This window comes from Cheilinus undulatus, linkage group 3 (genome assembly GCF_018320785.1).
Source record: "Cheilinus undulatus linkage group 3, ASM1832078v1, whole genome shotgun sequence".
NCBI lineage: Eukaryota > Metazoa > Chordata > Actinopteri > Labriformes > Labridae > Cheilinus > Cheilinus undulatus.
The window spans coordinates 13685672-13926123 of NC_054867.1; the positions used below are offsets into that span (position 1 = coordinate 13685672).

Consider the following 240452-nt stretch of genomic DNA (forward strand, 5'->3'; position numbering starts at 1 on the left):
TCTGCCAGGATCCAGGCAGCCTGCCACTGATGCAGACTTTTATTCTGAGCACTTTGGGAAAAATTCAGAGTGTAGGACAGCGACTGAGATCTGACAGGTGAGGCCTTGACTGTCGTAACCCTGAAGCAATGGCAAGCTGTGTCACAAAACATTCCTCTTACACACACTTTCCACTGAACTCCTCGTGATTCTCCTCTTTTTCAAATTGATGTGGAAAAATAGTCTGTCTCCGTTTGGCCCTTGACTATGTTCCAGTGATAGCTAACTGCAGGAGTGGATCCCTGCTGCTGCCTGATTGGCTGAAAGTGTGGTTCAGTATGAGGTCAGAGGTGTCTGACAGTGTCATCCTCAGCTCAGAAAAACACAGCTGGCTAGTGCAGTGATGTCAGACGGAGGATAATAATTAAATAACTGATGCTGGCCATGCTGATTGACATGGAGGTAATATGGTGTGAGGACACAGAGGACAAGGATGAAGATATTACAATAACAGGAGAAAGCTGGCTCAGTGCTAGAGGCAGTTATACATCAACTGGAAGGCTGGCGTTTGATCCCAGCTCCTGCAGTCACATGATGAATGTCCTGCGGCAACACGCTGAAACCCAAATTGCTCTCAAGTGGAATATCCAGCACTGTTTAAATAAATATTATTCTGTAAAATCAGTAATATTTGTTATATGAGTATAGCACGGTCTGTATAAGGGGATCTCCTAGAGGCAGAACAGGTTAAACTGTCATCAAATTTCTCCAGTCCACAATGTGCCATTTCTGTGCAGCTGAGCAGCTCTTTCTAGCACCATCTGTTTTCACTATGCAAAATTTTGCAATTCTGTTAGCAACCAGTGTAAAAGTTTAGTTCATAGCTTAATACGTTGATAGCTGTTAGGTACAGACCGACAGCCATTTTGCTTTTTGTCACACTGCCCACTTCCAATGGTCACATGTCTTTTTTAATGTGCATTTGCCCGACTTTGACTCTACGGCTGTCAGACATGTGTTTGTGTATGTGAAGGCACTGTACTGGACATAAATGGACACAGCAAAGTGAATCAGAAAAACATAAGCAGAGACAATAAGAGTAAAAATGCTGCTTTCAGCAAATGCAAATGCAAAAAAAAAAAAAAAAAAACACTCAACAGGGTTTATTTATTCAACTATGTTCCACTGATTTCTTTATTGTGTGATTTTGATTTAATGATGTTTATCAAAATGCAACAGTACAAAGAAGTTCTGATTGTTTCCCAAACTGTTTTCTGGTGACCAACTTTTTAGAATTTACAAGCCATACTGACCCTTTGTTTCACGTACATTAAGTCTTATCAAGTCTGCCTTCTGTGCCGTCCTCGGCTGGTGGGTTAAGGCTGATGGTCAGTGCTAGTTTTAATAATGTTAAATCTGGACTCAATCTGGTTCTGACCTGGCATTTTCCATTTTATAAGCTCGGAAAGGGCCTTTCCCCCATCAAATAGGCTTACTTTAAATGCTCAATGCTTTGGGCTTCAGTAGCAATCTTGTCTGGAACAATACATTTCTTTATTTTGCTGAGGGAGCCTTGTTTTGTCTGGAGAGGGCTATAATTTGTACTGCAGACATAAATCTCCCATTAAATACAATAGCAAAGAAATTCTGGCAACTAATTTGGTGAAGCAAAATAACTCTCCTGCAACTCACCAGTGGATCCCCACCCAGACTATGGGAAGAAGTGTTCTTGAGGTGACTTGACTTGACTTGGCTTGACTTGATGAAACACCATAAGGAGACATCCAATTGAAAACCAGAGTTATATGTTGGCTCATGCTGTCCATCTAGTTTCACAGCTGAGGTGGGTTGGATATTAGAGGTCATGTGGTAGCGTAGCTTGTATCTGCACAGTACCTGGAGCTCATGGGTTTGCTGAAGTTGGCTGTGTGTTTGGGTTATTGTGGCCACTGAAGGCAATTTGTTAAATTACCATCGGTAGGTTGACTGAATGCGTATACTTGTTGTTAGGACACAATTTTCTTTTGTTTATTTAAAATAAATTCCAATAGCATTTATATCCACACTGGTATATAAACATCCATAAATCCATTATCTACATTGCTTATCCTGTTTGGAGACCAGGAAGGCTGGAGCCAATCCAAGCTGTCATTGGGTAAGCTGTGGGGTATTGTGAGCCTTTAAACTTATCTTTTTAACTTTTTAAATGTCAAAATCATTTATCATCAGTGCTAAGTTTTATTTTAATATTTTATTACTTGTGAAAGGAGGTTGACAGTGTATGGTTATAAAGGTGACCCTGTTAGGCCCTCAGGTTAGACCTGAATCTAGAATCTGACCCTTGCTGTGATTGAGTTTGACACCCCTGGGCTAGACAAAAGCCTATCAGTGTAAAACACATGAAAGCCCACTTGGAGTTTACAAAAAAGCACCTGAAGAACTCCCAGACTGTGAGAAACAAGATTCTTTGGTCTGCTGAAACCAAGACTGAACTGTCTGACCTCAATTCTAAACATTATGTCTGGAGGAAGCCAGGCACCACTTATCACCTGTCCAGTACCATCCCAACAGTGAAGAATGGAGGTGGCAGCATCATGCTGTGGGGTTGCCTTTCAGCTGCAGGGACTGGGAGACTGGTCTGGACTGAATGTAGCAAAGAACAGAGACATCCTGTCCACCAATGGTCCCCATCCTGACTGTTTTATGAGTGAGCTTGGGAGAATTTGCAAAGAAGAATGGCAGGATATCTCCCAATCCAGCTGTGCAAAGCTTGTTTAGTCATATTTAAAAAGACTCGAGGCTGTAATTGCTGTCAAAGATGCTCCAACTAAGTACTGAGTAAAAGGGTCTGAATACCTCAGTTAGTGTGATATTTCAGTTTTTTCTTTTAATAAATTTGCAAAAAAATACATAAAATTGTTTTTACTTTGTCATTAAAGAGTTCTGAGGGTAGAGTAATGAGAGATACATTAATTTAAAAGACTGTAGCATCAGGCTGAGCATCAGGCTGCCACATGAAATATAAAAATGTGATGGGGATCTAAGTACTTTCTGAAGCAGCCAGGCTTACACCAATGGTAAATCTAAGATCACCAATTAACCTAGCAGGGATTAGGTGACACCCCACCCAGGCACATGGTGAAAGCTCCACACAGAAAGACCCTCCCCCATCTGGACTCAAACCAGGAACCTTCTGCAAAGCACCAGCACTGACCCCTGCACTGCTGTGCCAGGTTTACTTTAAAAAGAAATCCCAAAAAATCCCTTATAGTTAACAATATAATTCAAAATTGTCTCTTTGTCATAAGCCCTTTTCTGTGAGGATGGACAGTTTTTAGCAGTGCATGGTATATTTCACTACCGAGGCATTAATGGCTGCTAATAGGAGGTTTTTCTTTGCACTACCCAATAATCACACTTCCACACAGAGTTGGATATAGGTTACAAGTTCAGTCTGCAACTTTGTAAAATATCACTGTAAAATAAGGTTAGACTGTACCTTCACACTGCACACAGAATCGGATCAAAACCAGCTATTTACAAACTTGTCCTTAATTTTTGGGCTACCTGATAGGCCAACCCAGGAGCGACACAATGGCTGATCCTCCCCCTGGAATTATGCAGCCCTGCTCTGGAATGCTTAGCAGGTTCCTGGAGGCCATTCCCCATTCAGCAAACAATCACTGCCAGGTAATAAAAGAAGCATTTGTGTGATATGTCAGCAGTGTGCGCAAGGCTTAAAAGCAGAGCGATGGTGTGGCAAGATTACATTCACTTTTTCTCCCAGAGGGGAAAGCTATACCATTATTACCAGTAGCACAGTGACACGGCTACAGTACTTCTTTGAGATAAAATGTGGCAGAGGCTCCGTCAGACGATACTTGTGCGATCACAACCACCATAAATTGCAGTTCATGAGGTCCAATGACTCTCTGGTTACAGCTGGGAATACAACAATGGACAGTAGGGCGCTGTCAAAGAAAAAAGAGGAAGAAAAAAACTCTAGAGGAAAATATGACAGGATCCAATTATTGACTTGTACTGTTGGGGTTGAGGTTTTCCACCTCAACTGACCCTGGGACGATTTCTACAGCTGACCTGGTAATACTGTACAAAATTTGATGAATTTCTGCCCACAGTAATCATGGTCAAACTTTATGCATGCTGGGAATCATCTTTAATATGTCAAACCCATAAAAGGGTTGCCAAAGAAGCTGCTTTACAGTTCATCCAGACAGATCTAGTAACCCAGAGAGACAGTTATTGAAGCCCATTTCTGCTACTTGAAAAGAAAAATTGGAACATTGGGCAGTTCTAATTTTGAATTTCTTTGGTGTATGACTTAAATAAATTTCAGCCAATAATCTCACATTGTAGTTTGTTTAAGCATTTATTATGCAACATAATATGTTTGGCGTCAGGCTCAGACTTAATCATGCCTGATAATATAACAGCTTTAACCCCCCAGTCAGAGCCAACAGGTGGATGCTGGGGTGGAGGTGGGTTGAAGAGCACAGTGTTGCGAGACTGGAAATCTTGCAGCTTCAACAACCCACTGATTTAGGAGGACATGAGTCATCTGATTTGATTAAGACTCATGTCAGGTGTGAATCATTGTGCTCGAGATTATTGACAAAACTAATTTGCAAGCTTTGTTTCATCAAAATCAAATCGAAATACAATTTAAAAAAAGAATTCTTAGTCATAATCATAAGATGAAAAGTCAAAACTATGGGGCACAGGTGGCTTTACTGGTTTGAAGTGCGCCCCATGTACATGGGCAGCCTGGGTTTGAATCCAGCCTATGGCACTTTCCAGCATGTTTCTCCCCAGCTCTCTCGTCCCTGTTTCCGATTCTGTTCAAGTCAAAATTACGAAAAAATTGTAAAAATTAGGATATAGAAGTCATAATAATAAGATAAAAAGCTAAGAAATGAGGAAAAATTTAAAAAAGAGAAAGAAATAAAGTCAAAATAATAAGATGACTTTTATTCACATAATTTTGACTTTTATATCATTATTTTAACTTTTCATCTCATAATTTCGACTGTTTGTATCATAATTATGATTTTTTACCTGCTAGTTTCATCTTTTTATTCCATAATTATAATTTTCATAGCATAATTATGACTTCTTATCTCATAATTTTGACTTTTTGTCTCATAATTTGAACTTTTTTTATCTCGGTGTTATGGCTTTTTGTCTTGTAATCGGACTGTTCATCTCATAATCATGATTTAAGTTTTTTTTTCTTTTTCTTTTTTTTTTTTTGGTAGAATTGCCTAACTTTAACATTTTTCGTTCTTTAAGTGGCAGAAATGGGCTTCCACAGACAGTGATCTTTCTATTTTAAAAGTTGTCAAACTAGATTTTGCCCATTAGAAGAAAACTTTTACAAGCAATAAATCTGTAGTATCCACATAAGCATATCTAGGAGCCTTTTGAATAAACCTGTTTGTTCCTAGATTTTGAGTTTTCTGACCCTTCATCATGTATGAACATTGTATGACATGGAAATAACTGTAATAAACAATATTTTTTGCTAGAGATTTGTTGTTAAATCCACATTTCTTTTGACATCTACTCTCTTCACTCATTCATGCAGATGTCAGACTTAAACTAAGTATTGCTGAAGCTGTTATTTTATATCACTAAAACCAGAGCTTTTGAAAGGCTTGTCCCAAAGATCATACAGCCCTGGTGTTTATCTTGTTTTGGTAAATAAACCATTTCAGCTATGGCTGTTAGAAAAATGTTGATGTGACTGACAAAGGATTCCTTGTCTTTAGTGTGACTGTTAAATTTATACAATCATCTTTTAATTTCAATACTGTGCGTTAAATTTCCCTACTTCCAGACTTGGGATCCATCTCAAATGTACAAACAGGGAGCCTGAGAGCCATCAAGCTAGTCCGTACACGTGTGTTTTCTACATGCTCCTTAAGGCACATGGAAACCCAGGTTTGTTTTGTCTCATCTGCCTGTGGTGTAACCGTGAGCTACAGACTTATTAAAGCCATTTATCATTTCACCCAGTGCAGACTGTCACAACAGAGTAGTAGCTGGAGGAAAGCACCAACACGCTATGTGGTTTGGAACAATCAGGGTTTGTTGATTTTTCCCTTCACTCTATCTTGATTTTAGTAAACCTTTAGAAGTCATTATACTCCAAGTCCTGCACACACATGTGACCTTTTACTGCAACATTACACATTACATTAAAAAAAAACTGCTGCTTTCACTGTTAAGGCAGGGATTTACTGAAGCTTGTATATCTGTGAGAATTGTTCTTAGCTTCTGATGCATAATTTTCAAACATATTAAAAATAATTGTTTCGTTCTTTGTCATATATTTTGCACCAGTGAATGAATTAGTTAGCACTGCACCATAGCCAAATTAATAAATGACTGAAAGGCTACAAAGTATGTTTAGGCAGGAGTAGATCTGGAATTTATCTCACAAAAGCAAAGCCAAACTGCATTTGAGTTGTTCAGCCATCACCATGCACCACAAATTCTATCCAGCATCATCTATCAGACAGGTATCAAACAACATCAGCATACAGATGTGTCACCCTTTTATTTACTATCAAGCAAGGTCAATATAATTTAGCTTTTTTGACAAAAAAAATTAAAAACCCTCTTTAATGTCAAAGTGAAAACAGATTTCTACAAAGTAATATAAATTAAATAAAAATATGTAATATAACAAGTGACTGCATAAATAGGATAGGTCTTAATCAGACTTGCACATCTGGACACTTCAATTTTACTCCATTCTTCTTGTAAAACTGCTCAAGCTCTATCAGGTTGCACAGGGATTCAGGAGAGAACAGCCTTTTTAAGACTAGCCCCTCTGGAACATTCACCTTCTTGTCTTTAAACCATTTCTGTGGAGCTTTTGCTGTATGCTGAGAAGCATCCCCACAGCATGATGCTGCCACGGCGGGATGGTGTGTTTGTTGTGATGTGCTGTGTTTGGTGTCCGCTAAACATAGCGTCTTGTCTGATGGCCAAAAATCAACATTTAGGTGTTATCAGACCAAAGAACTCTCCTACTTGACCATGGAGTCTCCCACATGATGTTTTGGTGATTTAATCTGAGTTTTCTTCAACAGTGGCCTTCTCTTTTCCTCTCTCCATAAAACTTTGAATGGTGAAGATCCAAGGCAACAGTTGTTGTATGCAGAGTCTCTCACATCTCAGCTGCTGAAGATTGTAACTCCTTCAGAGTAGTCATAGGTGTGTTGATGGCCTCTCTCACTCGTCTCCTTCTTGCACGGTCACTCAGTTTGTGAGGACGACCTGATCTAGGCAGATTTACACATGTAAATTTACACATTAAATTCCTTCCATTTCTTGATAGTGGATTTGATAGATATTCAGTGCCTTAGATTTTTGTATGCATCCCCTCACTTATACTTTTCAACAACCTTTTCTCTGAGTTGCTTGGAGTGTTCTTTTGTCTTCATGGTGCAATGGTAGCCAGGAATACTGATTAATAAGTGACTGGACCTTCCAGACACAGGTGTCTTTCTACTACAGTTACACATTAAACTCACTCAGGTGATCCTAGAAAAAAAATCTTGCTTGATGTGGTTGGGTAAAGTCAAGAATAAAATCCCTTCTCAACTTTAGAATCATTTTTGCTTTAATATGTCAAGGAACACCAGTTGAAAAAAAAAATGCTGTAAAAATGTTTGTGAATGTGCGTTAAATCTTTTGACTGAGTTTTGCCTTGATTATAAAAGCTTGTGCTACATTAGGTGCTACAGTAGAGAACATTTAGGTGAAATCACCGGCATCACATGGAACACTCATTGTATATATAAGTATAATATTTGCCCATTACCTCACACAGTATGACTGAACCTCCACATCTGGACTAAAACCAGCTCCAGTTTAATTAATGACATCACTGTCATGATAATTAGCTCTTTGGCAGGTTAATGAGCACATGGCTATCATCTGAATAAGTCATGCTTTTCTTTGTGATGAAGTCAGACAATGCTGTTGTTAGGCACTTTTACATTGATATCAGTGGAACGGCTTCGTGACCCAATTCAAACCCTCCCTTATCTTGTGTCAAATTTTAATATAAATTATATGATAATAATAATAATAATATATAGTATATTTAATATTGTTGATAAAGTTTAATATATCCCGTAAATGATTTTCTCCTGGGTGTTTCTCAGCAGGTGCAGGTTTTATAAATGACTGTACTCTCCTGTTGACTGCCTCTCAGTTCCAGCACAACCTTAAACAGTGACATAAGGGCCCCTAATGTGGCTATCAGGAGCAATGTCATGCTTGTGAAGCTGCCAAAATGCCTTGTGTTTAGGGTTAGGCTCCCAAACAGAAGAGTAAGCCTGGAAAGAGACAATATTTTTCAAATTGCTTGCCTGCTGAGCAGTGATAGAGCTGCCTGTCACATTTTTCTCCCTGACTACAGGGGCTCCCTTTCAGAGAAGCTCTCAGGCCCTCGGATCTGACACACAAGCACCCTTCCGGCCTTGTTTGCATTCAAATGTGATAAAACTAAGAGGTGACTTTCCCCCACAGCTGGGCCGAAAAACGGATTAGGTCAAAGTGACAGGCTTCTCGGGGATCTTGCCTCAGCGACCAGTCACACTAAGGAAGAAAAAGAGGCCTCACTAAGCTCAGCTTTGGAAGCCAATTGAAGGGCTTTGCTATCCCTTTCACACTTCTAGTGTTCCCAATGGCAGCTAGCCAGCCATGGTGACCCGCTCACAGACAGGGTTAGTCATTCAGCACAGTCTCCTCCTAATGCCACGCAGCAAACCGGCTCCAGCTCTGAAATTGGTCAAAACATAAGAGCACATCCATGAGAAGTCACAGGTTCTATGGTTTTATACTGAAATAAGACAAAACAAGACATGCAACAAATCAAACTGTTATTTTTCATCCTCAAAAGGAATTTAATGATTTAAGCTCAGATTTGCAGATCATGTTGAAGGATTCAGGAACAGTTAGGGGAGATTAAAGGCAGAAAGGATGGTCGTTGTGTTGTAGGACAGAGATGAGGATATTCAAAAGGGGTTTCCAATCACTGGCCTGGGGGCTAAAATCAGTCCATAGTCATTTTTAATCAGCAACTTCTATCAATAAAATTACATTTGAGCCGTTGGAGCAATTCCACCTTCAACAGACCCAGGCTCCACATGCGAGCCCCAGGTTGTAAAAATGCTGATGCCACTCTTAATTGCAACTACAGGAAGTCAGCTATTTCTGGTACAAACATTACACATGAAAATTTTAAAAAGAACAAAAGAGAAAATGAGAAAGATTGGAAGAGAGAGGGCTCAGTAATAGGGTGGGGGAGGCAGAGCTCAGGATGAGGTGCCCTGGCGTGGGCTAACACACGTGGCTTGACGCTCTACTGCCCCCTACCCCGTCATTTCCGTGAGGGAAGAGAGAAAAGAGCAGATTATGAGAAACTCACAAATAGAGGAGTTAAGGAGTTTCATCAACCTTTGTTTTTGCCTCCAGCTGGCATTATTCCTCATTGTCCAAATCCACTGACTGGCCTGAGCTGCTTCATCTAACATCTCCTTAACCCTCTGAGCCTTGTGCAAACTATTATGTCTCTCCTGGACTTTTTGTCTCCAAAAGCTTCAAAACATCAACCCTGTGGAGCTCAGTTGAGTTCTAAACATCCTTTTCTTCAGAACATTCTGGGTTTGAAGAAAATGTGTGCTGCAGTAATGCCACTTGAATAATAATAAAAAAAGAGTAATGGGACAAAGAAAAAAAATAGTGGAAATTTAAACTAAAAGATTCTTATGTATGAAACACAGTAAACATGAATGGTTAAGGTTTTCTTAATTTTTGCAGATGTTTGTTCTCCCATCTCTTGGAGACCAAAACGTGAAAACAACAATCATTCTGAGACAAAAAGTCTTCAAAATATTCAAAAAATATTATTATTTTTTCAAAAAAGTCCTTGCGCTTTTTGGGATTTTGAGTCATTATTCGGCAGTTCCTGTTGACAGAGACACAGAGAGACACATCACAGCCTCTCTGTGTGTTTTTCTCTCTATTATGGGTCACTCAGACTCTCTCTTGCATGGGCGCTCTTTGGAAAACCATGAGGAACAACACAACAGCCTTCCATTAGTTGTCACAGCCCAGGCACAATGCATTCTGGGATACAAACAGACAACATGGCAGTGGGCCAAGCTGCTAGGTGCAGGAATAATTGAGAAATGGATTATAAATGGATAAAAAGATGTTCAGTATCTGAGTTACTGCCGTGGATTTACTCTTTAAAGACCCCAGAAAGTCACCTAAGTTCCAGGCATGCTAGAAAATGTTCTTCAAGAGCTACAAAGGCATGGATAGCATCATTGGAACTGCACAACAGCAAGCTATCAGAGGAAAAAACAAGTAGCTACAATTTATGGTTCTAAAGTTATTAAAATTTGTATAACATATGTCTCTTCTTGTGGTATATGACAACACTGGTCTCAGAGGGTTCACTGTCTTTCCCAAATCCTGTCCCTGCGCACCAAGCTCTCTAAGCAATAAAACAGCTGACCTCACTACAAACCCCCTACACTCCACCTTTAAACATATCATGATCCTAACAAGTTATGCATCATTATGCACCTGCTAGAAGCATTGATTACCCCTAATTCAGTTGGTTTACCCCTCTGCCATGCCAGCTTGTTGTTCAATATTGATACTAATTGCGAGTTCAGAGCTGAGGGAATCCTAAAGGCAGTTGAAGTACTAGCAGGTAATTTTATCAACGCTAAAATCAGAGGGAAAAGGTAGCGATGAGATACAGGCGGGGCTTGACATTTACGTCGGCCTACTAGCCAAATGTGGGTGGATTTAAGGGTTACTCCAGCTAGCCACTTTGGTTGGTGGAATTTATCAGTGTCACAACTTATGCTTCACTCTAACTATGCTTGTCTTTTAGTGCCAGTGTTTATGATTTAGATGCTAGTTGCAGTGAGGCTGATCTGTGCATACAAAGGTCAGACTTCCCCCTGAACCAACTGACAACTGTGTGCGAGTGCACAGGCTGTCGGGGGGGAGGCGGGTCAAAGATTATACTTGAGCAAAAAAGTTATAGCTTGTTATAGCTCTGGATAGAGGAAATATCTGATCCACCTGGATGTAGGTTATTTTTTGTGATATGTATCCTGGGCTATCTAGATTTAAACAAAAAGTAATTTGAATGATGGAAAAGGCCCTGATAAGTTACCTTAAGTGAATGATCTGCATTCAAAACATTGTTTAACTGTTGTTTAACTGTAACTTGACGGGCCGTTGTGTCAGATGTAGGCAGTTTGACTTTGGTAACTGTGGAAAGCTTTCACCTTTCATCTGACAACTAAACTGATACTCGAACTCAGGCAGCGGGGAATATTTAGCTCAGGTTTTCCTAAAACCCTAAGACAGATAGAGAAATAGGATGTTGAGCACAAAAGTTTGCTCACTATGCAGAAAATGGCATCATCTTCCCTTTTTTTCCACCAACGACCCCCTAGACGAACCAAGACCCAGGAATTTTGCCTGACACCTCTGTCAAGCACCAACACTCCTATAAAGTTTGTCAGCTTCATGCAGTTTGCTCTTGTTTTGTGTCTGAGTGTGGAGATGAGCTGTCGGCGTTTGTCTATTTGCTGTCATTGCTAGTCAGTGAGTGGATGTTTTAGCTCACAACCTCCAATCCCTGGATCCTTTAAGAAATTTCTTTTTCTGTAGGTGAAAAAAAAGAGAAAATCTTACAGTTCTTTTTCTTTAAGTGTAGTTTACACCAAATTTGTCCCACACAGTACCTGTAAAAAGTGTTCATCCCCTAGGATGTCACGCCTCTTTTTTTAATAAACTAAACATGATCAATATAATTCTGTACAATAAAATAAGGGATGGCATGAATATTCAATCCCTTTTAAATAACAAAAGCCAATTGGTGCTAGTAGTCTCACAATTAGTTAAATAGGATCACCTGAGTGCAGTGAATGTTTCTCAGCTGACTGAAGTATAAAGACACCTGTGTCTGAACAGTCCAGTCATTGGTATCAGTATTACTGGCTACCATTACACCATGAACACAGAAGAACACTCCAAGCAACTCAGAAAAAAGGTGATTGAAAAGTATAAGTCAGTGGATAGATTCCAAAATCTAAGGCACTGAACATCAGTCAAATCCATCACCAAGAAATGGAAGGAATATGGCACATGTGTAAATCTTCCTAGATCAGGCTGTCTTCACAAACTGAGTGACTGTGCAAGAAGAGAGAGGCCCCCAAGACTCTCTGAAGGAGTTACGACTCCAGCAGCTGAGATGAAAAAAAAAGGTTATTTTGTCTGATGAAACCAAAATGGTGCTTTTTGGCTATCAGACAAAATATTATATTTGGCAGACACGAAACACTGCACATCACCACAAACACACCATCCCAACTGTTAAGCACAGTGGTGGCAGCATCATGCTGTGGGGATGGTTCTAGGCAGCTGGCCCTGGACAGCTTGTAAAGGCAGAGGGTAAAACAAATGTGCCAAAATATAGAAAAATCCTGGAGGACACTCTTGTTCAGTCTGCAAGAGAACTACGACTTGGGAGGAAATTTATTTTCCAGCAAGACAAAGAACCAAAGTTAACAGCAAAAGCTGCACAGAAATTGTTTTAAGACAACAAGGTGAATGGTCTGGAGTGGCTGAATCAAAGCCCAGACCTCAGTCCAATAGAGAATTTGTACTTGGACTTGAAGAGGGCCATTGACGCTGATGCCCGTGCAACCTGATAGAGCTTGAGCAGTTTTACAAAGAAGAATAGAGTACAACTGCAGTGTTCATATGTGCAAGCCTGACTGAGACCTTTCCACACAGACTCAGTAGCAAGTTGCATCTACTAAATACTGACTTAAACAGGGTGAATCTTGATGCAGTCACTCATTTTACCTTTTACATTTTCATTTAACTGACATCGCTGTGTTGAAATCTGTTTTCACTTTGACATTTAAGAGTTTTTTTTTTTTTTTGTATTTTTGAGCCTATTTTACTGTGTAACTGACATCTACAAGGCTTGTATTTGATCCTGGCTTTCCTCATCTACGAGACAATGAGTTTGTTGCTGCTTGGGTGAGCTGCATTGCATCACTACTCTGTCATTACTGCACATTTTCTATGTGGGTGTTTGAGCAGAGGAATAAAAGAATAACTGTTAAGCATTCATCAGTTAAGTTGGCTTTCATTTAATTCTTAAAAACGTACCACTGCAGCAGAACACAGGCAGGTTGCATTTACAGACTTTTTATCAAGACATCATGATAGGCCTACTTTATCTGATATTTGAGAGTCTGACTTCCTTTTTATTAGGTATCAGCCCCAAAATACTTAAAGGATTATTTTAAATTATGTCTAAAAGAAGGATTATATTAAAATGTGTAATTGGAATTTTGCATTTAAGATATTTAGGCTCATTTAACCTCATCTCTGAGTGTTTTCTATTTAAAGCAAACCTTTTTTAAGGCCCTAATTGTCTATTTATTAGTTCAACATGTTTTTCTCCTTAATGTACGCCATGCTGCATTCAAGTGTTTATTTTCCAATAGATCCCCACTCTCTGGTTGTTGGCCCCAGATTACAACCGGTTTACTGTCCCTAAAGCACAGTTTGTTTAAAGCTCAGCTCTCTGTTGACTTTGGCTTAATCCACCGCAAGACACAGGATGCTTCAATTTGAAAACAAGCAAACACAGTTCCTTTGACATGCCACAGCACACAAGTTCACATCACCACATGGTCATAATTTCTCTCTTTTTAATTACTAATGAACACATGACATGATAAAGTGTTTTCAGCAGAGGCCTGTGATGATTATGAGTCTAAATGTTGCTATGACGATTGAATACAAATTTCAGTTTAAGGACAAAGTGAGACAACATTTCATTAAACTGTTAATTGACAATATATTGATTTAGCTCAGCAGTAAAAATATAAAATATGTTTGTGCATTCAGTCTCTTTATAGCTGCTTTGATTCTCAGAGGGCTCAGGAGCTGGGGCGCCATCTGCAGGTTGACTGTGTCCGAGGGCTGAAATCCAGGATTCATGAGGCTCACTGGGAAAATCAGCCAGACTTTCACAGACTCTAAAACCCAGTTGTAAATGTAAGTTTGATCTTTGCTGGTCTATTTGATGGTTTACATTCTGTATTACTTCATCAACTAAAGCCAGACAAATTCACTGTAAACTGCTGAGTTTTAATTTTCATTAAGTTGCAACTACCTTTTATTAGTTGATTCAACAGGATGCATTAATAATGTAGTCCTGTGAGCTGCTCTTAATGAAAATATTACTAATAAATGTGATTTATCATCTGTTGTGCAGTTATTCTGCATGTCCCACATCCAGTTAAGTGAACGCCGTTCAGTCACACTCCTAACAACGAAGGCTGCCAGAGCAGGTGGCATTAAACCAGAGGGTGTATGATCACACTGGGGATGTTTCTAAACCAGTCTGATGTGTGTTTATCGTCGGAGAGGATCAGATCTTATGTTTAATAAAAAGCTGTGAAGGCGTTTCATGAGCTGCAGCCCTTTGAAGAGCTGCAGACGACGTACCTGAGAACAGATATCACCTCAAAGCTGAAGTGTGAAACCGCCAACTAACAGCTGTGTGTATCATGTGTCATCACTCACACATTACCTGTCCACACCTTAACCACACACGCACTCAAACTCAGACATACACACATGTGACCGCATACACTTTAGCAATAGCAATGTGGCTTTTTAACACCTTACAAATCATTTAAAATATAAACAATTCAACTTATTTGGATAAAGGTTTATTATTGTACTATTAGTTGATAGTTAGGGTTATTATCAGATGAATAACAGAAGCAGGAGATGAGTTATGTGAAATTTGAGAAGCAATCTTTCAACAGTTATACTGATTAATTCATTTGCTCTTTTACCGGCTCTAAGACCATCAACCAAAACATGCTTTTTCATGATTTCAGTTTGTTTTTGCCTGTAAGTATGTTTTATTTCTTTCTGATTATGCCCAACTTTTTGGGTTAAGGAAAGTTCCCATCCTCCAACTGTATGTTTTTTTTTTTATAATCTACCCTTTTAATATTCTTTGCATTTTTGCACAATAAATAATTTTTGATCCCACCTTACTGAAAGGTTGCAAAATGCATTTTAAAAATAGCAAAAAAACAAACAAACAAACAAACAAACAAAAAACATGTAATTTATTTTAGTTATTTTTTTTTTATCAATACTCTCTCCATATGTGTCATTCTAAGAACTCATCCATTTGATGCATAACAAATAAAAGCAACAGAGGCTGCAGGAGAAGGCCATCACCGTGGAAGCGGTGCCATGTATGGTGTCATGTCTGATACTTATCTCTGTCAGTGCTCAAGGATGCTGTTGAACACAGGTCTGATTTTCACCTGGAGACTACCCTGGAACCCTGCAACTGCCTTTTTTACTCATTGGAAGGTTGAAGGTCAAATAAGTATGCTGTATGATGAAATACAAATGTATGTTGTCTTACTGTAATCCTAATGGCTAAAACATTGTCTACAGGAAATGATTAGCAGACCTACTTTCCGCCTTGCTACTATGAAGGCGGTCAAACAGAGCCAACATGTAACAATGCTGCAAAAAGTAAAAAAAAAAAATGCATTATCAGGAAGACTGCTGCAAATAGATGATCAATTCAATGTCAAACATACACAAACCCAGAAAGCATGAAAAAAAGAAAAAGAATCAAGATCACCAACACTAGTGTTAGCAAATAATAGCACTAGCTCAAAGGTAACTTGTGGCTTACAGAAGTTATTTTGGGTGTTTTCACACGTAACCTGTTTGGATCAGCAGGAAAAAATGAGTCTGGTTTGTTTGCAGCTGTTAATCAAATCCTGGTGTGGACCAAACAACCAGACCCAGACTTCTGCTTCTTTCATCGAAACTCTGTTGCAGCCTGTTGGTCGTGAGATCACAAACCAGCCTCAATCAGACCTAACTCAGGAAGTGTTGCATCTTTTTTGGATTGAACCAGCTACTGTAGCCAAATGAATATGTGTCAAAACTGCTTCTGAAGCAATCACGCAAGTACCTTTTCTTTCTTATTCTATCGGGCTGATATGAGAAATAAACAAAAACATTTGCAATTAATGCAAATGTTTTTGTTTGTTTGTTTATTTTTTGCAGCATGTTTCTGTAGTTACATTTGTATGGAACTTTTTGCATGTGTTTTTGAATTTATTTTGTTTCTGAATGTACCACCCTTGTTTCTAAAGAAAATCATATGTGCTGTTGTTACACTGCATTTGAACTTGTTGCATCACAAGGAATAAATCAACTTTTAAATCTAAAGAGTTAAAGCTCATTAACTCTCAGGCATCACTTTAATGTACTACCCTTTAAAGCCATTAAGGACAGAAATGTCCACTTCCAAAAACTGCTATAAAAACTTAACAGATTGATCTTTATCTGATTTTTTTTCGCAGAAATCTCTTAAACAACTTCAGCTGTGCTCAAAACTGCCAAACATTCAATCATTTTGAAGATTTTAACCTGTTAAATGCCAGTTTGATTCCTTAAAGTCAATGCTGTTTTTATGAAAAAAAAAAAAAAGAAAAAAAAAAAGTGATATCTACCTTAAACCAAATGTTGGATGGCTGGGGCATTATTTCTAAATCCAGCGTGGACATGTCAATGATTAGCCAAAATATTGATTTTGATGCATTATTAGTTTTTGTGTAGCATCCGATTTAAAATTTACAGCCCTTTAAAGCCATTAAGGACAAAAACATCCACTTCCAAGAATGGCATTAAAAATAGTAAACATTTTTTTTTTTTTTTTTTTGCTTTTTTGGTCAGATCTTTTGATCAACTTCAGTTCTGATCAATACAAACAAATATTGAATAATTTTCAGGATTTTAACCCTTTAAATGCCAGTTTGATTACAGGATGGTAATATTTTTTCTAAAAAAAAAAAAAAAAAAAAAAAAAAAACACACACAAAACAGAAATTATTTTTCAGATAACTAATGTTGGGGGGGTCGTTTCTTTAAAATCAGAGATTTATGCAAAAAAAAGCAGAAAAAAATAATCAGTTAAGTTTTTATAGCAGTTTTTTGGAAGTGGACATTTTTGTCCTTAATGGCTTTAAAGGGTAGTAAATTTGTTTCACTGTGTTCCCCTGACCTATTAGAGCAATTGAAATTTGAATTTGAATATTTGCCAAGAACAAAAACTTTATTACAAAAAATTAGACCATATGGACCAACACAGCCAAAATGGTGAGCAGATAAAGAAGAAAAAAAATTGCGCAAATGGACAAAAATGTCCCAAGTGATGCCCGAGGGTTAAAGTAGGTCACACAATAAAACAGTTGTACTGATGTGTCCCATTGTATGAACTGGTCAAATAATATCAAGCTTTGTCTGTGTTTGCTAAAACTCATGTTGCTAACACTGGCGTATGTAGTAATGTTAATTACGCAGCTAGCATAGCTATTTTGGCTTTAGCTACAGCTAACTTAGCTGAAGCGAGCCACTATTCGTGTAACTACCTCTGAAACGTGTTGATATATAATTAATTCTACATTAGACCTCTGACTTCCCTTTGTCGTTGTTTTTTAATGTTGCTTAGTCTGTAATGTAATGCAGTGTGGTTATTTCTTGACTGTTTATGGACAAAGTTCAGTCTTTAAAAAAAAAAACATGAAAACTGGAAATACGTTGTACTGGAAAATAACAGCACTCTGTTGTGACATAGAAGGTGCCTCACATGGAGGGTCAGCAAGATGGGAAATCTGAGATGTACGTTCTGCAGCTACAATGTCTCGCACTCGAGGGAAAGTAACACATTTCTTAATAGGCTAAGCTTATTAATAACTTCTTTTCTTGTCATCATGTTGCTTAGACATCATCAACCATTTCTAATGATGTTTAAAATGATGCTTCACCCACATGTGTGGCTCATTTTCATCTCCTTGCTTTTACTCTCTGACATTGCAGTACACAACAGCTGTAAGGTAACCATTAGGGGCAGTCCTGTGCCATTAACAGACCATACATAGCCACTGCGGTAACCTCCAATTTCCACATTCACCTGCTGCGCTGCATCTGCGAGCATTTCCGCTTCCCATGCTCCGGTGCGGCACCGGTGCGTCCCTGAAGCGCCACTCTGCTTCACTGGAGATACACTGTAGGTCTATTTTCAGGACCAGCTACTGCCAAGCCTGATCAGAAAGCTCCAAACAGGAAGTCAAAGGTTTAGAGTATCTGGTACTTTCAAAATACAACACAATGCATGAGCTCCCGATCATAAATCATCACTATATCAACATTACATCTCATCCTGCAGTGAGAGCAAAGGGTCGCCGGGTCAGAGGGCTACAACAGCATCAGGAAAAGTAACTTTGAGGTAAAAAGCCACAGAATTTTACATAAAACCGTACATCCTTTGAGCCGGTGGTTCTCAAATGGTGTGGCGAGGCACACTGGTGTGCCTTGAGGAAAGCCTAGGTGTGTCTTGGGATTTTGTACAATCATGCGTGATTACTTTACTATACAAACACTTTCATATGTGTTTGCACTGGTATTTTTAGATCATATCACTGATTAAGATAACGAGTGTTACGGTTATAGTGTTTAAACTTGCATTATCATGAAGTAGCAAAGAATTGGATAACCTCTAAGAGAACTCAAATTTTTCTGTGGTATTTTGGGGTATTTTCTAAATTTACATGTTTTGGATAATTTAAAGTTAAACTGATTAATAATTGTAAAAAGTTTTGGATTTTCTGCAGCAGATTGCTTTAACCTACAACTGTGAATGCAGCAGATATAGCTGAAATGTATGCTGCAAAAACATACATTTTAGAGTGCATTTGTGTGCTTCAGTTGTTCCCCAATGGCAAAGGCCTGGGACATCTAGGTGTGTGTTTTGAATTTGAGCAACCATGCATTACTACTACAAATATACATCCAATAAAGATACAAACAAAGACATGTTAAAGCAGAGATATAGCATGACTATGGAGATGGCGTGCCTTGAGATTTTGGCTCGATCTTAGATATGCCTTGGACAACAAAATGTTTAGAACTCACTGCTTTAAGCAAACATTAACCGTTTAACTTCCAGTGTACTCACCTGGAGGCAATAATATCAAACATTAATGTTGGAATGAGGCCAGATCAACCCTGAAAGTTGAAATAATCCTTTCTTCCAGTGAGTGAGGTTGCTCGCCTTCAGTTGGAGTAAAACCGTGGCACTGTGGAGTGTTGTATGTGTAAATTTCAGGTAACAAGCAGAAGGTGCTGCTGATAGCAGGTAATATAAAGATCTGCCTTGTGTTAAGCGTCTGCCTTGAGCATCATGCTGGTGTATCTGTGATGGTAGCAGTGTCACCTATAACCTTTATACATGCTGGGATGCACAGAGTCTTCAGGCAAAGAGAGCTCAGTTTCCTGACTACTGATGGTGATATCACCCAGACTTTTATATTAATTATTCATAAATACTGAGGTAACTCACGCTCTTGTTTTGAATAAAACACCACAGCAGAGGCATCATGAAGGGTTTCAGGTCACATGACTAACAAATCACGTTCTGTGATGTGACTGCCCTAACTGTCCAAGAGTCAGCAACAATACAAGCAAATATCAGAAGTTCATCTGATGTTGGGAGCTGCTAATCAGTCAGTGATCGGCCCCTGTCACCCTTTACACTACACAGAAAAAAATTGTAAGACTTCATACTCAGTTATTTGCTTCCAGAGTTGCCAGAAATTGGTTCACTTTGCACAGTTTATGCATGATTTCAACATTAGACAAACAAGGACAGTGTTTGGTATTGGAGCTGCTCATGCAGCTGGTAGGAGGCTGTTATGAGAGAGGAAGGTTACAGTTCACATTGCACCTGGTGGCCTTAATGACATTAATGATCTGAATTACAGGGCAAATGTTTTGTGTCTTCTATCATCGCCTGCATATAAAAACGTAGGGGCAGAATAAATGTCTTCAAACTGAACGTGCTGAGAGAAGGAGCCTTGCAGGTGAACACTCTTACAAAAGACGGCTGCTCTAAATAAAAGTTTCCACTCTGTTAATCTACAACAATGAGATGCGTCTCTACACTTGTATTTCAAAGAGCACCCTTAAGTCTGCCTCAAGTTTAAAAGAGAGTTGTTTATGGGAGTGTTACAGTCTTAACCCTTGTTCTGAAGAAATGAAGCTAATTATGACTTCAAGTACTCTGATGACTCAGACAGCAGGAAAATTACTGAGCTGTCCCCATACGTCAAAGGGCCCGGCCGGGGAGGAGGAATATTACATCTCAGCAAACTGAGATAGATGTGAAACAGAGGCCCTCCTTCTGTTTCCTGCCAGGGGGCCGATGAAAGAAGTGCCACTTTCCTGAAGCATCTGGTAGCACGGTGACTGAGAGATAAATGATAACACAGAGAACACGATAGAGCGTGATGCTACAGTTATACTGAACAGTTCATCTCACACAGACAGAGAGGGATGACAGACTGAAGCTAATCTCAATCATCAGACGTTTACAGGCTGGCTGAGGCGCAGACATGAAATAAAACTACAATAGAGAAGACGCAGATGAGTCATAATTAATAAGGATAGCTGGCCTGGCATGGCATCAAACAGAGGTTCACCACAAAAAAGCACTAATATTAAAACAGGTGTGTTAGAGCTGAGGAACAGTTTGTGGCAATGCTTCTAACAAGAGGGAGTCATTTAATTAACAAGTGAATTCATCTTTGTTTATTTTTTTTTGCACTGACTCCATGCTGTAGCGGCCTACACACTTATGAGCATCACATCCCCGTGTATCGGTGTGTCTGAGTCACTCAGTGTGAGTTTTGTGCTTGTTCTATTGCCAGTTTCCCAACCATCATGCTCCCTACTTGTGTACGTACAGGAAACAATGGCACTGAAACAGATTTTATTATGACGGACCTCATACACACTTAGCAGCAGCTCCTTTTTTTCGTTTGTTGCAGAAATAGAGATGAGATCAGAGCAGGTGGCTCCTCAATCAGCTGGGGTAAAGGATGAGGCTATTTTAAAGCCTGGTTTGCCAGAGAAATTGATAAGAAAACACAGTCCAATATTTTGGATGTTTTTAAGTTAAGTTGTTTTGAGTATGTCATAGATTAGCTCAATGCATTATCAGTTTTTGTGCAGTGTCCGATTCAAACTGTACTAATACCTAAGCCATAGGCTCCCACATGTTGATGTTTTAATCTCCTAACCACAGCAGAATAATCATGCATTTTGTGATTTCATGTTTCAATTTAGAGAAAAATAGAGAAATGCATAATAAACTTACCGTTTTCCTGTAAGTGATGCCATTTTTCTATTGTAAGCCAATGCATTTAGTTGCATGCTCTTAGTTGTATCAACTAAAAAAAAATGCTGTAATACCTTTTCCATTATTAATGACCCCTTTTTTAAAGAAAAAAAAAAAAGCTCACTTTTGTGTGTGGGTGCACGTGTTTTTGTTTCCCCTTTTTTCTTTATTTAGAAATAACAACAACAATAACAACAACAACAAACAGTGACATCATGTATTTAAACTGCTGTTTAAAGAGAGGTGGAAAATTTATCAGACTGTACTCAAGTAAAAGTACCATTACTTTGGTTAAAATTTACTTAAGTAGAAGTAAAAGTAGTGCTCTGTAAAACTACTCAGATAAAAGTCTGTCCTTTAAACTTTACTCAAAAACGAAAATATGAATGTCCAACCAGGTTGTTTATTATAAAGTGCAACGTAACCTAGAGTAAAATGCAACAGCTGATTTGGGATGAAAAGTGGGATCACATCTTGCTATGTGCAACTCTGTCACTGTGTTGATAAAGTCAAACTACTGGCCATTTTTTTGTCGCTGGCAGAAAGTGTGGACCTCCACATTTTGGCTTTTAGTGCTCTTTTTTTTTACTCAGATCATGGTGCTATTAAAAATGTATTGAAGTACAATGCTTTCCCCAACTATACTTGAAGACCCTGTTAAATTTAAATCTTTATGATCTCTCTTCACAGAGAAGAGCAGGTTCACACTAAGCACAGGTGATGGATGTGAGAGAGTCTGGAGATTCCGTGGAGAACATTTTGCTGCCTGCAACATCCTCCGGTATGACGGGTTTGGTGGTAGGTCAGTGATGGCAGCGCAGACCTCCATGTACTAGCCAGAGGTATCCTGACTGCCATTAGGTACCAGGATGAGATCCTCAGACCCATTGTCAGACCATATGCTGGTGCAGTGGGCCCAGGGTTCCTTCTGATGCATGACAATGCTTGGCTTCATGTGGCTGGAGTGTGTCAGCAGTTCCTGCATGATAAAGGCATTGATGCTATGGACTAGTATGCCTGTTCCCCAGACCTGAATCCAATCCAAGCACCTCTGGGACATCATGTCTTGTTCCATCCACTGGATAGATCCCTCTGGAGACCAATCAGAAGCATGCCCAGACGCTGTAGGGAGTGCATACAGGCACATGGGGGCCATACACACGACTGAGACTCATTTTGGATTGTCATGAGGAATTCCACAGAAGTTAGAGAAGACTGTGATCAGATTTTTCAACTTTTATTTTGAGTATGGTTCTGAGTCCAGTCCTCCATGGGTTAATGATTTTGGTTTCCATTTCTGTATTATTTTGTCCTCAATGCATTCCACTATGTAATAAATAAAGATTTTCAACTGGAATATTTCATTCAGCGAGAACTGGGATATGTTATTTTAGTGTTCCCTTTTATGTTTTTAGCGGTGTATTTGCTAAAGTCTGCACAAACTGATGCAGGCCTAGTATAACTTGCATACTTTCTTTTTTGTCATTGTTCTCTGGTTTAAAGGATATTATATAAGAATGTTTATTGCTGCTTAAAGGTAGGTGCTTTAGACTAAGCTTGGGGTTACCTGGAGCAGGTATTTGTGGCTAATGACAGGGAGGGTGACAGCCCTTTCACAGGCATGCTGAATATCTGTATTCAGGAAGTTCAACACCTGGTCCATGCCGTTCATTGTCACAGTGAGAGCATGCAGGCTGTCTCCTAAAATTATCATGTCTTCATAGACGTCCCCTAACCGATGCTACCTCCATATTAAGTCATTAAGTTCTCAACCTCTCCCATGCAGGTTATTAATTGACATAATTTGGACTTAATTACAGGTTTATAACTCACCAGTAATGATAGGAAGCAGTGAGCTCCTCTTTGAAGTCAGATCCCAATCTCCTGGAAGATAGATGCACACCAGGCCTGCAGATCACGCTGATACCTTCATGTCAACAGCCTCAGGGGCAGAAAGGGGAACATTTGTTAATTTGTTAAACACACTTTAACATCAATTAGTAGATTACACACAGCTCATCTACTGCTGTGCTCTAAAAGTTAAAGAATTATATTTCTAAATCTATTTTTGTGTGTGTTTCTCTTCCTTTTGTGTACCTCATGAGGGGTCATTAGTTGAGGAATTTCAAGCCGCTGGCATATTTGACCTGTTTGAAAATTTTCCTGTGATGGATTACTTATTTTCAGATTTTTTTTTTTCATGTTTCTGAGGGGAAAAACATCCCTGCCGTTCTGACATTTTTGCAAACTCAGACCGGAAAGCTCCGATTAGATTTGTAAACAGTGATACATACATGGCCTATTTCAAACAATGTTCCCTTTATGTGTCCCCAGCAGTGATTGTTCATCAGCTCCCCCTCCCTTGGGTTTCCCAGCAGTCAGACAGCTCCAGATCAGTCTGTCAGGTAGGTTTTACCTGCACCTGAACTCTGCACCACCTCCTGTTGTAGCCGACAGCACCGGCAGCACTCTCTTATCCGCTAAACAAACGGTGGATTCCAGGTTCATGTCCTCAGGCTGTGATACTTCCACCACACATAGCCCTAATATGTTTTTACATGGAGCTGGGAATAGAAAAAAAGGGAAGATCTGTTCATTTGCAGCAGCTCCTATCTGGAAAACGATCATGTAGATGGTTGTCAGAACATTTTTCTTTCTTAAAGTGACATATCATTTTACTTTTACAGCCCACTGAAGTCACTCTGCCAAGTTTTAGCCATCCTACCTTCAGAAAAGACAAAAAAAGGAAACACACTCCAACTCTTTGACCTCTTAAGGTGCAGGATGAAAAAAGACTTACAAAACTGAGGAGTCAGCACTCAGAAATGTCCTTTAGGAGGTTTTATTTCAGGGCCTGGCAGCGTTCAGATCACGACGCTCCCGCTGGACGCTGAGGAAGACTGAGTCAAAACACGTTCATCGTGATCTGTACCCTGCCAGGCCCTGACACGGAAAACTCCTGAAGGACATTTCTGAGTGCCTTCCTGCTTCGCCACATTTCAGATCCCTCATCTCATCCGGTTCTTAAGTCAAATGTTTTGTAACTGTATCTAATGGAGAGAACCAGTTAGATGCAGTTTTAAATTTTAATAACGTGTGTTTCCGTTTTGGATTAAAGACAATGAAAACTGGCTTTAGATCTGCTTTCTATTATTCATGACTCATGATTTAATGAGCAACACAGAGGAACACAGCAAAGCTCAGTCACTGTACTCCATCCATACTTTTTCAGTGCAGTTCAATCTGATGAGGAGCTTCAGAGGTGATATACTCCTCAAACTTTGGCATTACTTTGTGCTTGAATAGTTATGTGTAGACCTTATCTGAACATATGAGAAGTATAGATAGAGATCATTTTAACATGCAGATATGTCAACCATCAGTCAATGAAAACATTAAATCTTTGTGAAGTTTTAAAGTTGAGATAGTTTACCAGCACAAGTAAGCAAGACTATTAAAGTGAGCTTCTTTTTTGTGCCATTAGACAGCTGCTTTTAGTAAAAACACTTCATCCACGCACAGTCACAGCAGGTTTGTAAAGTTTGGTACCATTGTCTCTGTTTGCTATGGAAGCCCTTTTTCGCCGAAGATAAATGTGAAAGTAAGGCAATTAAAAACACACAAAAAAACAAACAAACAAACAAACAAAAAGAAAAAACAAAGAAAGAAGAAATGGAGTAAGTAAAAAGGCATAGTTATGAGATAAAAGTCCACAAGCCATCTCATAATTTTGATTTTTTTTTTCCTAATTTCAACTTTTTACCTCGTGATGTTGATTTTTTACGTCATAATTATGACTTTTCATGTCATTATTTTGACATTTATCTCAAACTGTTGGCTTTATCTAATAATTCTACTTTTTTTCTCTTGAAAATGATTTTTAAAAATCTTTTAATTATGACTTTTTATCTCATTATTTGACATTTATCTCATACTGTTGGCTTTATCTAATAATTCTACTTTTTTCTCTTGAAAATGATTTTTTTAATCTTTTAATTATGACTTTTTTATCTCATAATTATGACTTAGGAATTATTTATATATTAATTATTATTATTATTTTTTAATTTTCTTAATTATACATTTTTCTTTTTAAAGTGGTGGAAATGGGCTTCCATAGTTTTCAGTCACTGGCAAGTGAAAAAGATTTTTGCATTGAACTTTACATGAGTCCTGCTGAGAACGCAGCAGAAAGGGACACCCTACTGCACATTCTTTGCATTACAGCTTAAATTTTATTATAGTTGTCCAAGGAACATTGTGAAGGGATTCAGTTTGGGGTGCTCTGGCACCCACTGAGGGTTTGTAAATGCATCTACACAGTTGTAAAACACAGTGCTGATCCTCCCCCTCTTGGACTTTGTGCATTTGTTGGCAAACAGATGGTGGCGAAGCAAAAGAACCATGTGGACTGACCAGGGATCTCATTCACAAAATGGTTCATAAAGTCCATAATAAAATTGCATGGGTGCCAAAAACCCAAAAGTGGCATGTGGCCAAATGAAGTCAGATTGATAACACTGAGCACACACATCTTCACTATTTGTTCTCTTTACAAATCCGATCCATCCGCATGTATATACATCTAAATATGCAGAGGGGCAGACCATAACAATTTGTGAGATTTGATGCAAATCAAATAAGAGTTACGGTGACTTCCTGTAAAACAGCGTGACAATGAAATGCTTGCTAATAAAGAAAATTGCCCAACTGTGTCATTTCCTGTTGCCTGTAGGGGAGGCACATAGAAAAATGAAACTAAACTTTGAATATGTAGAGGAGCAGACCTTGATCCTATGTGAAATTTGAAGGCAATAAAATGTTTGGTATGAAAGTTACCCATCCTTCTATCAGAGCTCAATAGGTTAGGCGCTATAAGAGGAATGAAGATAAGACCCATTTGTGTCACTTCTTGTTGCCAGTAAGGGGGGCTATGATGAGATGTTTGTATGTGGGTGTGTTCAGTAACCTTGCAAAGCAGATGGATACGCCCGTCTCCTTGTTTTTCACTGGTGAATCCATCTTGCAAAGCTCTAATTGGAACCGTTTGGGCCCGGTTAGAAAGTGACAGGACCAATCAGCGACGAGGGGCAGTACTTTCAGAGTCCTGATGTAAACAAGCAGCAGCAAGAGGCAATTATGGCAGAAGAGCTTAGCGTGGATGCTGCTAGAGTGTAACCTGACACGCCAATGGATGTGTTTCACACATCCATCTGGGAAAGCTTCAACAGGAAATGTTTGAGAAAAGGCAGAGGATTTGAAAAAACTTGGAGTGTGATTGGATGAACGTTCTGTCTGTCACATCTCTACGGGCCAATAAGAGCAACAAAACACCTGACATAGCCGCTATCGAGCTCTGCATGCGCAGCTAGTGAGGAATAACATGAAACATGGCGACTATAGACATGTAAGTACTTGACTTTTGTGGTTTTTGAAAAGAAAACAACTCACTGCTGTTGCTGGTCTTTGTTCTTTTCATGAAGACATGTCATCAATTTCTGATAAAACCGGCGCTTTAGCAGCATCCACGCTAATCTCTTCCTCCATAACTGCACCAGCTCTTGCTGCTGCTTGTTTATGTCAGGACTCTGAAAGTACTGCCCCTCATCGCTGATTGGTCCTGTCACTTTCTAACCGGGCCCACACAGTTCCAATTAGAGCTTTGCAAGATGGATTCGCCAGTGAAAAACAAGGAAATGGGCGTATCAATCTGCTTTGCAAGGTTTGCTAAAGTGTAAGTTTTATCAGAACTTAATGACATTTCTTTGTTAAAAGAAGAACAAAGAACAGCAGTGAGTTGTTTTCTTTTCAATAATGACAAAAGTCGAGTACTTACATGTCTATAGTTACCATGTTTCACGTTATTCCTCGGTAGGTGCAGCTCTATAGCGTCTACGTCACATGTTTTATTGCTCTTATTGGCCTGTAGAGATGTGACAGAGAACATTCATCCAGTTGTACTCTGAAACCCATCCATCTGGCGTGTCAGGTTATGTGTTCAGTGTAATACCATTGTTTTGCAAGAAAGAGCAGAAGATCACAGAATATTATAACCTGAAGTTATAATAGGTTGAAGTTATTTGGCACCATCAAAAATGCCTTATTTTGAAATTGAGATGAAGCTGGTGGACTTCCTGTTTGGATTTTGGTATGGATCTGAGAGGCTTTTTTGTAGGCCTTATGATAACCCATATGCAGGCCAGAAATCAAAAGCATAGGCTGAATGGTGTTTGGGGGAAAATTGAAAAATTCAAAGTTGGAAATCTTCATCTGGCAGAAGGGGGCGCTGTGACAAATTAATATTGTTTTATGAATGGATTTAGAATCAGTGTGTTTTCATCCCTGTAGGTTTGGTGATGTTGACATGAGCACTAAAATGTTATATGGCATTATTGGTGTATTTTCATTGCAAAAAAATGTATTAAAAAATAGTTAAATTTTGGGCTGTGGACATGACCCCATCCTATGGTGAGAACTTGGACTTTTTGTCTATACCTGAAACATATGTGTACCAATTTCCATGCCTGTAAGTCTTACCCAGTCCCCTATCTCACTTTTTGGGACCCGTGGGACCCCTGTGTGATAGGCTTGCAAAATTCCACCACCAGATGGCCATTTCTGCTGGGGGACAACTTTAGGACAAGTTTGGTGAGCATGTTAAGATCTTTTGAACAAACCGCAAAGAGTTGGAACAAGAATAAGATAAACCCCTTCAATTCCCATGGGGTCCTCACCGACCCATTTGGTGCTTGGGCCCTAATAAGCAAACAGTGTGTGGTGCATGACAGATGCTAAAGGTTCAAACTACTCACATCACTTTTACTCACACTGTACCATAACCTGATATGCACTAAAGCTCTGAAATACTTTGACATAAAGGTTTTCTCCTTGGCACGTGTTCAGATATTTATAGCCAAAGGAACAACACATCAAGTTACGGCAGCAGTAAGAAAACAGGACAGGATCATGGCAGCTTCTGCCAACTCTGAGGCCCTTGAACCCTCTGTTACCGGACTTTTCTTTGATTGGGACTGAGGAATGGAACAGTGTTAATTTTGGCAGCTATTTTTAATTTTACTCTTAGTTTTAGTCTTTAGATGAAATGCATTTTAGTTCTGGTCACATTTTAGTCACTTCTACCCTTTTAAGTTTTAGTCTGGTTTTAGTCGACGAAAATTCAAAACATTTTAGTCTAGTTTTAGTCCATAAAAAGTCCTCACATTTTAGTCTAGTTTTAGTCCATAAAAAGTCCTCACATTTTAGTCTTTACTTTAAGTCCAAGCATTTATTCTCTTGCCTAAATCTGGTACCAAATCATGGTAGTGTGTTCTCTGCACCCTGCCAAACCTTGGGTCCCTGCTTTCTACAGCTCAGAGGCAAAATAGCTACAGCTGCATTGTTTTCTGACAGATTTACCCACAGTGGAGAAAAATCACAGATTTTGAATGTACGACGAAAAATAAATAACATTTTAGTCTAGTTTTAGTCATCTTGACTAAATTCATAGTTTATTCATAGTTTTAGTCAACAAAATTAACACTGGAATGGAATGTGTCCACATCATTACACAAACATCTCAACTAATATATTTACAACGGCAGCAATAAGGCATTTACATGCCTCAGTGTTTAATCTTGGAATAACTTAGCTCTACTTTAAAGTTTGTATGTTTGCTTAGCAAAGGTGTCATCAGTCTGAATTCAGTTTGGGCTGTAAGCAGAAAAAAATCATTTGGTTCATGCAAGGCTGGTGGGGAGGGGTGGGCTTTCTGGGCCCAGTTGCTAAATAGGGGCCTTTGAAGATGGCAGGATATACAGTTGCTCATCATACATTTCAATAATAGTCAAACACATTAGTTAGTTTATCATTTTTTGCTTGTCTCTTTGTTTGCATTTCACCTAAAGTATAGAAAAGTAAACTATATTGCCAAAAGTATTCACTCAACTATCCAAATAATTGAAATCAGGTGTTCCAATCACTTCCATGGCCACAGGTGTATGAAATCAAGCACCTAGGCATACAGACTGTTTCTACAAACATTTGTGAAAGAATGGGTCGCTCTCAGGAGCTCAGTGAATTCCAGCGTGGTACTGTGATAGGATGCCACCTGTGCAACAAATACAGTTGTGAAATTTCCTCGCTCCTAAATATTCCACAGTCAACTGTCAGTGGTATTATAACAAAGTGGAAGCGATTGGGAACAACAGCAACTCAGCCACAAATTGGTAGGCCACGTAAAATGGCGCAGGGGGTCAGGGGATGCTGCATAGTGCAGAGGTTGCCAACTTTCTGCAGAGTCAACCACTACAGACCTCCAAACTTCATGTGGCCTTCAGATTAGCTCAAGAACAGTGAGAGCTTCAGGGAATGGGTTTCCATGGCCGAGCAGCTGCATCCAAGCCATACATCACAAAGAGCAATGCAAAGCGTCAGATGCAGTGGTGTAAAGCAAGCCGCCACTGGACTCAAGAGCAGTGGAGATGCGTTCTCTGGAGTGAAGAATCGCGCTTCTCCATCTGGCAATCTGATAGACGAGTCTGGGTTTGGTGGTTGCCAGGAGAATGGTACTTGTCTGACTGCATTGTGCCAAGTGTAAAGCTTGGTGGAGGGGGGGATTATAGTTTAGGGTTGTTTTGCAGGAGCTGGGCTTGGCTCCTTAGTTCCAGTGAAAGGAACTCTGAATTCTTCAGCACACCAGGAGATTTTGGACAATTCCATGCTCCCAACTTTGTGGGAACAGTTTGGGGATGGCCCCTTCCTGTTCCAACATGACTGTGCACCAGTGCACAAAGCAAGGTCCATAAAGACATGGACGAGAGAGTTTGGTGTGGATGAACTTGACTGGCCTGCACAGAGTCCTGACCTCAACCCGAAAGAACACTTTTGGGATGAATTAGAACGGAGACTGAGAGCCAGACCTTCTCGTCCAACATCAGTGTGTGACCTCACAAATGTGCTTCTTGAAGAATGGTCAAAAATTCCCATAAACACACTCCTAAACCTTGTGGAAAGCCTTTGCAGAAGATTTAAAGCTGTGAAAGCTGCAAAGGGTCGACCGACGTCATTAAGAATGAGATATCACTCAAGTTCATATGCGAGTCAAAGCAGGTGAGCGAATACTTTTGGCAATATAGTGTAAGTTCATATTCTAGCTTATAGTAAAAGTAGTGGATTGTTTGTACATTTTAATAGTAATTTTGTTTTTACTTTGGATTTGATTTATTAGAACTGTATTGGCAAAGTCAAGTTAAGTTGCTGCATGTACATATGTATTTATTTTCTCCATATTTTTATGTTTTTTTAGTGGCTGCTGTAACGCCACAATTTTCTAGTTTGGGTTCAATAAAATACAACCTCCATTCCAAAAAAGTTGGGGTGCTGTGTAAAATGTAAAGACAGAATGCAATGATTTAACCTGACAGGCCAGATTGAGTGTTTCATATGGATATATTTCACAGCAGACTTTTTGAGAAATTGTTGGAAGGTGATTGGAGGAACGTCTGTCACATTGATGATGGGCAAGTCAGAACGACAAGACAAAATGACGTTCTGCACATATGCTTCTCTTGAGCTGACAGGCTACTGCTGCCATAGATTATTAATGATGGAACTTCTTTGTAAATAAAACTGACGCCAAGACCGGTCGGAAGACATGCATAAACATCTTCCCTGCCAAGACAAGCTTTCGGCGTCGTTCTATGCTCTTGTTAAAAAAAGAAATGTGGTCCAGTTTTGATTAAACTGCTGCTCTCCTACAGCTACCAGTACATCTAAACTAACAGATACCTCGGCAGCAGCCAATGGATACACTGGAAAACCCCACCTGGGATGATCACAAACCCCTGCTGAAGCAGACTGGGAGATGAGGGAAAACATCTCTTCTGTCATGAAAAGTTTTCAGTGTTGCTCACTGCACTTGTTTTAAAACAAGAAATATTGTCCAGTTCTGACAAAACACCCACTGTGGCTACATCCGAGCTAATCGCTTCACTGGTAGTCACTGTATACAACCACTCACACAACTTAACCCTTTCTCCCTGTAACTCTCACAAACTCACACTGAAGCAGGCTGGCAGGGGAGCAGAAACATCTTTAATATCATGAAAAGCTTTTTGGTGTTTTTAATTTTTTTTTTTTTTTTTTTTTTACTGCACACAGAAACATGATCCAGTTCAAGTAAAACTGACACACATGCTAAAGCTGCCTCAGAGGTAATCACTGCAGAAGGCAGCCTTTGCAAGTGGCTTCAAATACAACTAAACACCAGTCATAACTACTGACTGTTCCCAGCAGTGTATGTATGGCAAAAGCCACGTATAAGGGTGTAAATATGATGTTAAGAACAGTCTCCGTCTCCTCTTCTGTCCACTTGTTGTCTAGTCATGTGACATTGTACGTTATGTCCTGTGACGAGTAAATGCTGAAAAAGTGTCTCCATTGCACTTTTGCGATATGTTTGTAAATCGACACGTCTGAAAAACCTCCTCATGAGTGCGTAGAAACTTTTTTGCAGTATCTGAAAGGTTTTCGAAATTCAGGTGTTTCCATTACCAGTTTTTCATTGTGCTATTTAGATTCAATTTATTGTGAAATGTCAGAAAAATGTTCCTCAATGTGAAACGGCAAACTATGAATATCCCACAATTTACAGTACATAATATAATCAGAACATAGAGAGAATCTGGAAATATCTCTGGCAAGGGACAAGGCAGAAGATCATTATTGGATGCTCTTAAGCAAAGAGGAAACCATGTGAACATGAACCAGTGACACCGCTGCCATCTCTGGGCCAAAGCTCATTTAAAATAGACTGAGGCAAAATGGAAAACTGTTCTGTGGTCACTCAAGACTTAACAGGAGAGGGAGCATCCAGCTTGTTACCAGTGCAAAAGCCTGCATTTCTGATGGTATGGGGTTGCATTAGTGGCTATGGCATGGAGCACTAACACATCTGGAAAGGCGCTATCAATGCGGAAAAGTAAACAAAGTTTTAGTGCTGCATATGCTCCCATCCAGACAACATCTCTTTCAGGTAAGGCCTTGCATGTGTCAGCAAGACCATGCTAAACCACATATCACATCCACCACAACAGCATGGCTTCACAGTAGAAAAGCTTGGGTGTTGAACTGGCCTGCCTGCAGTCCAGACCTTTCACCAATAGAAAATATTTAGCTTTAGACCCAGGGCTGTTGTGCAGTAAGAATCCAACACCAGACAAGAATGGGACAATATTCCTCTCCCAAAGCTCCAGCCACTGGTCTTCTCACTTCTCAGACATTTGCAGACTGTTGTTAAAAGAAGAGGAGATGCTACACAATAGACATTCCTCTGTTGCTGTCTACCTACCTATCTATCTTTTATCAGCACATTTATCTTGTAGTGTGTTCCCGACATTACACTCATCCTCTGATGATGAGTTTTCCTGAATAAATTTATTTTGACGTGTTAGTATTCAGTGTGCAAAATGATCTTGCCCAGACATGACTGAGACGATAGAATCTAGGGTTAAGCTGGTCTTAGCTGCTCAATCCGATGAAAACCATGATGAAATTTATTTATTTTTTGGCTATCAGAAAAAAAGACCTTGTTGGGTTGTAATTTACCTGGCAACGTTTTTTAAATAACCATTACAAATCATCCAGTAAGACTTGAATGAACACCACGGAGGTTCAGTCTTCTCAGAAATATGATCTTCCTTAAAACTTTGACCTTTAAGAGCAACTTTTCATCCTCATTGTGCTGAATCATCGGCTCTGAATCATCAAACTGTCTGCTATGGCTCCAGATTCTCATAAACAACCTCAGAATGAGAGCAGCAGGATGTTGCATTTGGGCCTGATTTATTCCCCCTAGTGATAAGTTCAAGTGACAGGTATGGAAAAGAAGTTACTTGTACGGCCCCTACCACAGACAATTAAAGACATGGCTGTTTGGAATAGAGCACACTAGCAGGTTTTACTAGTGAGGACAGGACTGTGCTGGAATTCCTGAGGTGTGCACTAAGTCGGCAGTAAAAACACTCCATGTATCTGTCCAGGACTCCCACACACAGGCAGCCCAGTGTAAAGTGGTCATGCATCCCGACGGATCTGTCACCAGATGCTTAGAATGTCCCACAGCCGCTGACGGCCCGGGCCCGGCTCTTTGTCTGCCTGACTGCTGCACAACAGAACAGATTCGCATTCCCCACATCCACAGGCAGCACTGCTCTGTGGGAGAATACTTTATGATGGCATGACACACATTTTGTCTACTCAATTCGTCATCCACTGAAAGGATGTTCATTAGCTGTGGATGGGATCAATTTTCAATCTGAGAAGCAGAAAGCCTCTGGCTTTTGAGGGGTGGTCTAATACAGGCAGAAACTCCACCACTCAGCCTCCAGGTCAGGCTACATTTAGCTTACAGTACCTGCTTGTTTTAGGGTTCTGTCTGCTGCACTGCCACTGGGAGTCTTTGTGGTGTAAATCTGAGGGGCTTCCTGCACTCAGCAAGCTAAATCTCCACTAAGATTTTAAAAAACAAACACGTCCCAGAGAACTTAATTCTCCAAGAACATTGTTTGTGTAAATGCAGAGAACAACTCTTAATCATTATGAAGTGCTGTCCATTACTTGACTTTGAGTAATGTATTGGCCTTGAATCCATCTGCAAGAGACAACATGCATTCCTGAGCTGATTTGTTACTCAAGGCAACAACAACTCACTGGAAAGAGCAGAGGAATGCCCAGCTGAGAGGAGGATAAAGATAGACGCAAAGATAGAGGAAAAGGTTGATATAAAACATTTTTTCACCACTGGAAATGGTACCATTGTAATGTAAGATTATTAGACTGGAGCTTTATTTAGACAATCAATTGACTCTATGTGTGCATGCACTATTATTGCACATCTAATACAGTATCAGATGTGCAATAATAGTGCATGCACACATAAATTTCTCGGCCTGTAACAGCCTCATATGTTGTCCAGTTCCTGTGCCACTGCCTTTGTTCTGTACTCCTCCTGGTCCATCCCAACAAGAAGTTCCTTCTCACCACAATTTTGGTGGATCACCCGATCCGTTGCCTTCTTGCCCTGACTGGACTCTGCCCACTGCTTTTACAACATCTGCTCTCCATGTCCTCCCTGTCACCACTCTGGCGGGGCATCCCTCACAGCCACGTCTGAAGAGTCCTGCAGTTCCATGACCAGCCTAGCTTCCTCCTGTATCCCGAGGCAACTGACTTTAGAGGTAGGTGGGGTGTGTTCCACCCGTACAGGCCGACAGCTGAGAAGCATGTTGGGAGCCCTAACCATCTGCGGTTGAAGAAGCCGGCCTTAGCATCCATCCTGCTCACAACTGATGAGGTGACCTCACTCAGCTTCAGGGGCCACATCACCCTGGGGTACAGGATGAAGTGATAGCACTAGCAGTTTGAGTATCTATTGCTTTGTACTACAGCCTTTGGTCTGACTGGGTAGACTTGTCCAGTTAGTATTTTTTTTTTTTTTTTTTTTTTTTTTGGCAAAAGCAGCATCATGGCATACAACGGCTCTGAAAGTTGATCCCATATTTAAGCCATATTTCAATGTCGCTGTGATACTTGGTGTAGTCTCTGTTTATATGGCTAAAAATCAAATCCACCCAATGATGAAAATGAATGGTATTTTCACTTCTGGAACCACACTTTTGAGCCCTGTTTCCACATACACTGGTTGCATTGCAGTCTGGCTGCTGAACACTTTGCTTTGACCAACAGGGAGTGTCCTCCCACACTGGATGCATGTCTGAAGCACTGTGCTGCAGCGTGCAACCCTGAGCAGCTCAAGATCACATCAACAGTGGATTATTGTACCTTCTTGGGGTTGATTTGCCTTTTATTTTGACATTATTACATTATTTGTGAGAATATTATGAAGTTAAAAGGTCAATGCTTTCTACAAAACATGTGTAGTTACATGTAAAATTCTGTGGTTTTTACCTCAAAAATTAAGTTTTCTTAATCAGTGGTGCCATAGTAGCCCTGTGACCCACTGACCAACCAATGACCTGTTGCTTGTGCTGCAGAAGTGTGAATGCAATGGAAGTGTAATGATTGTGTATAAGAGGAGTGATGTGTTTTGTGAGCTGATTGCAGTAGAGTGGAGTGTGTGGAAATTGGAAGTAAGCTCTATGATTGGTCTGCTGTATACATGGGATGAAGTCAGGTCAGGTTTAGGGGCAAATGCTGGTTCAGCTCTTTAGCATGTCAACCTTAGACCTGTACTGCTCTGGCCTCCTGATGGCCATTGTCTAGGATTGCTCCAGGGCCATGTCCCATCTCTCTAGGGATCCTCCCAGCTGCCCCCTCCATGATGCACATGGTTGCCCTGGCATCTGCACCAGCCAGGCCAGGTCCTGGGCACCCAGTATGCAGTAAGCTGAATCAGGCCAGGGAAAGCATGCCCGATGCCCTTGAAGTGCAGCTGCTGCAGCACATTTGACCCTTCCCATCCCCACTCTCTTGAACTCATGAGCATTAGACACATGGTTTTGCCAATGGCCTCACATGAGTATAGTAAAACTGGGAGGACCAAGGACCGAAAGACTCCGACTCCATGTCTGCGGTAGACCTCAGCTGCACAGTCAGCACATCAATGGATTACGCTGCCAAAACAGGTGAACTGCTTTACAACTTCCACGCTCTCATCATTCACAAACATAGATTTGATGACAGCATCCAAGGCATCCCCAGATAACTGGATCTTTGTTTTGGCCCAGGAGATGTGCATTCCCAACACTTCAGCATCCTCATTCAGCACGTTAAGAGCTCCTGCAAGGACATCTACAGTCTCTGCAAGGATTACGGCATCATCAGCAAAGTTCAGATCAGCGATCTAATCAACTGCTGCTTATCAATCACTCCAACACAATACAGTCAGTTTCAAATGTCTTTGTTTTCGATGCACAAACAAGCAGGAAATATGGTGACACAGACACCAAGGCACAAGTATATAATGCTCACAACAGAATAGACTCCTATGGCTGACTGTATGTCTACGTGTGATTCTTGGGTCTCATAAATGCCAGATGTAACTAGGTGGGGACAATTAGGCAAAGCTATTTCAAAGAAAACATTTTCTATACATTTTACACACTTACAATATCCTGGAGCATGCATTTAATATCATCTATGAACAAATGTACTACAGCATGTTTTACATTTCTTGAAACATATCCCTTAACAGCTCTTTTTCTTTCAAAGACAAGCCCTTGTCTACAGTGGCCCTGAGGGTCGATGCACAAAACCATTTCACAAAATTATGACTAATAAGGTTGAATTACCATACCATGATTCAATGCCAAGAAATGTACTCTGGGACAGTGAGTAACCCTGCCTGCTATCGCCTGCTTTTCTTCCCTGTTAAAACCCTGTAAGCATGATTCACTTGTATGCAGTGAAGTCTGGTGGAAATCTTTTCACCTGAAACAAAATAAATCACCTTGAAACTGAGCTGATCTTTGCAGAGCCCAACAAGCACCTTTGATTGAGGCCCACGGCAGCGTCCCTGTCTGTGTGAGAGAAAGACAGAGAGAGAGAGAGCAAGAGCGTGTCACAGCAGTAGCACAGAAGCAGACTGCATGCCACACAGTGAGACAGCCCCGGGATCCGTCATCAGAACCATTATCCTTTGTTGTAGCCAGACCCACCTACATCAGGCGATGAAAGTTCAGGTTAAAGTGCACTCGGCCGAGGAAAGCTCGATGCTCTTTGCTTTCTAAAGCCCCCAGTTTAATTTGGTTTGATAGGACGGAAATGTTTGCACCCATTACATAGCTGAGTGACTTACCATGAATGTATGAGCATTCAAGGAGAACTTTTAAAAATATTTCATTACAAGAGAGCACAGGTTCTTTACTTGTTTGTTACACTGAATTTGATTGCCACCTTACACACAAAATGGATTGGAATTGTTTGTCAAGGCATTTATTATACTGTTGTGTATGACTCTCTCTGTTGTCTAACCCCTTATTCTTTTTAATTGCTCATTTTAATGTTTTTTTTTTTAATGAGTTTAATCCAGTCCTCTAGAGCCTTGGTTCCCAACCTGGGGTCCGGGACCCCCCGGGGGGGCGCCAAAGATCTCAAGGGGGGGCGCGAGGCTTTGTCTGCTTTGAGGCTGCCAAAAATAGATGTGCAAATATTGACTAAAACCATGATAAAACAGCTAGTAAGTAGTTTATGCAAGGTCTTTAGATAACAAAAGCATTCATAGACCTCTTTTTAGGGTTTTATCATTGAAACAATTCAAATCTTTGTTGATTTTTGGTGTCAGTGTGTCACTTTTTCTTCACTCTTGGGTCCTGGGGGGGGCTCCGCTTTTCTTAGGTGCATGTAGGGGGGGCTTCAAGGAAAAATTGTTGGGAAACACTGGTCTAGAGGAACATTATGTTTGTAGGGGTAGGCACTTTTAGAATGGGAATTTTAATGCTTCCTGTATTTACAGTGGAAAAAAGGATGGTCTAATGTGAATTAAAAGTCAGTTTGCATTGCCATGGATCAGTGTAGTGAGGACTTTAGTTGGCCAAGTAGCAACCTCTAGTTTTGAAAAACTGAAGCCTATATTAAAGTTGCCTGAAAGTCCTATTTACACACTTTCTAAAATGCCCATTTTTACAGCAGAATTGGTATCACGAGCTCATGTCTTTAATGGTGCACACCGTTTCAAAGGAGAGTTTTATCGCCCATTTTAATTATATCGCCCCTATTTTAGTCAATGAGAGTGCTTTCACCACGGCATCTCTATTCTGGCAGCCAAGAGCCCTCCATAGCAGATACACAGGACCAGATGCCGGACCATTTCAACGGAGAGGAGATAGAGAGAGAGACAAGATGTTTCACCAAAACAAAACTAAAATTTCCAATAAAATACTCCACAATGACGCCAGACAAGAGCCAGGTCTTATTTCACTTTTCACTGACAAAACGTCATATCAGGGTGTAGCCAAACCAGGAGTCAACTGGTCAAATGGAGTAGAAAAAAAAGTAAATTTATCTGAATAATACTTCTCATTCAAATTATAGTGAACTGCTTAAGAGCATTTACTGATAAATAGGTTATTTACCCATGTAAGAAGCATAGGAATCCTAATGAAAGGACAGAAAAAGAGACAAATCCAAGCAAGTCCACTCCTCTTCAACTAATCCAGACCGGTACAACAGCTTCACATGTGTTGTTATGTTTTTATAGCTCTTAAGTAGTATTTTCTAGCACAGTCTGGGATGATTCTGTAATTACTGCATCAACTTCTTAGTCTCTTGGGTTGAGCAGTCCAGCGGTGCACAGCCGGTGAGTGATGGCGAACTGCGGGGCACGCTGTCATACTGCAGCGCAGACATGACAGACCATTCGTGACCCAGTGGAAGTCCCACGTTAGTCTTGAGGAGGTCTGGAGTTTTGTCAAAATTTTCATAATTATGGGTGGGCTGAGGAGACTCAGTCACAGAGCTCAATTGCAGATTTAAATTATTAGCCATATTGTCATGAATATCCAGTGTAGACATACCATGAGCTATCTGAGTGTGAAATGATGACTTATGCTCCCAAAGAAGACAAAAGTGCCTTAGAGATCAACCTCTTTTCATGAAAAACATAATTTATTCACAATTTCTGCCAAAAATACTAAAGCACCCACAATCCTTTAGTGTCAAAGGGACATTTCTGATTAGTAGGGGTCTCTGGTAACCATGGAAATGTCTTCGGGGAATAAAGACTGGCAGTTGTTGACGAAAGTATATATCGCCAGAATATGACGTGATAAATGCTCAGACTATGATGTATTACAACATTATCACTCAGAGCAGTGGTTCTCAACCTAGGGGTTGGGTCCAAGACACTGATTTTTTAATTTACACTGTTGCCACTTTACCCCTTTTCATCATTTTTTTCCCACCAATTTTGACACATTTTTACTATTTAACACCTATTTTTGTCAGTTTTAAACTCCTTTCACCACTTTTTTCTGCCTGTTTTTACCACTTCTAAATCAATTCTTGCCACTCAAGCTTAATGTTGCCTCTGTTGACCCATCATATATACTGTTGACCCATTTTAACCACTTTTCCACCCAGTTTTTCCCATTTCAACCCCACGTCAGATATGCCCTTTTTTGCTAGTTTAACCAATTTCTGCCTGTATCTGCCTATTTTTTCTTTCTCAGTTAACCCATTTTTGCCAGTTTAAAGCAATTTCACCACCTTTTTCACCCATTTTAGCAATTTTTAAATAATTTAAATTCTTTTTTTAACAAATGAGATTTACATTTTTAAGAAGGCTATTTACTCCACGAATTATTAAAAAAAAGATTGCTGCTTTGATAAGAATTTATTTATTCAGGTTAAATATGAAATATGGATATCACAGCTTAACTTCACAATGGACCATGGTTTTGGCGACCTCCATGGGTCCCCAGTTTGGCTGAGCACCAGAAAGCTCTCCTCTTTATCCCCTTTATGGACAGCCTTGTCTCCACATGACTATTCCAAATTGTGCATGAATGTTCAACCACCTTCAGGTATAGTAGGGGTCCCCGGTCTCTGGCACCTTTATTTCAGGGGTTGCGGGCTGAAAAGGTTGAGAACCACTGCCTTAGAATGTAAACACAACAAACATGAGTGTCGAAAAATGATACATATATGGCGAAGCTTGAAAAATTGTCCTTAACAATGAATCCCAATGAATTGTGGGAGACCTAGTTCCTTCATCCTTTTCAGGAAACGTCCACGGTGTTGTACCTTTGCCTTTTTCTCCATTTTCAAACTCTGATTTTGTGCTGATTCAAATGGATGGTTAACATGCATTCATGCATTCAAAGTGTTGACATTTTGCTCCATGTCTATGGAGGATTTGACTGAGAAATTTAACTTCCAGAACCAAAAAGTAGGTGGACTCTGTTGAGCTCTATTGTAGCTGTTTACCAGAAGGGGTAAGGCCCACATCACCTCGACTTCTCGAATGCATCGAGGTTCAACATGGCAACCACCACCGGGCTTCAAAATTCTGCTTCACTAACCAGCTGTGGACTTAATGAGACTGCTTTAGACATCCATGGTTTGACATCAGGGAAGTTTTGGCCAACTATCGGCTCAGGAGGTTACAGCAGGCCTTTTCTTGGGACCTGCTGATATTGTTTGGCAGTGGAAAATACAGAAGAACTCCTGAACTCAGCCAACAGGTTGTATGGAGAGCAGGTAAGAGTGTGAAGAGTCAGGTGAAGCTTCATTCATCTCAGAGATTGAGGTTGCTAACCTAATCAAGAAGCTCCTCTTTAGTAGTGGGCCTGGAGATGCTGGAAGAAACAGAAAGCTGAAGACCCTGATGAAGGCCACATGCTGAAACATGTTGGTCCAATAAAGTCTTTCTCTAAAACTATGTACAAGTGACCTTTCTGTTTCCTTTAGGACTTTTTTCATCCTAGTGAAGTTGGTGAAGTTCTGCTGAAAATATCAACTTCAGTTGAGAGATGCTGAAATCTGCTGACAGTGCAGTTGTTGTCTTGGCTGACACATCACTTTGTGCTTTAGGACTTGGGACTTCGGACAGCATCTGTTTGCAGGCAAACTAGGGTAGTGGCCCCATTTTCAAACTACTGGAGAATTATACCTCTCTGCCTCTAAACTCTGATTAAAGGGGGAATAATGCAGATGCTTTATTGTTGCAGGGCCGTAGAGAGGTTCATGGGAGGGTTTTCACATTCAGTTCGTATGGAGGTTATAGTCTTGTCTAGTAAATCTCACAATTCTTGAAATGCTTTTAAATCGATCTCAGACCTGGACCTATATATAAAAGCTTAGATTCAGCATGTGATCAGTGTATCAGAATTGTCAGCTCATGTCTTTATATGGTCAGCAAGCTCACCAACTTTGAGCAACACAGGCTCCGGCATGTTGCAGATTGCTCAACCGATCAAGAGGCTCGCCAAATTTGTATTTTTTCTTTCTTGGCCCATAATAAGACACTTTTGGTTATTTGAACTGATAGGATGCCAATGCACCACTTGAGAAATCAAAAAAACTTTGTTCGCCTTTCTTTATAGATGATTCAACGACAGAGACTCAACCTGCAGCTACTGCACGGAGCAAGTTAGGGTTCAGCTCTTCTCTAAGACTAAAGACTTTTGCAGAGCAGTGATATCCATACAGGGAAATTCTTCCTTGGCAGTCTTCAAAATGCCTGAAAACATTAATATATACAACCTTTAATTCTTAAAGAAAAGTTGGGGCACTGTGTAAAATGTAAATAAAAAAAATAATGCAATGATTTAAAGATTTTATAAACTCATATTCTATTAACAACAACATAAACAGCATATCAGACCTTTAAAAAGTAGGGACAGGGATTTGTGTTGTGTCCCTTCATCTTTTAACAACAGTCTCCAAACATCTGGTAAGTGGGGACACAAGTTGCTGGAGTTTTGGGAGAGGAATGTTGGCCCATTCTTGTCATTTGCAACCTTTTCTGTGTGATGAATATGTCTATTATATGTTTGTTCTTGTTTTTGTGTGAATCTGCTGATTCCTTCATATTCCCACAGCAGAGAAAAGCCGAGATGAAATGTGGGATTATTGATGGAGTATGCCACTTGACAGCATGCAGGATAAAAATTCACACAAGACTACAGTTAATTCCCTCTGAGCCTCACAGCCAAACCACAACACAGTGGAGAGGCCACCCACAAAAATATTTCTCATAACAGCTCCAGTCTTCACTGATAAGCCAAAAGCCAAGATAAATAAGAACACGCTCCTCTGCCAGCCTCCTAGTTTACACTGTAAATACTCCAAGAGTGCATAAAGCAGATGGTCAACATTTCCTCTTTTAAGTCTGCCACGCCCGACCAGGTCCTCAGCCGTGGACTCATCACAGCCAGAGGTAAAATACTCCTGCACAGGAATCTAGTCCAAGGATCAGTTCAAACACCTCCTGTGTACTAACCTGCTCCTCACACAGAAGCATTGTTCTTTCTGGCTCTAATGCTGCCAGAACAAACCTTTGCTTTAGTATAATAAGCATTTCATATTTAAAAAAAAAAAGTTTGTGGCAGCTGATGACCTCGCCACACTTTGAAAAATATCATTTCCTTTTATTTGTGCTGGCTGAATGCATGAAACCGATCTCTAAACCTGTCTTTGTTTATCAAACAGAGTCTGGTAAAATGTCTCACACTTCAGAGGGAAGAAAAGAAACGTCTGGACGTTTTTGAACAGGAAACACAAAGTCGTGTGTCGACAGACGACTGATAGATCGGAAGCAGAGCTGTGCTTTGTTGGCCGGTCAGGTGTCGTCTCTCCTCTGACCCCAGAGTAAACCGGAGCTCTCAGACAGCAAACAAACACTCTCGGTGTGGACGAGCTGGACCAGTTAAGGTTTGTCGGGGTTAGCAGGTGTTGTCGCCTGCATTGGCTCTGTTTTTTTGCTAGTCAAATTAAACCGGAAGCCAAAAATCAACATTTCAAATTCTTTTAAGGTCCTAAACTTTAATCTAAGAACAATTATACACTTTTGTGAGGGATGGGTGCTGAAGTTTTGTGAGCTGATTGTTTTGAAATCTTCCATGATATTCAATGAAGTTGGTGGTAGTGCTATGAAGCGATGCTTTAGCATGTTTGTTTGCAGTCTTTGGTCTGAGATGAGACTTTGTCTGCCTGTAGGTTGTCAAAATGAAAAATTATATATCCATTTTATAATAAAATAGTAAAATGTATGACGAGAGTGTTCTTATATGAAACACAAAAAGTTGTTCAGTCTAACTTGACAGGCCAGATAGACTGTTTCACACATTCATGCTGTGGGATATATTTCACATTTATCTAGGACAATCTGTGTTTGAGAAGGGAAGAACCTTTAAAAAACTTGGAGGGGGATTGGCTGAACACGGTGTCCATCAAATGCATCAGAAGCCATTCAGATGACAAATCATATGACATAGGAGGCTCTTGTGGCCCCAGGGAGTAAACTACATGAGGCAAGCTGGATAGACAGATTTTATCATTGTTCACTATCAGTGGTGCTACTTAAACTTAAACGCAGGCCAAATCCAGTCAGGTGAAGAGCAAAAACATTTTTTCTACCAAGAAGAGCTTTAAGTGCATCTTTGGCTCTTATTTGAGAAAGGGATTGTTGTCTGGTTCTGATAAAACTGTCACTTTAGAGCTAATCTCTTAACGGGTTACCACAGGCCTTCTCATCCAACCTCAGTGCCTGACCTCATAGAATAAATGGGCACATAAACACAGTCCAGTATCTTGTGGAAAGCCTTCTGAGAAGACTGGAGGCTGTTACAGCAGCAAAAGGGGGACCAACTCCTGATCAAAGTACATGGGTTTGGATAGAATGTCACTGCAGTCCCGGTCAGGGATGTAGCTATGGATTTTGGGCCCCCAGAGAGAATATTACACAGGGCCCCTCTTTACCGGCTTGCCAAGCAACAAATGTTGTGGCATTTTTTTTGTTTTAAAAGACTTTTTCTTGGGCTTTTCATGCCTTTATTTGATAGGAGGAGAACAGTGGATAGAGACGGAAACGGGAGAGAGTGGGGAGAGACATGCGGAAAGGGCCAGGGGCCAGTTTTGAACCCTGGCCGCCCGCGTACATGAGTAGCGCTGTAGACTGCTAGGGCATCTGCACGCCCTCCAAATAACGTAGCGTTTTCATGTATTTTTTAACCATAATTTTCAAAATTATAAGTGATATTTTTGCTATGGTTAAAGTAAATGTACTTGCATTATTTCTCAGTGCTGGACTACACCTTTTGGACATTTTTAAGGGAGGAGCAGTGGTCCCCCAAAGTTTAATTTATTCTGTTTAATACAAATTTCAGTCTGTGACTAACGATGACACTTATTACTGAGAAAAAATAAATGAGCACACTTTTCATCCCAGGCCTCTCAGAGGCCTCTCCCTACTGTGGGCCTGAGTAATTAGTACCCTTTCCCCCCCTGTGCAACGCCCATGGTCCTGGTTGGTGTAATGGTCAGGTGACCAAATACTTTTTAGTCCAGAGTCGTTTCATTAGTTTTGCACAGACCTTATCAAAGGTTACAAGCAGTACACACAGGTTGCAGCACTATTCTGTGAAAAAGTTCCAGAACTGGCCCACCCTCTATATTCATACAGGCCAAATACTCTTGTCCATGTAGTGTATGTTTATATTAAATTATTATATCATCCACCCCACACATTGCAAGTATCCCAGAAGTTCCTGGAATTGAAAACAGTGGGTCTGACCAATTCTAGATCCAGCCCTACTCAGCATGAAATATAAACACAACAGCGTCTGACAAATCTGACAAATATTTTGAAAGGAGAGAATGATTATTCCAAGGGATAGTTGTGGAATGATTTACAGGTAACAGAGATATCTTGAGGCGCCATAAGTATCTATGAATTTAATGAGAAACACAAACATCCAGCAGCACAGACGGCACACACTCTGGAAGGTTTTTGAAGTTTATCACCTCGTATCCTGTACATATGACCGTCTTGTCTTTTACAGTCATCCCTCATGTCTGTCTTTGGTGCCTGCGTATTTCCCCACACCCATTATCTACTCAGCGACAGAAGCTGAGTAGAGCTGTTGATCGTCACACCTTCAGAGATGAACAGGATCAGACAAACATAGCATGAGGTTTGGAAAGTGGGAATTCCCTGTAATGCTGCTGGCACTAAAGCACTCTCCCTGTGATTTATGATGGCTGTTAGCTAATTTACTTATAAAAGCAAAGGGCTAAATAAAGATTATCACCAATTCACACAGATGATAAGCGGTTTCCCACCTAATATGGGTTATTAGAGGCCAGGACTGTTTGAATCATTTCAAACTCTTCTTTTATGTATAACTGCTATACATAATGAGGCAAAGTGAGGAAACAAGGTGAGCTAACATGGTAGAATAGGAATTTTTTTTAGAAAAACCTGAGAGAGATACAGCAACAGAACAGCAGCTTTCAGAAGCAGTTACCAGTTTAGAGTTTAAACATGGAATATCATCAGATGAACTCATTTCACATTCAAGTCCAGTGAAGCTTCAAAGCTGAGCCTGCTACATTCTATATAGCTTATTTACAGCTCAATGCTGACAAAAGTGATGTTGTAAGTGTTGCAAACTCACCTGTGGCAGTAAAAGGTGCTGGTAATCTAGAAATCACACCTGAAGCCAGTTAGAATGTATAAAAGTTCACTCAACCTTTGGGTTGTGTGCCTGTGTGTGTCACACCAAGCATAAAGAAGAGAAAGAAGAGCCCAGAATTGTCTGAGGACTAAGAAGCAAAATTGTGGAAAAATCTGAACAATCTCAAGGTTACAAGACCATCTCCAGAGATCTTGAAATTCCTTTTGTCCACTGTGCGTAATATCATCAAGAAGATTATAACCCATGGAACTGTGGCTAATCTCCCTGGACGTGGACGGAAGAGAAAAATTGAGAAAATAATGCAACGGAGGATAGTTGGAATGGTGGATAAACATCCTCAGTCAACTTCCACACAAATTCAGGCTGTTCTGCAGACTCAGGGTGCAAAAGTGTCAGCTTGGACCATACGTCGTCATCTGAATGACATGAAGCGCTATGGCAGGAGACCGAGGAGGACCCCACTGCTGACATAAAAACGCCAGACTAGAGTTTGCAAAAATGTACCTGAGTAAGCCTCAGTCCTTCTGGGAGAACATTTTGTGGACAGATGAGACTAAGGTAGAGCTTTTTGGAAAAGCATGTCATTCACAGAAAACAGAATGAGGCCTACAAAGAAAAGAACACAGTACCTACAGTCAAACATGGTGGAGGTTCAAAGATGTTTTGGGGTTATTTTGTTGCCTCTGGCACTGGGTGCCTTGACTGTGTGCAAGGAATCACGAAATCTGGAGACTAACAAAAGAGTTTGGGCTGCAATGTAGGGCCTAGTGTCAGAAAGCTGGGTCTGCGTCAGAGGTTATGGGTGTTCTATGTACAATGACCTGAAATACACCTCAAAAAGCACCAAGAAATGGTTGGAGACAAAGTGCCGGAGAGTTCTGAAGTGGCCAGCAATGAGTCCGGATCTAGATCCCATTGAACACCTATGGAGAGATCTCAAAATTGCTGTTGCAAGAAGGCACCCTTCAAATCTGAGAGACCTGGAGCAGTTTGCAAAAGAAGAGTGGACTAAAATTCCAGTTGAGAGGTGTAAGAAGCTTGTTGATGGTTATAGGAAGCGATTGGTTTCAGTAATATTTTTCCCAAGGGTGTGCAACCAAATATTAAGTTGAGGGTGCCAATAATTTTGCCTGGCCCATTTTTGAGTTTTGTGTAAAATTATGTTAGTTTTGGCTTTTCTCTTCAGTTTTTTTGTGTTGTTCCAATGCACATACAGGAAATAAACATCTGTATACCCAAAACAATTGTAATTGCAAATTTCAGACGTGCCAATACTTTCGTCCATGACTGTATGTCGTTTTGGACAAAAATATGTACTAAATGACACTGTAACAGTAAAAACCACAATTCTGTTAACTCTTTAGTCTCAAAAATACCAAACTGTCCCCCAGAAGCAACAAATGAGACATCCTTCTCTTCTCCCTGACTTTCACTTTCAAATCTTATTTATTCACGTCAGCTTTTAAAACACAGGAACCATGCCTACTCTGCACTAAAAGCACTGGAGATTAACTTAAACAATAGAAAACACGGTCTCACTGCAGCATGTTACTGGTCTACCATTTTCAAGCGGACCACTCATGAAGCCTAAAGGTACACAACAAGTATTTGCATACTTGTCACTGATGGACACTGGTTGATTTTTTCACAAGATAAAATCTGAAACAAAATGAGTTTCATCTATCATAGCTGTTGGAAAAACTGGGTCATAACATGGACTGATAATAACCATTATTTTTTTTCCATGATCTTTATCAAATGACACATCTGTGAAGAATTTATCCATCAATGGAAATTAATACAAAATAGGAAAAAAAAATGAGTGGAAGGAAAATATGACAAACTGAAGTCTTTAGGTGTAATCATCACATAGTTGATAAACCCGGAAAGATTGACGCAGGTGTTCGGAGAAATCATGTGTTCGTCCTGTAAACTAAGAGCTTTTGGATAAAGAGCAGAGGGAATTACCACCGTGCCTCAGGGCTGAGACGGAGCTGATAATAGCACTCATCATGGCATGCAGTGAGTAATTAAAATGCTACCTGTAGTTTCTTGCTGCCTTACAAAAAATGTGGCTATTTCTCAAGGTCATTGTGATGAACCAATCCTTTATTTTCTGCCTGTAAAATCATGCAGCATATCAGAGAGAAAAAGTAATGGAAAAAATTAACCAGGGCTGAAAAAAGCTTTGAATTTGATGAGACTGTTTTAGTTCATATTTTGATAGAACCACTGGATTATAGGCTCTCATGATTCGGAGTCCATAGTCTGGAGTCACCTTGCACAGAATAGGGAAACCAGGGTGTCCCCCTGGAGTCAGACCCAGGGAGGGTAGCATGATGGCATCACTCCTTGGGGCCTGGTTGGGCTCAGCCCCAAAAAGCAACATGGAGCTGCCACCCTGTGGGCCCACCACCTGCAGAGATAAACATGAGGGTTGGGTGCACTGGAGACTGGGCTGCTGGCAAGGAAGGAGGCCTGACCCCTGTCGTGCAGGCTTGTTTTCAGAATACATGGAGTGTCACCTCTCTGGCATGGAAGAAGCCAGAGCTGGTGCAGGAGGTAGAGCGTTATTGGGTAGATAGAAACTCCTTAAAAGAAGTTTGGAAATGTTATTTCAGTCAATCATTTCTCCCCTGTAATGTATTATATATTGTTGTAAAGCCTGATTAGTCATCTTTACAATGAGGTATAATTTGTAAGGATCATGCATTCGTGGAATGAGTAACACAACCAAAACTTGCCAAAATGCTCTGCAATGTCCTCCTGTTGGTATTTGGGTCACTTGGTCTACAATTAGTTCAAAACACTGCAGCCAGACCAAGTCTTCAAAAAGGTCACACATAACACCGATTCTGTATTCTCACCACTGGCTTCCCATACATTTCAGAATACATTTCAAGATTCTTATCCTTACTTTTAAAGCCATGCATGGTCAAGCACCAGTATATCTTTCTGAACTTTTACAACCTTACAATCCCAGCAGGACTCCTCGGTCCTCTGATCAGAGTCTGTTGGTCGTTCCACAGTCCAGGCTTAAAACCAAAGGAGACTATGCTTTTAAGGTCATTGTTCCAATTCTTTGGAACTCACTTCTATTGGGTTTAAGATCATAAGCATTGTTTGATTTCCTTTAAAAAGCAGCTTAAGACCTACTTGTTTGGTCTGGCCTTCACTTAATCTGTTTTGTGTACTGTGTATTCTTTCATTGTATCTTGTATCATTGCCTTTTATTCTTTTATCTCTTTGTGAAGCACTTTGTGACTTTGCTGTTCTCGAAAGGTGCTATATAAATAAACATATTATTATTATTATTATTATTATTATTATTATTATTATTATTATTATCATTGTTAATGGCGGATAAGATTATTGCACTCTCCCACAGTACTAAGGAAAAAAACAACACCTAATGGCCATTTTTACACTTTATTCATTTCACACTGTCATAGACATCAGTAGCATATGAAAGATCCATATGGGACCACAACAGCTTGGCACCTCCTCCTTACGCCGGTCACCAGCCTGGTCATATTTAGCAGTGGGATGGCTTCCCATTCCTAAACCAGGAGTTGTGGTTGTGTTGGTCACCCTTACATGTATAACACACTCAGGCTGATCCAAAAAACAAATACTGCCACTCTGCGTACCATAACACCAGCTTCCAGTTGCCCAATTGCACAGATCTCATCCTGAAGGAACAAACGTGGCATGCTGATACTTGGAGTACCCACAGACTCAATAAAGTTGCAGGACCCATGCACACAAGTGCTGTGAATTAGGTGCCAGTCATACACCTGTGACTGGCACATACACCTGGCAGCACTTCAAGCTCAAAACAAGAGTAAATACCAAGAGGAAAATACTGCAAAGTATTTTGGTAAATTTTCTGGGGGCGCTACCCACACTTTTAGCTGTATTGCTCATTCCATGAATGCTCAATAATTACGTTTTAACTCATTTTAAAAGGGGCTGTTCAGACTTTCCAACAATATGAAATACAAGACAGATAAGTATTGATAAAGGGGAAAAATAACAGCCTGAAACAATGTCTCCAGAATGTTTAGAGGAGTAGTGGGCTCTCCCTTACACACAGCCCCAGCTCTGTAACCACATTCCTGGAGAGGGGCTGGACGCTCTTTTACTGTGGAGTTTCCTATGGTTATAGGTGCCGAGTTGATGTGGGTATACTCACAAGCTGAGGCTAAGTGCTGCAGTGTTGAAGTTTTCCCTGGCGAACAAGAGGGTCGCCTTTTTGCAGTTACAAGTCATGAAGAGGAAGACTGACTGTCGTTAGTGCATATGCACCAGACAGCAGTACAGAATACCCAGCCTTCTTGAAGTCTCTGGGAGAGGTCCTGGACAGGGTACCCCCTGGGGACTCCATTGTTCTCCAATTTGGAGGAACGGCCTGTCCGATCAGAAACTGTGTGGTGGTTTGTTATTGGACTTCTGTGCTAGTCATGGATCGGCCGTAACAAACAACTTGTTCAAACACAAGGATGCTCGTGAATGTTCTTGGTACCAGAGCATCCTAGACCAAAGATCCAATGTCCTAAATAATCAGTGACTGCATCTGACTGCAGGAGTTGGGAATCGCACCTTTGACCTTCCAGTTACAAGACAAATGACCACCTACTGAGCCACAGTCTTGTTTATGACTCTAAACTGGGTTTTTTGTATTTTCATTTAGGTTATAAGTCTCAATTGACAAGTGATGTTTTCTTGATTTGGCTGCTTCTACCTTTTCAAATTCAGACATGTTTCTACAAAATTACTGTCTTACTCATCCTAATTCACAGGAGGTAAAAAAGATTCAATCTAAAAACAGTGATGTAGCAATAAAAGGGAAATCAAAGAGACAGCTTCTTCATGAACACAGATCCCTGGGTCTTAAGGAGTGAAACATCTTCCTGAGTGCGGCTTTGAGCTTCATAATCACAGCTCTGGAGTGACCTGTGAGTGATTCAGCTGACCCGAAGATCAAAGCGGCACGGCGTACCTGTGCGAGCATCTCTTAAGTACAAAGAGCCGTGCTGTCAAACCAAGCCTCTGTGTAGCTGACCCGACTGAGACGAGAACCCACCCAGCCTCATCGAACACACTGCTGGACAACTTCAAACAAAGCACTCAACTTCATTAGCTCACATGAAAGACACAAGAAGATTCACTTTAGATTTCTTTTGATGCAATGCACTGAACTATATGGCCACAGTGCAGGTTTATTTTTAAATATCAGGCTCTGTCTACTAGATTATATGACTACAACACGTGGGCTTTCAATAATATCTGATCTCTAAGACTCCTGAAATGATTCGGCTCTTACAGAGCCATTTGACCAAAGGAATATCCTGATCACACACTGTGAGTGGTAAAGGGGAAGCTCACTTCCTGATTTTTCTCCTACAGCAGCTCATAATTTTCAGTGAACCTGAAGCAAAACATTTCAGAGGCAGAGGAAGGTCATTTGTCTTCCTTAGCCAAGAGCTGTAGCACTGGGTGGTGTAAAGAAGGATGGGGGTTAAAAATGAGGTTTTAGGCTGCTGAAACCTGTCAGATATATGCTACTTCCCTGGTCATTTACCTGAAACATGTGGCCTGCACACATTAAATAATAAAGATGGTTATGACTGGTAATATTGTCCGTAATACTATGATACCCATCATGCATTTTTCCTATTGTCCATCTGATACAGCTGTCTTTTTTAGGCCCAGCTCTCACATTGTTTAAATAGCAAATAAACTTGTGCTCCTGATGGCATCCAGGGGTGTGTTTGTCTGAAAAATGAGGAGTGGTCAGAATCAAAGCTGTTGTGCTCTGATCTTTTGGCTACAGAAAATGACTGCACCTTAAGCCTGGCATACACAGAAATACTTTTAAAATCTGTTATGATTTTGAAAATGTCAGAGACCCCCACACACAGCGACAAATGTCAGATTTAACAGTTTTGTTCTTATTGTGATGTGCAACTGCACGTCCAACACAGCATCACACAAGCTCAAACTCTAAATCTCTTACACTCAAATGAGACTCCAGTAACAAGCTAAATGTGGCTAGCTGTTAGCTACCTGCTTCATTCATTTTAGTAGCAATTTCTGTCCAGCTCCTCTCTTTGTCAGCTGGATAGTGACTTGTTTTAAAGCGCACACTGTATAAACACTCATTGTTGCCAGAAGTTGCAAGTTGCTCCTATTATGATGGCTGTGTTTGTTGTGCTTCCTCTTTTGGTCAGCTTGCTTTCTGATTGGCTGTTGTTTCACATGATAATCCCGCTTGCTCAGCTGTCTTTGGTGTCCTCCAAATCATTAATCCATTAAGTCATCTTCATCCTTCTGATACCCACCCCAAAAAATAAACTAATAACAGATTGAACACTGAATTTCAATTTTGTTGTGAACCGTCCGACGACTCAGGAGGGGAAAGCAGGGCTTGGCTCAGGCTGTGATTAGCAGTAGTGGAGAACTGCTGACCCGGACTGGGGATGTCGTTGGTAGGTAGAAGGAATAATTTGAGGAAATCCTGAACTGGTCTATTACATCCTGGTCCCTGGAGGCAGAGTCTGAGGTCGCTGAGGTGGTAAAAAAGCTCCTTGGCGGCAGGGCACCAGATGTAAATGAGATTCGTCCTGAGATGCTGAAGCCTCTGGACGTTGTTAGGCTGTCATGGCTGGAACGCCTCTTCAATATTGCATGGAAGACTGGGACAGTAGTGGAGTGGCAGACTGAGGTGGTGGTTCCCATTTTCAAAAAAGGGGAGCAGAGAGTTTGCTCAAATTATCGGGATATCACACTACTCAGCCTCCCAGGGAAAGTTCATGCCAAGGTGCTGAAAAGGAGGCTCTAGCTGATTGTTGAACTTCTGATTCAGGTGGAACAATGGGGATTTCGCCCTGGCCATGGGACAGTGGACAAACTCTTTACCCTTGCAGGGCTCCTAAGGGGGGCATGAGAGTTTGCTCATCCTGTCTACATGTGTTTTGTGGATTTGGAGAAGGCTTATGACTGTGTCCCATGGGGGGTAATGTGGGTTGTACTGTGGGATTATTGGGTCCCGGGGCTGCTGCTGCGAGCCATCAGGTCCCTGTATAACCAAAGTGAGAGTTGTGTCCACATCCTAGGCACAAAGTCAGACACATTGGCCTCCGCCAGGGCTGCCCCTTGTCACAGATTCTGTTTGTGATTTCCATGGATAGGATCTCAAGGCACAGCCAGGGACAGGAGGGTTTTCGGTTGGGTGACCTCAGAATCTCATTACTACTATTTGCAGATGATGTGGTTCTGTTGGTCCCAGCTGGAGACCTCCAGCAGGCACTGGGGTGGTTAGGATAAGAGTAAGAGATAAGAGATAAGCTCAGGATAAGAGTCAGCACCTCCAAGTCCAAGATGGCTGGATCTGACACCGTGTAGTTCCTAGGGGCCATGGTTCTCTGCCGGAAAACGGTGGATTGCTTCCTCCATGTGGGGAGGGTTTCTTTGCCCCAAGTGAAGGAGTTCAAGTACCTCAGGGTCTTCTAAGGGTTGATGGGACCGTGAGATTGACAGGCAGATTGGGGCAGCATCTGTGGTATTGCAGATGTTGTACCGCACCGTCGTGGTGAAGAAGGAGCTGAGCCGGAAGGCAAAACTCTCAATTTACTGGTCGATCTTTGTCTCAACCCTCACCTATGTTCATGAACTCTGGGTAATGATCAAAAGAACAAGATTACGGGTTCAAGTGATTGAAATGAGATAGGGTGAGGAGCTCGGACATCTGGAAGGATCTCAAAGTAGAGCTGCTGCTCCTTTGCTTCGAAAGGAGCCAGTTGAGGTGGTTCGGGCATCTGTACAGGATTCCCCCTGGCCGCCTAGCTGTGGAGGTCTTCCAGGCACGTCCAACTGGAAGGAGACCCCAGGAAAGACCCAGAACTTGCTGGAGGGATAATATATCTCATCTGGCTTGGGAACACCTTGGAATCTCCCAGGAGGAGTTGGAAAATGTTGCTGGGGAGAGAGATGCCTGGGTTGACTTGATTAGTCTGCTGCCACCGTGACCCGACCCCGGATAAGTAACTGAAAATAGATGGATAGATCTTCCTGTATTTGTTAAAGCTATTATTCAAAATGCATTTGAATAAAAAAATGAAGCAATAAATTATGAAGTGAATTGATTAATTTAAGGTTGATTTGATGAAAATTGTTGCAATTTGATAAAAGCAGTGGCAAATGTAATCATTATGAATCTTTCTCATTCATCATTTATCATAAACAGTGAAAGAAATTTCATATTTAATGTAAGGAAAGGGGCCTCTATGATTAAATATCAGCTTCTCGCCTCAAAAATTCCCAGGAGGTAATTTAGAGATGGAACAGTAACTAAAAGCATTGGAAAGCTCCTCTGTCTCCTCTCTGATATTGTGGTTAGTTTCATTTCATTTCAGAAGTCCAAAATTCCAAACCACCAGTCTGACGTCCTCAAAAGTGTGTCCTGAACACGGAATTCCGACTTGGAAAGTCGGAGCGGCCCCCATTACCCCAAGTTACGAACTCCTAGCAAAAGGAAGGTATCACACATATGCTCATGCTTGAGGCATGAGCGTATGTGTTATACAGGGGAAGTGATGCAATGGGGGACAGGGATGGGAACGGGGCAAACTGAAGCAAAGGGTGTAACAATTTTGGATTTTATTGAAAATCTGTACATATTTATGATTTTTGGATGGCACCTGTTTTGAACCAGTACACTCAAGAAGTCTTCTGAGAGGTATTGAGGACAGTTGGAGCAACGTTGTGGCATGCAAATCAAGACGGACAGACAGACCTCCAAGTATTGCAGCAAGATTTCAGTCTTGCTTATATGGCTGCATGAGTTAGGAATTACAATTATCTGTTGCTGATGATGATGGAATATGCTTCATCTCTGCTGTAACTTAGAATATACTAGTAGACTTTGATATTTGTGATTGGTATGGCCCTTGACTAATTTTGCTGTATAGCGATGATGTGCCTGGAATGCTTTGTGTGCTTATGATCTACTTTGGCCTGATAAAACATTGTTCTTCTTATTGGACAGCATGAAAAAGTGCTGTGCTATCTGCTGGTTTCTATCCAGTCATATTAGGCCTGTTAAGTGTTTGTTGTCTGGTTCAGCAATGTTTTAATTTTTAGGAGCAGTTGTAGTGACCTTTAAGTATTCAATTTTAAATACATCAACAAATAAAAAGTACAGCACAAAAAAGAATTAGAATTAATATTAAGACACATCATTAATCTGTTTGAGTTTGATATTTTTCCCTTTTGTAGAGACTCTATGAACAGGGAAAGTTCTTAGAAAGTGCTTTTTTTTAACCGTCTTTTCCATGTGAAACACAAGAAAGGGAACCAAACAATGATAAGCTACCTGTCAGCCAGATTCCCTGAAGGCCGGAAACAGGAATGTTAACGGATGATGAAGTGAGCTTTCAAGTCTTTCCCTCTTTTTACTGTCAGCGCCTCAGGAAAGTCAGAGCTTGGTATTTTAGGGAAAGTCTCTCTTCTCCTCAGGTCATATATGCGTGAACATAATGTATTGACTCATGTCTCATTCCTCTTAGTTCACGTGAAACCAAATCAGTTAACCTCCAGGATTTTGCATGTTTGGCTTGTTTCAGCGTGAAATGCTCATGGAACAAAACACTTTAAAATGCTGTTATTTTGAGAGTACAGAAGTAATAGTTTCTCATCATTGAACACAAATGACCCATACTTTGATGGAATGCAGGATTACAAGTGTTGCTGATTTTTAGCAGAACTCATTTCTGCAGATTTCAACCTTAAAATGGAGTCATCAGTGAAAATGCATATATAATGAGACTGCTCTAGTTAAAACATCTTAATTTTACAAAATACTTACGACTTGCAATGCATCAAGTCAGTATTAGAGCATCACTGGCAACAGTTGCAGCTGTCTGAACCGAGCTGTTACAGCTCAGACCAAGCCGGCTGTACACAGGCATGCCTGCAGAGTTGACTGGACCCTGAGAAACCCTGAGACCCCCCCACCCCCCACCCCCATGCCCCACATATGCTCTGATAGATGTTTTCATTTCAAGAAGCTGATAGATGTGACAGAGAGAAATAGTATTATCATTTTGAAAGGTTCTCATTTGTCCAGCTCGGCATGGTGCTTTAGGACACCCAGAACTATATGAGATGATACATGAGAAGCTCAAGGCTGTAGGCGTTAAATTTGTCAGTGGAAAATTATTAACTCTCAGCGGATATCTTCTTTATAATGAGGCTGAGCTGAAAAAGCATTTTTGTGTTTATATGTGCTGTGAAGTGTTGCTGCCATTCTATGACGGTGATGATGACTTATGATTTAGTGATGAGCAGGAATCATCTATCCATCCATCCATTTTTTATACTGCTTATCCCGTTGAGGGTTGCAGGGGGGGCTGGAGCCTATTCCAGCTGTCATTGGGCGAGAGGCAGGGTACACCCTGGACTGGTCACCAGTCAATCACAGGAGCAGGAATCAACCAGCCAATATCATGCATTATCACTATGATAAAGATGAGGGGAAAACAGTTAATGTGCAGTACTCTCCTTTTGTAGAGATAGATGTTTTGCACTTAAATTCAGAAATAAATCACTTAAAACTGAGTGACTGGGAGAGTCGTGTCATGAAAATGATGCAGCATCATGAGCTAACAGATGTTTAGAACATTGCAGAGTGGATCCTTGCAAGCAGTTGCAATTTTTTACTTGTCTCATCAGGATGGTTGTACAAATATTCTGTCAAAGTCATTGTAGGCAAATCAGAGCTACAGAACATACTACTTAGCGGGCAGGCACCAACCGGGGAGTACTACACAATGCAAGCTTTTAGTAAGTCAAGCTCCTGCTGAGAACTGATCAGGAGTGGAACGAAAACATTTTTTTCACCAGGGAAAGCTTTAAGTGTTTTTTGCTCTTCTTTTATAAATGAAATATTGCTCATTATTAATAAAACTGCTGTTATAGATACAGCTATCCTGATCTCTTCATTAGTCGCCATTGTTTACCAGCTTGTAGTGCAACTAAACCACAACTGCAGATACTTCCTAATTCTGCCCTTATGACGCTGATTGGTACTTTCATCTCTGACCTGGAACAAACATTTCAGATTGAAGCTCTGCAAGATGGCTCTGCCTGATGGCAGACCTGTAATCTGTTCAAAAATAATTCAAAAGCATGCACATCCCAAAGAGTAAAGTACTGGGTGCTGAACCAAGATAAGTCCCCGGCTAAACAGAAAAATTAAGTCTGCACACCAGAAGCTGCTCCATAGCGTGTGTAAAGAAGATTATCATCACAAATATGACGTTTTAGGGCCCCAGCCCTTCATCTGATATGAATAGTACTTAAAAGCAAATTAAAGGGAATTGGGCACAATTTGGATGTAGAAATAGATTATAGATATTTGTGAATGCATAACAAAGACTTGGTCAGTCCTTTATCAAATCCAAAAGGGCCAGGGTGAAATGTCACAGGTATTTTTATTAACAGCTTGCTGCACAATGTTAACATGCACCTGTTAGTAACAGAGAAAAACCATCTGTATCTTTTTTTAATTTGCATTAATATAAAGTCAAACATCATTCAGTTAAAGGTCTCACATATTGTAACTGGATCTGGTGCCACAGCCACAGAGGGAGCTGAATGTTTTGGAAGAAACACATCACATCTATCCATGGAAAAGCTGACTCATGATTTCACACAGATCTCCATCCTCTAATAACTTGGACTGACATCTGATTACAATAGAAATATGATTGAACACAGCAGTTAAATGGAATTAGAGGTGTGTATGGAGGAAGCCCCCTGGGAGAAGAATGGGAGAGAGTCTGCGCTCACATGTGCTCTGATGGAAAATGCTGGCATGCGTCTGATGAGCAGACGGGTTACGCAAGCGTATTGTGCAAGTTTACATTCTTTTGACAGCATGCTGTGGCTGTGATTGGTTCAGTCTGCTGCCCTCTATTGTCAACCTGCAGAGCCTGACAATGATGCACATACAAGTTATCTACATGTAGTATGAGCCATGGATCAACTACGGCTGCAGTATTTATTAAGAGAAAACTGTGTGCATGTATTCATTTTCAGCATGTATTAAGAAATATAATAAAAGGAACTTAAAAGGCAAAAAAGACAACCCAAACACCTTAGATAGTTTCAGGTTTCTAGTATACTGAGCCTCTTTGATGGAATCCAACTATATTTATAGTTCACACAGACTTAGCCAGTTATCTTAAAGTAAAATAATTTTAAATTGTATTATTCCTGCATGTAGGCCTTGGATTCACCAAGCATAGGGAAAATGAAAAATAAAAAACAGTAAATCAGTCAAATAGAAATGTACACAATCACGTACAGTTGCATAGGCCTATCTATTTTTACTGGTTTGACAACAGTCAGGAACATTACAGAGCAGGGGTTTTCTTCCTGTGAAAGGTCAAAGCAAAGATTAGCTGACCAAGCTGCCATATTTCTGTCTGAATTTGATGGAAATATCAAAACTTTATAAACAAAACATCACTGTTACCCCACCAGCTCATTAAGGGAGAAGCAACTAGCTGGAAAAGACACAATGAGTGCTGTTAAAATAAAACCAAGGAAACCAGAAAGAGATGCTAACTAAGAGGTTTAAAACTAACTTTCTGCAACAAAACAGTACCATGAAGCGTGTGTATCCAAACAGAAAAACAACCAAATAGGTGTGTCAATGTGTAAATTAGTGCCCTTAAAAGTCCAAATACTTATACCTGGCCCAATCTAGGTAAGTATCTCAGTACAATAAACCACCAATAGCTTTTAAATGATACTTCCTTTATTGTAACACAGTATGTCAGAACCCTGAGTACGTCAACAGCATCAAAGCTTGATTTTCTTCTCAGCATGCATGTCAACAAGTCAGGACTTTCAGACCGCCTGAATGAGTGCCGCTTCTCACACTCCTCATACATGTGAGAATTTATAAAATAGAAAACTTGCCCGCTTTTTCTGCACACATCTTTGGACCAAACCAGAGAAGAAAAGGATCAAAAGACAGACAAACCTCATTTCAGCTAATATGCCTTTCTTGATAATCTGGATCAGGGATCGTCTGCTGAGCAGGGCCTGCTTTTAATTGTTGGATACTCTGAATTTAATTTAACAAAAAGAAATCTAACTTTCATACCAACATTTTAACTCAAACACACAGTAATGCTTAATATTAAGAGCTAGACACAGAAATCAAGCCAATTTAGGCTACTTTTAAATCTATGGGCATAGAATTTTCCAAATATTCTGTATCTTGTGAATGAATTCAATAATGCCTATAAATGTATGATATATAGATAAATACAGTTTTTACTGTATCTCTTATTTCTAAACATATAGAGCTACACATACTAGTAATTCAAGATTATGGCAATATAATTTCTCACTGACTGTTAATCTGAGACACTCTGAAATTTGCCAGTACAACATATTTCCAGCCTCCCAAAGATAAATCTTTATTCATAACCAAAGTCTTAGCTTTATAATCCCCAGCCAGACCCCCATCTTTTCTTCTTCATATTTACAAATTATTGATATTTGAGACTGGGGCCACAAGCTCCTGGCAGCCCAGGAGCATGTGGCTCCTGGGAGACCAGTTTTCCACCTCATTTGTAGAGAATTCTTTATTCTGAAATTTCCCTGTCTCAGTTGGGTCATACAATCAATCAGTTAACTTGTAGGAAACTTTATTGAGGTAAGACTTATGAAGACAGGGTTGTGACAGCAGGAAGATGCATTCAATATGCAGCACACATACATTTGTTGTTAAAGTGAAGTGAAAACACACAGCAACTACAAGCAGAAAACACACAACCAGTCTGAAACAGGTGAAATGCAAGACACAGAGGAAGGCCATCCCAGTCTTGCACTGCTAGGATGATGGCACTGGTAGGTCTTCTTGGAGCTTCTTAAAGTTTTTGAGTTTTTTCCCCCTTCAGTGGTTGATCAGTCATAATAGCTGATGGCTGCACTGCACAGGTGAACAGCATCAGCACCAGTATTGCCAACAGTACACCACTACACAAGCTCATGCCCTCAGAAAACTCCAGAAAGGAAGCTGCGGTGACAGCCCTTACAAACACAAACGAGTTTTGTTTGGACACGATCCTGCTTGGACGCTTTCATTCTTGATGAGCAAGGCTCAACAGCTGAGAGACTGATAAAACCAGCAACAACTTCATATCCGAAGCTCTGTATGACTCATGGAAGCAGCAGACTGTGAAGAGACAAGATATCATCATGCTCCATTTAACCCCTAACACCTACCTGCTGCATCCAACCCCCCTCCTCAGTAACTATCTGCAGTACCAGCCTGTGAAGTGGATGTTAAGTTCTAGTGAGCATCCAGTGTATCAGTGAAGCACAACTAAGAGTTGAAGTGCTAAATAAACCCATGGGCTCTTTGAAGTTAAAATGCTGGATTTCTCTGCAGCACTGTGTTAAAGCTCCGATTTCCCTCATACCTCCAGTCAAGATCAAAGCCAGCCGGCCTCAGTGCTCAGTGTCAGGGTCACTGATCACTTTCATTTCACTGCTTATGATCTGATGTGCTTTTTTGAGAAGCTCTTATGCTCGTTTAGTAATACGGCTGCGCAATCCTACATAGAGTCTGTCTTCTTTTATGAAATCTTGTTTTCAACAGCAGCCAGATCCTCTCAATAAACATTTATATGCCACGTATACCTTTATGAGCAGCATGAGACGCCATAGAGAAGCCCTTCAGGGAAATAAGGCTAATTAAACTCTGAAGCACGGCTGGCAGCTCTGGGAAGATAACCTACAGGCAGGAATTAATTTGAACCGTCTGAAATTTAATGTTTATGTGCAGTAAAATGTTATTGCTGGTACTTTCAGCTTTCTACTCGTGTTATCAGAGTGAAACAAAAAAGCTCTGACTGGCTGATATAAGTGAAAGCATTATTTGCTAAAACATGCTGTACATCACTGTATCACTGCCTTTGTATGTTTAGATCACAATCTGTAAATCTGACAGTGAAAACCAATAGATCACTGATGTAGTTCAAATAAGGACATCTTTAGATGCGTGGAGATATGCATGCTTCTTTGCATTTGTTGGACAAAAGGACAAGAATGAGTATTTATGAGTACTTTAAATAACAGAGTGTAAATATTGAATTTTCCCTCGAGGGTTTAATGAGGTGTTTATTCTTCTTCTATGGTTATCCCAAAGTTGTTATCAGAATAATGTTACCAGAGGTCTGGATGCTCTCATGTTACAGTACCACTGCAGGGCTTCATCACATGTTTTTAGTTGTCCTGATAAGATTTTAACGTTGGGACAGATAATCAGAGCTCACACCCTAACGTGTGGGAAGCCACAGCAATAGCAGGATGTGTTTGGGCCTCAGTGGACAGGGGAGACGACACCCAGTACAGGACAAGAGTCACTGCTGGATTATTTTTAGCTGCTTCCCTCAGTCATCCTAAATTATTTTATCACCTTAAACACATCAGACCATAAGGAACAGTGTGGCTTCTTAACATCAACTTGTTAAGGTGGAATTTCAATGTATTTGTTTGGATGCCACTTTTACAGAAGAGGATAAGGACCACTGTAAAAAAAAAAAAAAAAAAAAAAAAAAAATATTGACACATATTTTTTTCTAACTTTTTAGAATAGAAGAATTCTGAAGAATGGGGGGTGGGGGGTGGGGGTGCTTAAGCCACGGATGTTTTCATAAAAACCCTAACCCTTTTTGGTCTCAGAGTGACTCGCTCCTCCGTTAAGTTGTTGATTGTGCATGAATTGGGGATGAAGTCAGTGCTCTTGTCGTCAATATGCAATCTTTGGTAAATGCCAACTAAGGTATGATTGAGCAGACATCTAATATACAGCACGTTAATTTAGCCTGAGACCACAGCTCGTTCATGTCGTGTGTCTGCTTGTGTCTTTGTCGTTTCAGTCAGACTCACCATTAAATCTAAAAACACAGACACAAACCAGTTAGATTATGGAGCTATAGCTGAGAAAATAAACATGCATCCTCTAAGTTTCAGACAACACTCCTTTCTTAAAGTTTTCCTCTGAGTTCTGAACATGTTTGATAGACAGTGATCTGCCAGCTGAGAGTCTGCGCAGTGATGCTGCTGACCCTGGGTCAGTCTGTCACATACACACTGAGCACAGCAGAGATGTTAAATACAGTCTCACACATTTTTGGGGGAAGAATCTCTCTCTCTCAAAAAAAAAAAAAAACCAAAAACAAAGAAAAGAAAAAAAACCCCAAAACAACAACAAGGAAAAAACAAAACAATAACTCTCTTGTCATTTTGAACAAACTCGTGCATATACATTAACATTTAGTTAAAACTGTGTTTTAGTCAGACATGATTCATGTTGAATAAAAGATGATCTAAAAGACAGAAGATTAAACTTATGATTTAGCCTGGGTCGACTGTAGACTGGAGAGGTTAAATTCACATAGGAAACACTAACTTTTTATAATCTTCAAAACACTGGCTATTATGAAAGTCTGACAGAATTTGGTTCCTAATTTATCTCGGATCTTTTACAGAAATATATTATGTGGCTTTTAGACTCTAGAAGATGGTTAGTTTTTGTGTTAGGGTGATTTAGTCAGACCTTATTGACTCCAATCATGGGAAACAGTTAAGTTGAGACTTTCCATAAACTCACAACCAATTTAGCCACTCCTCTTTAGTAATAACTGATGCAAAACACACCGGCCATTACACAGTGAAAGCGGCTTCAAAGACACCAAAGGGCTGGTGTCAAATATATCATACAATTTTTAGTAAACACAAAGGCGTTAATGTCAGCTGAATGCTTCTTAAAATTGTGGAGTAACATACTGGGACAGCTGTGCCTTTTACACATATAAATGTCTTTGTAAAGCAGCTGAAGCTTGTAGTGAAGGTGGAACGTCATCTGATTAGATGCTGGATGAATAATAAATCTCTTCAGCCTTAAAATGTTAGTTTTATTATCCTCTCAAACGCTGTCGGACTGCAGTCTATTTATATTGTGACCTGTGAGAGATTCACCCTCCCTACTTTCCATTTGAAAGTTTATCTGTGGGGCTGTATTAATAGGCGGAGGTAGAAAAGTACACACACTTTCCGGGTGGGAATGTAGGAGGGTGTAACATGTTAAATGTTCCTTGTGGAGCAATGGAATAAGTGATAATAGCAGATAAGATAAGGACTTCTCAAATCAGCTAGGAAAAACGTTAATTTCTTAAAAATACATCTAAATTTAAACCCTCCTGTAGAGACAAAGATATACAAGTGAATGCATGTGGTTGATCTTATTTTACTCTTGCATTGGTGTTTTAAAATTGCCATTATGTTCATTTATCTTTCCTTTAGGAGTTTAGTACCGACTGAGAAGGCCTTGTTGTAATTTTTTTCTCCAGTAGATGGCGATGTTTACTCACTCTTCACTCAAAATGGAAACGACACGACTGCACCAGTGACCAGCATTGATCAAAACACAACATGGCATTGATGTGCGAATACTGACCCTGACACTCGACTGTTTGATCACACTTTAACAAAGTCCATAACAAAGGTTTGATCCTCCTTTATTGATTGTTTATAGATCAGATGCCATGTGAAAAGAGTGTGTGTGAGGCCATTCAGAGGTAAAACAGCAGGCTGAGTCATCCCTGCAAACGAGACAAAATATGTAGAGTGAACACAAAACTACATAAATTTTACCCTGAGAAAATTACAGCATACATACATAGAAATATGCCAGTGGTCAATGAATGAACATTTCACTCATTTAAATTACATCAGCAATATTTCAGAGCTGTTTTTTGCCACACATGGTATTTTGATGTTTTGTAAGTGTAATTTGTCTTGAATTTTACCACCTAAACATAATTTTTTATCCTCTTAAAAACACTAAATATTTTAAGATTCTGTTCCTTTATAATCACAAGGACAATTTGACAGTGAACACAGAAATGGGCAAATTTCATTTGAGAATTTCTTTATTTTATGATGCTCTATTTAGCCTGAAATGTCAAGAAAACAACCAAGATTTATCTTTATAAATTCAACATTTCTCCCTCTTCTTGGCTGTTGGCCACGAGTCTGGTTCCTTCTTGTAAAGGAAGTTTTCCCTCGACTCTGAAACTTTGCTAGCTAGTGCTGAGTTCATGTTGGATTAATGTTGGGTCTTTATATATAATAAAGCATAACAGAGTCTAGATCTGCTATCTTTGTAAATGGAGCAGATCAAATAAAGATTAACCAATCCTAGCTGTAATGGGGCTTTCTTGAGGCAGGGTACACCCTGGACTGGTAACCAGTCAATCATAGGGGTGAAATATAGAGGCAAACACGCAGTCACACTCACACCTACGGTCAGTTCAGAGTTACTAATCAGCCTAATAAGCATGTCTTTGCTGTACAGGAAGCCTGAGTACCTGGATTAAAACCACAAAAGCAAAGGAAGAACATGAATAATCTGAGGCCCTGTCTGATTAGGATTCGGACTAAAAACCTTCTGAGGCTCTGTGAGGCAACAGTGCTAACCACTAAGCCACTGTGCCAGGGGTGTAGCTTGGAATTTTGGGCCTGCATAATTTCCTTATATTAATGAGCAATATTTTTTACTTTGGTTAAATTGAATTTATTTGTATTATCAGGCATTTCCATTTTAAATAGCATTCCTTGAAGGGATTTATTTTCTCATGTTCTGCTGTATGATGTACAATTTTGCAATTAAATCTTTGCCACCTTCAATCCATCCTTGCTTTTCAGTGCATTTTTTGGATGGTTTTGTCACCTCATGAGTGAACAGAGAGCATGAGATGGAGTGCAGAGCCTCTAGGTGCTCTAAATAAGTGAATCTCTTCTCATTTTCTCATGTCCACTGAGGAATATCGAGGGTATTTTGAAATTTGCTTGTCTTCATCATCTGTCTGTGCCATTTTTTGTATCTATGCATCTATAAAGGCCAGTCTGAAAAAAAAAAAAACTCTCTCTCTCTCTCTTTGTAAGTGAGCTTCTCAGGTCAAAATCCTGGGTCGACTGGCAGCAACTTGTCTGCATTGTCCTAACTTTCTTCTGTCCTCTCCTCCTCTTTGCAACCCTAAGACAAAACTCAAACTTCCCTGCTTTCCTCTCTTCCAACATCCTCATTTTCTTGCTCTCAGTCCCTGACTTTTCTCCTCAATTTTCCTAATCTTGCTCTCTATCCCTGCTTTCTCCTCTTCCATCATCCTCATCTTGCTCCCTGCCCCTACTTTCTTCTCTGAAGGGCTCAGTCCTTGGAAAAATGAAGAGGATCCTTGGTATTAGAACAGTCCTCTGACAGCAATCGATGACGTAGTACACTGTTAAAACATCTGTTTGAAGATCCTTCCATGGCTTTGGGAAATGACAACTCTGCTTTCTCCACTCACATGCACTTACCTCTCTTTTAGAGGGACTGTGTGAGGAGTTGTTACCCCTCATATTACCTCATTCCTCTCTTTTGTCTTTTTTTGTGGGCACCTGATTCTAAGTGTTCAGTAGGAATCACTCCCCCAATTGACAGTCATCTTTCTTTTGTCCTCCAGGGTCCTGTGCAGCTTTAGGGGCGGGCTGCAACATTTGGACCCCCAAGCATGGACACCTCAATATTTTCCTCTATTTGCTAGAAATTTTAGTCTGTTGACCAATTCATTTAGCAGCTTTTGATTCACTAATTACTAAGACAAAATAAAATATGAACACAGTTTCCATTCCAGGGTCTCAAGACCCCCCCCTACTGTGGGCCTGGGTTATCAGTAACCCCCTGCTACACCCATGCACTCTGCTACCCAACTTAAAATCAGTTGGTAGAAAAAAAATAGTTACAGAATAATAAGACTTGAACTTTTAGAACAAGGGTAAAAAAGATATGTTTATTCAACCTGTTAAAGTCAATTAAATTAAACAGTAAACCTAGGACATCAACCAACTTTGTTATAATGAAAAACAAACGAGTGGGAAGTAAAATAACATTCTAAAACATCCTTTCCTGTATTTCTGCACCACATTAGAACTGCTTAAATACGACAGTGAACAAGAGCTAAGTTAAAGAAAAACAAATCTTAGATTTCAAGACTTACGAGAATGCTGAAAATACACTATATGAGACTAAAGTTGTAATTTTATGGAATTAAAGACGTACATTTTTTAAGAATAAAGTTGTTTTTTTAATCAATTATGAGATGTTTTACTTTTAAAAGGTATATCACACAAAAACAGCCAACCTCCTGCGCTAACATGGGGAGACTGTAGCATCTGGTGAAGTTATAGCCACTCTGCTATCTTTAGTATCTTTATATCTTTGGTGAAATTAATGTGAAAACAGTAAACATTTTCTACAAGAATCATAACTGTTTCAAAGACATTCATGTTTTTCATGTTATAAGAATAAAAATGCCAAAGATATGAATAATTGGAGCAAAAATGACAATTTGGTGTTTTAACAATGGACATGCACAATAAACCATCTTTATAAAAGATATTTGCCAACTGCCCATGAAAATCACTGCTGTTTAAAATACTTTTCAAAATAACAGAAGTCATGATAGCTTGAGTACGGTAAAAAGCATATAAACATTGTACTCTTACAATTTGAATGTCAAGACAGAAAATCTTAACTCTCTTAAATTTTAAATATTGAGATGTCAATTTCATTTTCTAAAACTTTATTCTAATAATAGCACGTCCTTATTCTCTTAATATTACCACTTTAATTTCATCATCCCAGATTTTTTTGTTGTTTGTGGCCTGAATACCATTTTAATATATAGGCTTTAAATACATTTTTTCCATATTTCTTGCAGCAGTTAAAGTTTTTAGATTTTTAAAGAAAAATAAAAGTCTAATGAAGTTGAAATCAGATTAAAGGGACCAGATCTGTGACCTAGACCTGTAGTAACCTGGGAGCACCCTGTTCCTGTCTGTATGAACCAAAATCTTGATGCTATAATGTGTAATGAAGAGTCAAAATGAAATACTTCAGTAAATACAAATACAAAGTATCTTAGGAGATATGATTGTGTTGAACAAAGACAAAAAAACAAAAAGCTCTTTGGCAATTTTTTCCAGAATCTTCAACAATGCTTGATTGTGTGGAGTCATCAAAAGAGTCTGCACATATAAAAATTAGCACCATTTGAAATTTCCAGTCCATTTCTGCTTGTGCGTTTTTCTCGGTGTTACATGGTACTGGATGTGATGAAGACATAAATCTTGGCAAGGAATGACGTGACCGAGCCCTGCCTCAGCAGCTTCATCTCCACATCGATCAGGAAGTCTTTGGGCTGGTGGACTTGTCTCTGCAGGTAGACAGCTCCAGTGAAACTGTTCAGCTTCCTGGTGCTGAAGTAGCCCTCCTCATTGCCCTTTATAATGCTGATGGTGATATGATCGCCCGAGTAGGCAGGGGATGGTCCGATCCGGAAGATCTGGGCAGGGATGATGATGTTGGTCTGGAAGCTGAGCTGGTAGTACGTGATGCGGACTGGAGACTTCTGACATTCCAAGGAGTTGGGGGGACAGTTGATCCGCTCACAGCGTCTGAAGAAGAGTGAAGAAAGAGAAAGGGAAAGGGATGAATAAGAAAGACAGAATTTGTAATGTGCACTCAAAATCTTCATATTGAAGAAGGAATTTGTAATGCTTCCTCTGGGTGCTATTTTTAAAAAAACACAATGTGTTGTTCCATTGTTTTGCAGATGACATTCAAATATATCTGCCTGGGACTGTGAATGACAGCCGGACCACAATCAAAACTCTGCAAGAGTGTCTCAGTGACGTACAGTCCTGGATGAATACCAACTTCCTGAACTTAAATAAAAACAAGACAGAGATAGTGGTTTTTGGCTAAACTAACCCACTGATTGGACAGGACAGTGTGATTGGTCCTCTGTCCTCCTACTGTCACTCCTCAGTGAGGAATCTTGGGGTGACTGTGGACTCCATGTTCAAACTTGACAAGCATATCAGTGCTGTCATAAAGTCCAGCTTTTTTCAGTTGAGACTGCTAGCAAAAATTAAACCATATCTCCCTCTGGCTGATTTTGAAAGAGCAATTCATGCCTTTTTAACATCGCGTCTGGATTATTGTAATTCTTTGTATGTAGGGTTGGACCAGGGCTCCCTGCAGCGTTTACAAAACGTCCAGAATGCTGCAGCTCGTCTCCTGACTAAAACAAAGAGACGGGAGCACATCACACCATTGCTGCGCAACTTGCACTGGTTCCCTATCGCATTTCGGGTGCAATTCAAAATGCTAGTGATTGTGTACAAATGTCTGCACTTTATGGGTCCAGTTTATCTGAGGGAGTTACTGCAGCCCTATACTCCCCCCAGAGCCTTGAGGTCAGCTGTCCAGCTCCTACTGGCTGTGCCCAAAGCCAGGCTTAAGACCAGAGGTGACAGAGCCTTTTCAGTGGCAGCGCCCAGACTGTGGAACAGTCTCCCATTGTCTGTCAGATCCTCTGAGTCTCTGATCCAGTTTAAGTCTAGACTGAAAACTCATCTATTCTCCCTGGCGTTTCATACCAGCTAGACAGGATATCTTGGAACTCATGACTTATAATTATTTGTCTGCTTTTATGAATGACATTATGTGTGTATTGTATTTTACGTTTCTTGCTGTTCCTTCACGGGAAGCACTTTGGTCACCTAAAGTTGTTTTAAATGTGCTATATAAATAAACTTGAATTGAATTGAATTGAATTTGTAAGCCCGCTTCATAGGGAGGGCCAGAGTTAAGACAGGGGGGACTCAGGGAGACCCATAAAAAACAACAAAAAACCAACATAAAATACAAAAGCTAAAGAGTCAGGAATGGCCTTTCATGGTTTTCAATCTGGGCATTGGCTGCATACAGACTGGAATACATGTGTTTCTACACACAGTCTTCATTGCTGTCAGTTTTTGACCTGAACTGTTTCACTGGCAAACTTCTCCACTTGGAGAGTCAGTTTGAGAAAACCTGTTGAAAGCCATGAATTTTGCTACATTTCATAGATTTGGTAGTTACATGTTGTAGTTTTACTATAAACCAGTTTCCCTGTAATAGTGGATTTTTAATTCTTGAACTCTGGGATATAATTCTTGATAGTATTTTTGAGATATTGTGTTCACAAGCAAGGGATGAATACGAGGTCCAACGACTTTGACCTTCAGCATGAGATCACCAAAATAAAATCAGTGCATGCTTGAGTCAGAGTGAACAATTGTTCAGAGTTTGGAGAAAATCCTCTGAAGCGTTCTTGATCTATATTATCTATATCTATCTACATATTAGAATGGCCCTGATAGATAGACCTACAGATGGACAATCTAAAAAACATATGGCCTCCAAGCTGTCCCTAGTTTAAGAGAGGCTGAATAAAGTGGAGTTTCAAAAGAAGCAAGGAAGTAGACAGTCTGGTAGTTGTTCAGGGATCACAGAGCTGGCTGTTTTTCACCCCTTTTGCCAATTATATCCCATTTTTGCTCAATTTTGCCACTACCCTTTGCTGCTTTTTGGCTATTTTGTCACTTTAAACAAATTCTGATGGTGTTTGGCCATTTTTGCCACTCTTTTTTTGTCACTTTCAACATGTTTTCACTACTTTTCACTAATTTTTGACACTTTTACAACTATTTGCTTATTTTTCTAAGGTATATCCTTCTTTCCCTGCTCTTTATTCTGACATCCTGATGTTTGTGCACATGTGGCTTGGCTATGAAGTGTGACATTACTTTTCAAATGCTTTAGTTAAAGGTGCCCATCTACACTGTTAATATAACTAAAAAAGGTAATTCAGTTTTAAGAAAATGGGTTTACATTTTGAAAAAAAAGCTATATTGTGCTACAACAAAAATAAATAAACTCATTTTTTTGTTGCCTTGAAAAGAGTGGTTGTTATTCAGGTTCAACATAAAATATGGTTATCACAGCTCAACTTTACAGTGGACCATGATTTTCCTGACCTCAGTGGGCCTCCAGTTTGGCTGGGCCATGGAAAGCTCACCTCTTTACTCTCCCTTATGGGCAGAAATTTTCACATCTAGTGGTATTGAACTTTTTAGGCTAATATCTACCAGGACCAATGTCATGCCAAGAATATTATGCATCCCTAAACAGTCACATTTAAGGTTAAAGCTAAGGTTGATAAAACACTTGAAAAAAAGCAGCATCTCAGATCAAGTAATGCACTGAACCCATGCACTCATTATCTTACGTTGCCATGTGGTACAACACCAAACATCTGTTTTAAAACTGTTGTGAGCAGTTTAATCATTTAGACTTCACTGATTAATAGATAGAAAGTTTTGGATAACAATTAATTTTCAGTGTCACTTAATTTCTTTATTTCCATGACCAATACTGTCTCTCTCTTTGGGATGATTTGTTGTGCTGTTTCAAGTCATATTATACTCTTATGAAGTTTTGCCTTGGTTTGAATGTCAAGGAGATGAGGCCATCCATAAGGGAAGATACTGCAAAAACATGATGTACTGTTTGGCTAGGCTTTATTTTTTATTTAATACTTAATGTGACGAAGCATGCAAGTTAGTTCGGTCAGTAATCTCGAGCCAAATGATTCACACCTGACATGCATCTTAATAAAATCACCTGACTCACATCCTCCTAATTCAGTGGTCTAAACAACCTGCAAAATTTCTGGTTTCTTTCTCTACTGTAAAACTGCCTGCTGCCCTGGATCAGCACTGCACTCTTGCTTCAACCCACCTCCACCCAAGCATTCACCTGTAGGGGGTTTAAGATGATATCCCATCACTCCTCAATTCTGCATGTAACATAAATCTGCAAGGAGAGATGAAGTCGGAGCCTGACGCCAAACTATGTTATACTGCATATATGTAATAAATGCTGGAACAAATTACAAATGTGAGATGACTTGACTGAACTATTCTTATCAGTGCAACCTAAAATGCACACTTATTGTTGTGCCACTAAAATTAAGCCAGTTTTAAAATGTAAAATCCCTTTTCTTAAAATGGTATGATCCTTTATTTACGGTAATGTTAATAATGGGCCAACTGAATTGATGTCAGGCTTCATAGCCATACAACAGCCTGCGTAAAATAGAAGAAACTGAGGCTATCTCTTAGGAGACATCTGAACCCAAGGAGGCTAGTACCAGTGCCACTGATCCAACACACATGCCATGATATTGATGAACCATACCTTGGAGAAGCTTTAATGGGCTGTTTAGAGGCCCAGCCATTTCTGTGGGCATGTCTGGGTGTCTTTTAATGTTCCCACCTTCCAACAAAGTGGAGATAAAATGTGAACTGAAAGATGGGGACATCCAGTATCACTCCGTTACAAAATCAATATGAATGTCTTAAGCCGTAACAACTGCGGGGCTTCATCACGGTGCTGTCGTGCAAATGCACCATGACACCTTAGATTTTTCTAAAACGCATTTCTTTTATCTTTCTGCTCTCTTGTTTCTTTTGTACACTCTTGTACTTTTTGTACATACTAAAATAATCATAACAATCAATAGTAAATTGAGAAAAACCTCATAATAACTTAAAAACAGTAGATAGAGCATAAATCTTCCAGTGCCACTTGCAGGGCCCTCCCTGCCTGTTTTTATTACTCTGATGCTCTCTTACTTTTTATCCATTACACATCAGAATTACTGAGTAAAGTTTGATGTACTGCTCCATAACTTTCGCCTGGTTCTTGCCAAAACCAGAGTATTTTGGTCCCCGCTCTAGGACTCACGCGGGTGGCACTTATGGCAGACCAAGGAGGGCATTTTAATCTCAGCCTCGGTCTGTGGCTGCCAAGTCTTGTCTTGAATGAAAGATGTCTTTCCATGCCAAGCCAGGCCTTGTCACACTTAAGTTAACAAGGTGTCTCTTGGTAACACTGATAAGATGTCTCCTCTGGGCTGAGTTGGGGGTGTATGTGTTGTTTCAGTCCACTGGAGCGCAGAGAGTGGAGAGCAGAAAGGCCCAGGAAGCAGCAGCTGATCGAAGCCATCTGACTTTATCCTAAGGCTCCATAGGATTCATGTTAAATTAACAGCTAGCACCTACAGCAAGATCTCAGCTAATAAGGCCCCTGAGTGCAGCACACTTCACAGCATGGACATGGATATTGGCTTCAGTCATTAAAAGAGCATGAGCAGAAAGGAACTGGGGGGAAACAAACTGAAAAATCACACTGTTATAGATCAGTGTTTCAGGGGTAGGATTTCAGATGAAATATGGGGGAAACATCAGAACTTTCACACTAAAACGGCTCTTCTTCTCAGTATAAGAGCAGAAAATGTAGACAACACAACAACAGCTTAACATTTAAAGGAAAACATGACTCACGTGTCTGAAACCTTCTTGTAGTTAGGGGGGCAGTTAAGGGAGAGACATCTGAAGCCTCCCTGCAGGTTATAGCAGGTCTGTGTGAATGAACATGTGTGGGTGCCAGTTGTGCATTCGTCAATATCTGCAAAAATAATTAAAAAAAAGGAAAATATAAAAGGTGATAGAAACAGTAAGTGCAGTTTTGAACATGCAACAAATCATGTTTTTTTTTTAAATTTAAGAATTCAGATGTAACTCATTCAACTTCAGAGAGATATTTTTGACATTTGACTACCATCACCAGCCTTGCTTATACTCTATTTTTAGATCATGTCATATCCTCCTATTTTGTAGATGGAGGTTGAAAAATATGTCAGTTTAAAATTTTATTTCTGACTTTGAGGTTTTAATGTCTTGGATGACTAAAAATCGATTAGAAAAAAAGTGTAGTCTGTCATTCTTAAAAAAATGTATGTTTATTTGCTCTTTGAAATTAAGATGGAGCCACTGGTATTTGAGCCAGTGTTACAGTGCATTCAGAAAGTATTCAGACCCACTTCATTTGTTTCAGTTTTGTTTGCAGCCTGATGCTACAATAAAAAAAAATAATAAAACAAACAAAGAAAAATTTATTCTCATTAATCTACACTAAGTACCCCATCATGGCAAAGTGAAAACAGGATTTTTAAAGATTATTAAAATCTAAAACTGAAATATAACATTGGCTAAAGTATTCAGACTCAACAACACTTAACATTTAGCTCAGATCCCCCGGTTCTCGCCCAGACTCCAAATCAAGGTGTAGAAACATCTCAGTAAAGATCCAGAGAAATGGGAGGAAGCTGAGCAACATTTCAAGTGTTGTTGTAAAGGTCCTGCTTACTTATGCCGATGTGATATTTCAGTTTTTTTTATTTTCGATCAATTTGCAAAATTTTCTAAAATTCTGTTTTCACTTTGACATGATGTGGTACTGAGTGTAGATTAATGACATAATGTTTTTTTTTTCCCAACTGTAGCATCAGGCAGCAACATCACAAAAAAGTGCAAAAAAAAAGTGAAGGGAGTCTGAATACTTTCTAAATACACTGTATATACATATTTTGTGTTGACCAACAACTGGCTGCACTGACTTCCTACGGTCATACCATCACATTGCCCATTGTGTTGAAATGAAATAAAGTAAAGTAATGTGTTCATTTGTTGGTTCTTTTTTTTTTTTTTTTTTTTTTTTCAACTTTGGACAGAACCAGGCTAGCTGTGTGCTCCTGATGCTCAGATAACTCTATCACTTATTGATCTCATCAAACTCTGTGACAAGTGACAAATATTCCCAATTCATTCATTTAAACTGAAGATTATTTAAAGCTAAAATACCACTTGCTGTAGATAATTGTTGGGGAAAATGTAAGACATGGCTGTTTCTTCAATGTACAGTTAAAAGCTCATCTGGAACCAACACTGCAGCAGCAGTTAAAGTGTTAAAAATTACATAAAGAAAAAATCAGGCTTGTCACTGGTGGTCTAATTTGCATTTGTAGGAAAAATAAAGACATTAATATACATTTCAGCATGTGTCATAACCGGTTCAATACGTTAATAAGCTTGAACAGGTAAAATCGTGGCACATACTCAATATACAGATCAACAGAACCATTTCTATGACACCTGGGGGAACTCTTTGAAGTGTGAAAAGCAAAACGAGTTGAGTTGTACAGAATTAAATGTGTTTTTAGTGCTGGGTCCAGAAAGCATTAATCTTCTGCCAGACTTCTCATAAAATAAATAAATAAAAATGATGAGTGAAGCCTTTTCAAACCCTGTTTTTAACATTAAATGGACATATCAGTGCCAAAAACATTTTTCTATTAAAGGCTCACCTCTGCAGGTGTGTCCATTAGCAGACATGGTGTACCCATGAGAAGGACAGGCACACTTGTAACTGCCAGGAACATTCACACACTGGAAGGCACAGAGGTTCCCGATGCTCTGAGAGCACTCATCAATATCTAAAGAAAAAAAAGCATCAGTTCAGGTCAAACAGCATCAGTTTATGGTAAAGAACAGGGAGAACAGATTTTCATGCGTGGGTTTTTTTCAGCTGCTTAGGGGTCAGAGGCCAGGATAAATATAAATTTTCTTGAGAAAATAAGCAATTCTCTCATTTTCACAGAGAAAAATAGCAGTTACCTCAAGAAATTGACATATGGAAGTTGAGATGTTGTGATAACAGCTACTTGCTACGGCAGGAAAACAGAGTTTAAGTATATGGATGCACATCCGTTGAGTTTCTGTGTACGGAAAAACGTAACATTTTTTAACAGAATGGAAACTTTGTATTCATTTAGTTGATACAAATGTTTTAAAACAGGTTCACCTGTCCTGTTTCAGATGTAACACAATGATCTTTATGAATCATTTTATGTGACTAAAGCCTCTTTTTCATACAAATTACATACTAGATTAGATAACAGGGATGTATGGCCTTAGGTTAGTGTCTACTTGGTTTTCCTTTTAGACAAGAACACTAGGGGGCGCCAAAGTCTAAAACTTTGAAATCTATATACGCTCGCTCTGTGACAATTCTGTTCTTCTATCTGTGTTGTGCCAACATTAAAAGTATAAAAACACTTGCACTCTCTAATTGCTTTTATCAAATTAAACTATGAAGTAACGAGCATCATTTACAAAGCTTTTCCACATATTCCACCTTTAGAAGTCTTATTATGACTGTTTACTAAGCTGTGTGTTTATAGCAGTCTGTGGGGGAGTTGTGTTTGACTGCTTTAAATGACCAAATGTTTCTGCTTCTCTCCTGTATTTTAGATAATTGAAAGAAACATTACAAATTAACACAATGTATTGATATCCAGCTCAACCCCATTCTAAAATACAACCTCAGTAAAAGCATGCAGTCAATAAAAATCTTGTTTACAGTGTCAATTAAAGTTTTTTATCACCATTGTTACTTTGTCAGGCACACTTTATGGCTGAACTGTTTCATTGAATTTCAGATTTTACAGCAGCACCTGTGTGCCTCTGACATAATATTGCCCAATAAATTTGATACTATTAATGTTTAAGCAGTAAATGGAGTCTTTAAACATGAAACAGTCCTGGAGCAACATCTTGTACACACACATTCATTTGATTCAGCATGTCTGACTCACCCTGTGTGAATGTGGATGGAGTCTTTATATGTTGGTCAAATTTAATCAGTTTAACTTTTTAAAATCTAGAGGAGATCAGTGGAGGTACTAGAATAAAAATGTATTCCACCTGTACAAAGCTTGTGTAGGACATACCTTCACAGGTGTGACCGTCCTCTTTCAGGTAGTAGCCTTGGCGACAGTAGCACTGATATGAGCCGTAGATGTTGGCACACTCCTGGCTGCAAGGGTTTTTCTCACATTCGTTGACATCTAAACAGCATAAAAGAAAAGTAAAAAAAAACCAGTGATACTTTCAAAAGTGTGTCAGTTTTTATCTTAGTACTTTCTTACAGCAGCGCTCTTTTAAACCAAGCTCACTGGTTTCTACCAGTAACTCGTAGCAATAAAAAAGCCCCTTTTTTTAGCTGGTTGCCAAGAAAGTTGGCTCCTGTAGGTTTCAGCAAAAGTGTTGGGGACTAGGTCTGCATTAACTTTGCAAAGCAAATGGATACACCGGTTTCTGTGTTTCTCACTGGCAAATCCATCTTGTAAAGCTCCTGTCTGAACCATTTGGGCCCGGTTAGCAAGTGACAGGACCAATCAGCGTCGAGTGACAGTACTTTCGGGCATGGCAGAGTCGTGACGTAAGTGAGCAGCAACAAGAGGCCGGTGCAATTACGGAGGAAGACATTAGCATGGATGCTGCTAAAGCGCCAGTTTTATCAGAGTTTGATGATATTTCTTCATTGAAGAACAAAGAACAGCAGTGAGTTGTTTTCTTTTCAAAAATGACAAAACTCATGTACATACATGTCTACAGTCGCCATGATTCGAATTATGCAGCTCTAATGGAGTTTACTTCTACGGTAGGGGCGCAGCTCGCTGGCGGCTACGTCTTGTGTTTCTTGCTCTGATTGGCCCGTAAAAATGTGACGTACAGAACATTCATTCAATCACCCTCCAAGTTTTTTTTTCAAAAGCTCTGCCTTTTCCCAAATGCTTTGTATGAGTGGTTTTCCAGATGGATGTGTGAAACATTCATTTGGCGTGCCAGGTTAGGTCTGCATGATATTAGATTAAAAAAAAAGAACAAACAATGTGACAGTAGTGATTCCATATAAATTCACTGAGTTTCTTTTTGTTGAGATTTGGGGAAATGGAATTTGAAAATTTCACTGTTGGAATTTCAGACTATTTTCATCCCCACGTCATAATAGTAATAATAAAAAAAATAAATAAATAATAATAATAATAACTAGAAAAGCACTCGGAGAGCGCAGACCTCCACCATTAGCCCTATCCCAATAGTAAAGAATCCATTCAAATATTCCTGTAACGAGACAGTGATCTGGATCACTCCCAAAATCTAATCAGTTCTTCCTTATGCCATTTCTGACATTTCCTGAAAATTTCATCAAAATCTGTTGATAACTTTTTGAGTTCTATTGCTAACAAACAAACAAACAAATTAACAAACCCTGCTGATCACATAACCTCCTTGGCGGAGGTAATAATAACAATAACAATAATAACTTTATTCATATAGCAACTTTAAAAACAAATGTTTACAAAGTGCTGTAACAGACAGCAAAAGCATAAACTCAGGGATAAATAACCATCAACAATCAGAGCAGAACAAAGGAGCTCTGTGACTTCAAACAAGAGGAAAAGAACAGAATGTGAAGACAACAGAGAAATAATGCAAATGAAAGACGTAAGAATCACACAAGACGATTTTAAATGGTAGATTAGGTAGTCAATATCAGTGAAAGATAGTGTGATTCCTATGATAATATGACAAATGATACAGGATATGGGAGAAAACACACTTATTTTTGAATATCTTGATAATGATATGAAGTAGGATTGGGTGGTATCCAATTTTAAAACTGTTATGCATTCCTGAAAATTTTTCAAATATTTATTATAACTGCCACATGATTATAAATCACATGATGCAAGAGGCATGTAAGAGCTGATAATAATATTAATAATGATAAATAAACAACGATGTTCATCATGTTAGAACTGGTCAATAACGTAAAAAAATGCTGCTGTTACATTTTGCATCTGCTGTTACATTATGAAGGAATAAAATATTTTCTCATACTAATTTAATAACTTTATTACATTACAGAGTGAGTCTGCACTAAAATCTCTCTTAATAGTTTTTCTTTAATTTAAGACTAAAAAATGTTCAAACACAAACACCCCCCTTCTCTTGAATCTGTGTGTCTGTGTGTACTCATGCACATGTGAACTGATAACACAACATTTTCTGAAATACTATAATGCTATAGTTAGGGCTGTCTCAATTTTGGACCATCCCTTAGTTAGTTATGTTGCCATAGGCTTCAAACTAAGACGGAGTCAGCCATAACTATAAGCTTTATCAAAGAGGAAAGTTTTAGCTGATTAAATATCTGACAAGTATCACAATCAAATCACCTGACACCCATCCTCCCAATTCTGTGGTCTATTTAAGCTGTAATACATCCAGTTTCCCTCTGCTCCGTAATTGCCAGCTCTAACCTGAATCAGTTCTGTGCTCTCGCTTTAAACCCACCTCCACCCCAGCATCCACGTGTAGGATCAGACAGGGGGTTTAACAAGTTATCTCATCGCTCCTCAAATTCTGCATGTACATGTGTGTATTGTGACAGGTTATGTTATGATAATGATAAAACTGTGATTTATGTGCTGCCCTATTGGAGACTATTTTCAAGCATTAATGGAAAAACAACCAAACACTGGATTCACTCTGGTGCTTTTGAGGAGTAAACAGTATGTGTAATGAAGTCAGAACAAAGGAAGACATATCGGGAGAGGATACTGCACCTACAGGCAGGATCAGTTCATCTGAGGCCTGATCTTTTAATAAGCTATGTAAAATAAAGTTGTTAAAGGTACCCACAGCTATCAACTAAACTTCACCAACTCTTCAGACAAATTAAAATTTAAGAAAGTCACATTACTGAGTTGACAAATTAGCAATTTAAAAGTGCAATGTCTTTTAATGTTCTGTGCTATTAAACTGTTTCCCCAAGAAAGACGTACTGAGTGTCTGTAGAAAATTAATCTGAAAGGCTGTTAAAAAATCTCATTATGTTGCTCAGACAAGCGTTTATAGCGTTTATAAAGGAAAAGAAACCTTGATACATGAAAAGAAATGGCAAGATAGAGAAAAGAAACTTCACATTTTGATGGTTTCCGGAGTTACAGCGGCAACAAACTGAATATACTGTGACTCACAGTCTCACAGCCACATCTTCAACAAACAGATGGCTAATCTTGAAGCCAACCTTTATGCATCTCAGACACCTCTGCAACCCAGAGGAGACTAAAGACTTGGATAATGATGATCCCTCTAAAGGCTGATCTTTATGTCTGAAGTTCTTCAAGGAATAAGTCAAACTGTCCAACTAAGCAACGTGTTAATGTTAGACTAACAGTCAGGCTCACCTTCACAGTTCTTGCCATCAAACGCCAGGGAGAATCCAACTGTGCATGAGCAGTGGTAGGAGCCTGGGGTGTTTTCACAGGTCTGGGCACACAGCCTGCCAGGATAACGCCAGCACTCATTTACATCTGTCAGTTTAGGGGGAAAGAGCCATTAGACAGAAGGTAGGTACCCCAGAGCAACTGAGGACTCAATGCCAGTTCTCATGAGGACACAACCGGTGATGTGGACGGGGACTTCTTCACACTAAATGCTCATTTCTTTTACCAAGTTAGGTGAATGGGATATAAAGCAGTCGGTGGAACAGATAACACCAACACTGAAAACATGACACTGGGCCTAATTCTCTACTTCTTATCTGGGATTTGACTGTAACAAACAACAACATTGAAGATCAATCAACAGCGCAAATGTTTTCTTCTCTTCATTTACTGCTTATGTATCTTAAATAAGGATCTGTAAATATTAAAACATTCTGAATATAAACACTTCCAGTATATTTAAAAGTATTCATCCCCTCTGGATGTTTACCCTTTTATTGATTTAATCAATCATGTCCAATATAATTTGTCTTTTAAACAAAAAAAACCCCTCTTCAGTGTCAAAATGAAAACTGATCTACACAAAGTAACAAAATATTTAATGTAAAATAAGTGACTGAAAATATTCACCCCCTTTAAAGTGACTGATCTAAATCAACAAAGGCTCAGACAATTGGTGCTAGTAGTCTCACAGTTAGTGAGAATGGGGATCACTTGAGGTCAGTGAATGTCTCAAGTGATTGTAGTATGTGCAAGGTCCAGTCACTGGGTAATCAGTATTCCTACACCATGAAGACAAAAGACAATCCAAGCAACTCAGATAAAAGGAAGTTGAAAAGTATAAGTCAGGGGATACAAAAAACATTTCCAAGGCACTTTACATCCCCAGAGCTCAGTTAATTCCAACATTAAGAAACAGAAGGAATGTGGCACATGTGCAAACCTCAAAAACTGAGCGTCTGTGCAAGAAGAAGACTAGTGAGAGAGGCCAACAAGACACCAATGACTACTCTGAAGGAGTTTCAAGCTTCAGCAACTGAGATGTGAGAGACTGCATACAACAACTGTCTCCCAGGTTCTTCAACAGTCAAAGCTTTATGGGAGAAAGCAAAGAGCAAAGAGAAAGCTACTGTTGAAGATAACTCATATTAAACCTTGAAAAGAGTTCACCAAAAGGCATGTCAGAGACTTTCTTTGGTCTTATGAGAGCAAGATCAGACAAGCCGTTGTGTTTGGCTGACACCAAACACTGCATATCACCTCAAACACACCATCTCCACAGAGAAACACAGCAATGGCAGCATCATGTTGTGGGGATCGAGGTTAGAATAGTTTTGGATTATTCATTAGTTTCTATTTTCATCTTGTTTTCACTTTCTGTGTCTGATTTCAATTGAGTTTTTTATTAGTTTAGACTGCTGGTTTGTTAGTTAAGTTTAGTTTGGTTTTTATTTTGCAAAAATGCTTCATTTTAGATTAGTTTTTATTGGTTTTAGTGTTAGTTTTAGTTTTTTACAGATAGATGTCGGGGCTGAGTAGGCGTCATACATTTTTAAAAACATATTAAAACAGGCTACTCTTCACTATCATTTTATTTACTTAATGATGATGTTTGAATACAACTTCAGACATAAAACTATTACTATGTGAAGTCTTAACCAACCAATTCAGGCAATTTTAAACTTGCCAGACTTGTATGTTGGTGCCAGTCAGTATGGTTGTGTCAAAGACTAAAACTAAGGATATTTTGTCCCCGTTTTTATTTATTTATTTATTTTTTGTTAGTTTTGTAAGTGCACTAAACAGTTTAAGTTAGTTTTCATTTTTTTGGTAAAGCTAAGTTTTTATTTAGTTTCAGTTAACTAAAATAATTTTGAATTTTAGTTTTGGTCATTTAGTTAGTTTTAGTTAACTATGACAACCTTGGTGGGGTTTGGAAAATGCTACACAGAAACTGTTTAAAGGCAACAAGGTGAATATTTTTGAGTGGCCAAGTCAGATGCGTTGATCCAAAGAAAATATGTGGTTGAACTTGAAACCGGCAATTCACACCCTGTGCAACCTGACAGAGCTTGAGCAGTTTTGCAAAGATGAATGGAGTAAAACTGCAGTGTCAAAATATTTAAGCCTGATTGAGATGTATCCACACAGGCTCAGTGCTGTGATTACAGCCAAAGGTGCATCTACTAAACACTGGCTTAAAGGGGGTGAATATTTATGCAATTACTTATTTTACAGATTTTTGTTCAGTTGACATTACCTTGTTGAAATCTGTTTACACTTCGACATCAAAGAGGCTTTTTTTTGTTATATTTTATATAAAAAATTACACATTACAAAAATTATCACATTACATTGACGATGGTTGATGCATAAAACCAATAAAAGGGTAAAACATTCAAGGTGGTTGATTAAATTTTATAGGCATTGTATATATGATTTTTAAAAATAGGATAAAAATAAAACACTTATTAACAATGATGTAACCTTCCTACAGAAAAGCTGTCCTAAAAGCTGGGCAACTGTGGCTCAGTAGATAGAGTTGGTTGTCTCACAACCAGAAGATCCTGGGATTTGAGCCCCAGCTTCTGCCACTATTGATCCTTCGGCAACCCAAAATTGCTCCTGCTGCTGCGTCAGTTAATGTGTATGGATGACATAGAAAGGGATTGGTTTGTACTGATGGCAACCTCATAGCAAGTTCCCTAACGGTGTGTGAACGCAGAAATCAGCAGACCAATGGATTACGCAGCATAGGTAGGTGAACTGCTCTACAACTTCCATGCTCTAACCATTCCATCACAGGTTCAATTGCAGCACCCAAACTATCTCCAGATGGATGCAGCAGTGGGAGCAAATTGGGGATAAATGTTTGGCAAAGGCACATCAGTATGTGACTTCTGGTTGTGAGACGACTGACTATGAATGGATAAGTGTGACCTGCGGTGTGAAAGTGACAACGTGGAAAGAGCTCAATTCTATGTGGCTTGAGGCTGGCAGGTGTTGCCACTTTTAAACATCTTTCTTCCCCTGGTGTATGATATTGTCAGAAAGATTTAAAGGCCTCTTGATTTTTTTTCTCCAGATTCCTGCCCTAAGGGAAGGTTTCCCTTGTCACTGTAATGGGGCTAAACACTGCTAATGCTGAGCTAATAGTGATTTGCGCTGGTCTTTATTATGATAGGCCACATCAGAGAGCATGGTCGAGACCTCCCCACTTTGTAAAGTGTCTTAAGATAACTTCAGTTATGGATTGGCGCTACACAAATTGATGATTGATTAATTGATGTTCATTACACCAAAAGGTTACTCAAAGATTTAGCTATGGCTGGGTTTGGGACCAAGCTTCATACTACTTCTCCCTCCACTATCTCCCCCTTACACAGTGATGGAGGTGTGTTAGCAGCTAATGTTGGCCTATTTCATATCCTGTCTCCTTGTTTGACCAACTCATTAATTGCTATGCAAAATGTCATCAGATTTTATGAGACACTCTCTAAATGTTACTCTAATTATTTTTTCATTTACAGGTTTGTGATATTTAAATAAGACAGCTGTGATTAAGTACCACACACGGAGAAAAAGTCAGCTACGGTCATGGATGAAAGTATTGGCACCCCTGGAATTTTTTCAGAAAACAGACCATTTCTCCCAGAAATTGTTACAATTACAAATGTTTTGGTACACACATGCATACCATTTCATTTATGTGCATTGGAACAACACAAAAAACAGAGGAAAAGGCCAAAATTGACATAATCTTACACAAAACTCAAAAAATGGGCCTGACAAAATTGTTGGCACCCTCAACTTAATATTTGGTCGCACACCCTTGGGAAAAAATAACTGAAACCAATGGCTTCCTATAACCATCAACAAGCTTCTTACACCTCTCAACTGGAATTTTGGACCACTCTTCTTTGTAAACTGATCCAGATTTCTAAGATTTGAAGGGTGCCTTCATGCAACAGCAATTTAGAGATCCCTCTATAGGTGTTCAATGTGATTTAGATCCGGACTCATTGCTTGCCACTTGAGAACTCTCCAGCGCTTTGTCTCCAACCATTTCTTGGGTCTTTTTGAGGTGTGTTTGGGGTCATTGTCCTGCTGGAACACCCATGACCTCTGATGCAGACCCAGCTTTCTGACACTAGGCCCTACATTGTGGCCCAAAATCTTTTGATAGTCTCCAGATTTCATGATTCCTTGCACACAGTCAAGGCACCCAGTGCCAGAGGCAGCAAAACAACCCCAAAACATCTTTGAACCTCCACCATGTTTGACTGTACGTACTGTGTTCTTTTCTTTGTAGGCCTCATTCTGTTTTCTGTAAACAGTAGAATGACATGCTTTTCCACAAAATGTTCTCCCAGAAGATTGAGGCTTACTCAGGTACATTTTTGCAAACTCCAGTCTGGCGTTTTTATGTCTCTTTGTCAGCAGTGGGGTTCTCCTTGGTCTCCTGCCATAGCGCTTCATCTCATTCAGATGACGACGTATGGTCTGAGCTGACACTTTTGCACCCTGAGTCTGCAGGACAGCCTGAATCTGTGTGGAAGTTGACTGAGGATGTTTACCCACCATTCCAACTATCCAGCGTTACATTCTTTTGTCAATTTTTCTCTTCTGTCCACATCCAGGGGGAGTAGCCACAGTTCCATGGGTTATAAACTTCCTGATTATACACTGCCTGGCCAAAAAAAAAAGTCGTCACCAAAAAAAGGTCACACACTCTAATATTTTGTTGGACTGCCTTTAGCTTTGATTACAGAACACATTCACTGTGGCATTGTTTCGATAAGCTTCTGCAATGTTGCAAGATTTATTTCCATCCAGTGTTGCATTAATTTTAATATTGATGATGGGGGAGTCTGACCACTGCGCAAAACCTTCTCCAGCACATCCCAAGGATTCTCAGTGGGGTTAAGGTCTGGACTCTGTGGTGGCCAATCCATGAGTGAAAATGATGTCTCATGCTCCCTGAACCACTCTTTCACAATTTGAGCCCGATGAATCCTGGCATTGTCATCTTGGAATATGCCCGTGCCATTAGGGAAGAAAAACCCATTGTTTAAGAAATGAGAAGTTACTCATTGCATCAGCTGGGGTTAAATAACTTGTTGCCAGCTGAAAGATAATCGCCCATGCAGTAATTATCCAATAGGAGGCTCGTACCTATTTCCTTTGTTAAATCCAGGTGGCAACTTTTTTTTTGGCCAGGCAGTGTATCATGCCCGGTGGACAAAGGAATTTCAGGATCTCTGGAGATGGTCTTGTAACCTTGAGATTGTTCATATTTTTCCACAATTTTGCTTCTTAAGTCCTCAGACAATTCTGGGCTTTATACGTTCTAACTGGCTTCAGGTGTGATTTATATATCTCCAGCTCTGTTACTGCCACAGGTGAGTGTAAATGAGCATCACATGCTTGAAATAAAATGATTTACCCACAGTTTTAAAAGGGTGCCAACAATTTTGTCTGGCCCATTTTTTTAATTGTGTAAACTTATGTCAATTTTGACTTTTTTCTTGTGTTTTTTGCTGTGTTTTTCCAATGCACATAAATGAAATAAACATGTGTATACCAAAAACATTTGTAATTGCAACAGTTTCTGGGAGAAATGGTGCATTTTCTGGAAAAATTCCAGGGGTGCCAATACTTTCATCTGTGACTGTAGTTTAAGTACAGTCAGTCTCACTTAAATTGTTATCCCTGTTCTTATTAGTTTTAAAGTTATTAAAGCAGATTTAACAGTTCTAGACATTTTTAATTGCCATTGTGTTCTATGTCCAGAGATAAAGGAAGCAATCCCCTGGACAATGGCAGTTTGTGCTGATTTATGCTCGTTAGTTTTATTCTGGAGTATCTTCATTTTTTGAGTTTATATTTCCCCATTTTTGGCTATGGTTTAAAAAGCGCCACATTATTGCTTTTTCTTTGCCTCCAGAACTTTGTCTTCAAAAAGCGTTTGAACATTAAAACTTAAATCTGCTCGTCATCATCTTGCAGACCTGACACAGCGAAACGTACCGTTGCAGGCCTTGAGGAGTGCGTCATATTGGTAGCCCGTCTGACAGTCACAGCGGTAGCTGCCAGGCAGGTTGTGACAGATCTGGCCCACTCCACAGCGGTGCGTCCCCATCTGACACTCATCAATGTCTAGACAGGCAGAGAGAAAGATAAAGCACCTCAGCACTGACCCAGTCTACACCTGACTGAGTGTGGCTGAAACACAGCCAAAAACCACACCCACTGCCACCGTATGAACACAAACACTAAGAAATTCATCCCCAGTTATTTTTTCTTTTGTACTTTGCATCTCTAACTTACATAGAATTAAAGAAAACTTAACATTGAAGTGTTTTCTTGAAAATGTGAGACTACTGTAGATTAAACAGCTTAACTACCAGACAGATCCTGCATCCAAAGTCTTCCCCATTTCCCTGGTGCTTATCCTTTTCTAGCTCTTCCTTCCTTTCCCCTTTTTTGTTCATTCCTTTATCATTTTGTTCAGCTCATTTATTTTTGTTTTATTTTTGTCTGCGCTGTATTTGGGCCTTGAGATGGCTGGTCAATAGTCATACAATCCTAATTCCAAAAAAGTTGGGACACCAAGCAAAATGTGAATATAAACAGAACACAAGAATTCCCAAATCTCATAAACCCATATTTTACTCACAAAAGAACATACTAACATATCAGAGGCTGAAATTGAGACAAATTTACCATTTTAAGAAAAATATTAGTTCATTTTGAATTTGTTGGCAGGTACACATTCCAAAAGTGTAGGGACAGGGCCATGTTTATCATTGCGTAGCTTCCCCTTGTTTAACAGCAGTCTGTAAACAGCTTGAAAGTGAAGAGACCAGGTGCAGGAGTTTTAGGAGAGGAAAGTTGTCCCATTCTTGACAGATGAAGGAGTCCAGATGCTCAAAAGTCCCGGGTCCTTTTTGCTGATTTTTTCCTTATAATTAGTGATGCACGATAAGTATTTTTTTGAACCGATACTGATAACTGATAATTTCCTACTCCTGATGGCCGATAACCGATAATAACCAATATATTTTTTTCAATTGTTGATTTAACAAAAGAAGTTTATTTGATGTGTTTATGTACATCTGGGGGTAAGAAGGGGTTAATATGTAGTGAGCAAAGATATTTATAACTAATTTTAACTAATATCACTCATGTTTTTCAAAAAACAAAGAACTATTCTGACTTTATAGCTAACTGTTATTATAGTTAACTTTTTTTAGTTATATATTTGTGTACCAAGTACAACATACACAAACAACTGACACAGGTTTTCCCCCATAAAACCAAATGATAACAGGCTGTTATGCTTAACAAATGGAGATACTTGGGGGTCTGAGTTTTTTTTTTCCCCTGCTTAAGCCAGAATTAAAGCGAGCTGATGTTTAAGATGAAGATTAAAAATATGCACTGACATAAGTCTACTTCACACTAAATCAAGCAACCCCACCTGGCTATGTGTATATCCAAAAACCTCGCACCACTGGTCGCGGTGGGGGGCTGGCCGTGATATATAGAGAAGATTTCCAGGTTAAGGAGCTACCAGCACCCAGCACCTCAGCTCTCGAGTGTCTAATCATCTCTCTCACTGGATCAGCTCCGCTTCAGATCGTCCTCATCTACCGGCCTCCCAAAGCAACTACCACCTTCCTGTCTGACCTGTCTGAGCTCCTCACCTCTGTCTGCTCCAGGTCTTCTTCCATACTTCTCCTTGGAGACTTCAATATCCACGTTGACTTCACCAGCTGCACACTCACCTCCGAATTTCTATCACTACTGGACTGCTTCAACATCACACAGCATGTCCAAGGACCCACCCACTCCAAAGGTCACACACTGGATCTTGTGTGCTCCACTGGTCTCACCCCATTCATTCCACAATGCCTGGACCTAGCCATCTCAGATCACCATGCTGTTTTCTTCTCTATCCCCACCCCCCTCCCCAGACAGCTTACAAAACGCAACATCACTTTCCGTAATCTCAAGTCAATAAGCATCCCAGCCCTCAAGAACATGTTAGCTACCAACCTGACCACTACACACCCTATAACCACAGTTGATGCCCTGGCGAATCACTACAATACAGCACTATCCCTCAGCCTGGATTCTCTCGCCCCTCTGAAGACTCGCTCAGTCTCCTTTACCCACCCAGCCCCCTGGTACACTGCTGAACTCCGCTTCATGAAGGCTTCTGGCCGACAGCTGGAGAGACTTTCTAAAAAATCTGGCCTCATCGTCCATCTGGAGGCCTATAAAGAGCATGTGCGCTCCTACAAAGAAGCTCTCTCCAGAGCAAAGTCCAGCTACTACTCATCCCTCATCAGTGACCAGCAAAACCATCCCCGGATGCTCTTCTCCACAATAAATCGCCTTCTCCGCCCCATTGACAACCTTCATTCCCCAGCCAACTTCGACCGCTGCACTAGGCACCTGCAGTTTTTCCAGGATAAAGTAGCCTCCATCCAGCAGCAACTTTCATCTGGACCTCCACCTCAGGATTTCACTTCACATCAGGACACCGCTCCTCTGCCTCACTGCCGTCTTTCCTGCTTCACACCCGTGGACACTCTCCAAGTGGCTGAATGGGTCAAGAAGGCCAAGGCATCCACCTGCTCCCTTGACCCCATGCCCACACCACTGGTGAAAGCATCTCTGTCTGTTCTGTGCCCCATCATGGTAGACATCATCAATACCTCATTATCATCTGGAATTGTCCCCTCATCCTTCAAAACTGCTTCAGTAACCCCCATCATCAAGAAGCCTGGGTCAGACCCGGAGGACCTCTCCAACTATCGACCGATCTCCAACCTTCCCTTCATCGGCAAAATTCTCGAAAAAGCAGTTGCTGCCCAACTCCAGCAACACATGTCCAACCATGAGCTCCATGAACCTCTTCAATCAGGATTTCGCACTCACCACAGCACTGAGACCGCCCTTATCAAAATAACCAATGACCTCCTCACAGCTACAGATTCTGGACACATCAGCCTCCTCATTCTCCTTGACCTAACCGCTGCCTTCGACACGATATCCCACACCGTCCTCCTTGACCGCCTGTCTCACCAGGCTCTCTCCTGGTTTCACTCATATCTCTCACAAAGAAAACAGTTTGTTACCATCGGCACCTCTCACTCATCCCCCGCCCCAGTTAACCAGGGCGTGCCTCAAGGTTCTGTTCTTGGACCTCTCCTTTTCACCATCTACATGCTTCCCCTTGGACAGATTATTCACAAACGCGGTCTCAGCTTTCACTCTTATGCAGATGATACCCAACTCTATCTCAGCACCAAACCATCCACTCAGCTCCCTCCCCACTCCCTGGTAAACTGCCTCCACGACATCAAAGCCTGGATGACCTCTAACCAACTCAAACTCAACAGCAATAAAACAGAGCTCATGGTGGTGGCCCCCTAAAGCGCTGCTGCAGAAGGTTGGAGATCTCATGCTCGATGTGGACGGGACCTCCATCTGTCCATCCTCCGAGGTCCGAAACCTGGGCGTCATCCTGGACTCCACCCTCTCCTTCCAGTCCCACATAAAGTCTGTCACCAAATCTGCCTTCTATCATCTCAAGAACATCTCCAGACTCCGACCATCACTCCCTGATTCTGTGGCTGAAACACTCATTCATGCTTTCATAACCTCCCGCCTGGACTACTGTAATGGAGTCCTGTCTGGAGTTCCCAGCAAAACACTGAACAGGCTTCAGTACGTCCAAAACTCTGCAGCTAGAGTTCTCACCCGCACTAGACCCTGGCAACACATCACTCCGACCCTCATCCACCTCCACTGGCTCCCTATCAAGTCCTGTATTAACTACAAAGTCCTCCTCCTCACATACAAATCTCTCCATGCTCTGGCTCCCCAGTACCTTTCTGATCTCCTCCATCCATACACACCATCCCGCAACCTTTGATCTTCAGACACCGGCCTACTTTCCATGCCCAAAACCAAACTCCGAACCTATGGAGACAGAGCCTTCAGTGCCGCAGCTCCCACCCTCTGGAACACTCTTCCTGCAGACATTCGTAGCGCTCCATCTCTGGACATTTTCAAAAAACGTCTCAAGCACCACCTGTTCACAACAGCCTACAGTCTTCACTAAACCACCCCTTACACTCATCCTACCCCTCACATAGTTTGTCCATGTCTATGTGTTCCTGTAAAGCGTCCTTGGGTTTCTTGAAAGGCGTTATATAAATTCAAGATATTATTATTATTATTATTATAAGTCATATTAGAGATAGGTTAAGAATGTAAAGTCCACCATGGTCTGTGGCTAAACTTCTGTTCCTTACATTGATCAGACTGAATGAAACCACATCAAACAGAACAGGCAGGTACACGTCTATGAAAGTAGCGATGGATCAGGAGACTGTCAGACTGATTTTGTATTATAACGTTGCACCTTTTGGCTCTGGCAAGCTTAATGCAGTTTTCAATGCCTGCTTACGATCAGTGCTCTGACTGGTATTAGCTGTTGACTCGGTCCTAATGCCCGCGGCTGAGGCTAGTGGCTGCTGCCACTTCGTTTTAAAGTCGTTAGGATGATGACTCTTAAATGACTTATAAGATCCGTCAAGGACTTCTTTCTACTCTTTGGGACCTTTGCAGGACAAATTCTACACACACGGTCATGTTATCCTCTCCATAAATACTGAATAATGCCACCATGTTGTTAGTATTTTAGCACAAGGGCTGCTTCCTCTTCTTCTCTGATGCTTAACAGCAGGTCGTGTACTGCGGCGTCACCTGCTGTTTCGGAATGTGTAGTCTTGTGAGAAAGAAAAAAACATGCCAGCACTGCCGTGCTGACAAAAATATATATGTTATCGGGGATAGCCGTCATGATATTGGACTTATTGGAATGACGTAATAATTTCCTGTTATCGGCTCGATAATTATCGGCCTGATAGTTATCGTGCAACCCCACTTATAATATGACAAATGTTTTCTATTGGTAAAAGGTCTTCATTGCATGGCAGTCCAGTTAAGTACCAGGAATCTTTTACTGTGAAGCCATGCTGTTGAGCATTGTCTTGCTAAAATATGCAGGATTACATGTTGCTCTATAACCTCTACATACTTCTCAGCATTGGTAGTGCCTTTCCTGATGTGAGAGCTGCCCTCACCATTGGCAGTAAAGCAACCTTATACCATCAAAGATGCAGGCTTCAGAACTGTGCGCTGATAACAAGCTTGATGGTCCCACCCCTCTTTAATGTCCCAGGTTTTCAAAAAAAAATTCCAAATTTGATTCATCTGACCACAGAATAGTTTTCCATTTTGCCTCAGTCAGTTTTAAATGAGCGTTGGTGTGTACTTTGCACGATACAGCTTTGAGTAAAACTCCAGTTACTGGTCCCCTCACTTCCCAGATGTTGATAGACTGCTGATAAAAGAAGAGGGGATGCTACACAATGGTAAACATAGTTTTAGTCTCAACATCTGATATGTTGTTTGTGTTCCATTGTAAATTAGCTATGGGTTTATGAGATTTGCAAATCACTGCAACCTTTTTTTTTTTATTACATTTTGGACAATACCCCAACTTTTTTGGTTGTACTTTCCTGGTGAAAAAACTCATTTTTTGATACATTAAAAATAGTTCAAAATTAATAAAATTGTAAATTTAACTGATTTATCCATAAATTGTGAAAAAAATTGTCTTTGATGGTACCAGGGTCAGTTATGAAAAACTGAATTTAAATGGTTCTGCAATTGAAAGAGTTTCTGTAACTATGTTTTTGAGAATAACTGTAGGCCATAAACTTTGTTGGAAGTCAACTATTAAACACTTCAAATGGAAGTCATCTAAATCTGTTGCAACCCTTAGTAAAACTTGGACTTTGTTGAACCACCAGCAGATGTTGTGTTGTTGACTGTTAATGCCTTTTTTGTCATACTATGTTGAAGTTTGAGAAAAAATATTAGAACAAGTTTATATCCAGTTATTAAACTTCCAAAAAGTGCTATAAGAAAAATAAATATAGTTGAACATCATGAATCCATCAGTCAGACTTAATAGAATCTTAAACATTAAAATTTGCAGGTATGTCATAATCAGAAAAAGTGAAATGATTTTAAGTTTGGTGAATAGGAGCTTTCCTTTTTGTATTATAATATTTTTAAATAAGAGGGAGAAATAATTATTTAAGAGGATTACAAATGTTAAAAGCATGTGTAAAATGATAAGAAATGTCAAATATCAATGTGTGTCTGTTTTTTGGAGAGGAAAGCTATGGAATGCACTTAAGGATGAACTGGAAATGTATAACTCTCTGTGAGGGTTCAAACACTTTAAAATGTAAATCAATTAAAGCTATCAATGTGAACTAATAAAATTATAAGATAGATGAGGATAATAATGACATCTCAGGTAAAATATTGTATTAATTTCCTTTCTGTTGCTTATTATCTGGGTTATTTCTTGGTCCAGGATAGGCAAAAATAAGACTATGCCTCTTAGGTTACTGACGGATAAGTTGAGTGTAAAAAGGATCTCGATTGATGTTTGACTTGTTAAGATGTATGTAACCAAAAATAAAATACTCTGTTACTCATTCAATAAAATCTTAAATGTTTCACTTTCTTTCTAACTGACCTGACTGTCTGGCTTATCCTTTCTATACCTAACTGTATTTTGCAACTTTGAATGGGACATTTGTGCCATTCCCAAAATCCAGCACATCATCAGTACTTTCATTCAGCTCTTCTATGCCTGCCTCCTCTGTCCATGCGTTCTACTATAGCAGAGAATCTCACCAACACACTTGGCTCCATCAGGGCTGGCGTGGTAGCCGCGACTGCACATTATGATCTTCTTCTGGCAGGTGTAGGAGCCCACTGTGTTGACACAGTTAGAGCCTGAGCCGCACGGCTCACTTAGGCTGCTGCACTCATTTATATCTGCATAAACAGAAAGGGAGAGAAAGAGAGAATGAAGCTTTAATACAGCTAAGAAAATGACAGCTCCACAGGGGACTGATTGTAAGGGATTTAATCCTGAATGACAGGTCTACCTATAACTGGAACAATTATGTAGCTCTGTATTTGCTTGTTGACATGTGCAGTAATTGTGCCTCTTGTATTCATGTATATATTCTATGGTGTCAGTGCTTCTGAAGCAGTGTTTTCTGAGCAGAATGAATTTAAGATCTGGCACGTGTATGCATTCAGGGGGATGTAGGTGGTGGATAATATCACTGAGACATGAAAGACTTTAAGTAATTGAATGAAAACCACAGTAATTCCCTGAGCTGTATGTAATTAGTCATATCTGTTACCTATATCCAAATCACACCTGATTATGTTTAAAGAGAGCTCAAGGAAGCCCTTGATCCTAAGTGAAATAATCTCTATGTTCCTGTAAATCCCAGCATTTGTGGGAGTCAATGCATTTAAAATGTTAGCTTTTCATGATATCAAGGACCCAGGGGTGAAGATTAGGACTGTGTCATTATATTACACCTTTCAAAGATGATAATATTTCCCTTCATAGTGAAAACCAAGTAATATCAAGGAGGCTTGTTCTAATTTGTTCCATTTAAGCTACGGAGAAATTATAAAACCTGATTTTGTGGTCTTAATCAGAGACAAGTTCTTGGATGCTTTTAAAAAGTTCTTGGATACTCATCACTATGTGTTTGCAAACCAACCTTTGGAGAGACTCTGGCCTTTATTTATCAAATTTGCATGGAAACTAGAGCAGATTTGAGTGTAGAAATCAAATTACAACAACGTCCACAGGTAATATATGAAATATGCATATCTGGCCAATCACTGTGTGAGCAGGTGTTGATAAATGCGGCACCTAAAAACAATCATCATTTAAATAACACAATCGTAGATATTCACAGTTCAGCCGGCCTTGACTTTAAGTGTGAAGAACATGGAGGTATGTATGGCAAAGAAAATCGGCCCATTTATAATGGATTTGATTTCAAGGTCAGAGAGGAAAAGTAAAATTATATATTTGATGTTTTTCAGCCAGAAAAGTGGCATTTAAGGGAACCAGAAACACCTTGAGTGGAAGGAAATCACCTCTGCGGTTCACAGCAATGTTGTAGTCAAGAGACTCCAGCTAATATTAGCATAGCCTATTTTATTTAGAGGCTACATCTGCGATAGCTATTGTAGCTATTTTAAAGGATCACAATGTTTCAAGTTCTAAGTCTAATATAATCATTTTCCTTTACAATTTGGTTTTAAAAACATGGTCAGCTCTTATGATGAGGACATTAAAGCATGTTTTCACTCTTAAAAGACGCAGCATGCTAACAGGAGGAGGCTACCCTAAAACTTCCCAACACTGAGAAGAGAGTGACTGTGATACCTCAGGTTTAAGAATTTACATTGGCTGATTTTAAGTGCCGAGGGCAGACAGTGATGTACTGGTTTAAAGCGGAGATTTGTGTTCGTTGATGGTCAGCTGTTGAACACTCTCCTAAGGTTTACACAATTATATCCTGTGGAGTAAAACACTCAACTTCCTTTAAAGAATCCAATCACAGAAAAATGTCCTTTTTAAGAGCAAAACTTTTAAGTTGTTTTCTCTACAGTTTTATGTTTTTTTTTCCCCAGCTGTTTTTTCTGTATTATGCCGTACAATGGAGCTTTAATAACTACTAAAGGCAGACTGTCAATTTTATTTTTTAAAATAAATCAATAAAGAAATGCTCATTGATTAAATAGCCATCATTTAAAATGTTATATTGCTGACATGGTTTGTCAGAAGTTTTGGTGTAATAGTTAAAAAATTTCACAACTCATATCTAATCTAACGCTACCAAATTTACGCTTCACAGCAAGTCCACACTGAGGTGAAATCTTGCGTACACAAGCTGAAACCTGATGTGGGATATGAGTGTGTCCTCTGCTCAAATCCAAACTGATAAATGCTGATCTCTGTGAGGAAATAACCATACACCCAACTTCTGCTGTACACACAAGGAATGAGGTCCTCTGATAGGTCACTTTACAAAGACCCCCAGATGAAACCACATCCTCTTTTGAGTACACTCTTCGAGAACCATCTTTAAGATACACTAAGCTAAGGTAAATTACACAAGCTAGGGATGCACTGATCCACTTTTTCGAACTAAGTTCCAAAAATGAACTAGTTCATAGTTCTTTTTTTCAATATGTTGCTGCAAGCTATTATCCTTAGAATACTGGCATTTCCACATTGTTGCCACCCATTCAGTCCACACTTGTACCCATTTAGTCACTTCAACATACCTTGAAAGGCTAGCGGGGTGCTTTAGTTCAGTGTGCCGTTTCAGGTTTGCCGTTGACGTTGTTGTTGTACAAAAAGGTAAGATTCTTCCCACCTGGATCATCACTGACCTTCTCATAAGATTCTTTTAAGTAATCATACGAAGATGCCGTATTAATCGTGGAGGCAGAGTCTGAGATAATGCTGCTGCCTTCATTTGTTTTTGCCTCCATGCTTCACATTTTGATGACACAAGCGGCTGTGGCTGGTGTTGCCAGATTGGGTGTTTTTCCCCCCTACATATTAAGGCCCGTTTAGGGTGGGTTTTCGCCTGGAAGGCTCTATGGAAATCTGGCACTCTCTTGAACAAAATTAAACTGTGAGAGAACGCCGTTCACAAATGCCAGAAAGTGCTCTCACAATAACGTTCATCAGACAGAAATACATTATGTTCAGTTCATGTTCGCCCAAAATATGAACAGGTTCATGAATGATCGTTCACTGAACTCGTTCAGGCACAACACTGAGTATAAATGTCTGTTAAAGATAACAAGATGAAATGAAAATGGTTAATAAACTGCAACAATATCAACGCTTGACTGGTTCTCAGTTACATTTCAGTTACCTGTGTCAGTTGGCCCTTTCTTATCTGAGTCTTCTTTGCTCTCTTGTGGTGTGCCTCAAGGTTCTGTCCTGGGCATTATTCTATTTTCTATGTATATGCTGCCATTAGGTCATGTAATAAACAGATTTGAGGGAATACAGTACCATTTCAATGCTGATGACATTAAGTTGCAAATTTCTTTAAGCCAGCTGAGACAGATAACTATGTACTGCTCTTCTTTCACTTTAACACAGATAAAACGGAGGCCTCCAAGTTTATCAAGTGTATTGGGCCCCTTTCTTCTTCAGTCAAATTAAATGTGAAAAATCTTGAAGGTATTTTTGGCCAGACAATGTTATTCAATCAACTTATCAGACCATCCATCCATTGTCTATACCCCTTATCCCATTGGGGGTCGCAGGGGTGCTGGAGCCTATACCAGCTGCCATTGGGCGAGAGGCAGGGTACCCCCTGAACTGGTACAACCAGGCACGCTCACATTCCTACATACGGCCTATTTAGAGTCCCCAAGTAACCTAACAAGCATGTCTTTGGTGGTGGGAGGAAGCGTACAGGGAGCACATGCAAACTCTGCACAGAGAGGCCCTGACTGGGAAGCGAACCAGGGAACTTCTTACTGTGAGGCAACAGTGCTAACCCCTGCGCCACCGTGAGTTAGAAATGCTAATTTATGCTTTTGTATCTATCTTTACCTTCCTCAGTAAGTCTTTTTTTGATGACCTACAGCTGATACAAATTGCTGTTGCTAGCCTTCTAACCAGATCCCACAGATCAACTTACCTGACATCCATTTTATATTTACTACAATCCAGCAAAATACAGAATCCACTTTAAGACACTTTTTTTTGATTATAAAGCTCTTCACAATTAAGCACATCTGACCTGCTCCATCCTTACATCCCCAGCAGCACACTCAGATCAGGGTCTACTTGTTATCCCTCAGGTCCGGCTATAAAACCAAAGGAGATTTTGTCTTTGGGGTTGTGGCCCTGTCTCTTTGGATCTCTCTTCCTTTTAGTTTATCCTCTGCTGCTTCAACTGAGGCTTTAAAAAGCAGCTGAACTCATCTCTTTAAATTGGATTTTGACCACTTGATGTGATTTTGTACTCTTGCACTATTTCTATGTTTTATTCTAGCATAATGTAGTTTTTTTGTTGTTGTTGCTCTGTTATTATATTGTGTAGTGCAAAGCATTTTCTGACTTGCTCTGTAAAAGGTGCTTTATAAAAAACTTTATTGTCTTGTCTCTGCAGTTCAGTAAGTTTAACACAGTCTTATATTGAGTTTCTTCTGATGGTAACATGCCATGTTAGCCTCAAAAGCACTGGAGCTGTTGTGATGACTCTTACCGATACAGTTTCCATGTGAGTCCTGGGTGAAGCCGCTCATGCACTTCTGTTTAGGATTACACAGGAAAGAGCCCATAGTGTTTTTACACACAAAGCCCATTCCACAGTTATGGGTGCGCAGGACGCATTCATCAATGTCTGAGGGAGGAGAGAAAGATAAACATGCACTGAGTAAGTCATGTTGAAAAAATAATTCACTCTTTATTGAACTGCTAAGAATACAATCAGCTGTCAACTGTCTCAGCTTCATTGTGAGCTCAGTTTGCAAAAAGTACAGTAGGTGGCACTGTGGCTCAAGCACAGAACAAGCATGAGCAGCTTCCTAGAAATTTCAAACTTAAACTCTGACAGTGTTTAACTTGAGGAAAAATCCCCCATCTATGAAAATATCATTTGTTCCAACTTTGCAATTAACTTAAGTTGAGCAGAACTTCTTAAATGACAAGTATTGGTTCTCCAAGCAATAGAACTCAAATGAAACATTTGTCCTTTTTACCACCAGCCAGTTTCTCAGGAGTTCACACAATACTGAGCCCTTGGAGGCTCGTCCCGTGGCAGAAAACCGGAAGGTTTTTATTTGGGTTTTTCTCTAACAGTCATCATTGGAGAGATACATTTCCAGTGCTACAGCAGCGATCCGTCTTCTCCCTTTAAGTAGCTAATTAGTTTTTCCCCTGTTGAATGGTCGACTAAATATTACCTTCATTATCTCCCCTCATTGATTAGTCCTGCCTTCTGCCAATTGCTGGTGACACAAGTCACAGAGCTGCAAAGTGCTTTCCCACTCGCACAGTGCTGCCTCTCTGGGTGATTACCTTGTCATATATTGAACCTGGGCATCCACTCAAGTGTAAACGTCATGACTGCGGCCAAAAAACAACAAGCAGAAATGTTAATGAAGTCTTGCTGAGTGAGCAGAGTCTAGACCATGACCAGGGGCCTGTAATTGGAACTGTTTGGCTGAAAGCTCTGAATGCAATGCTTTTGAATAATCTAAATACATTTTGTACATTACTTTTGGGGTTTACTGGTTGTCATTGAAGGTGATTGTTTTTTATCTAAACTGGGACGGAGGCAGAAAATGAGCTCCCTAAATATACCGTGTTCCTGCTAAAGAGCCTCTTTGGAAACAACCGTCTACCATCAATAATGCTGGGACACTTTAATACCCTGAACAACTATTAATGATGCACTACACTGCAGTCAGGTCTTCAGGGATTTGTGAGAGCTCAAGGGGCTTAAGGACAACTTATTTTTGGTTTTTGGGTACAATTAGACAGAGTCCTACAGGGGCTGTGATGACGAACTTTGGGACAAGAATAGACTGTTATGTGCATACAGGAGGATCTGTTTTGCTATTTTAAAGTTTGAGCCAGCAGTGTTGGACAAATGTGCTGTGTGTAGCTGGATCCTCTTAAAATACTGGGAACATTGAGTTTCTAACTCCTGCATAAACAGAAGTCTAGGAACAAGCTACTTATTACTTCCATGGAAGAGAAAAAGTTTTCCTCTTGCTGTTAAATCTGCAAGAGACAATTATCAAATGGAAGTCACACACTGATTCTGCAAATTTGAATCAGTCTCTTTTCAGAGTTTACAAGATTGAAGTAGAAGCATTGCTTATGATTCAGTTTGCCATCACTTATCATTTGTCATAACTTCGCCTAAATATGATATCACAGCATTTTCCTTGCCCTTTTTTTCGGTAATGGTATTACATCATGACATTACGTGTTTCATTCCCCCTTCTTCCTAAAACAAACCCGTGGTGGCAAACTCAACTCATGTCCAAGCACACGATCACGGAAAATGTTTCGTGTCTTTATATGTTCACTTCTTTCTCTGCACACTAATTGTTTTAGGTATCCTGTCTACTCTGCCAATGTGTTATAAGCTCCTACTGATTAGAGAACCTTTACTGATGTGGGCATTCACAATAAAAGCATTTAAGAAACATAATTACAGACTTTTACTGTGAAGAACTTGATAGAAGTAGTGTTTATCGTTGATCTAGCTTAGCTTTGGCTGCTGGACCGGCAAGTTAACACATTACAGTTTACAGCTGCTTCACCAACCTTGTTTAACACCCCAGCCTGGATTTTGGACTAACCATAGACTCAGAACAAGAGAACCATTAGTTAAAACCCATCCACGTTTAAGCCACTATAAGATGAATTGCTGCAGCACTCAGCTAAAGACAAACCAAAACAAACAAATGCGGCACACAGGCTGTGTTAAAGCCCCATGCTCACTGTATTTTTTGGTTATTACAGATGACAACCATGGAGAGGTAAGGGTGCATGTTTTAGCTGTTTAGGCTGGCCACACACGACACCTTTTAAAGTTTGATTTGATACCATATCTCTACTTTCTGTCCCATGTTAGCCAGGTGAATGCTTTAGCCTCATTAAGTATGCCTCAACCAGTTATGAGGGCTGCATCAGTGCTCTGACCTTTTTTGGCCTTTTGCTTTCATTAGATAGGACAGCTTAAAAGAGACAGGAAATGTGGAGAGTAGAGGGTGCTTGTGACATGAACCAAATCGGTGCGGATTTGGAGCCGGATCAGCAACCACTGCATCAAGAGCTCCGCCACTTTATATGGGGTGTCTGCTCTACAGACTGAGCTAGATCAGCCATCTGAAGCAAAAAGCTGAAATGGACCACATAAAAAGAAGGATATTGGATGCAAGAAGAACTGTTTTGGTGCTGGGATACAAGTTTTTACTTTTCTGTTCTATAGCCCACTTTGTGTTTGGATAAGGGTAATATCATGCTCTGTGGGCAGAGTCCAGCTGGTGGCAGAAAGTTAGCAGTAGTTCGGGTCAATTCTAACACAAAGTTAGGGACCATCTAGATGCCTTCTCCTATTATCAAAATCGTAAGGTAGCAGAAGATAATTTATCTAACAGTGGCAAGCCACAACTTGACAACGGACTGTGATTTCCTGACCTGTACACACTGTGGGACAACAATACAACAACACAGTGGGACCTTTTATCCTCTTATTCCAGGTATCTGGCTTGCTTTTCTATGTTCCTCTCCACTTGCTCCCATCATTTTTCTTTCAAAATTAAGCTTCGAAGACTGATGTAACATGGCATCTACTCCAAACTGACTGCATTTAACTATCTGAAATAAATGCATGAAAAAGACATCTGAATTTATCACTGATTTTTGGTTTGTGTGTGGCGTAATATTTGGCGCCCCCCACTGTTCATTCACATTGCATTACAGCTTCATTATATTATTTTGCCTGTACAACATTCATAGTGAAGGTAGTTTGTTGAATAGCTTAGATAGGCCTTTCAGACTGACAGGGCTCTGTGCCAGTTCCTGAACCTATTTTTCAACTGGCTGGCACGTTCAAATCGAGAAAAAATTGGTTCTGAACCTGAAATGTTGGTTCTCAGCTGGAACCAAAAATAGTTGGTTCTTTCCTGGGAACCGTGACATCATCAGTGGGCATATCACATTCTCAGTTGTGAAGACAAGCAGAAAATGGAGAAAAAGTTGTCTGCTGGGGAGACAAATTGTTTGAGTGTTATCTGGGCATCAACAGAATTCCAGGTGAAGCTTGAGAGAAGTACAAAGAGGGGCAAGTTATATGCCGAACTTGTGGAAAAGATAGTGAAGGCTGGGTCCATCTGAACACCAGACCAGCGCTTTCAGACGAACATGGTTCAGGTTCTGTTCTGGAGTCTCAGAACCTTTGTGCTTTCTGGTGAACCAGCAAACGTTCACACCTGCAAAGGAGAACAATAATGGGAGGACGTTACTCAAGGTTACTCAGGCAGTTCTTGAGTTTCTTATTATTTGGTCAGGCATCCGGGTGAACCCAAACTTCACCAGCTCTTCCGCAAGTTCAGCACATAACTTGCTCTTCCCCGTACTACTCTCCAGCTTCACCTGGATCGCAACAAAACATTTTGTCTCCTGAGCAGACCACTTTTTCTCTCTTTCTGCTCGTATTCACAGTCTAAAATATGACACGCCCACTGATGTTGTCACAGTTTGCGAGGAAGAACCAACTATTTTTTGGTTCCAGCTAAGAAACAACTTATCAGGTTCTGGGCCATTTTTTTTGGTTTGAACAAGCCAGCCAGTTCAAAATTAAGTTCGGGAACATGAACTGCCATGGTGCCCGGCTGGTCTGAAAGGCCTAACAGGGGCCTTAAATGGCACCTTGAAGGAGCCTTTTGTCACAACAGCCATAGGCTCTGACCCTGTAACCCTGTCTTTGCCAGAACACGTGGGTATGCTTTGGATTAGTTGACAGCCAGACTGAGGAGGCTTTGACGTTGGTGGTGAAAGGTGAACTCAGAGAGTAAAATCTTTTTGACCATTGTGATGATTATATCTATGGTGTTCAGAAATAGCTGCTGTCCTGTAAGGTAATTCTGAATAAGTAGCCCTTAAAGGTCTGGTTTTAGGTATGTTTTGTGTAACTGAATTGTTTGTCCAATTTTTACTCTCTTATATCAGTGGTTAAAGAAGACATCATCAGCATCTCTACCCTAATAGCTTTGGAAATGACTGCTGGGTAAATTGGCTTAATGACACACATCAGTTACACTGAACTCACCTTCACAAACACTGTTCCTCAGCTGGTATCCTGCAGGACAGTTGACCTGCAGCTCGCATACAAATGATCCAACTGTGTTCACACATCGTTCACTGGGGCGACAACTGTGGGTGTTAGTTGCACACTCGTCCACATCTGCAGGAAGAGAACAAAGGTGACTGTGTGTGAAATGACAGAGGAAGGAGGGGATGGGGAGAGAGGGTATCACCATGAGGAAGGGGCTGAAGTAGAATCTCAGATGTTGTTGATAGACAGGACCTGGATATAACAACTCCAATCCTGACTGGCCTTGACAGTGTCACCATCATGAGGTGCAATGAGTCAGCAGCAGACTGATGTCAGCAAAACAATCCTGAAGAAACTGACAAAGCAAGTCATTAAAAGACTTGCTAGGAAGCATTTCAGGCAAGTCTGGGGTTGACGCACTTGCATTTAAATACAGCTGAATGAGATCAGTTATTCATTTGTGCATATTGAACCACGTAAAAGAGGACTTCAAAATCTTGGTTTATATTTTCTTTTAAAGAAAATTAAGAAAAAAAAATAGTTGGAGGATAAATTATCCGTATTTTTTGTCTTAAAGCCTCTGACAGTGTGGGCTCGCACAAAGAGATAGTTGTGTAAATGACAATTGGGACTGTAGTAGGAAAAAGTGTCATGAAGACCATAGCTACAAACCAGGGAAACTTTTAGTGTCTAAGTCCCAAACTTCAACATCACTTAAAGACACAGATTTCTCCATACTCAGCAGAGAAGTCATGTTATGTCCTAAAGAACAGTTCTAACCTTTCAGTTGTTTTTCTTAAGGCATGAGCATTGACCTAGGGTTGACATGGAGGACTTTTGAAGGCTTTAACATGCTCAAAAACTCCCCAAACTTTACTGTAAATTGCCCCCAGCCCCCATTTTGGTGGAATGGTGAAAGTCCATCAAGCAGGGGCCCTACATGGCCTCCAATGTGAGATAGGGGACTATGTGCATGAACATTGGTACACATACATACAATGATTAGATGGAAAAAAGTCTCTTGGGGCCATCCTCTAAAATGTACAGGAAGTACATTACAAACTGCTAGGGGCCAAATTTGGGTGTTTTTCAGTGATTCCAAAGTTTCATATTTCAACAAACTAGTCCAAGGAATTTCATCCAATTGACTCCAGAGTTTTTATATTAGACAACCTGCAGATCTGAGGTTCTGCAAATTGTGAGTTTTAGGTTAGAGCTGTGACAGGAGCCCAAACTTACACTTCTATTCTGTACATTTTTGCAGTTAAAATATACCAATAATGCCTGTGGGGCCGGCATTGTTTGAGCAAGGTACCCGGACAGGTTGCTCTTATCAATATCCAACACAGATGCTGCAGAAGGTGTGTGGCTCCTTGGCTGCTTTAGCAGCAATGTTACCATTAGCAATACCAGCTCTCACTGTGGATTCTACAATCCCATAGAGGAAGCCTGACCTGACAAATCTGCTTACTGTAATAAAATAAAGTCATTTAACCAACTTTAGAGATGGGTTATGTGCCCAAGTTCAGTAAAAATAAGTAGTTTGGCCAAAAACTGCTGACCAGCACAGAAAATAGAAATAACAGGATACTTTATCATCTGTTCCACGTAAAAAATACAGGTGTTGCCGTTTAACAAGTGGCCATCTTAACTGGTGACTATATATGTCAAATTTGTCTGGGTTAATTACAGGTACCAAAAATTTAAAGAGAAACTTTTTTTTTTTTTTTTTTTTTTTTTTTAGCTTTCATTAAATCCAGATCTTTTAAGCACAAGCCAGACATAACAGACAGACATAACAGAATATGTTATTTTAGTGTAACTGTTAAACCCCTAAGACTTAAAGTAGAACGACTATTCTCCTACAGCATTGTCAGCAGTGAGGGCTTTAGATGATTGTTCCTTTAACTGATGAGTTTCTGATAAATACTTTATGAAGCCCAAGCACTTTATTCTTACTAAAACATGTTGCAATTTAAGCACAAATTACTGTTCTCTTATTTTGTTATTAGCTGATAAAAATGCTACAAATATGCTAAAAATGCATTATCCATAATATATCAGATGCTGAATCAATCACCTCTTTATAAGAAACACTGCTTTAGTTAGCAGATAGAGAATGGGACCAGTTCTGAAGTTCATCAAGGACAGTCTCCTCTGTGCATGAGTTGACTCTTAATTATGTCGCCAGTGCGGTATGTCCAGGTCTGTGGCAGGGCTTTTGTTTTGGCTTCATTTTTGCTAAATGAACAGAGACAAAGATGTGCTGCCCATGTTAATACAGTCAGTGATGTTAATTTGTGTATAGGAAATACAAAATGAGTAAGGAAGAGTAACTCTGTCTGACCCTGCGATCTTGGTCTTTGCATTTTGCATGCTTCTATGGCACCACAGAAGGAACCAAATAATAAATACAAATTTGTTTTAATTCCACTGGTTGCCATGGTTATCACCATAAACAAGCATCACACTCTAGAATTGACTGTAAGATGCTGATACTCCCATTTTTACACCCTGCACCTTTAAGGTGTGGGATCCAGACAAGCCAAGTCAAGGCCGGCTCAGACTACATGAATTCAGCTGGATTTAATGCAACGTCACAGCTCATCGTCAAAACTCAGGCCTGATTTAGAGAGTTGGGAACGCCTAACGGTCTTGCAGTGTGACATAATTAACGACACGTCCAAGACACCCCACGACCATGATTCAACAAGACTGGCATGTCAGAATTTTTCTCGCATCGCCGTCTAGTTTGACACCCTGACTCAATGTCAAAGACGTGAATCCTGAAGTCTACCAACTGGAGGGCATTTGCTTCTTATCTTTGCCTCATCATTTACAAGATTTACCACTTTTGATTCCCTTTTATTCCCTACAACTAATGTGTAAGTTTTATTTTATTTTATTTACGTTATTACATGCAAACCTTAAGTTTTCTCTGAAGGAGAGTCAGTCCATATTGTCCTCCACTTGAGACATGCATAAATGTTATCCATAATCCAATCCATAGTTGTGTCTTATTTTCTTCTTTTACAAGCAAAAGACCGCTACTATCACTTAGCGCTTCTGTTGTAGAGTGACTGACAGTCTTTGGCCCGACCCCCCATCAGCCCCCCCATGATGTCAGCATACGGTGAGTGGTCAGGATCACTCTTGTAGTGTGGCCAGGTTGTCAGCCAAGATGGGACAAGATTTTTGTTGCATAGTCTGACATAGTGCTGTCATGTACGATCAAAGAAAGAAGTCTGAGCCGGCCTTTAGCCTTCTTAAGCTTTTAATTCAACTCGCCTATAATAAGGTACAAACTGCCTTTATACACTGGGATGATGATGTGTTTGAGCTGAAAAGCTTTGCTATCCCTGGTTCTTCGTACTTAGCCTTAACTGCCAGCTACAGATATTAACAATGTAGAAACAATTTTATGCAAATAAGATTTTAAATGATCACTACCTTGGTCATAAAGAATGCAGACTCATACATGTAGCCAAAGACAAAAGGTACCATGAACATATCAATTGCAAAGACCCCCCCAATACTATATCATGAGGTGCTGCACAGAGCAGAGGATATGATTCTCTAAAGGAGACATTAATATACACATGTGTGAGCATAGAATTAAATAGGCCATTTAACTTAAGACCAAGTGAAGATTTGTTCTTGCTACAACTCAAACTGCCCACATTAGTCTTGCTGTTGGGCAGGCTGTTATATCAACTTCTGACATGACTGCATATCAAATCCCCAGTCAAATTTAAAATATCAGGTCTTGGCAAATGCACTGTGGTATTTTGCTTGTGATGCTTGTTTGTGTGAAATAAACTTCACTGTTGCAAACCTTTAAATCTTTATCAGCCAAACAGCTCTGCAGCCAGTAAACAGGGGCTGTTGATTTATGACACTGGTGTGCTCATGCCGAGACAGTGGATCGTTGCTTTGTTGTGGCTCATCTTTATCAAACTGCTGCATACCGTTATCATGCATCATAGTGCGTGGCCGATTAGCTGGATGCACTGATATCGTTGGACGGGGAGTATTATGAGAGTCTGTGTGAATGCAGGAGTGTGGCAGTCTTCCAGATTTGAAGATCACCCCAAAAATATTCCACAGGGAAGCAGACGAAAAGGTCTCGTACAAATCTGCATGAAGGAGCCAAAGCTGGAGAACAAAGGCAGGAACAAGAGGGGAACATATTCTCCCGTGTTGCCTTTGTATCTGTTGGCAGTCCCTCGCTGAAATCCCATTCTTGACTTTCAAAGCTTTTTCTACAGGGAATTTGAATGAACTGCGCGTCTTACAACACCTTCCAACCAGGAGCAGCAGGAGGAAAAACACTGATCTGAGGTTTTCATCGTGCACTTCGTCTGTGAGAAACATCCTGCAGCTCTTTCCCTCTAAGGTTATTCACCTCAAAAAACTACACAAGCCTTACCTCTCACGGCACACAACGCACTTTATTCTATTACATGAAGCCTCTCAGGAGCTGCAAAAACACATTCACCTTTCTCCCTTAAATGAACACTTTCCCCTCTTGACATTGTAACAGTCTACAGGACTTACAGTCCGCTGTTCAGGCAGTGCACTGGTGACATAGTCACATTCAGGGCCTGCCTTCGCAAATCTCCCTGTTAGTTCCCCAACAGAGAGACATCTGCTGTCTTCATTGTGGGGAGAATATTTCCAGGGGCAAAGCAAACGGAGTGCTGTATCTGCCTCCTCCTCTGGGTCTAGCTCTCCGTCAAGCCTGGGGATGGATGGGACTGTTTCCAATGTTTGTGTATTGCCAGTCTTGCAGAAAGTCGCCTTCTCCTTCCACACTGGTGGCCAGCATTATTTCCAATGCGTCATTCGAGGAGCCAAAAAAAGAAAATAAAAGGAAAAAGAGCCTATTGCCTCAAGGTTTCTTATCCCCCGGGACACCCACATTACACAGCAGTGAGGAGTGAAGTGATCCAATACAAGGTGGAAACAAGGACTCTATTTTTTGAAAAACACAAATGCTCCATCGAACGCAGAAGGGAGGGCGAATAACAGCCTTGGAAGAATTCTTTCAAGAGGCCAGAGGAGGCTGTGCACAGGGAGATGTCTGAGCAGCAGAACGATTAGGCACAGAAGTAAACACACATCCTGTTGTTCTTTCGCACCGGACCCAGCAGACCGTGAGGTTTTTAGAAAGTTCAAGCTGAGGTAGTAAAGTCAGCCCGGGCTTATTTGCAGATTTTGTTCTAGACAGGAAGGTTAGGAATACACTGATATAGACAGGCAGAACTTGAGGTTAGCAAGCTACGAGTATGATTTCTAAATCCCTACTGTAAGGATTAAATTCATGAGGATCTACCACAAAGAGGGAACAACTCGTGCATTCATGTGAGCAAAAATTTTCAGACAAGTTTGACTTATGTTGGCTAGAAATCCAGCAACACTGTATCCAATGGTATCAGAAACAGCCACATGTTCGCTTTAATTACCATCATGAAAAGCACTTGGAGAGCGCAGACCTCTGTCATCAGCCTTATCTCCCAATAGTGCAGAATCCTTTAAAAAAAATATCCTGGATCCGTCCCAATGTGCCCCCCACCATGGAATTTGCTGATTACTCCCTCCCTGGTGGGGTGGAAACACGGTGAGGCAAAGCATTGGCTTTGCTATGGGTGGACTGTCATGGTGGAAGCATTGCCTGCTGGTGCCAACAGATGCACTGACAGTCTCACCCATGGTCTCACTGGACGACTGGAAGTCATGGCAGAGGGTGAACAGTCCTCTATTCCTCCCAGCATTGTGAGTATTCTCGCTACAATTCGCTGTCTTTCTCTCTGTTACGCTCTGACTCGTCTCCTCGACTGGGCGTGTGTCTTTCAAACTCTATAAACTCCAAAACTTTGAATAGAAACACACCCAAAAATGCTGCTGGGATTGAAGTTACTCATGTCCGCCATCTCCTGGTGTAAAGTGGTAACAGAGCTCCACTATTAGCCCTATCTCCTAATAGTACAGAATCCTGAAAAAAATTTCTGAATCCAGATGACGATTCAGATCAGTCCCAAAATCTAATCAGTTCTTCTTTATGTTATTTCTGGCAATTCCTGAAAATTTCATCAAAATCCGTCCACAACTTTTTGAGTTATGTTGTTAACAAACAAACAAACTAACAAACTAACCCGATCACATAACCTCCTTGGCGGAGGTAAAAATCTGATGTGCAGTGTAATTCTGCTTAGATCAAGGCCTTAATGCCGCAGGTATACATGCTGTTAACTATGAGTATGTGGATGCATGATGGCCTTCATGCGCCTCCTGTGTCAGTTTGATGTTTTGGCTGTGCATGTCCTCATAAACTGACCCATCATGGACACAAACTGCAGTGTACATATGACTGAGAGAAGCAGTGTGTAGGAGAGGTGAGACAGTCAGAGAGAGTCAGAAACGGGGATGAAAGAGAAGAGAGAGACAGGCCGGATTCGAACCCGGGCCCGGACCCATGGAGAGCCTGAAACCTCTATGCAACTGATCAACAACTGGCAGCCTGGGGGCCATGTCAGGACCCCCAAAGCTTCCTGTCCAGCCCCTAGAAGACCATCAAATTCAGAAAAGAAGTAAAAGAAGATGTTGGCTTTAAATGTCTGCAGTTGTAAAATCCGCCTCAGAAACGATTAATATTGAAATAGTTTCAAAATCATGTGACATTTGATTGTTCTTTATAGACATTGACTTGCCAGCCATTATTGGTAAATATTTTTTAAAAAGGGTCAAAGTTGGCAGAAAGGTTACAAAAATCAAAAGATATAGTGGTGAAAAGGGGTTAGAGTGGTAACAATGGGTTGCAGTGTGGCAAAGGGACAAAAAATGGCAGGAAAAGTGGTGAAAATTGGTAAAAGAGGAAACAAGGGGGAAAGAAGTGTCAAAGATGGGTTAAAATCAACTAAAAAGTAATGGAAATAGGTTAAAAAGTTGCAAAAACACAAGAAAAGTGGCAAAATGGTTAAAAGAGTGGCACAAAGGGGATAAAACATGCAGAAAATGTGGTTTAAAAGGGGTTAAAGTGTCGCAAAAAATGGGTTGAAGTATCATAAGGGGCAAAAAGTGGCAAACATATAGCAAAAATAGCCTGGCATAGTAGTGGAAAGGTGCTAATGAGTAGCACACAGGGGCAATAATTAGCAAGAAAGTTGCAAGAAAAGGGGTTAAAGACTGGCAAAAATCGGTTTTGAAGTGACAAAACTTTTAAATTTATTTTTTGTTTATTTGAAAGTCTGGCCCCCAGAGTTTCTGCCAAGACTAAATCTGGCCCTTGTGTAAATGATTACTCCAACTCTAGGCCATCTGTGCCCCTAGACTACAATTCTTTACATCATGTTTCATGCCACTGTACAGAGACAAAAATGTCTGTAAGGAATGGGCGCTAATTGCCATCATGAAGACCAGGCTGTGTAATGAGTGCATGTTTAGAATACATGGCTTAAAAGGAACCCTGCACAACCAGACCAATTCATCTTATTGGACAGATATTTATAGCTCTCATGTCTATACAACAAATAAACTTACTCTGCTTTTTTAGCTTATAAACTCACCAGGGTGCTGCCTGAAACCTTCTGGGACAAAGTTTTATGGATTGCTGAGACAAAGGAGAACTTTTACCAAAGTGATGGAAAGGCTAAAGTTTGTAGAAAGAAAGGATCTGCTCATGAACATACAAGCTCATCAGTGAAACACAGTGGAGGTAATGTCATGGATGGGTTTACATGTCTTCTTCTGGGATGGGCTCATTAATCTTCACTGATGATGTAACACATGATGGCAGCAGAAGTGAACTCAGAAGTTTACAGAAACATTTGTCTACCAGTTTAAAGAAAGATGAAATCCAAACTGATTGGGGGATCCTTCATCACGTAGCAAGATAATGACCCAAAACACACTGCCACAACAACACAGTTCATCAGAGGCAAGAAGTGGAAGGTTCCAGACTGACCAAATCAGTCTTCAGACCTTAACCCGCATGAATTTCACCTGCTAAAGAGGAGACTGAAGGTAGTAACCCCCAAAACAAACAACAACTGAAAGAGGCTGAAGTGAAAGTCTGGAAAAGCATCACATCAAGTACCATCACATACCTGCATCAAGTCTGGATCACAGACTTGATGCAGGTATTGCAAGAAAAGGATTTCCAACTAAATATTAAGTCTTTTTCACTTTAATCTGTTTTAAGTCTCTCTGTCCCAATACTTTAGCTCACCCAAACATATGGTATTTTGTTATAAATAATGCTATCTCCTAAGTTGTTTATCCGATCCAGATGTAAATACTTGGAAATGAAAGCTGAAATGTTGATCTGTTGTCTCATATTCAGCTTGTTGTTTCAAACCCAAAAGTTTTCAGTCTACAACAAAAATAAAGGAATTGGGCCCACCGTTCTCATACTTGTGGAGGGGACTGTACATGCTTTGTTCCAAGCTACTTCAGGTTTCTACTTTACAGCCTGCAGTTTATCCTTGCCTTCATTCTGCAGGTGCATCATGCCTCGATACTAGAATTTGAAAAAACAAAAGTTTTATGACAGAGAAATATACATCTTTACTGGAAACAGGTGTGGTTTCAGCACAATAACTAGAAATGCCCACAGCACCCCAAAGCTAAGATTAATTTTACATGATTTTAAAACTTCATTGTTTTATACTTCTGTATAAATGTTTGCACTTTTGTTCATCGCTGAAATTTGCCCTGGTGGCATAGAACATTCTTCTGTTTTATAAAAAACTTTTATACAATTTTTTAATTACTTTTTACAGGCTTTAATGCTGTTGAAATCTACATCTAAAGTAAACATCCTGTCATATTATTGTAACATCCACCATTGTGTCACAGCTTCTTTTCTTTCCTGGTTCAGTTTTAAACAGGCTACACTGGTTATTGCTGATTAAATGAAGTTCTTCTGGATGCAAATTCAGGAGACTCATCTCTCCAGATAGCAAGGAGGCAAACTGTAGAAAATGTAGCTCAAATCCAGCAGGGAAGTGACATTCAAAAGATGATGAGATGGCTGACCTTCATGGCATCATGCAGTTAGCACAACTGTTTTCTCTTGATATCCTGTAACAATAAGGAGTAAATGTCAACCTGAGTTTGTCATCAAAGTTGGGAAACAATGTCAGCTTTTACTTATTTCCCAGAATGCACATCATAAAACAAGCTTCATACTCAAACAGGAGGGGCATGAAAACACAGTTCATGGCCTCAGTTCAGGATTTACGGTTTTTCTTATTTTCCTTAAATAATCTGAGACAAAATAATAGGGTGATATGATAATGTATACTTCCTAATGTTATCTAAGCATGCATCATTTTGGTAACAGCATCAAGAGCCAAGAATAATGAGACATTTAATTGTTGCCAAAATACAAAACATTATGTGATGTAATACAAATAAAACAACCAATAAAGCCTTAATAGCGCTTTAACGTTTAAAAAATATAAGGTTTGCATTCCAAATATGTTGTCAAACTAGATTTCCTTGAATTATTATACGCTTTATCATAATAACATGGAATAATTTACATGATTAATATATTCACCTTCCAATCACAGGGCAGAGCATTGCTGCATTTGGTTGAATTATGGCCAGAAGTGGGCTTCAATTAAAACCTGTTTGGGAGCCAAAACAGCAGCTCTCTCTGCTTCACTGAGCCAAATGATCTGGCTCACTTTAAAGAGCTGGTTTTAAACCTCTGTACACTCAGGGTCCAAATGCACTTATTTAATTGATTAGACTACTTGAGTGTTGACAGACACCCCCTAAACTCTCCTGTTAGCTTTACTGCACCTTTTAGGGGTGATAAATTACAGCTGTATCATTCTTTTTGGGTGCCCTCCAAAACCTTAACGACATTTACCCCTGAAACGTGCACGTGCCAACAAATTACCACATTTACCAACAGCAATATAAACTTAGCAAAAGTCATGTTCACTATGCGGCTTTCCTTTAGAGAAATCAGGATTTTTCTGGGTAAAGAAGTGACAGCTGTAAAGTTAATGCAGGAGTGCCAAAAAACAACAGTTCTTTGAGATTTCATGTAGACCCCCTCTACCCATCACCACTCATGATAAAACACGAATTTTAACATTAGAAATAAATATATTTATACCCTGTTTAAAAATGTTTTGGTAATCAGCTTGTGGCCCTATGCTCTAAACTATACAGAGGTTAATTTAATTTTTATAACCCAAACATGGTGACTGTGTTATATTCTTATATTCTACACATGTTCTACTGCATCCATGCAGCGATCAGCACGCAAAGGGGAAATCTAAAGGAAATCACTTCCTTTCTATTCTAGTCAATCTTTGCAATTATCAAGCGCACACTCTGGTCCATCTCTGGCTCGTGCAAGAAATGACCAACCACTCTGCTCAGCTCAAGACACGCACCAGGTCTATTTCAGCAGGGGTTGCTGCCAAAACAAATCAATCCATGTAGAGCAACAGTCCAGACACTGGAATGAGCACAAAGTAGAGGTGTGCAACAAGATGATTGTAGATCATGAAGATACAGAGGTTTTTGCCTTGTAAAACCAAACTTCTATCCCTGTGGGAGATTAAAACAGCTTCTCTCAGGATAGCAAACACTTTCCCTGCATAATTGTCCATCGGCTCCAAACACAGACATATATGCGATTTAGTTCAATGTCAGCCTGATTTAATCCCTCATTATAAAGAATCTGTAATGCCAAACTAGTATCAACTACATTCATTTACATACAATTTAATTTTATGTTAACAAGACGTGCAATTATGGTCTTGATCATTAACGTTCAAACGGGACAGTTTATAAATCCTATGCATATTTGACTCTAGGTCTCGTCAAAAAATGGTAAAAATTACTCTCATAACAATAAAACAAATTGTTTATAACTGAAAATGTATTCCTAACCTGGACACAGGCTGTCCTATGACATGAGAGGTCGGCATTTTTGGTCTTGATCAGCACTCACAGAGATGGGGGGAATGTCAGGGGGACTCAGAGAGAACGGACATGCAGAAGAACGACTGTTGTGGCTCAGACATGTGCGTATAAGTCGAGTTTTCACTCAGTAAGTGAGGATTTGTAGCTCTTTGAGCAGTAATAGAGCAGCAGACAGGGAAACATCTCAGCAGGATCCTACTCACTCTCTTTGTAGCATCCCTCCTGAGTGAATGACGGTTGACTCTCGTACTGATGATTTTCGTGGTTCATTCTAACTTGACAAGTCAACAAACTGTAGCTGCAGAAGTCCCAGAAGCATAAAAATTCACCGTAAGAGCCGAATGCCTGCACAGGGGGTGCTAGGTTTTCATTTTCTACCGTAGCTCTCTTTGTTTACGTTGCTCCGCTAACTTTTCTCACCGTAGTCAAGTTACCTTGTGTTACTTCAGTCACTTTCTTTCTGGCACTTTCAAAGTAAAAGTCTGCTACTGTCAAACAGGAAGTAAAGTTACCTCAGCTTAAATTATTACAAAACTTACAAAATAAACCATCACAAAAGGCTATATTTGTAGAAACACTTAAGGCTCAACATTTACACTAAATTTGGTAACTTAAACTCTTTCTGGACTCTGCACTGATCCCAGGTTGGCTGAAATAATCTCAGGGTCTGATCAGATATTGTGGACAACAGATTGCCATTTTAAAGCCATAAACAGTCATGCTGAATGAATGTTAATAATAAATATTCCAGTCTTGTAAATTTAGCTTCAGTGGGTCTCAAAAATGTTAAAAATGCAAAAAAATGCCACCTGATACAGAGACAGCATATTTATGACTGACCTGTTTAGATTGCGTGCAAATAAATCCTCTGTCTAAAGTAGCTGATTAAGCCTTACTGTGTGTGAGGGTATGTGTAAATATATATATATATATATATATATATATATATATATATATATATATATATTTATATTTATATATATGAACATCCAAGAAATCATGTCTGGCCCTCGGCTTTCTGTCCTTGAAAAATGTTGGCCCCTAGGAAAAACTAATTGAGGACCCCTGATCTATACTGTTGTCATGAGCCCCTGGTGATGCTGCTGATGACCCAAGGGCTGGTGGTTTGTGCAGCTATCACAAGAATAGTTCCTTATGCAAGCCATTCAACAAGCCAAACTCCCTGTGAGAACAGTTTACATTTTTCTAGGGTAATGAATTTCATGTAAAACAGCAAAGAGTTGACCCTTAACCTAGATTGGACCTCAAGACTTCTCTTTGTTTAGCTGGGCAGTGTCTTTGGCCTGAAACCAATGTGGTCAATCAGTGGTAATATCATCCACAAGGTTTGATGGAGTAGAAAAACTGCTGCTCTCCAGAATTCCATCAGTGAAAACCAAAGAATGATAGACTGTGACCACAGAGATGATAACGGTGTTGGCCTTGATAACTATTTAGGGCAAGGTCTTCTTCATGAACGAGCTCTCAAGGCTACTCTCCGTGCTGCTTTTTGCAGCTACTTTGCAAAAGCAAACCCAAGCATGCCCTCAAACAGCTTGTTTAGACCTAAAAGGCTGCATTTTATTAATGGATGAAGGATACAAACACACATGTTAAAACCTGAAACCACGATGATGTCTGATCCCGGCCTTGTCATTCTGTTTCTGTGAGTATCCATTCACAGCACGGTGATGGGCAGAGATAATGACAGAGCACTGACGAACTGCCCAACCCACACTCTCACTGTTCAGGTTGTGCATAATGTTCTCTGCTCACATCCCATTACCACTGAAGGATCCTGCCAACACAAACGCATATCTCCATGGTAACAGCTGTGTGTAAAGGCCTTAAATTAATTCACATTCACAAGCGGATGAATATTCAAGAGCTGTTCGTGGCAGTATGTACACTGTACATCTGTGACTCTAATTATCACACAGTCTTTACAAAGTGCTTACATTTGTTTAACACATTTGAGATTACTCTTCTGCAAACATCCAAGGTGTTAATCATTCACAGTGTTTTCACAGTCTGTAGGATAATTCCACAATAACAACAGGTATGCCATAGTCTACCTCAGTCTGCACACATCTCCATCATACACACTAATATCCCCTCCTCACATCTCAGAGTGCAATTTGTTTCATTCCAGTCCAAACCAAAAGTTGCCCACCCACGTGTTCACACATGGAAACACTTTGTGCTCTGTAAGTGAGGTGATATGAGGGGAACACTAACTCTTGTGTAGTGCCTGTGCATGCAGAGGTTTTATCCTACTGGCTGAATGACAGTTTAAATAAACTCAGTGAGGAGTTGCTTTTTGACTGTATAAATTCACTGTCATAACTAAAGGGAATAACTTTCCACAGCGGACCTTTAGTGATTAAGCAGCACATGTTTAAACAAAGCAGAAAGCTACTATTATAGTTGAATCATTCACTTTTTAATTTTCTGTATTTCTGTTCTAAAATTTGTATTCTCAAAAGCACATGCTCTGTGAGGAGAGATTTGAACAAGCAACACTTATTGAAAACTGCTGCTGTTCTCAGCCTGTTACAAATTCACAGATCAATTTACTACTACTACAACTACTACAGGACATATACTACTTCATGGAAAATGTTTTTTGGCCTCATGAAACTTTAAAAGTTAAGCATTGTATCTATGTGATGGTTTTTACATTAAATGATGCAGTTTCTGTTCATCTAATTTGCTCTGCTTATTGATAAAAGCAAAAATAATTCAGTTAAACTTCCAGGGCTGCCTTAGATTTCTTTTAAATAAATCATATTATGTCTAAATCAGTAATTTACAAAACAAGGAAAATCTTACAACCATCTCAGTTAACTGCATCAAATTTAGTAACAGCACAATCTAAATCCCACCAAATGGCTGTAAAGTTAAATTAGCCCCTTTTTGAAACTGCACCAACCGTTGAGTTGACAGCATAAGAACTGTGAAATCTTCTGATTTAGTATTTTGCCGTGATCAGATTTTAATGGATGGCAGTGTGGTACTTAAAGGGATACTTCAACATTTTGGCAAATTCACCCATTGCCATAATTCCTATAGTCTTAGTAATAGGTTTGTTTCTGTTAGTTGTCAGTGCAAGCTGTTTCTAGATCTGGGGGACCGATAACCGATATACCAGCTGCACAGCTAACGCTATGCAAGCAGACGGTATTTTTTGCTTTCCCTCATCAAACTCATCAAATACACAATCCAATAACTCCAAAATGCTCTCATGGACAAGTTGTGACCTACACATTCACCACGCTATGAAATAATAAAATGTAATTATGTAACATTACGACACATGAAGCAAATACTCGGAGCTATTTCTTGAGTGAACCACTGGGCGGAGTGACACAGTGCAGCAGCCATGTCTGGAGTGTAGTCCCGGCTTTGCATTTAACTTTAAAACATCTCCGTCTCGTAATGTTCCATGATTATTTCATAGCGTCGTGAATGTACAGGTCACAACTTGTCCACGAGAGCATTTTGGAGTTGTTGGATTGAGTATTTGATGAGTTTGATGAGGGAAAGCAAAAAATACCATCTGCTTACAAAGCGTTAGCTGTGCAGCTGGTATATCGGTACCCCCAGATCTAAAAACAGCTTGCACCGACAACTAACAGAAACAAACCTATTTCTAAGACTACACAAATTATGGCAATGGGCGAATTTGCCAAAATGTTGAAGTATCCCTTTAAGTCTCCTGCTAATTATTGATATCAGGGGTTTCAATCAGACCTGTTGCCCTATCCATGCAGTCTCCAAATGTTTGTGATTTAAAATGAGAGCAGTGAAAACATGATTTGTGCAGTGATGAATCACACTTATCTAACTGGCAGTCAGATGGTTTGGTGGAGAGCGTTACCTGCCAGACTGCACAGTGCCAACTGTGAAGTTTAGTGGAGGAGGAATAATGGTATGGGGTTGATTTTCTGTGTTTGGTCTAGGCCTCTTATCTCCAGTGAAGGGCAACTGCTTCAACAAACCAAGACAACTGGACAATGCTAGAAAAGGTCCTTTTCTAGTCCAATCATGACTGTGCCCCAGTGCACAAAGCAAGGACTATAAAGACATGCTTTGATGAGTTTGGTGTGGAAGAACCTGTCCTGCACAGACCCTGACTTTAGCCCTATCAAGCACCTTTGGGATGAACTGCAATGGAGATTGTGAGCCAGGCCATCTTGTCCAACATCAGTGCCTGACCTCATGAATGCTCTACAGAATGAATGGACACAATTTTTTTTTAATCACTCCATAAATTCTGTGGAAAGCCTTCCAAGAAGAGTGGAAGCTCCATATTGAGGTCATTGCAATCCCTGTTGGTGTAATGGCCAGGTAACCAAATGCTTATCTATTTCTAGTTGAAAGGAACAATAAAGTTTCACATAATTTCAGCACAGAGTTTGAGGGTTAATGTCCTGCTCAGACTTTAAAGCTATTTCTTATTCCAGTTCTTGTCCCTTGTTGTCATCTTTCATGACCAACAGTAAGCACCTGTGATAACTTTTATGTAATTGTGGGTGTGAGCACTGAAAGGTGTCTTAGTGGACACAGGCCCCTAAGTATCAATTTGGAGTGTTTGCCACTACAAAAGTACACAGAATTTATGATCAAATCAATATTGTGTATGGCAATGTTAAGTATATGATAAATGCACTAACCATGTTGACCCTACAAACAATCTGCAACTAGATTTACTAGATAGTGAACCAACTGTGTATCAGTGCAAAGCACTAAATATTAACCAATTAATGTGCTTTTTCTGCTGTTTGTGATGCGGTTGCTTTGCTAAAAAGCCAAGCTGTTTATCAAGAAATGTTTAAAGGTGTCTTCCGAAGTAGCAAACTGGCTTTGAAGGAATAAACCGGTTGGTAGATGGATAATATAGAGCGACAAACTAATTGCTTGTACGGCATCAATACAGTTCAATATTTCCTGAGGCTGTAAGCAACATGATCCATAGCCCTCTTTACCACTTGGCTTGTATTCCTATGGACTGTGTTCTTTATGCTTCTACTATAGGAGGTAATTTGAAGATACAATGTAAAGTGTTTGTTTTCGCAGCTTTAGCTTTCACCAAGAGTAATTGGCTAAGGTTGACTAATGCTCCAGGCACCAGGATGTTGGAGTCCAATCAGTCGATGTATTGTTTAGTAACACAAGAGCTGCGTCTTCCCGCTTCATGAGTGACTGCATCCAATTAAAAAATGTCCTGATCTCTGGACATACTGCTCCAATGCTCTTATGTTCAGTCGCCATGGTTGTATGTGTTTGTTGTTGTTACTTTATGTAGCAGTGAGTGGTAGTGCTACTTCAGTTGGGTTGTTTGTTACCTTGTGCAAAACCCTGTTTTACGGGGGACAGCTTAAGGGATACACAAGTATTGTGAGAGGGACCAATTACTGCCAACGAGGAGCAGCAGCAGCAGCTATTACCTTCACACGTGTGTCCGTCCATCATCAGAGAATAGCCTGGGAAGCAGGAGCAGCGAGGTCGGCCTGCCACTGCCGTACACTGCTGACTGCACGGACTATTTTCTGTGGGAGACAAAAATACAAGCAGCATAAGTTCTCACAGTTACCCCTGCAGGACAGCCATTCACTCATAATGTCTTAAATTCCTCATCCGTTTGCTGCTTCTCTGCTGTCCTGCTAATACATTGTTGTGCTGTTTTGCTCCAGGAGGCTCCTATGGACTCTGCTTTCACACCCTCGCACTGATCATCACCCCCTGCAGGAAGGAGCCTCTCATGAGCGATCACATTCAGCACAACAGAATCAATTCTCACCATTTAACAGCTCGATAGTCCTGTCACAAAGAGGCATGAACCAGGAACTGTTTCTCAGGAACACATTTTACGCTACAGCTATGCAGGAGAAAAGTGTCAGAAGGCAGTTCGATTCATTGATCAGGATATTCTTATAACTAACAATCAGACGCTCTAAAGGAGGAGGGCCTTGGTTAAAGTCTCTGGAGAAGAGATTTCTGCATAACCAGGCTTTGCACTGCTGCTCTCAATATTCAGCTTAGAAAGATGCTGCAGTGTTAACACAGCAGATAAGCTTGTGTATGAGGGTGAAAGAAAAGTTTCTTTCTTCTGCTTTTAGTGTTTTACAATAGACACCCTCCCCTCAGGGCAGTCTGGGCTCATCCTGTCAGCTCTCCTCAGGTCTGCGTACCTGCTTTACTTCATGAAAGCAGAAGTGATTCATTCAGCAGATGCGTCCGGCCTCCTGTGCTGTAAGCAGGAGACGCGAGCTTACACTTCATCGCCTTCAAGGAAACCCTCTCTAAAGCCCCAGACACTCTCATCACATGCTGCACATAAAGCTAGAACACTGAACTTTAGCCAAGGAGCGATCCTTGAAGAGTCACACAGCAAGAAGAAAATATTAAGAGTCAAAAATCGACATATCCCATTTCTTATTCCTATGTATTAAAGAACTCTACTCTCAGCTCCACAAGTAATGAAATGTCAGTGAATCATTTGAAATCCTGCAGCTTCATTGCTTTTGAATAGGTCACCTATTGTTTCAAATGAGGTCAATTTACATTGATCTGAGTTTCACTCATTTGCACATTATGCCATTCAATGTGTATGCTGCAGAGGGGACTGGCTCTTTTAGACTGAAGAGAGACTTGAAAGGAATCTTTTCTCAGCTCTGGAAAACACATTTTTTGTATCTTTATATTGTTTTTCACCAAAATGTCCACATGTAACACTAGTAAGCTGAGAAAAATGAATGAAAACTGCAGGGACCTTAGATTTTGAAGTCATCTAAAAATGCCAATGACCATCATTACCAGATATGCATGCATTGTAGGGATACACGGATGCATCAGGTTAACATCAGCATCGTCCAATATTTGCCATTTTGCAAACACTGATTATCAGAAAATGGTGTTGCACAAACTGATGTCAGAAGCAGATTTTAATCTGTTGAGTGGCATTAATTTAATGCTAGCCTTTAGCACACCACACCTGATTTAGAGAAGACTTTTATGCTGGACAAACTCCGATCTGTTTTCATGGTCAAACATGGGAGAAAGTTATAGCATTGTGGTAACACCAAGAGAGGTATGAAAAACCCACTGGCATTGGCCATCTGCTAAATTGTTATCATAAACATTGGGAATTATTATCAAATGACTGTCATCAAAAACACAAGATCAGTAGGGCAAAATCAATCCTTCTAATCACCAATCGCCAAGCACTGTGAGCTACTAACCCTCTGAACCCTGCTGAATCACTGACGATTCCAACTGGTAGTGCATATTGTTGTTTACAATATCTCAGGGACCGTAAGACAGATTTCTATGGATTAAACTGTGATCAGAAGCTTCTCCTTTGCCGATCTACGGAGGGATCCTGGCGTTTATATCTCTCCCACGGCATTTTTAATCCAGGCATAAAGCAAGGTGTTTATTCAGAGCTTAAATACTGCAAACCCACATTGTTAAATCAATGATAATGCGACTATCATGTTTTTTTGCAATGAAAAGTTAGCAGTATGCCATTTTGACACTGAACTTAAAAGACAACATCTTCCTGTCATCCTGTTGCCTAATCATAATGCTCCAATTTCTTCTTCTATAGGTGCCTTGGCTGTAGTGACCAATCAGGGACAGCCAAGATCAACAAGAGACATGATAGTTTTCTGCCAGTTTAGACAAGTACGAGGAAATAGTCCTCTTTGGCTCACAGGAAGCCTGCACACTTGAAATGGGGTTAATTTGCATTTTACAAACTGGAATACCACATACACACAAAATTTGAATTTGTTTTACGGAGATGGTTTATGAAGACAGTTTCTGTTGTGTGTTTGTGAGCAATTTGTTATTTTTTCCTGATGGACGAGGCCTGCAGGAACTAAATGCAGATGTGAAAAAGCTTAGTCATTGTTAATCTAGGTGATTAAATTTCCCTTTTCACCTTTCACTTGGTCTTATTCAGTCATATTACTTTCAGTACATTCACCTGAAATCCTTTTAGCACGCATAGTCTGACAGTCCAGGTTTTCCTGGCAAAAAACAATAAATGATGTGGACTAAGTTACGGTGGCCCTGAAAGCCAAGAGATTAATATTCCCAAAGTGCAAAATAAATTTCATAAAATACAAAAACATTTAACAAAACACAAAATCCTTAAATGTCATGTAAAGGACCTCGGACTGGGAGAATAAATACTATCAGAGCTGCTGGGACCTGACCTCCAAATGACATTCGAGAGTGAAACAATCATGAGTAGATACATAGAGAGTATTTCAAGAATCACATGATATGTACTGTATTCCCCTTGTTAAAGTATTGCCTCATCAGCTCAATGTCCCCTTCCATCCTGGTAAACACTTTAAATTTCACACTAGATCGGCTATTGTTTTATCTACTGCAAACAGGAAATGACTTGGGTTTCATCCTATCAGAGACAAGTACCAGCGTCCTACCCTTTCTGGTTTCCTGAAACATACTTCATGCTCTGTGAAATATTTTTGTATTTTGTGAAATATATTTGAGTTTTGTGAAATTTAGTTTGCACTTTTGAAATATAAATCTGTTGGCCCTAAGAACCACTGTACTAAGTAGTGTAGAAAATAGATGGATGGAATTCTCAATATAAAAAATGAAATGAATAAATCATTACATTATGTAATTCAGTTGTCAGGAAACGTGCTGCCTTGTTTCTTGGGTAGTTTTGATTTGCTGCTCTTTTGCACAAAATTTAAAAAAAGCACACTGTTGACTGCATGAGACTGACTTTGTGCTCCTTCAGGAAGTCTAGAGTATTAGATCCTAATAGACCGCAAAGAAGACTGGCTAACCACTACTCCAGCTGCTATAACAAAAAAAAAATATGATTGGCAAGTGCGGGCAGCAAAAACGTGATTGGGGCATTCCTAGAGTTTGTGTATAAGGAAAATATTCTGTATACAACCCTGTCTGTTTTTTGTGAAAGCTCATCTATGATTTCTGTGCCTGACAATCCTTAAGCTGTGCTGTCCCTGTACTTGTGATGTATCATGCATCTTGTTTTGATGCTTCAGCTGCCTCCTTTCTTTTTGACATTCTGGTCTGTGTTTGTGGTGCATGTTAGATACTTTCATTAGATGGCATGGATTACATACTGTGGCCTTGAAGGTATGGTATTTGAGGCAGCCTAAGTAGCAGCGCAGGTTGTAAGTTATCAAATATACTGAGTTTTTTCTTAGCTGCTACAAAGCTTTTGAAAAAGGAGGTGGAACAGCTTGGACCCAAGTGTTTTACTCTTTTGGTTTACTGGAGTACTGCTGCATGATTATCAGTCACATCAATCCATATTTTTCTATGCTGGCATTTAACAGCACCACTCAGTTCAGTCATTATCCGAAACAAGCCTTTTTAGTAATTTAGTCTTCAAAAGCTCACTTTCTCCTGATTAACCAGCTCTCTGGAAGCTTGCCGAAGGGCTGCAGCACCATTCTGCATTTCCAGCTGCTAAGAGCACCACCTGAAACTTGAAAAGCCTTGAGCAGGATGTTCAAAGCCAGACTGGGCAGGTGTATTGATGCATCCCTGCACACAAGAGGCTGCAAGGTGTTTTATTGTTGTCACTTTAAATAAAAATGTGTCTAGTTTCATTCATTTCATTAAAAGTCTCACCGTTTCGTAATATCAGTTTCAATATTAATCAGATGGATGATAGAAACAGTGAACCTTTTAAGTATTTTTCTCTTATCTATTGCTAACATGGGATCCTTCTCTAAAAAAAATGGTAAGGTTGGCATACAAAAAGAACACACAGATTTCAGTATTCTGTGATTTATAATTTGTAAAGTCAGGCATAATGTTATTAGTAGATTATCATTGTTGTCCCATATTCCTCCTCCCCCTCTAAGTAAGTGCTTTAAGAAACACTAAAAAAGAAAGAGATTTAAAAAAACATAGAAAGCTAATTTGAAGATGTGATCCTCAGCTTTTTTTAACCTCAAAGAGGTAACTCAACATACACAATAGATGGACAAAAGTATTTGGCCCCTTGGCCACTACACTATGGGACTAATGGCATTATATTCAAGTACATGTACTTTAATATGGGGTCGGCCTTCCTTTTGCAGCTATAACAGCCTCCACTATCCATGGAAAGCTTTCTACACGATTTGGGAGTGTTTCTGTCAGAATTCCTATCTATTCCTTCCATAAAGCATTCATGGGGTCAGACACTGATGTTGGACAAGAAAGCCTGGCTGGCAATCTTTGTTCCAGTTCATCCCAGAAGGTGCTGGATGGGGTTGAGATTGGGGCTCTGTGTGGGCCAGTCGGGTTCTTCCACACCAAACCCATCAAACTAATTCTCTATGGTCCTTGCTTTGCGTGCTGGGGCACAGTCATGTTGGGTTAGAAAAGGGCCTTCCCCAAACTCTTGCCACAAAGTTGGAAGCATAGTATTGTCCAAATTGTCTTGGTATGCTGGAGCATTAAAACTGCCCTTTACTGGAGATAAATCACCTAGCTCAAACTCTGAAAATCAGCCCCATACCATTATCCCACATCCACCAAACCTCTCAGATAGCACATTGCAATCAGGCAGGGTGTGTTTTTGTGGCATCCACCAAACCCAGACTTGCCCATCAGACAGACAAACAGAGAAGGGTGATTTCATAATTCTACAGGAAAGGTTTCCAAAGCACCACAGTCCAGTGTCTGTGTGACTGCACTGTTTCTTCTGGTGAAAGTTCTGAACCCTTCAGCGATGGAATCAGTAGTGTTGGTGACTTTCACGCACCATGCATCTCAGTAATCGTTGACCATGACTGTGGTTTTACATGTTCTTCCACTTTGTGGCTGAGTTATTGTTGTTCCTAAATGCTTCCACTTTCTAATAGAAAAAACTTACAGTTGACTGGAATATCAAGCAGGGAAGAAGGTCTGGTTGAAACACATGAATTCAACAATAAACAGGTGTAGCCAAATACTTTTGTCCATAAAGTCATGATCCTAAACTGCTAATGTTTTTAATATGAACATCTGATGCTGTAGTCACAAATTTGACAGTGATAAAGCAGAATAGAAAGAAAGATCCCCCTGCTACTTTTAAACTTATGATTACCTTCATTAAATCAAAATGATTTATTTACACAAGATGATCTTAATCCTGTCTTGGCTTTTATAAAAGATTTAGATTTTTGACATTTATATGCTGTATTTGAACATTGAGTGGGCACAAATCCTGGTGCATCATACTGTAAAGCTCAGAAAACAAGTCGCCCCAGCATACAAGCCACAGGCTGTTTTTGGAGTCTCCTCCTGTATGACAATTTAAATTCAGTTCTGCAAATTCCTCCATGTGCAGTTGTCATGCAGCCTAGTCACTGTTTAAGTAACATTTAGTCTCACCTTACTGAACCTGTGCATCTACTAGCTGTAGTATGGTAGTTGAGCTCTCCGCCAACTGTGACTGGTGTAAGACAGACTCACAGCTCTCAAGTCACCCTGCTCTCCTTCATCTGACACCTGTTGTCCTTACTGGAGTGTTTCCAATCAAACCAGCACTCCACATAGTTTACTTTCTGAACATGTTTTCTTTAAATGCAAAGTTGTGACTTAATGAAGGAGGAAAGCGGTTGAAAAGTGCCACTAACCTCTGCTGGTCTGGTCAGTGTTGTTACATTTTCCAGCAAATTCTGAGCAGTGAAGTGGCCATTCATAGTACATAATGAATATGTTGAATTTTCAATTACTTTAGGTCTCGTGCAGTGTGTGACAGTAGCAGCTTTATGCACTTGAGGTCATGATGTATCATGTCTCAGCACTTTGTACTAGTGTCTTATTGCCACTGGATTTAACAGAACATTTGAGTGTAATGATATTTAGGTTACCTGCACATGGATTGAAGCGGGCTGGTGGTGGGCTGGTGGTGGTTGTGGTTGTTGTGCTGGTGGTAGTAGTCTGTGTTGGGACCACAACAGGCTCTTCTCTGACTCTGTTGTCCTCATCAGGACTAACTACACATGAAAATGAAGAAAAAATAGACAGAAAACATCAGTGTTGGGTTAACCTACCAAAAAGAATTGACTTCATACTTGAAAATTAACCGAGGATGCAGAATGAATGTTGACCAACTTTATCCTGATACATTAAACCAGTCTTAAAAATTAATATCCCACATGTGCAACTATTTCCAAAACACATGATCCAATATGACTCCAGCTGGATGTTATTGTCATTAAACTCTTTTATAGAGCAGGGATATGTCCATGAATAAATCATCTTTATTTGAGGTAGTGAGGAATTTTGATGAGCCTTCTTGATTGGCTTTTACTCAACTACCATCAGTATAATGATGAAATCTGTTTTTGATTCGAACAGTATGATCAAAGTAAAATGGCCATAAATGCACATACAATAAAAGGAGGATTCCTCAATTAAAGCTTTTAATGGACATAAAATGCTTAAATTTTACTGCACAGCTACTCCGTCATCAGCCCCCATCGAATTACAATAAGAACTGTGTGTTAAAATACAACCAAATTCACAGAGGGTCATCTGGAAGACAACATGCGAAGCAGATGAAGGAATATGACTTCTTTATGCTTTACAACAGCCCAAGCTTGTGTCAGAGCTGGTTGGTCAGGAAAACATTAATTAACAGTCTTTGATTTTGTTGGAACATGTCATGGAATTGGTGTGGAAAATACAGATATAAGTGGACATAATTCACATACATATCATGAAAGTGTGGCTGATGAATATGACTGTAATATTTGCATCACTTACTAACTTTTATTTCCCCTCTTGCTCCATTGACTATGACTCTGGGAGATTTGTGGGGCCTTCAAAACCTGTATACAAGGGATATGCGTATGTACAGGCTGATCTAGGTGGCAGCAGTCCTCTTCAGTGTATGCTGACCACTACCAAAAATTAGCCAAAAGGAAGAAGGAGCAGGTGTTACAAAAACATAAACATAAAGATAAAACTAAGATTCAGTAGCAAGAGCAGCGGCGCTATGAGACCTGCTGGCTTGTCTCTCCCCAGCCTCTCCCCTGTTTTTAATAAAGCCAAATGCCAAGAAGCATCCCCATAGTATGATGCTGCCACCAGTGGGCTTCACAGTGGGGATGAAGTGTCTCTGGTGATGTGCAAAGTTTGGTGTCTACCAGACAAATCATTTTGGCTTATGGCCAAAAAGCAACATTCTGGACTCACCAGACCATAGAATTTTCGACCATACGACCATGGAATCTCCAACATGCCTTGTGGCAAACTCCAGCCGAGATTTAAGAGAGTTTTTCTTCAGCAGTGGGTTTCTCTTTGCAACTCTCCCATAAGGCTTGAATGTTGTTGTGTGCAGTCTCCCTCCCATCTCAGCTGCTGAAGCTTCTAACTCTTTCAGCGTAGTCTTAGATGTCTTGATGATGGATTGAACTGAACTCTGAGGGATGTTCAGGGCCTTTGATATGTTTTTGTATCCATCCCCTGACTAAAGGCCAGCTCAGACTACATGCAATCAGCCAGATTTTGGCCTGACTGCAACGTCACAGATCATCATCCTACCCCCAGCCCAATTATGCGTGTGGGGAACGGCGAATGCTCATATAGTGTAACATAATTAACAACGCATCCAAGACGCCCCCAACCACGATTCAGCGAGTATGTCAGAATCTTTCTTGCATCATTTTCAAGTTTGGCACTCTGACCAGGCATCTCTGATGTGAACCCTGATGTCTACCAATAGGAGAGTATTTGCTCTTGTCTTTGCCATCCATCATCTACAAAGAGACATTAAACAAGCTCCCCCTTTTTTCCCTGAGGAAATTGATGTGTGCATACAGTGATTTCTTTGGCATTTTATTACATTCATACCTCAAGTTCTATTTGAAGGAGAGCTGGTCCATATTGTTCTCCTCTTGATACATCAGGATGGGTTCATGATTGTTTCTTGTTTTGCTTTTTTCTTCTTGTCAGAGCAATACACTGCCGGCATCATAGAGGGCAAGTTTCTGATTCACTCTATTTGACCCATCCCCTGTGGTGATGCAAGCATATGATGAGCGGTTGGGATTACACTTGTTGTTTGTTCAGGCTGTTGGCAAAGACAGAGTTTCTTTGCATAGTCTGACATGGAGCTATAATGAAAGACCAAAAGAATTGTATAGTCTGAGCCAGCCTTTATCCTTTTCTATCACCTTTTCTCTGAATTGCTTTGAATGTTCTTTTGTCTTCATGGTGTAATGGTAGCCAGGAATATTGATTAATCAGTGACTGGGCCTTTCAGACACAGGTATCTTCATACTACAATCACTTGACACATTCATTGCACGCAGGTGATCCCCATTTCACTAACTGTGAGACTACAAGCACCAATTGTCCCTCACTTCGGAGAGGGAGAAAATTTATGCAACCACTTAGTTCACCTTAAATTTTTTGTTTAACTGACATTACTTTGTAGAAAACTGGTTTCACTTTGACATTAAGAAGGTCAAAAATGCCAAATTATATTGGCCATGAGTTCTAAAATCAATTAAAGGGTAAAACATCGAAGGGGAAGAATACTTTCAACTTTTCTCTGAGACAATGATGGGGTGCTAAGGGGTTGGGGGCTCTAAGTCATAATTTTGTCAAAGGTGCAAAGATGGTGAGGGACAGCTCTGTCCCTTACTATAGTTAAAGTGACAGATTCTTCATTTGTTGGTTGGTCAGTCACCAGGATACTCTGTTCAATATGTCTGTCACAAGAAATCTCAGTCCCTGACAAAAACACTACTACTACGCTAAATTATCAAAATGGCAACAGATGCTAATTTTGGTTGCACCCCCACTGTTGAACTGAGTCTATAGTAGTGTGATATCAGAAAGTAATGAGCAACCTCATCAAATCATCTTTCATGTCTCTGATCAAACCAGCCAATGGTCAAAAACCTGTAATACATACAATAACTGGCTGGCCACTTACAGGAAGGAGCTGGTTTTGAAAATTTCAAGACTCAAAGGGCATTGAAACAATTTCGTCAAATGTGTATTTGAGTCATGTACTTAATCTAACTATGGATTATATTGTTCTCTGTCCTTTTGAAGCACTCTGTTAATTAGTTATTTGCTTAGGCTTTGCTTTTACTGTATATCTGGCTATAGAGTGCCAGGAAGTATGGGGAGGAGAGACTGTGGGATGACATGCACCATGTCGCCTCAGAATTGGCAGCTAAACCTGTGACTACTGCGACAAAAACCTTGACCTTGCTACAAGTAGCGCCTGCTCTACTGACTGAGCTTAACCTGCACTTTCTATGACCTCTATGTTGGAAACTGTGCTGATAGTGACATTTTTATTTAAAATAAAATACTTAAACAAAAATCTCTCAAATCACACAAATTGCGTTTAAGAAAAAAAGGAATCCACTGTTGTTGGACAGGCCATTAATTGTTGATGTATTACTAATAACTAATTGTATTACTAATAACCAGATTACAAAACTTGGGACCAAAACCAGTCTTGGAATGAGAGTATATGCAACACAACCTTGTTGGATGAGTACCTGGTGCACAGGAGTGTCCGTCCTGCTGCAGGATGTAGCCCTGATGACAGCCGCACTGGTAAGAGCCCCAGATGTTGGTGCATGTGTGCTGGCACAGCTGCCCCGCATAGAGCCGACACTCATCCACGTCCTCCTGCTCATCCACCGTGTTGGCAGCTTCTTCCGTGGCACTGATGGAGAAGGCCTCCTTGGGGAACTTGCTGTCTGTGACTGGAGGGAATGAGAGAATGGATAAGGGGGGGATCCTTAAATTAGATACAGCACCAGATTGCCTGTATAATTTTTCCCCCACACTTACCTCATGAAACTGACTTGAGGACACAAAACAACATCTGGTGCACCATTGCATTTACATTCAGTGTTAAAGTGAGGCTTTCATCCCAAGCCTCAATTCCTAAATTGCTGTCATCAGAAAAACCAACAGAAATGAGTGCAAAGGACAGGACCTATGCAGTGAATTTCAAAGACACTTATGGAGTTAAGACACTGATGTGAGAGTAAAGTGCTGAGAAAATAAATGAACAAAATGCTAAGTGTTTCTGGAGAGCAGCTAGATTGACTAAAGAGGGGAAATTACTTAGCAAAGAGGGAATGAAACGAGCCATGTGCCTTAAAGTGGGCTTTAAGATTAGTGCCTGTTTTTACACATTTAACATCTCTGTCCTCATATCAGCTGTTCACTTGGGCTACAGTCTCGTATTAATTGTTTTATTCAATGTGCTGCATTTCTTCACACTTCATGTTTTACTTATGCACACATGTTGTGTGCAAGTGTGACGTAGAAAACTGTTGACAATAGTTCTGATAAAAACCTTACCTGGACCCACTGCATTGGCTAGTTCTAAAATTATTCTAGTATATAAAGGCCTCTTAATTATCATATAAATCCTACAGTGTGCAATTGATTGAAGAATAAGTGCTGTTGTATTTTTTTAGATAACCTCAAAATTGAAAAAAAAAAAGAAGTGCTAATAAGTTTGACATTTTGTTTACTGTTACAAAAGAAAAAGCTCCCATTTATGACAAAACCCCTGTGGTTTTAATACCTCTCAGACCTACTTGTACCACGAGGCAACCGGAACTCCCAAATCTTTTGGGACAGGCATCATTACCGTGCCCAGAACAGAAACCAGGTCAAGGCAACCTTCAAGTTTTTAGGCCTCCCACCTCAAAATCAAATTGGTATCTAGATAAATGGTTCATTCATATCAGGGCTCAAACATTTGTGTTTACTGGGACATTTGAATATATAACGATATCTGATATTAAAAACAATTTGTCCACGTTGATTTGTTCAACATTTTGGTTTTAAAAAGAAATACTAAAGATGCAATGGTTCGTTAAAAACTGTGACTAACCACAGTTTTTGGACATCTGGGTTCAACTTCACTGGCCACACCCAGGCCTTATTACCAGCAGATTTGTTGAATCAAGAAATCACTTAAATAGAGGCTGTCAGACAAAGTGAAGTAGGCTACAAAATCTCAAAGAAATTCAAAAACAAATGAGAAACAAAGTGATTAAACTCCATCAGTCTGGAAAAGGTTACAAAACCATTTCCAAGGCTTTGGGACTCCAGCGAACCATGGTCAGAGCCGTTATCCAAAAATGGAGAAAACTGGGAACAGTGGTGAACCTTCCCAGGAGTGGTCAGCCAACCAAAATTACTCCAAGAGTGCAATGACGACTCATCCGGGAGGTCACAAAAGAACCCAGAACAATATCCAAAGACCTGCAGGCCTCACTGGTCTCAGTTAAGGTCAGAGTTCATGACTCAACAATAAGAAAGACACTGGGCAAACATGGGAGAGTTCCAAGGCCAAAACCACTGCTGACAAAAAGAATACAAAGGCTCGTCTCACATTTGCCAAAAAAACAACTTGATGATCTCCAAGAATTTTGGAGAAATATTCTGAGACAAAAGTTGAACTTTTTGGAAGGTGGAAGGCCCGCTACATCTGGAGTAAAGCATTTGATAAAAAGAGCATCATGCCAACAGTCAAACATGGTGGTGTCAGTGTGATGGTCTGGGGCGGCTTTGCTGCTTCAGGACCTGGACCACTTGCTGTGATTGATGGAACAATGAATTCTGCTGTCTACCAGAAAATCCTGAGGGCCAACATCTGGCCATCAGTTCGTGCCCTCAAGCTCAAGCGCTCTTGGGTTATGCAGCAGGACAACGACCTGAAAGATACCAGGAGGTCCACCTCTGAACAGCTAAAAAAAACCAGACTTAAATCCAACTCAGATGCTGTGGTGTGACCTTAAATTGGCAGTTCATGCAGGAAAACCCTCCAATATGGCTGAGTTAAAATAATTCTGCAAAGAAGAGTGGGCCAAAATTCCTCCACAGCGATGCAAAAGACTCATCACCAGTTGTCACAAATGCTTGATTTCAGTTATTGCTGCCAAGGGTGGCACAACCAGCTATTAGGTTCAGGGGGCAATTACTTTTTCACACAGGGCCAGATCGGTTTGGATTTTTTTCCCCCTTAATAAATAAAATCATAATTTTTAAAAACTGCATTTGGTATTTACATGGGTTGTCTTTGTGAGGTATAAAAATTGGTTTGTTGATCTAGAACATTTAAGTGTGATGGATATGCAAAAAAAATCAGAAATCAGAAAGCAGGCAAATACTTTTTCACGGCACTGTGCATCTTAAACGGGGACAACTCCATATCAAAGTACGTGTATTTGAAGACAATGCTATTACAGTTCCTACTGGTGTGATGGTCGGTCGGCTGAACATGTCTGTCCACGTGCCTGACTGTCTGTCTCTAAATTTGCTATTTCAAACTACAGTCTCAACTGTGGGTGGGCCATTCGTGAGCAGCAACACTTTGTGCAATAGAAGATAAAAAAAGAAGAAAATTATGCATCTGAAATAGGGACACAATTAGTCTGATTTATGAGTCCACTTTATAAATAACCCAAAACAGGCTGTGTATCATTCAAGACTGCTAAACCAAAAGGCTTGAAAAATGGACATACTTGGAGCAAAATTGCAACTTTTTGTGACTAAAATGTAGCCCATGAGCGAGGCATTGTCTGAGAAAAACACCACATGGGGAGAGCTCTCATAAAAAGGATTGCACATTTGTTGTTTTTTCATACTGTGAAAAAAGCAAGAAGCAGGTGTTGTTCACAGAACAAATGAGTAGAAAACTTCCCCACTTCAACCTCTTACTTTTTACTATTGAATTAATACACAATTAGAAATTAAGGTAAAATGACAGCTGATCAGGGAGAAATTCTGCGAAATTAGTTGGACAAATTCAAGGTTTGAATGGGTTAATCTCCAAAGAGTCTGTTCAACATTAGCGAGAACTTTATAACACAAAGAAAGTTCTCTCAGAAAGTAATTATAGCTCCACAGTAATGACATGGGAATCTCTTTTTCACTATATTGCTCTTGGTTTGTAGCAGTAATGGCTCCAGTTGCGAGGTTTCAAGTAAATATTTCTCACAGTCATTACCTGCGGTTTAAATTCAGAGGAGCAAGGCGATTAAATTTTTCCTGTTTTAATTAAAAGGCGGTGAGTCATAAGAGTGAAAACATATCCCCCAAGGAAATAATTACAGTGCATCTCATCCTTATTTTCATCCATAAAGCACTCACAAAGTAAAGGCATCCTTCATGCATCCTGAGAGAGTGTGTTTGTGTGTGAGAGAGAGTTTTCCACACCAGCTTGAGCAGTTCTTTGCTGCTCCAAAACCTTTCACGGCTTTCAGCAGGTTAATTGACTCCCACTTCAGAATGACATCATTCAAATATCCCTTTAAAGCTGAAGGAAATGAGCTTCGCTTGATGGTTGGAACAGAGCGTGTTAAAGTGCGGGATTAGGAGGAATTCTTCTGATGTTGTGAATGAAATAACAGGCTACGTAAGGCAGTCAGAAGACTGACCTTAACTCACCATTAAACTGTTTCTATTAAAGAACGGGCATGAAGGCTGACTAATAAGGACTTACAACTCCATGGTGCATGTCTGGTTGCAATATGTTAACCAAAACACTGAAATGAAGTCTGAGTAAATATTTTGGAGAACGTTATTAGCTTGATTTAAGACCATGTGCTGTTTTTAAGAGAGATTTAATATTTTAATTACCCGGGAGAATGCAGATGGGCCAAAACACTAACAAATACTGCTTCCTATTAAGTCTTATTTCATCCATTACAAATCTGATGTCATTGATGGAAAGCATGCAAATCCCTGCTCACTGAGCTTACAGCTGCAAACAAGATACATTTGAGGTCATACTCAGGGGCCTGTGCAGTGGAAAAAAGAGGGACAACCAGCTTTACTGTAAGAAGACATCAACGGGCCTTGGAGCACTTTTGCATACAGGTATAGAAATGCATCAACACCATTTCTTTCAGACCAAGTACAAGTACTTAAATATAGGTACTTGAAGATACTGACTACAAGAAAGGAAAACACCTTACCTCTCTTCTTTACAATGAAAGTTTAGTCTTTGCAACCTTTGTCACCCTTATTTAAAGGTAAAGCTCATGAAAGTCAAAATTCCACTATCTCAAATATTAGAACATTGTGGAAAGTTGCAGAGGTTTCCTGTACACACAGTAAAAATAACCACAATCATGGGGAAGACTGCTGACTGACAATGTCCAAAATACAATCATTGTCATCATCAACAAGGAGGGTAAGCCACAGAAGGTCACTGCTGAAAGGGCCAACTGTTCTAAGAGGCTGTATCAAATCATGGAAAGTTGAGCGGAAGAGAAAAGTGTGGTAAGAAAACGTGCACAAGCAACAGGGATGGGCTCAGCCTTTGGAGGACTGTCAAACAAAGCAGGCTCAAGAACTCTGGGGAACTTCAAAAGGAGTGGACTGAGACTGGAGTCAGTGGAGCAAGAGCCCCCATGCACAGACATGTCCAAGAAAAGGGCAAAAAGTGTTATATTCTTAGTGTCGAGCAACTCCTGAACCACAGACGTTATCAGCATATCACCTGGAGAAAAAGAACTGGACAATTTGTCAGTGGTCTAAAGTCCGGTTTTTGTTTAGAAAATTAAGGCCCCATAGTCTGGAGAAAGATCTGAGAGGCACTGAATCCAGGGTGCTTGAAGTCCAGAGTTCTCAGTTTCCACAGTCAGTGACGGTTTGGGGTGCCATTTCATCTGGTGTTGGTCCACTGTGCTTCATCAAGTCCAGAGTCAACACTGTCAGTCATCTACCAGAAAATGTTTGAGCCCTTCATGCTTCCATCTGCTGAGATACTTTATGGAGATATTTGTTTCCCCTTCCAGAGAGATGTGGCACCTGCCCACAGTGAAGCCACAACTACCAGAAACTGGTTTGGTGACCATGGTAAAACTGTGTCTGATTGGCCAACCAACTGGCCTGACCTGAACCCCACAGAGAATCTCTGGGGAAATGCCAAGAGGAAGATGAAAGACACTAGACTCAAAAATACAGACAAGCTGAAGGCTTCTTTTAAAGCAACCTGGGCTTAATAAATCCCCAGCAGTGCCACAAACTGTTTGGCTCCATGCCAGTCACATAGATGTAATAATCTGTGCAAAAGAAGCTCCAACCAGTTATTGAGTGCATACATGAGCATCATTTTCCTGAAAGTCAATTTTTCTATATTATTATACTTTATTTGGACTGATGTTTGGTGATATTCTAATATTTTGAGATGATAGTTTTTTGATTTTGTGACCTGTTAACCATAAGCATAATTATTTAAACCAAAAGTCATAAAATATTTCCCTTTTTAAATGATGGCTCTAGAATATATTTAAGTTTCACATATTTATCAAATCACTGGAACATAAAATGAACTTTTTCAAGATATTCTTTTTTTTTTGATGCACATATATATTTCAATTTCACCAAATTGCAGACATTGCTTCAACTTCCCCTAACTGCTCCAATAATGAGAGTCAAACACCATGATGTGAACTGATTTTGAGTATTGGCTTAACGAGTATGTGTGCTGAGACTTGTTATCGTTACCTGTATTGATACTGGTGTTGGTTTTGGTGCATCCTTAATATGCTCAACTTCAGCTTCTTGCCCACTCACTAGCATAAATGTCATTGGCATTAGGTACTTGATGGATCAGGGATGGAGGAAAACTTTGCTGGCACAAGTAGAGAGACAACAGCCTGAGCGTCCATCTGTTCCTGATTCCTCCCAGCTTGCATACTTCTTCTCCCATTACTCTGAAAGGTAACATGACTGCTGACCAATCAGCTGAGAGCAGCTGTCTTTAAAGAAGATCAAACTCAACCTGTACTCCATCTGACATAAACTTCTATGAGGATAAAACACCAGTGGCTCCAATGAGGACAGTTCCATATGACACAGCAGTGCAAAGTTTGTAGAAGTCAGTTCAAGGAAAGGATCTGATCATGGAGCTGCCAAGGAGGCAGATACACCAAAGTGTTTGGTATCAACCTTAACCAGCTGCTTGAGGTGGAAACACTTTTTTCATAACCATAATCAGAATTAACAGTTTCTCATGATCTTCTGTTTAACAGCTTGGTTAATGTGTTTACCTCAATAAAAAACAGACCATTTCATCCAATTTTTCCTCAAGCTCTTGTGTTGTGTGGGAACTACACACACTAGGGTGACACAGAGGAGTGGTTTTTCACTTCAACCCAACTCCCACAAAAACAATCCTGTCTCATCTTGATCCTGGGTCAGGATGAAAAAAAGAGTCCTAATCCTGATTCTGGCAATATGACTGTTGCTCCTGTTTCAGTGTGTGTTTGGTGTGTGTGTATTAATGCTCTTTACTTCATCAGTGCATCAGTAGCACTAAAACCTGTGGTAAAATCCACTGCATTAATCCAAAAACCAAGTTTTGGAACATTTAGTTGGTGGGCAACTTGGGGGGATTTGATTGGAATTTCCCTTCCTCGTGCCAAATGTATTTAGAAAAAAGCCATGATCCATTAAGCATAAGATTGAACAAACTGCAAATAACAGTCAGAGATTTTAAAATAACTTGTAGGACACAGTATGAATCTTTTCTATAAACCTTGACTAGGAAAGCCACTTCTCTCTGTTCTCGTTGGTTGGCGGTATATTCAAAGTGTTTGCGTGTAAAATTTATGTTCAAAACTACAGATCAAATATTCAGTAGCTTTATGATCCATGTGTTTAGCTTTGTCATATTATTCTAAAGAGAACAATACAGGAAACAAGCATTGATGACTTACAGTAGTTAATAAACAAACTCATGAGAAGTCTCTTTCTGCACTTCTACAGTCAATTAAGTTGACTAAAACTGCCACTGAAATGAGGAAAACTAGACTAAGACTAGCTAAAAATGGATCTTTGATGATAATAGCTCAGACAAAACATTTAATTTTTGCCAAGGAGACTAAAACTAGACTAAAATGTCTGGACTGTGGGACACCCCAAACCAGTGGTACTCAACCTTTTTCTACCAAAGAGCCACATTGTCTAAAAAATACTTAAGCGAGAGCCACAATCCAAACTGGGAATTTAAGGTGGATAATATATCAGTTAATCTGTAGTCAAAATGAAATAATGAGAGGTTAAATGGGATGCAAATGTCTGCATATGTTTTTTCAAGATGGGAAAGAACTGAGATGAAAGAACTTGAGAAATAAATGCTTGGACTAAAAGCAACAACTTTGAGGATTTTTTACAGACTAAACAACTTTTACCAGACTTCAAGTAAAGTTTAAAAATGACAAAAATGTGACTAAAAGTAGAGAACATTTTCAAGTAAAGACCTAGACTAGATTTAAAGAAGGTGCCAAATTTAACACTGCTTTAAAGGGAGTAGTCAAGAATGTGATATTTTTGGCTCTTTCCATTAAATTCACAAAATTTTAGATAAAGGGAATGTTTTTAATTGCAACAATCATGCAAAATTATTTTTCGGTCTATAAAAAAGTCAGATTATTTTTAATGAGCACATCTTTGTAAGCAAAAGTATGTACACCCTAGGTAGAGAGTGAGAATAAAAGAATCAACAAGGTGTGGGATTGTGGTGCAATTAACAGTTATTGCATGAATTGATTGGTGCACATAGGTTTTTTTTAAGGGTCCTTGAGAGTTGGTAGGAGAGTGGGAGTGAGAAGTGTGAATGAATGAGAGGTGCTCGTGGAGGTGCTTAAGGAAGAGACTTTTTGTGAGCCTGGTGTTGCGACATGTAATTGATCTGTGGTATTTTCAGCCTTCAACGTTTTTTCCAACTTGTTTTCACAACTTGTTTTTTAATTGGGAACAGATGGAAAACTTTTTTTGGCAAGTAGGAAAACTGCTTGAATGCTGAGGAGTCTTTGCACAGCACCGAATCCCCAACTGTTCTTTCATGAGCTATCACTCATTCTGATATTTCTCCATTAATGTATGTCTGTAGGATACTGTTTGTGCATGCCTGTGCAGCATTCCTCAACAGCACAGTGTGAAACTGAATTACCCCTTGTCGGTTTAAAAGAGGATAACTTTTTTCACCTTAAATAGATTGAAAATTCTTCATAAAAGCAATAAAGGATCTTTAACAATACAGACATTTCCTCAAACCATTTACACAACAAACAATTAAACACAGACTTAGAAAATGGATTGTTACAGTTTTCTCTCTGAGTTTTCATAAAAATGTGTTAGGCTTCCTCTTGGATTACCTCTCTTCAGGCTAGCAGTGTTTGTTCCGTTTAGTCTAACACCACCCACGTGCATGATGGATGTGTTTTCCATGCTGAAAGCTCCATGTCAGTGAAACCTTACTGTTTGGGTAACTGATACCTTTTCTGGGCGTAGTAGTAGGTCTGGGCATCTGCTTTCTCCTCAGCTGGATCTGGCCTGGACTTTCCCCTTCCTCGCAGCAGGTGAGGAAGACATGACCACACGGGTAGCCCAGGTACTGATGGGCATCGCAACCCCTCCCTTCGCTGCGGAGCCGTAAGCCGAGGGCACAGCAGCTGCAGCACACCTGTCAATCCACACACAACAGCAGTGCTTATTAGCGTGGAGCGTGTCACCAGGGTGCCCTTCACATCTCTCATCACCACCTCTCTTTACTGATCTCCACTTTGAGCCCTGTTTAGTAAACATCAGAGGAGGAGGAGACCGAAGAGCTAAACAGGCAAGTGAACACACTAAAGAAGATTTCAGCTGCCGCCTCAAGCTGAAACACATGTCAGGAAGAGAAAAGCAGACTTTACTTAAACAGTGACCTGGCACAAATGTTTGGCTCAGCTGCCTCAACACATGAAGAGTCTGCTCCAGGGCCAAACCACTGGGTTTCCTCTTTGAGAAATAGTCTCCTGAGCAGAGGCGTGATTCTTATTTCCATATGGAAGTATTCACATGTCTGCTGGATGCAAACAGAAAGGGAAGACTTTGGCAGCTCTCTACAAATGTATTTTTGCCTGCTTGCCAGCAAACACAAATAAACTGCCTGAACTTAAAAAAGCCTCTGCTGGCATAAAATTAAATTCCCACTTTTGCAAAGCCCACATACGTTCAATAGGAGGATTTAACAATTTAGCAAAAAAACTCTGGCATACACAGAGTTCATCATGTTCAGGAGTCAAGATACTGAGCACTGCCTCCAGTCTGAACCTGCATGGTCTGGTTTTGTCGTCTTGAACTCTTTGCTAAAGTAAGCCATGCCCTTCCTGACTCTGTTATTAAAGAAGACGATGTAATAACCTGTAATCAACTCAGTGTTTGCTTTATGAGGAACCCTTTGTCTCCAAAATGTGTGCTCCATCCACCCATTACATCACGTCTCATCTTCTTTGTTGTTCCCTCGCACATATCTTTCACTGCATGCAGTCTAATAAAGAACATCTAAGGTGGATGACTTCAACAGAAGAATGTAGAAGTTGTCATGGTAATGAGAGTAATGTACCTGGTAGGAGTCGTCTGTGCATTGGTCCTCCTTGTTCACTTCACATGTGTCTCCTCCTCTGGCTGACATCATACCTGATTCACACTGGCTCTCTCTCACAGAGCTCAGGCAGCACTGCTTCTCTGCAACACTGACACACACAGGAAAACACACAAACATCTCAATGATTAAAGGCCACAGAGAATGAAAATCAGGATGAGACCTCAGACTGTTTAGAGGAATTAGAGGCAGCCATCGTGACATCACTAATTGGTTTGTAAATGCCCTTTTAAAAATTGATTTCCACATGTTGGACATCCCAAATCTGTTTTTTTTGGAACAAGGAGAGACAAGATATGGACAAGTGGGTGGCTAAGCATTATTTTGTCATCCAAATTTTCATCAAGGGGGTAACTGGATTTGATTGAGGTTCTTGAAGACATCTCATCTCTCCTGAGAAAGCCTTTTGGAGGAGAGGCGAAATATCTTCAAGAACCTCAGTCAAGTCCAGTTACCCCCTTGACGAAAATTCGGATAACCATGACTTGGATGAATGAGAACCTATGCAGACATGATTTTGTCTTCTACTTGATGGGAAAGTTGCCAAGGTAGCAACTTTTTACAACCACTGCTGGCTCCCTCTACTGGCCTTTATAAAAACACAGTTTAGAGCTTGTATGCCTTTATTTAGGAATGACAGTGAAGGATTAGGAAATCAGGAGGAGCTAGTGGGAAGTGACATGGAGCCAGAATCTGAACCGCCTTCTTGGCGGACCCTCACCTCTAAACATGGAGCATAACATGCACTCTATATTATAAATACAACATGAAAAATTGTAATCTCAGCCATACACTTTAGACTGTAACCTTGCTACAGCTCAGTTAAAGCACTTATGTTCAGGATCCACAAAGAATGGATTGTGCCAGCTTATAGCACCATAATTTGGCAGCATTAGGGCCAACAACAGACCCTGTTTAAAGCACCCTATCCACTAAAAAAAAACTGCACTAGGTATAAAACGCTAACACAGCCACTAAATTTAGCAGCTGAGCACAATTTGTGCTGGTGATAACTACTAGCCATGTGCCAACTCAGTTTCTATGACAGAGTCGGACAGAAAAAAGAAAGGTTTAACTTGAAAACGGGGAACTCTAAGTCAGAGACCTGTATCCAAACTCAAGTCAAGCAATTTCGATCCAAGAAAGAGAAAACATCAGGCTGCAACATCATAGAGATTGGATATATTCCAAGATGGAGATAATAATGACCAGATATTAATTCTACAGTCAAAAATCATGAAGAAGCTTTACATGATATGATTTGATTATAAATAAAATGTCTATCTAATGATACACACTAGTAATTGTGTATTTTAGTAATTGGAGAAAAAGACAGAGAGCGAGAGAGAGAGTGAGAATGAGTTAGAGAGAGTTACCGCTGTAACTGCCTATGGAAATTACCATAAGTCTTTTTGAATCAGATAGTATTTGCAGTGATGCTTGTTTGTATACAAATAGGTCAATTCTGTAAATTATTTTTGAATATTCCTGATTTACACACGTGCAAATTTGGTAGGCAACCTAGGATGCTGTCTGCTTGGCAATGCAGTTTGTGTGCATTTCATTCTTTAGTATGCTTTGTGGATTGCATGCTGTCTTTTTCTCTCATTTGCACAAGTTTAGAGGCCACAAAAGCAGCAAAATCCTTAAAGATATCAGGCCTAAATAATGAACTGAAATGAAATGAATGACAAGTGAAACTGTGGTTAGTTAAGCTCTATTTAATCATTTTTTGTCCAAGAATTAAATCTACTATAGAGCCCATGATGTCTATTGTTGATTTCATTCTTTCCAAAAAGCTTTCATAATATAAATATAAAGCAATACATCTATCACCTAAGACGAGGTCACTTACCTGCACAGAGAGTGCTTGTCATTGCTCACAGTTGGTATGTTGTTGCAGTGTTGATTTTCTGAAGCCCATTTCTGACCAGCAGCACAGCAGCTCTGCAGCAGGTCTTCAGCAGAGACACCTGGACCTGCAGCACAGACATGCAGGTATGCTTATATCAACACATGCAAGACTGCTGGATTAAAAAAGTTCAGCTCTAAATCATTTGAGCCTGTGCAGTCAGACTGCATGGAGCAGACAGAAGCCAGAGGAGTGCAGTGAAAATACAGTAAGCAATCTGACAGAAACATGACTGAAACATATGGTAGACTACAGAAGGCCTCAAAGGCGCCTTTAACATTTCTACAGCTGAATAAAGAATGAAGTCACATAACCAGCATACAGTAGCCCATTTAATGATTGGAAACTTCTTACACTGAGATCTGGGGAGAGTTAGACTTTAAGTTAGTAAATAAGTGGAAGAACAGATATGGTTGTGAACAAGAAGTGTGACAGATTGACAGTGACATGAACAAACAGTCTGACTGTAGCCACAATTGCAGCAAAGTGGAGGGAGAGATTCAGGGTGTGGAGGGTTAAGGAGACAAGAGTCAAATTCTCAGTCTACACTGACAATGGATGGCTTGGAGATACATATGATACTCTTCTGGCTGAACTTTAGCTGAAACACGATTAAGTAATTTGTCAGGAAGCATTTGGTTCTCAACTTAGGTTGTTTTCATACAGAAAAAAACCCAAAGCTACTGCTAGCTTAAATACACTAAGAAAAACCAGGAAGTTACACTTTGTTTTTCATCTTTTAAGCATGCTAATCTGTTCAATCAAGAGTATGCAAGAACCTAGAAGCTAATCAGGATGCCATACATTACTCTTATTAGGTCGTACATTTGTTAAATAAACACTTTTAGCTGAAACCAATGCCAAACAGTCACACTTAAACCTTTTGTCAATGTGAGAAAGAATCAGTAATGCCATAGACGTTTACAGCCAAGCCAAGGACACTGTAACCCCAGAGCAGCTTTGGAAACTTTGAATGCATGAATGGCACAGAACTCAAGTACAGACTAATGTTTTACACTAAGCAGAAGCCTGAGAAAACCTTCAGTAAGAGCTTTTTTTAGAGCCAAAGGCCAGAAAAAATGATGCAAAAACAAAGTTTTGCTACAGTGTCTCAGTGTATTATTGGTACACATTATTGGTACTTAGCAAATTAAGAGAAGCTTAATTATTTGGTAGGCACCTACAGTCGCTAGAAAAAGTATGTGAACCCTTTGAGATTTCTTGGATTTCTGCATAAATTGGTCATCAAATGTGCTCCGATCTTCATCTAATTCACAACAATAGACAAACACAGTCTGCTTAAACTAATACTGCACAAAAATGATATGTTTTTATGTTTTTATTGAACAAAACATGTAAACATTCACAGGGCAGGGTGGAAAAAGTATGTGAACCCCTAAGTTAATGAGTTCTCCAAGAGCTAATTGGAGCCAGGAGTTAGCCAACCTGGAGTCCAATCAATGTGATGAGATTGGATGTGTTGGTTAAAGCTGCCCTGCCCTATAAAAAAACACACCAGTGTTGAATTTGCTGTTCTCAAGAAGCATTGCCTGATGTGAACCATGCCTGGCACAAAAGAGCTCTCAGAAGACCTACGATCAAGAACTGTTGACTTGCATGAAGCTGGAAAGGGTTCCAAAAGTATCTCTAAAAGCCTTGATGTTCATGTGTCCACGGTGAGACAGACTGTCTACAAATGGAGAAAGTTCAGCATTGCTGCTACTCTCCCTAGGCGTGGTCGTCCTGTAAAGATGACTGCAAAAGCACAGTGCAAAATGCTCAGTGAGGTGAAGAAGAATCTTAGAGTGTCAGCTAAAGACTTACAGAAGTCTCTGGCACATGCTAACATTTGTGTTGACAAATCTACAATAAGTAAAACATTAAACAAGAATGGAGTTCATGGGAGGAAACCACGGAGGAAGCCACTGCTGTCCAAAAAACACATTGCTGCACATTTGAAGTTTGCAAAAGAGCACCTGGATGTTCCACAGCACTACTGGCAAAATATTCTGTGGACAGATGAAACCAAAATTGAGTTGTTTGGAAGGAACACACAATGCTATGTGTGGAGAAAAAAGGCATAGCACACCAACATCAAAACCTCATCCCGACTGTGAAATATGGTGGAGGGGCCATCATGGTTTGGGGCTGCTTTGCTGCCTCAGGGCCTGGACAGATTGCTGTCATTGACGGAAAAATGAATTCCCAATTTTATCAAGACATTTTACAGGAAAACTTAAGACCAACTGTCCACCAACTGAAGCTCAACAGAGAATGGGTGATACAACAGGACAACGACCCAAAGCATAGAAGTAAATCAACAACAGAATGGCTTCAACAGAAGAAAATACGCCTTCTGGAGTGGCCCAGTCAGAGTCCTGACCTCAACTCGATTGAGATGCTGTGGCATGACCTCAAGAGAGCAATGCACACCAGACATCCGAATAATATTGCTGAACTGAAACAGTTTTTTAAAGAGGAATGGTCCAGAATTCCTCCTGACCGTTGTGCAGGTCTGATCTGCAACTACAGGAAACGTTTGGTTGAGGTTATTGCTGCCAAAGGAGAGTCAACCAGTCATTAGCCTAGGGGTTCACATACTTTTTCCACCCTGCACTGTGAATGTTTACATGTTTTGTTCAATAAAAACATGAAAACATATCATTTTTTGTGCAGTATTAGTTTAAGCAGATCGGAGATTTGATGACCAATTTATGCAGAAATCCAAGAAATCTCAAAGGGTTCACAAACTTTTTCTAGTGACTGTAGATGCCTTCTAGGATGCTTAGTAACATTATATTGGGCCTAGCTGACTTCATGGCAGCTAAAGACATGATAGGGACATGTTAAAGTCTTCCAGTCTGCTTACAATGGCTAGCTGCCAGTTAGCCAGTTAGTACACTGAAAGGGGCTGCCTAGAAGGTAGCTAGTATATAAGTGTTGCCTGGAAGGAAAGGGCTTACTATGCCTAGCTGCCTTACATTTATCCACAATGAACGAGCTGCCTGGCAGGTAACTAGTATATAAAAGCAGCCTGGAAGACATCGACATGTCTCTATGTCATTAAGCATCCAAGACAGCATTTCGATGCCTACCAAATAATTCAGCTTCTCTTAATATGCTAAGGAGATTCTAGAGGGTTGATTTTGTTTGCTTGTTTGTTTTGATCAATGACATTATTTAGATTTTACTTAAGGTGGCTAATATCAACAAACTGATGCAGAAGATGATATATAGATATGATGATAAAAGCTAGCAAGCTAGGTAGCATAGTTGTCCATGGAAGCTGCAAGTTTGCTCACTCAATAGGATGGTGGCTGAGGATTCAGAGGTTTAACCTAAATGGAGGGTGCTTGGAAGGCTGGACATGCCTTCTGGGCACCTTTCAGGTGAAGTTGAGGGTACAAAACACCATCAAGCACCTTGCAAAGCAAATGGATTGGCCTGACTTCAGCCAAGTCTGAAAACAGACCTAGCCAATCAGTGTTGTTTGAAGAAAATGAGGGGGTAGCTTCAGGCAGCATTTTGTTGTACTGGAAGCTGATAGCAATGGCTGCCGCCAGTGCAATGATTAGCTTGGATGTAGCTATAGTATAGCAACAGTTTAATCAGAACTGGACCACATTTTTCATTAAAAAAAGAGCAAAGAACAGCAATGAAAGCTTTCCATGACCAAAAAGATGTGTCCACGCTTCTTTCAACCTACTTCAGCATGAGTTTGTGATAGTTACAGGGGTGGGGGTGGTTGTAGTGATTAGCTCAGTGATGTAGCCACAGTGGCAGTTTTATCAGAACTGGACCACATACTTTATCAAACCGGAACAAAGAGCCAAGCTGAAAGCTTCTCATGATAGAAAAGATGTTTTCACTCTTCTCTCGACCTTCTTTGGCATGAGTTAAAGGTTTGGGTTTAGTTGTACTGCAAGCACTTCTCCCAACTGGCCTTGGCATGAGTTTTATGCAGCATCAGGCTCCACCATTGTTTTTTGGCTTAGCTCAGGCTACTACCAGAGCTGTAATGGTAGCTTGTCTTGTCGCTCTGATTGGCCCGTGATGAATGTGATGGACAAAATGTTTGTTCATTTGTTCTATCTGGTGTGTCAGGGTGGGGGAGAAACAAGGGTTTTGTTAACTCATGCAAAGAAGATCACCAAGCATCACTTTGAACCTCACAGGCTACAATAACTTTAGATATCTTTATGCAAGTTTGAGTAAATTCAGCCATCAATATTAAAACCTGAGTTTAATAATTCTGTAAGAATGCTAATCCTGTCATGGCTCCTATTCAAAACCTCCTTCATCTTGCCTTCCACTTCTGCAGAGAGAAAATGGCAGTGTTTCAATGTCATTAACTACAGGAAAAGATCATGCAATGTGCTAAACCAGAATCCATTAACTCTGTGTGATTGAATTAATGCATTTCACATTTCTAAACCACATGATTCTGTGGCTGTATAGCACAAAAATTAGATTCTTTTTTGCTTCCAAATGGCTGTTTTTCATAAACCTTACCTACGTCAGAGGCTGCTGACGTGTCAGCCGTCACAGTGATCACTGCCATTCTTATCCACACTGTGGGTCCCACAGAGAATGAAATGCCCCCCCACTGCTGCTCTGCATGCAGCTCGGTCTGTGGATGAACACGCTGTGAGGCAGCTGCTTATGCTGCTGCAGTTGGCAGCATAAAGCGCTAAGAGCTCGTGAGCCTCCCCATCGCCTCCACGTCAGACCCAAAGCTGTCTCACATCGCTGCTCATACATACTATTAGCTTTAACGCTTGAGCACACACATACGCTGAACTTCTCTCCATGCCCTTTCAAGAAAAGCCATTGACAAAAGACCTTTTGTTTGCAACTCATAAACCTTTCTCACTTTTATGCAATACTGTTAATTTGCACAGTCATCACTGTAAATAAAGCTTTGTAACTTTTAGGGCATGGATATAATTCCTGAAAAAATGTCCATCAGTATGTGGCTGTAAGGTGGTGTAGGGGTCAGAGGTGTTGCCTTACAGGAAGAGGGTTTCTGGTTCCCGCTGGACAGGGCATTTCTGTGTGGAGTACACATGTTTTTGCTGTGCATGTATGGGTTTTCTGCAGGTATTCCGGTTTCCTTCAACAGCCAAAAGACAGGCTCATTAAGTTAACTGGTGACTCTCAATTGCCCATAGGTGGAGTGTGAGCACAGTTGACTGTTTGTCTATGTGCTAGCCCTGCAATTGACTGGGTGTTAGTGGTGTGTATTGGCAAGAACAGAATCTGGTAATATGACACATATCGCGATACAGGGGTGCCGATATCAAGCAAAGTGATATTGTATATTACGATATTTTTGTAATTATATATATACCAGGAGGAAACTCATTTCGGCTGCTTGTCTGTTATAATGTGTTTAATTTTTTAGAAGACATCATTTCCTGGTTCATAACCAGATAGCTAAACAATTATAGACTGTTTTTGACGTAATAGAGATGAGGGAAATTGCTCTAATAGACTTCAGAAATAATGTCTTATCCTGGGCCTCTGTTATTCAAAGCGGTGGAAACATAAGGTATGTTTAGGACACTCATACTGTAAATTTGAGGTACTTGACTTTTATTTAACTCTTACTCCATCAGAATTAAGAGGCAAAAATACTGCTTTTCATTAAAACAATTGACTTTGATGGCTTAGTTAATAGTTACCTTGCAGATTTAGATGATCAAATAAAGTCTACTTAGACATTCAGGTGCTATTATGATTGAGCTAACCATATCAATAAGCTATAACTTAATCTAGAACATCTGAATGATTAAAATATGAATTCAGTAGTTTTAATCAAATTTTACAACATATTTTTTATAAAATGCAGGTTTACTTTGGTCACCTAAGTTTATTTTGTGTAACATAATCACATTTACTTCCATAAGATTTGAAAGCAAGACTTATACTTGTTTAAGAGCATTTCTGAATCATAATGGACCTAAAATAAGCAAGTCATCCATTAAAACACACCTTTACACAGTTGTTTGCGCTGCCATAGTAAGAATCATTGCAGCGCTGGGCTCAAGACAGTCAGAGGCAATCCCTTACAGCACAGAACTTGTGTTAAAGCCCAAGACAGGCTTACAGAGAGTGAGGACACTCCTTTTGTGTTCTTAGAGAGAAAAGAACACAGGTTTTACCTGATTATTGTGCCATACGTTAATTACACTTACACAAATGGGTGACACTTGGTCAGTAGCTAGTTACTTGATTACAAGGTCAACAAGAAGACCGTCCAATACTGAGCTAAAAGAGAAAATATCACCTTCTGCTGTAGCGGAGCCTGACATACTTCTCGCAATAAATTGATTCTCCCTCTGTACTTGTACACATGGACAAGCACAGAAGTCCATGAACTGGATGATTAGAACCATAGTTTTAATTACTGTGCATGTAAACATAATGACTGATTCTGATACCTCTGATTAAAGTGGTGGTTCACAGCAGAGTTCATAAAACTTTACAATAATGTTACGATTGAAGCCTTATTGTAATTACACATCAGAAAACTAAACAATTTCAACCAAATCCAGCATGTTTATGCATGCATTTTTTCCTAAAACTAAAATCCATTGTACTTGCTGCAAGTATATAAAGTATGAACTATGCTAATCCCATACTGCACAGTTTTTATCCAGAAAAAGAAAAAAACCTTGGGCCAAGACCACCTGAAATAACTCCAGTTTGAGCTCCTATTTGAAACTTCTTTTGTTCTACTTTGCTGCATTTAGTTTCATCTCAGTCTCTACTCCTTTAAAGATCAGTAAACAGCATTTAAAGCAAAGACTGCCTCTGCATAATTCATCAGCACTGTCTTCAGAAAACAGTGTCAAGTTGAGAGAAGAAACTTGAAAGTAAAAGGCAACTTCTAATTTTACTCTCAAAACAAACATGTTTCAATAAGTGAACCATTATCATTGTAAAATACATCTCATCATAGGGAGCCAACATTAAAAGAACTTTGTTCTTAAATACTTTAATGTCTGAGGTGACGTATTCATGTTTTATTAATGCAATATGTAAGATCTGTTTCTAATCCCACCAAGGAACAAGGTGTGAGGTATTTTCCTTTGATAAATGCAGCAGCCCTGAGGATGGATGAATAAACATAAAAGGTAAAAGACTGATCCAACCAAAACCAAAAGTCTGGCTTTGTAAAGAAACTGTGAGTGTGAATTTAAAGTCTTATCTAAACAGGTTCAAAATTTCACAGCAACTCCAAATGGGAAGGTGGAAGCTCTGTAAGTTCCCACTGTATGTGAAGTGCCTTCCAGGATTTCTAGCCAAAGGCTGAACATGCGGTCCAGCTGGAGGGTCAGATGAGGCTTAACACTGAAGAGTATCCTTCTAATGTCCCAATAAACAATAAAAAAGAGCATGCATTTATAGCTTTCCAAAACCACTCATCTGTAAACAGCTGTTGTTCAAGGAGTCCACATGCTTTCCAGCATGATAGCGCTGACTCTCCTCCAAACTCTCCTCCAATCTGGCCTGTTATGTAGCAGATAGACCAAAATAAGACACATCCATCCACTTAAGGAGCTCCCGTGGGGTTTGTCTGGACTGATTAGCACGGCCTCACACTGCTCAACCATCATTACTCTGTCTGGGCAAACACAGACCAGTCTCACACCATACAGAGACACGTGTCAGACACATCTGTGCCGCCTGAGAATGTATGACAACATCCAGACACCAACAACCATGTCATATGATTGATAGTGGCAACCACTAATGTGTCTGTGGTATGAATGGTGCTGGTGCTAATGAGCTGAAGATACATTTGTTTTCTGACTTGCCATGCTGAAATACGGTTGTGCAGATGTATCAGCCAATTCAAAATATCTGACAGAGCATCTTCTCTAATGATCCTACAAAAACAGAATCCATCTCAGACACCTAAATGCCTTTTGGCATCCTCAGAAAGCCAATTACATTTTTTGGGAGCACCTTTAACAATAGGAAGAGCTGAAAACGCTGCTTGAATCGACAACCCAATCAAGAAATTTTGAAATGTCCCTTCTCCTTAAGCTGCACTGGCGCCAAGGACACTGGAAGTAGGGGTGCTTGAGGTGCATCTACACCCCTTTAAATCAAGCTCAACTAAACAAATCAGCTTAAAAATTAGATCTACTAGGTACACCAGTATGTGTGATTGCTTTTGCTGTCCATTAGCTACAGTAGTTGTCTAGTAGATGTCTCTTTTACTGATGTTTTTCATAGTTTTCATATAATATTTTGGTTACTAACTATAAGCTCACTTGCATTTGTAAGAATGAATTTTTGCTTTACTTCTACATATAAGTGCACCGCTGTTTCTGTAATGAACCAACAAGTGAAAATTAAATAACGTTACACACTCCTTACATAGCTTGCTGAAGTTTTCATCATTAATGACAATGAGTAGCTGAAGTCTGTCCAAATAAACCATAAAGTGCTGCTTATAATCTCCTGATCCTGTTTAAATGAGGAAAAGGTTGACTTAACAGTGTCATTCAACGCTGGTTGGGATGAAACAGACTAGCCTAGTGAGCCTAGCTGTTGTTGCTAACTGCTAATTAGCCTGGTGTCGGTGTTAATGAAGAACAGTGTTGCTGCAGTGTTTTACCTTATTTACTGTACAGCTTGCATGACTCATGTCCAGCTCCTGACTTCCTGGTGTTTGAAAAATCCTGAAATAATCCACTATCTTTACGTTTAGTCTGCTGGCAATAGATGGACAGTGTGATCCATATTACTGATATGAATACAACCTGTAATTTATTTCAGAGTGAGGAGGTATGCACTGCATCATGCAGTTTAGCATCTGATGTGCACTGTAAAACTGCTGTCACAGCTTTTACAGCCATATGGATTCTGTAACATCTGTATTGTTACACATATCAGCAATTGCCATATTGTTTTGTACATCTTAAAACTGGAGATTTAGTCTGTTATTTAGTCCATTATTCTTACAATAACTTAAGGAGAACTTTTGGCATTGCATACCCGCTGCACTGGTTTAATTAGTCTACTAATGTGCTTCCTGGCTCCTTTGGTCATTTGTCTGGAATTGAAGAAAAACTTTACACCATTAGGTCTAGCATGTTACCATTTTATTTTATCAGAGGGGTTTTTGGTTTTGTTTTGTTCTTTTTTGTCATTATGAGGGAGAAAAACTGTATGACACTGCCAGCTCAGTATGTGCCTCAAGCAAAGTGGGTCCAACCCAGGAGAGGATAATAGAGCTCGTAGGACGATCAAAAGTCAGGGAAAGAGAAACTGCCCTTACACGCAGAGAAACAGCAAACAAGAACCTCAGAACTCATCTGTTCTATTTTAACTCATCTGAGAACAGGAATGTAGGTGCAGACTGTAGTCCCTGTTAACAGACTGATTACTTTTCAGACAGCACCAAAGTCCCTGACCACCGTTAGCTGGTGCCAGGTGCCGAGAGTTTCAGCGACATGCACCTAGTGAAGAGGCAGGAACAGGTCTGAAAAAAAAATCAATGAATTCTACAAGCATAGAAAACTAGGGCACAAAATTTGATTTTTGCAGATATCCAAAATGCCGATATTTTCAGATTCATTTTAGCCAATACTGATATTTCAGTATGTTTTACACAACTAAAAATCCATCCTTTGAACATGATTTTAGGTTTGAGGATGAATAAAGAAAAAGATCTCAACTGAACTGAAACCGAAAACAATTTAATTCTCGTGCCTGTTTTTGCAAACTGTCCCATCTGAAAGAACTGTAAACACAGCGTAGTATCTGTGTATGAAATTGATATAGAGAATTGTTAGCAGCTTGATGAATGGTCAGTTATTTGCTAACAATTCTCTGTATCAATTTCATACACAGCGTAGTATCTGTGTATGAAATTGATATAGAGTATTGTTAGCAAATAACTGACCAATCATCAAGCTGCTAAAGAGTTGGATCAAAATGTTTCTGAAATCATGTTTCAGTCCAACTAAGAAATTGTGGACAAAAAAAAAACTGTCGTTTTAGCTCTGGTATCCGCTGTGATCGAACTATCTAATGTGTGGTTTATGGAGTACAGCAGCTTTTGTTGGACTTTTTAACAATAACTGTCCTGCTGCTTAAAACAAAGTGAACCAAAGAATTAGGATTTAAATACAAAAAAAGGTTAGGTGTAATTAGGGCTACATTAAAACAAAGAAAAAAAGGTGCTTAAAGTTCAGGTAAAATGATGAATTGTTGCATGAGGTCCCTGGGGTTTTTACAATTAAAAATGCTATTTCATATAATCCTGATTTATAGGCTATCAGGGTTAAATTAAATGAATTAATCTAAATAAATACAAAAAATCATGTGTATTCAACATAATGCAAATATAGTGATGTATGGTAAATTTTTCTTATAGGAAGTATAATAAATTCAGTAAATAACTTAAAAATTGAAAAGTAAATATTAGTGGTTAAAAACAAAGCTTAGATGTCAGAGTTGCTTAAAATCCCCATTTATCAAAAAGTGGAAAGTAGAGTTACAAAATTTCAAAACCCATAAAAAAACACTAAACACACAAAAACCCCGGTCTCCACTATTCTTTAAGAAGAAAAAAAATCCCTGTGCCTGTTGAACTCTCATGTACATTAAAAATGATTAACTCCCTCTTGTCCCGCCTGTAAGTGCTTTCTTTTTCAATGTGTTTATTTGTGCAGTCGGTATGAATGGACTGATGAGGCACTCAAGGCATTTTGGGAGTGTCGTTTTTACGATATAATAATACAAGCAGGCCGGAGCAGGTAATGGCTCAGAACAATGTGAGGATGCTAACTGCCTCCGCTCTCACTGCTCTGGAACAGTCGCAGCTTTTCTTGCCTTGAAAGACATAGTGACGGTCATTAATCAATATGTCTCCTACATAAATAAACCAGCAGAGTGGTACTGACTCACTCCCATGCCACAACAATACGAGGAGACTGTCAGAATTATACACTGCATACGACGCTGCAGTCAGACAGGAAAATTCTTCATTATTCTTAGTTGATCTGAAGTCGCTGCTCTAGCGAGAGGAAAGTGTGATTCCGAAGTATACAGATTTAAATCATTTGAATGACCACAGCCACAAAAGAATGTCTTCAATTCCTGGAAGATATACGGCAAATAAAAGACGTACATACATAAACTGCAGCATCAAACCCCAGACGACCTTTGGAAATGGCATTTTCTCTGAGTGAACATAAGTTTACCCTTTGATTTAAAAGGTGGTAAAGATGAATTTTGTTTGAAACATACGTCCTCAGATTTAAGAGAAAAAAACATCTGATCAAAGTTTACTCAATTTATAAAACTGAGAAAGTTGGTAAGAGGCATGACTGACACTGCAACCTTTGGGAAAACACAGCAGAAGTCGTTCATACCAGATTTGGCTTCCAGGGGTTGACTTTGAAGTCTCACTGTTCCTGTAGTGGTCACTCACTGATATCTAACCTCTGACCATCATGACTTATTCATTCTAAGTTGTGAACCCACATTGATTTTCATCTAAACCTAGCCCTTGCACTCAAATATTTGATTGTCAACCTTTCACATTATGACTGGGATTCATACACTGATTGAACACACTGCAAATTGCCTGGTTACACATCAGTGCTGATTTCATTACAGCCATAATCATTCATATGTCAATGGCTAGACTTTTAAGACAAATGATGAATTCAGTGTCCTGCCCATGGATGGTATTGGATAAAGCCTGAGTGATGTCAGCCATTTGGTTACTGCAGGGAGCTTTAGAGTCCAATCTGCTTCGGCCACTATATTGAAGATGCTGTCTCATATTAACTAAAGATCAACCATGTACCAGGACAAAGAAACAAAGCTAAGGTGGGTCTTCAAAGGGACCCCGCAGGATCACACAAGTTCATCTTGTTGGATAGATATTCGTATCTCTCAAATGTATACTGAACTAAAAAACTCACTAAATATCCAAGATATCTGCATTTTGAGTAAATTTGAGCTCACAAACTCACCTGGAGGCCACCATGTTTTGGTCCGTGCTGGTAGTGTGACGTCACAGTGCCGTAGCACTCTTTGCCACTGCTATGCAGTAACTGTTCTTCAGAAGGTTTTGCTGCTTGCAGCTGTTGCTGCCATAACAGCTTTCATACTAGACACGAGTTTGCTGCGTGTTGGTTTTGTCTCCCTGCTGTCAAAGCTCTGTCATTATTCATACGTTTTACCTCAATAAAACTCCCAACCAGTTACTGGAGTCCGTGTATAATGGAAGCATGCCGGGAGCTTTTCAAAATAAAAGCAGTATGTAGCTATAAAGGGAGTTTCTCCAAAGAAATGCTTAAGTGGACTTTTACTTTGAAAAGCGCAAACCGGAAGTGCTTTCATTCTGTGTTTTTTTTTACCTGAACCGTGTGGAAACAGAAAGGTTCATAAAGAGTAGAAGTTCGGGGAACTTTATTAAACAGACACATTTTAGCTCATGGCCTTCATGTGGTTCATCAAGAAACAGATTTCAAACATATTCTACTGATGTGGACGTACATATTTGCTACAAAAAGGTAAATATGGCTCTGTACTTATCATTTTCCTGTCTAAATGGACAGACAACTGCTGGTGGTGCGAATAAAATAAAAATAGAGGAGACCTCAAATTTTAGAATTCTCCATGTATGAGACGTGCTGCATTTCTGAGATGTAGCCCTAACACTGGTTGTGAGTCTGAAACAACGGTTACTGCATAGTAATGGTGAGGAGCGCTGTGAAACTGACAGAACAGCGCAAGCGCGAACCAAAACATGGCGGCCTTCTGGTGAGTTTATAAACTCAAATTACTCAAAATGCAGATATCTTATGAGTTTTTTAGTTCAATATGTATCTGAGAGATACAAATATTTATCCAACAAGATGAACTGGTCTGATCATGCAGGGTTCCTTTTAATCCTCTTGACAAACGGCGACATGGTGCCGGCTTGCAGTCAGCCAAATTTTGCATTACCCAATATCCTTATTTAAACCAAACAAAAGAGTTAGCACATTGTGCTAATTGTGCCCATTGATACATTTACTATTGTGACCAAATCAGTTTTTGAACTAGTCTATAAACACTTCATTTTATTCTGTCAAATTTTGCATTTTGACGTGTTGTGTATTGGACATCTGATGCTTCTGTAACCAGCTTCAAGTGGACATTTGAGGAACTGCACCTGTCTGCACTTCTGCACTGGCTTTTATTTGGATTTTTCCACACTGACAATTGGTTTTCCTCTGGGATTAGGGGTCTACTGACAATTGACCTGGCCATCTATCAGGGCCAATTAAAGGCATTTGTCTGATCTCTGGAATTTTGTTTCGCAGATCCCCAGTAAGATTAACACTGAATAATTTCCTAGAGATTACATCAAGTACTAGCCAATCAACTCTCAGGCCTGGGTGCCACTCGCACAGTTGGTTCACTTCCTGTTTTCCTTGGGTTTCTGAGTTGCTCTGTATTGTTTCTTGTTCCAACAGAGCCAGGTGACATTGTTCCTTTTGCTGTTTTTTAAAATCCTTTTGGCCTTTTATTTCTCATAATAAATGCAGTTGGGTGGTAGAGATGGCCAGCCCACCCTGCCTCTTTTCTGTAAGTTTAACATTTTGTTTTTGGTCTTTTGACAGAATTTATCTGACCTGACATGCCCTACAGGCTGTTTCATGTATCCATTACATGGGATATGTTTGACATTCATCCAGGAAACCTCCAATACAAAGCATTTCGAAAGGGCAGGACTGGACAAACATTCTGTCTGTCACATTTATTGCAGTCCAATTATCGCAACAAGACAGCTCCGGTAAGGACCGTGAGCTTGGCAGGCAAATGCTGTTGTAGTTTACAGTGGAGCTTGTTGGTGGATAAAATTCATACCGAGGCTAGAAGTTAGAAAACATCTCCTTAGTCAAGAGACGTTTTCAGTGTCATCTTTGCTCCTCTTTTAATAAAGAAATGCTGTCCAGATCTGATAAAAACTGCTGCTAAAGTTACATCCAAGCTACTAGCTTTACCGGTGGCAGTCATTTCTACTGGCTTGCAATACAACTCAACCCCTGTCTGTAACTTTCACAAACTCATGCAAACACAGGTCAGAAGAAGAGCAAAAACACCATGTCTATCATGAGAAGCTTTCAGTGCAATTCTTTGCTTTTCTTTGAATGAAGAAATAGGGCCCAGCCCTGATAAAACTGTCATTAAACTATTGCTACATTTGAGCTAGCTGCTATACTGGTGGCGGCCATTACTACCAGCTTCCAGTACAACTAAATCCCACCTGTAGCTCTTGTCTTGCTCCCCTGAAATGTTGATTGATCAGGTCTGTTGTCGGACCAAAGACAATGGTTTCAGATTAGAGCTTTGCAAGATGGATCCACCTGATAATAGACGTGGACTCTGGCCAGTCCATCAGCTTTGCAGTGTCAATTTTTATTGACTGTATGTTGTAAAAAGACACTCAATTTAACACCACTCACTTTCTGAAATTTTCCACTTGGTATTCCATAATTCTAGCTGTGGGATGTATTATGTATTATGGAGGTGTTTTTTATTTGTTGATGAGGTAGCGTATTGCAACTTAAGATCTTTCGATACCATTTCTTCCTTACCGATACCAATTCTGATACCAAGGTGTTGGGTATCAGCCAATCTTGAGTAGCAATCTGATATCGATGTAAACTTTCTGGCCTGACTATGTAGACTAGCAAATTATTTTAGAACTATATTTGACACAGAACATGGCTCAACAAATAGAATCATAATATACAGCATCTCTGTGACCAGTTGTTTTTCTAGTGATTGTAAATATTGGGTTTCAAATTTTGATTATAATCTATAGATAATCAGCATTGGTAATAGCCCTGGAAAACCAATATTAGTCAACCCCTGCCAAGAATACTTTGAAAAGTCTGCTGGTCTCAGAGATAAACAGACACTCTAGGAGAAAGAGGGTGCCCCTTGTACCTGTAAGCCAAAGGTACAGATATACTACTGATGTACCACATAAAGATAAGTCTATTTTTACATTTAAAAATACTTTTCGAATTGCTGTTTTCACAGTTTTTGAGTCTACAATGACAACCAAACAATGTTGTTTTTATGTTGCATTGTTTAAGGGTCAGTTCAAGGATTGTTTCTGTATTTTCTAGCATCTATAAGGTTTAAAATGACCACAGCTATATGGAAGTATCAATCCCTCTCTCTTCTTCAGTGCTTCTCTCTCAGACCCCCAGGGCCTCATCTGTAAAGCAGATGAGAATATAATGGACTGTAGGCTTGTCCTTACACTGAGTCAAGGCTGTCCCTGAAATATATGGTTTCACTTAAATAGAAAAAGCTTGTACAGTACAGCGCTGCCTTCTCTTCCTCAGGGGCAAAGCCACAAATACAGAATCACTCTCTGTATCGAAAAAATGAAGTGGTTTTGTTATTGTTCTCAACAGATATTCCTCTATGCCTTGAATTTCTAATCTCCTGCATTGCCCAGCATGCCCATCCGGCCTCCCACCACCAGTCAGCCCTTTTCATGTCTGGCAATCCATCAGCCCCAGACACCCATCAACAGCAGCCTGTCCACGGTGGCACCCTGGGCCCCGCTCCCAGCTCCCTCGTGAGAAATGTCTGCTCCTGTTTTCCTCTGCACATGAAACAGCGGGGAGAGATCGTACTCAGGGATCCAAATTTGGCTTCAAATCTTTATTCCACCCTTTGATGAACATGCAAGGTTAATAAGGTCTAAATCTGGTGTAGCTTTGGAGTAAGATGTTTCCCATATCAGTATGCAAATGGGATTTAAAATATATCAGAATGGTTTAATTTGCAAGAATTTCAAACCTTGAGTTCAGTTACCTTTATAGTCTGAACGTCCTCTCACTGTCAGACTTCATTATTGTCAAAGCTGCAGCATCGAGTGAGATCATTCCGAGAGAAGTCCACCAAAAGTAGCAGTCTGAGTAAGATCTGAGCTGTGGACCAAACGCGGCCTTGAAGCAGGATTTAAAAGAGCGGCAATACTGGCAATAAAATGCCAGTCTCACTTTCAGATCGACCTCTTACATCTGCCATAAGAGCAGCCCACAGGAGAAAGTATCAGTGTTGAAAACCTGAAATAAATCAATTTTAAATGCTTTTCCAACAGAAAGAAACATTTGAACAGTCAGTGGACACATATAATGACTTATGAGAGAAAGAGACTTTTCTCTCCTTTTATTATATACCTCAGCTAGTTATTGTGCCTACTGTTTGTCAAAGTACCTCTACAGAAGTTGAGAAATGGTACAAGATGAAAGGAAAGGAAGAGGATTTTTTTCCAATTTGAGTTACCAATTTGGCAAAGTGAATAGCTTCACCAGATGTTCCAGTCAGCCCGACAAAATAATTTGACTTCTGGCTCAAAGAAAAAGAGATGCAGGCTGATATCAATCTCATGTCTCTGCATTGAGAGCTGAGCTGGATTCAGAAGGTTGTTATCTTAGCCTTGCAGACTGAAATAGGAAGCTCTCTGTTCCTTTGTTGCTCTTGATCTCACCAACCAGGCAGATGGCTATCCACCAGAGAGCATTCTACCTTGGCTTTCTGTCTATTTAAAGAAATGTTTACTTGCTGCTGACACCAGGCTAATACTTATAAGTTCCTCCATAAGTGTAATTATTAATTTTATTTGAAAAAGGGTGAAGAGACTGGTCTAAACCTTATGTATATGTTGAGTATAATTAAATCATATAGCACTTTCAAAAGGGATGGTTTTTGTATGCTTAAATGCAGCATAGCTCATAAGGAAAGGCGTTCACTGTGCAAGGTTAGGCTGTTTCTGACCCAATTCTTGGGTCACTGGCTGAATTTCCACTCAACTGCATGTTGTTAGCGGTCCAGTGTACCGGGTGGCACAAAGACCAGTCTCCCTTGAATCAGCAGCTCCCACTGCTTGGATAAATTTCTGGCATGTTTGAAATCTACAACCCCATACACTGGCACAGTAAAAGCAGTACCAAAGGTTAACATTGTTCTTCAGGGCTTTTTCCCTGATTTCATATGAGCAAAACAGAAAGTCTGAGGCACCATGGCAACAACTGGTGTACCTGTTAAATGTCTTCTTTTTTTCTATATGCGAAGATTTGAGTCAAAAAGTGTTAGAAGCTATACTTTGTTAGCTGTTTGCTTGTGTTGGTGAAGCTGAGTGTGTGCATGTGAGAAAGTGAGAATGTTTTTGATGATTTTTTTTTTCCAGGATGTGCATGTAAAACGACTGAAATACTGCAGATGTAGCCATCTATCTGCTAGTACCTGATGTGTTTGTCTTCTGGCTAGTTTGCAGTCTATAAATATTATTGCTCAGTGAATTAAGACACTCGGATTTACATAACACAAATAAGTTTGAAAACTCTAGTTGGTATAATATTTCTTCATTTAAACACCATACTTGTAGTAATTTATCTAAAAAAAAAAATGCAAGTAAATAGTAGTATTTTAAATGTTAATTTATCCATAATAAAAATAAATAAATAAATAAATAAATAAATAAATAATAATAATAATAAAACATTTCTTAGTAGGACTTCCGGTTGAGCGCTTCAAGATGGCGGTGTAAAGGAAAAATTCTCCTGGTCGACCAAGTTGAAATCCCCACCAAAACACGAATTTTGGGTTGACTTGACACTATACTGATCTAAGATGGGTGGAGGTAAAAACAAGAAATCTAAAAATCAAGAAGAAACACAAGAAACTATTTACAATATGTTTTGCTTTACTATGCATAAAATGGCACAGTAGTCTCTTTAATGAACTGAAAAGTGAGGATTAAACAGCATTACTCAAACTCCTTAAGCAGCTTCCTGAAGCCTTTGTTATCAATGCTGCTGCTTGGCTCAAGTCCTTATAAATAAAGCATGAAGTTCTGCCTGTCACCTCCCATTTAGAAGTTGACAAAATCTGACTTAACAGCGTGATTCAGTGCTGTTGGGATGACACAGACTAGTCTGGTGAGCCTAGCCAATTCTTTGCTAATAGTTAATTAGTCTGGTGTCTGGAAGGTATGTGTTGCTTCATTGTTTTACCTTGTTTATTGCACTGCTTTCATGACTCATGTCCAACTCCTGACTTTCTAGTGTTCGAAAACCCCCAGAAATAATCCATTTTACTTGTTTTTAGTCTTGCTGTTGGTAGACAGACACTGTGATCCATGTTACCATCTTGCAGTTTAGCATCTGCTGCCATCTGTAAGCCTTTGTAATGAACTGCACCATGGGAGATGCATATTTTTAAACTGCGTCACAGCATTTACAGCCATATTGATCATGAAAAATTGAATTTATGCATGGAGCATGTTATGATATATTGCTGTATTGATTTTGTTTTTAGCACAGGCCAACCATACACGGTGTTTGGGAAGGGCAAATTTGGGGGGGGGGGGGTGTTATCAAGCAAAAATTCTGTCTCTCACATTAATAACAGGCCAATCAAAGCAATAAAACATGATGTAGAAAACATCCACCACCACTGAAGAGTGAACTACAAAATTTCAGCTCGACAGGCAACCTCTGTTACTATTTACTATCAGTGGAGCCAGTTGGTAAATCAAAGCCTTGCATTAGCTGGTAAGGACAAGCGGAAAAACACCTTTTCCACCAAAAATCTTTCAGTGTTTTTTTTCTTGTTTTAATAAAGAAATAATATCCAGTTTTGATAAAACTGCCACTATAGCTGCATTCATGCTAATCTCCTTACTAGCCGCTTGCAATACAAATAATCCTTACCAGAGCTACTACCTCTTTCACCTCATATGACACTTATTGGCTGGGTCATCCTCTTTTCAAATTGAAGCTTTGCAAGATGGATGAGTGCATTGACAGACGTGGAATCTGGCCATTCCATTGCTCCGATGTTACAGTTGATCTTCCACCATGATTCTTAAACAGTCATACCATGAATGCTTGGCATAAGGAAAGGGCTGTTTTTGCTCTACGTTGAGGAGAGATACTAAAATGGTTTTCTATTTTAATATGTAAGGCTTTTTAAGGTGTTTCTCATGATCCCATGCACAGGATAATATAGCTTAGCTTCCATGTGTATACTGGGGAAGACTTTTCAAAACTGGTGCCTTGCTAAGTATACTCAAAACCCTACTTACAAAAATGAACCATGCCTCTAAGTTTTCCCAATCTAAATTAAAAAGCTTTTTTGATGATTTCAGCTGAATCTTTAAGATGTAGAAGACAATTCTAGTGAGACAAGATGGCTCATTATAGCTTTCCTGTGCAATTCTAACTCCTTTGGCAGCAGAACAAGCTCCGGTTATTCATCCACAGCTTCCAACTGTTTCACATGTTCTCCTCACAAAACTATGTTAATACAAGAGGGCCCATTGCCTTGATTAGTTGTTTTCTCTTTCCCTAATTACCTCCACTCCTCCTCAACAAGAAACGTTTTTTTTATTCAACAGCACATTCAAGTGTTTTTTCACTCAGTCTTATTCCGTAGTCCAACAAACACACAACAAAGGCAGTTTCTGCATGATTAGCTGCATGATGCTCCACTTTTCAGCTGGTTGGCCCAAAAAACAACCAGACTTGGGTCAAAACCAAAGTAAACAGCTTGCACACATGGCCCAGGTTTATCTGCACATTCAGAGATAAGGAGAAACACTTCGATGACAGACGAGGGACCCTTTCTACATCACCATCCACTTTTATTCAGAGGCTTTGCATCTTCTAAGGAGCCCCACAAGCAAAATGTCTGGGACATGGGCTGAGAACAAAGTAGGAGATAGCAGGATGAGAGGCAAGAGCGCTCACAGATCCACTTAAGATATGTAAAAATAAGCCATCAAGCTAAGATATACGCGAGAAATATAACAGGAGATGAAAATCAATATCATCCATTATTCACCATATCTATGCCAGTTGCTTTTAATGCTGACATCTTAAGAGACACCCTCTACATTGTTGGGAATAACAATAACATGAAAAAAATTCTGTCTCTGATTTTCCACCCAGACAGTCAGCCAAGAGTTTAGCTTTATTCCATTCAGAGCCGAGGAAAACCGCCTGAGGCAGCGACTAAAAGGAAGTACGTTTTCTTCAGTGAGTCTTGTATTCAGCTCAGGCAGTACAAAAGGATGACACAAATGGAATCAGCTCTAGTCGGGTGCATTTTTGTTTTCTAGGCCACCATGTAAACATTGGCATACCCTTCTGCATGTGCACCGTGTGCTACAACGCCACAATACTCACTGTGAAATCTTCAGGGGCCCACAGACACCTCTGCAGACTGTTCTCAGCTATAGAGATGGGAGTATTGTTTCTGTGATTGGGGTCATACAGTATGTTGAGCTGACACCAGGGTGTGTAACATGGAAGGGACTTTCATAACAGCGGTATTGTCCAGGGACAGCGGGACGTAGGAACCGACGAGTTCGAGGGGATCGTACTGTCTCTCCTTTGGGGCCAAGGCAATAACAGAGCCCACCTATCTATCACAAGTAATACTGCTTTCACACCCAGACTTCATAAGAGCACCTCTGGGCACCTGAAGATCTCATGCTTAATTGGGGGATGAGGAAAGGCTCAGTCATACGACACCTAAGGATCATATATCTTTAAGCTCTACTCAGACGGAGCCGCCGCTGACATCGTAAATAACCATGATTGTGTCCCTGTCCTCTGTTTGACGTCCAGTTACCCAGAGATGCCTTGCCTCAGCCAAGTCAACACAGCAGACGGTCTGATGATTGGTGCTCGCTGCTGAGCCGGTATGACTTAACTTAAAGGTCGCCCTCTTGACCTTTTGACATCATTGAGAAGGCAGAGGTTAATCCACCCATGGTAGACCCTGCAACAAGTCTTGTAATGTATATGAAGATGCTGAAAACGTGTAAGAACACATACCAGAAAAAAACCCTTCAATTTACAGAAAACAGACAGTAAAATATAAAAAATGGAGTAAGAAGTGCATATTTATCTTATCTCATCCGCTCTGTTAAAAATTTCCACACAAATGTTGGAGGAGTTGGAGGAAGATTCCCTACTCTTTCATCCCTGTTTCTGATTCTGTCCACTGTCCTCAACTATCAATAAAAGCATAAAAAGCCCCAAAATTTACATTTTAGTGTTAGTGTTATATGCATTCTGCCAAACCTGGGGTCCCTGCTTTCTACAGCTGAGAGGCAGAATAGATACAGCAGCATTGCTTTTTGACAGATGTACCCACAGTGGAGAAATATCACGAATTTTGGATGTCCAACGAAAGCTACATTACATTTTAGTCTGGTTTTAGTCATCTTGACAAAAACTATACTTATTTTTGGTCAGTTTTAGTCATTGTAAATCTATTTTAGGTTACTCTTAGTCTAGTCTTTCTCATGGAAAAAAAGGCTGTCGATGAACATTTTTAGTCCTATTTTTAGTCAACAAAATTAACACTGGTGGGTCCAAGTGTTACTGTGCTGTTAGGCTTTTGTTCCCTGGAAAGAAAACTAAATCTCTGTGAAAGAAGATTTAAGAGAATTATTAAATCCCTGTGAGTCCTGAACCATTGAATTTAGATTGGATCAAGCGGCAGTTAGTAGATAAGAGATCTATTATGGACATCATGTTGTGATCTTTGTTTTTTTTTAGGTTTTATTGGCTGTTTAAATAATTTTTCCATTTTTTAAATGTTCCTGTTGTGTTTTTTTCACTTCATCCTGCTGTTTTTTGATGTCTTGTGTGAAGCACTTTGAATTGCCTTGTTGCTGAAAAGTGTTATGCAAATAAGCTTGCCTTGCCTTGTTTAACCTTTTAACGCCAACATGATCAAATATTTTAACTAATGTTTTGTGAGCACAGTGCTGTTAACATTTTTTTTCAGTTTTCCCTGCAGGAATCTTTGGTTTATCTCTGCAATAATTAATTAATTGGCTTTGATGGCCTGTCCAGTGTCCATTATGACTGTAGGTGGCACTCATAAGAGTCAACAGAAATTCAACTCTCACACGACCTCAAAAATTTCAGCTTCTGTGTGTTTCTGAGTATATTAGTCAGAGTTCACAACAGATCAAGTGTATATGGAGGCCCTCTGTGCCAAAACTCTATTTCAACATTTTAGAGAGTGCACTAAATCTAAACTGAGGTGTAGTTACACTCACTGAAATCACTAAGGCTAAAGCCACTACAACCGCTATGTTCTTCATTCTACTCATCTTCAAAAATACTGAAATAATCCCTTTAAGCCCCAGGCCATTGTGCTGGGTGAATGAAAGGCCCTTAAGACTACCAAGCCTTGCCTTATACTTTATCTTTTAACCAGCAACTAAGTGCTTATGTTAGCTTACAACTGGAGTCACAGTTTGCACCAATCACAGCTAACTTTTTCCTTGGCAGACAAGTCTGATTAAGTGGTACTGCACATAAAGGGGACAAAGCTAGAGTCAAATGATTGTGTATTTCATTAGAATTATAGAGGATCATCCTTGTTTTGTTGAATCTCATTAGATTGATGGTTAGCATGGGCAAGGATGGTTTCAATTGGTAAAATCAACTTGTTTGACAGACAATTTGTTTCTATCTGGATTTTTTGTTGTGGTAAGTCTGTAGAAAGGAACCTGATCGTGAGATCTATTGACATCTAGGACTATCCTCTTTTCCAACTTCCACAAAAACAACACTGTCTTGGGCTAACATGACATCAAGGTTTATTTACAGAGGAAACATTTACTGACACGTGTCTTCAACAATCAAACTGTTTAACCATTTTACATCCTGTAAGTTTACTTCTCCAAACGCCCTGTACAAGACTTCCTCTACAGAGCACCTTGGAATACAGGAGCTCTTTTAGGCTGCAATACAAAGTAAACTCTTGAAACTTTTTGGGGTATTTTAGAAAGATTTCCTTAGAAGAACTGTTCATAACATCAAAGTGAATGAGTAACAGAACCTATAGATTTGATGTCAGAGTATTTCTCTCTAAAACATTTTAGAAGACTTTGAAAAAGCAGATATCCTGAGAATCAAAGGGTGCATCTGCAACATGAAGACGCAAAAAAGAGCGTAACAGTTCATAAACAGTGGCTGATAAATGTAAAAGTGTGAAGGAAAATGCTGTGTTGAAATCATTCTGGATAATAAAAGATGATTACACAACCATCTGGTAGAAGCTGGTGTGTTTATTTTGGAAGTGTTTGTCACAGTATGTTTTATCTGCGCTTATTTCAAGTCTTTGCTATAAGTGACTGCCTGGAATTTATCACTGTCACAGGCAGATGCTTCTTTTTTACTCTAAATGCCAAATAAATCTAGCATTTTCTCCTCACAAACACACACACTTATTGCAAAACTCTGTTATTTCTTATCCCTCTCAAGTTTGTTTTCTCAGCTTTCACCATAATAAAGTATAGTGGAGGTAAATTGAACACTTGTCAGTGATTTTTGTATTAAAATGTAAAAGAATCACGTCTTTGCCCTTTGAGTTGTTTTTCAGTGACCTGTGCTGACTCTGACTGAGCCATTACAGTCCTATCAGAATCCTTAAACCCTTATAGCTAACACAAGCAGACAAAATATTATCTTAAGTTCTCATTTCACAAATCTTCTGACATTTTTCTCAAGTCAACATAATCTCCCAAATCTAAGATGCACACTTTGTGCAGATCAATCTGGAAAAAGCACGGACAAATGTATGCTGTATCATACTGAAAGACAGATCACAGTACAGATCACACATAAATAAGATATACTTGTGACTGTGCTCAAAAGCCTGTGAGTTTGTTTTTTGGGGGATGACTGAATCTGGATCAAGTCTTTAGACTAAGCCTTGTGCTTAGTCTTTCCATTCATTGCAGCTCTTACGTCTCATGCAACCAAGTAATTCCAAACAACTCAGAAACATAAAACCTACTGAGCTGTTCAAGCTTATTTCTAAAAAGACCTTACTCATGATGAGCATTTTAAACAGAAATAAACAACCAACTTTGGTTTACTGCTAATGATTTTACATGAACAGCTGTAAAAAGTGAGAAAAGCTGCTTTAAGTGCATCTGAATGAAACTGGAAAATAATCACGCCTGTCCTAAAGAATGCCTTTGCCCACTCATTTGTCGAGTCTACTCCATTTGCCATTCTGAGTTTTTGTAAACAACCAAGCCCAGCATCCGCAATCAACACTGATGTTGAGGGCAGTTCTTTGTAGATAAAACCAGCCCTAGGGTTGGCAGAAGTGCCAAGGACAAACTGCAACCGACTTGAGTTTTATTCATTTTGTCATGTAAGAACAGTCCAATGAAGTTTTTCATGAGTGACCTTTTATTATAATTAGAATCTAGAATTGGAGACATGTGGAGCCAGGTGCCAGGGCCGTGTCGGGACAGGAGAGTCATAGAAAGGATGAGTTGGACTTAATAACATGGAGCAGAGCCAGAAAAGAATCACTCTTTTTAAAACACAACACCTACTGTATTCTTTGGCCTTTATGTTGACCGAATGGTAGAAAATTGAATGGAAAAACTGCACACAGTCGTAGCGGGACAACAGACAAATCATCGGACTGGGTGATTTCAACCATGTTGCCATGGGTAGAACATGACAAAACTTCATTCAGTGCATTTGGAGGCATACAACTCTTCACCACTTCCTCCTCTGAGACGGTCAGATCATAACCTGATTCATGTCACGCCCCACTGAGGACATCAGGCGATATAATAGGTACATTTCGTTTTATCCTGTATTTCTATTGCCATTCTATATTTTGTCAGCATTGAGCCATTTTTCATGCCTTTATGTTTTTTTTTTTTGTTTTTTTTTTACAAATTAGTGCTATTAGTCACCCTTTCAACCTCTCATTAGGTTTTACACATTTTAAACCAATAAGTATCAAAAAGCATGTGCAAAAACTCTGTTACTACATTTGGTGCCAAAGCTCTCAACAACACCTCCACTGCACTGTGGAAATGAAGCAAACTTCCATCCATTCATTTTTTACAATGCATATCCCATTTGGGGTCCTGGGGCTGGAGCCTCTCACAGCTGTCATTGGGTTAGAGGTGGGAAACACTCTGGACTGGTCACCAGTTGATTGTAGGGCTGACATACACAGACAGACAACCAGGCACGCTCTCACTAACACCTGCGGCCAATTTAGAGTGATCAATCAGCCTAATGATGTCTTTGGATGTGAGAGGAAGCTGGAGTAAAGGCTGGAGAGAACCCACATGTGCACAGGGAGAACATGTAACCTTGCAAAGCAGATGGATATGCCCGTTTCCTTGTTTCTCACTGGCGAATCCATCTTGCAAAGCTGCCATCTGAACTGTTTGGGCCCAGTTAGAAAGTGACAGGACTAATCAGCAACGAGGGGCAGTACTTTCAGGCGCAGTACAGTCATGACGTAAACAAGCAGCAGCAGGAGCTGGTGCAGTTATGGAAGAAGAGATTAGCGTGGATGCTGCTAAAGCGTCAGATTTATCAGAACTTCACGACATTTCTTCGTTAAAGAAGAACAAAGAACAGCAGTGAGTTGTTTTCTTTTCAAAAAAAACAAAAGTCGAGTACTTACATGTCTGTAGCCGCCATGTTTCTCGTTATTCCTCACTAGCTGCGCACACGCAGCTCAATAACGGCTACGTAACGTGATTTGTTTCTCTGATTAGAGATGCGACAGACAGAACGCCACACCCAATCACACTCCAAGTTTTATTCAAAGCCTCTGTGTTTCCTATTGAAGCTTTACCAGATGGATGTGTGAAACAAATCCATCTGGCGTGTCAGGTTAGAGAACATGCAAACTCTGCATAGAAAGGCCCTGACCAGGAAGCCAACTAGGAACATTCTTGCTGTGAGCCAACAGTGCTAACCCCTTCGCCACCATGCAGTCTGAAAGCAAACAAACTCAGTAAATATTGTCAGGCTTCACTTAAGGTACTCATAAAGATTAAGGTAAATTAGCTTTGATTGGTTAGAAAAACTGTCCACTAGGCTGCAGTATTGAGCCCGGTGGTTCATCAACTGTTGAACACATCATCAATCATATACAGCGCATACTAAGCTAAATGGAGAATACGTTGTTTAATTAACTCCCATGTTTTCTTTGCTCAAGAAACAGACTAAAAAGGCGACAGTTTCATGAGAAGTGACAGTCAGGAGAGGACAACAGTGTAGTGAAATCTCGATAGGTTAAGTGCCTTTAAGGTGCTTGTCCAAAACTATGCTGTTAAATGCTCTGATCATAGAGACAAATATTTGCTAGTAAAGACAAATGCAGTAAATTGCAGGGGAAACTGACGGTACTGTTTATGTGACTGCAATAAACTGAGTAACCTCTAAGTCATTGGTTCTAACTGGTGGGTCAAAACTCAAAAGTGGGTCACAAGCCATTTTCAGTGTGTCGTGGATGTGCATATGGAAGTAAAAATCCAGCCAGAAGTGTACAATGTGCTTTTATTTTGAATGATCTGACACCTTGTCTGTGTTTTGTCACATTTTTTGTTCCATCTTAAGTCATCTTAGCCATCTTAGAAGCCTATTTTCGGAAAGACCCTGTGTATGATAAGGACGTTAGCAGTAAAATCACTACAGTGAACAAATGCAGAACCCCTCTCTATGAGACAAGTTCTTCAACTTGACATTTCTGTAAGAGATAGTATGTGAGAAAGATAAATGTCCACTCAGGAACTCCAGTCAGGGTCATGTAAGCTGACTTCACATGTGGTTCATTCATATTCCTAAATTCATCAGCATATGTTACACATAGCTCGGTTTGAGCTGTTTGCACTGTAATTCCTTGAAGAGGGAAATCATTTCCGTCACTAATCCAGACATTAGACCGATCTTTTGAGCCCTATGTACACACTCTGCTGCTTGGACACAGTCCAGATTTCTAATCAAAGTCACATTTCTCCAAAGCGCACATGCTTGGTATTTGCTATTCAATATCCCAAAGGCAGCCGTGTGATTATAGGTGAACAGATGGAAACTTTTGTCTTGCTTTCACTGAACATATGCAGAATAACTCCATTCCTGTTTGAGACAGTCAGCGAGATGAGCTCTGTTCAGGGAGCAGAGAGAGAATATGATGATGAGAAACCTCTTTCTGTGGTTTAGCAGAGAGGACAGCCATGAGCAGATTGTGAGAAGCAGATTCCATGACCATATCTGTCAGCTTTGGGGAGTGTGACTGGCGTTTTGATTGCGGTATTTCTCGGAGGATTGTCCAGGACCTTGAATCTGATTCATGCACTGTGGTTGGGGAAGCACGTGGGATCCAGCGGGGACTCATCTTTAGGAAAAACATGTTTTCTTCCATGGAGAGTTATAGTCAGTTAGATTCTTAGCTGTGTTTCTTATTTCCAAAGGTGTAATAACCTGTATTTTTACAGCTCTGCGGCACATGGCCATCATAAATCTACAGACAGTTGACTGTGTTGTTTATCGGCACCAGCGACACTTTTACTACTTTACTTTGAGGTGGAATCTTAGGCTTTTAAACTGACTTGTTCCCTCACAACTAACTGTCAGCAATCTCTCAGCAGTGACTACTCTGTTATTTTATTATTTACCAAGGTCTAACACTTGAACGCTCATTGTTTTAGATTAACTTTGACTGATCAATAAGCCCCTTAAACCATAAATATGTCAGACAGACTTGTCAATAACAATAAATGCCAAATCTTCTGTTCTGAAACAGTCTCAATTAAACCCCACAGCCTCTGTATGAAACACAAAAGAAACTATAATTATTTTCACTGCCCTTCACCACTGCTGCCAAGCTCTGTTAAGTCAAACAGATTTCCACCATGCATACAGCAGAGTCCTGAGTCAAATTTTCACTGACAAAGTTTCAAAGTGAGAAGTACATTATGCTGCTGTAAGGAAACAGTATGAGTAGCACTATGCACACACGTATGCAGACAGGGCTGACAAAGATGTTAAGACGGCTCCGTCCTCAGGAGCCACCAAAATTTAATTTCTATGGAGCTAATAAAGATTTTATGCAATCCTTTTAATGAACACACATCAAAGAGTAAAAGACATGAAACCCAAATCCCCTCATGGTAAAAGCTTTAAAGTTTTATAAGCTATGACATAGGTAATGTTAGTATTCATAGCTTTCAGTCATGTAACCAACACTGAGGCCTGCAGGGCCAAAAGAGTTAAGCTCTTGGGACACTTGAAAAGCCTTTCCTTTTTATAGCTGCCAGAATGAAAATGTATCAGTATGGGCTAGAGATGGGAATCTTTAGGCACCTAACGATTTGATTTGATTATGATTCATAGGGCTACGATTCTATTCCTAATTGATTATTGATGCTTTTTGAAGTTGTTGGGGGTTTTTTTTACATTTCTGTTGTTCTCACTGTGTCAAACATGATGGAAAAAGGAATGAACTAGAAAAGCACTCCGAGAGCACAGACCTTCACCATTAGCCCTATCTCCCAATAGTGAAGAATCCTTTAAAAAATTCCAGGATCTGTCCCCATGTACACCCCACCACGGCATTCCCCGATTACTCCCTCCCCCATGGGGTGAAAACACGGTGAGGCAAAGCACTGGCTTCGCTACAGGTGGACTGTCATGGTGGAAGCATTGCCTGCTGGTGCCAACAGATGCACTGATAGTCTCACCCATGGTCTCACTGAACGACTGGAAGTCATGGCAGAGGGTGAATAGTCCTCTGTTCCTCCCAGCATTGTGAGTATTCTCACTACAATTCGCTGTCTTTCTCTCTGTTACGTTCCAACTCGTCTCCTCGACCGGGCGTGCGTCTTTCAAACTCTATAAACTCCAAAACTTTGAATAGAAACACACCCAAAATGCTGCTGGGATTGAAGTTACTCATGTCCGCCATCTCATGGTGTAAAGTGGTAACAGCACAGACCTCCGCCATTAGCCCTATCTCCCAATAGTAAAGAATCCTTAAAAAAATTCCTGAATCCAGACGGTGATCCAGATCAGTCCCAAAATCTAATCAGTTCTTCCTTATGCCATTTCTGACATTTCCTGAAAATTTTATGAAAATCCATCCATGATTTTTTGAGTTATGTTGCTAACAAACAAATAAACGAACAAACCCACCAAATCGCATAACCTCCTTGGCGGAGGTAATAAATAAAACTGGCTAAGGTTCCATAAGTGTCTAAAATCACATGAAAGCTATAAGTAAGATACTCATTTTGATCATTTTGAAGCAAAATGGTTCCTTAAGTCTAAAACAACAAAGGCTCATTTTTATGGGGGATGTGCACGGTTAAACGATCAAATTCGTTTATCAAATTAGCCGGAAACAAGATTTACGATTTGGTTGAACTAATTACCTATCCTTTTTATAAACACGGGCTTGAAATCCTGGTTTATAATGTTCTTTAAAACTGTAATGAACCTCCCACCACTCGAGGCCGCTGCAGCTTCAGTTAATGGCTGCTGCCTTCCTGTCTGAGCCCGCAGCACTTCACTGGACATAAAAATGAAAAGCTCAGAGGTAGCTTAGCTGTTATCATGTAGTAGGAAAGGCGTTGTATGACAGTTTTCAAGTCATAATTGGAATAAAGTGGTATGTATGTGGTCGAGGGTTGGATTTACGTATACTCAATCGAAGTGAAAAGAGGCCATATGTCAAAGCACGATATTAATCAAAGAGGAGCAAAGAGGAACGAAGGCTGGTGGAGCTAGCTTTTAATGTTAGAAAGTAGAAAGTATTTCAGGCTCACATCACACCCGCTGACACAATGACCCTGTGAAAAATTTGACTGTTTCTAAGGAGTTTCTTCTCTTTAGATCAGTCAGTTAAACAAAATTTAAATAAGCATTTAGCCAAATCTGGAAATAGACGCTTAGCAACATCCGTATTTTCTTCAGTGTTGAAGCTGTATGAAACAGCTCTATATGCCTAGATTTATGCAACTTTTGAGTACTTGAATTGCAATGTATCACAATGTGCACGATATAGCTTTGTAGGTCTTTGAAAATAATGTATCTCCAACAGGCCCACTTCTCTGAGCACAAAGCCCTGTTTTCAGTTTTGAGAGCCTTTTAAAGATAACCCAAAGGGTTTTTAAAATGGTTCAATAAGTTTAAGAATAGAGAAACATTTATAATGTGAAATTGAGAAACAATCCCACCCTTCACTTTTTCATGTAATAGCAATGAAGCACATGTTTACAACCATGTGGTTTGGTTTTCCCTTTTTCCCAAAATGACTTGGCCAGAAATGTTGTTCATAGCCAACTAATGAAGCTAACCATACTGAGTCACTCAAATGTAACACACTCTAGACACAAGCACTGGAAAATTCATGGTTAAACACTTCACTAAAAGGCCTCTTTAGTAAACCTCTCATAATAAATCAAGAACTTATTCCCATGGTAATAATAATCATGTAATGGTTATGTTTCTATCATGCAGCAAACACACTAGCAAGGACATTTCATTATTTGGACTTGGTAATGGACTTGAGCTTACACTGCTTTTCTAGTCTTCTGACTACACAAAGCATCTTTTCCATCACAGATCACACCAACTCATTCACAGCACTATCACACAATGATGGCAAGGGCTGTAACTTAAAGTGTCCATCAATATCAACTAATCTCAGTCATACATATTCACATTCTATTGATGCAGCTGCGAGAACAATCTGGGGTTCAAAGTCTTGCCAAAGGACACTCTGTCGTATAACCCTGAGCATCCAGTTGAAAGACAACCAACTCTACCAGACAGAAAAATGTGCCAGAAATAGAATGGAAAGACAAGAAAACATTTGAGTCCTTCTATTGTTTTTACGTGAAGCTATCAATGAAGCAGAAGTAAATTTAACTGTGCACCAGTTAAGTTGAGGGGAATCACAAACAAGAAGCCCAAAACCACAGACCTGCAACAGATGGCAATTGTAACCTCAGACAGATGTTGTCATCATGCCTGATTTATCATGACAGTAACCTTTGAAGAGCCACTTCAGGGCTGACTCACCTGAGTCCAGGGACAGAGAGTGTGAAACATCCATCTGACAAAATAAATCATATTCATTTGATTGACCAGCAACTCTATCAGCCTGACAGACCGCTTAATACGTCTGACCGGATGAGCGTCACTTATATAACTCACGGTAGGCAGAAGACAGGAGCCAAGCATTGCTTTGCATTTATATCCACTTCAACAAACACAATTGGTGAGGGCTCAGGGTTCAGATTCAAGCGTTAAGTAACAAGAATTCCTCACTTTTCTCTGTACTATGTACCCACTTTTTCTAGGATACAGTAGAAATGCTACCTAACCAGGGTTTTTGCTTTGCTACAGAGTAAGATGTGTACTCTCACATAACAGGAATCTTGACCCTGTAGCCTTTCCACAAGTTAGACTGTGCAGAAAACTCAGGTTTTTGTGTTCTAACTGCTGTCACCCCTTACATCAGTTCATTCAGCTGCCCTAGAGTCATACAGGAGGGTATTTTTTTGAGTAACTGTCACATACACAAAGTTATATCTTTTTACTTCTGGTTATTGTGCCTCTGTCTTAGTGAGGGTAATCATAGTTCAGAGCTGCTGTTAAATGTTACAAACATCTGAAACAGCCCAGTTTGCAAGGAAATATGTTTGAGCTAATAAGCCCATTATTGTGTTTTTAAATAAGTCTTAAAAAAGAAACAATGTGCACAAATCTTGCAATGAATGTACAAATCTAAGGTTACAAGTGGCTCCTGGAGCACTGCTTTCCAGATGGAAAGGAGCAAAGAATCCACAGTGTTCCCCTATCTGTTCTGATAAGCATTACATAAAGAGTTGATAAAGATATCACATTTAAAGTCAGGGGTTGTCCTGAAAGTCAACACACTGAGTAACAAGCTTTACTCCCACACAAAGTTCATTTTACACGAAACACAGCTGGTGGCACAGGTGCTGCAGTTCATGGCAGTTTCAAAAAATGGAATCAATAGAAAGATATTGTGGATTTCGTCAATCTCCCTTTTTGCAGCATGTGTATAACCTCAGTTTCCACATACTCCATCTGTGCATCGATAACCAGAGTAATCCACAGGGATCTGCTCATGAAGCAAACTGAGGAGAAAAACCTCTACAGTCAATCCTTGTGATTCCACTGAACGGGAGACCTCTAGTGTGAGTGCCACAATGCTTGAGACAGCCACCTTTTCATCACTCCATGTATAACAGATCGATCCAAACAGCATTGAGAGCACGCAAAGAATCCAGTCAACTTCAAGAGAACACAACACACTGACCCCCTGATAGTAAATCATAAGTATGTCAACATGACGTCTCATCCTCTGGCACAAGCTACAGGTCACAGTGAGTGGGTCACAGAGCCTCTACAGCCTCTCTAGAATTTTGCATGAAACCACTTATCCATTGTAGAAAAGATAAACCTTTTTACTTGCTAATGTTGAATAAAAATAAAATAACAGAAAAAAACATCAAAGTGAAAAACAAATCTACCCCAGAAAAGCAAAGTAATACACTGCTTCCATACTTTTACCTATTCCTGAAGTCATAGTTCTAACGTGAATTTGTGACGTCACATCTCCAGCTAAGCCACTCTGCTGCGCTGCACACCAGGATGTGGATGATATGCCATGAGCGGGAGCGAAATCCATGCGCACCGGATCGCGATGTATATAGAAATTAGGGGCTATGCGTACAGACAATCTCCCAATCCATCACCCATTTTTAGATGATGATACCCTCTGGGAGAAAAAGTCTGTTTTCTGGGAAGCCAACGTAGCCAACTAGCTATAAAGAACTCCTGAACATGACTTCTATTTCTGTGTGCGTCAGTATGTTTACATGCAGAGTTGTGTCAAGCTACAGTTATAGCTTGATTAGGCTATTTAACTCAACTACTGTCTTTGTCCAAAAGTGAAAGCCCCAATGAAGAATGGTTTTCTTTACAGCAGAAAACGTCTGACTCTGCTATGGTAGGTAGGTTGGGCTATAGCCCCTTTCAACTAGTTATCATTGGACCTATCTTCCAATTAAACTTGCTTACAAGCTAGCAAACAGCAAATTGGCTGTATGAACAGTGAGAGCTCAATTATTGTAATACTTATTTTGGTAAAAATTGTGATGGAGGCCATCGCTCTGGCTTATGGTGATACCTGAAATCAGACAAAGCTACGTATGTCATCCGACTTCCTGGTCAAAGCCCAGCATGAAAAACTGTAGAGCATGCGCAGAACGCCTGGGACAGTTTGGGAGGTGTATGCATTGCAAGAGTAATGACTTCCTACTCTATCCTATTATCTGAGTCACCCCGACAATGGAAAATTTGGATCTGGACTAACATATTAACACACATTCATAAAAGTCCAGTTTTAGTCAAACTAACACAGTTAAATGAGCTTTTTTAACTACATGTAGTTGAGTGCCAGAGTTAACATTTAAGGAGGGTTTATTAGCTAAACTTGCATGCAGATGTCTTTTAGTAGACATTAATTAAAACTTAATTTCCACTAGATGACTGATGTATTCCCCCACTTTTTTTCTCTGCATGCACTGTCTCCATGTACACATAAAACACCAGCTGAAACTGTGGGTGATTATATTCAGCTTTAACCTGACCAAGATCACAAGAGCCTCTTGATGCCAAAATCATAGACTTAAATTTATACTATTTCATCAACATGATTTCCCTGACATACACAAGCACTGATAAATGTTATCAGGGAAGCTGGAACTGTCAGTACCAAAATGAATTGAATGAAAAATGAAAGAAAAAAATCCTCAAAATCAAAGATATTTTCATATCATTCATATGAGAAAGATGGGATTTCAAGGTCTAGGTGGATGATGTTGCCCTCAAGCACTTTTTTCTAATTATGTAAAAAAAAAAAAAAAAAAAAAAAAAAAACTTGACTCAATATTTTAAACCAAAAATGTTTCAGAAAGAAACTTCCAGGTCCTGACAACAATCTCAAGCACATGTTTTTCAGTTAACAGAAGGTGCATCCTCCTTAGTTTTGAATTACTGCTTTATTCCTACCCCTCTTTCCTAGATTATCCTGCATTGCAGCTGGATATCACCAAAATTTTCCACCAAGATAGATTTACCAAATGTCTACTGGTGCACAGGGTCGTAGTGGCAAAGAAATTCAGAGTCCATCCCTGCTAACTGCTCTCACATAATTTTCCCACGTTTCTGTTTGTGGCCTTGCTGCCCACAGATGGACCAGGACATATGCTCCTCTCAGACACACCACATTGCCAGTCCAAGCCTACCAGTGGACTGGATTTCTGCAGTTGCACAGTATTAACTGTGTCTTGCAGAGCTCTTCTGCCTCTGTCAGCAGAGGCCTCTGCAACACAAGTGTTTTATTCTTCAGCGTACTCAATTATTATTTACTTCCTTTTTTCATCCAGCTGATCACTTTTGGGATAAACTCTGCCTTTAGACTCCGAAAGATTCCCCAAAAAGACAAGATTTCTTAGCAAAAATTGAGCTTTGTCAGACATTAAAAAAGCTGCCAAATCCTGTGTGCTTCGTTGGAGCTATCCTGAGAAGATGTGCCATCAGAGCTGATAAAATGTGTTATCAGCAGTCTGTAGCGAGGCTCGCATGGCTTTCCCTCTATCTCCACTAAAAGATTGTGAGCAGCCACCTGTCTGTAGTCCAGGGCCTTTTTATCTGGAGGAAGCACTTTATCTTGAATTAGAGCACCCTGTTAGCCAGACAGATAACTCCTACTCTGCTTATCCTCCTGCATATGCTTCAGAGGAAACAGTGCTGTTTCATTTTTAGGAGGAAGCTTGGACCCAGTTGTGGTCATGCAACCTATCTGCTGCCCTCAAGCCCCTCATTTTTACTACAAATCAATGTGAGAATAGATCATAAGTGGCACAGGGTGACTGGATGATTAGAATGTCTCATCAAACATTAATTAGGTGAGACCTGCTTCTACAAGAAGAAGAAGAATCATCATCTCCATGCTGTATTTTAAGCATGTTTTGAGAAGTGTGTTGTGGTTAAAAGGATCACAGATGACCTGTTAACCAAATCACCCAATCGTTTGGCTGTACGTGCTCCTCAGACAGATCAACTGTACAAATATGAAGTGTAATCTTTTACAGTGTATTTTTACTTCAGATTTTTGTATATTTGCCCACAGAAATCTGCTGTAGATTCCTGTTTTTTCATTGTAAATGCCTACTTGGTATCAAACACTGTTTTGACTTCTCTATTTTAGTTTATCGCTCTGTGTTTATCCCTCATGCAGGTGTCACCTGGTTACAGAATACATCAATCAATTAATGTTAGAAAAAGGGATGCACAGGTGCATCAAATCAACACTGGTATTGGCCAGCTGTGGCCCTGTTTACAAACACTGGAAAAATTACATGGCATGAACAGACATCAGTTTTCAATGTTTATCTGTGTTGTCCAATCAACTTTATGCGGGCATCTAGTACTGTATGTACCTGCTAAATTAAATTAGGGCAAACCTTTTGGACAAACTCTGATCCTTTTTCATGGTCAATTGTAAGACACAATGATGCCATACAAGGAGCGTTGCACCATAACAAGTATCTAATTTGTAATTTTAAACATGGGTAATGGCATTGGCACTGATGTTTTTAATACAATCCATGCACCTCTAGTTAGTAAAATAGGCAATAACTTCATGACACAGTGCTGTGATCAGGCCAAATCCTTAAGATTTAGTCCCTTAATCTTGCGCCCCATTTATTTTGTCTGACTCACACGCCATGTGCAGCAGGAGCAGCCAGTGCACACACACACATCTGCTCAGTCAGTGAATTTCCAAACCTCCACATCGCCAAAGCCCAAATAAGAAGAAAGAATGTTTTTTTACAGAATACTTCTTGGTCACAGAAAGTTTTCTATTTTACATTCTTAAGATATGTACATAATTGAGTGTAAAAAATCCTGTGATAAAATGGTGAAGCTTTACAGACTTTAGATTTCAATTTTTTCCAGATTTTTCAGAGCATTTTCATAAAAGAAAATACTGTTTACTGTTTGTACTAATATTACTTGAATTTTAGAACTATACCAATGTGTATAGCCTTCAGAATACTGAAGATAAGACACATTTTTAAAACTCATGGATTTTTGTAGGGCATTTAAAACGCACAGTGTGACTCATGGCTGGCTGAGGAGTAGAAACATTCTGGAAATTTCTTTCATTCTTACTTTTTCTCCCATCTGAAAAACAATCTGATTCATGACAAAAAACCTAATCTAATCCAAACCATGAGATTTGTGATCCATCTATGGAAGGTAGGTATTTGTTTCTCACATGAGAATAAGCAAGTGAAGGCTTCAACAAAAGCTGAAATATTTTGATAGTCCAGTGGATCAGTCTTGCAGTGCATCCTTCATTGATAATTTTTAAATGTTTAGTGCTTTTTCTGAGATCTCATGAATAAGTCAATATTACTCTACTACATTTTTAGAGCTCATTAAAGTCTTGGTACCTTGTAGGGATGTGATGAGGTCTCATGGTACGAGCTTTTTCAAGACTAAAACATCACAAGATTTCTTGTCCCAGTGAAAAATGTCTCGTGAGACTGACAGGCTGGACTACTTTGTTCCCAGCTGGTCTATGAAGTAGCCCAGCTGAAGAAAAACGCACTTTGTTTTTGCTTCTGAAACTTTGAAATAGTTTCTAAGGCAGTTCCCTTACCTGTCTGAATGGCCACTGACGTTACCCTAGTTCAAAACACTTGTTACCGACAAACTAAGGAAAATGAATCATATCTGCTGCTGCAAAATACCTGTGTGTAGTATCAGTGAGAAGAATGTTGTGTTTAATTAGTGCATATATGCACGAAGAGATGGTTTGCAAAGCGATAATGTGCATTAATTCCCTGTTTATCTCACCACAACTGTAGCATTTATCAGCTGATGGCTGCATTGCCCATCAATCAGACTCTTATCCCAAGTAAGGTAACAGTTTATAATAACCAACTAAAAGAACAAACTCCACCAAAATGTGCTTTGTTCACTCTGAAAATCGGAGCTATCAAACTGCTCCAATTATCTTTATTTTCATTGGAACGGAAGCAATAGAAAGTAAAGTAATGGGGATGTGACACACTATAAACATGCATGGATATTTGATATGAAATGCTGTTTAATGCATGTTTGAGTCATGGCTTGACAAGTCATATGTAAGCATGGATATGAGAATTACTAGTTCAATTTTCAAAATGGACTTGCAGTCACTGCATTTCATGTCTTTACCTGAATTAAAGAAAAGTTTTACAGTCATTTATTGTGTTATTAAAGCTTAAAAATCAAGTCTCGTTCTGGTGAGCCAAGTGTGTCGTCACACCCCTACTATCTTGCCATCATTTTCCTAATAAACCACCTCTCTTCATACATACGGGTCAAGTTTCTTTAAAAGGTAAAGGAAATTGAGCTTGTAAAGCGCTTTTCTAGTAGTCTGACTACACAAAATTCACACCCTTTCACTCCACATTCACACACAGATGGTAAAGACTATGAAGAGGGACCATTAGCATTAATCATTCCCATTCATACAAATTCATACACATGTACATTCACAGCAGTGGGAGAAATTTGGGGTCAAGTGTCCTGGCCAAGGACACATCAACATGTGACTGCAGGAGCTGCACCGAACTCTCTAGCCATTTTTACACAGAGATTCCGCAATAAAGGCAAAAAGGAATGTCCATCTCTGTTCCAGCAACTCACACAAAGGTGTAACAGAGCCGTGCACACTTACACACACACACCAGCGTCCTGTAATCAGATGGCAGCCGCTGCCCAAGCTGCTGCGTTCAATGAAACTCGAAACTCTGGATTTCTCGGTTCAAAATTTTGTATTTTCTAAATGAAATACAGGGAAAATAACATGAACATTCATTTTGATCGATTAGATCCAATAGACCTTTTTCCTCCATGTTTCTGAGTTGGAGGTCCGACTTTAAGCAGTATCACAGTGCACGTATTTACATCGGAGATCCGAAACTTAAGATTGCCGAGCTCACTTAAACACATCATGGAACTTTTCAGACGCTGCTGTAAGCAGAGATGTGTCTGCTCTCTCCTCCTGTACAGAGTGTGATCAGCCCTCTAACCTCACAGTCTCTCCAGTTAATCCACATTATTCTTTGTTTTATCCCCCTGTTGTTTTCTCCAATTAAATGCCGCTCGATTAAACTGCACTGGTTTTTAAATCTCCCGTTTATGGAGACAGCAGCGCACACTTGCAGTTGCGAAATACCGTGACGTCCTTTTACACTTGTTGCGGAAGAGTCTGTTACGGCTCTGATACTACCTCTCGATCCGGATCAGAGGTGGGGCGAGATTGACCCCCCATTGCAGAACGGTCGCTTTCATACAGAACAGCATTGTGGAACAAAGGCGTATCAGACACGGAAAAGAGAGGCAGTGTGAAAGTAGCTTCTGATTAAGAGACAACTATCTCTATGACCTGATCCACAGTTGCCTCTCTTGATATGAGTGAGTTTGACCACTGATACTCTGTGCTGTGGCCTAGCAGCTTTTTTACTACTGTACTGATTTTCATATTTGATTTTAATATCACTTTTGAACAAAAAGTCTGGGTTAATAACATTCTTGGTTGTGTAAATATTTTTCCCCTTCCTTAGCTGGAATTGTGTTAGAGATTACTTTACTGCCACTTTTTTTTGTTTTTTTGAAGCAGCACAGTGTCCAGTGTGAAGTACTGTTAACCAGCTTAGTCTCTACTAAGGCCTCATAAGAAGATTTTCTATTATCCTATGTACTGCCAAAGAAAACAAAACTAAAATCTTAGATTGCCAAATCAATTAATACAACATATAAAGAATACTTGCATCATATTATACTTTTAGTACTACTAGAGTACTGTACGGGTATTCCTGTAGCCAAGATCAATCCCTGTATGAGTCTACAGTGTAGCTGCAATGTAAAGTCTTGCTCTGCTTAATTCCTCCAGGGCACCAACATCTGGATCTGGTAGTACCCTGTGCTGCACACGACTTTTAAACCAATCTCATATGCATCGGGAGCAGATCAAATAACTCAGCTAACCCACATAAAGTGCACTGAGCTGCCACAGTTACATGACAAAATGTTCAAAAAGTTGTCAATGAAGTTCACAACAAAATAAATGATCTGTAAGCTACCTAAGTACAGGAACAGATGTGTTTCACTTTTATGTTTCTGAAATAGAAAAACTGTATATTCTGCATCAACAGTGTATGCTACGTTGCTTGACTGCAAAATCTTTTTTCCCCAGCAGAAAGTCCCAAAAGCAATCACAGTAATACCTGAACAAAGCATAAACACCACCAACACTTCAGACATTATGGTATCATTTTAGATGAGTAAACAGTTTCCTTGTATTTCAGGGGAAAACTTTAAATGTGAGACAAAATCCTGAAATACAGACTTTTAAAGGTTGGAGGCCAGAGAGAATATATAACCAGAGCAGATTCTAAAGCTATACTCATCTCCTGTGGGAGAGCTGAAGCGACTTGCAGTAAAACAGCAGTGAGGCCCGGTGCACTGGGTGAGCGATGGGGCTGACTGGTATGAGACTGCTGTGAGAAGATGTTCACCATGGGAGGAGTGTTTGACTCCCTGCTCCAGACAGACCTTCTGCTCACTATTTATATTCTTGTTCCGTTACCTGGGGACCAGCAAGTGTCTCGACACGCTCATGACATATGGCTTGGCTTGTTACACTGAACGCAGTGGAGAAAGGGAGCATTGTTCCAAGAGGACAATTTAGTAGAGCCAAAAATATAAAGAATGCTGGATACAAAATGGATAGTAAATGCTGTACAATATACAAAGTTTAACCATTACAGTTTATGTGAGGGTAAAAAAATTACATCTTTCTGTCATTTTCAGATATTAAGGGTTAAATAAGAGGACATGTATTTGGACTGGTACTGTCTAAAATAATACAAAATGCCAGCTATGGCAGTCATGCCCGAGCTGTGCTAGCTGGTGAAAATAGTCTAGTTTAGAGCTGCTCCTGATGAAGAATCTACAAGTCATTCTGTGTTTTTCTCGGTTTGGCCTTATTATATTTCTGTGAAAAATCTACGCTGCAGCCTGAACCATAGGTTTGTGCAGCCCTGAACCTCTGCTGAATTCTATGTGCTTAGCCTGACACCTATTTAAAAATGTACTGTCATGTTGAAAGACAGACCACAAGCTCTGTGGTAGGCCCGCTGGGCAGCACAGGTGACTGCCAGTCTATAGGCATATTTTGTGTACTCTAGTGTTGGACTGATTGCCATGGCTACAGAAGACAAACTGATTTGCGTGTGTCGCGCGTGTCAGCTCCGGTTCCTGCCGGTGCGGCTTTCACACAGAGCGCTAGTTTTCTGCCCATCAGCCGCACCTCCCTGCTCTCAAAGCGACTTCATTCAGTGTATAGAGGAACTGTGTCGGGAACTATTCAAAATAAATGCATTCTGTACAAGTGAACGGAGTTTCTCTTCAGAAAAGCTAAACTGGGCTTTTACTTTGAAAAGCACAAACCAGAAAAGCATTCATATGGTGTTTATCTTTCCTGTGACATTCTACCAGTGTGGAGACGGAAAGTTTCACTAATAGTAGATCTTTAGAGAACAACTTTATAAAACAGGCACATTTAAGCTTGTGGCCTTCCTCAGGATTATCAAGAAACACATTGTAAACATATTCTATGTGCATATTTGCCACAGCAATGTAAATATGGCTCTCCATTTATCATTTTCCTGTCTAATATGGTCTACAGTCACAATATAAGACTATTGCACAGCGTTTTAACATTGTCTAAGTTGCATCTTTGTGAAATAAACAAAGATAAATGCAACTGGTTTTTCATATGTCCACATTTGTGTTCATGCACTGTATATATCCTGTGTACATCAATGTTCTTATTTCATATATAGGCCAAAACATCGGTTATTGGCCAATATATCGGATATCAGCCGATATATAGGATATCGGCGTTTTTTAGCCACCAATATCAGTATCAGCATCAGCCCCAAAAATCCCATATCGGTTGGGCTCTAATGTAAACATGCAGCCACTCACTTTCATCTAAACTGCTTTATCTTTTTAGCTGCAATGCAATCAATGTCTAACCAATAAGAACGGTAGGCTTCTGCATATTCTCTAATACTCACATTATGCACAGAGATAAGTAGTGGTGAAGAAGCCTACCACAGCGCCTTTTCTCCCTTTCTCTCACACCTGTGAACACACACTCACAAATGCATGAATTATCACTGAATACATGCTTCTGTTAAAACGACTGCCTACTTGTAGATATCATAACCAAAGACTGTAAAAGAGATGGAGCTCGGCATTAGTTCATGCAAGACACGGAAGTCTTATGCCCAGCCATGATCAGATGATGGCTAGTTGATCCCAGTAACATCTCCTAGCTTCCCCAGCCAATCACAGCTCTTTCTCTCAATAAAGTAGTCTATTGAAATGACGTACTTCTCACTAACCCCTTGATGCATCAATGCTGAAACGCCACACTGCTGCTGGCAAAGCTTCACCTCTTCCATTCCAGCCTCCTCCGTTATAGCATATAGCTTGATGCACCCTCATATTCAGATTCATGCTACTATGAATTAATTACTTCTGAACTAATTTCACTGCATTCACCATGTATTGTCATAAATGTATCTATCCATACGGGGGTTTCTCGCCATGCACTCCCTGGAAAGTCAAAGTATGCTGCTTGACTAACCTAGCCAAATAAAACTGTATAACCATTTTGGAATAAACGGTTAAATAAATGTATGACAAGTGTTCCTGACTGAAACAAATAAAGCTCAAAACTTTCAACAGTGCATGAGGCACCTTGAAAGTAGCCCAATTCCCTTGGGCTCCAACAGCACATTTTCCAAAGAACAAGTCCACACATGAGATAATAAAGAGGTTACACAGAGGAAAAATGTGCCCAAAATTATGGGGTACTCCTTCTTGACAGTATTTGCTTAATTAGGTGTAAAATAAAAGGTAGTTACTGTCATCAATAACTGCTACCTCACCTGCTCCTGCCTACACTTTATTCATTTTTACCTGTGCCTCTACCTGCGAAATTACAGAATTATATTTTCTACCCATAGATGAACATTCAACAGGTTAAGCACTGTTCCACAGATGACACTGTCAAAACTGTTCGAGAGAAACATAGAAATATAATAAGCCATTTCCCAACATAAGCTGTCTATTTGTAAAAATGCAAACAGCTAACGCAACGATGATTCTGAAACTGTGAAAACAATTATCAATGAAACTACACATTTTATTTCAACAGAGTAACTCGTCATCACTCCCTACCATTAATCTACATACATGTGATGCATAGTTAGACCTCATGTTTCTGTTGACTTCAGCTCAGTTTAAGCCATGCTCATTAAAGCTAACCAGCTGAGGAGTGATGCTGTTGTTTTGCTGCATAAAACAGGTGTTTCAGTCACTATGTTCAGCAAACAAAATACATGCACCTTTTCTGACTGTTATTGAATCTGAGCTTTTGCAAATTTTCTCATACTATTTGAAACTAACCAACCCACCTTGTAATGCGTGTGTAGCTCTCAGATGGAGTTTTATGCAGTCCTTTCAACAATTTAATGGCCAGTAGTATCTTGTTTGATCAAGACTCTTTTCATTGCCTTGGTTTTAGTTAATTAAAGGACTGCCCTAGTGCAGCTACAGATCTACGCTGTATATTAACTATGAACTTTGGTCTTTTGAAAGGTTATGTCTTGCTGAGTCAAATCATCGAATTTAATAATTCCTTTCAATCTGCCATCTGTTTCCAGTCATTTCAATTTTTTCTTCATTCAGTCTTTTCCAACTCAGCCTAATAATGTTATGCATTGTGTTTTATTATATTTTACACACAACTTGAACATGAGCAATCAAATCCATGTTCAGTCCATACTGGTATCTCATATTGTCAAGTCTTACATTCTAAAATAGAAATCACTATCTTCCTGTGACACAGACAGCATGTCTGAATGTGATACTCTGTGCTGTGTTGTTGTTTTTGACTCACCTCGATCAGGTTTGATGAGCACAGATGGCCGATCTTTCCTCTCTTCATCGTTCTCTGTCACCTTTCCCTGATCCACACTGTGAAGGTTAAACATCCTCTGGCCTGGCTTTCTGCTGGGCTCATGCTCATCCAGGGTGAACCTTTGTGGTCTCTGGGTTGTGGTGGTAATGAATTGGACCATGGGAGTTGTCAAGTACTCAGTCCTCCCGGGAGAGCTGGTGCTGAGCTCAGGTGTTGTCTTTTCATAGCTGCTGGTTGGGTTGTTGCTCTCTGGCTCCTCGTTGGGTCTTTCCTGTTGTGTTGGCTTTAAACTGTACAGCAAATCTTTTCCTCCAGGCCCAGTGACACTATGAAATGTTACTTCTTCTTCCTCCTCTTCAAAATGTTTTTCATGTGCCCCTTCCTCACTGCCCAGTGTGACTGTCTTCTGTGAATCTTTTTGACTGTTTGAACCTGCTTGAGGATGGATTGAGCTGTCTGGGTGTTTTAGCATGTAAAGTGGAAAATTGTCTCTATCTGACTGTCTCTGCCGATTGGTTTGACTTGGTGTTCCTCTCACAAGAGGACCAACATTGATCTGGTTCTTTGAACCACTGGCTGTCACCCCATCTGATACTTTACTGTGATGTGTCTTTGTGTCAGTGTTTCGGTGATGATGCACTGTTCTCTCTGGATTCATATGTAGATAATCTGGGTGTTTTTCACTTCCTAATCCTTGGTTTAGTCGAAATATGATACTGTCTGAACTTTGTAGTCCATGCAATGGATTACCCTTATCAGTCTGAGCAGTTAGATCACTGAATGTTTTACTTTGCACACTCTCTACACCCTGTGCTGGCTGCCAAGAGGTTGTTGCGCCCATGTGAATATGAGGTCTGACAGTACTCTGCTCTTCTCCCAGAGGACTTTCTGTCACTAGTTCTCTGTCCTCAAGATGGTCATGAACTCCTAATCTCCCTCTCAGCGCCAGCTTGTTTTGTCTGTCAAAGCCCTGCAGGGCCGCCGTTCTGTCAGGTCTGTCAGAGCCTCGGGACACAGAGAAGACCTTGTTGGAGGAGGGGGGCTGGGTTGAGAAGACCAGAGATTTTAGGTAATTCTCTGGAGTGTCAATAGGACCGTAATCATAATCCTCTGGCTCCTCTTTATACAATGGTATCTCTTTAAAGAGAGGTAGAGTCCCATTCATAGGGAGTTGAAGGGGAGTGGAGATTTGATCCACGCTCCCTTGTTGGTCCAAACTGTAGGGGTAACCATTGTGCCTGTTAATATTCTCCCCCTCTCTGGGTGCAGCCAGCACTGGTTTTTTGACCTGTTGTGGGTCACAGTCTGGCACTGGGTAACACATTAGTTTCCCCCCTTCAGTTGGACAGTGGCAGACCTGACAGGAATCAATGTGAAAGGAGTGACCAGCTTCATACTTCTGGCCATCGTGGATGCATCCAACACGTTCACACTGCATGCAGCCATCTGCAGGCTCTGAAACCTCGATGCAGTTTGGTGGAAGATCAGGACAGCTGATGAAGTGGCAGCTGATCCGTCCCCCTCCTGCAGGACAGGAACACTCTGTGCTGCCGTAGTCAACAAAGTAAGAGTCACTCTCTGGGACCTTACCATTTTTGAATCCAGCATTGAGGCAATCATAATACTGATACCCTTCACACGTGCATCCTTTTTGCAGGCATGAAGCACAACAAGCACCGCTCTCCAGCACTTCCTCGATGCAATTTTCCAGCTGGGGACAGTCCACACCTGTGCAGTCACGCTGGCACAAGCACACACTCAGGCAGATAAAGAGAAGTGTAATCCTTACTAGTGTTACTTCTGCCCTTACAACATCAGCCATGGCCCCAGGTGTGCGTCTGAAATCAATGAAGATCAGGTATCATCCAAGGCCTTCAGTTCGTCTTCAAGGAATCTGGCACATTTTGCTCTCGTGAAAGACCATTATTCTGCAAGAAATAGGAGAAAGAGAGACTGACGGGCATATGGAGGCTTATTTCTCAAAATGAAAGCAGACCGACATCTGGCTTTATAGTTGAGCTCACAAGTCCAATTTTTACTGCCTCATAGTTGTCCTTACATAAGGACGACACACACCTCATTAACACCAGCTGCAGTACAGCGTTTTTTTATTATCATTATAAAGGCTGTAATGGTGAAATTTTAAATCTAGACAAGACATTTGCCCAACGTCCCTTATTGTCTACATGGAAAAACAACAATCTGGAATCATCCCAAACTTAAAGCTGCTGAACATATCACTTTTAAAAAATTCATTATAGAAGAGCTGCAGTTTGAGAATTACTTATTTTAAGCGTAGCACATAATCTAAAGACTTTCATGAGTAAATTAAATCCCCTTCTTTAAGTTTGCAAAACAGAATCACATGCAGCTTTTTGCACACAATACTCTTTACAACTGTTTCTTGACACGTTATTTTTTTTAACTGTGAAGCCAGGCATACAGTGTGCAATATCAAGCTGACCCTATTACAATTGTGAAGGAGTGTCAGCACATGCTGTGGGACTGAATCATTTGTAAGAATGGTTTGTGCTCACACTGTTTGACATGATGGTCAGGCATAACCTGAGGACTCACAATGCACAACTGAAGACAGGACGGACCGTGCAGATGCCGGTGAAGTTTCCTTTGAGGAGCCTAACAGACAGGTTGAAGTCAGGTCTAGTATCTTGTTTGTATGGGTCATATAACTAAAAAGAGCAGCAAAAATGCTCTTGTCATATCATGCACACACTAACACAGCATCGCCAGCATACACAATGAGCATCTTTAAAATACTCTATCAGATAGTGATGGGAATTCCACCTCTTTTAAGTGATCCAGATCATTTGGCTTAGCTCAGTAAGAGCCCCTTTATGCTACAAAACAGCTCTTCGTCTAGTACTAGTTTGGCTTTTCTAAAATAAGCCAAATTTAGCCATTTTTGACCTGTGAATGGTAACAGATATACAGTACTATGCAGAATATTAAGTCATGTTTGGGCCTAAAATTGAGGCTGATGTAAGGCATTGGCATTTCGAGTAAGCTGGCCTGACGGTACCATGGGGCATGAAGGAGGAACGACACAACCCCGGTCATGCTCAGGATGTCCTTGCATATTACCAAGGGTATGGGAAATAACCTACTGAAAAAAAAAACAAAGTCTAAACCTTAAGGATGAAGTGAGGGGTGGATGTGGCGAGTAAGCATGGCCTGGGGGTACTGTAGGGGCAGGTAGTAAGGTTGCCACGTGCCCTTGGTTATGCTGTGGATGTTCCAAAGGCCTGAAAACTGCCAGCAGTCTCTGGTTGTATTACCAAGTGTGAAAAGGCCCAAACAAAAGATATGCAGACAAGCTTGAGCCTGGCTGCTAAGCAAGACACTTGTGTCAACATGTGTCAAGCTCATAGACTGTAGAAAGAATTGGACAAAGCCTGTGTGACATCAGCCATCTGCTTAAAATAGGCAGACTCAAACAGCTCTTGAAGCCAATCCGTGGAGGCTTCCATATTGAAATCGGGATCTAAACCAAACTTTGGATCAACCTAAGGGTCTACCCACTAAGCTGGACTTGTCAGCCAGCTAGCTAGCATTCTGGTTGACAGAAACTTAGCTTCTGCCTGTTGAGCTATCTTTCATATGCGCAGTGAGCTTTTTCCTAACCTCGTAAAGCAGATGGATACGCCCGTTTCCATGTTTCTCACTGGCGAATCCATCTTGCAAAGCTCCCATCTTAACCATTTGGGCCCGGTGCAGTTATGGCGGAAGACGTGGATGCTGCTAAAGCGCCAGTTTTATCAGAACTTGACGACATTTCTTCGTTAAAGAAGAACAAAGAACAGCAGTGACTTGTTTTCTTTTCAGAAACGACAAAAATCATGTACTGACATGTCTAGAGTTGCCATGGTTCACGTTGTGCAGTTCTATATGGAGTTTATTCCTCGGTAGCTGCGCATGCACACCTTGATAGCGGTGAGGACGTCACATGTTTTGTCGCTCTGATTGGCCGGTAAAGATGTGACAGACAGAACATTCATCTAATCACCCTCTGACTTATTTTTCAAAGCCTATGCCCTTTTCCAAACACTGTATATCGAAGGTTTTCCAGATGGATGTGTGAAACACATCCATCTGACGTGTCAGGTTAGTTTCTCCTAATCAAAACCATTGTGGTACAAAAAACTTCACCCCCTGTTTAGTGTGAGGACATGAAGACATTAGCTAATGAGACACATTTGGTTTTTTGAACCAGGCTGTAAACCAGTTTATTCCTAGTGTAAGAACCGGCTTTCCAACTGGTGTTCCTGCAGCCAGCCTCAAGTGGACACTCGTGGTATTGCAGTTTTTTGCACTTCCTCATTGGTTTCATTTTTCAGGACCAGAGGTTGCTGCTTGGTCAAGCTTGACTCTGGCTGCCCCACCCTTTAGAGCCCTTGGAGCCTCATGTGTGAAAGCAGAAAGGCTCGAACACATTACCGCTGCTAATACATTTTAAAGACTATTCACAGACCTGTACTAGCATAAAACACAGACAACAACGTCCCATCCTGTGTTTGCATTAGCTAGTCTGTGATCCTTCACTGACATACATGAGTCAGGATTTAGCACGGGTAACTACTGCACCGTCGTTTCATTAAAAACGAAGTTACAGTGCACTTCATAAACCATAAATATGATAAACTGCTCTAAAAAGCACACACTTTAATTTGCATTTTATGTTGTGTTTTTTTTTTTTTTCATCATGTGTGGCATAAAACATTGGTGTTTTACTGACATTAATTCTTAGGTGTATTTCATAACAATGGACAGGGAAAAGGGGAAATGCTCCGATCATTTACATTAAGATCTGGCTCTTAGAAGTGACTTGTTTGCCAACAACACATGACAAGTGCCAGCTAAAAGTCAGCAGATATTTCCTGCATGTTTATCTCTTCTATAATAAAAGGGAAGGTACATTAAACAGGCATGCCTGCCATGAACTGTCTGGCAGTTTAGGCAAGTAAAATACCCTGGATTTGGGATATCTGCCCATGGCTGTTCGCTGTTCTCACTGTGCGAATTAGTGCAGATATACAACCAAAATAACAAACATGTCATAAATCCATCTGACCAGTCAGGAGCAGCTGACCAGGCCCTGGTGGGCTGTCGTGTCCACCGTTACACAAATGAAGCAGACTTAAAATTTTTCAACTTCAAAACAGTCATACAACTCAAAATTGGTAACAGATTTGGTTTCAAATTGCACAGTGTTCACCTGGCTTCAATGATATTTTCCCATCAAGTGGATTTTCTCAACCATCTTCAAAAGTAAATAACCCACTAACATCAAGTGCAAACTGTTCTGTTCCCTGGCTGATTTTCATGAAATGTCTTTGAAGTGCTGAATTCAACACTGATTTGTCATAAATGACGCTGTGAGAGGACTGCTCTAAATAACGAGCCTCATCATCACTTTGTCATCTTTGATTTGAGTTACCGGGTACCTTTGCAGAGAATGACTTTAACATGTTGGAAATGGTTAACCATATCTGGGAAAAACAAGTAAAAGCAGATTATTTGTGCCATGTACTAAAAAACTCAACCACCTCTGTCATGATGTGCTTTGTTTTGTTTTCTTCTCTTCTCGGGCTTCCCAGACCAGTTAAACATAAGTCTGCTTTTGATATTTTGTGAGTCAAAACCAAACAGTTTGAACCACAAAATACAATTCATCTGTTTTAGAGTCACAGCTCCTGCAACAGCCTCCCTGGGGAGAATAAACAGCCACAGCCCACCCTCAAGGCCCACTGTCACTAGACTGAGCTCACTCTGGCCTAAGAAGAGAAGATCAATGCAAAGCTGTCAGTGGAGGTGGCATGTTGTGTTCATGTACCATACTTAATGGAAGTGGACAAGGCAAGGATGCACAAGAATATGAACTAAGAATGCAAAGGTGTTTCCCAGAGTAGTAAGGGATGGGGAATTCCTCTGTGTTGCCTGCACATAAACACACAAACACACACACTCAGCTGATCCCTGAACAATCCCTGATGTCATACTGCTCTGCCAACATAACCACAAGGAGAGAGGTTTCTGTTAAACTTCACATTTTTAGATGAAAAATGTAACATAACTTCTTTTTAAATGAATCCCTGTATTGTAGATCAAGGCATTTGTCTTATGTCGTTTTAACACAGGGAAAGATAGCTTACATCATGGTTTAATCAGTACTTAAAAACTTTTTTTGTGCATCAACGACAAACTGCACTGACAAAATATAAATTCTCAAATATTTAGTGACGTTTTCATGCTGTTTCTGCAAAATGCTCACAGCTTAAATGCGAATGGCAATATTAATCTAAGTCTTGCTGCAACATCTGAGATCAGACAGGGTAAAAGTAACGCTAAATAGAGACTTCGAAAGCCAGTCCTGTTTAAATTGGTGCTATGGTCTCATCCTCTGCCTTCCTGGTTAGTCAGTTCATCAAAACTACAAAACAAGTTTTTCTCCTCTCAGAGTAAGTTTGAAAAAAGTTGTGAATAACTTAATTCTTACCACAACAGCAGTGGATTGCACAGCAACAGTGTCGATAAAGTGAAGCCGCGTTACCTTGCAGACTGTGGCTCTGAGATCAGCCGGCTCCAGGTCCTTTGAGCGCTGTAGGTGAAAACTTTTTGACTGTCGAGGATCTGCTGGAACCAGGCAGGCAGGGAGGCGGAGGGGGCGGTACAGAGAGTTTCCTCTGCTCCTTGCTGAGCCGGCCCACAACACAACAGGTAGCTCGAGCCTGAAGACGACTGAATGTAATGATGAGCTCGCGGATGGAAGTTTATAGGCTAAAGCGGGGGAACGACAGACTTAAGTTACTAAATTTCCACCTGCTATGTGCGAATGAACTGGAGATGAATGGTTGGGAGTCTATCAGCCTGATACTATCACTTAATGGAAAAGATAAAAGGTGAATGCTAATTTTAACTTTCAGTGTGTATTAAATCGCATATTTCTGCTAGTATATGCTACACTTGAATTCACTACGAAGAACAGATCAAAGTGGGTTAATATTGTCCCACATTGCGCACTGTTGTTTTACACTTAGAGTAAGTGACGTCATTGATTATCAAGCAGCCAATTCCTTTTAATATCGTGGCAATTATCAGGAATTAGGTGTACCCACACCCTAAACCTAACCTGACCCTTACCCTGAAGATTAGACTACTTGAAAACTTCTCAGGATGGACTCACTTTGATTAAGTGGGCTAAAATAAAGACAATCTGGGATTTATCAATAAAGAAGATTAACATCTTTTATCTGTCTTCTTCAACTTGTTTTCTTTTGTTAGTTAAGTTGAGGTTAGGCGATTAAAATTGCAATTCAATTGCCATTTTCACTTGCTGTTAAATTCATTAAACTTTTATGGTATGCTAACATTATTTCTCTGAAGAAAATTGACTTATTCTGCCTTAAATGCCTTTTTCTTGATTGAAATGTGCATCAAATGCTAATAACAAATTAGCTAGCTTGCAGATGCTAACATTCAGTGGTGTACTAGCTTGCTAACAGTACAGTATCTGTAATTTCATCAAGGGTGTGGATTAGTCATTGTTCAACACTCAGTCCTTGGACTTTGACTGATAGAGAAAATCGCTTTCATTTTATAATATCAATCCATTTTATTCCTTGCCTCCATGAAACTTAGTGTGAAATGTGGGCACGACTTCCTGTCCCTTCTGTCAGACCAGGGTTTTGCATAATAAGATGCTTCCTGATTATTAGACTGTTCTGGAGATTCAACTATGTTAATATCATCTCCTAGACCTAAAACAGGACAATATTATTATTCCTCCACCTCCTACAGGAGAGGAACAAATGAAGAACTTGCCCTTGATAGGGCACACTAGTATATTTAGCAAAAATGATTGGCCTTGTATCAGTATTTGCATGGTAATAAAGACAATCACATTTTGTAAAAGGAGTATGCTTCAGATAAGAGGTAGAGCCCAGTCAGAGCCTGAGCATGTCTCTCTTTAGTTTTTTATTTTTGAAATTCTTATTTCACTAACTAGTCCTTCTTTAAATTTGTGAATTATAATATCCATGATTCACTTGGTCATCTCTTCAGATTGATAAATCTCAAGTTCCGAATTAAGAATTAATAATAAATGAATATTAAAAGGATCCCATCCGTGATGCATTCAGACAGTGAACAGCATGTTTAAAACTCCATTTTCTAGAGACTCATATTCATCTTTGTTAGTTCTATGAACAGAGCAGCAGGCAGTAGAGCCAAGTTCCAGAAAATATAAATTTAAGCTAATAATAATATGCTTGATGCCTGGTTTTTTTAAATGTAGCAGTAGTTTAACCTTACACGCCAGATGGATGTGTTTCACACATCCATCTTAGAAAGTTTCAATAGGAAATGTTTGAGAAAAGGCAGAGGCTTTGAAAAAAACTCAGAGTGGGATTGGGTGAACGTTCTGTCCGTCACATCTCTGCGGGTCAATAAGAACAACAAAACACGTGCGTAACTACTGAAGAATAACGCGAACCATGGCAACTATAGACATGTAAGTACTCGATTTCTGTCGTTTATGAAAAGAAAACAACTCACTGCTGTTCTTTGTTCCTCTTTTAATGAAGAAATGTTGTCAAGTTCTGATAAAACTGTCACTTTAGCAGCATCCACGCTAATCTCTTCCTCCATAACTGCACCAGCTCTTGTCGCTGCTTGTTTACGTCACGACTCTGCTGCGCCCAAAAGTACTGCCCGTCGTTGCTGATTGGTCCTGTCACTTTCTAACCGGGCCCAAACGGTTCAGATGGGAGCTTAACAAGATGGATTCGCCAGTGAAAAACAAGGAAACAGGCGTATCCATCTGCTTTGCAAGGTTAGCAGTAGTTACTAAACTGAAGATTTATTCCTTTTAAAAAAATCACATTGGCACTAAGTCAGTTTTGTAAGTCATTGATATGTGTTTTTGCTGTTATCGTTTCTGTGCCAGAAGTTCCACTCACATTTGTAGCTACAGTAGACCCCCCAGGAATAAGGTCGATACATTTGTGTGTTGATTTTGTACATAGAAAATATTAATTTAAACAGTCTCTGAAGTCCGGAGAAGCAAAGATGGTCGCACCGGGCTACACTGAACCGTATCCAGAATGGTCCTGCTCTGAGCAGGTCCCAAGCACGGCAGCCACGCCCCAAGCATGCCACGGTGACATTACAGCAGTTCACCATCATACAGGGACATATCAGAGACATGTGTAAGTAACAACCGCTGCACCAAACTTTGAAATACCTGCCGGATTACCAACAGAAGAAGAAGAAACTTTGAAGTACTTCTTCTTCTGGCGGAACAATACGGTGCTTACAGCTATCACATGTCATCGACTCAAAACGCCATATCATCAGCTCTAGGCGCGCCCTCAAACGGGTTGCTCAGTTGTGTTGGAAAAGTAGAGTAAGGCTGATCAATGTAATGGAAAAGCCCCACATAACACTGTTGGGTCACCAAACTTCTTTAGTTTGATAGCGATTAAGAAACAGCCTTCAGATAAGCTACATCTACAGTCTGCTGTTACCTCTTTTTAAAATAGCTTAATGTAAAAAGAGAATTTTAAATTTAGGTAAGCTCTTTTGGCATGAATTTCTGACAGTTCAAATATTTGAAAACCAACATTCAGCTCCAGCTCTGTCGCCTACTCTATGCACTGACACAAGGGTTTGATCTACTTTCAGCAAAAACAGCAAATGAGCAAATTTATCATATGAATTCCTCAAACGAAGCATGAAGCATTTCCTTTCTAGGCCAATAGTAAAGAAAAAAAAATGTAAGAATATATATTTATTTGTTTAAAATTCTAAATGCACCACTATTGTTCTACTCTGAAAAATGGTTTTCATTTTTCCACAAGCCCAAAACAGGAGGTCATTTTAATTCAGGCTAATATTCTGGTCTGTTTTCCTGTTCCTGTTTTGTATTTAAAGTCCTTGTTCAACCACAGTAACCACACTTTATTTCCTTTAGAGCCATGTTGTGAGCCCCCACGGTAAACTTCAGCTGTTGTTGTGTGATGTGTTTTGAAGGAACTAGCATGTACTTCCTAAAAGGAAGGTCGCAACCTTGTCCAAACAAAAGCATGGCGCTTACATTCGTCATTTAGCAGGCTCCCATCTGTTTCAAGACCGTAGGTTATCTCATCTCACAAAATGAATTAATCTTTCAGTTTTTTATCACCTTTTTGATTCCCAGACTGGCTTTTTTCCCTGGAAGAATAAACTGAATGTCTTTAAAGGAAGCTCAACTTTTAATACACAGAAGGTAAAGAGATAATTCACCTTTGGTTGTTCTTCTTTAGTCATGCCATTTTGAGGGATCCTGGCCCTGCAGCAACAAATGGAGACAAATCCAGTGCTCACTTTAAGACACCCCATTCTGTATGCAGCACTTTTTAGAGGTATCATAAATTTGGAGGTCAAAGAGTATTTGGTGTGTTGTTTGGACTCAAATGTGGCATACTGGATGTCTGATCACTCGTCATGTCAGGGCGACGTGACCTGTATAAAAGTCCTAATAAGGATCTGTCAGGAGCCTGGGGTGAAGTGGTGGTCGCTGCTCTGATAAACAAATTGCCACTGATCGCAGATAAGACCACTGCCAGGGGAGTGGGCCGGCTTTCAGCTACTGATGAGAGATGAGGTAGAACAATGGCTAGGACTCACATTCTGTGTGAGTGGGCTGGGTCAGTGGAAGGACATGTTAGAACTTGCTAGTGGGAATACTTTATATTCAGTCTACTGTACTTCTTATTTTTCACATATAAAAATAGACTTGGCTGTGACAGCGTAGTTCCCAGGAGTTAAGTGCAGTTTTGTCTGAAGTCGCATGGATGACACAGTGTAGTATAACCAGATCAGCGAAGGGGGGTTGTCATGGTGGAGTGAACAAACTTGGATTTTGCATGCGCATAACAGGATCAGGCTCAGCCCTGCTGTAAAACACTAAGAGAGACTTGACAACGCATGGGTGAGATTTGTAGAATCCCAGTGTGATCTCCGCGAAGAGCCATCAGACACCGACAAGGCTTTGAAATAGTAAGGGGGGGCTTCAGGGAGTAGGGCTTCATGTATGGGGTCACCGAGGAGCATCTGGCTCAAGCCTCACTGGTTTCCCACTGGTGTGATTTATTGAAGAAGGGCTTGGCAGGGGCCTCGGAATGGATTTGACATCATGTCTGGAGCCATTTTTGTAGGAGTTAAGATGCCTCCAAGGAAAAAGTCCTGTACATGACATTTCAGCAGCACATGTACATATATTAAGGCAGAGCTTCAGTTGCAGTAGGATTTTTTAGTCAGCAATGTAACTGAAGGGTTAACTCATGGTTTTTAGGTTACAAAGGTGGTTTACATTTTACAGGATTGATCATCATGTTTGCCAAATACCTAACCTCTTCTAGCACAGGTTATTTCAGGGCAAGAGATCAGGCCTCTCATTGTGGAGCTCTAAACTTATGGTGAGAGATGGCAAGAGACAGATCAACCAACACTTTGAGTTCCTGCATGATTTTTTAAGTAAATTATATGAACATGATAATATTATTTCTTTATTGTTATCATCTTATAACAGACTCTTATCCAGGAGCAGAGGAATACTTTTGCAAACATAAGAAATGAAAATAACTCCAGTTTTAGAAAGGGTTTTGTCTCTCTGTGGTTTTTGGCCATATGTCTTGTGAGCTGCAGCTGAAATGCACAGTAAATTCTCCACCATCTCTCAGTCAGGATCTCAGTCAAACAGCTCTGCCCTCCTCCACTGCTTCTTGTTTTGTAAAATTGCACTTCAAGGTTTATTTGAAACAGTCATCCACTGATTTGGTTTCACTGATGAATTCCACATACTGAAGGAGATAAGTTGTTAACAGTGTCCTTGGTTAATGCTGCAATCTTAGGTCGCTCTCAGTGGAATCAGGAAGTGCATTTTTAACAACTTTTCTTCCTCATTTTACACTTCATGGAGTGCTGATTTTGATTGAACACACCCCTCAATTCAAAACAAGAAGGTAGCCGCAGATGCGAGCAGGCTGAGCAGTCTGCAGGCTCTACTGGAACTGGAAATGTCTAGTGAGGCCAAAACACTAGATCAGTTGGGGTCATCTTTAAACTTTTAAATGCAACTAATCTATTCAACAGGAAATGTATATTCAAAAGTATTATGGGCTACTGATGATACAATGATAGCCGGTCATAAGACTTCATTTGCAGGTTTACACTTTTTGAGTGTTTTTCTACAAGCCTTGTGTTGTCCTGGGGTCAGTTTGACAGCTGTCTGTGATTGGTTTAATTTCCTAAACATGTCTTGTTTTGCTTTGCCTTTTAATGGATGGCTCTACCACAGTCTTTGCAAATATCCTTCATGATCTAAACCAGTTGTTCTCAACCTTTTTAGCCCATGACCCAAAATATAAGGTGCCAGAGACCAGGGACCCCCACTGTACCTGAAGGTGGTTGAACACAGCCATGCACAATCAAGACAAGGTCATGTGCAGACAAGGCTGTCCATAAAGGGGGATAAATGGGAGAGCTTTTTGGCGCCCAGCCAAACTGGGGGCCCATGGAGGTCAGCAAAACCATGGTTCATTGTAAAGTTAAACTGTGATATCTATGTTTCATATTTAGACTGAAAAACCACTCCTCTCAAAGAAACAAATCTCTTTCAATCATTTGTGTTGTAAAAAGCCTTCTTAAAAAATGTAAATCCCTTTTGTTTAAACAAGGATTAAAATTGTTTAAAAATTGCTAAAATAGGTTAATAATGGCAAAAAATGGTGGAAAAGGTGGTGAAGTTGGATTTTTAAAGTAGCAGAAATGGGTTATAAGTTGCAAAATTAGATAAAAATGACAAAAGGCAAAAATGGGTTAAAGTGGTAAAAATGGGAATAAATAGTGGTAAAAAGGAGTTAAAGTGTGGCTGAAATGGCAATAAATTGGCAAAAATTGGTATAAATTTGGTGAAATGGGATGAAAAAATTAAAATAAACAAGCGAGGGCAAAGGGTTAGCTGAGAAAGAAGAAAACAGACAGATATTGGCAGACATTGGTTAAACAAGCGAAAACAGGCATATCAAATTGTGAAATGGGGTTAAAATGGGAAAAACTGGGTGTTAAAAGTGGTTAATAGTAGCAATAATTGGTGAACAGAGGCAACTATAAGCAAAAGTGACACGAATTGGTTTAGAAGTGGCAAGGACAAGCAGAAAACAATTCATGGAAAGAGTTTAAAACTAACAAAAACAGGTTTTAATTTGTAAAAATGTGTTAAAATTGGTGGAAAAAAAAGATGAAAAGTGGTAAAAATTTTGACAAAAATTGGTGTAAAGTGGCAACAGTGTAATTTAAAAAATATTGACTGATCTAAACATACGTTTTTTTTTTTTTTTCAATGATCATTTATTGCATTTTGCTGGCATGGTGCCAAATACTTGTACTGCCAAAATCCCCACTTTTGTATTTCAATTAATTTAACATTGAATTGTCATAGTCAGCAACTTTTTTACGATTTTTATTGCTTTAAAATGTGTTAAAACCCACTGAAAAATGTAAAGGGTGACCAGTAGTGTGATTCTTCATTTCTTGCCATTAGAAAAACACTCCTTCTGTACAAGTGTGCACGCAAACAGGCTTGATAATTCCCCACAGTGAAATTACATGACCATACAATACAACCTCTTAAATCAAGATTAATGAAGCCAGATAAATGAAAGAAAGCCTTAGTTGAACTTGCTTCATCGTACAGACCCCACTTGTGCCCTGACATTCACATCTATATCCTCATCTTCTCTTCATCATCTGGAGCTTGGGTAAGTAAGATCATGTTATAGATGTACTTAGAGATAATCACTGGATATTATTTGATCAACTCAAATGAATGTTTTTCCTGGCAAATTAAAATTTCTGGTGAACAAGTTCCTAAGCTGTAACAAAGCCACAGTCAACAGAACAACATTCTTAGACTGAACTCAGAAGTCTTATCAGTTTTATTGCCTTAGGAAATATTCAGACAGTGGAACTGAGCTATGGGGAAGTTCTGTCAGAGTCTGGCAAAGTTGAATGCCAAATTCAACTTTGTTTATGTTTCCAGATTGTTCCAGGTCAAGAGTTCAAGTTCATTCTTGGTCTCAACAGCAGCAGAGTTCAGATTTGTTTTCTAAGACTTAAGTATGGTATAATTCATGTTTTTTTTTTGGAAATCCACCCATAAAAGGATAAATAGATACTAAGACATAGTAGTAATATACCTGAAACTGCTAAGCAACCACTGAAAGCTGGCCTGGACTCTGAAACCTTGTGTAAATCAATGTCATATCTCATGCAGTGATTTTTCATCAGCTGTCTTTAAAAAACATGCATGTTCTTTGGGCTCATGTTATGTAGTCAAGGATCTTAAAGGAGTAGAACGTGACTTTCTGAACATGCAGGATGTTCACTTTACAAATGATGCAGCCTATGAGAAGGTGAAAGGCAGCACGTTAGATACCTGAGGACTGATTAAACCTGAGGACTGATAAAGAAACCTTTATTCATCTCAGGACTAACACAGCCAAGGAATAGGTCAGACATGTGCCACGTCTGAGGACCTAATGAATATCATCTGTTTGATGGCTTCTTCGGGCAGGGACTTCCAACAGGCACTGGAGTGGTTTTCTGCAAGTGTGAAAAGTTTGGGACAAGGGTCAGCACATCCCTGTCTGAGTCCATGATACTCTGCTTAAAGACTGAAGGTTACTTCCTGTAGGGACCAGACACCCTTTGCAGATGGTCCCAACCAATTCATATGATCTGCTGTATTTTGCTAGCAAACAAAAGTACGCCTTTATTTATGTCTGTTCATTCTTTCTTGGAGTAATTGGAATTCTGGATCATCTGGCTCATCTCAGGAATCAGAGTCGGTCTTCCAGCTCCCAAGCAGCTCATCATATGATGCCATTTGGCTTTTATGTTTTCTAAACAGCAACATAAATGGGCAACAAGGAAACCTGCTCGCTCCAATCATTCAGAAAGGGGGTCAGCTCTTAGAAGTGGCTTATCAACACATTACAACTCCCTTGTAACTTTTCTTGTATTGAGTTGTCATTTCATTTTAAACAGTACTCTACAAGGCTAATTTGCTGCACGCTATGTCCTTCATAAGCATGTCTATGAAAAAATGAGGGAGAAAAGCTGTTAAAGAGGCACCGCTAACCTCAGCTGTTGGCTAATTTGCTGCTTTCATCCACAGGTTGTCAGCTGCTTCAGTGCACACAGCATTCTAGGTTGGATAGCCATGATTAGCCTGAGAGCCATGAGCTACTGTCAGTGGTTAGCATGTTGTTAGCATGTAGTGTGGACACATCATGCTGAATGCAAATGCCCAAAACTGATCATTAATTCATTGTGTAAACCACTGGTTTTCAACTGGCACCAGGTCCTGCCTCGGCCCCCGTATGAGAAATCATGACCATATTTTTGGAAAAGTCCAACCATTCAAATTCTTATAAAGAAAAATATTACAGCTTGGACTCTAAATGGAGACAAAAATCATGACTAAACAAACAGACAGGACAACCCAAATATGCTCACAAAGCACATAAATACAGAACGACATGCTTACATGTATTTTATTTAAAAGGAGAAAAGAGATAAACGATTTGAATTATTGAGAAAAGACAGACATTTTTTCTTCATAACAGGAAACATAAAAAATGATGGATTGTACTGTTTGTTCTCTTATGGGTTTCATATATCATAGACTTTTTGCCACATTGTTTTCTGGCACAAGTTGGCGACCTACTAGACAGAACTTTACGGCCCACTTTTGGGTCCCAAGCCATCAGATGAGAGTCTCGGGTATAAACAACCCCCCTGTTATGTGTAGTTCTAGTGTCTTCTGGTGTTGTCTACAAGGGAACTGATAAAATAGATCGTAAGTTTAAAAGGCAGGCAGATGCAGCATGAGCAGTAATGCAGGCATAGTAGCAGAGAGCTGTGTTAAAAAGGGAGCTAAGCCAAAAGGCAAAGCTGTCGTTTTACCAATCGATGCATTCCACCATCACCCCTAGTCATAAGCTTTGGGTAGTGACTGAAAGATTGAGACTGTGGATACAAGTGGCTGGGTGACAGAAGGGGACAGTTGATCTGGTGTTCTGGGCACATCCAACGGGGAAGATACCCCGGGGTAGACACTGAGCTTGCTGGAGGGATTATATATCCCATCTGGCTTGGGAAAAATCCCCAGGAGGAGCTGGAAAACATCGCAGTGGTGAGGGGTGTCTTGGGTTGACTTGTTTAGCCTGCCGCCACTGCAACACATCCCTGTAGACAGAGGAGAGTGACTGTTGGATGGAAGTATGCAACAGTGATCATAATAGAGATAATAAAGCTCCATATTGTTTTAGTGGCAACTTTAATGTTCCAAATAATTCTCAAATACTACAGGCTACATTAAATAAGGTGAGAAACATACAACGTGGTGCTTTCATCTGCTGAGCAGTTCCCACATCACCATCATTGTTTGGCTGCAAATAAAAGTATCATTGAAATAATCAGCACATCCTGTCTTCTCCATGTGTAGCGAAATGTAAAACACCTGCTTTTAAAAATATGCCATTTTAAACTCCACTGTAATTCTAAATTATGAATTTTTGTTTTGTCCCTGAATTGAATATTTAATAAAGGGAACAAACTACAGTTAAGCACAATAGAGATATTTAATTTCTGGAATGTTCTTTCTTGAGTCAGTGTGTCACTGGCTTCAACTCTGGGTGCATAAATGAATGTAAATTTCTTCCAGACTAACAATATTCAGAGGGTAATGTGTATTGAAAGCATAAGTAGAATATTTTAGGAACATTTTTCCCATCATTGACTGACTGGAGACTAAAAGCTTTGGAAATATCTCCCTGTCTGTGAACAGCTCTCATACGTGCAGCATGTTGCAATTATCTTCTGGCATGAGCTCAACAGCAAATTCTTATTTCCTGCAGATACTGAAGTACTCAAAAGTGTATCCTCTGTAGTTTATGACAAACAGGGGATGTGAAGGCACGGCCAAAGCATCAAAAGAGTGTCATGGATTTCTTTTTCTCTGCAAAACATGAAAAGATTCTTAATGGTGCCCCTCTGACAGACTTGAGGAGGAGTGACCTTTGTGTGGGCCTCAGTCTGCAGGTTATCTGTGGGATACAGAGCACACAGTGATTTAAGAACAAAAATGAACTCCTAAGAGAAAGGGGAAATGGGTGGTGTTATGCTCTGGAATCTCCATTACCCCGGCACTGTGGGGGACAGAGCAACCCTGCCCTCAGTCACTGATTCTCTTAACACTGGGTCAGATAACCGAGGGCCCTTTAAAAGGCAAATGCAAAGCGCAGTCAGCAGACTGTTTTATAGAAATAATATGTGCTGAAATCAACCCTTTAAAGGGCTCAGGTGAACTGTAGATAAACCTGACTCATGCTGAGTTCCATCTGTATTTGTCTCTGTGCATATCTTTCATCTCATTCAGAGAACGGGCTGCAGATGCAGCAGGATTAGAGCCCAAGTTAAATCAAAACACTTACCTGAAAGGATTAGTCAAAGCTAAAAATATAAATCCTTTTAAGCTTTGAGCTAAAGTTTTTCACTTTTTGCATCGATCAGAAGTTATTTTGCAGAATTAAACAACTGTCATAATGGCGTGTTTAGTGCTCTTACTTACCGGCTGACCTGCCTTTGTTTGGAAGTGAGGAATGTTTGGATGGAGCAGGGCGAGCAAAGAGTGCTACAATGACAGACATGAACTCTGATTGTAGCCTGTGCCAGTCAACAGGATGCTGGAGTCTTTTATTCTCTGTGCACTGATTGAGTTTAATGGCGTGTTGCTGAATACTGAGGAATAAACAAGTGAGAGTGGAATTCAGCATAATGGGTAAGATTAAATCTTGCTGATTATTGTGCATACACTCGGACTGAAAAGAATGGTCAAGAAGTGAAAACACTGAATTTATATGACCAGGCTATGCCATGTGGTTCATTTGTTTGTGCATGCAACAGAGGAACCTCTTAGCAAAGCAGATAACCTAACAATTGTGCACTTTATTAGAAAATATGAGTATGCACATAAAGGTTTAATTTCAAATTTGGAGGGATGCTAAATTAGACCTCTGAGGGCATCCAGAGGTTAAAGCCAAATTTCTTTCCAGTCCCCTGGATGTAAAATTTACTTAATTTGGAGTTAATTTAGAAACCTAACAGTCTAAAAACATGTAGATCACTGATCATCAACTGGCATCCCGAGGGCCACATCAGGCCCCCCAAAGCTTCTTGTCTGGCCCCCAAAAGATCATTCAATTCAGAAAAGGAGCAAAGATGTTGATGTTTTAAGAGTGTCTTTTGGTTTTAAATCTCTACAGCTGTTAAATCCAACAAAAACAATTAATATAGAAATAGTTTGAGAATCATTTAACATTTGATCTGTTTTTAAAAAAATCCTTTGTCAGCTGTTATAAGTTAACATTTGAAGACCTTTTTGAAAATGAGTAAAGACTGGTGGAAATGTTGCAAAAATAGCCAGATAAATTAAGGAAAGGGGGTTAGAGAGCAACACAAAGGGACAAAAATTGGAAGGAAAAGTAGTGAAAATGATAAAAGAGTCAAAAAGTATCAAAAATGGGTTAAAAGTGGCAAAATTGTGAAAAAAAAAATAAAAATGGGTTGAAAAGAGGAAAAATAGATAAAAAGTTGCAAAAATTGATAAAAGAGGGGCACAACTGGTATAAAACACAGAGGGAAAAGAGGTAAAATAATGGAAAGACTTTGGTTAGAAAGGCAGAAGTATCAAAAATGTACTAAAGGTGGCAAAATATTGCAACAGTATTCTGGCAAAGTAGTGAATGGGGGTTAAAAAGTGGCACACAGAGGCAATAATTGTCAAGAAAGTGGCTAAAAGGAGATTAAGAGTGGCAAAATGGGTGAAAAGTTGCAAAACTTGGTTTAAAAGTGGCAAAAATTCTCAAAATGGGTTAAGAGTGGCAAAAAATTGACACAAGTTGTGAAAAGGGGTTAAAAATTGTCAAAGATGAGTTAAATTGGTGCTAAATAACAATTGTGGTACTGATGTCCACATCTCACTGACAGAGTGCAATGCAAATGTAAGCTACCTTTGCTGCTTTTAGCAATAAATATGTCTTCTTTTGACCATTCAGGATTGAATGTGGTCTGTCTTTTCAGCATGCTAACATTCTGTTGACGTGACGACATGACGTAGGTAGCTAGCACATGGGGGCTTGTTTAAGTTTTCAACCAATGACATATCAGATAATCATTTGACACCACTTTCATTCAATCATATTTGTTGGCCAATCTTTCTTTAGACCATAAGCGTTACAGCATTGGACAATAGGCTGTGTTACGTTCAGGTGTGAGGACAAATAAGGACAAACAAGCGTCCGGGTTGAGGCTGCACCAGTCACCGGACTATCTAAGCCCGGGCATATGGCCACCCTAGTGACATCGTATTGGGGCTGTGATGAGAAGCACTAACAACTCCTCATAGCAGATTTATTGCAAAACAGGACTTTGATATAATTCAAGTGGCCAGTTAAGTGCAGTTTAACTCTTAATGGATTGTACATGTGCCTCACATTTTCTGTTAAGCTGCACACACTTTTTGTAATGCTATATTTCACTTCATTCTCTTGTGTACATAAAATAATAGAAATATCTATCTGATATTCCTTCTTAATCATGTTCTCATAGTTGTGTGTAGCAATTCTAGATTCTAAACACACCATTCATATTGAAATGTTAATCATGTCATGTTTTTCAACAGGTTGAAGGCATTTTGTGCATCTGAAAAGGTTATGGAGCTAATGGTCCTATTTTAACCCAACTTTTATTTCTAACCCTGATTTTAACTCAAGAGGGGTGTCTCTTTATAAGAATGATTGTTTTATTGAATGCAACTATTTTTCTCCATTCAGTTAATCAGCTTCTGATTTCATGAAAAATGCATGGGCGACCAGCAGGCACTCGGCGGGGAGCTTCAGTTTCCAGGGGATGTTGCTCGATATGGAGGTGGCATCCAAATTATGCATTTCTCCAAATTGGCTCCCTGTGTCTTCAGCCTTCTACAGCATTGCATTACAGCTGAAAAGTTTCAGGTCGTAAAAACTCTAAAATACGGAGCTTCTCCTTACCTCAGATGTCCTTTCACTTCAACCCCAGTGGTTCTGCAAGCTCGCTGTATCAGCGCTGATTCAACCCCCACGGCGCTGACAGGAAGATGCATTCCTGTCCTGACCTGATGAATGGACGCCAGTGCACTGCGTCTGTTGTCATCTCCCTTTGTGGTGATGGAAGTCAGCACTAAGCCAGAGGACAAAGCCGGTCTTTAAAAGTGCTAAATAAACCCAAAACATCTGGAGTAGAGTCAGCTGTTCCTCCTGTCAGCAAGGTGTCTGGCTGCAGAAAAACAACACTACAGCATATGGAGCAGGTCACGTCATTACAGGCTGACCTTTACCTTGAATTAAAAGAAAGATCAGTAGAAGTTTTTCCTTTTGGTCAAGCTTTGTAAATGTCACACAGAGTCTTGTTTAAAATCCCCCCTCCCCCCTTTTGTCTCCAAAATCCTCCACCAATTGTTTAAATGTATACTCCTCAGATTGAAAAAAGTTTGCTTTTGCATGCATGCTTCTTCCTGCCATTATTTAAGCATTACAACAGCTATTCAAATGAGAAGCCCTTGAACCACGCAAATGTCAACCTAATCAACAGCCATGCTGAATTTCAACAGTGCGCCTTTGTTAAACGCAGCCCTAAAGGTCGTTTGAAAACACTGTGATTGTGTTTAAAATAGGGCACAGAATCTCTTCCCATCTGGTCAGCAGATCCACACGAGCCAGTCTGGAGTGCTACACCTCTGTCTGCAGGGAGAATACAGCTGGAACTGCAGACAGAAACAGTAACATAAAGCTGCTGTTGTTCAAGTCCGGAGTCATATCATTACACCACCTCCTGATGGTCATGTTGCGTCATTTTATGCCAACACAGAGCAGCAAAAGATTGCTAGAGTTTGTTTGGCATTCTACATTCACTTCCTAATAAATTTTTTTCAGAATGTATGGGTTTCACAGTAAAACTTATTGGGTTAGATAAGCTCTGCCTCTTTAGTTTAAAAGGTCAAAAATCTGCATTTCCTGTCCCGGTTCAATCAAAATGAAAAGAAAGAAAAAACACAGCAATTGTTCTGTGCAAAAACATCTGATTGCACTTACATTTAAGGACTGTTGGTGGTAAATGTGCGCTTGAATGTTGATGTGAGGTCTTTGTTTCAAACGTGATGATAAAATAGGCTTCCGGATGACATAATTCAACCCAAGGCTGCTATACTGGAGGTCCTCAGCTGTAAGGTAATAAAAGACTCGGAACATCTGCTTTCCTGATCCATTGTTGTCTCAGAAGGATTAAAAAGATACAGCTTAGTGATACATATCAGTGAGGTCACCAAGGCAGCTGAATGTTATTTTCAAATGTTTCAGAATAAGCGATATACAACAAGTCTGATTGCTCTGTATTAAATCCTGTGTGATTAGTAATAAAAATATTGAACTGAAGATGACAAACATCCAAAGGCACTGGGACTGTGTTTGGCCCGAGTATGCCTGTACTCACAAGACTGCTGGGACTGTTTTCGTTGCTAGCCCACTCTGATTCTGGAGCTCATTCAGCATCAAGACACATGGCATGGTACCTCCTCTAATTGATAAGCTAACAGCAGGTACAGGCAACATTAGCTACCTTTGGCTTATTTTCTAGCTAAAGCAATCCATAAATGACTAAAGGTTGAGGTGCAGCAGATGATAGGGGAAAATGAATCCCAGGTTGAACAGGGGCCTGGCATTTACATATACTTCCTGTGCTTGGGTGAGCTCTCTCTGGATACTCCAGCTGCCTCTTTTAGAGCAAAGTCATGTTAGTAATGCTCTTTAGTACCTATATGGATTATAATGCATCAGGTAACAGGCGCAACAAACTGTGGTGTTGCCATCACCAATCTGGATTTTGCTGATGATGCAGTGATCTTTGCAGAGATTGTAGATGCCCTTGTTGGGGCTCTGGAATTGCTGAACTGCTGGGACTTCACTTATCCTGTCAGCGTAATCCATCCATCCACTAATGGCAAGGTTGAGATCAACTGGGTTCACTGGGCAGGACGGTGCCCACAGAATCTAAGCATGCAGATGAGTCTTTGCTACTTGGTCTTTCCGGTCTTACTATACTCTTGTGAGGCCTGTACACTGACTGATGGTCAGAGATGGTAGCCGAGCACTTTTCTGACGACTTTCCTTTGGTGTGTTTTGGGGTTTTGTTGGCTTGACCATGTGTCAAATGATGATGCTGCTCAGGAGAGCAACGCATGGGAAGAGCCTGCTACTGGATACAAGAGTGGCAGCTGCACTTCTACAGGCACCTGGTACATTTTCCTGTGACTGATCCTGCTCATCACGCACTGGGTGCCTGGGACCTGGGAGGATGGGCCAGGCCTCGAGAGCAGCCATGGAGGGGGTCAGCTAGGAGGATACCTGGAGAGATGATGCTTTGGCCTGGTGCAGGACTGGACGATGGCCATCAGGAGGCCAAAGCAGTACAGGGCCAAGGTTGACTGGGTAAAGTGTCAAACATGCATATGCTCCCATACCTGACCTGACCTGTTTTGACTTTGTCGGCCCTGAGTTGAACGGCAACCTGTCAATGATGTACCATGACTGGATGGATGGATGCATGAATGCATGGATGGAAACAAAGTTGTATAAAGCTGTGGTGAAAGTGAAGCTCTGATCCGGAAAAATATCCACCTAACATACCATTTGAAATTGTCTTATTTGTGCTCTGATATAAATGAAACTCATAAAAACCATTTCCAGCTAATCCATTCAGTAGTATTCATCCTGAAGTGCAGCCCAGCCCAGAGCAGCTTGGTCCTAAGATCACAAGCTCATGACAGAATAAAGACAAAAACATACAAACAGCCTGTATTCCTGCCTGTGGGAGTTCATTTGCTTCCTGTATTATGTAGATTCGGTGATGGAATAAATAATCAGCAGTCTGGGTCAGTGGCTCCATTGAAAATGGACTCAATGTGTATCTTAAGCAAATTGCTGGAGACAGATTGTGCCAAGTGCTGTGAAGACTCAAATGCTGACTCAGTATATGCTGTAAAGACAGACCATTATGAGTTAATTTCTCTGAGACTGGTGTCAAGTGTAGAGACACGTTGGCAGAGCAGCCACTAGGCTGAGGTTTCCTGGTAAACATAACCTTAGCAGCTTCTAGGTTTGTGAGAAAAACAATGGTAGACATTTGCAAAAGTCTAGCTAGGATGCAGTGGTTTAAGTTATCAGGGAAGGACTGTTATACTGACTCTTCTTTTGCATCACAAAGACAGCAGTTTCCATTCAAATTGTCAGATCTGGTGTTGTCAAACAAAGGTCTCGGTTGGCTAATTTCACATTTCTTGGATCTGTAGATACTCCAGCTACCCATATTTATGTGCAAAAATTCTGAAAAGTGTGTTTTTCATAATATGTCCTCTTTAAAGTTCTTCATACATAGTTTTTCTTTGCCTACTTTACTCTATGATCTGCATGTCACAGACAGAAATTGGCTAAAGTAGTGGGCCAAACTGCAGAAACTAGACTCTTTATGATCCAATTAGTAAAAGAGACTAAACACACTAATTGGGTTAATCAGGTTTCATTGGGTTTCTGAGATTTCATTGGCACAAAAGAGTTCCAAATTTGGATTTTAACACATTATGAATCTGAATTACCAATCGCAGTTTGTAAAAGGAGCACTTGCAATGTTGTAAGTGCATGTTTCATCTGAGCCTCATGCACTGTAAATGGCCCATAATGGTCCTTTAAATTGGAGGCAAAGTGCCAAGCATGTGTTGGATTATGAGAAGTTTATAGATCACTCATATTATGTCACTAGTTGGCGGGCTGGCTTGGCAACACTGAGAATCTGGGACAATTTAAAAGCATTATAGATTGGCTGTAAAACCTCACAAACCTTATTCTACATTTGTACAACGAATCACCCAATAAAATTCACAAATAACGAGGTCTGGGCTCATTAAAGGCTGAACGCTGGCCTAAAGGAAACCCACAGTCTCAAAGGCAGTGAGTTTCAGCTCCAGATTATGTAGTGGGCTTTTCAGGGCCTCTTGTATTATTGAAACTGTTTGTTCAGTAGGGAAAGAGCTGATGACAGCACAGGGGTAGCCAAGGTTATTTAAACACAAAAGCAAGGTTTTAACTTGCAACTGCATTTATATATTTGAGTCCCTTTCAGTTTGCAGACTTTTAGAGGCTTTGTCCACCTTGCATTAATGTCCATCCTGGGTGATCTGATATCAAGGGAACATAAAAATTCTGATTTATACTTGGCATTATCATTTAAATGTTTAAAATATATATATATATATCTATCTATCTATAGATATATATATATATATATATATATATATATATATATATATATATATATCTACAGTATATACAGGTACATCTCACAAAACAACATAATGAAAGCTGCAGTCATCAGCATTTAAACTAAAAAGTCGTGAAATGTTTCAGTCTGTATGTGATGAATCTAGTATATATGGAAATTTAACTTTAAGAAGTAAATCATGGCGACACATTGAACTTTCAACTGATGTTCTATTTTTTTTGAGAAGCCACCGGTCAACCTGTATAAGTCTCAAAACCCGAAAACTGCTGACATTCTCTGGACATTTCACCAGTTGGGAAAAGGCCCGGATTAAAGAGGCTGTCAAGCTTGACACACGACACACACGTTTCGACATGTGACAAGCTTGACTCTATTAGGCCCTCATATATGAGCTTACAATATAATTTTTTTCATCAGTGCACTTTTAACCCCATGGAAACAAACTCAGCTGATGGGAAGCCAAAAAACAAAAGTTGAAACAGGACAAGGTCTGATCATAACCTAACCTTGCAAAGCAGATGGATACACCCGTTCCATGTTTCTCACTGGTGAATCCATCTTGCAAAGCTCCCGTCTTGAACCGTTTGGTCCCGGTTAAAAGGTGACAGGACCATTCAGCGTCGGGGGGCAGTACTTTTGGGCACGGCGAGGTGTGACATAAGCAAGCAGCAACAAGAGGCCAGTGCAATAATGGTGGAAGACATTGGATGGATGCTGCTAAAGCACCAGTTTTATCAGAACTTGACGATATTTCTTCGTTAAAGAAGAACAAAGAACAGCACTGAGTTGTTTTCTTTTCAAGAACAGGAAAATGAAAATGAAGATGAAACAGAAATGAATTCTTGTCTCTGTTTTTGAGGACCAGCTATCAGGATTTCTGTTTTATCTGTGTTAAGCTGAAGAAAATTCTGTGACATCCAGTGATTTATTTCATCGATGCATTTGACAAACTGATTTAAGGGATTGATCACAACAACAGATTTGCAGCAATTCCAACAATTCGGCATGTCATGTGCCACCCTAACACACGTCGGCAAAATTAACCTCACCCATAACTGCCGCACACTAGGGGCTGCAAAGACAACAACTGGTCCACTAGTTGACTTCACTGCTGTGTGATTGACCTTTTTTGCTTAAAGTCATCTAGCCATTCATCACAACACTGCGCATTTACAATGCCTAATGTGTAGCTCTTTTTATTGATTTACCCAAGGCATTTAACACCGTTGACCACAGTTTACTGATCAATGTGCTTCATCACATTGGCATGTCAAACCAAGCAGCATCATGGTTCCAGCTATCTGACTGGTAATTTGTTCAGATGGCTGGATCCGCCTCTTCTTTTCTGGGTTAGGATTTTTGTTTGGGATATAACTTGTCAAATGCTTTATATTATTTTTGTGTAGATGACACCATTATTTTTATTTCTTTTGAGTTTTTAGCCTGTTTTTAGTGTTTTTCAGTCTTGTCTGCAGAAACTTAACTTTCAGTGTGGTTCTTTGCTCTTCTTTTCATTAAAAACTTTCGTCCAATTCTGACTAAAGCTGCCACTAAAGGTACATCCAAGCTAATCGCTGGACCAGTCACCTTTGTTCACTGTCTTGTAGTACAACTAAACCCCACTTGTCGCTACTGCCTCTTTCTTCTCAAATCATCAGTCCATCAATTCCTAACCTGGGCAAATATTTTCTGACTAGAGCATTGCAATAGCGATCTGCCTGATGAAAGACATGGAATCAGGCCAATCAATCATCTTTGCAAGTACTGACAGATACAAGACCTAATTTCTGACATTTTGTTAAAATCAATGTAGTGTGGCAGAAGACATGAAACATTAGGCCCTGATGTTACTAAAGTGACAATTATTTTTACAGTGGAGGGTTTTGGCCATATTCATGGATTGATTTATTTTCGAAGCAATCATAAGAGAGCACCACAGTACGAAAAAAACTTTACCGGGAAGAAGTGTGGCCCAAGGGTCTTTCCTGTCCAGCTGCCAAGAGATACCTTCATTTGAACAGTTGGTACCACAGCAGACTCCAGAACACTAAAAGCTCCTAGATTTTCTTTTCACTCTTCTCATTGGATAATGGTGTGGAGACATATGTGAATGGATCTCCCCTGAGATGATACAGTATGTGCAGATTTAAGCTGGCTCAGATCTGCAGACAGACGTTGGGTAAGACCCTGATCAGAGGCAATGTTCTCTATGGCTCAGAAGTATTGCACATCAGAGTTATTTAATGATGTTGCCCAGGCTGCAAAGGTGGTTCTCAGACCAGTTTATGTTTGTGTTAGAGAGTAAATCAGCTCACATTGTGTTTTCATTGTACATCTCATATGATCCAGAACCCCCCTGAGGCTCCTGGGAGCTGATGCTGTGGGCAGTTTGCAGGATTTCACTGGAAACACAGCTAACACCATCTGTCTCAGCGGCTAATCAGTGTCCCACTACTTCCTGCTCTCCCTGCAGACTGAGTGCTTTCTTTTCTTCAGGTTTAAGTTGAAAACAAAGACATGCAGGAAGTCTGCAGAGATTTTTCTCATGGTGCGATTATCCCTACAGAAAAGATTTTTTTTCTCATGACATCTGCCTCAACAACACACCGGGCATCTGCAACTTTTTCCTCAACTAAACTTTATTGACACTTAACCTCTGCTCTCTTTGCTATTTGAGAAGTTTTGATGCATCAGGGAAAAGTGCCACAAAGGGAAGTTCAAACACTTCGGGGATAGTCTGCAAAGTAATAAAAGTGTTAGAGACATTCATTTTCAGAACAAAAGCATGAGCTTTCCTATTTGATCTCTCTCTTAAATGTATTCATGCATCAGCACTGACTTTGATAACCCTCATGGAGTCCCTGACTGTCCCTTTCTTCCAGCCAGTATGGGGGATTTTTTTCAAAGATGGCAGGAGCAGCAGGGGGCAGGTGCTGCTTTTCATGGTTTCACTGCAGGGACAGTGAAGAGCTGAGTCAGGACCACACTGGTTCTGTTGTTAAATCCCTTCTCTATCCCTCTATGGGAGGTGGAAAAATGCAGATGATGTAAATGGGCTTGAAAAGGAAGGAAACTATTTATTAGAAATGCTACACAGTTCCTCTTCATTAATATAAACATGAGGCAGTGACAGATTTAGGAAATTAAACAATAGAAGCCCTCCTGACCTTCCTGCATTTATTTTTCTAATTGGTTGTCTTAAACAGCTTTCATTCAGTCTCATTCCAGTTTTCAGGCTAACAGGATATCAGAATAAGGTGATGCATTATAGAAAAATAGAGAAATCAGATCTTTATGTGATGAAGAAGCAGGTCAGAGGAAGTGCAGACAAAGGCAGTAATCACCATCAATTAATTTGTAGCAACTTCTTCAGGATATTTCTGTGATTTTTATTCTTTACTTGGTAGAAAAGACATAGAGATACAAAAGATGTGGGATGAGGGTGTGGGATGTAGGGCTGTCAAACAAGGACAAGTTTTAATCACAAATAATCTCAGAATTTCTGTAGTTAATTGCAGTTAAACTAATTTTTGACACATTTTAAAAATCCACTATTCTGCATTCAAAGCTACTTTTTATGTCATTTTGAATTCTTATTCTGTCTTAAACCAAGGGGAATTGGCTTCTTGGATGCAGATCTGCTTTTATTTTGAAGGAAAATAAGGATTTTTAAGGTGTAGTGTTTTGACCAGATTCATGGATTGATTTATTTCTAAGGGGTTTCCGTTTTTGTCTTCTTCTCTGTCTCCCTTTCTTCTTTACCACTTGTTTGGGATGACAACTGTATAACTGCCTGCGATTGACTGGCGACCAGTCCAGGGTGTACCCCGCCTCTCGCCCAATGACAGCTGGGATAGGCTCCAGCCCCCTCCCCTGACCTGGAACGGAATAAGGGGTACAGGAAATGGATGGAACTGTATAACTGCTTGACGTTATCTAGACCATTGGTTCCCAACCTGGGGTCCAGGACCCCCGAGGGGGGACGCCAAGGATCTTGGGGGGGTGCAATGCTTTGTCTGCTCAGAGGCTGCCAAAATTAGATTTGCAAATATTGACTGAAACCATGAAAAAGCAGTTATCAAGTAATTTATACAAATGTCGTTTGGTGAGAAAAGCATGCATAGGCCTTTTGGGTCCTGGGGTGGAGGGGGGCACTTTTCTTTGATACATGTAGGGGGGCTCATAGGAAAAATGGGTGGGAAACACTGAGGGTTTGATTCGTTTGACCAAGTACAATGTGAAGTTGAACCAAACCACAGGAAAGTGCAACAATGTTGCAATTTGAGTCGAAACTGAGGCGCCCAGAATATCAGGTGTGAAAACAACCTTAAACTCACTAAATTATGTGGAGCAACTGTACCTAGCTGTGGCACTACATGGCCTAGTTTGACCAAGTGTGTCCTGTTTGAAGTAAGTAGCAACACTCACTGAAATCTCTGGAGGCTAATAGCCCTACTATCACCAAGTACCTCATACAACCTATCTTAAAAAATCCCCTTAGATATCCTTCTAATCACTGAAATTCAGATTACAGGGATTTTACACTGTGGCTTAGTTGCCTTTAATATGATATTCTCAACAAACTGAGCTCAGCATTTCTTTATGCAGGACACAGTAGTCATACCCAGCTGTGATCAGCTGACAGCCAGCTGATCCCAATTATTGCCTCCCAGTTCCCACAACCAATCAAAGCTTTCTCTCATCACAGCAGTGTATTTAAACATGACAAATTTCTCACTAATCTCTGCTTCTATCAATTCTGATGCACCATGCTGCTGCTGGCAAAGCTTAACCTCCTCCACCCCAGCCTCCTCCTTTATAGCATTAAGCTTGTTCCTCTGTCATATTGAAATTTGTGCTACTTTGGATTAATTGCTTTTAAACTGATTTTATTGTATTCAGTATGCATTATCATTAATCCATCCATATGGGGGTTTCTAGTCATGCACTCCCTGGAAAGTCAAAGCATGCTGCTGACTAACCCAGGGAGCATCTTTTGAGCAGGGCCTTCTCTGCCAAATAAAACTGTAGAAATATTTTGAAATCAAATGATAGACTGTGTGGCAAGAGTGTTCCTGACTCAACTGACATGACTGTAAATCTGCTGTTAAAAAAGGCCGACAGGGTTCCTTTGAATCACTCTGGCTCTCCAAGTATAACCAGGAAAGAGTGGTTTCAATTCTAATGTGAGCCACTTTGCTTTTGGTGTGATGTGGGGCCATTTCAGATGAAGTAATAAGTTGTGTTGTAAACAAAATACCCAATGCTGAAAAATGTCTGCACATTACTTTCATCTTGTTCATTTGTCTTTGTCCATTGTTGTATTTGAAAACCACAGTGTTCCCAAACAGAAGATCTCACTTCTACCAGGGGATCTTCAAGGTCTTAATTCTTGTTTGTTGTGGTTGCCATGAAGGTCTAAGCATGCTGTTTATGGTGTGAACCGGCTATCCAGTCCTGGTGGGAACACAGATTTGAAGTCCATTTGTTCCTCAAAATTGTTACTCATCTGCACCATACGGAAAGTTCAGTGATAGTTTGGCCCAAATCCTTTACTTCTAAAATTTAGTCTGAGCAGTAAAAAGTTTCAAACTGTTGAGTGCTAATTAATTGTAAAAACTGTAACAATCCCCTCAGTCAGCATGTAGGCTATTCAGCTGTGAACATAACACAACTAAGGCCTTCTCCAGCTCATCTGTGAATACTGACTTTTGTAGCTTGAATTCATCACAGTTTTCTTCTCTGTCTTGTCTTGCCAAAAAATCTTGACATGGACGTTTTGAAACAGCAGCAACGGGAGTGTAGCGAGACTCCAGGCGGCACCATCTGGATGCGGTTGGCTCATTTGTCGATGTGCCATCATCAAAAACATTAACCATAAGAAAAACATTCAAAATTTGAAACAGGATTGTCTCTTGCATGCAAACATGTGAATCAATCAAACTGTGGCAAGAGGAGAGTTAGAGCAGGCACTCTGCTACAGGCTGAAACAAAGATGAAAGTGAAAATGATGACGTCTGCTTGGTGGAAGTTTTTTGGGAGCGATTTGGCTCAATTATTAATCAAAGACTGCTACAGACATGGCATTAAGTATAGCAAGTTTGGCCCTGAATCAAAATAAGAATCCACTCTGGAAATCACAGTGTATGAATATGAAATAAACTCCATCAAAGTTCTGGAATAATGTGATGAAGATTGTGCAATCTGAATAACAGTGATGTTTATATGGGCTTAATCCTGACACGTAAGGCTCTTTTATTATGAACATTACCACTGCACACTGTCATGCCTGCTTCTGTATATGCAGGCGGACAGTAAAAAAGTATACAGAGCCCACAGAAACTTAACAGACTTACCAAACCATGCCTTGTTAAGACTTTTTGTTTTGCTTTTTCTTTGCTCCTAATTGACTGTGGCAGCTTGGATGTGGACAGCGGTTTCTCTCAACGTTCATGGCTGTTTCAGAGACTTCCCAGACAGCTTTGTCTGAGGTGGATGAATAAAAATGCCTGGCTTGCATCCTAGTCCCACTGGCAAGCCGATCAAATGAGGGCTGGAGCATGACTTCTCTGTAGTCCACTCAGCACGAGCAGCCGGCTCCCCAGAGTAGCACCTTTAATGGGTCAGGTAATCAACCTTTTGGATCCAAACACCCTCCCCTCTTGTCTCGTTTAGATGAACAATTTCCCTCTCATTAGACTTCATTCTCTCTCCTGTTAATTATCTTTTTAGCTCTAGCTTTTCAAATACAAACACACAGCTATAATGATTACTAGAAATCCCAGTGCAAACCAAAGATTTTCAATGACAGTTTTAGACTGTCACAGGGGACTGCTGCAGCTGTGCTAACTGAGCCGTCACACCTAGACCGAGCCAGTTGACTGTGATGCCTATGATTCAGTTTGCCACATTACCAGTGGCTAGTTTATGGGTTTGGGAAATGGGAATCTTGGTTTTAAAGGCTTAAAACTCCAACAAGTACTTGTTAAAAAGAAGAATATTATGTTACATAAAATCTTGCTGTGAATGTTGGAATGATTGCATCTATCCTCTTGTTGACTATACTTTTAACATTCATACTTCAAACTAACAGTCCATTAATCCATTCATCTTGTTCCTCTTGTCTGAGATCAGGTCATGGTGGTAGCAGGCAAAGTTTGTCAATCAAGACTTCCCTCTCCCCACCAATGTTTTCCAATACCTCCTGAGGGATTACGAGGTGCTCTCAGGCTACATGGGAGAGTCATTCCAGTGAGTTCTGGATCTGCCCAGGGGCTTCCTCCCAGTTGGACATGCACAGAAGACCTCCACAGAGAGGTGACCAGGAGGCATCCTGATCAGATGCCTGAACCACCAGTAGGGAGAATGGGGTTGGCTGTCACACTTTTTACTCTAGTGTGAATTTCTCATCATCAGAACATCTTTCACTAGTCATTCCTACATTGAATTGAAGCTTAAGGTGCTGATATGTGTATTCCTCTCATTTTCCAACTTATTGTAACAAAGATCCCCATCACAGGGATGGTTGTGTCACACTATGGGGTTGTTTGTCACAGTTTTAGTTTAATGGGAAAAATCTTACAAAAAAGGCAAGATGGCAGAACTTCATTTGAAACTTCAATTACATTGACAAATTGACAAATAAATAACTTGATGTATCTTAACACAAAATGAGCAAGGAACAGCAACATCTTTAGGGCAGCCTATATGCCTATACATGAAGATAGGGCTAAAAAAGCTTACTCAGCTAGGCGACATGCTTTCACTATCTGAGTTATAATGATGGTTAATGTAGGGTCTGTGCACTCCAACCAAGCAGAGCTTGTGTGCCTGCTGGTTGCACATCCAACACTTCCCCTCTACCTCCTCTTTACAGCTGTGACAACCAACCCCAAAGAGAATTTGATGACCAACCCCCACTGGAATTTTTTTGCTAGCTGCAAGGCTAACATCTTTAAAACAGCTAGTTAGCTAGCTCATAACAAACTAAATTATACATTTCTCTTCACATTTTTTAACGAACAACAACAACAATTGTGTTATAAACCCATTGTGTGAAAACCAAGAAAAAAATATACTGATAAATTGATGTGAAAAACACAAAATGTCCTCTCACCTCAAGTTTAGCTGTTCTACTCCAGACTATGTAGGTGAGTCAGGGCCATCTGGGGGGGAAATGATAATGAATATGACAAGCAACCCATGTGACAACCAACCCTGTTCTCCCCCACTGGCACCCTTTGATGTGAAGGAGCAGCAGCTCTACCTCAAGCCCCCTCTGGATGTCTGAGCTCCTCTCCCTATCTCTAAGGCTGAGTCAAGACATCCTCTGACTGACAAACAAAACAATCAGCTGTTGTTTCCACAAACTAAGAAACTAATTGTTTAAACAAACTATGTTGAAACACGTAGACATCCCTGTTTAAAAAGATTTTTTATCACATCAGATTTTTAGTTTTGACTGCCATTTCTACAGCCAGGTCAGGTAAGCTGTGGGAGCATTTGCCAGTTTGGCACTTCTCTGTGTCAACCTTGGTCCTGTACTGCTCTGGCCTCCTAATGACCATCATCCAGGCCCATAACCTATCTCTCCAGGTACTCTCCCAGTGCCCCCTCCATGTTGCCCCCAGCATCTGGACCAACTACGTCAACACATTTTATACATAAACCATTGCCTTATTAGATTGTTTACAGATACAAATCCCCCCCCGCTAGTGCTGTCAGATACAGGCTCTATGGATACACGTGGAGGGAAAAGTTTGCTGCCATGTGCCTTCTTTGATACATTGATTATAGTTCGGCATCTCATGTTAGTTTTATAATAAAAATCAAAGCTGTCTGAACTCAACATGGTTCAAGCAGGAAAGCTGTTCTCTTTGAACACCCCTTCCCTCTTTTTTCTCTAATTATGAGGCTGCTCAGTCCATTGAACTTTAACTTTGCTCTAGACTTTCTATTTATCAGAATTAACTTTGCAATAAATAAAAAACAATATAGATGTATCACTGTAACATCACATGCCATGGATTTAATCTCATGAAAATCTCACAATGTATTGCAAAGTTACCCATGAGGTACATGCCACATTAATAAGTTCATCTAGTGTATAGAGGGCTGAGATAGAGCTGAGTTCAGCAAAGTTCATAAAGACCTCAACTGGGAAAATCTACCTGATCAACTCTCAGATGAAGTGGAACTGTTTCAACACAGAATCAAATCAGAAAGGATATTATGGATGCTTTTTATTAGTAGTAATGGCACCATCTCAGTTACCCAAGGCTAGTGATGTAGCTAATACAGCTAGCATCAGCAGTAAACACAACTTCAGCTGCAGGGATGAAAAATCAAACAGAGGAGGACAGCTGTGAATTATATACAACGGACGCTTTTCTCTTTTTTGACTGCTACAAATAAACAGGGATGGTTGGGTTTTGAAGTTTTAAATGAACAGCGACTACACTGAGTTAATCAGCTAACGGGAACTAACATTGACATAGGTAAGTCACAATGTTCATTTTAAATGCTGAGGTTTTTTGCTAAGTGGTGGGTAACATGAACAGACTGCTGGTTATCTGTTGTTTGTGTTTTCTGTGAAGGATGTTATTTGGCTGTTGTAAGATGCTGTTTTATGGTAGATGCTAATATGCTAATGGGCTCGTCGTCTGATGTAATTTGTAAACAAACAATAGCAACAGTAATATGTAAAACTGAAGCAGCAATGTGAGACCAAGACCGAACGCGCTCCACTGTTCATGGTGGGAAACTGGTGTCACACAGTTTGTTCGCCACAGACTTAAATAAGTCTGCATTTCTTTTTATCCTACGGTCTAAACCTCCAATTATACTCAATTCTTTCATCATAAAAATACAAAATTTGTTTCCTCATCACTCCATAAGTAAGGCACTTCGTTGTTGCCACTGCTGTGTTTGGCTGATACGTCACTTCCAGGCCTGTGCCACTGATCAACTGCTTTCAGAAAACTGGATATGGCGTGTACGTGGCACAGTATAGGTAGCAAAACAGGGTTTCTCAAAACCGGGACACTGGTATATCCTGGTTTCTGACAACATAAGCATGCAAACAAAAAGTTTTGAGGCCTGACTCCTCAGAGAAGCCCAGTGAGCCGGCTCAAATTTAGGGAATAAAAAGGTGAATTCCGTTTGAAATTCCTCATTCCTGTTTAAAACGGTAAAACGTGGAGAACTCACTGAAAATGAAAGAGTCCACATAAAAACACTTCATGATGCAGCTGTGGCATAAACTTTACTTTGGGTGGTGGTCTATTAAATTTGTTAAGCATTGTATGTCTACCAAAAAAGTCAATTTCCTCCTTATCTGAATATTCCCACCTAATTTGGAGGGGATCTCCACTAGCCCTGCAGTATAATCCTAATATCCTTTCACATTTGCATGTTGAATACATGCTGATAATACTGCTGATGTAGAACCCAACAGGGTTTAAGCAGCTTACAAACTTTAGAGCATTAAGATCTAAGTTAGCGGTTTCTCCATGTTTTCAGTATTTGGGCCAAGGAAGGCTAACAGGCTCAGATCACCTACACACTTTCTAATGTTGCCCAAATGTAAATGGATTTAACATTGAAGAAAGACAGAAAATCCACAAATCATCCAAAAGTTGGAGCAATCCTCTGTGAACATTGTAAAATGTTTCCTGAGCAGCAGCCAGTTCTTGCCGAGACAAGCTGCACTCAGTTTTATTTTCTTTATTCTTTGGTATAAAATCATCACATGCACCACATTACATGATTTCTGTGTGTTGAAGGTCAGACTGTTCAAACACTTTTCTCTGCTGTTTGGAAACGTACCAACCACAGCTTGAAATATTTAAACTACTCCTAGGAAATAAAGCTTTGTACGGTTTTCAAGACAGAGGAAGGCAGACCTCTCAGACGAAACAGAAACATTGACAGTAGAAGAGAGTGGGCGTTTTAGTCTTGGCATGTTTGATTAATGCTCCGTTTGCATCCAGGCATCGAGCCGTGTCTCTGAGACTGATGGGAGATTGAAGGATGAAAGCTCAGTCTGGAACCCTGTGTGGTCCTGCAGCTCCAGAGAGAGACGTCCACTTTGGCAGCTTTCTCTTGTCAAGCACACACCTTCGGATATCTTCCAGAAACTAATTATTAAGAGGAAATACGGCTGGGAAGGCGTAACTTCATGAGCTGTAACCTTGTACAAAGAGAAGGCCAAGGAGTTGGAAATGGATTAAGTTGCACACAGCAGAAGAATTATGTTACAGTACATTCTTTTGCCTTAATTTGTAGCCTTGAAAAGCAGACCACTATATGCGTGCCAGTGCCAGTATTAACATTCAGGGATACAGGAATGTTTTGATATGAGATTTTAATGGAGTGACCATTTGAGCTAGAGGGCCAGATATAGAGGGAACAAGGGGTCATTGAATTTGAAATAAACATGAGATAATTGTGCCCTAATGAAAGAATAAGCATTCAGTGGAGTGACCCGACCCCTGTGCCCTTTTTATTACCCTCAGAAGTGATTCCTGTTGAATGATAGGCAGCAAGAGCCAGGACATCATCGGGGTTGTCAAGCTGACTGTATATCTTGTTGCCACCGCCCAACATTCTTCCTATGTTATGAATCATTTTAAACACACAAATAAACCTTTCATTTAACTTGAATGCTTCTGCTACATTGATCATGTTATAAACTTGATTTGCTGTGAACTACATCAGTGTAGATGTCCTTGTGGGGACCGGGCGAGGAGGCTTAACCGCTGGGACTGTGCATCTTTAGGGCAGAAAGATCCAGACTTTGAGGAACACCTTGAATGCTGCCATCAAATCTGTGTCTGTGGATGGTGAGAGTGTGGAAGTTCTGGATGCCTATCTTGGCATTGTATTCCATCAATCAGCAAACTGTGAGGCTGAGATCAACCGCAGACTTGGCCTCATGCACAGAGTTATGTATTTGCTGGGCAAGACAGGCATTCGCCTTATCTGAGGATGCAGACAGAAGTCAGAGGCTTTTGGTCCTTGGTCCTCCTGGTCTTACTCTTCTGAGGCCTGGACGCTGATCGATGGCCAGAGTTAGCTGGACTCCTTTGTGACGACTTCCCTTCGGAGCATTTTTGGGTAATGTTTGCAAGACCGTGTGTCTAGTGCTAGTGTGCTCCGGAGATCTGCTGCCTGATATGAGAACTGCACTTCTATCGGCACCTGGCGTTATGTCCTGGGCCTAATCCAGCACATTGTATACAGGGTGGGTTCGACAATTAGGAGGCCTCAAGGGCTGTTCCGTGTGTTATGTTGGGATCAGCTGGGAGGATATCTGAAAAGATGGGTCATGGGCCTGGTGTAGGCCTGGCCTGGACAATCCTGTACCTGATACTGACATCAGCTGAATCCCTTACTCCTTATGCACAGACTCATGAACTTGTAGGCAAGCTTCCCATCATGAAATCATCAAGGTGTGTGGTGTGGAATCTCAAAGACAAATGACACACTTTCCTCGATTCCCCATACCCTCAGGACCCCAGAAGGTTTACCCTTTTCAGATTGGTTGCTGCACTTAAGCTCACACCATCCCTGCTTTCATACCGGGCACATGTGTGCTGTTTTTAGTCTGCATCTCCCTGATGTCACAGCCCTTCTTCACAAGTTTTACCTAAGTTAACCCCCCTAAAAGTTACTTGATTTGTTGTGAAGCCAGACTGAGCTGGGAAATTCCTGCTCAGTTTGGCTTTTGCACAAACATTCTGTGTAAATGAAGTGGGTTTCTCCACAGAAATGCTAGAATGTGCTTTTACTTTGAAAGTGCAAATGGGAAGTGTAGTCTCACTGTGTTTATCTTCACGTAATACTACTGATATAAAAGATGTTTTCGCTCTTCCCTTGCTCTATCGGCATGGGTATGCAATCGTTGCGGTGGGGTTTTTCTGGTGTATCCAGGGGTCGCGGCCGTGGAAGCCATTAGCTTTGATGTAGCTGTAGGACCTGGACTACATTTGTACTTAAAACAATCGCAGAGAGTCACACCGAAAGCTTTTTTGGGCACAGAAGTTGTTTTTGCATGTCTCTGAGAGGCCTTGGCATCTATTTTACATTAAGCTCCAAGAGTAGCGCATGTCATCTCTCACTCTGATAGCCCATCATGAATGTGACAGATAGAACGTTCCTCCAATCACCTTCTGAAGATTTTCTGTAAATTCCTGCCCTTCCCAAACAATCTGACGTGTCAGGTTCGCTGTCTCCTGCCTACAGGGCTTTATGTTTTAAACTTTAGGGGTCCTTCAATTCTCAACCCACAGACATTCGAGACAGTACAATCACACACTCCAAAAACCAATCTCTCTGCCAGCACACACATCAGTCAGGCATCTCAACAGGCATCCCAGATAATTGCTGTCAGCCATATGCAAGGTTTTAACCTAGTCTTGTTAAGGATGTAACTGGTTATGTGTAATGGATTACTTTTTTGAGTAACTACCCAAACACTGATCTTAACATTTACAACATTGTTAATGATTTTGTGAATGTGTGAAGAAGATGCTAACAGGCAGTCAGACTTCGGTTCCTGTTGTCACAGAGTGATGTCTCGCTGAAAGTCAGCTTTTTAATTGTTTTAAATAGTTTTTAATCATGTTGCTACCACTGTTTTCTAATCTACTTAAGGGCTTTGTTTTTTACCCAAACAGTGGAGCGGTCCCTCTGGGAGTTATGTTGTACTGCTCTCATCAATATGAGATGTACTTTCACGATTATGTTTTCTTGCACTCCTATGCACTTCGACATGCCCGTCCTTTAGCTTCTCCGTGTTTCCCTTCAAATCCATTCTGCCTCCACTATATCTGTCTGCAGCTGCTGTGATGTATTTGTGATGCCTGCTCCAAACTTGTGAATTTAGACTGGCCTTTGCAGCAGAAACAAAATTAAACTTTCAATCTGCAGCAGCACTTCAGTCAAGGCATGAGTAGTGACTGGGTTGAAAGAGTCCTTGTCTTAACTCCACTGTTTTTAAAGCTTAAATCATTTTGTCTGACTGACGAAACAGATGTGATTTCAATGTTAATGCTAGAGCTGTTTGTCACTCACTCACTGACATAAAATATCCTACATGTATGCTTCTCTGTTCTTTTTTCTTCTTCTTCTCCTGCAGAAATGTCTTTGTTGTCTGCTCGTTTAAAGAGAGATCCAGGTTAACTTTGACTTCCCTTTAGCTCATAGAGAAAGCTTCAAGTGGTCTAAATCCTCATGGCACACTCATCTACATGAAGGAGTGTTCATGACAGGCGGACATCATCCACAGAGCCAAAGACAACAGACATTTTCTTTGGGCTCACATTAAAGCTGCAGATATTCATTCACATGAACAATCTTGTATTAACAGTTTAAACAAACTCTGTGATTCCACCATTAACACTACGGGATCTTTTAGGAGGATTTAATGATCACTGTGAAAAACATACTGTCAACAGCAACAGAAGTGAGAGAGATGAATGTTTTTGTTGTGGAAATATCAACCTTACTCCCTGCCTGTTCAGTCTTGATTCCGTTTTCCAGAACAATGACATACCTAAAATAACTCTGCTCAAACATTTTTGGCTCACTCTCCTCCATCCCACCATGTCTGACGCTTTAAATGGAGCATTTACCCTTTACACCGATCCACCTGCTGGTTAGGGTTCAGCATTACACTTGAAAACATGAATAATTCATAGACATCTGTAAGGTGGGAAACATAAGAGCAAGCTAAACAGCAACACATTGTTAGTCAGAGCATTCACAACATCAACACATCATAATGCTGCCTGTTTCACTCGTGTGGCTCCACATCAGAAATCACAGGAACAGATGGAAGCAGAAATGTGTGGACTAAAACCTTTGCACCAGGTACGTATGCTTAGAGAGAGATGTGATATGATGAGAAAAGGCTGAAGTAGTCGAAGAGGAAAATGAAATGTGTGTCAGAGTACAGAATGTCACTCACACTAAGAGAGAAATGTGAGAATGATAAACTGTGTATTTACAGGTAACCATGGCTGTTAAAGATGGAGTTGTTTTTATCATGATGTTGTTATTTCAGGGTTCAGATCTTAGAAAAGTACCTACGATATTTCTAATGAATGTTAACTTTTATTTCCGTAAATGTACTCATAAATGAGGTTCTAGAGAGTTTCTTAAGGTTTCCTAAGACTTCGGACATGTTCAAACAAGCCCTTAAATTTGCATCCATAGTTTATTAGAAGGGGATTTAGTTCAACATTTTTTTCTATTAAATGTAAGAATATTATCTTTTTTAAACCTCATTGTTTCTGTTGTGATACTGTTACTAACATCAACCTTCCCTCTTTTGGAAAAATCATTGAAAAGGTTGTTTACTAGGGGTGTGAATCTCAATCATTCTGACATTATGTTTAAGACATGAAGTTTTCAACACACACCTGCCCAGGTGTGTCACTTTGATAGTTGGGAGATAAATAATTAAATGAGTTTACTGGTCCATAAATCTTTGTCCTTCTGTACTTGTGACTTCACTGGCATTTTTAAATCCTGATTACAGTCAAAAAATAAATATTACATTTCTCCAAGAAGCGCAAATTAAAGCTAATTAAATAGTTAACAGAAGATTTGGATGGACAGAGCTCTGCGTCTGTCAGTACAGGAGAATTATGTTCTGCTGTTGTTAAGTCATGTCCACATGACATGATTTCTGAGGAGGAGAACTATAACTACGAGATGTTTCGGCAATGACTGGTGGAACACATCCAGCTACCTAGCGAGCACCTATGGCTAATGTAGCTCTTGGTTAAAGGTAAAAGGTAACTGTGGGTTTTGTGAGATTAAAGACGCGGAGCCACGCTAAGGCAGAACGAGCTCTGATAACAAGCAGCAGAGCCTCAGTGAGCCGATCTTGAAAGTTAAAACCGGTCCAATGACCAGTTCATGCAACATTTTTACTAATCCAGGGCTTAATGGACTGATGCACAGGGACCGTTGACATTAAGATCGGTTGAGCATTCCATATCGGTTTATCTTTATACCTCTACTGTTTACCCAACAATTTTCTCCTGTGTCAAAACAGGCTTTTTAAGACTTTTCTGTCTGGATTTTGTTCACATCACAGTGCTGAGACAGCACTTCTCAAAATGCTAAATAAATGTTCATCAGTGACGCATCAAAAGTCACAGTTTTTAGTTTTACATACTGTCGTTCAAGGCTTGAATTCAACTTTATTCATTAATAAAGTCTGGCAGTTACATTTATGAAATGACCATGTTGCACAAATAACTAGAAAAGCACTCTGAGAGCGCTTATCTTTCTCAGAGCAACTCTGCTCGAAACGTCACTTTGGTGCAATAAATAAATTACACTGTTTCTGGAGCCCTGCAGTGTGCAAGACGTCTTTCTGTTCTTTGCATGAAATAGTGCCATAACATTACACTAAGCTTTGGAATATGTAAGGTTTAAAGGGATACTTCAACATTTTGCCAAATTCGCCCAGTACCATAATTCCTATAGTCTTAGTAATAGGTTTGTTTCCTTTAGTTGTTGGTGCAAGCTGTTTCTAGATCTGGGGGGACTGATATACCAGCTGCACAGCTAACGCTATGGAAGCAGACAGTATTTTTTGCTTTCCCTCATCAAACTCATCAAATACACAATCCAATAACTCCAAAACATTCTTGTGGACAAGTTGTGACCTGTACATTGACCACGCTATGAAATAATAACATATAACTATGTGACATTACGACACATGAAGCAAATACTCAGAACTACTTCTTGAGTAAACCACTGGGCGGAGTGACACAGTGCAGCAGCCATGTCTGGAGTGTAGTCCCGGCTTTGCATTTAACTTTAAAACATCTCCGTCTCTGACTTCTAATAGTTATTTTCATGGTCTGATCATGTGTAATCTTTGTAAACAGGGAAACGACAGCTCAGGTTTACTATCAGGATCGATTTTATGGTCTGTGGCTTGGATCAGAACTAAGAAACATGTGACCCATCGGGACAAACTTTGTGAAACAACAATGCTCTTGTACAGCAGTGTAATTCAACATTTTGAGCTAATATTGAGTTAGCTTTTTGCTTTAGCCATTTGCTAACTGAACTAAATAGCTGCCTCTGGTCTCAGTCTTCCTTGCTGTTTTATTAGTATCTGACATCTGTTCTTTGGGTTTTTGGCTTTGTGAGAGCAAAAAATTCAACTCCCCGCTGTAAAGATTTGGAGGTCCTTTAAGCTTCCCGCTTACATACACTAGCGTCTGCTGAAAGCTTGTCAGGCCTTCCATGCAAAGCTACGGTTGCTAACCTGGGACAGGACAGTGGCCATTTTAGGGAGGGGCTTAGTTGAGGTTATATGTCTTGCCTGAGGACACTGTTATTGAACCCCCATCCTTCAGGAGCTTTGATGTGAGACCCACCGATTTTGAGAAGTTTTTTCTTGTTAATAAAACACTACAAATAAGTTATGCATATGTTCAGTTAAATCATGATTTTAGTCATGGTCATCTTTAATTACAGACACTTAAACAATTGTTTTAATTACATTCTTCTTTAGTTTGCACTTTAAAATGTGCATTGGAAATTAAAGCTGTGCTCCAGGGTGTGTAATCATATCACATTAAAGGATAAAGGTGGCTCCTAATTAAGGACTGAGATGGTAATTAACACTGAAAACTAGCCCAGTGTCCCCAGCTGTAAATGTCATTGGCTGTTAAAGTCTTATGAAGCCCATAATTAATTGACATGCTGGTGACACATCAACAGAATGCTATTGATCATATGTAGACATGTACAGTGTTAATGAGCCCTGTGATGCTTATAAGGGGTCACTTCAGGTCAAGCGTGTACAGGGGTCAGAGGGAAATATCCAACTATACTGATGACCGTAAATACACAAGGCATGGCCCATGCTGTTGTAATGAAATATGGGCTGTTTCTACAGTATAATAAGCTGAAAATACCAAGCAAGCCATGATTGTACAGGTGTGTGTTGTGCCTTGATTTTTACCTGTTAGTGCTTTTTAAATGGCTTCTAAAATCATGGCAACATTGCCTGGTCCTCCTGTCTTTTGATTTTGCAAATATCATTTAGTGCACTAAAAGGAGGATATAGTGTACTAATAGGAAAAGAACCAGGCAGGGGAAGAGAGTTTGAATGATGAGTTTAGTTAGAGCAGAACTTCCTGTACAAGGCCAGTGTCTCCCTGCAGTTGTAAGCCCATGAGGCTGCATGTTGGAAGTGGGAGGAACAGCCTCTTAGTGCACAAGAAATATGTCTGTGTTTACCCTAGCCACCGATAGACCCTCTGTGCTTTAATACAAAGACATTATCCACTTAATGTCTTCGAAGGTCGCTGCTAAGTCCTTCTGATTAAATTCAAACCTGCTGGGAGTAAAATACTGAACAATACCCAGGAGTGTGTAGGCAGCCTTCTCGCAATATGAATCTGACAAGGTGAGTGAAAGAACTTAATATTCTCCCAGCATTGCATAGGAGAAACCGCCTAATCTATCATACATTAGGCAGTAAATAAAATTCCACTGTGAGGCATTTGCTGAATTGGAGGAAAACAATGAGAGAAAGATCCCCCTCTCATCACCCCAGCAGGTCTGTCTGCCACACAAACATCTCTCATTTCATACAGATAAGAGAATCACACTGCACTAACAGCATGGAGGAGACTGGAAGGACTCTGAAAAACATGATTTGTCTAGATTTTAGGTTGGTTCTGCTGTCAGACATGTTATATAAGAGCTGTGAAACAATAAAAGTAGCCTGCCAAAACTGAAAACAAACACCATTAACTCAACATCCAATTTTTTTCCCCCAGTCAGGGTCCGAATCAGTTTTGTAGACTGCTGGGTATGAAGCCACACCATGCACCATGTATTTCTGTCATTGAGGGTGTAAGACACTTCTGGGAAATTTGTCAAGTGCCAACACAGTCCTGCAGACTGTTAAAATCAAACTGGACCTGCAGAGACTAATGATTATTGCTTAACAATGGATCAAAAGACCAGATAAGACATTTCAAAGGGTGAGGCTTGAGGGGTGATGGGGGTGATGATAGCATGAGGAATTCAGGGATGTGCATGTCAAATTTCTATTAAAAGTCTATAACAGTATTTGGAAAATAAGATTTGCCAGTGACTCTTTCATGGACCAGGCTGTAAATTATATTTTCATTGCTTAATGGAAACATGTCATAGAATTTGCCATTAATAGGCGGGGATTGCAATCCAAGTAACCTCAATTAAGACGCAACACATCTTACTCGACAGCATTAAGGAATGACTTAAGAGATACCTCGTTACTGGATACTAATGCTTTCATCTTTCATTTTTGATGGCAGTTAGCATGTAGCTTTACATGCACTAAAGCCATGGTGGTTATACTGCATTACAACTAGGGCTACCAGTAAAAACTGAAGACCTCCTACGTCTTTAAAAATATTATGTAAGATGATGGTGTGGCTGCAGTTTTTTACCTTGTTTTTGCACCACTTACATATCGAATGACTCATGTCCAACTCCTAACTTTCTGCCATTTGAAGAAATCCGTAGTAATCCAGGATCTTTGCTTTTTGCGATTCATCATTTAAGCATTTGGCTTTTAATTGAACTGCACCATAGGAGATATGTACAACCCCAATTCCAAAATGTTGGGGTGCTGTGTAAAATATTAACAAAAAGAGAATGCAATGATTTGCTAACCTCATATTATATTCTGAATAGATCATAAATAACATATTAGATCCTATAACTGAGACATTTCACCATTTCATTTTCAATTTGTTGGCAGCAAAAAATCTGGAAAAAAGTAGGGACAGGGCAACAAAAGGCTGGAAAAGTATGTGGTAATGAAAAAAGCAGGGGGAGCGTGTTGTTACTACTCCAGTTATAATTAGCAACAGGTCAGTAACATGACTGGGTATAAAAGGAGCATTTTAGACAGAGTCTCTCAGAAGTAATAATGAACAGAGGTTCACCAATCTGTGCAGGCAGCACGGCAGTAAAAACAGGCATAATTCTGTCCTTGAAATCACTGCATGAGCTCAGGAACATTTCCAGAAATCACTGTCTGTCAACACAGTTGGCCGTGCCATCCACAGATGCAAATTAATGCTGCATCATGCAAAGAAGAAGCCATATGTGAACAGAAATGCCACCATTTTCTCTGGGCCAAAGCTAATTTAAAATGGATTTGGCAAAAAGGAAAACGGTTTTGTGGTCCAATGAATCAAAATCTGAAATTCTTTTTAAAACCATGGATGGTGTGTCTTATTGACTAAAGACAAGAAGGACCATCCAGCTTGTTATTAATGCACAGTTCAAAAGCCTGCATCTCTGATGATATGGGGTTGTATTCGTGCCTATAGCGTGGGCCACTTACACATCTGAGTAGGTGCTACTCAGCACCTTTTATTCGGAAAACTTGCACATTCCTTGTCTACTTGTATCGAATATGGTAGAGGACGTGCCCCGAGCAACATGGCGGCAACATCCGGCCAGCCAGCCAATCTTCCGTCGCATATTATGTCTGTGCTCAATGATACATGAATTGGGATAATAAATCAATTCATTAAAATTACTGTCACGTAATGTAATGTAGAAGACGAGATATGGCGGCATTCGTCTGACTTCCGGTATGAAGTGGAGGTCCTAGGCTGCACCCAGATCCCTCTAAGTTTTATAGGTGTGTTGGTGCTCTGCACTATACCTTACTGCCCAGCCCCTTTTTCACCATGATGGTGTGGCACCAATATGCCTGTCACTCTGTTGGTTCATTCTACCCTCACTCATGAACAAGACCCTGAGATACTTGACCTACTTGGGTTAAGGACATACATTCGACCCAGAGAGAACAATCCACTGCTTTCCTGAATCTCTGTTGACCTTAATCTGACACGTTCAGATTGATCATAGAAGACAATAACAAAGGTCTACTTGTCTAAGTCAGGCCATTAACCTTGGAAAAAAAGGCACTTTCATGCAAAATTAGTTCTTCCTTCTCAGTAATTTTGAGGCCTTTGATGTGGAGTTTCTTAGTGAGGTTACCTTTGTAGAGGATGACTTTGTTATAAGAAGCCTGAGGTAAAACAACCATTTCTCACATCAGGAGGTACTACCATCAGTCTGTGTTTTCTTTTAATATCAGATTTCTACATGACTGGTGTGAAACAATAAGGAAGATTTGGTGACACTGTTGTAAATTTTCCTGTAATGGATAAGCATAAACAAGGCTGCTTTGAGAGCGTTTGCCAATAAATACATTTCACATGCAGCCTTGGATGTGACACAAATCCAGACCTCACATTATGCTGAGGCTGCCAGTAACTGCTGACTTAGTTTGAACACCTGGGCACATTTATATACAACTGTGATCAAATTTCCATCTAGATTACATTGGCCCAACATTCAGCAGCTTTGGTTAATTTATTCTAGCAAAGCTAAGAGCCTGCAGCATCACATGTTGCTAAAAAAGTCTTTCTAATGAAGCTACAGGAGTATTTAAGCTGGTCGACACTGGTCGATTCTGGAGCTCTTCATCTGTATGTCTTACAGAGAACAGTTGAGTTTGTCTGGAGGGAATATTTGCTACCATAAACCATAACCAGAAGACTTCTGAGGTTATATTCTGTTGTAAATAAAAGAAGGTCAAAGCACAACACAGTGAAAGTTTGCTTTTTAAAATAGAATTATTTATAGCGAGATTTCTCAGTATTCTCAAATGACCTTTGATGATGTGTACTGGGTTACCAGGAGGGTTCACAGGCCAGCTGTGAACATAAAAACAGCTCCATTTCCACCTCTTCACTGTGTCCCTCCAATCTTTAGAGAACTGTTTAGCAATTTAGCCTTTCACCTGCATGATGTTAGGGGACTGACAGGAGAAAGACTGAAGCATGACTAATAGCAGCCTCACGCCAAATGACTTTTCAAGCTCTTCTAGTCTGGCAGACGCATTTTTAATACAAGAAAATAATTGTTAAGTTCTGTTGGAGACTTAGACTGACATTCAACCACCCCATGTAAGGTGATTATACACTTCAGTCAACAGCCAGAGCGGGACTCATTAGCTGCATTTCCAATACCCTAAGAAATGTGCAAAATCTAAATAGTGCAATAAAACACTAGTAATGCAAACACCTGAATTTTGAAAAAAAAAAAAAACAAAACTCCCAAATATTGCTATAAAGTTTTTATACTCTCATGAGGTGGTTTTTCAGACATATGTAGAAATTAGGGCTGTCAAAGTCAACGCGTTAATATCGCGTTAACTCAAATTACTTTTAACGCCGCTAATTTTTTTGTCGCACGATTAACGCATGCGCGTTCTGTATGACCCTCGACCCATCCCGTAGTTTGCCAGACCAGGAAGTGGCGCAGTTGTGATGCGGTACAAGCGAGCAGAAATGGATAAAGGACAGAGACTTTTGAATGACAGGTTCAGCTTTCAGATCATGTCAGATAAAACTGAAGTTATTTTCTCCTGCTGTCGACATGAACAGAGTTACAGGAAGTTCGTAGAGTCTTACATAGCCCGCACCACTTGCTGGCCATGCACACCACTAATGCAGAAAGCCGCCCCCCTTGCCATGCTGGATTTGTTTACAATGGAGACACTCAGACAACTCTGCAGGGATAGACTTGCTATCTGGCATACCGGGCATTTCCCGGTGTGCCGACGCACTTTTGGGCCTGTATGATTTATTCATTTATTTAGGCTATTATATCTGCCATGAACCGGCACCACAGCTGCGCGGACTATTTATATTGACTGCTGACTGGTCTGATCACGTCTCCGAAAGGTCCGTTCACCCCTCCCTGCTCTCATCCCCACGCATCTCCTGCTTGAAAGTGAAAGTATTTGGAAAAAAACGAAACTTACTAAAATCGACTGGAACTGTGAATAAACGCCAAATTTCAATAACAGTCAATCAAGATGCTGCAAAACTGTCAAAGACTCTGCAGTCCCTATAGGAGATTGTCTGATGCATGGTGAATGTACAGCTGCATCATGAGGAGGAGGAGGAGACAGAGCAGCAGAGGCTGGTGTGTGACAGGAGAGCAGAGGTTAGTGAATGAGCTCTGTAGAGTATCATAATATAAGCTGAAAGCATTTTTAGACTGTAGGTCTCCTTTAATTAGGAAGAAAAAATGGTTTAAGATTAAACCTGTAGCTCTTCTATGATCTGAAGAATGAAGAGATGGATAAGTCCTCTTACTTTACCTTACAAGTTCTCCAATGAGCCTTCTTTCACTTTGTGTGTTCATGAGTTTTGAAGAGAGGCTTCATATGTGTGTTTATTGACATCATTCCAGTAAATCTACTGGACTGATGACAGTCATTTCTTACTGTCAGCATTTATTTTATATTTGGAGTGCATTTTTTAGTTTGAAAGTAAAAATCTGATAAATAATAACATATTTTGACATATTTTAAGTAATTACTTGCTTTTTCTCTTGAGCAGGGCAGATGTGTCCACCTTACATCAGAACAGTGAAACACCATTAGATGTGTCTGTGCCTTACTGCTGAGCTCTCAGCAGAGACTTGAATTCTTTATGTCCATTTGTGATGGTGAGATCTGATGTTCAGTGTTAAGATGCTGAGAACAGAGGAGTTAACTTCTAGAAGTCTAAAGTTTGACTCTACATTGTGGTATTATTCAGTAATGTTTCATTAAGGTCAGTCTCTCCATCTGTTGTGGCTTGTTGGGCTTGAGTTTACCATGTTATTCTCTCAGCAGAGTTTTGCAGCGTTCAGTATCTTTGAGCTCAGACTAGAGAATTTTCTGGACTTTATCTGTTGTTGTTTTGGGTTGATGATATGAACAAACATTTGCATAAAGAAAGCATTTTTGTCCACTTGTGTTGATAAAGGTATTTAAATCTTGAGAAATAGTACTGTAAGGTACATTTAGAATAGACAAAAAAGTGCAATTAATTTGGGATTAATGGCAAGTTAACTATGGAATTTGTGAGATTAATTGCAATTAAAAATTTTCATCTATTGACAGCCCTAGTAGAAATATATAGCAAAAGTGCAATGGAAACAATTTTTCTGCATTTACAACATGGCGTGGTATGTGTGGACAGAAGAGAAGACCAAGACTTCCCTTGACATCATACTTCTACCCTGACCCGTAATTTCCACATGGGACGTCTGAGTTTTTTACTGGAGGACTTGAATTGTGGCTTTCATATATTCTGAATATCATACAAGTTTTTATTCCAATCATCATTAAACTAAGTAAGATCTATTTATGGAGCATTGAATCCGTTTCATTTTGTTTCAAATCGAGCTTTAGGTCACAGGTGTCAAACTCAACGCCTGGGGGCCAAATCCGGGTCGTGGAACAGTTAAATCCCGCCCCCAAGATGATCTCATATTTCTGTTATAACTGGCCTATCAGTATGAGGTCTGAAGATTTCCTCAAGTGTAAAAATGTAAACTTACCATTGATGATTTCAGATATCCTTGTTAAAGTCATCAAATCTGAAAAAGTAAGGAGTAAAAATATTTAGATAAGAAATCAGGAATGTAGGAAAAGAAATTAATTTGTGTTTTAATTTTAATTTGTTTTTTAATTCTCATTTTTAAGTGATATTTTGACCATTTTAACCAATTATTCTATATTTTATCACATATTTCGTCTCAAACTTTGACTTCATATACCCATAGTATGACCTTTTAGACTCACAATTTAAAATTTTGAATCATATTTTGACTTTTAATTTCATGATAATTTTTATTTCATATTTTGACCTTTTAAACTCATAATTTTGACTTTCTTTCTAATTAAAAAAAAACATTATTTTTGAATTTCAATTTCATGTTTTGACCTTTTTGACCTTTCTGAAGTAATAAATTTACTTTTTTCAGATTATAAGACTTTAATCTTATCTTTCAAACCTTTTAAAAGTCAAAATCATTTATCATCAGTGCTAGTTTTTTCTCACATTTCATTAATTAATGGTGAAACAAGGCTGACAGTTTATGGTTAAAAAGGTGACGATGTTAGGCCCTAAGGTTAGACCTCAATGCAGAGTCCAGCCCCTGCTGTGATTGAGTTTGACACCCCTGTTTTAGATTGTACACCTTATAATATTAACACTGACTGCATCCTACCTGCCCTCTCTCATGGCTGTGTTTGGCGAAGGTGGCTTTTCCTCTGTGTAATCAGATAACAGGGTCAGGGGCTTCAGCTGCAGCGGGGGGATTCATGACAATGTTTCACATACAGATCTAGATTTAAAATAGACTCTACTTGCAAAGAACATACCCCTGTTGTAGCCTGTTATATGAAACAGGCTACAACAGTTACAGCAGATATGAAACCACACACTTCACTGAATTCATTAAGAAACTTGGAAGGAGCACTGCATGCTGTATGCTGTGTTTTATGTTGCATACCTGCACTATTAGCTTACCTGTGTCATCTCCACATGGTGCGTTTATGCTGAGCTTTGAGCTTAGGCAAACTTAAGTTTGGCACATTTTGCCATGTAGAGACAATTCCTCCCTGACCAAGCGTACTGATTGGCTGACAGACACAGAACATCACAGTCAGGAGATGCAGAGAAAGAAAAGGAGTTGTGAGGGGAAACGTTACACTGCTCAAACAATGAGTGCTAGTGCCCTCACCTCATGACTGCAGCCTTTTGATACTATAAACCAGGGCTATTCAATTACAAATTCAACTGGGCCAAATTTTAAAATCAAGAAATGTAGCCGGGCTGGAAATGTTAGGCGCCCAGTAAGCAGCTGGTAATGTCAAATTTGGAACCAATACAGAGCAATTTGATGAAAAATCTGCACCTATTATTCATAGTCTCCCTTTTAAATTTGCTAGGCTAAATGGAGTGTCGCATTCATGGTCTGAAATACTGTGTGAATTTATGAAAACTTACGAAACAGGTTGCCCTCTGCATCTCGGGCATGACCACAAGCTGGGCCACTTGAGGGTTAGTTCAAACAAAAAAAATGCTCCAACAAGCTCCAGTCTATCTTGTACACACTTGTAATGCTGACCCAACAAACATCATAGCCTTATTTACTGCAAACTACAACATTTCCCTAAACCCACACATTTCTATGGGATTCTCTATGGTACCTGAAAAAACTCTTCCCCTGTACAGTGCATTCAGAAAGTATTCAGACCCACTTCACTTTTTTCATTTTGTTATGTTACAGCCTGATGCTACAGTAAAAAAAAAAAAATTGTTCTCATATACGCTCACTACCCCTTCATGACAAAGTGAAAACAAATTATGGACATTTTTTATTTTCATTCAAAAGGAAATAAATGAAAAAAATTGCATTTCTTACCTGCACACCTGTAGGTTGCCCAAGTGAGAAAGATGCCATTCTAATCCGAGATGCTGCGCTGCATTCACAGTCCAATATGGAAGTGGGAAACATTGTTTCTTTAAGTATGGGTGGTAAACGTAACAATCTGAAATGTTTTAATGATTTAATGGGTAAATAATTACCAAGAGTTGTCTAAAACAGCTTGTAAAAGCTAACTTTGTCCTCAGCATCCCTTTATTTAAAGCTAATTAGGTGAATACAGTATATAGAAAGTGTTGAGTCTTATATCTCAAAGTACCCACGTTTTTCTGAGGCAACATAATTGGGGAAGGCTCTGAGCCTTCTTTGCTATGCTATCACTCACAGCTCCACACCCTTCTCAATCAAGCGCCCCCATGCCAGAACAGGGCCAAAAGTTTGAACTTGAAAAAATACAATGTGAAAGTGAACAATAAAAAAAATATGAAAAAAAGAGTGTAAAATAAAAAGATTTGAATCTGAAAATATAAAACCTGCAACTGAATAAACAAAACCTCAAATGTGAAAATAGATTAAAGAGTAAAAAATGAAAATTAATTATTTAATGAAAATAATTACAGAGCTGAATCAAAAGCATATTTAAATTGAAAAAATTAAATTTAAAACCGAAAGTTTATGGTTTGATCCTGAATTTAAAAAATAAAAACACTGAACTGAAACAAAAAATAAAAAGTAAGCGCCTTTTTTTTTTTTCAATTAAATATTTTTCCAAATTAACAAAACTTTTGGCATGGATTTAAGGGCTTTAAGGGCTGCGTGGAGTTTGCAACAAACCCCAAAATGAAAAGCCAAGCTTCTATCGTGTGTTTTGCACTGAGGACATGCTTCTGTTTAACCACTCTGCCATTAAGCCCAGATCAGTGGAGGTCTGCAGAGATGGTTCCCCTTCTGGAACTTTATCCCATCTCCACAAAGGACCACAAGAGCTCAGTGTGACCATCAGGTTCTTGGTCACCTCCACAGATCTGTGCCTGTCAGTAATCCTGTCTCTGCAGGAAGAGCCTTTGACCTCATGGCTTGGTTTTTGCTGATTTGCATTGTCAGCTGTGGGGCGTCTTTAGAGAGGTGTGTGCCTTTCCAAATCATGTCCAGTCAATTTAATTTACCACAGGTGGACTCCAATGAAGGTGTCGATATCTCAGCAAAGATCAAGTGTTTTACAAAGGGTCTGAATTTTTTATTTACTGAAATTTGTATTATTTTTAGCACATTTACAAAAATGTTTAAAATGCTGTTTTCACTTAGTCATGGTGGGGTACTGGATGTAGATTAATTAGAATATTGGGGAGATCCAGGAAGCAGTCGCCTGGAGCAGGGACTTCTGGGATTGTTTTGTGCAAAAGAATTTGCTCTTCTACTGTTCTATAATGTTCATGTTTCATTGCAAAGTTATATTTATGCATGTTTTGTGTATTAGTTCATGTTTTTAGGGGAAAATGTTTTTCCAAGTCTGATACCATGAGTGAGGGGGTTAATGTTGCAGACTACCCTGTCTGTATGCATCAGTATTTGTGTTCTAAATAAATGATAACTGCTCATGCTTACTGCATGAGGGCTTGTTTAACTCATTTAACTTGTCTGTAAACCGTTCTTCATCACAGCTCACAACAACATAAATGGAAGTGTTTCGACTGTAGCATCAAGCTGCAACATAACATTTTTAAAAGTGAAGGGGGTCAGAATACTTTCTGAATGCACTGTATAGTACTTCAGTCCAGAATGTGTATGGTGTATGTTCAAGAAAAGTAGACTCTGGAGGTAACCCTGAATCCCACCCGCTAGCTGGTATTGCTTACACCTTTTGCTAGCCTGGCCTTCTTGTATATTTCTGTAGCAGCATGCTGTGTGGGGTCATACTCAACTCCGAGGCCTGCTTTAATTTCCTGATGGCATAAAGTGCAGACAACTTTGATTGAATTGCTGCGAACCAACTTAAAACAAGTCTTCTTCAATTCCCATTTCATGCTGTGGCTGCAGAATATTCGCTGTTATGCCAGCATCTACACTTATACACCACAAGGCATTTGAGAAAAACACCATACATGACTGAAAATTCTTCAGTGGAATTTGATGCTTTTGATGCTGCAGGTATGTTTGATGCAACCATGATGGGCTGTGACTGGAAGACAAGTGTCTTAGACTTGATTAGTGAATGAAGAGCTTTGGCATTACAGAGGCATTATGTCAGTATACAGCATGAGAACCATGCTGCTAATGTGGCTAAAAAAGGTTTTTTTTCTTTTTTAGATACAGTCCATGAAACTCATTTGGAAGTAAAAACTGAACTGAGCTTTCATTAACTTGTTGAGTTGTTTTCATTCCTGCCTGGTTCAGCTGGGATGGCCATTCTGGACGTTTCATTTCTCACTTTGGTGGGTCTGTCTGTAGAGGTGAAAACATCCCAATCAAAGCAGCCAGACAGCAAACCCTCCACAGTGTCGGCCTCCGTCCAGCTGAGCCCTGAAGCAGTTCATGTGAGGTGAGACGGCAACAAGGAGCCGGGCACACAGCCAGGGAATCATGTTTAATGAAGCTTACCAAAAGGTTCCTCTGTCCCACCAGAACAGGACATGGCCTGCATGAAATTATGTTGTCATGATGAGTCCTCTCAATCTGTCAGTCTGTCTGTGAGTGGATACAATCTGTAAAACAACAAAGATAACAACTTCATCCTTCCATCATGGAGGATTGATTACATCCCAGGGCTCCTCCTAATAACCTCCAGGCTTCATTATAATACAACCCATGTGTTATCTTAAAATATGCACTATTAAATATGCTGTGTTATTAATGGGCTCATCGGTAGAGTTGGTTCTCTGTCATATATCAAAGTGATTATTGGACTGTATCGGTCTGCCAAATCATTCCTGGTTTAAGCCTGGAACACACCTTACTGTAGTTCTTGTGTTCAGAAGCTGTGGGGGAATTTAAGTGTGTGTCTGTTTTCTGTGTGTTTCCCACGATTTCTCTATTCGGGTTTTTACGATGTTATTTAGGAGTAGCTATTCATGGAGTGCCTTTGCACCTGTCATAGGAAGATGTATGCAAGCTACAACGACAGACCTCACGAGGGAAGGTTTGTTGGTCAGTTGGCAAGTACAAATGTATTTTTGGGGATGACCATTTGTGTAGAGTTGTTCAACTTGTATAAAAGCTGGAAGTTTGTAAATGCAGACAGAGAACACTGTAGGTCTTCGCTCACACCGCATGTCATTAAAGGAAGGACTTGATTGATTTGATAACACCATGTCACTCGTTTTTTGGAAGAACCTTTTTTTGCAAACTTTCAATTTTTCTTTAACAAAACTTTCATTTTTGTTTAGAAACGTGCAGATGTATTCATTTTGAGGAGTAAAACATGCATAATCAATCACTGATGGAGACAGGAAGGTTATGTGCATGTTGCGTGTTTAAGTGACCATATTTTTTCCCTGCACAGCTGTTCGCCCTGATTGAACATTCTTCTCACTAAAAAATCTCACACCACTTCCGCTCTACTTTTCATAGAAGTATGGTGTGCTTGTCTGCTGGGAAATGAAAACAACATAAACATGAAGATCACTGAGTCATTGCATCCATTATCCACCCACACAGGTGTTTCTTTTTCCACTTGATTACCACAAACCTTTTCTCAGGACTATGTGGGCTTGTTCAGAAAAATAAATTATGCACTGAAAATAAGCAGGTAACAGATTCAATTTAGGCACCATTATTGTCTAAAAAACTTCTACTGCAACTAGGTCCAATGGTTAGTTGGCTACCAGCAGCCTCTGCCCCTTCTTACCAGTCCATTTCTGCTTGGCTGAAGGCCAGTCTCAGATCTGCTTCTTTTTAGCAATGCATCCACATACTGGGTAGCTGGAATGCTCTAATGAATGAACCATAAGCCTGGGTGTTAACTGTGCTATTTATTTATTTCAAGCTGATTTTGCCCGAGTATTTAGCCATATGCTTGAATTTAGATGTAGGTGGAACTGCTGTCTTACTGAACTAGCCTGCCCACAGAAATGGAGCTAGCATTGTGACGAACAGTTACTTCATTTTGAGCTGAAAAGTGTCTCAATTAGTTTTGGGTCTGATGTTGAAAATGTTTTTTTTTTTGCCACTTTTTAACACCATTTCTCCGCTTTCCAACTATTTATGCTACTAAAAGCCTATTTTCAACCCATTTTAACAAATCTTGACAATTTTAACACGCCTTACCCAATTTTTGCCAGTTTTTTAAAACCCATTTTTAAACAAATTTTTTGCCACTCTTGGCCCATTTTGCCCAGTTTCCCAACATTTTTTTGCCACTGTTTACCAATTTTCACAACTTTTCACTTTAAACCTAGTTTTGCCACTTTTTACACAATTTTTCCGATTTAAATTATTTTCCTCACTTATTTGGCACTTAAACACATTTTTGCCATTAATCCCTGCTTTTAATCAATTTTCTCCAGATTGTTAACCAATTTTTAACACATTTTTTTTCACCTTTAAAATTGTTTTGCTACTGTTAACTAATTTCTTGCCAGTTTTTGCCACTTTAAACCAATTTTTGTCTGATTTTGCCATTTTAAACCCATTTTTGACAAATTTGTTGTCACCTCTGCTCCACTTTAAGGGCTTTAAACTCCATATTGCCATATTTTGCTAAATCACCCTTTGCAGTCAAGCTAAAGCTAACAGTGTATGTATGTGTACTGAGTTTTGTCAACTCCCATTTGAGGAGAACAAGGTGGCAGCTAGGGGTAGGGCTTAGCTGTACTGCTAGTCCATAAACAATGGCTGCCAGTGTAGCAGTTAGCATGGCTGTAGCTACAGCATAGAGGCAGTTTCAATCAGAACTGAACCACATTTCTTTATTGTTTTATTTTACTCTTCTCTCGGGCTTCAGCTGGTATACAGTGGCTTCTGGTGGAGAAATGAGCTTGGATGTAGCTATAGTATGCTGGCAGATTATCACCAGGACCACATCTGGATCACATTTATCTATTACAAGAAGAGCAAAGTGCCCCACTGAAAACTTTTCTTGGCAGAGAAGAGGTGTTTGCTCTTCTCCTGAATGGCTTTCATATTAGTTGGTTTACCGATTAGCTCCAGCAGTAGTTAGCAACCATAAAGGCTACTGTGGCAAATTCACTCTGGAATTGCATATATATATCATGCATATCATATACTTTAGAGTTCTGATTGGCTGATAATGAATGCATGAAAGTTCTGTCTGTCTCAAAGACCCACCAAGATTTTTTAAAGGTTCTGCTCTGTCCAAACAGAGACTATGGATAGTTGACCAGATTGGATGTTTGACATATCCCATACAATGCATAAAACAGTCTATCTAGCAGGCCACGTCACATCTCATGATTTAAATAAATATTTGCAGATCTAATTTTGACAACCCTAGAGCAGACAGAGCCCTGCATGCCCCCTGAGCTCTTTGGTGACCCCCTTAGGGGGGGTTCAGATCTCCAGTTGGGAATCAATTACTTAAATCTTCCTCGGATGCTTGGTCAGAACTTAATTTTATCCTCTTTTTAATGTCTGCTGGCCTAAATGGATTGGTTACTGCCATGTAATTGGCTGATTAGATATTTGCATTAATGAGTAGTGGTCAAACACAATGAACAGGTGTACCTAATAAAGTGATCGGTGAGTGTAAATGACACAAAAGCCTTTATGCAAGTATTTTATTACTGAGTCACTTGGTTTTTAAGTGTTTTATTATCTTATGCAGCACAACTCAAGGAAAAACCACATGGGCAAAGTAGCAGCTGATGGAAAAACCAGGGAAACTGTGAAATTCAAGGCAGTAATGTGAAGACATTCTCAACAATGGTTTCCTAAATTAACTGTAATGTCAGCATGGGGAAGCAGAATTTATTCAAGGTTTCATCAATGATAGGAATAAAAATAATCATAAAAAGAGTCAGTTTGGTTATAGGTTTATTCAAAGTCATTATGAATGCATAGAAGTAGTTCTCAATATCAGTACACCAGGTAACAAAAACAAAAGAAAAGTACAGCACAGCTTTGAAGACTTCAGTATTGTTTTGGCACACAACATTCAATCAGCTATAGATAACTACTATAAGATTCTGGCTGATAAAGAAAGAGGCTGATGAGCTGGATTCTGTAATCTCATCAGTTTTAAGAAGAAGCCTGCTTACATTAAGTGATATACTCAAAGTCCTAATTAAAGTTAGACTGTACCAAACCTTCAGCCATATGTAAAAGTAGCACACCAGATCAAAAGCTAGCACTAATTAGGACTGCCATTACTAATATGGCTGCATTTCACAGTTTCATTATGAGTGTGTCCAAACTGCTTCCTGGATGGCACCCAAACAAGGCTTTATATGCTGTTCAAAGATCCTTTAAACATCATGATTCTGCTCTCCACTCAAAACTTGTGCAGATTTTCCAACAGTAGAATGAAGCCAGAGCAGTGGAGTATATTGAGGATGAAAAAACATCACTGAGTCAATGCAGCAGCACCTGCCAGCTTCCTCTTCAGGTCCACTCAGCTGCAGAACAAGTCTACAGCAATGGCAGACAGAGTCCACGGAGGATGTGCTTTTTTAATTAAAAGTACTCCTGAACCACATTCACAGCAACATTAACTTTTGATTTCAGCTTTGTTGTGCCTAACTTTCTCCCTGAGCTTTCTAAACACTTCACCACACAGTGCAGGAGGTATCACATCTGTGATGTCCACATTTCCATCCTATTCCACCATTGAGTTAATGAGCGGTAGGAATCAGAATTTTTTAAAGCCAAATTATAACACACTGTTTCCAATGGAGCACCAAGCAGAGTTTTACACCAGCTTGGATCGAAATATTTAGTTTGGCAATATTTTCCTTCAGTTATACCTTTGAAGCATATGATTACCAGGATAATATTTGGGCGCTAGAAACAAGGCGACATTGCAAAACATTCTAATGAGCATAAATCTGTCATAAAGGGATGGTCTGCCAATGTTGCGCTCATACGGGAGTTGACTTAGCAGCTTTTCTAAATATATAGGTGCATCTAAAAAAATTAGCATATCATGAAAAGGTTCAATATTTTTTGTCACTTTTCTGAAAGTGAAACCCATATATTATATAAACTTGTAATACATTAAGTGAAATATTTCAAGCCTTTATTTCTTGAAATGTTGATGATTATAGCTTACAGATAAGAAAACCTAAAATTCAGCGTCTCAAAATTAGAATATTACATAAGATCAATTAAAAAAGGATGTTTTACACAGAAATGTCAAGCTTCTGAAAAGTATGTTGATTTTTATGCACTCAACACTCGGTTGGGCCTTCTTTTGCATGAATTACTGCATCAATGCGGCGTGGCATGGAGGTGATCAGCCTGTGGCACTGCTCAAGAGTAATGGAAGCCCAAGTTGCTTTAATAGCGGCCTTCAGGTCATCTGCATTGTTGGGTCTGGTGTCTCTCATCTTCCTCTTGACAATATTCTGTGCCTCTCCACTCCTCTAGGTCCCAGAGTCTGGAGGAGGAGTGGAGAGGCACAGAATCCACCTTGCTTGAAGTCCAGTGTGAAGTTTCCACAGTCAGTGAGGATTTGGGCTGCCATGGCATATGCTGGTGTTGGTCCACTGTGTTTTCTTAAGTCTACAGTCAACACAGCCATCTACCAGGACATGTTGGAGCACTACAAGCTTCCTTCTGCTGACGAGCTTCATGGAGATGCTGATTTCATTTTCCAGCAGGACTTGGCACCTGCCCACACTGCCAAAGGTACCAAAAGCGGGTCAATGACCACAGTGTTAGTGTGATTGATCAGCCAGCAAACTGGCCTGACCTGAACCCCATAGAAAATCTATGGAGTATCGTCAAGAGGAAGATGAGAGACACCAGACCCAACAATGCAGATGACCTGAAGTCTGCTATTAAAGCAACTTGGGCTTCCATTACACCTGAGCAGTGCCACAGGCTGATCGCCTCCATGCCACACGGCATTGATGCAGTAATTC

The 240452-nt window shown here is 40.0% G+C and overlaps 1 protein-coding gene across 4 annotated transcripts; it reads right to left on the reverse strand.

Annotated features, from left to right (window-relative positions):
- Positions 1-65422: 65422 nt before the first annotated feature.
- fbln2 (fibulin 2) lies at positions 65423-188314 on the reverse strand. 4 transcript variants are annotated; one of them, XM_041782834.1, is made up of 17 exons: positions 188207-188314; positions 181618-183566; positions 138571-138694; positions 136677-136806; positions 135566-135752; positions 126805-127014; positions 123148-123273; positions 116731-116832; positions 100325-100459; positions 95741-95878; positions 91314-91457; positions 84546-84674; positions 78477-78602; positions 75168-75284; positions 73743-73871; positions 71881-72004; positions 65423-67101 (listed from the first exon to the last, which is right to left on the reverse strand). In XM_041782834.1, exons 2-17 carry the CDS (start codon positions 183458-183460, stop codon positions 66741-66743), a joined length of 4125 nt encoding a protein of 1374 aa, XP_041638768.1. In that variant the 5' UTR covers positions 183461-183566; positions 188207-188314; the 3' UTR covers positions 65423-66740. The 4 variants fall into 4 exon arrangements, with proteins under 4 accessions (XP_041638768.1, XP_041638767.1, XP_041638770.1 ...); XM_041782833.1 differs by having other exon boundaries at positions 188153-188300; XM_041782836.1 differs by lacking the exon at positions 84546-84674 and having other exon boundaries at positions 188153-188300.
- Positions 188315-240452: the final 52138 nt, after the last annotated feature.

Coding starts and splice junctions, on each gene's coding strand:
- fbln2 (XM_041782834.1), bottom strand. CDS start 183,460: ATGGCTGATGTTGTAAGGGCAGAAGTAACACTAGTAAGGATTACACTT. Junction 138,695..181,617: donor GCTCATCAAACCTGATCGAG/GTGAGTCAAAAA, acceptor TCTGTGCTGCAG/GTCCAGGTGTCTCTGCTGAA. Junction 91,458..95,740: donor CTCACATGGAAACTGTATCG/GTAAGAGTCATC, acceptor CTGTTTATGCAG/ATATAAATGAGTGCAGCAGC.